At 39.9% G+C, this 208,090-nt stretch overlaps 19 protein-coding genes across 39 annotated transcripts; 9 read left to right on the top strand and 10 right to left on the bottom strand.

Moving 5' to 3' along the window:
* Positions 1 to 672: 672 nt before the first annotated feature.
* LOC102224589 (ATP-sensitive inward rectifier potassium channel 12-like) lies at positions 673 to 6,322 on the bottom strand. Its single transcript, XM_005807035.2, has 2 exons — positions 5,788 to 6,322; positions 673 to 2,327 (listed from the first exon to the last, which is right to left on the bottom strand). The coding sequence occupies exon 2, from the start codon at positions 2,206 to 2,208 to the stop codon at positions 943 to 945; it is 1,266 nt and encodes a 421-aa protein (XP_005807092.1). The 5' UTR covers positions 2,209 to 2,327; positions 5,788 to 6,322; the 3' UTR covers positions 673 to 942.
* Positions 6,323 to 12,842: 6,520 nt separating this feature from the next.
* LOC102224852 (trichohyalin) lies at positions 12,843 to 24,130 on the bottom strand. Of its 2 annotated transcripts, none has more exons than XM_023348713.1 (18): positions 24,023 to 24,130; positions 23,614 to 23,677; positions 22,542 to 22,827; positions 22,295 to 22,400; positions 22,109 to 22,181; positions 21,443 to 21,552; positions 21,035 to 21,261; positions 20,599 to 20,837; positions 20,346 to 20,456; positions 16,861 to 19,746; positions 15,565 to 15,712; positions 15,324 to 15,429; positions 14,915 to 15,071; positions 14,767 to 14,832; positions 13,926 to 14,012; positions 13,686 to 13,794; positions 13,486 to 13,568; positions 12,843 to 13,190 (listed from the first exon to the last, which is right to left on the bottom strand). In XM_023348713.1, the coding sequence occupies exons 1-18, from the start codon at positions 24,040 to 24,042 to the stop codon at positions 13,134 to 13,136; spliced, it is 4,935 nt and encodes a 1,644-aa protein (XP_023204481.1). In that variant the 5' UTR covers positions 24,043 to 24,130; the 3' UTR covers positions 12,843 to 13,133. The 2 variants fall into 2 exon arrangements, with proteins under 2 accessions (XP_023204481.1, XP_023204480.1); XM_023348712.1 differs by having other exon boundaries at positions 22,109 to 22,184.
* Positions 24,131 to 25,483: 1,353 nt separating this feature from the next.
* On the top strand, positions 25,484 to 28,610 carry LOC102234537 (protein NATD1). The gene is made up of 3 exons (XM_005806998.3): positions 25,484 to 25,688; positions 26,614 to 26,732; positions 27,280 to 28,610. The coding sequence occupies exons 1-3, from the start codon at positions 25,598 to 25,600 to the stop codon at positions 27,394 to 27,396; spliced, it is 327 nt and encodes a 108-aa protein (XP_005807055.1). The 5' UTR covers positions 25,484 to 25,597; the 3' UTR covers positions 27,397 to 28,610.
* A 1,289-nt stretch (positions 28,611 to 29,899) lies between these two features.
* Positions 29,900 to 33,819, top strand: tmem11 (transmembrane protein 11). Of its 2 annotated transcripts, none has more exons than XM_023348765.1 (2): positions 29,900 to 30,019; positions 32,851 to 33,819. In XM_023348765.1, the coding sequence occupies exon 2, from the start codon at positions 32,858 to 32,860 to the stop codon at positions 33,365 to 33,367; it is 510 nt and encodes a 169-aa protein (XP_023204533.1). In that variant the 5' UTR covers positions 29,900 to 30,019; positions 32,851 to 32,857; the 3' UTR covers positions 33,368 to 33,819. The 2 variants fall into 2 exon arrangements, with proteins under 2 accessions (XP_023204533.1, XP_005807056.1); XM_005806999.2 differs by lacking the exon at positions 29,900 to 30,019 and adding an exon at positions 30,394 to 30,476.
* A 3,138-nt stretch (positions 33,820 to 36,957) lies between these two features.
* dhrs7b (dehydrogenase/reductase 7B) lies at positions 36,958 to 41,026 on the top strand. Its single transcript, XM_005807000.2, has 7 exons — positions 36,958 to 37,040; positions 38,136 to 38,305; positions 38,386 to 38,504; positions 38,647 to 38,857; positions 39,250 to 39,342; positions 39,429 to 39,581; positions 39,716 to 41,026. The coding sequence occupies exons 2-7, from the start codon at positions 38,164 to 38,166 to the stop codon at positions 39,919 to 39,921; spliced, it is 924 nt and encodes a 307-aa protein (XP_005807057.1). The 5' UTR covers positions 36,958 to 37,040; positions 38,136 to 38,163; the 3' UTR covers positions 39,922 to 41,026.
* On the bottom strand, positions 40,775 to 57,370 carry cramp1 (cramped chromatin regulator homolog 1). 2 transcript variants are annotated; one of them, XM_023348741.1, is made up of 20 exons: positions 57,298 to 57,370; positions 55,121 to 55,497; positions 52,623 to 52,822; positions 52,386 to 52,539; positions 51,840 to 51,923; positions 50,257 to 50,305; positions 50,079 to 50,164; positions 49,733 to 49,856; positions 48,637 to 48,718; positions 47,603 to 48,478; positions 46,410 to 46,590; positions 46,123 to 46,289; positions 45,952 to 46,026; positions 45,768 to 45,849; positions 45,478 to 45,588; positions 45,155 to 45,321; positions 44,211 to 44,397; positions 43,868 to 44,035; positions 43,424 to 43,569; positions 40,775 to 42,593 (listed from the first exon to the last, which is right to left on the bottom strand). In XM_023348741.1, exons 2-20 carry the CDS (start codon positions 55,494 to 55,496, stop codon positions 42,480 to 42,482), a joined length of 3,429 nt encoding a protein of 1,142 aa, XP_023204509.1. In that variant the 5' UTR covers position 55,497; positions 57,298 to 57,370; the 3' UTR covers positions 40,775 to 42,479. The 2 variants fall into 2 exon arrangements, with proteins under 2 accessions (XP_023204509.1, XP_014327255.1); XM_014471769.2 differs by lacking the exon at positions 57,298 to 57,370 and adding an exon at positions 55,886 to 56,025.
* A 1,564-nt stretch (positions 57,371 to 58,934) lies between these two features.
* jpt2 (Jupiter microtubule associated homolog 2) lies at positions 58,935 to 65,367 on the top strand. Its single transcript, XM_005807038.3, has 5 exons — positions 58,935 to 59,095; positions 61,259 to 61,410; positions 61,985 to 62,136; positions 63,287 to 63,323; positions 63,938 to 65,367. The coding sequence occupies exons 1-5, from the start codon at positions 59,040 to 59,042 to the stop codon at positions 64,237 to 64,239; spliced, it is 699 nt and encodes a 232-aa protein (XP_005807095.1). The 5' UTR covers positions 58,935 to 59,039; the 3' UTR covers positions 64,240 to 65,367.
* Positions 65,368 to 67,765: 2,398 nt separating this feature from the next.
* Positions 67,766 to 98,402, top strand: mapk8ip3 (mitogen-activated protein kinase 8 interacting protein 3). 15 transcript variants are annotated; one of them, XM_023348716.1, is made up of 34 exons: positions 67,767 to 68,720; positions 74,602 to 74,722; positions 74,939 to 75,009; positions 76,051 to 76,142; positions 76,897 to 76,920; positions 78,921 to 79,068; positions 80,188 to 80,419; positions 80,512 to 80,614; positions 81,533 to 81,651; positions 82,265 to 82,276; positions 83,131 to 83,148; positions 83,968 to 84,025; positions 84,923 to 85,075; positions 86,555 to 86,603; positions 86,835 to 86,986; positions 87,201 to 87,257; positions 87,351 to 87,518; positions 87,896 to 88,055; positions 89,915 to 89,965; positions 90,798 to 90,884; positions 91,372 to 91,521; positions 91,630 to 91,795; positions 91,907 to 92,104; positions 92,996 to 93,173; positions 93,271 to 93,390; positions 93,714 to 93,794; positions 93,922 to 93,989; positions 94,087 to 94,235; positions 94,371 to 94,542; positions 94,655 to 94,768; positions 95,618 to 95,656; positions 96,046 to 96,210; positions 96,969 to 97,115; positions 97,735 to 98,402. In XM_023348716.1, the coding sequence occupies exons 1-34, from the start codon at positions 68,421 to 68,423 to the stop codon at positions 97,860 to 97,862; spliced, it is 4,050 nt and encodes a 1,349-aa protein (XP_023204484.1). In that variant the 5' UTR covers positions 67,767 to 68,420; the 3' UTR covers positions 97,863 to 98,402. The 15 variants fall into 15 exon arrangements, with proteins under 15 accessions (XP_023204489.1, XP_023204500.1, XP_023204494.1 ...); XM_023348720.1 differs by having other exon boundaries at positions 87,929 to 88,055; XM_023348728.1 differs by having other exon boundaries at positions 78,921 to 78,972; positions 87,929 to 88,055.
* Positions 98,403 to 98,829: 427 nt separating this feature from the next.
* nme3 (NME/NM23 nucleoside diphosphate kinase 3) lies at positions 98,830 to 103,133 on the bottom strand. 2 transcript variants are annotated; one of them, XM_005807003.2, is made up of 5 exons: positions 103,046 to 103,133; positions 101,361 to 101,491; positions 101,158 to 101,259; positions 100,967 to 101,079; positions 98,830 to 100,669 (listed from the first exon to the last, which is right to left on the bottom strand). In XM_005807003.2, the coding sequence occupies exons 1-5, from the start codon at positions 103,089 to 103,091 to the stop codon at positions 100,555 to 100,557; spliced, it is 507 nt and encodes a 168-aa protein (XP_005807060.1). In that variant the 5' UTR covers positions 103,092 to 103,133; the 3' UTR covers positions 98,830 to 100,554. The 2 variants fall into 2 exon arrangements, with proteins under 2 accessions (XP_005807060.1, XP_014327243.1); XM_014471757.2 differs by lacking the exon at positions 103,046 to 103,133 and adding an exon at positions 102,553 to 102,678.
* Positions 103,134 to 104,214: 1,081 nt separating this feature from the next.
* On the bottom strand, positions 104,215 to 106,603 carry mrps34 (mitochondrial ribosomal protein S34). Its single transcript, XM_005807004.3, has 4 exons — positions 106,471 to 106,603; positions 105,998 to 106,351; positions 105,238 to 105,280; positions 104,215 to 104,611 (listed from the first exon to the last, which is right to left on the bottom strand). Exons 2-4 carry the CDS (start codon positions 106,313 to 106,315, stop codon positions 104,313 to 104,315), a joined length of 660 nt encoding a protein of 219 aa, XP_005807061.1. The 5' UTR covers positions 106,316 to 106,351; positions 106,471 to 106,603; the 3' UTR covers positions 104,215 to 104,312.
* Positions 106,604 to 108,161: 1,558 nt separating this feature from the next.
* Positions 108,162 to 113,804, top strand: spsb3 (splA/ryanodine receptor domain and SOCS box containing 3). Its single transcript, XM_005807005.2, has 7 exons — positions 108,162 to 108,344; positions 110,144 to 110,354; positions 110,499 to 110,679; positions 110,915 to 111,102; positions 111,196 to 111,298; positions 111,378 to 111,503; positions 112,332 to 113,804. Exons 2-7 carry the CDS (start codon positions 110,229 to 110,231, stop codon positions 112,721 to 112,723), a joined length of 1,116 nt encoding a protein of 371 aa, XP_005807062.1. The 5' UTR covers positions 108,162 to 108,344; positions 110,144 to 110,228; the 3' UTR covers positions 112,724 to 113,804.
* Positions 113,805 to 115,032: 1,228 nt separating this feature from the next.
* On the bottom strand, positions 115,033 to 123,713 carry LOC102236513 (V-type proton ATPase 16 kDa proteolipid subunit). Its single transcript, XM_005807006.2, has 3 exons — positions 123,459 to 123,713; positions 119,790 to 119,973; positions 115,033 to 116,420 (listed from the first exon to the last, which is right to left on the bottom strand). Exons 1-3 carry the CDS (start codon positions 123,532 to 123,534, stop codon positions 116,216 to 116,218), a joined length of 465 nt encoding a protein of 154 aa, XP_005807063.1. The 5' UTR covers positions 123,535 to 123,713; the 3' UTR covers positions 115,033 to 116,215.
* A 3,366-nt stretch (positions 123,714 to 127,079) lies between these two features.
* Positions 127,080 to 132,271, bottom strand: LOC102236771 (protein yippee-like 3). Of its 2 annotated transcripts, none has more exons than XM_023348767.1 (5): positions 131,909 to 132,271; positions 130,419 to 130,537; positions 130,213 to 130,256; positions 129,568 to 129,676; positions 127,080 to 128,270 (listed from the first exon to the last, which is right to left on the bottom strand). In XM_023348767.1, exons 2-5 carry the CDS (start codon positions 130,533 to 130,535, stop codon positions 128,181 to 128,183), a joined length of 360 nt encoding a protein of 119 aa, XP_023204535.1. In that variant the 5' UTR covers positions 130,536 to 130,537; positions 131,909 to 132,271; the 3' UTR covers positions 127,080 to 128,180. The 2 variants fall into 2 exon arrangements, with proteins under 2 accessions (XP_023204535.1, XP_005807064.1); XM_005807007.3 differs by having other exon boundaries at positions 130,419 to 130,542; positions 131,909 to 132,268.
* Positions 132,272 to 134,279: 2,008 nt separating this feature from the next.
* On the bottom strand, positions 134,280 to 142,230 carry LOC102225641 (lysophospholipase D GDPD3-like). Its single transcript, XM_023348752.1, has 10 exons — positions 141,480 to 142,230; positions 141,212 to 141,254; positions 139,571 to 139,706; positions 138,010 to 138,055; positions 137,763 to 137,884; positions 136,912 to 137,001; positions 136,586 to 136,719; positions 136,261 to 136,323; positions 136,082 to 136,133; positions 134,280 to 135,790 (listed from the first exon to the last, which is right to left on the bottom strand). Exons 1-10 carry the CDS (start codon positions 141,616 to 141,618, stop codon positions 135,545 to 135,547), a joined length of 1,071 nt encoding a protein of 356 aa, XP_023204520.1. The 5' UTR covers positions 141,619 to 142,230; the 3' UTR covers positions 134,280 to 135,544.
* A 2,333-nt stretch (positions 142,231 to 144,563) lies between these two features.
* Positions 144,564 to 158,638, bottom strand: LOC102237032 (mitogen-activated protein kinase 1-like). Its single transcript, XM_005807008.2, has 9 exons — positions 157,858 to 158,638; positions 156,226 to 156,408; positions 153,075 to 153,264; positions 149,751 to 149,867; positions 149,545 to 149,659; positions 149,316 to 149,447; positions 148,580 to 148,689; positions 147,122 to 147,249; positions 144,564 to 146,832 (listed from the first exon to the last, which is right to left on the bottom strand). The coding sequence occupies exons 1-8, from the start codon at positions 158,433 to 158,435 to the stop codon at positions 147,139 to 147,141; spliced, it is 1,536 nt and encodes a 511-aa protein (XP_005807065.1). The 5' UTR covers positions 158,436 to 158,638; the 3' UTR covers positions 144,564 to 146,832; positions 147,122 to 147,138.
* Positions 158,639 to 159,509: 871 nt separating this feature from the next.
* nudt9 (nudix hydrolase 9) lies at positions 159,510 to 163,927 on the top strand. The gene is made up of 8 exons (XM_005807009.3): positions 159,510 to 159,644; positions 159,765 to 160,043; positions 160,801 to 160,890; positions 161,167 to 161,253; positions 162,354 to 162,465; positions 162,838 to 162,984; positions 163,301 to 163,385; positions 163,468 to 163,927. The coding sequence occupies exons 1-8, from the start codon at positions 159,547 to 159,549 to the stop codon at positions 163,611 to 163,613; spliced, it is 1,044 nt and encodes a 347-aa protein (XP_005807066.1). The 5' UTR covers positions 159,510 to 159,546; the 3' UTR covers positions 163,614 to 163,927.
* Positions 163,928 to 166,163: 2,236 nt separating this feature from the next.
* LOC102237547 lies at positions 166,164 to 172,157 on the top strand. The gene is made up of 12 exons (XM_005807010.3): positions 166,164 to 166,453; positions 166,873 to 166,984; positions 167,608 to 167,701; positions 167,854 to 167,908; positions 168,067 to 168,207; positions 169,331 to 169,491; positions 169,933 to 170,031; positions 170,126 to 170,271; positions 170,637 to 170,808; positions 170,895 to 171,007; positions 171,336 to 171,420; positions 171,498 to 172,157. The coding sequence occupies exons 1-12, from the start codon at positions 166,336 to 166,338 to the stop codon at positions 171,555 to 171,557; spliced, it is 1,356 nt and encodes a 451-aa protein (XP_005807067.1). The 5' UTR covers positions 166,164 to 166,335; the 3' UTR covers positions 171,558 to 172,157.
* Positions 172,158 to 173,393: 1,236 nt separating this feature from the next.
* LOC102237801 (rab GTPase-binding effector protein 2-like) lies at positions 173,394 to 182,797 on the top strand. The gene is made up of 12 exons (XM_005807011.3): positions 173,394 to 173,631; positions 176,642 to 176,797; positions 176,906 to 176,988; positions 177,060 to 177,437; positions 177,514 to 177,609; positions 177,927 to 178,025; positions 178,629 to 178,742; positions 180,435 to 180,513; positions 180,636 to 180,647; positions 180,803 to 180,957; positions 181,506 to 181,622; positions 181,731 to 182,797. Exons 1-12 carry the CDS (start codon positions 173,607 to 173,609, stop codon positions 181,833 to 181,835), a joined length of 1,419 nt encoding a protein of 472 aa, XP_005807068.1. The 5' UTR covers positions 173,394 to 173,606; the 3' UTR covers positions 181,836 to 182,797.
* Positions 182,551 to 201,091, bottom strand: LOC102238060 (sarcoplasmic/endoplasmic reticulum calcium ATPase 1-like). 2 transcript variants are annotated; one of them, XM_014471754.2, is made up of 26 exons: positions 200,982 to 201,091; positions 200,735 to 200,872; positions 200,126 to 200,143; positions 199,539 to 199,621; positions 194,385 to 194,489; positions 193,073 to 193,211; positions 191,856 to 191,936; positions 191,683 to 191,768; positions 190,678 to 190,833; positions 190,377 to 190,518; positions 189,347 to 189,513; positions 189,175 to 189,263; positions 188,992 to 189,094; positions 188,753 to 188,884; positions 188,180 to 188,305; positions 187,714 to 187,932; positions 187,512 to 187,623; positions 187,193 to 187,416; positions 186,875 to 187,095; positions 186,480 to 186,682; positions 186,229 to 186,314; positions 185,985 to 186,118; positions 184,877 to 184,994; positions 184,576 to 184,693; positions 184,322 to 184,366; positions 182,551 to 182,861 (listed from the first exon to the last, which is right to left on the bottom strand). In XM_014471754.2, the coding sequence occupies exons 2-25, from the start codon at positions 200,850 to 200,852 to the stop codon at positions 184,362 to 184,364; spliced, it is 2,985 nt and encodes a 994-aa protein (XP_014327240.1). In that variant the 5' UTR covers positions 200,853 to 200,872; positions 200,982 to 201,091; the 3' UTR covers positions 182,551 to 182,861; positions 184,322 to 184,361. The 2 variants fall into 2 exon arrangements, with proteins under 2 accessions (XP_014327240.1, XP_023204511.1); XM_023348743.1 differs by lacking the exon at positions 184,322 to 184,366.
* Positions 201,092 to 208,090: the final 6,999 nt, after the last annotated feature.

Here is a 208,090-nt window from a genome sequence, read left to right on the forward strand (position 1 = left end):
GCTACAACTGCATTACACTAGCTAAATAACATTTTTTTAAAGAAGACATTATCTTTCATTTTTAGCGATTTGGTATTTGTTGCATTTTGGCTCTGAGCAGTTACTCTTTTAGTAAGAACACATTTTATCATGATACACCACATGTGTACATTGTGGACAAATGTGCTTAACTGGGATTTTGTGATAAAACAACACAAAGTAGAGGATGATGGTGAAGTGGGAAGAAGTTTTGTGAGTTAGAAATAGGTCCGGACTGGTTTGAGATGAGGTGACACAATTTGGAAAGGCTCAAGGTAGTGTGTGTGTGTGTGTGTGTGGGTGTGTGTGTTTGTGTATTTGTGACTGCGGTTGATTTTAAGATGTGTATTAACTTATAGCAAGGAGTTTTTCTAGTTAATTTATCATTTACGCTTTTGTCCCTTTTATCAAGTTACTGGCATGACTTTGAGTCTTGCAGTTGTACGGTATGATGCTGAGATGAAAATCTGTTTAAATAGTCTACAAATTAAATAATCAGCTTCACTGCAAAGCTTTGTCATTTTGCAGCTGCATCTGGTCCAGTTTAAGCTGTGAAGTTTTTTCTCAAAATACATACATACAGTATATATATATATATATATATATATATATATATATATATATATATATATATATATATATATAAAACCATGTTGATTTCATGCACTTCAGATTTAAGATCCTCGTCAGTAGGACAGTTTTCAATTAGTTTGCATCTAATAAAGCTCATGAACCATCTCAAAAGGAAGAAAAAGTTGTGCATCCTGTGACATTTTGAATTTATTCCTTGTGTGGCAGGCATGGCGTACCACTGGTCTTCAAATTGTAACGAAGATGTCCTCATGGGTGTCCCAGTGTCTGCAGAATGACATTCACAAGCCGACCCACTTCAGCCATGACAGCCCTTCTGTCAGCAGACAAAGGTTAAAGTGCAGATTCTCTTCGAGAAGATGGTTGAATGCGGTCAGTCGGGGTTAGCTCCGACGGACAACTTTTGTCTTTTTCCGTCTCAGTGTCTCCATCCACATCCTCATCTCTGCTTATGAAGGCCAGCTCGTTCTCGTAGCAGAAGGAGTTGGCGCCAGACGTTGGGAATTTCCTCTCCTCCATGTCTTTGGCACTGCACCTGGGCGTGGACGGCACCTCAAAGGTTTTGTGAAAGTAGGCATAGTCGATCCTGTACTGGCTCCTCTCCTCGAAGATGACGGGCTCGAAGCGGTGGCCCCACAGGATCTCAGACGGCAGGTAAGAGCTTCGCGCTTGCGTCGTCATGGCCGTTGCCTCCACCAGTCCTTCCAGGATGATCACAATCTCAAAGTCGGACATTTCCAGGTCTTGCTTGCTGATGCCAAACAGGGGACTCTCTTCGTCGATCTCATGGATGACGGTGAGGGGAGCGACCAAAAACAGGCGGTCGGTGCCTTTATCATAGCCAACGTTCATGTCGATTTGATCCAGGGGGATGTACTCGCCCTCCTCTGTGTAGCGGGGCTTCACCATCTGAGCCCGAACATGAGCCTCTACAATGTGGCTCTTCCTCAGGTTGGCAACCCTGACCATGAAGCACAGCTTCCCATCCCTCATGGCGATCACCGCATTGTGGCTGAACAGCAGAGTCTCTGCACGCTTCTTTGGCCGCGCCATCTTGGCCATGATGGCGCCAATCATGAAGGCGTCGATGATGCAGCCCATGATGGACTGAAAGACCACCATGAAGACAGCCGCTGGGCATTCCTCCGTCACGTAGCGAGCTCCGTAACCGATCGTCGTCTGGGTCTCAATGGAGAACAAAAAGGCCGTCACAAAGTTGTTTACCTGCTTGACACAGGGAACAAAATCCTCTCTGTTGTTCTCCATGTCACCATGCAGGAGGCCGATGACCCAGAAGGCCAAGCCGAACGTCAGCCAGGACACCACAAACACCAGGCTGAACAGCAGGAACATGTACCGCCAGCGGATGTCCACGCAAGTAGTGAAAATGTCTGACATATATCTCTGGGATTTCTCGTCCATGTTTGAGAAGTGGATGTTGCACTGGCCGGTCTTGTTGACAAACCGGCTGTGGCCTTTGCGTCTTGTGTGGATCTTGCCATTGCCAAAGCTGCCCACGGCCGGCATGGTGCTGAGTCTGAGTCCTTCTTCTTCAGAGGACAGAAAGCTGTGGTGGTGGTGGGCCCTTCCTACGCTCATGCCGCAGTGAAACGCAGCCAGGGGGGCTTCACGCAACAAGCCTGGCTCATGCACAGCTGAGCCCTCTCACAGAGGTGCACAGCTCTGTTTGGTCACAACTTGGTATCAGTCGTCAACGTCTGGGAAGGAAAGGACAGGCAGAATGTTATCACCAAGTACAAAGATGGAACAGACAAACTACACCAAAACTAAGAGTGTGATGAAAATCATTGAACCAGTTGAAGGCGCTTATTTTGATTTGTCCTTTTAGTCCAAATGTTTCAAATGCAATGCTCAGTCTTCATTCTCTGAATATATGATAGACATATTTCAGTGTTTTTAGTTTCAAACTTTGACTTTTTCCTTTGCCCTCCAAAACATCCTTTCAACAACAATCAAGGCATTGATTTGTGTCTGACTTTCTCGTTTCTCCTCTTGCATGATCGGAAATACTCTGGTTCATACTATAAACATTTCAAAGCTCATCAAGGTACAGAAATAGCCAGCTAATTCAATGCCCTGCCACTTTATGTGACGTATCTTGTTTTTCCTCCAGCTGGCACAACTATTAGAGGCACTGGAGTACCGCGATGAGGCTGTGTGATTCCCTTGCGAGGTTGAAGTGGAACGTAATAGGGGCTAAAAAAAGATGAGGCAGAAAACTGGGTATTGAAACAGAGGTCGGCTCAGACACAAGTGGTTTGATGGCAACGTTCAAAGTGATTACCAAAGACATTTAGTAAGGAAAAAAAATGGTTTAAAACACCGCAGGACCATGTATGTGCTTTAAAAAATGATTAACTCGACTTACCCTTAAAGTTTCAGGCATCTAATTACTATTGAGTGAGTTAGTAGTAATTGAGGGTTTTTTTTAAAAAACTGTCAGATTATCCATTTTGAAGCTAAGATAATGCTATTCTTGCAGACATTCTTTCATATGTTCGAAACTAGGTTATTTCACCTTGTAAGAAGTAACCCGAAGGCTCTGGATCCATGTTAGCCTGTGGTATAGTGTGATTAAAGTCAGATGTGTTTAACTTTTTGACTTTGCAGTGGCTGATTATTACTTTCCAGTGGGAGTTTCTAATCTCTTCATCAGACTTTTATTTTATTCATACACTCTGTATTGAGCTAAAAGTATTCGTCTCCTTTCTCTATCCTGTTTTATCTTTCATATTACAACTCTTTTGTAGCCTCTAACAAGTTTTCCTAAAGTAATGCCCTTCCCCCTGCGTTTCTTCTACTCTCACCAGCTTCCCCCGTCTGTGCTCAAGAAGCTGTCAATGCGATGTGACCCTGATTTATTTTCCAGCAAGACAACAACCTGAATCTTCCATCTAGAGGTGCACATAAATTGCTTGAAGATTACAAGGTGGATGTTCTGGAGTGGCCTAGTCAAAGCCCAGACCTCAATTCAATAGAGAATTTGTGGTAGGACCTGATGAGTGAAATATCCCAACAACGAGTGAATACTTTTTAGAACCATCGCATAAACACAAATGTTCTGTTTTTTATTGCATAACTGGGATCAACTTTTGCAAATAGTTGTAAAGTCTGTGATGTCCTTGCACAAAGAAGCATTTAAAATTTTACATAACAGGCCAACAAAGTGGCATCCTTATAAAATTCAGAAAAAGTATAATCTGTTCAACTTTGAGAGACTGCAGATACTGCAATTCAGTAAGATGCTAACATAATTTTACAATCGTTTCTCTCATTTTGAAATAGTTTCCATATAATAAAATAATTAACACTAGACCTTTTACATTTAATTAGAAAAAAATAGCTAATCTGTGAACACTGAAACTTGTTCAGCCTTCACTACTCAATATTTATTTTTAAGTAATTTTATTTGACTGAATTTTCTGGGGTTATTCCCCATTAAATTCTTATTTTACTCTTAGTATTACGTGTAATTTAAATGCTGTTTTTAGGGTTGCACTAATGTCAAAATATGGGCCAATATTGATGTCCAATATCTGACATTGATAATGCTGTTTACCAATACTATACATATTTCCCTACACTTTCGACACAGTGTAAAAGCGACCACAAAACTGCTTCTCTGCTTCAATTAAACATCCCGTAATCCTGTACTGCATCACTACTAGTTACATGACTGAACAAATGCCACGTAGCCAAACCCTCCAGCTCCTGAAACACAAATGGCAGCAAGATGGAAATCAATATCGATTGTTAATATCGGCCCAGTTTCACGTATTGGGCAGACATTGATTTGTTAAAAAAAAAGGCTATCATCAGCCAATACCAGTGTTGATGCCAATATATCATGTATCACCAGTTTCTTTGTAAGAGTTAATGTCTTCACGTCTGCAACTTAACCTTTGGCTAGAGAACAAGTGTTCAAGAGAGGAGTTGACAAGAGTTTAATAAATTGGACAAAAATTAGGGGACTTCTTTTTAATTTGTAAAAAAATAAAAATAAAAAAAAATAAATAGAAATCTGGTTTCCTGTTTTATTCACTCGACAATCCACTACTACTTTGTGTTGACCTGCTTCCGCAAAGCGTTCTGTTTGTTAGATTGAAGTTTGTGGTTCTTGAATGTGGATCGAAGTGTGAGAATGGTTTATTGGGTAAAACAGACTGGTCTACATTTAGTCTAGATGACTAAATGTAGATACACATTTCATCCTAAAAGTTTCCTTCATATTAACATAGGAAGACGAGAAAATATCTGGACATCTGCTGCCCTCCAGACAGGAAGGGGGCAGAAGGTTTAAGGGGTCACATTGGTGGAGAAATGGCTAAGTATCCATTTGAATGATGGCATTTAGTAAGAAAATGCAAATGTTTACTAAAAGCCGCCCTTTAGGTTTAGACATACTGCATGTTTGAGTTGTAAATGGAGAGACTAATTTAGTCTCTAAAAGCTGTTAGAAAAAAAAAGAGAAACTGATTTGCATAACAAAACCAGTTCCTCTAACTTGAACTTGAATACTAATATCTGGGTCCTCCTAGCAAAATAGGAAAATATGATTCCATCTTTTTGCTTTCTCTCATATTTATCAGTTTGATGATGAAGGAATCATCAAATAAATGCATTGTGTTTGCAACATATGTGTTTTTTTTTTTTTCAAATTTGTTTTAACAAAGCTTCTTGGTGGAGTCCTGTAGTCTGTCCTGCCAGTGTCACCATCATGGAGCTTGGATAACTCCCCGTTTCTACCCTTCATTTAACAGGTGCATGTAATAAAAAAAAAGTAGGGCAGGGACAAATTCACTGTACTGGGACAAGTACAAATAAGTGTCAAACTACTCTTTGAATTATAACAACCTATTTTCATTTTTTATTTTTATTTTTTGCATGTTTTTAAACAATAGTTCCTGTTTCCTGATCATCTAGTTGCTAGGAAGCAGAATGTGAGTTTCGGAGGGATATTATTTTCAAATTTCTTCGTGCCAAAGCTCGTCTGCTTTCTCACAAATCACACTCTGCCTGCTGTGCTGTTACATTAATGCTAAGGAGACGGCAAGCTGTGAATTGTTCTTACTGGAAATATATTTGAGCTGTGAGATGAGCAATAATCCAACAATAAATCCATCCTCACTATGATGTGTTATCAAAAGAAAAACTTACCTTTTGTTCATGTGTTCTTGATAAAAGCAGATCTTTATTTTTCCTTCTGTTCCAAAGCTTCCAGGTTTTTGTTTTTCACTAGCCAAATTGCTGCATGACTTTCTTCAAGCTCCTTTCTCTTCTTCTCTTCTGTTAAGGGTAAAACCACTCTATCATCCCGAGAAAGCAAAGCAAGTAATCAGTTAATATCTTCATGTTTCTGCCTGATTTAAAACAATCTATTTCTCCACCAGAGCTGGAGAGGGTCCCAGTCTGTCCTTCTCTGCTTGATGTCCAGGGGTCCAGAAACAGACAAAAAATAAAAAATAAATAAATTACAGAAATACTTCAGCCAAGCTCTGAAATTATAATTTTTTTTATCTCAAAATAGAACAGCGGACTAATTAAATGAATTCATGGCCTGCTGGTCCGGTCCAATCAACAATTCGACTCGTCACAGTTTATCCTCTCAGCAGCGGTGGCCGACAGTCTCTCCTCTTCCACGTGTCTCTCACTTTCTTAGTATATCTGCCATCTGATCTTGTTCTGCTGCATATCCCACTCCGTATCCCACATCTAGTGAACTATTGCTCACGGCTCATCTCTGGTCCTCCCCCTCCCTCTCACGGTGTCACTGTAGATACTTGGCATTTGGAAATGACTACACGCTCTTCCTCGGTGAAGTGTTGATGGTCGGCTGATGAGAACTGCTGATGAAAGGACCAACTGGTTCCATCAGGTTTAACGCGTGCAAGTGTGACCTAAACATGATGACTGTTCTTATGAAACTGGTTTCACTATAAGCTACTTGAATACAGAGAAAAGACTTCCAGAGAGATTGGTTTGGTTTCCATTTAGACTCGTTTGGATATTGGAAATGTTCCTGTTGAACTTGCAAATAGCTGCTTTCTTAACTTTAAGTTTAATATTTTCCATAATATATTTGTTATTTTGTTCTAAAAGATGGACTCCCGTGTTAAAATGGAAGGGTTTTAAAATGTATTAGACAAGTCTGTTCAGGAAGAAGCTGCAAAAAATAAAAAATAAATCAACAACCTGGTTGCAAGTCTTTCTACAGCACCCAGACTCTTTTAATCTATGCCTACAGTTAATAATAATAAACTTGATAGGCAACAGCGACATTATAAAGCTTACTAAAACTGCACGTTTCTGCAAAATTTATAAAAAAAACACTTCAGGGATGCCTTTAAAGAGATTGTGAGCATCACTGAAGGAGCTGCTGAAATTTTTAGGTTGGTACTGATTCTGTTCTAAATAAGAAAACAATCTTCTGCATTCTCCATATGTCCAAATGCACACATGAGTTTGTTCGTCTTCTTGCAAAAACAACAAGAACAAAGTCATTTCTGCCAAGGAGACTAACTTCACAAGAACCTAAATGCAGAACTCTTTGGCGAGTCTCAAAGCTCCATTTTACTGCAGGATTTATGTATAAAGTTTGACTCTACCAGACAAAGAAGAAAACATTTCTGCCCGGACGACGTGTCCATCACGCAGAACTAAATTGTTTCATATTGTTCTTTTAAGGATTAAAAAACAAACCGGAAAACATATCACTTGAATTTGATTTATTTTGTCTTTGCGAGTTCAGCTTGTTTGAAGGAAACCAAGACGTTGCTCCTCTAAATATAACACTAAAAAACACTGGAGCTATCTCAAATTTAGTCTGAAGTGGCCATAAATGAGAGTAACTCTGAGAAAACCACAGAAACATTTTAAAGCAACTTGAAAACTATTGTTGCTTCCTGTGCAGACGTCCACTGTACGAAGTTACTGTCAGAACTGTAAATGGGTTACAGGTTCAGTTTGGAGACCAGATGGGGATGATGATGTAAAGGGTGCCATCGGGACGGAGTAAACCCAGAGCCTCGTCGTTGTGTACCAAGTTATTTAAAGGCCTCCTCTCTGCGGCAGCACAAACTGGGCCAGGTTCAGCCAGTTTCAATGGTTGGTCACACTTGATCACCTTTCAGATGACCGGCACACGTCTGGTTATTTTTATCCATTTCAGAGCTGGGAGGTTTTACGCCATCAAATGTAAGATGGGAGAAAAATATTTTCAAATGACGCCTTCCCTTGTTAGTTGGTAGATTTTAATGGTATTATTAAAACAAATTTATACTCAAATCACTCATTAAATCTCTATATTTGAATTTTTACCTTTTGTCATGAGTTTAATATATTTTGAGACACAAGACCCAAACTAATTCAAGAAAACAACACAAGCAACTCAAAATTAATATATAAAGAATGTTGTAGAAAGAAAATCTCAACATATAAAAAATCTTAAAGTTCTGTTTTTTTAAAAAAAAAAAATCAACAAAACATTGTAATCTCAATGATGAATAAAATGAGAAATGTTTTTAAGAATCTGTCTAGATTATTAAAGCATTAATTTAGTATCTTTTTTCTACTGTTATTGTGAAATAAACTTTCAAAGTGTGACTTGTTTCCCCCCATTGAAAATAGCTTAACTTGCTAAACCATGCAAAAATAATCACAGGTGTATTCCTACTGATTTCCTTACGTTTTTCAGAGAAATATATGGTACATCACCATCTTTGATGTTTATCAGCACCCAGAGTAAAGAAGTGTAAAAATCCTTAAAATAGAAAGATTTTTCACTTTAGCAGCACAATATCTTGATGAAAATGTAGAAAAATACACATTTGTATTAGAGAGATAAAGTCTTGAATAAAATAAATAATTGTTTGTAAATAAAAACACTGCTGGCCCGTTTACTGGTACCCAGATTTTGTAAAAGCCCTTTTGCCAGTTTCTACTGGCTTTGCCTAGTTGGATCAAACAGCGAGAGGAATCTGAAACACACATTCGCTCTCCGAAGCACAGATCAGCAGTAACTTGAGGTTAAGTAACTTCACGACGTGTGACACAAGAAAGCTGGAATCAAACTCCAACTTTCCAGTTGCTGCTCTTCCCCCTGAGCCACAGTCGTCCATGAAGGCAGCACACCTTGCCTATCGACGTCATCTCACATCTGTCATGCTTTCCCAATTTGAAGAGTCGCCAAGAGAAATTAGCCTCTTATGCACCAGGGAAACAGCTACGTTAGGGTTCCTATTTTAAAATTTCCAGTCCCTCTGATCAAGACTGTGGATTGAAAATGAAATACTGTCACATTTTGATGCTGTGAGACCACACAGCAAGGCTGAACCCAAGTCTTATGTTGCTGTGATTAATTCAGTGTAATTTTATTTTTAATAATCATAAATAGTTTGTAAAGAAATCTCTCAAGAGACGTAAGGTTCTGATCTTCAACCTTATAAACCCATGTGTTGAATCACATTTATCCTATAGTATCAAGGGTCAAAGAACGATTTAAACAAAGAAAATCTGTAAAAAAAAACAAATGTCTGTTCCTGACACAATTGACAAGAATAAGATAAGTATTACAGCGAGTTCTTCAAACATCAATCAGGAGCATCATCCTCCAGGCAGAGGCTGCTGTTTCCAGCCAGGTGCCAAATTTATATTTGTCCTAAGTGAACAACGTGGGATTTATCCATTGTCATGGAAACACTGATAAATCTAAGTTTGAGCAAACAAGTTGCATGTAGGTCACACTCCTCTGGACCTGATTTATTTAGATATTTCCTCCTTTTGTTGTTGTTTTTTTTAACAGTGTCATAATAAAATAAACAAACAAAAATAAACTTCATTTTGCTGAATGTTTTATCCACAGCGTCATACATGAAGCCAAAAACGACCATCCGGGAGGTCCTTTCAGCTGCAGAGTAAACACAGCAGTAGAGGTTTGGTTCTGGAAACAGGCTGTACTCACCGATCCGAGAACAGCCTCTACACTGGTCGCTATAATTGATCTCTGCTTGGCTAAATGGGCCACTTATTTTTACAGCCCGAGCAGATGCACCTGCGTACCGGTGTTTATACCTCAGCCGCTGATCAGTCATGAAGACCTGGTTTGGTGGGGCAGCTCGAGCTAGAAGAAACCCTGCAGGTGCTCATAAAACACACACACACACACACACACACACACACACACACACACCCACACACACACCAACACACATGCAATCCATCCCACATGTAGGAATGCAGAATCCAGCTGAAGCAAATTCATGTGTGATACGACGGGCTTGTTATTCCATTCAGCGTGTGTTAATTTATTTACTAAGATTATTGAATGTGAATCTATCTATACAACATGATTGCATGCAAATGACTTGATTACATGTTTTTTCCCTGGAGATTAAACTTGTCGTAAGTTTGTGCTGTTTATATTTAGTTGAAGTCATAACATAAGCATCAACATATTATTATTAGAAGGGCGACTTTTGGTGAAGAAATAATGTGACTGCAACATGAAACCATTTAGTCACAGTGTCCCTAAATATTCGCAAACCTTTTCCAACCAGGGTTTTATGTGTTTGACATAGAAAATACAGCACATAATTGTGGTGGGGATTTTATTTTATTTTGTCATATAAAGATTTTAATAGTGTGCTATTTGTTTGGTTACCTTTGTTCCAGTTTTAGCTACAAATTCTTGCTCATTCTTTTTTGCACATTAGCTCAACCAAACTCAGTCAGACTGAATGGAGAAAGTCTATGAACCCTGTCCCACCCGATGATGAGCATTCCCACACCATAACGCTGCCACCGCCGTGTTTCAGAGTGGAGACGGTGTGTTTAGGGTGATGCGCCGTGTTGGTTTCTTGCTCAGCTTTGGTTTCATCTGGCCAAAGCACCTTGTTCCACATGTTTGAAGTTTCCCCGACATGGCTGGATGGCAAAGACGGATCACTGCAGCTCCTCCAGAGTAACCATAAGCCTGTGGGCTGCTTCTCTGGTTAATGGAGGCTGAATAAATTTGCATGAGCCACTGAATTTTTATCTGCGAATAAACATGAAAACCTTGTTTTCATTCCCCTTCGCAGTCAAACACTGTTTTGTGTTGATGTATACAAAAGAAATATAAAATTATTTGCCCTCCACTGTATGTAAATCTTTAGATATATAGAATATAATAGAATAGAATTACTTTATTCATCCCAGCAGGGAAATTATTATATTTATATTATATATAAATTATTATTATTATATGTTGAATTCTTAAATTAGAGAATACAATGTTTTGCCATGTTTTCAAAATAAAAAATCCTGAATAAATTAATTTCTGTAGTCCTACATCTGCCTTCATCTTACACCTGTGGAGAACTTTCAATCCCTTAATAAAAACTAGTGACTATATTTTCTCCTCAATCCTGGTTTGTGTTTTTAAGCTGCCAAAGTGTAGAAATGTTTGATAGGAAAGTTCAGAGGTGGTGCTGTTTGTGGCGTTTTAAGCTTTTACACACCAAACCCCAACAGATCAAGATTCTGCTTGCAGGTGCAGAAGTGTGGAGCATCCATTAAAAAAAAAAAACAGCCTCCAGAGTGGATACGTTCTCAGAGTGTCAGCTAACATGACTTGAGTTTTTCCCTAGTGGGGGTCTCGAAGAAAGGAGGGCAAGTGTTGGGTTTTAATGAGGTGCGATGTTCTCTGAAGCAACATGACTCTAAGGAACAGAGACGTGCTGAACAGCCTCTGACACACGATTCACTGAAATCGTGTCTGAAAAAAAAATCATTTATATCCCATTGTTTTAAAAGAATTAAGAGGAGAAATCTGGCGTCCAAATTGAAAGCTCAACTAAACCCCCTGTGGTATTAAATTTGCGTTGTTTTTCATGAAGAAGAGCGCCAGCTGTCCCTAAATACAATTATCATTCATGGAGACACCATGAGGTGTGCAAAGCGTCATCCAGAAGAGTTCGAACCTGCGGAGCATGTCGGCTGTGAGACCACCCAGCAACTCATAGCGATTCAGAAAAAAAGATTTCAGTGGTGTCACTGTGAGTACCGATGGAGGCAAGACCTGTTCTTTCTATTTGTCTGGAGACAAATTATATACTTTACTTAATTTAATTTATCTATTTTCTTTGTATTCAGTTGCTCCAGCATCAATTTTCAGATCATTTTTGCAACTGTGGAAGGTCTCTACTCTGATTAAACATAAACACAGAATTACCTAATATTATCATATTGAAAAAATATATATTCTTCACAAGAACATTTTTATACAAGGTTTCTGTCTTGTACATATCCAGACACCTAGGTTTCTTCTTGGTTTTCCAAAAACTTTTAAATTTCTCCTGCATGTTTGTTTAATAAATAGTAGAATATGTACCTTGTGATTTTTGTACACGTTACATCCGAGAACAGACAAAGGAAGCATTTTCCTTTTACCATGACTGGACTTTCTTCGGTGTCAGAGGTACTGATTTAAGTGCTAAACTTTTATTTAATTTTATTTCTCACTTCGCACATCGCTAATGCAGCTAATCTGAAACTCTTCACTTTGTTATACTGCTCTCTTTGTATTTAATCATGCGTCTTTGTTTGTTTAACTGGAAAGTTTTAAATTTCACTGTCATGTGGATTTTCATGCACACATTTGACTTGCAACATGTTTTTTGTAAACAATAAAGTAATATACTGTGTATATATATACACATATAAATATACAGAAAACAAATTATTTTAAAATTATTTTAACAAAAGATTTGGAAAAATAATAATAATCTCATTTAATATTTTCCCCAATCAATTCAATTCATGTAAAATATATATTTTTTGATGTTAAAGGGAAATTAAAAGTACAAATATTTAACTAATCTGTGTTTTGTATAACAGGCTGACAAAGAATCCAAGAGTGGTTTCAGAATATATGGTGTTTAAGGAACTGTTTTGATTTTTAATGTAATGTTCTTTATGAAGGCAGCCAATTTAAAACTCTGTCATAACAAAATTAGAGTTTCTAGAAAATGAAAACAACTGAGCCAGTTTAAAATGAAAAATAATGAATCTTGATTGATCAGATTTAAATTTTTTTAAATTATGGCGGGAATTGGTTATTAAATGTCATCATTTATAGTTTATTTAGATGATTTTACTTGATTTAGCTGATGATTACTCTGCAGCAACTGGATTTCTAGTGACTCTGACTTTTGTCAATAACTCCAAACAACAGGAGCAATAAACCATTTTAATGAAAACATCAGTGTTAAGTCTACTATTTTGCAAAGTCCATGTGAAATATAAGAAGTTACAACCCAACATATGTACAGTACAATTTAAACCCGACAGAGCTTCTGTGTGCCAGAGGAATAAAGCCCGTTTCTTGCTCCCTCTAGTGGTCATACCTTCAAGTCATACTTCACACAACTACCTCACACGACATGATGTCCAATGAACAATAACACAAGCATCCCTTTAAACAGATTTATGACGATTTCCTGTGACGTCAGTTCGCTTCCTGTAAATCAGGATGACTCAAACAACTTCATCCTTTCTTGGGTAGAAAGGCCGTCTTTTAAACTCTGAAAAACATTAAAAGAAGAAACGAAAAGCTGGAAAATCATCATAAACAGAGGAAAACAGGAATAATAGTTTAGATCTGTTGAGCTGAGCGTTACAGCCCCTTCCTAAGGCTGGTGCAGCTAAACAAATCTTGAAATTGGTCCATTCCTAACCAGCTATAGATACAGAACTCAGTCATGTGAAGAAAGTATCATAATCCCATTTTTCATTTAGTAAATAGAATAAAAATGAATCAAATGTAAATTACATATATCAAAAACAACAAATGACAAAAAAGTTTGTGTTGATTTTTACCCTTGATCTGAATCCTCGTATTTGACGCAGGAAGGAGGTTTTCTCTTTCTTTTTGATCGCAGGGTTGTTTTTCACAGAGTCATCTATAAATAAAGACAAAGTGGCAGAAAAGGCCATGTGAAGCCAGCTTAAGAGTTATTTAATAAATAAAACAATACTTTGCATCTTTTAAAATGACGACAGAGTGAGAGTTTACTCACCAACACGATGTGCTGAAGCGTCTCTGCTCGGAGACCAAGTGGCAAACTTGGCTTCGTTGTAGTTGTTTGTATGAAGCGCCTTCAGTTTATTTTCCGCATAAACTTTGTCCTATAAAATATGGAATTGTACATAATAATACAGTATGTATTGTGCGTTTTATGTAGAATTCACAAAACAACTTCTGTTAGTAACAGAGATAATCCCTGTTGATAAAATTTGAAATTTATACGATTTTTTACCATTTGAGCAATCTCTAAGTCCTCTCTGAGTGAGATCGCTTCCTGTTTGAGATGCTGCATCTCTGCCTCCTTTGCCCTCAGGATCATCTATTACAACAGAAACGTCATACAGTGTCACACATATACCATAACTATTGAGTTTTTCCAACATTTCCTCATGTTTCATACAACATTTATTTGGGGATTTCATGTGAGATATCAACGCTGGGTTGATTTAATTAATATGTTTGGGTTTTTTTTTACTATTAAAATCTGGAAATTTCTATGTATCCCCCTTGAGTTGAAACATTGTAGATCCACATGTAGTAGTAATTTAAGCTACAAGTCTGTTGGAGTTTGTCTCTATCTGGTATTCACTTACAGACTGAAGTTTCTGCCAGTTTTGTTTTGTTTTGTTTTTGCTAAATATTGGATAATCAGATTGGATGGAAAGCATCTGTGAAAACACTTAATTTTACGTTTTGCTACAGATTACCAGCTGAAGTTTGACTAGGTAAGTTTATCAATAAAATAAAGTGCAATTGATTACATTGAGTCATTAGCTTTGAAATAGTTCCTTATCCCGAGCAAGCATGCGGCCACAGTAGAGAGGAACTACTGCCTTTTGTTCCAAGTTAAATGATTCCAGCTTTATCCTGATGAATCTGTTCCTAGTTCTCGTGTGCTACCTTGATTTGGACAATCGCATAAAATCTCAATAAAACACTAGTTTGTTTTTGCAAACTAGTGCATATTTTCAGAGTTCATCCTATATAACATTAATGGTAATATGACTTCTTTTTTCTTTTTTGTTTTAAATGTTGCTTTATTAGACCCCTCCCAAAACTTTATAGACACCTACTTCCATCTGGCAAACATCAGACTGTGCTTGGCTTCCTGGTAGCCGAGTCACTTCTTCTGGCTCTCTCTTGACAGGAAACAGAAATAAAACATTTTTGTAAGACTAATATTGAGTCTACGCACTCTAAGTGAAAAGAAAATGCTTCCACCTGCTTGTGTTTGAGTTCCTGGTTTTCCTGCTGGTACTGCATCACTGATTCCCTCTCGGTCTGCAGCTGCTGGCTCAGCTGAGAGTTTTCCAGGCATGTTTTCGTGTGCTGATCTGACAACACCTCCAGCTCCCTCTGCAATAATTGGATCTCCTTCCTGCAAATGAAAAAAAGCAGAGGCATGGAGGATGTTGGAGAGCTAAGTGAGTTTGGGAGGAAATTGCATTAGGTGGTGGCAGTTATTTGATTTATAAACCAAAAACGGAAAGTAAGAGAGCCGTAATGAGAAAATGACATTACTGGACAAATAAAGAGAAACAGAGAATCAATTATTTACAATTCTTCTTTTTTTAAAAAAATATATATTGGGAACATTTGAGGTCCAAAACGTGCATTTCTGGTAACTCACTCGTACTCCATGTGGAGTTCAGAGACGTCTGCACTCTCCCTGATCTGCTGATTCAGTCTGCTTCTCTCCAGCTCCTTTTTATGAGCTCGCCGCATCGCTACGATGGCTGTAAAAAATACAAGTCATTTTCATATCCCTGCTGCTGGAGGTTTACGGTTATTTCTTCTCTTTTATTAATAAGTGCTTAGCACAATTCCCAAGAAGAAGAACCAGACAGACAAAATGATAAAACTGTATCTACCGGACATAGTAGCAGCAGTTTCCTCCTGCAGGAGCTGGTCTTTCTCCCTCAGAAGTTCGGCTACCTGCTTCTGATGCTCCTGCTGAAGGTCCTTTATGATCTTCCTGTGCATCTCCTCCATGGCAGTGAACCCAAGATCACACGAAGCCTGTAGCGAAATGGGGAAACTAGTGTTGGCTGCAACAAAGGTGATTTAAGCGGACAGTTCTGTTATTGCTAAAGCAGAAAATAATATTAAAAATAGAAATGATTAATTTGGTCATTATTGCACCTCTAACCTCAGGAGAAGAACAACAAACACTCAATTCTTCCCTCCTCCACCTCCCCCTTGCTGGACAATGGGTGATACCTGTTTGTGCTGATGCCTCTGTTTTTGTGCCAGATGCGGCTAAAATCTCCAATTAGATTACTTCTGTATTTGATGAGAGGAAATTGTGAACAAACTTAGCTCAGAGATTATACCCTGTAGCATCAGGTTGCTACTATGTCAACAGTTCTTTGTACTTTCACAAAATAAATTAGCCAATTCCTGCTTACATTTCCATTTTGAACTATTTGAAATACTTTTATTGATCTACATGCTGAACCACTCAAATCAAACTTAATAGCATTCTCATTTTCAATAAGCAAATATTAACATTTTAGAGCTATAGTCTGTGTTAAAATTCACACATTTATGTGAGAGGCCCCTAAAGGTTTGAGGAACTCCAAACAGCAGCTCGTTTCGCGTATGCTTAGGGCCGGCTCTGCTTTGCTGCAAAGGACCAGGGAGTTGTCCAGATGCTACTCTGCAAGTCAAAGCTTTCCAGTTTTTCCTCTTACAATAAAAATGTAAATACTTTATTCTTTTTCATTTCAAAATCATCCAATATCAGGAACAACATTTCAAATTTCCCTACTTTCCCGCTTTTGAAGGTTAATGAGTCAGAAAGACAGTAAAACACAGAGGTGGCAGCATCATGCTTTGGGGAAGCCTTTCTTTCACAGGGACGAGAAACCCAGAGGAAAACCTGGTGGAGGCTGAAAAAGTTCTAATACTGGAGTGGAAGTTTGCTTTACAGTAAGACAATATAATGACCTAGTCAAAGTCCACATATAAAACAGGTACAAATGTTTATTTTTGCAAAGCTAGTTGAGACTTAGTTTAATAACAGCCATTTGTACTCTGCTCATCCATCAAAGACACAATGAATGCACAGTTCCTAAGAAATTGCTTGAAATGTCCTTAGAGATATTCTATATTCACCAGCAGAGAAAATATTTTTTCAAAATCTAATGAGAAAATATTTGTACTACCTGCAGCTTTTCCAGATCTTTCAGATAAGCTTCTCTCAGAGTGGCTCCATCAGCTTCTTTGGTTTCGTCCTCCTGTGCTTTGCGCTCAGCCACAGCCTGGTCAGACAGAGAGCAGATGGGAATCTCCTCTGTGCACAGTTTGTGCTGCCTTTCTTTAGAAACACACGATTTGGAGTAGTGGCCGTGCAACTGCTTCATCTCCTCCTCGTGGATCTGCTGCAGTTCCTTTATCTTCTCTTGAAACTCCGCCTCCAGCTTCTGTATCTGCTCCTTGTGACAACCCTCGATTTTCTGCATGTCTTCCAGGAGTTTCTGGTTCCCGGTCTCCACCGATGTTATCTTCTGCTCGGCCCGCTCCAGCTCCTCTCTCAGCACGCAGTTGTCGTCCTGAAGCTGGTTGAAGGCTTCGTTTAAAGCCTCCTGCTCTTCCATCACGCTGCCAAGCTCCTGCTCCTTGCAAAGATCTTGCAAACTGTTCTGTGACGCCTTGCTTTGCTGAAACTCTTGTCTTGTGTCTAAATAAAGCCTGTCAGACAAATACATCAACTTGACCTGCTCCTGGAAAAAAGTCAGATCGGCTACAGAAACATCGTCCCTGCTATGGTTCATACCTTCTTGGACTTGGGTGTGGTTGACAGGAAGCTCCTGGCAGACCTGACATAAGAACTTTGCCCGCTTTTGCAGCCGAGACAAGATTTGCTCCAACAAACCTCTTTCTCTCTCCTCCTCTACCTTTTTCTCCTCAAGTCGCTTCTTTATGCATTGTTTTGCAGCTTCATCTGAATCTTTAGCTTGCTCGTCGTAAGGAGACAACTCAGAGGGGCTGATGTCTGCCAGGCCTTCCCGCTGATCATGACTGTTTATTTGAATAACGCTCTGTTGCTGAAGTTTCAGAGCAGCGTAAATGAGCTCAGCTTCAGCGCAGAACCTTCCTATCAGGCTCTCTAGAAGCTGACCGCCGTCACATCCGGTTCCTCTGGACTCCATCCTTTCTTCACTTTTTAGGCTCAAGATTTTGGAGATCAAGTTCTTGTAACTGCGAACCAAATCGACCTTATCCTCCTTTTTTGCTGCAGATAGCTCGCAAATCCCGTTTTGACTCTGCAAGACAGAAACCATTTTCTCCACAACAAACAGCTCCTTGATCAAATACTTCCCCACGTCCGACATGCCATGTGAAGGCTGGGTGTTGGCAAATCTAGAAACGATCTCTTGTTCAGCTCCAACTAGTTTCTCGTCGCCAAGGATCCTGCCCTGTTCTTTGCTCAAGTTGCGTGCCTCCTGCTGGAGTCTCTCAGCATCCTTCTCCCCTTGCTGAAGGCAGCCAGCGACCCCGGCCAGCTGCCTCTCTATGTCAAGGGCGTTGACGGGAGTTGCCTGAAGCCTCTCCCCGCAGGCCTGGACGACATTGAGAGCCACCTGAAACCTGCCGACCAGCATCCTGCAGCGGGCCTCCGTCTCCTGGGCAAAACGCTGGCTCTGCTTGGCCTGGCTGTGGAGCAGCAGGCTGAGGTGCTGGGCCGTGGCTCGGCTCTGGGTCAGCTGGGAGCAGAGTTGGGGGTCCTGGCAGCTGACGTGACCCTGCTGCTCCTCCAGTCTCTGAGTGATGTCTCTCAGTTTCTCCTCGGTGACGAACAGCTTGATTTCAAGCAGCTGGATTACGGACATGAATTTTTCCGAGTCGTCTCCAGCAGCAGTGAGGTGCTGGCATGATGCATCCACTGAGAGGGAGCGGGATCTCGCGTGCTCCAGAGACTTGCTGTTGCTTTCTTGAGAGACCTTCGTCAACTGAGAGTTTGGAGCCTCGAGAGTTTGTCTGTCTTGACCCTTCTGTCTGCCTTGAGGAAAAGAGCAGGTGCAAATTCTCATCACTTCGCTCAGTTTCACTTCTGTCTCCTCTAAGCTGTTACCCAACACCTCCATCTTCAGCAAGACCTCGCTCAGCTCCTGCTCCTTGCTGTCCAGTAGCCTTTCATAGCCTTCCCGGATGTCATGTGTTTCAGACTCCCTTTGCTGCACCTTCCCCAAAGCAACCTGAAGATCCTCACAGGCTCTCTCGTATGAGTGCTCCAGGTTGTAGTAGTGTGTTTCCTCTGTGTTCAGGCGATCCTGCAGCCTGCCCACCTCTCTGTCTGCCTCTGACAGCTGGCTCTGCAGCTCCTCACAGCGACGGTCCAGCTGCTCCCGTTCCTCTTGCAGCCGCTGCACGGCTGACACTGTATGAGCCAACTCCTCCTGCAGTTGCTGCTGCGCCTCTTCGATTTGTCTGGTCCACGTCTGAGTCTTGCTGAGGCTCTCCAGCTGCTGCTCGGCCCTCTCCAGTTTGTCCCTCAGGTCCTGGGAGTGTCGCTCGGCCTGAGCCAGGCTGGCGCCCAGGCTCCTTCGTTCCCTCTCCTGACTCGCCTGGAGGAGCAAGAGGTGCTTCTGCAGGCGGGCCTCTTTCTCGGCCTGAGCATCCTCGTAAGCGCGAAGCTGGCCAGACATCTCCTGGAGGTGTTTCTGAAGCTGTTCGGCCTCCTGTTGGAGGCTCTGTTGGCTCTGCAGCTCCTGCTGCAGCTGGGCCACCTGGGACTCTATCTCCCTCCTCTTCTCTTCGCTGGCGTTCAGCTGGGCCTCCAGGGAGGTCACGCTGTGCTCCCACTCCCTCTGCTGCTCCTGAAACCGCTGGCGGTCCTGCTCAAGGTGCATTTGAGCGAGCGCGGTGGCGTCCCCGGTCACCAGCAGCTGGGCCTGCTGGGCCAAGAGGTCGACTCTTCGCCGCAGCTCGGCCTCCTTGGCCTCTTCCTGGCTCCTCTTCAGCTCTTCAAGCTCCATGCGGAGGTTGTGGTTTATCCTCTGCAGTCGCTGGAAGGTTAAGGCTTGCTCTGAAGAAGAATTGGCGTCATTCTGCAGAGCATATCAGGAGAACAAAGGTTTCAGTCTTACAACTTGCACAATAGAGACCTTTAACTTAATTATGACTCCCCTTTGTAAAAGATACAAGTCCACAGCATCACAGATCCTCCATCATGTCTAATCAGTAGGTGTGAGATGTTTTTCCTCATACCCATCCTTTGTTTCACCCTAACTCCACCTGGACTGTGGGTTTCGGAAAAGTTCAGTATTAATCTCAGCAGAGCAAAGCACACAGCTTCGATTAAAAGCCCAGCTGAGCTTAATAAACTCCACAGGTTTACGTTTGTGATGGTGGGACCGTAAAGGTTTTCTTAATGGCATTCCTAGCAATGTACGGGTCGCTATTGAGACACTGTGCTTCCAAAACACCATTAGATTACTAATTGCAAATTCCTAGAAATTCTGATCAACTTGAGGGAAAAGAAATTGTTGGATTTACCTTAAAAAAACACGTTATGGGTATCAGTGCAACTGTGTGGTATCTACTGAAAACACATTTTAGCCTCAAAGCAAATGTATTCAAATTGAAGGTATAGCAGGGATGCAGATAAATTTAACGCAAGGTTAATCATACAAATGTCTGATTTCACCTGTACACAAAGAAGTTTCTCTGAAATAATCTCTCGTTCTTGTTGCAGCTCGTCCTGCAAACTCTTGTTTAGCTGCTGGATTCGTGACAGCTCTCTTTGTGTTTGTTGCAGCTGTGGAGAAATAGAAGCAAAATGTTTTCTAAAAAACATGCTAGCCTTCTATAAAAACAAGATAATCCATATTTTGTTTGTCCCATTGAACTTTATGCAAGATTTTCAGTTTGCAGCAGTTTTGTTGTAGATAAAATCTCACCTCTTTGACAAGTTGCCCAGTTTGCTGCTGACTGAGCAGTGCTGCACGGTCCTTTGCACATGTGGGGTTTGTCAACACCTGCTGCTCTTCCCTCTGTGCCTCAGTTTCACAGCCCTGTGAACGCGGCTGCTCAGCTGCTGTCTCTGTACCTGCATGTTTCCGGAAATCCTCACCATCAGACAGCACCACTGTTGAAGAGGAGTCGTCGCTCTGGAATCCCTCAACAGATATAGATGCGTCTGTCGCAATACCACTTGTTAGTCTCATCAAATGTTTTATGTTTCATAAAAAAAATATTCACTGAGAAAAATGTTGATGCGTTTAACACTAAAGAATACATATTCCACACGTTATCAATCAATTTTAGCACAGATCTCACACTTTACTATTTTCTTAATGCAGCATCACAAACATCTGGGCTGGTGACATAACTCACCAGTCTCATTGGTTTCTGCAGGAGGGTGGCACTGGGCTTCTTCAGTCTCCTCCACCTGCTGTGGAGGATTTGCAGGTGGAGAAGAGGGTGAAACAGGGGGGCGAGGGGATGACGGGTCTAAATCAGCCAGGCTTTGCGTTCCTTCTAGCTCCTGTTGAGACGTGAGTTCTTGTTCACGTGATTCTTTGCAGTCTTCCAGCTCCTCTTCTTCATTCTCTGCAACGGAGCTGGGAGAAAGAATTGCACTTCCTCACACAAAGGGTTAAATGTCAACTCAAATTACAATTATCACATTTTATTCCAAAATTCATTCCTAAACCCAATGAAATCTGAAATGAAAAGAATGTAGTGCACCGGAAAATTGTGTCAACTTTAACGAGGTCCCTTAGGGAATAACATAAAGCCTACCTTTGGTCTTTTTGTGTACGATTGGGCTGCACATTTTTAAAAACTGCTTGCACCCAGTTGTGCTTCAGTCCAGCGGTCATTGCACACAGTGTGTACACCCCATCTTTGATCTGTGATAACAGAAAAAGATATTAATTTCCAGCATCTTGCCCTGACACATCTGAAGTGTATCTTAAAGGTGTGCACACCAGGTAAAATGAACATTTCTCATGTAACCAAAGGAGACCATGATTAATCATTTAATACCGTTCTTCAAATTGCAAAGTAACACATTTTTCCATCAGGAGTCATCCCTAAAACAAACAAAACTCTTTGAATATAAGACAATTTAAATAACTCAGTCCATATCCTTAAACTCATGCTTGGTTTAAGCTCACCTTTCTTTCACATTCAGCATAGGCGTCTATATTCTGCATCTTAATTTTCCTCCAAATCAATTCAATTGCAAGGACATTCCTTTTAAGGTCAATGCACAGATTTTCTTCCAGAGTACTGGATTCTGGCTAACCTTCGTCATATTTTCTTTAAATCTTTTTGTCTCGATTTATTTTGACTCACTGTGATGCTAAAAAAAATTAAAACCTTCTTTTTCTTTAACTTTCCGGTGAATACATGTGTGCAATTTTAAACGACAGATCAGCAGTAAAATGAAAGTGTATATTGCACCTGCTTCTTTTCTTTCGTGGTCTGGTGATGACATATGGCAGTCGAGACCACAGAGGAGGAGGATGGAGTGGAGCTGCTGCGTAATGTTAAAAATGGTAAGGACACAAAAAAGATGCATTTCAGAAAGAAAACACTAAAGAAAGACTCGCAAAATCTAAATATTCATTAAAAAAAATTAAACTTTACCTAATTCTCTCCACCGAAGAAGATTGTCTCCCAGAATCCAGTGTTTTCTTCCCAGTACTTTGTCCTTTTCTTACTTGTGAACTTGCACTGGTATAATATGTATCTGCTGTGGAATCAGAAAACCTCATAAATATCAAAGCATCTCAAATATTATTTTGCTGAAAATGATCATAACCCCTGCATAATGGATCGCACATATTTAAGAAAACTCACATAATTAGTAGAAACTAGTAAACAGGGCAATTACCAGTGGATCGCTCATCAAGTCTGCTGAGTGAGCGGCTGCTCCTCATGAACGGAGCGGCGGTCAGAGAAGAGGCTTGCAGGGAGGAAAAGCTGCGGCTGCTCCGCAGGCGGAGAGCTGGTTTTGCTGGTTCTGATGTTGGTCTGGTTGTCTGGTGGCTGCCGCTGCCTCTTCTACCAGCAGCTTTACTCCCAGTTGCTGCCGAGTCACTTCCTTTGCTGCTTTTCCCACCAGCAGTCCTAGGAGCGCTGCTGGAGTTCTGCTTGCCTCCAACACATCCTCTGAGCTCCTTTAAGAGAAAAACACAAGAGTTTTCTCAAAAAAAAAAAAGAAGAAGAAAAAACGTCAGATATAATTCTAGCTCCTTAGTTGAAATATCAAACACCACACCACATGCTCATCCCAGCCAAGCTGGGTGTTTTGACACATGCAATCCAATAAACCCAGTGGGAGAGGCTTTTAATCCTGACAAGAGCTCTTAATTTACTTAAGTACCATCTGACCCACACCGAGGCCACAGACAGAAACACACACACACACACACACTTTAAACTTAATCACACTTGATCAAATGAGAGCCACCACATATAGGCAGTGCACTCCAGTGTCTGTAGATGCAACCTCAACTACTGCAGAGGCAATTAATCTGTGGCTGGAGCACAAGGCAGAGAAATCAATAGCAGAAAGGCTGAGGAGGCCTGACTTAGGGATTTGTGCGGACTGTAAATACACCGAGCTGATCTTTAGCCATTTATGGCAGCATAAATCAGATAAAACACATGCAGATCTCACATTATAACTCTGAAGTAGTTGTGCTCATATTGCACAACAACTTTCACGTCCACAGGGAATATTGTTAATGGTAGAAGGCCAAATCTGAACGGTTTGTCCCTGGTATAAATATTATTGTTTTATTAAATTGAGATCCATATTGACAAATATAATGTATTCCCAATTGCTGGATGACCTATGTTTGTATAAATAGATTATTTTCTTATTTTATTTAATAAAACTATTTAGTATTTCTACTGGAATTACTTGAACACCAGCCGGGTTTTTACATTGTAATACTTACATTTTCTTTGTCCTTTTGCACAGGTTTGTTGATCTTTGTGGTTACCAGTGCCTCATTCGATCTGCTATAGACACAGACAGACGATAAATCATCACGGAAACCTTCACATATATACAAATGTCAGTGTAGACTTTTTTTATGTAAATTGTTTGGGATGTCCTTGATTTAATTTTGAGAAAAGTGAATCTCTCTGCGCAAACTATGAAGATACTTCCAAGATGTTCTCACTTAAAAACAAACAAACAAAAAAAGGCTCTTTCTATGTAACCAAAAATATTTTTGGAACTGGTAAAAGTTATGACCAGTTGTACAAATGTTTAATGAAACAGATCTAGAACAATGTCTGCCTTAAAATGTTTTATACAACATGCAACATTTACTCACGTTACATTAGATCACATTGACCTACCTTTGCTTTTTGGATGCCATCTTCAGCTACAAAGTGAAGGAAAAACTCATGGAAACAAAAATTGAAAAGTTTTCATGCTTATATGATCACCCGGTGCAAAAAAGGGGTCAGCCTGTCTGGCAGAAACTGGTGAATAAATCGCAGACAGGTGAACAGTCCCAATGACACCCACACAAAGACTCGCCCACACGTAATCCTATGCAAACTTGACACACTCCATTAGAGTTTTGTAGGATTAGCCCGACAGCCCAACAGGATTACCATGCTGTGATTTAAGAGAACTTGATGCAATAAACCTTTTGCTACCTTACAAAGTTCTCCAAATATATCAGATTATTAATAAATCTCTTGTCCACAGCCCTCTTTTGCATATTTCCGGCAGATTTAGGGTTTTAAAACTTTAACTTTCCTCACAAGAAGGAATTATTTTTTGGATCTGGTTTAAAGTAAACGCTTTCTTCATCATACAGCATTGAAACAGACCTGGAGATTTTGGTTGAGAACTGATTGCTGTTCATGATTTAATCATCTTTAAAAGTGAAGACCTCAGAGCATTATGCTGACACCGCCATGTTTTACCGTGTTGTTGCAGTGTGTATGTACTGTATGTATGCGTGTACGTTCAACAAATCATAACATATTCTTCATCAAGGGTTGGAGAGGTTTTAGAAAGGATTCATTGTTTTTGTTTGTTTGCTTTTTCTTTTATTAATTTTGCAACATTATTCATCATCTGGTCACATTAAGAATCTAAGAGATGTCTGTCTTCACTGTGCCACAGAATATGCACATACAGTATGTGTATGATTCTTATTATTTCTTTTTAGCTTTACTGTAACCTTTCTGCAAACTGTGGCTTCAGCTAGAAGAGTGTAAATGAACAAATATCAAGAACACATCACCAGAACAGCGTTTGTCTTTTTTTTATATAAGTAAAACTGAAGCGCATCAACTTTCAAAGTTTTTATGTTATTTTTCTTACTATACAGTCTTACGGATTTATAGTGGTAATTCGATTGAGACCTGTTGGGTTTGTGGTCTAATTGGTACAATATAATTTATTCAACGTTTACGTGAAAACGCATGATAAAAGTAACAATATGATACAGTAATGAACATAAAATATCTATTTTATATACAGGAATATCAAATACAGCTTTCATGTTTAAAAAACAAAACAAAAAAAACATGTGCATTGTCCCAACCATAAAGGTGCAGACTATTTTAGAATTGAATACTGAGGGGAAATCAATACATTAAGCACTAATGCATTTATGTAGTGACACACAAATGCAGTACTATTACAATAATACCTCGATGTTGTTTGCCAACCGAAATAATAAAGAGAAGAATACCTTAATGAGCAGAGCCAAAAGGTTCGGATCATTATCCTAAATCCCACCGCTGTGCTCTCCTCGGTGACATCGCCGCTCCTGATTGGCTGATCATCACGGGACCTCACAGCTGATTCGGTTGGATGGAGTGTTTTCCTCTGAGCAGTTCATCATCATCGCCGTCTCATGTAGCCATTTCTGTTTAGCAGAGAAAGCCTAACAGACCGACACCTCTGCCGAAATGGCACAGGCCAACTCGTTTGATGCAAACAGCTCTCAGATTCAGGTGGAGCACGATAAAAAGCGTCGGCAGTTTGTCATAAGACTGAACGGTAGGCTCTGAGTTTCGGGGCTGGCACAAGGTGTTAGCTTTGTAACGTTAGCTTCCTGCTCTGCTAACATTGTTGTCGTTGCCCCTCGTGAAGGACTCCAGCTGCCATTTCAGGCACAGCTGCTTTCTTCAGCTCATGACAATGAAGCTTCACAAAAGCTGGTCTTTTCGGGTGGATTCTTGAATAATAAACCCAATCAGACCTATTTCTTCTTAAAATCAAAGGGTCTGTAAGATTTTTAACTCTCTTGGGTATCAATGCACTGTCTGTAACATGTCTGTTTCTTTTTTTCTTTTTCAGAGTTTTTATTAATTGTCTTTGCATTCAGCTATATGTGGTGCTTAGTTTCATTTAGTAGTGGGCGATATAAGAGGTTGCTTAATCCATTGTTGTGAATGATGATCTTTATTTCCCTCATTTTGTTAAGCAGCAGCAGGACTATTCTCCAGAAGCCTAAAATCATATCTGCTTAGCACACCTGTGATTTTTACTTTTGTAAGGGCCATATGGGAGCTAAGATGTCCAGGGCAGCACTGGGAATGAGGATGCTTTAGCACCATATAAACATGTCAATTACTTCCTAAAACGTTATATTGCTTTTATTCATTTCAGTCAATAGGGACCTGAAACCCTTTGCTTGATGCTGATAATGGGGTGACTAGGTTGGATGCCATGTGTAAAGCTGAATATTATTTTATCCGAGCCCAGAATCTCTGTTAAGTTCCTGCTTTTTAACTGGCTGATTGGCGGCAGAAGCACAGGCTCACAAGAACCGGCACTAATTACTCACATTTTGTCTCACTATGTTTTAGCCTTAAAAATATATTTTTATAATTCTTTTACCTCATGCAGTTTGTCTAATCTGATTCATTGGCTGTAGTCCTCAAAAACAATCACCACACAAAAAAAATGTGTGTGTTCTCAGGATCCCACGATCGAGCAGTCCTCCTGTACGAATACGTTGGGAAGAAGACGGTGGATTTACAACACACAGAGGTTCCAGATGCTTACAGAGGGAGAGGAATTGCCAAACACCTGGCCAAGGTTAAAATTTGTGGATTCGTTATTTTTCACTTTCATTAAGGTTTTGTTGGGATTTGCAACCAACCGACCTCCACACAAACATATTGGATTTCCTGTAAGCAATAGAAAATTGTAGCAGCAAGTTGGGGATGGGCCGTGATGCATTATTATTAGTTTTTCTGAGTCTAGATGGAGCATTCAGCAAGAGGGATCTTTGAACATTCCTCTTTGCAATATCTCATCCAGGGTTATGAGTTTGCTGCCTGGCCTTGACATCTAATGCTCACTCCACAGGTTTTCAGTTGGTTTAGGTCTGGGGATTGAGATGACTATTGGAGAAGGTTGATTGTGTTTGGCCAACCACTTATCTGTTGATTCCTAACCACTTTCCCCTCATATTTCAAAGAATAAATGAAGTCATGCCTCTTCAGATAAGTTCCGGGATATAGGCTATCCTACATATTCGTCCTTTGTTTCATGCCTATAAACTCAAACTTATTCTTACCTGACATGGTTTCAGTTTAGGTCTTTGTAGCATTTAGAAACCTCTGTCATTGTTTAATTTCAGGCAGCCATGGATTTTGTGGTGGAGGAGGACCTGAAAGCTCACTTGACCTGCTGGTACATCCAGAAATATGTTAAAGAGAACCCTCAGCCTCAGTACTTTGAACACATCCATCAATGACCCAACAGGACAAGCAAAAAGACTTGAAAACAGAGACTGTGTGCAGTAAGTTTTAGGCAGGAGGTTTCCAGGATACAACAAGAGAAGCCTCCGAAGCATTGCTAAACGCAAAACCAAGTGAACGCAGGTGATCTCAAACCAGAGCTGTCGCGTCAGGTGGATGCGGACTGCTGGAGTAAACCGTGCGATCTAGACTTGCAGAGACAAAGCAGCCCAAAGGTGGTGGCTTGTCCTTCCAGGACGTCGCCCCACCACTGACTTGAAGCAAACGTTGGTTACAACAAAATGATGTCCTCCTTTTAACTACAAGGTCAGACCGACTTTGTGTCTTTTTCAAGTACTCAGATAAAGAGAAACTGTCATCGTTACACTTATAATATTGTAAAATAATGTTACTTTTAAGATTTTCCAATATTACTCATTTTTCTCTTAGTACATTAAAGTAGTGCTACTACTGAAGAGTCTTGGATGAAAAGACATTTTTAAAACCCGGCTATGATTTCTTTGACAGAAGAAGATGCGTTAGGGGTTGATATGCTAAGGATTTTTAATTACTTTATTCCCCTTTCTCTTTATTTATTTATCTTTTTTATTTTTTTGAAACTCAGTTTGAGTACAGGAGTGGAAACTGAGCATATCCATTCTGACTGTGATACAAGATGAACTTGAGGTTAGAGACACTGCTATTAGTTAACACTTCAGTGCGGATATCTATATTTACTTCAGCTCAAACTGGCATCAGTGGCGACACTCTTTAGATTCAGGGCATTTTTATTTCTTAAAGTGTGTTAGTCCTTACTCTCCAATTCAGGAAAATTAGCTTTCTCTTCTCACCACAGGGAAAAAAAACCTGAGAATTTGAGATTTTGCTGTAGACAATCGTCAGTGTTGAGGAGACAAATACCTCAGGCTAACTCAACACACTCTGAAACACTTTCTACTGATAGCTGCAATAAAAATCCCTTTTTGTATAACTTTCATATGGTGGCAAAAGGCCATAAACTGGCCAAGGCATTTCTTTTTTTTGTCTTTTTTATGTGGGTTTCTTTGGGTATTTTTGTAATATTTGTTTTGTATTGTTAAAACAATGCCTGATATGTGTACTGAGCAGGTGGCTCAGTCTAACAGATATGTCCAAATGTTCTTGTTACGCTGTTTTATACTTGATATCGTTTTCTCTCTACTTGTTCTGAATAAATGACTCATCTACTCATCACAGGTCAGTTTGTGGATTTGTTGAAAAGTGTGCATCTAAAGCACATGTGTCAAACTCCAGTCCTGGAGGGCCACTGTCCTGCAACTTTTAGATGTGCCTCTGCTGCACCACACCTGAATAGAATAATTAGGTCATTAGCAAGGCTCTGGAGGACAGATCTACACAAGAAGGAGGTAATTAAGCAATTTCATTCCAGCGTTTTTTGTACCTGTGGCACATCTAAAACATGCAGGACAGTGTCCCTTGAGGACTGGAGTTTGACACCCCTGATCTAAAGGTTATAGAAAGTTTAATTTGATGAAAATCTCGTTGCGCCAAACAAAAGTATTCATGCCATTTGAGTCTTTCCAGATTTTGTCACTTTACAACCACGAACGTCAATGGATTTCATTTGGATTTTTTGTGATCTACCAACATAAAGTAGTTGATAAATGTTAGATTTGACCAAATATTGAGGCCGCCCTTTGTCGCCAACAGGTGGTTGCAAGAAGAACAACATCAGTTGATCCAAACGCCTGATCTAATTCTTGTCAGTATCTGTAGGGGTGGATGGTTTGTGTGTTTGTTTGTACATCTTATTAAACTACCCATTGCATTATTGTAATCTAATCCACTCATGAACAAAGACATTGATTTTCAAGGTCTTTGTCATCTGGTGAAGCTAAAATTCAAGTGTTTAGTCACAAGGACCATTGTTACATCTGCAGAAGGAAAGAACATTATGTGGAAATATTTTTCAAGACTTCAGCAGAAGGGTTGAAACTTGGACATAGATGGGCCAATAAACATGCTACCAGATTAGTTAAGAAGTGGCTTAAGGACAACATTAATGTCATAGAGTGGTCATCACAAAGTCATAAAAAGATTTGTGGGGAAAAAGGCAGCCAATAAACATTGGTCAATATTCCAGCAGCAAACTATTTTGAGAAACTTGTGGTGGGAAACCCAAAATATTTCAGCAAAAAATATATATTTTTTTGGTCATCATAACTGCCGTGAAACTGGAAGTAATGTATATTCTATTATGTATGTCTGGAGTATTTCGAAAAGCAATAAGGTATTTTTAACTGCACCTTCAAAAGAGTTTGAGAATAAGAATGTTACGGTAACTCGGAAATAAAAACGAAAATAAATCCAACTGGCATAAAATTAGACACTCTAGCCTTGCAGCTATATATAGCATTATTAAATATCCCCAGTAGTTTTAACTTGTATTGATACGTGATGCGTGCGTCATGCTGGCTGGAACCTGAAGCTGTCACATTATTGTCCGCTGCCCAGCATGTGGTTCAAAGCGATCTCACATTCCTGAACGTAGCATTTATCTTTGTTACATCCACAGAGCGTCGGGTTTCGACAGGTGGACAGAAGCTTCACACACGCACACATCCACACAGCACAATATGGGTGAGTGTCCAGAAATATACTCATAAAGCCGCAAACCAATAGAAGACAGCGGTATGTAGGATATGTTACAGTCTGTTCCAAGAGACGATATATCCATGTTCTGTTTGCATGATTACAGATTTAAAATCTAAAATTATTACAATTTTAGCTTATGTAGTGCAGTACACTATATTTTTTTAATTAAGTAGATTTACCTTAATTATTTTCGACAGGTTTAATAAAGAATCTCGCCTGACCTCTCAAACTTGTTACAAAATACGTACAGCAAGTACACATAACCTCAGTGCATCATGGGAACTGCAGTTCGGCAAATAAGCGATACCCACACATTCCGCAATTGTATTCACTACAACACCCAAAATGCTGAGCGCGACTGTACGTCAACCGAAATCACAGTCGTATCTTCCAACATGGCGTCGCTGGGAAGGAGGCGCGGTGTCCCAGTAAGCAGGGAGAGGTCAGTTACTCCAAATTCTGGCTTTAATGTCAATTTATCGATACAGGATATAGAGTTTTGTTAATGCCATGCTCAGTTCTCGAACACGCACTTTATTTGGGGTTCAAGCGTTTTGCGCCAACGAGAGAAATTTTATTTTTTTTAGCCATGGTTAGCTGTCGTTAGCTACCGTGGTTAGCAGAAAAACAAACTAGCTGCTCATGTGATATTTGGAGTATTTCAGGCAAACTGTTGAAAATGTGGGGAGAAGTTGCATTTCAGCATGAGTCTGTTCGGAAACTAGTATGTTGTACCGGGGGGACGCTCGGTTCGAGGTCTGGCTGGGCTGCGAGAGTCCGCGGCTGGGAAAGTAATACGGTCCTGAACTTTAACTGGACAGTCCTCCAAAACTTTTAAGTATACAGGCGACTGAGGTGCTTATGTAGCCGCCGCTCAGTGACATTATGTTCCTGGTTAAAATCGTTGGGGAATATGTAGACTGTCACCTAGGATTAATAACCTTCTGCCATTACACTTAGATGAGTTTTAATCGTTTGAGGTTGAATGTTCCGACATTTCCTCGGCGGGATCTGGAGGACCTCGGTGTAAAATCAAAATGCAGCAGAGCAAATGTAGCTGTCACCACTTCACATGAGGTTGCAGTAGGTTTGTTGATAAAATGTTCAAATGAGTTATGGTCTTGACGGTCCGTTGTATTATATTTACTTCTTAAAATATATTTTAATAGCCTTGCTATGCCATATACATTTTACTAGAAACATAATTTTGGTTACTTCCATATATTCACGTTTATTATGAAACGCTGTAATGAATCAAAATAATGCATGAGCTTCAATTTTGAATTGAGGTATACAATTTTACCTGAAAAAAAAACATTTAAATGACAGAAGAGTTGCTCCATTTATCAAGTTAAAGTCTTCCTTGTAGTCTTACTATTTGCAGTATTGCTATAAGAAAGAACCATTTATTGCAATATTTAATGGGCTGTCCTTGTGCAGCTTACATAATGTCAACATTCTGATTGAAATTCAGCCAGCCACATAGTTCATGTTGGTCCTAAAAAGCTGGAATTCTCAAATTAATTTACATTGAATGCTGTGAAAAGTTGTAGTCCAAAATCACAAAAACATGGTTAACTTCCCAAATGTCAAACTCTAAGTAACTGATCTTTGATTGTTTTGTTTTTATTTATTAGAACAATTGTTAGTGAATTGGACAGCATGGGACATAAAGCAATTGTTTTCCGCAGTAATCTACAATCAATTGCTTGCTGCTGCCGTTGGAGATATTTACAGAAACAAAAATACCTTGTGGATGCAAAAATATTGTGTGATAAATTAACAAGTTCTAGGTTGCAAAGATTATACAGTAGATGCATGTAAACTACTGACTGTATTTGTGCTGTCTACTTTATTACTTAAAATGTTCTATTTTTAAAGTAAATAGAAACAGAAACAAGTGGGGCTAATAGATTCCCAAAAATATTGAGTTGTGCAAGCACATTGATGTTTGCTTCATCAGCCACTTCTGACTTTCCAGAACTCCCAGCATGAGCTAAACCGGATGACAGAAAACCAAGACCAAGTAATGTTTGTTTATGCTGTGCTTGTTTACCCTCTGAAGTCCAAACTTGGATCTGAGAATCACATCAAACCCGACTTAACTGTTCCAAGTTCGTCAAGCAGTAACACCCACTAATTATTTCCAGTGATTGGATTAACTCTTGATTGCAATAAGCTAATAATATATTTTCTCAACGTGTCGCAGTCTCATACACTGCTTTGACGTGTTTGGGTCTGCTTGTTCTGTAAGTAAATGATTAAATGAAATGCAAATCATCAGAAACAGATTAATTTTTTACCACAGCTGTGACTAACTTCTTTATATAAATTTTTAAAAAGTAGAAAAAGAAGTACTATTTTAAGATATCTTTCAAGGCGGTGGTGGTTGAAAAACCTTGCCCTGGCTATTTATTAAAAAGCAATCATAAACATTTAAAAAAAAAATCTAAACCTGAAAGGAAAGAGTGGATTTAACTGGGGAAACATAGTTGTGTTAATGTTGACGACCAGATAGACGTGACACAATAAGCTGAAGCTGTACATGATTTTGTTGTCACAATATCAGTGTGTGCAATATTCATATCAATAACTAACCTGTTGCTAAATATTAGCACCAGGTGGGATCTGGTCAGAGGTTTATATTTTATGCGTGGGAAATTTTCTAAAGGCAAAATTCTGATCCTAAAATCAAAAAAATAAAATTGATGAGGGAAAACTATCTGCAAGCTACCTTCAAGCAATTTCTATAATTTCTGCGTTATCCTGGCGACTCACATTTTCCCTCGCCAACACCCCAATCTGTTTCTGTGCAGGGCAGTGATGGCCGACTCGAACTGCTACATCGTGCACGAGATCTACAATGGAGAGAGTGCACAGGACCAGTTTGAGTACGAGCTGGAGCAGGCGCTGGAGGCCCAGTGCAAATACATCGTCATCGAGCCCACGCGGATGGGCGACGAGACGGCCCGTTGGATCACGGTGGGGAACTGCCTGCACAAGACGGCTGTACTGTCGGGCACGGTGTGCCTCCTGACGCCGCTCTCGCTGCCCATCGAGTACTCGCGCTACGTGGCGCTGCCCGCCGGCGCCCTCAGCGTGGCCTGTGCCGCGCTCTACGGCATCTCATGGCAGTTCGACCCCTGCTGCAAGTACCAGGTGGAATACGACAGCCAAAAACTCTCACGGCTGCCCCTGCATACGCTGACCTCGTCGACTCCCGTGGTTTTGGTACGCAGGGATGACGTCCACAGAAAGAGACTCCATAACACGATAGCGCTGGCTGCTCTGGCGTACTGCGTCAAGAAGATCTATGAACTCTATGCGGTATGAGCGTGCTCTGAAGAGAAGTAAGAAAAAAAAAAAACATGAAAACAGAGGGAAAAAAAATCAACCATAACAACAGAACCTGCAAGTGGGAGGCTCAGCCGTTAGCGCCACATGTGGCAGGCACTTCCATGTAAACTCTGATCAGAGGGATATAGTTAAAACTAGAGAAGTTCTTTTCCCACGTGTTTCCTTTACTTCTAAGTGACGACAACACATAGTCATTTTGTGCCACCTCCCTTCTCCTCTCCACCTTTGCCCCCGACACACAACGAACGGGTTCACGCAAAAAGGGAATGGCTGCAGTTCCTCTGGACTGAATCGCTTTGGATTTGAAATGGGACGATGTGTTTTATGTACCAGGCTCTTTTTTTCCTTTCCCTCGAAGTTTTGCTGTACTCCTTTGTCGCTGATCATTACACCACAGTTTCATTAAACATTAGGATATTTCAAACGTACTTTTCTGTATTTTTTCCCCCCCCCTTTTAAATCGATACCCTCCCATGTCTGGAAAAGAGCGAGAAGCTGATTCACTGACTGTCCTGCTACAGTGAACTGGTTTTAATGAATCAAATTAAAATTACACGAGAAGCTGATACAGCTGTACATAACATTAACATTAAGGGGAGACACAATGCAGACGCTGTTGAACGCTGTTGACGTTACACTGACCTGAAAAGCTGTAAACGGAAAACTAAAGGATGCATTCAGCTCAGAGGAACTAAACGGAATAAAACAGAATTCAGACATAAATGTGTTGACTTTTCTCTAGAAACTAGAGTCATATGTGAGGTATAGTTCCTTTAAACTCATTAAACACAGGAAATTGGTGCACTCGTTTACATTTGTTTTTGTGCTTCCTTAATCCAAATACAATCAAAACTATATGGACACCGCACACGCTTTTAATCATAGCACCGGTTTCCTTCTGTTATTATTCCAGAACCACTTTTAATGTTATGTTTATAATTGTCCTGTTGAAAAAGCTAGTTCTAAACCATCTGACCCCAAACCTTCAGAAATAGAAGTCGGATGTTCCTAAAAACGCAGTTTAACGTCATCATGGACAGAGGGCGGCCACCAAAAATAACCCCCTCCTTCAAAAGCTACACCTTAAAGCGCAACTACAGTTGCACCTGTGCTAAATGAGTTCTGGCATACAGTTTGCTGGTCACATGAGAATGATTGGATTTTTTGGCCACAAAGATGAGAAGTGTGTTAGGAGGATTCAAGGTGAGGCTTTCAAACCTAATGACCAGCTGTCAAGCATGGTGGTGGCAGCATCATGACTAGGCTCTCTTTTTGCACAAGTTAAATATAATAATGAAGGAAAGCAGCCTCTGAAAACATCAAACTTGTGCACACATTTCTAGTTTGGAAGTGGTTCCTGTATGAGCTATCCCACAGGCTTCTAAAGAACCAGAAACAGCATTAAATAGATTATATTCATGTCAATGTAAAGAGTGAACCTGTTGCACTAAAAACACAATTCATTTAAAATGTTTTTCTCTTGCCAGTGATGAGTTTAAACTTCTATTTGGGTTACATTCTATAGTTAGCGAATTAATTGGTTTCAATCCATTAATCAACTAGGCTTGTCTTTCCAGTTTGCTACACCCAGGGGCGCAACTACATACTTTCTGAGGTATATGCAAACATGTCATCCCCTCCTCCCCCCGACATAAACGTGTACAACTCATTTTAATTAAAGTATCAATAATGATAAATGTACATATATGTAAATAAATTGCTGCCTACAGGGCAATTAAAAAACAATGAAACAAAAAACGGCATTATTTAATCATTTAATATATTTGAGCCACTTGTGTTCGCCTGTGTCTAGAACCGCCTGTGGGCTGCAAGTCTCAGGCATTCTGTTCGCATGTTTTCTATCATTCTTACAGCTTCATAGGGAGCCTGATCCAAACTGGCAACCCACATGAATAAAATGGTGAAATAATATTGACCACAAAACATTGTATTTATAAAGGATATCAGCATTCTTCCTACACAATCCTAACAGACGTTTTTTAATGTTGGAAAAAATAAACGGTTTCTCTTCACAATATTTATTAATCTATTTGTATGATTTGTTCTTTAAATTGCCATTTATATTATTTTTCGGTCTCAGGGAATGACTGAGGGATGAAGAGACTGGTGTCTGGTTCTTTAGGTTCTGCGGTTCCTCTCCTGACCCATTCTGTCTGGTATCAACAAACCCACTGTGCGCCACTGAATATCGCCGACACATTTTTAATGCCCCTATTAAACCTCAGTGATTGTTTAGCCTGTGTCTTCCCACTACCGTCTGTATTTTTGCCAGAGGTTTTGCTTCTAAGGACGGTGTAGTAGCGGGTGGACATTTTAAAAAGACGCGGGTTGATAGCAGCTCACTGCGGCTGCGTAGTGTCGGTCTCTAGGTAACCATGACAACAGCGTCAGTTCGTGGGGGATGGGGGTCAATTTAGGTCCCACAACGACAATTTAGCTGACCTTAATAGTTCCCGTGTTTTGTTTTGGTCATTATTATTACACTTATTGTTGAGATGTGTGTGATAGGTGTGTCTATCAGACATTTATAGCAATACGGAATAAATCGAGACAACAACCGCCTGTCATTGTAGCCTAGCTTAAGCTAACCTGAATATTTACAACTCTCTTGTTGATACACGGACATTTCTTACCTTCTGTCTTTCAACCATTTTGAAAAGCTTTTCTTCGTCTCTCCAACATCTTTATCTTTCACCCTCTTCCGTTTTCTGTTTTGTGTCCCATAGTTTTTTTTGTGCCGCCCCATCTTTAGCTCCCTGTTGTCGAGGCATTACTACAATTCACATTTAAAAAATAAGAACCGCCTCAGCGCGTCATCAAATGCCCAGCTACCTGTATGGGAGGGGAGAGCCTAATCAGTGCTGTTCCTCTGTTATTGATCATTTCATACACAAACAGCTGTTAAGTACATAAAATGCTGACTATATAAAAAAAATTCCCCACATCGTTTTTGCGCCCCCTCTAGTGCAGCGCCCCTATGCGCCGCTTTTTGCGCCATTGGCTACACCTGACATATTCAGGTTTGGGGATTCAACACATTAGTCCTCACATCAACCTTTGCTGTTAAATACATCAGCTGATGGAAGATTGAGAGCAATTAAATTTCCTCCTAGGTTTAAAATGTAAAAACATTAGAATTTTGTTATGCGCACCCATCACCGCAGCAATGCCTCTATGCATTCTGGGAAACAACCTTTGAAAATTAGGGGAGGAATGGCGGGTTAATTATTTCTTAGACGTCTTGCAACCAAAACTATCTACAGGAAAATGTTGCAGTCCATCAACCATTTATGGAGAGACAGTTGATCTGATATTACAGGTGAGCACAGCCTGTTCCAACCATGCAAAACATTAATTAGTCTTTGTGGGCAGCTAATCCACCAACAGACGAATAAGATAAACAAACGATTTGTTTTAAACTACAACAACAACAAAAGCTCCCTTGTATCGAATACATTCTTCATAAATGTCAGTGACGTGAAACTACGCTTCCCACAATCCTGCGCGGCAGCTGTGCGCAGACCGATCAAGCCCGTGGAGAAACATGCGGATTGTTTTCAACCAAACAGGAAGTGATCTGTTTTACTCGCACACACCTCGCGCTCTGTAGCCCTCGAAATCAATCCAGGTGAGTTTCTGACTAAGTCTAACCTGACAAGCTATCAACTGTTGTCAAGCTTATTTGCAGCATTGATTATAGCTAAAGTTAGCGTTACTGTTTTACTCTGTAGAGATAAATTGACATGTGTGGGTTCATTACATAGCACACGCCACTGTCACCATGTAATGAAAAGCCTGCTATACATTTCAGCAGGTTAACATAATTAACAATAAAAACATGATCACCACTGCTGCCTTTGATAGACTAAAGGTCTTTTGCTCTTCCTTTTCCAGTGATGAGTCAGACACCTTTTAGAGGGAAGACATTTTCTGATTCATGTTTTGAAATTGCTTTCTTAGTCATGTCCATCTGTTTATATCTTGCAAAACTGTGTCTCAAATGTGAAGTACTATACATTAAGTTGTGTTTATCATTATTATTATTAGTCAAATCAACCTCCCGAGGCGCTAAGTCAGAAATCTTATTTTGCATAAACTTTACTGCTTCAGTTTTTCTTGAGGCAATTTGCCTCGAGTTGCAAAGTGACCCTCATCTTCACTTTGTTTTAGCTTTGTACTGAACAATACAGTACTTTGCATCATTTTTAATTGTCCTTTAAATGGCTCAGAGGGGGCGGGGGATGTTAATGAGGACAGAGCAGCATATATCTTCTTGTTTTTTGTTTTTTTACCCTGATTGAATTAGAAGCAGAAAATGGTTTCCTTAAAAAGCGGGTGGTGGTTGAAATCATTCTTCTCCCACAAACATGGTTACTTCCAAGGGTGTGAGTGTTGTAATTACTGCTTTGCATCACAGAAAAGAATGTTTCTGGATGCCTAAAAATGCCCAGCTGGAGGCAGAGCATCTCCTAAAGATGGATGGAGTAATGCTTCAGGGCAGAGTTTTTCCCCTGAATAGCAACTTTATGTTTATGCCCAATAAGGTACTCAGATTATATTGTAGAGGATTGGGTTGAAGTTCTTTTTAACCAGTGAAATTATGTATGCATGTCTTATTAGAAATTTATCGACTTCTGTACAGCACTTTAGGACTTTGAAGCATTTCTTTGCTGGTGACTGCACTTTCAGTTCAAATAGATTAAATGCATTAATTTACCAACAGGAAGGGTTATCGTCAGACAAAGTGCACCATGGGAGGAGCAGTGCTTCCTCTGGTTATAGCAAGTGTGGGAGTGTTGCTGCTGCTCCAGCTACTTCTCCGCCTCAGACGGGGAGCATCCGTCCAGGGTGCGGTCGTGGTCATCACAGGAGCCAGTTCTGGGCTTGGAAGAGGTCAGCCTTTCATTCATTTTTACTTTACGTGATCAGGACAAAGTCTCCTAACAATAGCTAACTTTTTTGTTATGGTGTAGAGTGTGCACGAGTCTTCCACACTGCAGGCGCTCGGCTTGTGCTGTGTGGAAGAGACGCAGCTCGCCTGCAAGAGGTGGTGCAGGAGCTTAGGGGAAACTCAGCAGACGGTCAGCGCCAGGTAGGCAGACGTCCACATAAAAAGGCAAACTGGTATAATTATTTTTAAAGTTTGTACTGTCGTTTTAGTGAGAGAGGGCAAAATTCTCTAAAATATAGGGGAACAGTTTGATTTACCATCTTCGTTTTGTTCATGTTGGCAGACTTTCGCTCCCAGCACTGTTGTCTTCGACCTGGCCAAAGCAGACTCTGTGGGAAAAGCTGCCGAGGAGATCCTAAAATGCTACGGACATGTAGACGTCCTCATTAATAATGCAGGAATCAGTTACCGTGGCAACATACTGGACACCCACATGTCTGTTCAAAGAGATGTTATGGAAACCAATTACTTTGGTCCCATTTCTCTCACTCAAGGTTGGTAACGAGTTTGAGTGGATCACCTAAAATCCATTTAATTTTTACAGCTTGCATTTTGATATCAGACTGAATACGGAAGCAATTAGATCAATTTTTTTCTGCAAAAGGATTCATACCACTAACTTTTAATACACTAATTATTTTGGGGATGTTTATTTGCTAGATGAACACAAAGTAAGATGTAATTGTGAAATGGAAGAGCAATTTGTGATTTTTAAAAAAAATATTCCTGTAGAACAAAAAATTGGAAATGTGTTACTTGTATTCATATTTATCCTTTGCTCAGTCAATACTTTGTAGAACCTAAACCCAGTTTGAAAGCAAACTCCTTAAGAGTAAGAAGCTGAAGAAAACTGTATCCACATGAAGCACTATTGTTGTCTTTGCAGCTCTCCTGCCCTCCATGGTTCAGAGGCGCAGCGGCCACATCGTTGTCATCAGCAGCGTCCAGGGAAAGATAGGCATTCCTTACAGATCTGCTTGTAAGCATTTTTAGTTTTCCTCCTTCTGGACACTGTTATGTAAATAAATCACCAATATCTGTCTTTTTCTTAAATTATATGACCAGATGCAGCATCTAAGCATGCCACTCAGGCCTACTTTGACTGCCTGCGGGCAGAGATGGGACACCTGGGTATCCCAGTAACGGTGATCAGCCCCGGGTACATCAGAACCAACCTGTCGGTCAACGCTGTAACTGGAGATGGATCCATGTATGGAGGTGAGGCATTCAAAGAGCAACCACCACCTTATTGACCGGAGGAATAGATTTAAAAATATAGAGCAGCTGTCAAATGACTTAATGAAAGTATCTGAACTGTTTTTCTGTATCAACATGCTTTACAACTCATCCAGTTGTGGATAAAACCACGGCGTCGGGTTGGGACCCCAGAGATGTGGCACACGCGGTTCTGAAGGCCGTCCGTCTGAAGAGCAAAGACGTGGTTTTGGCCGGACCCCTGCCCACCGTGGCCATCTATCTCCGTACACTGTGGCCCACGCTCTTCTTCAAACTCATGGGGTCGCGGGCTCGCAAAGAGCAGAAACGCAAAGACGAGTGATGCGGCAGCTAAAAGGGATTACGTACGAGTGAGTCGGGCCAAACTGGGACTCTGGACGCTCGAGGTCAAACGGATTTAAAGTGGACAGAGTGAGCTCTTTGGTAATTCTTCACACTGCTGGACCCGGTTCCGGGTCTCGCAGAAACCAGCGTGTTTTTTGCATATTGTGGGATTACGGCTAAAATGTTCTGGAACTAATCAGGTGAGGCCGGCTGCTTCCTGATAGAAATGACGTCCAAGTATGACCAGAAATCTGTTTCAATGTCATTTGTAAATGCCACATCATTATTTATCATAAACAGAAGTATTAGAGACCAAATGAAACAGGTGATGTGATATCAACTGCTTGCAGTTTTGTTAAATGACTAAATAATCTGATCACAATGGATAAAAATCCTCCATGTTTTGGTTCTGACCCCATCAGCTTAGCTTTCAGGGATTCGTTTTAAACAAAAGTCATACTGTGCTTTTCAGACATTTTCTCCTTAAGGGAAACACTGTTTATCTCCATTTCCTGTTTAACCACAATAATGCATTTTTCAGCCTCCTGCATTCAGTACATTTCTGTTGACTTACTGTTATCTTCCAATGTGCATACAATTTGGAGGTGTGGGCGCACAGATCTATGGGGAAAGCATGCTAGTCATACAACTATTCATTACTGCAAATTTGAATTGGTGTGGTGAGAAAGGCTTGTAGGTAAATGAACGTTTTTACAACTTAAAGTTCACCTAAATCAAAGGTGTTTTAGTATTTACGGCAGATCTATGGATCAGTGAAAAAGTCGAAAAACTTGAAACTGCCATCAACATCCCACGACTGGGACAATTAGCACAAGAAACGACAAGCAGATGTTGCATCTATCTTTATACACTGAATAAAAACAGCTCTTACAAAACTTAAAACAGGTTTATCCTTTTAAGATGACACCTTAATATTAAGTTAAACAGAGAAAAACACTTTAAGAAATGTTAATAAATAGTCCAAATATCATTTTTTTCATTATGTTACACAGGCGCAGAGAATATTGGAAATAACATTTGTACAAATCCTTCAACAGAAAAAGACAAAACGTTCCAGATTAAAATACAAAACCTGCCATTTATTCCTTATACATATATAGAGTGTCACAAAATGAAGCTAATTTTTGATGTCCTCCACATCGCAGAGCTTCCACAATGTGAAGTCAAAGCCACTGAGGCGCTAAAAGAAACGTCTTCAAATTACTTTTGTGGAGTGAAAAAAAAAGCTGTCCTGCAGTTTGTACTCTTAACGTATGATGCCACGCAGAAGATGTCCGCAAATATGAACCCTGAATGCACCAACTGTGGGCTCACAGCAAGATGCATGTTATAAAACACTGCATGGATAAAGAGGAACCTGTTATCTTAATTAGAGTGACATGATGTCAAAATACAAGCAAGTTCAGAAGTCAATCTTGTTGATTTTAGCTATAGTGTTTTAGTATAATTTAGTAACAGTCAAAGGGGAATTAACCTTCAGGGAAAAAAGGGGGGGAAACCTTAAATTAAGTTAAGAATCTACTATGGCTTTAGTGTTTGATCCAGTTACATTCTTCTGACTGTTTGCTTTTACGCTTTTTCAGCTAAGTGTAAACTAACCAGAAACATGGCTGATGGGGGGGGAAAAGCACCACAGAAGTAGATAATCTCAATAGTCCAGGTGCGTCCATATCGGAAAAAGCATACAAAACCTGCACAATTCGTATAAAATAAAGCGCCAGCTAATGAAATGTAAAAAAATAAAATAAAAAGCTGAAATTTGTCTTTTCAGCTTCATTCCAACAGCAAACCATCTGACAACTGACACTGCTATTTGAACATTTAGGGTTTTTTTGTTGTGATCTGCAAAATACTGACAAAGTAGCTCATCTCATCTGATTCCAAGCCGGCAAGCTACAAAAATATCACCTAATTAACAAGCTGCCATTCGGTGAGCGACTGTAAGAAATGAAGCCAGGTTCAAACAGAGCGAGAAAACTTGAACTGATATGAAGAACGTGCAAAATGCAGAGCACAACGATGGACGCCGTTGCTGGTTTGTGCTACACGTCTACAACTTAATTAGAGCGAGTACCTCATCGTGTTCAACCTATGACTCACTGCTAGATGTTAGAAAGAAAGAAATAAACCACACTTCAGGTTGGGCTCCTGCACATTTTGATGGATTTCCACATTTTCGGGGGTCGATGTAAGAGTAGAAAAACACACGAGACATACGGAGGCGGGTGAGAGAGACTGGTGGAAATAGTTTTGTTCGGATATGGCATAGTATTCTTCTAGAAGATGAGGCTGTGTTTTGTAAACACGGTGATTCATCTAAAGTGTATATGATTTTAAAGGGTGTGTTTTTCTTTCTTTCCTTTTTTCTTTCCTCTTACCTTAAAGAACAGTTCAGAGGAAACCAGAGTTCAGGTTTCTCTGTTATTATTGCACTTATACTCCAGGGCAGGGATGGCTTTGAGGGGGCTTTCAGGCTGTCTCCACGGCAATCCGAGGCGGAGGGACAGTCGTGCGTCCTCCAGATGGCTCTGTTCATCACGGAGGAGGGATGGAGGGCTCGGTGACGGCCAGCTCCTGAGCCAGGTCATTGAAGCGAGCGATGTAGTCCACGCTGCTCTCGCTCATCATGCAGGCAAGCTGAGTGTCCATCTGCAATCACAACCATAAAAAAAAAAAAAAAAAGAAAGAAAAAAAGTCCTGGAAAATCATTTTGAGTTCCACTTCCACAAATTACGATTACATTAGCAATCGATTATTCTGACAATTAGATTAAAAAATAGGCACATTCTGCAGATTTTTCATCTAGCCACAATCCTAGAAATACATAAAAAGTACAAATAAACAATTCAATTCCTTTTTAAATAAGAAAATAGACATTTATTGCCTAAAATGCAATGACATGGCATTACTTTACTTTTTCTTTTTTTTTTTTTTTCGAAGAGCGGCGCTAGTGGCTCGTATTTTTTGTACAGTAGGCAGACAGGAAGGAGGGTGAGGAGAGGGGGGAAGACATGCGGTAAAGGTCGTCGGGACCGGGAGTCGAACCTGCGACGTCCGCGTCGAGGACTAAGGCCTCCAAACGTGGGGCGTGCTAACCCCCTGCGCCACCACAGCACGCCCCGGGCATTACTTTACATTTGATCAACTGTAGCAAAGGTGCGTCTCCATCTAAAGACATACTTTTAACATCAAAATGTTTAAAGCTCACCCCGTTCTGCTTGCCTTAGCATCAATAGAGCGTAGGGGTAAATCCACTGATTTTTTTTTTTTTAGATTAATATTTAGATGGTAAAAAGTGCCTAAAGCACTGGTTAAATCATAAGTGATGAGTCACATTCACCAACAGTTTACAATACTCCTTCTGCTGGTTGTCACCACCTTTGTTCACACCGAGATGTGAGGAGACGGCTTGGGGACAATTCCTCATCCTCAGTTAAAATGAGATGAGGAAGATTTTTATTTAAATTTTTTTTTTTTACCTCTGCCACGTCTGGAAGGCCACGGGACTGAAAGGAGTCATGGGAGTTGCAGTCCAGGAGACTAGGACCGAGCAAAGCGGTGCCGCTTGAGGGGCCAGAGGGGGTGAGGGTGGTCCGCCTGCTCTTATCAGGGGAAACCATGCTGGCTGGAAGAGAAAAAAGAAAAGTAAAGCAGGGGGGCTAGTGAATATTCAGAGCAGCAAATATGAGGAACAAAAATGTTTTTCTTTTCATCTTTGGCCATCGCAGCTGAGATTCTGTCATATGTTGAAGCATAAATACCTGAAAGCAAAGAGCTTTTTTAAAATTAAATTAAAATTGTTGTTCTGATTTTACAGCATGTTAGATTTAACTGACACGTTTCTAACCTTGTGGAAACACAAAAGGCTTTTTAAAAAGGAATAATTTATATATGAACTATAAACTATGAGCAGACAGGCTTACATAGGAGGCAGCCCAGCGTGGAGTCTGAAGAGTCGCTGGGGTACCACTGGGGGTCGTGGCTGGGCGACGGGATCCAGCCCCTGGACGGGCTGACTGAGGGAGACGAGGCCAACAGCTTGGAGGGGTCACCGTTACCCAGCTTGGCTGGAGAGAGAGCAGCCTCTTCACCTGCAAGAATACACGATATGTTTTTATTACCACATCAATACCAAGCCAAATAAAAGGGGGGAAAACCAACAGCAGGAAAGATTCCTCAGATTTTATCACAGAACTCTGATGGTTCTCTCTTCTGCTGTAAATTATTTTTAAAGAGTCGGCATGTGGGAGTCTGAACGACACCCACCGTAGTTTGTTGAGTTAATGGCGAGCTCGATTATGGAGTCGCTGATGTGTGTTTGGGGCTCGCCGGGGGTGAGGGCCTCTTCAGGGGGGCCGGGCAGAGAGATGTCGAGGAGCGAGGCGACGCTGGGTGGGGAGAGGAGGGAGTCCCCGCTGCCTGCCCCGCCAGGAGACGGAGGCGGCAGACCATTCTGTGGAAACGATGAGCGTCATCCTTCAGTCATGTGATAAAAACACACCAGATGAAACATCGTGGAGCAGGAGTTTCTATGGCGGGTCTCAACAGCTGAACTGTATGAGTGAGTGTTTCAAACCCCCAGTCAAGACTGTGACACATTTTTCATGTAAAAAGACTCCAAAGTGAATTTATAATTTATTATTTTTAAAATACAAAAAGAAACTGCTACTGACGCAATTTCTAGTCTTCAGGTTGGACGGACTGAGGGATGGACGTATTATCCTAACCACATATATGTAGGATGAGCAAAAAATACTCAAATTCACAATTAATTAAAAGTTAAGACATTTCTACAGAGGGTCTCATTTAAATCCAGAACTTGTATGAAACAGTAAATAAACAATAAACAAAGGTCAGGACGTAGGGCACAAAGAGAAGGGAGAAATGAAAGAACGCCAGGATCTAGGAAAGAAGGAAGTGAGATAGGATATAAGGGAAGAGAGACAATCTTCTACATAAAAACAAACATAAAAAGTGCTCTAATCGCTGCAAAAGAAATATTATATTAGGATATTTATCAAGCAAACAACGAGCAGAGATTGAAAGTATTAAAGATTCTTCATTTGTGCAAAATTCTTCAGTTCCATAATTTTAACCCTGAAGAGTATTTATCATGACTTGACATTAACCTATAAACACCTTTGCACCTGTCTGCACATTTATTGCATCAGTTCTTTAATGAGATCAACTGGATGGTGCTCGCTACGTACCACTGGGACATTTTGCTGGAGGAGCTGAGTGTCTGGTGCAGCATCAACAATGGGCGTTGCTGCGAGGACGGCAGCGTTGACAGCCAGAGAATCCAAGTCCCGGCAGGGGCTGCCCGGGATGATGCCTGCGGACTTCGCTGCCAGGTCGATGGCACCCGAGAGAGCGTCTATCAGGAATACAGAGTGCACCACATTTCAGCATTAGCATGAGGATATGAGTGGGAACTGAAAGTAGTGTCAAGACTCAGCAATACAACCCCAAAATGGGGGGTGGGGATAAGGAAGTCATGCTGTGAAATAAATTGTTGAATGAAAATTCGTACTGGAGAGCTGGCTGGGTGCTGCTGAGGTGGATGCAGAAGGTGAAGTTTTGGTCACGGGAGGGCGGGAGGACGGAGCCAGGCGAGTGTTGATTGGCCGGAAGGATCCGGTTCCTGGGGGAGGAAACAGGAAGTGACCGAGCAGGCACTTAAAGTTGTTGTTGTAAAAGAGGAAATCGAGCCATTTATTTAACTGCGACGTAAAAAATATGCAGTTTTACCCATCAACGTCCAAGAACTGGAAATATAATTACAAACATAGATCACTATGAGGAAAAACGTGTCTGAAGTACCCGTGGCGGAGGAGTTGGAGAGAATGGAGAAGGAGCAGACGTGCTGAGGAGTGTCTCCTGTCGTCCTGGGCAGAAGGGTTCGCTGTGAACCACAAAAAATGCACAAAATTAAGATTTTAAGTGACCAATCAGGCTCATTTTTACTGATCTACGCAGAATGTTGAGCTGGTCTTTTCATCAATACCTGAACTACGAGAGGTTTCCGAAACTGTCTATTCCGAGGTTTTCTCTGTCTGGAAAGAAAAAGATCTGACTGCATCTGGAAGAAAAGAGCACCCGGGTCGGTATTGGGCGTAGAGAACGAATGAAGACATCATATAACGGGATGTCGAAGTGATGCGTTGCTCGCTCTTACGCTGATGGAGTCCAGCTGCTGCCTGAAGGCTAGCTGGGCCTCCTTGTTGGGGGAGAACATCCGGCTGTGCCGCGAGCTGTTGGGGGGCAGCGTGGTGGGAACGGCGAACACACTGCCCTCGCCGTCGCCAGGCGATCCCAGCAGAGACCGAGGCAGGTTCCGCCCACCTGGGGAGGTGAGGGAACAAAACATTGTGAGTAAGTGTGCTTCCTGTCTCCGACAACTGTTAAGTTCTTAGTCGGCTCCAGACATAGTTGGCATATCGGTGCCACAAAAGTCAGAAATACCAGAGGCAGCAGCTGCGTTTGGCGGGTGGGTCCTGGCGCCCCGGACGGACGCCTGCTGCCGGCCGAAGCTGGGGCTGCGGACGCCTGCGACCGGACTCTTCCCTGGAGGCGTTAGCGTCTGGTTCTGCTCATCCGGACCAGCCTTAAGAGGAGACGTGGCGGTGGAGCACACCTCTGGAGCCTGCGGATCAAAAATGCAAATCAATACTAAATGTTATTACCAATTTAGGTGTTCTACTCCACACGCGTAGCCAGATATCTGGGAAAACTAAGGCATTTTTATTCACGTTGGCCTTTCATCCACATGAAAACTCGGTTTAATATCACTAAAAACGATTATTTATAAAAACTTTGACTGAAGTGGAGATTTGAGAAAACTCTATATTTGTATTTGCGTGTACATGGGAAAGTTTAGGGTGCCTGCGACAAACAATGTGTCAATATATCCACATACTTACTTGTGTTTTATTAACTTTACATTCTAATACTCTATTCAAAAGTAGTTCAACATACAGTATATATCTTTCCATACAAACGTATGTTTAATTCCTAACAGGAAGTAGTGGTGCTTTGAAGCAATCTGATTGGCTGACATTCTTTAGCTTTGCGCTACACTGCCCCCTATAGGTTTGGCATGGTTAAAAAAACGGTCAGGGGCAGATTTGTGCAGATTCATGTGGATGAAAACTTCTGAAACCAATCCTGTGTGTACAATATATTTTTTAAACAATGCGGTGAAGATATTAGTGTTTTTAAAGACCTGGCTGCGTGTGGACAAGGTATAAGATCATTAACAACATAAACTTTTCTGGTTTGTGTTAAACCTTTAAAATTTTAAGAGTTTTAAGAGTTAGTGCTCCATAATAGCACTAACTCTTGTGTTGGTGGTCTTGAAATCCTGAAGCATGAATAAATACTTTGTGATGAAATGAAAGAAATCAAATTAATTAAGATTGAGATCGCCATAGTTGTGCTCAGTACTGTTACCCTAAACTTTGTTTTTAATATTGATCCAATTTCCTCCTTTAAGTCATTTTACATCCAGCCTTTTATCCCTGCATCTCCAGCACCTCAACTCTTTGCTGTTAGTAAGGCCACACACACTTCTATCTAGAAAACATCTGATTATCTTTAACCTTAAATACAAACAGGAACTATAATGTATAAAGGTTGTTGCATGTTTGGGTCCTTACCAGAGGTTTAGGGTTGATCTCGGTGGAAACCAGCTTCAGCAGGCAGCGTAGAACCCTGTGTGTCCTGTTGGGTTTGGGCGTCTCTGGAGCTTGCCCGTTCTCCTGGTTGCTGGCAGGAACTGCGGCCGGCTGCCACTCGTACTCCAGCTGCAGCTTCCCCGGCTTCCCGAACATCAGATAGAGCTCGGCCAGGGTGACGTTCTCGGCGTCGCGGGCGCTCCAGCCCTCCTCTCTGATCTGTTCCACGCTGCGTTCTTTAGCCGGCGGTGCGGCGCCCTGCGACGCGTTCTCCTCTAAGCTGGTCACCGCGGGTTTCGCTGACGGAGCCTGGGTTAAATCTGAAGAAGAGCCGCCCGACTGCTGCTCCTCTTTGCACTGCTCTGATTGGGTTTCTGCACCGCCGTTGACCTCCAGGCCAGTCTCTGTAGAACCCGTCCCATTGGCCTCTTCTGTCTGCTGACAGGAAACAGGCAGAGGTTTCTTCTCCTCTACCTTTCCGGAACCATCCGGAGATGGTTCAGGGTTGGGGGGCTCAGTCCGGCGGCCATCAGCTTGGATGGCCGCTGAAGAGTTGACAGCGACAGCAGTAGAACCTCCCCGTCCCGATTTGCTGCCACCCCGCAGAGGCGGAGCACTTTGGATGCCCAGGATCTGGACCGCTGGCAGCTCCTTGGCATTGGGTCGGCTCTTGCCGCTCTCTAACCAATGGACGGTGCAAGAGGCCTTGGAGTGGACCACCCGAGCCACGCCAGGCAGCATGGTCAGGGTGCTGCTCTCGGCGGGGAACAGAGTGAGCTCCTGCTGATGAGCTTTGCTGGGGGAGTCCAGGCTGCTGCTGCTGCCCTCCAGAGCCTCCCTCTCCATGAGACTCTTCAGCTGGAGAATCGGCGTTAAGGACAACAAACGGCACCACAGATTAAAAACCAACTCTGGGATCTTTAGCGCGTTGAGGCAAAGCCGCCATGGTGGAAGCAGGCTTTTCATGACCAGCCTCCAAAATGGAGTGCAAACAGTGACAGTATTTTCTAGGATACAATTCGCTGGTCTTGGTACGCCCACTTCTGTTTGAGATACTCGATGAGGCAGGAGACTTTCCTGTGGAGTTCCACCACCATCCTGTGTTGGAAAAGACAAAACAAAACATTTAGCTGCTGGTTTTCCAGTTGATGCAATAAAGAAAGCCTCTTTTACATAATAGATTTTTACACAGATGACACAGTCGACCCCAAAGTCATTCAGACCTCTGGCAGATTTACGTTTCAAATTATTTGCATTCAACCAACAAGTTTCTTTTTGCTCGGAAATAAAACAAGGGTGTCTATCAATTGTATTTACATTTAATAATAATAACTATTATTATTTTTAATAATAATAAGTTATTAATAATTTCACCAAACATGAGGAAGCGGCATTCAGTTTCTACGACCCACAAATCTGGATAAACTTGCAAAGATCCTGAAACACTGAGGTTCTTTAAATCAAGGCTAAAAACCCACCTGTTTAGAGTCGCCTTTGATTAGTAGTAAGTGGAATATTAATTGACATATTTAATGAAAACATGACATTTAAAATTGGAATATCACATCACAATTAACAGAAATAAAAGAAAATATCCATCTGTGTGCAACTAATCTATATAATGTGTCTTACGTGAACCACAAAGTTCCAAAAATAAATATGTTTTTCAATCATATTGAAATTTATTGAATGGGTTGGAATAATTGTAGAAAAATTGTTCTATTAAATCATTAAACAATGGGGCAAACATGCCTATGATCACTGTACACAAATATCTAAATGGAGACGAGTGTTACTGTAACCTCAGAAGCGTGCTACAGCTGCAGACAGGGAACATCTGAAAAACTAGGTGGAAATATTCAAACAGGAAATCAAACCGCTTCCTTTTCAAAAGAAAAAAGAAAAAAAAAAAAAAGGTGATGAATCACTGAACTTCGCAGCTGGAAAATTTAAACAGAAACGTGTAAGTAAACGACACCAGTCATGTTACCTTTCTCTCATATCAAATTACAGAAATGAGAATTAAATAGTAGCGGGGCAACGTGACTCTAGATGTAACATATTGATTTATATAAACTTTAGGATAATATGTATTTTTTTGACACCTCCTACCTGAGGCGGGGATTGTAGGCTAAGCTCTGAACACGGGCCCAGGAGTGGTTACTGCGAGGTTGAAGCTCCACTGCCACCTTCAGAGGGAGACGAACCGGCTTCTGATCTTCTTCATCGCTCACCCCTGCAGAAACAGGAACGAGTGGCAGAAATGAACACAACTTTTTATACACATGGAGAATGATTGCGGCCAGACAATTACTAGTATTTCATCCATCTGGTGTCATGTAGACAAAAATTGTAGTGGGAGTCCTGCTTTTATTTTTCATTTTGAAGTGATTGTTCTAACTATTCTTATAAACCACCTTTTGATGACGTTTGGCATGTTTGGCGTTTGCATGCTCACCGTCTGGATCGCAGAGTTTCTTCAGTGCTCGACACATGGGGGCTTTGATTCGGAGGTTTCTCCCCTTGGAGCGCACGGTGGTGGCTCTACATAAACAGAAATTGTTGCTTTGTTTTTTGGGGTTTTTTTTTGTAAAAGTTAATTTAACTACTTGTCAATTGTCTTGATGAATCCTTACCCCTGCTGGATGAGTTCATTCAGCTTTGCCACGTTCTTCTCATCCATCACTGTCAAATGCAAAACAACAAACCAGAGAGTTAGTTATGTCATCATCCCAGAGGCGTGGTAGTCCCCCGTGACAGATTTAATCCCGTCCCTCGTGTCCCAGCCTAATGAATCTAACAAACACATCCCCTGATTTTATTGGGATTTTATGTGATAGACCAACACAACGTAGAGCATAATTTTATGTAATAATCCATGGTTGTTCAGAAAACTTGAGCGTGTTTCCTGACTAAGTCCTAAACACATTGGTGACTGTTGCTTTTCCAGTAACACTGGCTCCCCGTCGTTTTCTAGAGCAGTGCATGGACAAGCAAGAGCTTCTGTCTAAGAACTTTTAGGCAACGTTTTACACAGCAGGAATGTGCGACCCAAAATTGACCCAATTTGTATCTTTTCGCCCCCCAAAAATCCTATTGGTAATACTTCCACATGTGGTTTTAAATCAGACAAGTACGCGATTGTTTTCAAAAGTTTGACCCAACTTTTGCCTCACTGACAGAAAAAGCCAGACACAATAAACCTGGATATAAAATAATGCCTAAAATTAAATAATGAAAGAAGTCAGTGTCACTTGTCAATCCCACCAGTTTGACTACGAATCCAACCAGACTTCTCTACAGAAGTTGCAGTCAATGCTCCACAAAAGGCGTTCACAACCAGTTGTGGTTCCTTTCTATTAGCTTCCTTCATCTTCTTATGATTTTGTGACCAAACAGTCAGCTCTGAATAAAATCGATCCATAGACAGCTTCTTCTGTACTTTTATTTGTGTAAACAGTGTGCTGCTGTGTAACCTTCGTTTTTTGTGCATGCGAGTTGTTTTGGAGTCACAATCTGTAAACACATAAGTCTGATTGTGGTCGCATTATTCAGTAGTAGTATGAACAAACATGCAAAAGAAAAAGTCTGATTTTTTGCAAAAAATTGGAATTGCGCATCAAGACCTGCTGTCTTGCCCTGCTGTGTGAACGTAGCGTTAGCTCTTTATGTCGCTAGCCTGTTGGCTGTCTAAACTACCGGGGTAAATTAGAAGGAGATTTTTACCACTGTTGCCCTCTCCACCCCCCCCCGAGTCTGGAACTTTCTACCCTTTAATATTGTTAGATCCTGATCTGTTTGAAAAATGAACCTAAAATTGTTTTTTTTTAAGTTGCTTAGTTATGCTTTTCATTTAGTCTGTTAAAGGAATCACTTCTTATTTCTCTGATTAGTACTGTCCTTGGTTTGCAGTACTTCCACACTCTTTCCATGCTGCTAGATTGAATATGAGACTAATTTAGGCAAAATCTATTTATTAATTAGGCGCCTGCTAAAAGCGATAGCTTGCAGCAGATTTTATTCAGGAGTATCATAGTACGGGGGCCGGCAGTAGATACAGATGTTATTGTTTCCTTTTCCTTCCACCTCACACTCAGGTGCTGCTTTGTGTTGGTCTATTACATAATCAATCAAAATTGACTGAAGTCAATGTGAAACAGCAGAAGAGTTGCAGACACTTTTGCAAGGCGCTGTAAGACAAAGAACGGTTTCCACTTACGTCCTCCGACTTTTTTGCGCAGCTCAGCGTAGCAGATGAGGCCGTACAGCTCTTGGGACGATTTTTTCAAAACACGGGAGTAAACTGAAAAGAAAACAGGGTACACATGTCACATGTGTGAAGCGACTGGGACTGCGTATGCTACGCAAAGATAACCCAGCCATAACACAGACAGGACATGAGTTCAGCCTTATCTGCTAAACCTCTTTATCTTGTGCTTAAAGGGAAGTCTTGCCAAAGAGAATAAATGCCATTCAGAAGATGTTAAATGGATTTATGTTTAATTTATGTGCTGTAAAAGGTCTCATTAAAATAAAATGCAGGTTCCCCACTCATAAACATTGAGGACCCCCCAAAGCAGAAATCAGGAAACTCGACCTCGCCCTTGTTCTCTTGCTGAATGTAACAACATTGCGTCCAAGTGACAAACAGCTCCAATTGAATGGCTCCAGCAGCCATAACAGGTCAGATATGATGACAAAACATCCTCCAGATTTGACCGGCTCCCTGTCAGATCCAGCGTTTGTGGATGAAAGGGAATCTCACCGTTGGCAAAGTCGATGTGTTTGGAGATCTTGTGCCAGGTGCGGTAGTAAAAATGGCGGACCTGCTCTTTGTTCTTCACCATGTTGGCCGGCTTTCCCCTCTTTTTGTACTTCATCGCAATGTTGTTCTGGATTGCCTCGAAATCCTTCCCGTGCTGCAGGACAGGAAGAGCGACGATGAGTATAAAGTGGAAATCACATGTGGGATTCGCAAAGTCCTCTTGGTGCAAGTTCTCACCTCATAGAGCCCCTCGAAGAAGCTGTTTTTGTCCTCCGCGCTCCATGACTCCCACTGCCGACGGGCTCTCTTCTGATTCCCACCTTGCTCCTCTTTCTCAGCAGACCCCTGGCCCCCCTTAGGCGTCTTGGAAACGCCTCCTGTGGAGCTGGCCACAGATTGTCCCACTGCCCCGTGGGAAGAGGAACCATTTTCTGCCCCTGTGATGCACAGAAACAGAGCGAAACTAAATTGGTATTAAGACAGAAAAGTGCAGATCAACTTAAAAACACCAGAATATTTAGGTTAAGCCGCCTGTCTGACTTTCAAAGCATAAAACCAACTATTTTCACGACAAAGGTGATTTGGAGGATGTTAAAATGAATGCCCACTAAGCCACAGACTGTCATTACAGCGTCCAACCTGCAGAGCTTCACATCTCTGTGGTTGAGCTCTGGCAAGCAGGCAGGAAAAGCAATCAATCCCCTCTGCCAGGCCTGTGGTGAACTGGTCCAAAAGCAACCGCGTCGCATGGTGGGCTCCACTGGCCAAATTTTTACCCGAGCACAACGCCAGGTGTCATTAAAGTACGCACTATCTCAGTTCAGGTTTCAGAACTGTGACGTTACGCAAACTAGATTTCAGCAGAAAAGGGGGTTCATTTCCTAAAGCGAATGCGTTTGAATGCAAGCAGGCAGCGGCTAAGAATAGATCTCTTCAAAAACAGATGTGCACGACTAGATCAATAAGAGTTATTGTGGCTGCAAAGTCAAACAAATACGTGTAAGAAAATAGCAGCTTTTTTCCTCAACCAGCAGTAAGTGGAGGAAAGCCATCAGTCAAACTTGTTAAAGCAAACCAATTCTTCTCACTCGAAACATTTAATTCAATTTAATCTGAAGGGCCAACACTTTTAGAGTTGCTTTTAAAAAGAAAAATATGACCAGAGCCAAAACAAACCTGCCTTTTTTCTGAACTATTTCCTATATGGCAGCAGCTCAGTGCCAAGATCTCAAATGCACAGAAGCTGGATTTTCCTGCACATATTTACTGGTGACAAAAATCGTCCTCATTGGCACAAATCAAATTGCTAAAATCTGAATTTAATTAGCATGAGGAAGGAAGCCTGATAAATAGCTATTAGTAATCCGATCCAAACAGAAACCCTTACGTTTGCTACAGAAAGTAGCCGAAACTTGGCTGTCCTTAAAAAAAAAAGACTCCATTTTGACTCTAATAATCAGCTAAAGTGTTCAATCAATAATTTATGTATAATGCATTCAATTTCAACATGCCAAACAATAAATTTGCCCAGATGGAATTGATTTTTATTGTCCTAAGTGAAGGAGATACTAAAACTCAGGGACAGTGACGATAAAAAAAAACAAAACACAAGTGCAGGAAATGTGGGTTAATTAATGATAAGAAATGCAATATTGTCCAAAATGATGTTCAGCCCCAGCATTACTACACCGAATTTCACCAGTGTTACTGGCAACGGTGATGGCCGGACTGATTAAATCATTCACAAAGCCATAAAAGTATCCACAATAAAAACACACCTGATTGCTGCTGCTTTTTGTTGACCTGTGTGAAACGTGAAATACAAACACAACTGGCAACATCAAATCTGAAATAATGGACTGCTGCGACAGACTGAATCAGTGGATCGAAAAGTAGATGGGATGTTTCCACGGACATGTAATCATCTTTTTTAAAATCGTTGGAAAAAAATAATGCTTTTTTACACTGCCATTTCTACCAACACACAAGGTAGAAACCATGTGCTTGAATAGTCAGCCACCTCATTTAAATCCAGGAGGAAGATGGGAGACAACAGAACCAGCAATGCAGATGAGCTGAAGGTCGCTGCTAAAGCGACCAGGGCTTCCTCAATTCTTTTGATGCAGTAATTCATGCAACAACAAAAAAAAGCAGTGGCGAGCAAGCACTGCCTACACGGACGCACTCTTCAGTTGGCTAAAATTTCTTCACAAGAAAGATTATGTAATGTTCTATTTTTAAGATAAATTGTATTTCTACTAAATAAACATGCATAATGTAATAAGAGTTTCTCCAAGATGAAACTTCAATTACCGACATAAAATAGTCTGATTTATTTAGCTGTACTTTTCTTTTCATGTTCTTGCAAAAAAAAACAAAAAACAATATGGTTTCTGCAGCTTTATGGAGGTGTGTTAACGGTGCCATTGTTGTCTGTTTCTGGGTAAGTGTGACTGTAAATAGTCGGGGAACAACCTGACAGAAATGTAAGTTCTGGTCTCTCCTCCTTTTTAATAGAATGATGTTGCAACTTAAGCTGGAGCTGCCAGAAGTGCAGCCAGAGTTAAACCCTGCAAGTGTCTCGGGGTTAAAAAAGCAACAAAAACACGCTCAGCTTTAGACATCAAAGATAAACAAACTACACACACTGCGACACGACTAAAAGTGGGAGCAGACCGCCTGCTAATCCAGCCTCTGCCCACTTTTTTTTTATTTGGACCGATCAGCCGCTGTACCTTTCGATTTTGCCCCGCCGTGTCCATTGATGGTGGATCCGATTGAATCCTTCCGTATCCGTTTGCTGGGAGGTCGGACGCTCGATCGCAGAAAATGATGCTGGTCGTGACACGGAGGGGTGGATTCCGCGGAGCTCTGGGGCTGCTGGTTCGAACCCGCTCCGGTCCGGTTCGGCGGGGATCCGGGGAGGACCGGGGCCGGACCGGAGCTGGGACCCGTGGCTGATGGATTAAGAATTTCCACTCGCTCCTCTCCCTTTGTACTGCGCTCGTCGCTCGCCTGCTCTCCGCTCTCCTCCTCGTCGCAGCCTTCGAGCTTTCTGGTCGGATTCGGCTTCCTATCGACACCGATCCCCTCCCTGGAGCCCAGTGTCATGCTGCCAGGGACACATTCAGAGGGAAATTTGTTCAATTAGGAGCGAAGCGTCGGGCAAAATTAACTTCTAAAGACGACGGTCACTGTCTCTCAACATGGCCGCCGCTGTTTGTTTCAAATCCCCTCTTCGGTCCCGTCAAAACAACGCAAATTTTCTAAATTAACCAAACTGAAACACATCGAAATCAGCAACGGAAGCTGTTTGGCGACTGGCGCGGGTGTTTCACCGAGAATCCTTCGCCTTAAACATGCAATGATATCGCAGAAAATCAAACTAAATTCAAAACGCGAGCGCTTTTCAGTTTAGCGCCCTGCAGAAACGACGACGAGAGGAGCCCCTCGCTGCATTCGACCTCTAAATAAAGTGCTCATCTCAACCCCGTTTTTACCCATTTTCGAGCTCTTCGGAGGTGGAACACGTCTTCCTTCTCTTCACCATGAGTCCGACCGCTTTGCTTGGCAATCGCCGATCAAATTGAGCATAATAAAGCCGAAAGCGATCCCTCTGCTGCCTGCCCTCTTCTTGCTCCTGCTTCGACTGAGCTGAACTCTGCGCAGTTCAACTGTTTTCTATCAGCAACAACATAACTCAACGAGCTTCCCCCCCCCCTGCAATAACAAATGCAAATAAAAGATAACTTCCAAATTTAATATATGCATCTTCAGATGTGGATGAGCAATTTCCTAAAGCTCCAGTCAGCCGCGCCCGTTTAAAATGAGAAGTATACATAGTTACACTAACATGACTGCATACAGACTTGACAATACGTTACAATCGCCTGCAGAAGTTATATCAGCAATACTAATTATTTATTGCACATATTTCAGCTTTAATGCATAAATTTACTGCTTAGTATTGCCCTACTTATATGTAATACATTGCTCAAATGGACGCCAATCAATCTTTGTGATCGCGAATTAAACATTAAGTCCAAACATTTGACCCTTGGATGACAGTGTAACGATAAGAAAAATCAGTTCTCTCATTCTGTGTAATCTTCTGTAATCCTGTACTATATTACCCAAGCTGTGCAGTACAAATTGCAGTAAAAATAAATAGAAACAAATGAATATATATCTAAAAAAAAAAAAAATGAAACATGCCTAATCTGAAAATGAAGAGGCAGCACATTCTTTGTAAGGTGCCACAAAATATTTCAAACCCTCCAATGTATCCCACCTTATAGCTCACTCTACGGTTGGTCAGGTATAAAACACAACTCTGGTCATTCACAGGGTCAAAAACTGTTTATATATATTTTTTTATATGAACTTATGATACAATATCTTCCTGTATTGTATAACAGTTGCAACAAAGGCCGAGGTGCGCGCCAATAATTGCGTGTTTCACCACTTTTAAACCTTCTTAAAAGGTAGTCGCATGTCAGCAAAACACTCACACAAAGAAAGCGAACGTTATCCCACAGAGTTAAAAACATTTTTCATCCCTGACATGCAACTATTCAGTGAGCTTTGAGCTTCTTATATTCTCTCAACAGATTTGCTTTTGTAATAAAATGCTAATAAACACACAGAAGAATTGTGGTTCTGTAATAATTAGCTGTTCGCATGAATTGTTCTTTAAATGGGCATCGAAAAACATTTAGAAAGAACTCTCAACATGCATAAGTTGCTACCTAGCATAGCTGCTAAATGCTGTTAGGTTAGCTAACGTTAACGCCAAGTCGTTGAAACACACTAAGATGTTGCTAAACCGCCTAACTAAAAAAAATACAGTTTTAAAAAATAGATCCCAACCGTGTTAGTTTTGTAATAACACGCAGCTGAGTCGAAGCATTACCTGAAGTTGAAGCTTCCCAATGGTATTCCTGACCGAGAGGGAGGCTAGCATTGCTAACCGTCTGCAACCTGGTGCCGATGACAGCTCCCGGGGAGGCGCGGAGTCCCGCCTACTACAACTCAAAACAAAAGCCGTGATTGGTTCACTGTTTGGGAGGGCGGCGGTTTGAAAGCCAACTGATAGCAAGATCCGCCAACCGCTGTTGAGAGAAGACTCATAAAAGAACCAATTGTGCTTTTCTTCCTGTCATGCCCCGTGAATTGTCCGATCAGAAACTTTGAAGATCAAAAGCGGTTTTTACTCTTTTGATTCCAATCGTGTTGTATCCCAACATTTTATAGAATAAATTGCAAATTGATTTTTTTTTTCTTCCAGAATTACTTCCTCCCAAATTGACTTTTGACCACCAAAAATTCAACGGGTGGAATCTGGGGGATATGTTTGAATTTTTTATCGGCGTATCCCAAAAAAACGCAGACGGAAGAGTAGTAGATTCTCCGCAAAGGTTCGGATCGTACGTAAACGTCGCCACCATATTGTGAGTGGCATATTCTAGCCTGTTTAAAAGAATTTTAAGTAAAACTGTTTTATTGTCTGGTCTGTTGTTACAGTGTGAGAATGAATTATAGAATATATCATTTAAAAATAAATACTAAGGCGGTTATTTTGTAGATAAGTTTTTATTTAATCATGTTTACATGCCTAAGATCTCTGTGGCTTAGAACAATTTGTTGAAGCCCAGATGATTATGTCATGACTTTATAAGTTTCTCAGAGGTCAGTCTGCTGCTTTTGAATGTCACAGAGGCACACTTGTGAATGTATTTTAAGGCAACCCAGTAAACATGCTGGTTTTTGGGCGATATTGTCTAAAGATAAGAAAACAAAATAACTAACATGTCAAGAATACCTCTATAAATCTGATTCATTCCAGAGTACAATTTCAAGATGCCTGAAGGTTTATAAGTTTAAAAGGGTAAGGTTGTGGAAAAATACCTAAACGTTTGACCCAAGTCACATAGTTTAAAAGACAATGCTACAAAACATTAAAGAAATTTAATTTTACAAAAGTATTTTATGATTATGTGTCAAACTCAAATTAATGTAAGATTCCATTTTTCTGTTTACACATCTGAGACAGTTTAAGTACAAGAGATTTGGAAATAATTGCTTTTCCAAGGGGAACTTGCCACTCACAATATGGCAGACACCTATATACTTACGTAAATATAAAAAAAGATATATAAGCAATTTAACGTAGGTTGTAGTGCAGGGGCCCTCGAGGGCCAGGACGGACTTTGGGCACCCCTGTTGTAGTGCATATGGAAAAGAGCTTTGTGACGTCATTTCCTTGAAAAACATTGGCTTCCGAAGCGAACTTGCCACTCACAATAACGGTAGACACGTATAAGTGTCGTTCCTGCAGGGTAAGGAAGCTACTGAAGCATCAACTTTTCATATATGTAAAACTTATAAAAATACAATAAGCATTTGTGTCTTAGGAAATTAGACTCCGCCAGTCGCCTACATTTTCTTCTCAGGGTGACTGAACCAAGCGAACCCTATTGCTGCTCAGTTGACCGCTGACCAATAATAACTCTCTGCGTCACAGCTGGGTGGAGTTAAATTCTTCGGGACTTTTGTTGGCTGCAGTGCAGACAGGGGGCGAAGTTATTAGTCGTCTAGGTGGCAAACTGAAGAAGTTTCCTTCTAAAATTTTGACGTAGTTCAAACAAAACCACTATGACTTCGACGAACATGTTCCAAGGGTTGGGTTCTGGTGAAAAACCAAGTTCCAGGTGACTATAATGCCGTCTAACGGCTAGTTTAGCCGAAAGATAGAGGCTTATTTTGACTGTTGATAAACGTTGTCGAGTAACGTTTTTCGCTTTCTTGCAACGTCACTTGCTAATTTCTTCTAACATGAGGCTGTACATATATTTTTTTACCAGGGTAATTTTTACATAATGTAATATGACCATTTACCCAGCTACATAAATATAAGCGTTATTGTTTAAGTTAAACTCAAGAGTCAAGATAGCCTCTAAGCTAGCCTACCAGGCGTTGTCTGTCCCTGCGGAAGTGCGAAATGCTCTTCAGACTGCTCGTCTTTGTATTCACCAATAACAGCGGGGTGGTCACATTGCTCTTGTTACTCAGGAGTGTGTTTTTCTTCTTCTTTCTTTTACTATCATTCGAAAATATCAGCTATGCGGTCAACCTCACTAAACAGTCGACTGCAAGGTAGTTGTATCCTGTTTTAAAGAGATATTGCCAAACTAAAAAAAAAAATGTTTTCAAGCTTTCAGCTTTATCTCCGAGCGCATATAATCAAATAACATGTAATTTGGCTGCCCTTACAGTATGTTTGGCTGCCACATTATACAGGCAGATTACATACTGTTTATGTCCATACTTATTTTTAAAAAAACAAACAAGCATTATATTGTGGCTGTTTAACCAGATCCATCCTGAAAATAACTACTCGCTACTTTTTAGGCTCAACCAGTGTAGTCTTGAAAATATAGTTTGCTTTTAGTCTTTTTTTTTTTTTTCTTCCCCAGAGATGTATAACTATGTGAAAGCTTTTGTGTTTCAAATCCTATTCTCCATTTCCTAAAAGACAAAAATTAATTTCTAAAGTAAATTGTTGTTTGTTTGTTTTTTAGAACTTGAGTACACATACTTTATTTTGACAACAAAAAAGGTTTAAAACAGCAGTTAGAGCGCGACATGGAGCCTGTGCTTACTTTGCACCAGTTGTTCTTGTTTTCACTGCCAACACTCTGGCACAAGAAATGGAAAATCTGGAGGTATGGCTGAGCGGTAGAACCACTTTTCAGAGATTCAACTATGAGATTTTGTGTCCTATTTCTGATCTCAAATCTTTTTTTTAAAGCTCCAACACATAAATATTACTTTTAGCTGGTCAGTTCATTTTAATATCTGTGAAGGAGAGCCTTCAAAATAGGTTTTTAGCTTTTGGGCAAACTGAAATGTTAATTCCTTTGGTAATTAAGTATTTATAGTATTATAAAAAAAACATTGATTTTTTTTTTTTAACCATCTCACTGGTCATCTACTAATACAATAATGCACTCCGGGTTATGGGACAGTGGTGTTTATACAAATAAAATTCAACTAAAAGCACTTACAGGACATGCAATTTACTCTTATCCTTCTTCAATTCTAATTAAGAATATTTAACAGTTCTAATTTTCTGTTTGACAAGAAAAAAGCCTTGAATTTGTAGTTTAAATAATTCATTATTAATTTATTGTAACTGTACAGGAGCCTTTTTTTTGTCAAGATGGATCATTAAATATTCATATTGGGAACAGAAGCGACGTCGTCCTGTGTGTGTGAGAGAGCTTTAGCTGTTCAGTTGTTAAACATGATTAAATTATTGTTAACAAAGGGAAGAAAAGACACAGAATTGACATTTAAACTGTTTTTAGCATTAGCATAGTTGTTGCAGTTTGGTGGTCGGCATTTCTGACTGTAAATGGGATTCCCCATGTGTATTTCCTGTTGATTTACTAGATATTAGAAGTCAGAACTCAGCATGTTTAGTGATAGATAAAATTAGACTCTTCCAACGAATAAAGATGGAAACAGAACAACTTTGCTGTTCTTTATTCTCCTACTTTTGATTATATCTGCTGGTAATTTCTTCAATATATTTGTATGTAAAGATTGAAATGATCCTTCTGCATAGCACTCTAGGTAACTATTCCACTAAGCACTAGAAATGGAAAATGTTTTTAAATTTCTAAACGCTGAAGTCTTCAATTCTAACCTTAGTTTTCTGAATACCTAAGCAGTCTGTTAGTTTAGAGATATAAACTTTTAACAAAAGAATAAAAAGGTTATCTGTCCTCGTTCCTTAGTGAAGGAATATTTGTATGTCTGAATGAGATAAGAGTGTAATGTAAGAGCTATTGTTTCGTTTTTCCATGCAGGGTGCTGCAGCCTCCTGGTGGCGGCTCCAGTAACCTTTTTGGTGGCTACGAAGAGGATAGCGCTCCATCAAGACGGTCTAATAAGATGGCCTCTAAAGTTTTTGCCTCACCAGAGGAGCCCCAAAATGTATCAAGACGCTCCAATCCGCCAGGTCAGCTTTGTCCAAGTCTAAAGTGTGAAAGTTGTGAGTCTGATGTGATAATGCTAGTATAAATATAGCTCCTATGTGTCTGCTCCTAACTCTCCTCTGGGTTCTGTCAAGTGTCTGATAAAACCAAATTTTGTTTTTCTGTCATTAGATTGTGCTCACAACCTGACATGAATTTGTTTCTACACCCAGATTACAGTTTAACGTTGTAACCTGAAGAAAAACTAATGGAAACATCCTTTAATGTCTGTCGGTGGATCATTTCAGATTTTTCAGCAGCTTGATGGCAGACACATTGAAGCATGTAGATTCACATTAGGTAAAATATGAAAACAAAAATAAGAAACTTTACAGTAAAGGTAAATTGACAAGATGGGGGTGGGAGAAATATCATACTCAGATTCACAGAATTGTGCAGCTGTATAAAACCATTTTCTGTCGAACATAAATAAAATCTTCTGCAAATGTAACAATCTAACTAATTTGGGTATCTAACTGTAGAGCTGTAGAGCTCAGCGTCATCCAGACTTTATTACTGCTGCAAAGTGTGACCACACCTTGCTGTTACTTTGTGCAGGTGGGAAGAGCAGTGGGATATTCGGGGAACCCGAAGCACCATCTCGGCCACAGAGGCCAGTACCTCCAGGTGGAGCCTCCAGCAACATATTTGGGTCTGCAGAAAGCACACCTTTTGTAAGCTCCAGCCGAAGCCACCCAAACAAGCCAAAGGTAAACCAGAAGCCCACTTTTTGGTCTCTCTGATTAAAAACCTCAGTTTCTATTAAAAACATAGCATCTTTTTGTGCTTTGATTTCTCCTATTTGGCTATCATTAACTATTGATAACTTTTACTCTGACAAGATTCAGATTTTTCTCGAGGACTCTTCATTTAACTCTCCTGCAGCCCCAGAATTTATTATAGTGTTTCAGTTTTTTTAAAAGGCTACTGAAATGCAATCCTTAAAATGTCAGATTTCTCTCTAATAATTTATTTCAGAATGAGTCTAGGCACCAAATAAAATGTAATTTACTATCCATGTTATTACAAAATAGTTTGTGGGTTTATGAGAGCTGATAAATAATAATAAAAAAAACAAGTTGTTGTGTGGAGATCTATAATAAATGTTGAACCTTTCATCTTTTGATCCAAAAGAAAACGTTTCAGTACTTGAAACACATGGCTGATTAATAATAATAATAATTTAAAAATAATTTTTGAAAAATCAGTTTCGCATATGACGCTATAGAACTAATGCAACTGTCTTAGGTTTGTGTCCTAAAGTTGCCTGAGCTCCTGAACCATTGATAATTTGTGGCCAGTCACAGGATTTGGTGTAAAACTGTTTTCGTTTTGCTCGGGGATCCAAGAAGAGAAACTCAGATTGAACTCGTACTATCTCTTCCCTTCATCACCACTTTGCTCCTGTCCTATGATTTACTTATTTTTAAAAAAAATCAGCTTTTAGTTTCATTGAAAGTTTTCACACTGCATGTAGTGGAAGTGATTGTTGTAAGGTCGCCAATAAACAGAAAGTCTCTTATATTCACTTATCCATTCACTTATCCAATAGCTACTTAGACTACAGTGTCACCGGAATCAGATTAATGAAAAATGAAATGTATTTTAATAAAAAGAAAGGCATAAATAACAAAGAAATCAGTTGCCCTCTCAAACATTGTTACATTTGCAGAAAATGTAATTTATGTCTGAAGTCTCCCATCATATTTAATTTGCTTCTGGACACTACAAACTGTATTTTACTATTGCGTTGCATGCCACCTAGTTTCACAGAGAACATTTTTTTTTCCCCATCAAAATGAAACTGAATTAATCTTTTTCCCTTTTGTTATAAAATAAATGTATCTGATTTTGTTGCAGGACAATCTAAGTGTGGGACCTGAGCCTAAATCACCAGGTGAGTTAATGTTGTCGGTTTTCAAAATGTTTTATATATATATATATATATATATATATATATATATATATATGCTGGAAATATTTTTGCTAAAAGACATGAATATGAAAATAAATTAGCTACAAGTCTGTCCTTGCATAAAAGGGTCATTTGTTCCCAATCCACACAGTACTCATAATTCAGTGAATGCTTTTTACTTAAATTATTAACCCAAATTTGTACATTTTTGTTACCCCATGTATATCGTTATTGGCTCTGTGTTGCATTTATTAAGAATAAATATGGTACAGCATTAGGTCACATGGAAAAGACTCTTTCTTCTTTTCAGGAATCTAAATCTTAGCAAAACTATTTATTCCACTAATCTGCTACTTATTGTAGAAACTCCCCTCTGTTTCTGAGGCAGACTTTAAACACAGTAGTGCTAAAGTCTTAGAAACAAAGATTTTTTTTCCCACTCTAGTAAGTGAAGGAAATGCCTCCCATAAGAACAGCAGGAGATGTCTGTGATCGCACCTTAGTTTCCTCTGTGTTGGACATGAAGCAGTTTTCATTTACTGTGACGCCTTGTCACTAACCATCATTTGAGAAACTTTTTTTTTTCCTCCTCTAAGCACCTGAAGCCAAAGTGAGCCAGCCAGCAGTGAAAGAGGAAGTCGCCAGCCCTGCACCTGTGCCTGCTCCTGCTCCAGCTCCTGCTCCTGCTCCAGCTCCAGCTCCAGCTCCAGCTCCAGCTCCAGCTCCAGCTAAGGAAGAGCCTCCAGCCGTCTCAGCCAGTCCGGATCCAAAACCTGCCGCAGCTGCTCCTGATGAGACAATGCCGAAGAACCACGAGCCTCATCTGGGGCCTAAGCCTCGCTCTCACAACAGGGTCCTCAATCCCCCCGGAGGAAAGTCCAGCGTGGTTTTCTACTGATGATCACACACACATCGCTTCTCCCAGTTTGTTCATCGTCTGCTTCCCTGTTGATTCTCTCATTCCTGTTCTGCACCTTCAGTGGTTAATTCATCTGTACAGCACACAAGCTGCCTGTAGATCTTTTGGTGGTGTTGTCCACATCAGATTTCTGATTTCTAGTTGTTTTTCAACTTGTTTTTGCACTTTTCTCTCTTTGTCTCAGTCCTGTCCTTTTGACTCTTCACCCCTCCTCTTCCTCCTCACTGAATCCTGCAATGATACAATCACACACAAGTCAATCAGCTAGCTAGGTATGTCCCAATCGATATGACTGTAACAGTGCTCAAATTCAGTTGTGCGGTTATTCTTGTTTGATTTTTGAGGATATGTAGATTGGATAAAAACAAATTTTCCAAATTAAATGGAGACAATTTTTATTTTTAACCTCAATGGACCTGAATTTATATTGTGGAGCTGATACTTATTAATAAACCTAATATGTAGCCTTTCAGTTAGAAGAGAGATATAGATTTTTTTTTTCACACCAAAGTTTTTGTGCAAAATGTTTCAAGAAATTTAGCGTGCTTTCAATATTTTTGACCTGTCAGATCCTTACGGTTTTTATCATTTAAATGTGTAATTAGATACCTTATTAGCTTAGTATTTGTCATCTTGTTTTAATTTACTATTGCCTAACATGTAGACAAAACTGACATTAAAAATACGATCTGTATGGGTGCCAAAAAAACCACAATCAAACAAATATGAATCCTAAGATTGACTTTTAAATGTTTCCTCAAAGTAAGTTTCATTTTGATTGTATGTGAATGTATTGTGCGGGTACTTCTCTGCTCTGTCCTCGTTGCTTGCATTATCTGAGAACATGCCTTTCTTTTGCTTGGGGGTCAGCCTCTGTTTATGTTTTAAATTAAAACGGCTGAAGACGTGTGAACTCTAAACAAGCTCGCAGCCCCCCTGAGTGCAGGTGGGCTCCTCTGGTCGCCTTTTTCATCCACATCATTAAGCACAGACGAGTTATTCCGATGCCAGCCTGTCCCCTCTCTGTTCGATGTGCCTGGCAGCAAATGAGTGCAGCAGAAGAAAGGAGTCCTGTGTATTGAAATAAAACTTTTGTTTTGCATTTGAGCTTTGTTTTGTTTGCACTCCCAAGAACAGGGAAGCATCTCTTGATGACCTTGATTTCACTGAAGAGTAATTAAAATCATCTCCATCTCAATTACACTTGGGTTTGACATAAATTTGATGAATTCTTATGTTAACTTTTGATGACAGCTGAAGAAAACAACTAGTTAGGATGCATTTTATAGACTTGGGACAATGAGGCGAAGACGCTGAAGCAACAGCTGGTGTAAACCTTAGACATTGCACCATGCTGTCACGGGTGTGATGCAGAGAAAAGCAACCGTTTACATTGCATCAGAGTACGTCTATAGCCAAGAAACGCATGTTGTGTTTTTTTTTTTTTTTATTGACTAAACATAAGATCTCCATACAGGTAGAAAAAGTTTATTTAAAGGGGCGGGGGGGAGATCTGGCATCACTAGTGAGGCAAGTTTGTTCTACCAACATTTAGAAGTTACCATCAAGACATGTTTTTCTCAGCAAAACAAAAAAAACTTGTGGCTAGCGAAAGTATTTATGTCCCTTTCCCACATTCAACAACCACAAACCTCAACGTTTTGTTTTGGGTTTTATTTTGACAGGTCAACACAAAGTAATAATTGCAAGCGAAACTGGATCGACTTGCGTCTTTGTAAGGTCGTGAAATGATCGCTGATTTCCTCCTCTGGGCTTCAGTCTGTCAGCTTCTGAAAATGAAGCTGAAGAGGAACAACGCTGCTGACTCACTGTCAGTCACAAGACTTTAACAGCGACACATTACACGAGATATTCCTGTTTTCTGTGTTTAAATAACTACTCTGACAAGCACTTAATTGGATTGTGTACATAGCAAATCTCTAAAAAGGAAGATTCATCAATTTTATAAAATGGGTAAGTAATGTTAACATGGTTTAAGTATAAATACTGCCTGTTAACTATAAAAAGTGATTTATTGAACATTTTGAAGAGTGTGTGCTCGTTATGACCAAGATTCTGGCATCAGTTATTGATGCGGATACAAGTCAAGTAAAACTCCGTCAAAAACATGTGGGCTTCCGGTTTAATACTTTCAACATAAAACTAACAGGGATAAGCAGAGGTAAAAAAGCTTTTCTTACTATTATTTCTGTAGAATCCATCTGTACATATGGTTATTTAAGTGGCCCATGTTAATAATAGATTTGTAAATCTGATACAAAAGTTTTAGTACTTCAACAGCCTTTTTCTATGTTTAAGGCGTTTTTAGATAAATATTTTTCTAATTATGTTTTTTATTAAGTCAGAAACAACAATTACAATACTTATTACTCAGTTCATAGCAACGAATGCTAATGAATAATTTCCTGTTATTTTTCTGAAATGAATTGCATGGCTTTGTTTTTTTTTCTTCAGGAAATAAGATTAGTGCTGTACATTTTTTTCTCAAATAAGAGTAGCATTATTTTAATGTGTTTTTACTTAAGTAGAAGTAAGAAATAGTTAGACACACAAAAAAACATCCCAAGTAAAAGTAAGAAGGGATTTTAAAAAAGGCTGTTGAAGAACTGGGTAACTGTTCATACCATCTCGTTTAATTTGTTAAAATGACTTAATTTGACAGAGGAAAACTATAAAGTTATGTGCATGCATATACAGTACAGTATAAAGTATTTGCTTGAGTATATATTCAGTACATAGTCAATACGTACTGACTATGTACGCTTCGCAATAAATCAGAATGGTACAGAAAAATGTTTTTATTTTCAAGAAAATTAGTCAATTTAAGTTAGACCTGTTAACTTGTTTTAGTCAGCATGGAAATAGAGAAAAAAACAGAACAGAATTAATAGGACAAAGAAATCATGTCAATCCTCAAACTGGGGGAATTTAATATAAAATAATAATTAAATGCAACCACATTTTTTTTCAAAAAGAAGTGATAAATGCCTATATTTTCTGTCCCGATTAAACTATGCGCACAATTGTTAAATACTCACTGAACTCATCATTCAAACTGTGATTTGTACAGCTGAAGTTGTCGAAACAAGAAAGCTAAAAATGTTCCACTCAAACTGAGCAACGCACATTCACTTCAAAAATGATGTGTTTTTGTGTTGATCTCCTGGGAAAACGCAGGTTTGGGGTTGCATTATAGGAAAAGGTCAAAAAGTATAAATAGTTTGGAAAAAATAAATATGCCCCACTACTTAATTCAATAATTAATGGCGCAAATAAGAACACGCCTGGAATATAATTAAGAACTTGAACGCAATAATGTCTTTAGAAGAAAGGTTTCTAAATCGTCCAGCAGAGGTCCACACAGACACGTTGAAGCAGCTTTTATTTTGAAATCGTACAGCTGTTTTCTCGTCCGTGTTGCTTGTCCGACTTGACTGATTTCAGACGGCGTGACGTGGGGCTGACTCGGTCAGCTGGCTCCTCCATCTGAACGGCAGGGAGAGCCTCTCCCAAAGGGAGACATCACCATCAACGCCCGACGCAGCTTCACCGGCGGCCCGCCGGAAGAGGAGAGAAACATGGGCGGAACGCGGCTATAGTGGCGGATCGGGCCCCAGCGGCAGTGGGGAGACGCGGATTATTTATTCACCTATTTATTTATTTATTTATTTCCCCCGCCAGTGTAATGGCAGGGGTCCATGGCTGCGGCTGCTGAGGAGCAGGTGCAACATCATCGTCGGAGGCTTTTCGTTCCTCGGCATGGGCTGGGAAAGGGCCGAACCCCAGGCTGGATCACTCCGTGGGAGGGGGCCAAAGGCTGGGCCGCGGCTGGGGGCCAGAGCCTGCTAAGACTACGACTGATAAAAGCTCTGTGAAGATCGGCGTATTTTATCCAATATGGCCCTTTTACAGCTCAAGGTTATCCGCACACAGCAGCACGCGTAACCGGCGCATCTGCAGACCATGGAATAAGCGCTTCCTGCAGCCTGTTGGAGGAAAGACTGTAATAAAATACCCTCTATTTCCCACCCTAAGTGCTGACTGGGGTCGTAACACTGTGACAGTCCAGCCTCACAGGCCTGAACATTTTTTTTTGGCTTCTATAGTCTTGTTTGGATAAACAGAGTGCTGCTGCCACGATGATGGAGATAGACGAGGTGGTGTACCAGGACGACTACGGCTCCGGCACCGTGATGTCGGAGCGGGTGTCGGGCCTGGCCAACAGCATCTACCGGGAGTTCGAGCGGCTCATCCACAGCTACGACGAGGAGGTGGTGAAGGAGCTGATGCCGCTGGTGGTCAACGTCCTGGAGAACCTGGACGCGGTGCTCACCGAGAACCAGGAGCACGAAGTGGAGCTGGAGCTGCTGAAGGAGGACAACGAGCAGCTCATCACCCAGTACGAGCGGGAGAAAGCGCTGCGTAAGCAGGCGGAGGAGGTGAGTAACAGACACTCCTTCATCCTCATCCTCGCCTCATCAGTCACGGCCCTTCTGGAAAGGATTGGTTATTTTAAGACAGTTGGCATCAGTCTATTATTTATCAATATACTTTATGCGCGTAGAGATTTTTTTACAGTCTTACATATGTAATAATAGATGCATTACAAGAAACAGCCTATACAGTATAGGCAGAATGTAGTTATTACTGTACAGTGTCAGAGCCGGTCCATGGCATAAGCGAACCTGGTTACTTCTGTTTGGGGCAAGCAGGGGGCCTCCACTTTGTTTACTTCACAAACAAATAACAACAACAACAAAAACCATTATATTCTTAGTCAATAATTAACTTTTTTTTCAATGTTGGTTTCTGATTGTCTAAAACAATTTCAAATTCTTCCTAATTTAAAGCCCATTATTTACTGTCAAAGGAACATTTAAGAAACGTTGATAGTTGTACTGCCTGTAATCAGTGGTTGTTTTTGTATAAATGGATGAACCAACCCCTCCTCCTGCCACCACACACAATCAAACAACTAACAAAAAACAGGTTTTATGCTGTAACTTTTCAGGAACACTAAAAACTAGATATTCATTTTATAGACACATCTGTCAACATTCAGGATCAGTGTAAAAATAAACCAGTTCTTGTCTGACCTGTTGATTTTTTTTAAATTAAACGTTTCTCAATCTGCTGCTGGTATCATTGAATAAACTATTTTATACCGTTTATCATGTAAAAATAAAGATTGCACCCACTTTCAGTAAAATGAATAAATCCAGTTGAGGTTTCAATCTAAATATTGTCATCTTAATAAAATAATGGTTTTTTTGTACCTAAAACACAACAAGATTTGGTAATTTAATTTATTTATTTTTGCCAAGATCATTTTAGTAAAAAAAAAAAAAATACTTTGGCCATTATTGTAAGATATGCAAGATTTTTGTAGTAGAGATTGTAGAAAGCAGATCAGACAAAAACGCAGAAAATGATCAACAATCGCCACAGGCAATAAAAAAAAACTGTTCATGAAACAGTTTAATGATACTTTGGTTCTCTTGATGCCACCCAATAGACCATGCCACCCTGGGCAGAAACCCAAACCCCTCACACTGCTGCTGACTGTAATTTTACAGGGATAGAAAGGCTTGACTAGAAGGCTGCTGTTATTCTCTGGGCTTTCCGCCATCAGAAAAGCGATATATTAGCAATATGCTTCACTTACAGAGTTCTGTCACCAGGCCTCTGGAAGTATATGCAAATATAAAATAACAGCTCTCAATATGCAAACGCAAAAGTAAAGAAACGATCGGTCTGTGGATTCTTGCAGCAGTAACTGGAGTGCAGCATCACTCAAACAAAACAGAGAAAAGCAGAAAGAGTACAGTAGCGCACATCAACATGTAAGCTATTAAATTAAAGCACATACTCCACCTCTAGGAATTTTTTAATACCCAACCATGAGACCATAAAGTGCCTTAACTGTAATTCAGCGTTTCACTGGCATCCATACAAGCATCAACTTTACTTCTAATGCGTTTCGCCGGCTCTTCTAAGAGGGTTCGTTTAACAAGTTCAGAGTGTTTTCAGTACAAAGTTGTTGAATTAAACCACTTCCGGCTGCACAACACAACATATTGTATTTGCAAATTACTAAGAAATGTCAGGGCTCTTCACTTCATTGTAAAAAAGCAACTGAAAGCAGTAAAAACGTGGAATTTTAAAAAGGTCCCAACAACTAGGAGAAGGTTTTTTTTTTGTTTGCTAACAGTGATGTAAATATGGTGACTCACAAAGAGATTTGAGGAAACATAATAAAAACCCAGAAAATACACAGCCGAGTTGGAGTTCATCCTTCACTTTTACACATCAGTTACGCAAACATATCATTTGGTATCATTTAGCAAAGACAACCGGAGGCGTACGCAAGCTAGGCTCCGGAGCTCCCAGTAATTTAAAAGCTTAGAAAACACACTACTCAGATTTTCTCTTCAAGACGCTGTTTGTTTACACCTAAAAAATGTCGGTCCAAAGAATGTAAGGCGAGTAGGCAATTAAGTTATTTACTAGTGTAAGAAAAGTACGACATACATTGGAAATGTTCATAAGTAACCATGCAAACTGCAAATTAAAGCTATCCATCCATCCATCCATTTTCTGTTCACCCTTTGTCCCTAATGGGGTCGGGAGGTGCTGGTGCCTATCTCCAGCTACGTTCCAGGCGAGAGGCGGGGTACACCCTGGACAGGTCGCCAGTCTGTCGCAGGGCAACACAGAGACAGACAGGACAAACAACCATCCACACCTAGGGAGAATTTAGAGAGACCAATTAACCTGACAGTCATGTTTTTGGACTGTGGGAGGAAGCAGGAGAACCCGGAGAGAACCCACGCATACACAGGGAGAACATGCAAACTCCATGCAGAAAGACCCCGGCCGGGAATCGAACCCAAGACCTTCTTGCTGCAAGGCAACAGCTCTACCAACTGCACCACTGTGCAGCCTAAAAATTAAAATTAAAGCTAGTACTTTTTATATATCTTTTATTTTATTTTATTTTTTCTGTAAACACTTGGAGCAATGGAGCGGCTTAGGTAAGATAATGGATAAAAGGTTAAATTAAGCTCTGCTTTAGCCTGTGCATCTCCTCAGGCTCTTTGAGTTTGTGTTTCATTACTGAACTGTGTTTACCCCCCAATTTTCTTATTGCAAATGACCCAACGGAAATTATGAAATGGTAAATGTTGCTGTTTACTTTTTTAGTTTGCAACTTCTCCTCATACCTTTGACCCTTTCCTTAGAGAAACTAAAGGGTCAAGCTGGTGGTCAAGTGAGGGTATCCCACATTAAATACTCATGCAACCTTGAATCGGTTCTGCCTGCTCACAAAGTCGGTGACATTAAAAAAACAAACATAGTACCATAAGTGAGTCATTGGCAAAGGGTTCAGTGGGTCAGTGGCATCCAAAGTCAGCCTTCGAGGGTCGCTGTTTAATCCCTTCTTACTTTAACTTAACTGAATCAAACCATGGTTCACCAGCAGGGCTCTGCACATCTGGATGACCAGCTGAAGCCAGACACATTTAAAACATGTAGAACTGGATGTGGACATCTCACGCGGATCACAAGTAAAACATTGCGGCTCTTTTAAAACGCACTGAAAGAGCGATTCTGGTCAGCACGTTATTTACCAGTGCAACAGAGCGACTATCACAAAGCAACATCAAATGGTTTTATTGTGGAAGTTAAAGTCAGCAATAAATATTGGAAAGCTTTGAGTAAGATAAGCCCACAGTTTATGAGTGACCAAATAAAGCATTTTTTTTTTCCCTTCATGGTTTTGATCGAAGAACACAATGCAATGGATAAACCGGTCGTTTTGTCTGACCGTGAGCGGCGCTCGGTGGGGGATGGGTCGACGTCCGCACGGTTGCAGTCAAGGAAATCAATAGCGCACAGAGCGCTGGCACTGTAACCCGATTTGAGCAGACAACGGGATAAAAGCAAAGAGAAAGAAACAGGCTGGAGCTTAAGGAAGCCACAGTTGGACTCGGGTCAAGAGACAAAAAGCTAATAAGAGAAAAAACATGTCTGGAATCTCAAAACACATTAAAACTCTCTCTTGAGTAAATGTTGGGAGGCTGGAGCAAAAAGCAGCTCAGATTACGAGGTTGTTGGGCCTCAGATGATGGAAAACAAAGACAGAACCTCGACTTGTCCATAAATCAAGACTTCCATTACCTGTTTTGAAACTAAGCTGCCATTTTTTTTTCCTCTAATGGACTGGTCAGCTTTCACCACTGAGCATCACATGCTTTATATAGTTTCTGTTTCAGTTTTGTTTTCTGATCTTATTCAAATTAAAAATGTTCCTCAGGTTGAATCCTAAACAAACAGGTTTGACCCGACAACAAGTCTACAGGGTTTCACAGCGACTATGCAGATTTCTCAGCATCCTCCCTGCTGTTGTCACTTCAGTCTCTTCACGGATTTCACACGTTATAAATAGCTGAAAATGTGACCGAACTGCATTTAAATGCACTTCGCTGTGGCTTGTCAGGGAAGTAAATTAGATCCACTCCATCATCACAAGGATTCCTGATGAATTATTCATCCAAGAGAATGTACACAGAACCAAAGAGTTTGACTAAATAATATTTGATTTAATTTTTATCCTACTCAAGGTGATTATTTTATTCCTTTGCATATAACTGCGTCCTTTGCCAGTCTAGGGTGATGGGATGATGTTTTTTGAAATGGATGTCTCATAAAATTAAGACAGATATCCAAAATGAATACAGTTTTGGGCACAAACACAAAATAAAAAATGTTTTCAGCCTTTATCTTATAAAAAAATTAATAATTTTAGGCCCAAGCTTTACAAATTAAAAACCCGTTTTTAGGGAAAATAAGTATATTTTGTTTTAATTTTGTGATACATTTCCTTGCAAAGTTATCCATGACCTATTGAACCTTTTTTTTTTTTTTTTACATGTAAAGCCACAAACAACAATGTCCTGATAGATTGATAGACAAACACAGACTAGCTTATAATTGTGAAGCAGACAGGAAGTGATGCATGGTTTTGAATTTTTTATTTTACTAATAAAATATGTGTTGTGCATTTACATTCCACCTCTGACAACACTTTATACTTGAAGCACAGCTTTGAATCTCATTGTAGTGTGCATGTAAGAAAAACAGATCTGTTGAAGTCACACTCTTCCACCTGAGCTGCAGATCTCTGCAGTTCTTCCAGAGTTACTATCTACCTCTTGCTACTTCTCCGATGAATCTCTCTCTGCCTGGCCAGCCAGGTCAGGTTTGCGGCTGTGCAATGCTGTTTCTATTCCTGGCGGATGTATTGAGCCTTTCTCTGTGAGATGTCCAAGTTTGGGGTAATTGTTTTCTAACCTGACTCCGCTTTAAACTTCTTTAAATTTATCTTTGTTTATCTGCCGTGGTCGTCATGGCGGCGTTTGTTTACGGATGTCTTCAGACAAACAAAACAGTTGGATTTGCAATAACATAAAATTACACATAGATGGACTTTATTTACCGATTAGAGCTACTTATAAGTGCTGGATGCTGCCCGCCACACTTTTTATGTTTTTGTTTATTAAAAAAAAAAAAGAAAGCCGTGTTTTTAATGTGATAAAATATGGGAAGGTTTATTGGTTATGAATACTTTTTGCAAGGCATGGTATTTAAGGAAGTATTTACCTTAAGATATATCAATAAAATCTATAAAATCAATAATTTTATATTAAATCTTTGTCAGAGCTATTTCATGTGAAGTCCTGTATCTCTGCTGCAGAAATAATTCTGGTCTCCCTGCAGTCAGAGGATTACAGCATTAAGCCTCTGTGTACTTACAGCACTGGGGGGGAAAAGGGCGGCATTGTAAACAGCTTTATGAAAAACAAAAACACAGACATGGAGGTGTGGAGCTGTGTGGCTCGCTCCGTACTGCTACAATCTGAAACAAACTGTGAAATGTCTCCAAGTGAGACAAATCAAAAGATGATAAAACCACAAAGGAATGCCTTAAAACTGACCTAAGAGTTAATCAGATCAGTCTGCTGTGTCTCGGTAGCAAATCTGATCACTATAATACTATAAAACCCTTCACTTTTTCTTGAGTTGTATGTTTATTTATTTATGTACAGCTAAGGATGGTAGATATCTTTCATTTATGTAGACAGCTGAGTCTATTAATAGGGTAGACAAGCATAAACTTATTCCTTTATGGTAAATTATTGGTTTGCAAAGTGGTGTTTCATTTTGTTTCCTTTTTGGTAATGTCAATTTACCAAAAATAAAGCAAATCTAACATTGAGTTAATGTTTTTTGTCTCATTGTGTTTCTTTACCTTTTTAGAAATTCATTGAATTTGAGGACAGTCTGGAGGCAGACAAAAAGGAGCTGCAGATGCAGGTGGAGCTTTTGGAGCTTCAGGGGAAGCAGCTGGAGCTGAAGACGAAGAACTACTCCGACCAGAGTGAGTGGACGTTCTGTCGTTTATGAAACAAACCAGGCTGCTGAAACCAGATGGGAGTTCTCAAGACGGAGCCTGGAAATAGCCTCTCCTGCTAATATAATGCATCCTGATTGGATCATTTTCGGCCTTAGATTTTTGTCGGGCACTATAGTAATAAAGAACCAGACGTTTTCAGTTCATCAAAACTAGAAATTCACCTTTCCTTTTTCCTCGCAGTCACTCGTCTTGAGGAGCGTGAGGCAGAGATGAAGAAGGAGTATAATGCTCTTCATCAGCGCCACACCGAGGTAAACAACATTTATCTTTTGTTTGTGTTTATCACGTTTCTAGGCCTACACACGCTTTGCAAAAACAGAAACATTCCTTCTTTCACTCGGCATTTCAAGAACAAATTTCTTTCAGCCCAGGAAGTTTTATGTCCCCAGTCATGCGAAATTTGTTCAACAAATAAGCAGTAAATGTCACACTTACATGCAACCTTAGCAGTTAATATAAAACAAATGCAACTCCTTTATTTGTTTTTATTTTTTTGACTTTAATTGTTAGGTTGATCAGAGTATCTATCACAGTTTTAAATACTGATTTATAACTCACTGTTTTCTGGTTTTTAGATACAGCATCATTTCTTTTAGCCTGTGCTCAGAAGGCTTGACAGTGACCTATTTCCATCTTGCCACCATTCGGTCTCCAAAACTCACGTAAACGTCGAATTTGCTTAAAATCTACTGGATTTAAACCGAAACATCTCCTTTCATATAATGAGACAAGGATTGAGCTTTTACGTAACAAACACTTTATGGAGATCGACATAATTATGAATGTGGGTAAAAAAAAAACGCAAGTTCTGCACATTGTACAGTGTAAGAGCTGTCATGCTGTGGGCCAGTCTCTGTTCCAAAAGCCTTGAAAACCTTTTTAGTAAGCATGTTTAAAAGATCATCAGCTAAATCGCAACACAAATATCCAGGTCAGGTAATATTTAATAAAAGTATACATAATAATTTAAATTTTGTGTAAATAAAATGATTTTTATTCATTATTTGTTTCTATTTTTAGTTTCCCGTTGCATAAAAATAACTTCCATTATAATATACAGTACAGACCAAAAGTTTGGGCACACAGTTGTGTCCAAACTTTTGGTCTGTACTGTAAATAATTGTATTTACCTATTTATTTTTACATTTTAACCTACAAACTGCAAATGCCAACCCTAATTGTCACTGTAGAATATATAGTAAAGCAGATTCCTTTCTACTGGTCTCTTTTCATAACGGATCTAAAGCTTAAGTTTCGTTGCTGTTCTGAAAGTAAAGTGTGTCGCTCCCCAGATGATCCAGACGTACGTAGAGCACATAGAGCGGTCCAAACTGCAGCAACCAGGGGGTAACAGCCAATCAGAAGGCCCCGGCTGTGGACGAACGTGAGTAGACGTCGTCTCGCACTTCGGCTCGTCTCTCTGTCGTTCACTGATGTGTTGATTCGACATGCAACTCTCACGCTGTCTTGTTGGAAGTGTTTTACGTTGTGTTCTGGACATATCAGGGGGGTTTTTGTTGCTGTTTTCATCTGTGTGTCGTCATCGTGTGTTGTGGAGAACAACTCATCTGTCGCACTGATACAGATCAGAGGCAGTGAGCCAAAAATGGATAGCGGCGTTTTGGGAAATCATTGGAAGATAGAAAAGTTTGGTACTCATTTATCAGCTTGCAGCGGTGAGCGCAACGCCGCCTCAGGGCGTGAGGGAAAACCAGGAGCAGGACATCTGGAGCAGCTTCACTTAAAATGCTGCATATTAGGTTTTTTTCAGCGTCATTTCTCAGACGCTGAGAAATGTTGCGTCTCAACATTTCTCAGCATCAGTGTCTGATCCTGTAATAAATCCTGATGCTGAAAATCTTCTAAAACACTTGATGGAGCCCGGCGTTGCGCTGTGAACCCCACTGAGGTTTTGCAGACAGCATTATTTAGGAACTAGAGGAAAAGCTGCTGCAGTGAAACCCCCACTAGTAAACTGCTTCTAAAGAGAGGAAACTGAAAAAATTCAACGGAACCGCGATCTAAGGATTTGCGTGTGTGTTTCTGTGCGTCATCATGGCACCGTCTCCTGTCTTTCACTAATCTGTCTGTCTTGTCTGTCCTGCTGGCTTTTGCTCTCTGTGCTGCTGTTTGCACAGTCATCGCCACACATGGAGGAAAAGGTAAATCCAACCTGGTGCCATAGCTGCCCTCTCCCCCGCTTCCCTCGGCTGCATCCTGTGAACTGACCTGCTTGGAGTCGAAACCAATATTCTCCCTTCTTTTTGCCTTTTTTCTGATGAAATCAAAAGGTGTCATGTGGAAGTTTGAGCACCTGAAGTCAAAATGTCTGTCTCTGTAAAATGAAAATGATTCAGTCAGATCACGTCTCGATTAAAAAGTTTTACAATTTTGGTATTTTTATTAACTGATAATCATTTGATGGAGGTTTTTCAAAAGGCCATTCTTTAGGCCACGACATAAACCTTCATCTTATGTCTCTCCTTTTTTTATATAAATTGTGATTTCTTTGTGCATTTTTTGATCCTGTTTTAGATTTAAATCCTTTTTGTTGATTGACAACCAGTCATGGGGCTTTGAGCTGTTTATTGCGATCAACAGCCAAAATCATGATTTTTTTCCTCTTTATTATTCCTCTTTAGTAGTAAAATTAGTGGTCCTTTTCATAAAATGCATTTTTATTATCCTCCTTTCATTACTATTCTCAGAACGTGAGCGTGAGAATAGTAACAAACTAGTTTTGTTAGTAACAGTGAGACAATATTGACATGGAGTGCTCAGACCTTTGCACGCCGCTTGTTAAATAAACAACTTCCCTTATGCATTTGCTGCCTTATTAATGCTTGTAAAAACGACTTAAAATCATGAATGTGCTGACTTTGTATTCTAAAACCAAATTTTAAAAATAAGGAATGCATTAAGCATCATGTTCAGAGTCTTTTCCTAATCTACCTTCTCCTCTTTATCCTTCATGTTTTTGTCCTATTTTGTCTTCTTGCCTGCCATCTTTGTCTGCTGTCGCTCGTGGTTTATCTTAAATGACACAATTTGAGTTTGATCAACAAAGTTGGCTGTTGAGCCTCGAGTTAATTCAGTAGGTTACATTTTTGCTTAACGTTATTAAGGTGGAGAACTGTTTAAGCTGAATTATTGATTGAATTAGACTCAGGGGAGATGCATTCATAACACTAGACATATTTAAGTTTAGTTTGGACCTTCTCAAAGCAAACTTTGAAAAGGAAAACAACTTCCGTTCTCAAAATGTTGAATTGCTCCTTTAAATGAGCCAGATTTGAACAGTGATGACTGCGAGAGGCTGTTTATTGTTTGCATTAGCTGATCATTGAGTCTCTTCCATCTGAGGGCATGCCAAATGACACCCAGTCCTTGAATATGATCAAGATCTAGTGCTTTGCAAAAGTATTAAAACTTTAATTTTTTTTTTTTTTTTTACATCTTGCCTCATTACAACCGCAAATTTATGCAACTGAAACAAAAAAGCTCCAAATAGCTGTGAGGTAAAACACAACTGATGACAAATGTTGTTAAAATAATAGAACTGAAAAGTCTGACAATCATTTACACTTAGTTTTCTGAACTAGTTTTCTGAAGTGAGAATCTGAGTCAAATCTTAAATTTTTTTTAGTTAAGAGTATATGTGTCAAACTTACAGCCTGCAGGCCGAAACTGGCCTGCTGTGGCAATGTTTGTTCCCCCTGGACCTCAGGATGCCACAGAAATACAACTTCAAGATAGCAGTCAGATCAAAACAGCCTTTATTTCTATAGAAATAAATCAATGTGAAAAGATGTTCAATATTATTTTGTCTTAAGAAGTACAAATTGAGTCTAGAGAAAGCTAGCTCTCTATTTCATTAACAGTTTGTTAACGAGATTTACCGATACATTCGGGCAACAATAACATTGTTGTGGCCCAAAATGAAAATGAAAATGAGTTTCATGTGGTAAATAGAAATGCAAGCCACACTTTTCAGACTTTATATTTATGCATTGTTTTGTGCCAACGACACACCTTGAAGTTTGTGGTTGTAACGTGGCGAACTTTGACGTAGGCAGACTGCTTTTGCTAGGCGTCGTGGCAACCAACACAGTCTCACATGACTCTCCACCCCTCTCTCTCTCTCTTCCCCTTCCACCTGCAGCAAAGCGGAGCGCCCGCCGTCGCTGAGCCTGTACCCTGGTGGCGAGGGCATGGTACGTGGGGGTCACGGGGGGGCTAGGATGATGCCCGGGACAGACATCTGGCAGGTCAGCGGGCTCGGCCATTCCACCTTCAGCTCCGCCTCTCAGGTGGGACAGACGGGGAGGGAGGGGGGACGCCCTGTCCTCGTCCACAGCTCCCTGTCAACAGCCGGGGAAGTGGAGGACGGAGGGGCTGGCATCACTGCTGCGCTCTCACCACTCCTCCCACGCCTGCTTGTGTCACTCATAGAGAAACAAAGGTTTTCAACCACATCAGCCACGAATCCAATCCGCTCCTTTAAAATCTAATTTGTATGTTTATGAACATTGACTCAAGCATGCAGGGATCACGATTATTTGGGTCATTTTTGTGCAGTTTTTTTTTTTTTTTGTAACTGTGTGATTATTTTACTGTGGGGCTTCCACCGTGTGTCGTCGTGCTACGCCTTTCGTACACATGTAGTCATTTTTTTAAAGCTTTTAATTTAAAAGTTTGTGATTGTTATGTTTGTTTGACTGCAAGAGAAACTAAAAGTCCTTAAAGATAGTCCTTAATGTTCTAAGTGGACTTCGGTCAATGCTGTGTTTTAATTAGCATCTAGCAATTTAACGCTTATCCAAGATATAACAAAGAACATTGTATTTATTCGTGAGCAGAGTTGCCAATGAAAGCATTTCTTAGCTGTAGCGCCGATATAAAGTAGAACACATAAAAATAGCATAACAAATTCCCAATATTATTATTCCTGTTTACAATCATTTTAGCCAATACAGCACAGATAGACGCTGCAGCAAATGAGAAAAGCAGCCATTCAAAACTCTCACGAGTCATTGCTTTAAAATGCTCTTGGATTATTTACAGCTTGTTAGCTGACTTTATTTTTTTTTCTCTGGAAGCACCAATTTCAATTTGATAGCAGTATTTATTTGCAGGTCATAGGTTGCTAAATGCAAAATCAAACCAATATTAATTCATCATTTGTTGATTTTCGCTAACTACTTCAGGCTTCATCTTTGAAATGACTTACGTATTTGTGAGCTTTTATAAAGATTTAAGATGAGAACTATATCTAAGAAAGTTTTAATTTAAGATACTGGTCTAACTCTAGAATAAATTAATATAAAAATCTGATTGTAGTTTGTATTCTTAGCTCTTAGTTGAAAATCAAAAATATTTGTAATGATCCTCACATAATATGTTCATCATCTCTACCGCCGCTCACCCAGGAGGACGAATCGGAGTCTGACTCGGTTGCAGCCACACCCAGCAGCACAGGAAGCAAGTCCAACACGCCCACCTCCTCCGTCCCCTCCGCCACCATCACCCCCATCAACGAGGGCTTCCCCCCGCACTGCGACTTCGACACGATGCGCGCCGGGAACCGCAGGAAAGGCGCCAAGCGTCTCAGTCGCAACATGGAGGTGCAGGTTTCCCAGGAAACCAGGAACGTCAGCATCGGTGGGAGGACGTCGCTTCTGCTTCCGTCTCATCTCCTGTCGCTTACAGTTCAGGAAAGATGTCATAACGGCTGCTGTGTGACTCCTCTCCAGGTATGGGAAGCAGTGACGAATGGTCCGAATTTCAGGAAATTATCGACTCCACCCCAGAGCTGGAGATGGGAATGGATTCCAGGGTTTATGGAGGTGGAAACAGGTAAAAATCCAAAGCAACTATTGAGAATCCATTTATTGTTCTAAGATTGTTTTTGCAAGTAAAAATCTGAAAGGTGTGCTGAGTATTTGAATTAAGCACCCTTTACTCTAATAAAGCATAATCAGCATCAAGACCTTTGAACACACCAGACAGATAAAACAGTGGAAAAGTTGAGAGCAGGGTCAGGTTATGAAACAACATAAATACGAATCACTGTTCAACCCAGCATCCAAGCATATAATGATCAGCAAACAGCCTGAACCAAAACGTATTCTTGTGTTAAAGTGGCCCAGTCAAAGTCCAGACGTAAATTAATTTGAGAAACCGTGCATGGAGGAACTGAAAATGTACATTCAGAGAGTTTTTCTTTCCAAGGTGACTGAGCTTGAGTTATTTTACAAAACAGAATTAGAAAAACTGTTAATACGTAGACGTGGAAAGTTGATAACAGACGTATCCCAAAAAAAAACTGTAACTGCTGCAAAGTGTGGACTTTCAAAGTATTATTCCACAAAGTTGGGTACAAACACACAGCACATTCTTCAGTTTAGATGTCATTTCCCTTCCAGATCATAATTATCTACCTCCTTCTGCTGGTTCATCACACAAAACACTTAAAAGGATTTTTATTGATTTCATTTGGGATTTTGTTTTTAGTGAATACATTTTAAAACATTCTACAGATATGAAAACGTTTGCATGTCACTACGTATATCTGGGTGTTTACATCAGGACAGTTTTTGCCTTCCAATAATAAATAAGCCTTAGTCCAGGATTTTCCTCTTACAAAATAAATGCTTGAATCGTTGGTGTAAGATTCGGAACTGAAACAGTCAGGTTGTTTGTGGTAGGAGGGATTTTCTTGTGTATACATGGCCGAGGAAAATTATAATTTTTCCACTGATTGTTTTCCCCCAGTCCTTCTCAAGGGATTGTTAACGAGGCATTCGGCATCAACACGGACTCACTGTACCACGAGATCAAAGACGCAAAGTCGGACATCATCGGGGACGTCGACGCCGGTGCCGAGCTGCTGGGTACTGCCAACGATTTCATGTTTCTGTCGCATTATCGCTGGTTTTATGTTTCATAACAGGCCAAAATGAGACGTTACTCTGGTGCTACTCGGATGCCTGGCCGTGTTGCACCAGTTGTCTAGGATTTAGCAGAGAAATATTCTTCTTGCGAGGCTGGGAATGTGGTTTTCTTTGCATGGAAAGCTGGAGCAGGGCATCACTGCAACGCCATTCACAAAAACGTGCAATCTCACACACTGTCAACCCCAGCAGTCCATTCATGCAGTGCTACTTTCATTATTTCTTTGTTATACCAAATTGCTTGTTTTTCACCCTATTTTATTATGAAGCAGTGGAGGGTTTATTAAATTATAAGACGTTTGGTTCATTCTCGATTTCATCACAATCATTATTTATCCTAAAGGCCCATTGTTTCTCTCAGCTTCGATATTTGTGCAGTTTAAATGTATATTTCTTTCAGTTTCTGTTTCTGGGATTTTCCTGGTCGTGCTTTGCGACTTATTCAAACTGTTTTAATTTTCCGCAGCAGGGAGAAATTTGACCCGTGTTAACCTTTCACCCATCTCTTTTTTTGTTTCTTCCTTTTATATGCGTCTGCTGGTGACTCCCATAGGCGAGTTCTCAGGTGTGTATCTTTTCAAGTGTACTCTTCAAATTCAAAACTAATCCTTGTCAGAGGAGACATTACTCTGTCCATAATTTAGTTTTAAAGATCAATTATTTTAATGAACTGCCTGATCAAGCTGCTGGAAAAATCCAAATCTGCCTCTTTTATAATTTTTTTAAAATAATTTTCAAAATCAGCAGACCTAACATTGTGAGTAATTTTTAAATTCTAACATTTAGAACCTTTTAATTCTTTATTGTCAAGATTTGACAATAAAGAAAATGATTTCCTTACCCAAGTCCTTTTGGGTTTTTGGTGCACCGTATGTACAGCTAATATCATCTTATTGTATTTGTGTTGCTTTATAAAGAGCAAAACGGCCAAAAGGTGCAATGATCTGCCTGATAAGTAGTTTAAAAAAATTACTGTTTTGTCAACAAACATCAAAAAACCTCGCATCGATTTACTTCGTCCTCTACTTTGTGGAAGTCTATCACATGAGATCCCATTAAAATACACATGAAAATCTAAAACAAATATAAAACAGTTGAGTTTATGATTTAAAGGTAATCCTGAAACATTGCCTCCATGAAAACGGTGAAGCTGGCATGGAGAACAGTGAATGAATGCTTATCAAACCGAAGCGCATCACAACAGCCTTTAGCAGTAGTGTGTTTTAATGGAATCAAAAAGAAATGTGATGATAGTATAATAAATCCTCTGCTTTCAAATGAATACATTTGAGCTGCAACACTTTTAGCAAACTCCTTCGGCTTCAAATCAATAAATGCTTCTCTTCAACTCCTCTCCTTTTCTTTCTTGTCTCTAATCGTTTCTCTTCCTCCTGCCGTTTCTTCTTCTTTTGCCTGCAGTCCGTGACGATTTCTTCGGTAAGGTGTCGACGCTCACGCTCACATTTTCTAGTTAAATCCTTCCTAACTTATTTACATATCATTCTGCTTTTCCCTTTTTAAAATCTAGCTTGTGTCTCTTTTTGTGTACGTTTTTTTTTTTTTTGTTGCCAATTTTGCATATTACACCTTTACAGTTTTTCATATCTGTCAACAAAGTAATCATAGCAGCATCTGCCTGCTAAAGACTGGTGTCTCTAAATACCATCTCAACGTTAAGGTTTTATTACCAGGGGCAAGGACATATAAATAGGTCATTTTGATTCTTTCTTTCATTAAAACGAGCTCTTTAAAACACAGAAACCTCTGGTTTGTTTTTGACATGCCCTCATTCATGATGTTCAGTTTCGGTTGAGATTTTTTGCTTTAAAAGCTTGTAGCTTGGCTTTTTCTCACATTGTGCTCGCTGCTTTCACTTCTGCTGTTTTTTTTTTTTTTCTTTTCTAAATGACAGAAGAAATTAATGTATGGCTGTTAGCTAGAGCATGGCATTACTAAGTTGTGTGGTTAAGAAAGCAAACCATTTTTACATTGTTGTTGAAGCTGCTCAGGAAAAATAACAACAAGACAGCAGTGCCAATATTTTTGGTGTGTAGACTGGAATATTTATTAATGTTTCATAAGATGGTATCTTATCCTACAAATATACTGTACTTCTAATTATTAGAATTACATTTAAAAAGAATAATAAAAAAGTTTGAAACTAAATTAAGGGGGTTTAGTTAAGAATCAGTTGTTGCCTCAGGCTTTGTTTAGTGTCTATGACGAGTTATAGAGAAATAAATGTGTCTGTTTCAGGGATGGGAAAGGAGGTGGAAAATCTTCTGACGGAGAACAAACAGCTTCTAGAGACCAAGTAAGGATGATCCTGCTAATGAATTCATATCAGTCTTCTGATTGGATGTATGTGTGGCATTGTGTAAGTGTAGGCATGACCTAAAAATGTGTCTGAAATGTTTTTATGCAGTATTTCATTTTTGAAACGTTTGAAGCTTTTAATTCTTAATCCCTGACTTCCTGTTCCCCTGAGGTACAAATAGACTACTTCTCTTTGCTGATTTTCAAAATGGGAAAGACATGAAAACATGTCCAAAAAGTGGGAAAGATTAGTGTTGGTCATTTTAATGACTACAAGTAAATAACTATTTGCCAAACGCAAGATGAAAAAGTTATTTTAATCATAAAATAATTCAGTAGTTATCAGTAATTCAGCTCAAACAGTGAAATTTGTGTATTATATTTATTTATTATTTATTAGGGTGATTTATTTCCTGAATTAAATTCAGTGAATTTAATTCTGTTCGTTTGATAAATATAACTTGTAACCCAAATTCACTTCTCATAAAATGTTAATATTATGTAGCACCAATAAAATCTAAGACTACTAAGTCGCAAAAGGACATCGTTACAGAAGCTGTCAATTCATAGGCAATATAAAATATATGTGGAAAGTTGAGTGGAAGGAGAAAGTATGGTAGAAAATAAAACACAAGCAACAGGGATACCATTAGATTAGTTTGTCTTGAGAGGATTTCATTCTATGATCATCAAAACTGAGAGAAATAAACACTTTCTGTATTTACTGTTGATATTTTTTTCATTTTGGAACTGGATTATTCAAATAAATGTTAAAGATTTTCAGTGATATGCTAGCCTGACCTAATTGAGATGCTGCTGCGCGTGGAAGGTACTATTACATTAGAAAATGACAGCTTGTTTCAATACCCGTTCTTGTCTCTCCGCTGTTTGACAGAAACGCTCTGAACATTGTAAAAAACGATCTTATCGCCAAAGTGGACGAGCTGTCGAGTGAGCAGGAGGTGCTGAAGGAGGAGCTGGAGGCGGTGCGGCAGTCCAAGAACAAGGTGGACGCCAGAATCAAGGAGCTGGAAGAAGAAATCAAGAGGTCAGAGAACCTTTTTTGTTTTTTTCAGATTTGTCTTGCAAGATTTTAGAGGCAATAAAGTTCAGGATGAGAGAGCTCCACAGTTGGTACACAACAAGAACCTGTTGACCTGTAACCTAAAACCCAGGGAGGGTAAAGTAGCAGGTTTATCTCAGCAGCAGTAACATGATAGTGTTTGAATACCTGTTTCTCTTGCTGGGTGCAAATATAACAGGGAAGAGGAAAAATATTCAAATGTGAAGCTCGTAGTTTCTGTTTGTTTTTCTCAAACCCCCCACCCCCCCAAAAAAAAAGAAAACTGTTTCGGTCTCCAAGTTCATGTTTTGGACAAAATTCACTAGACGCAGAAATTCAACGCTAATTGAAATGTCAAAGCGCCGCTGCACATTTAAATCATATGTCCTTGCATTTTCCAGAATAATTACATTTCTAGCACTAGTTTCATATGTCTGATTTTTGTGAGCTAGGATGATGATCTAGGAAGTTTCTTTGAAACATTGAAGATGGATTTAAACGTTTAGGTCAAATTGAGCTTATATACAGGCAGATTTCAAAGAAAGTGTTCACAACCTGAGAGAAGGTTAAAAGTGCTAATATTTTTAAAAGCAAATAAAAAAACATATATATATATATATATGTATATGTATATTAACCTGGCATTTACTTGAAATTCAGTAGTTTATTTTCCTTTACCACTTATTTTATTCATTTGCTATTTAATTGAGCTCTTGTAGAAATTCCAATGCTTCCTTTTTACCTTAATGCAATTAAAATTAATTATATTTTTATGTTCCTAAAACTCTTCTAGATTTTGGTATGAAGCGTTCTGAAGATTTTTAAGTGTTTCTGGAGTTTTGTTGTTTTATTTACAATGTTTATTTCAGTCTTTGCTTTTTCCTACTGACACGTTTTCTCAGTCCCACATTTCACATGACATTTTATTCTAGTCATGTTAAAAAAAATTTTTATATTAATTAATTGACGGTTGCTTACTTGCTTTTGAGTTCACGTTTTTGTAACTGCACACCTTGTGTTACATTTAATTGTATAATAGCAAATGCCATCTTGATTGATCGGTTGACACATTGATTGACCAAAACGCTGTGGAAAAACAGGTGTACGCTCATACATGTAAAAACAGCTACAATATATAATGATAAGCAGTGAATATATGAAATATTAGAATAAAAAAACAGCAAAGATAAAAAGCTGGGTTTGAAAAGTGCTTAGAGTTAGAAATGTTTGTCCACCTTCTGTCAGATATAAATTACATCATCAATTTGATGTTAAAAACAATTCGGCTGGGAATTGATCCTGATCTGCTAGTACGGTGGATCATCCAAAGGAACACGACTTCCTCTTTAAAAATGTGTTTTCCTTAAAGCATCTGCATCTACAGCATGGCTAGAGTCTAGAAACCAAATTAAGTAATTTTTATTCTATGTAACTGAGTTGTTGTGTGTTGCTTTCTGACTGCAGGTTAAGAGCAGAAGCATCTCGGGACTCCAAAGACGAAGTTGGTGATGACGTGAGTAAACTCAACCTCTGCACTCCTAAATCCCATCCTACAAACCACGTTCAGTACCTCTACTATCATTGGCAGACACAAGGGAAAGAAAACAAAACTTCAAGTACTTGTGCATTAATGACGTGCGTTTAGCTGCGTAGGGTTTGTACAATAAAAGACGGGAATCAGCCTGTATGAGTTCCTTTAGTTGAAATTGGTTTGTGAAAGTGTACCCTCCTTCTTTGTGCCCAGTTTTCGTCGCCCATGCAGGACGGGGACATGTCGATGACCCAGCGGCGCCGCTTCACTCGGGTGGAGATGGCCCGTGTGCTGATGGAGCGGAACCAGTACAAAGAGAGGCTGATGGAGCTGCAGGAGGCGGTGCGATGGACAGAGATGATCAGGTACTCATGAACAAATGCAACTTTTGATGGAAAATTAAGAGCATCTCAAATTTTTCTTCTTTTGTCTGAAAGAAAAACAAATCTGATTTGCTTCTTCCATTGCCTTTTTTTCTCTAATTTCATCATATTTTGTTACTTTATAAAATCTCCTAATGCCATTTTACAATTGAACTATTTATTTATATCATGAACTTGCTCTCCTCTCTTCTCCCAGGGCTTCTAGGGAGAGTCCGCCCATCCAGGAGAAGAAGAAGTCCACCATCTGGCAGTTGTAAGCTTCAGCTTTTATTCTGAAACATTTACTGAAATAAAAACAAAAAAAACAGCTAAAGTAGATAATTTTATGACTATCTCTGTCCCAAAGCTTTGCACGCCTCTTCAGCTCCTCGTCCAGCCCTCCTCCCGTCAAGCGACCTTACTCCAGCGTCAACATCCACTACAAGTCGCCCTCGCCGGCGTTCAACCAGCGGCGCAGTCACACCATGTGCCAGATCTCCACCTCCAACCGCACGCTGGAGTTCTTCCCTGAAGAGTGAGCGAAAGCAGCCAAAAACAAACTTAATCGCAGTCTGTCCTTACTCCGCAGCACGCCTGGATGCTCGCTCGCTTCTAGCAGCCTGCAGATCAGAGCGCTTCTGCTGTTGTTGGTTCCTTTTGACCAGAAGCAACTAATTACTGCAGCAGAAGAAGTATGCTCGACAATGTTGTTGGCATAAAGTTAAAAAAGACAGAGTTTCAGGACCAACAAGACCACTAACTAATGTTCCCTAACAGGAAATAGCAGCTTTGCTTCTGCTTCCTTTCTCCATCTTTTCTTCTTCTTCTCTGATTCTCGCTGCTGGTTGGCCAGGCTGCTAACGCTTCGCCTTCTCTCCCCTCTCTTTCTTCCCCCAACCCCGTTGCTTCCAGACTGGCCAGTAACGGTGTTGCATCTCTCCTCAGTGACTCGGCAATGATGGCGCGCCGAGAGCAGCGGCGTGAGCAGTACAGGCAGGTGCGAGAGCACATGCGCCGTGACGACGGCATCATGCAGGCCTGTGGCTGGAGCGTGCCATCTCGCCTCAAGCAGGTGAAATGCACACACAGGGGTCTCCCCACCTTCACGGCTACGAGACCTCCAAAAGTGTAAAAGTCCAATCATTTCCTTATGTCTTAATTCACAAAGAATTTCTTGTAATAATTTCGGATCCTGCATGATCGATAGTTCTTCATGTCTTCTGAAGTTTGGCTGTTTCTCCACTTATCTTCAGTCCTGTTTGGTTACATGACAGCATGTTGAGCAGCCTGTAATCCAAAAATGAGAAAAGGCGACAGGTTTTTCCTCAAAATGGGAAAATCTTGTCCCATCCCATTAAAGTAAGGCAGGCGGATGTTGATCTTCATAAATCAGTCAGATTTATTTGCGAGTTTCTGCACACGGGCATTGAGGAGAATGAACCAAATCACAGAGAAAAATCTCGAAACCGTTTTGATCGTCTCAGTCCTCAGATTTGGTTTTCATAGGAAACCTGTAGAGTGAGCAAAAGAGGACCTCGGCCTTTTGGCTGAGAGGAAAGATGTTTTGAAATTGTTCTCAGAGAAGACCAACGCTCTCCTCGGGCCAAATTAAGTTCCTCAACGAGAGAAGAAAAGACATTCCTCTGACAATGGCTCAAAACTAGACTGAAAGAAGTGAAAGAGCAGCTAATGACCTCAAGAAAGCATGACGACCACAATAAAATGTTACAGTAAAATCTTAATCACAACCTAAAAGAAAACACAAGGAAAACAGATAACATAAGACTCTTGCACATTACTGTACAGCGTCAACTGGCAGACATGAGAGACTGAAACTGGGACCTAAACCTTCTTTGTAAACTTTATGAAGTGTAGGAATTATTTTTAAATACATGAGGATTTTAAAGTAACCTAATTTTTAAGGTCTAGTCTTCTTAAACGGACACAAAATCCCAGTACAGTAACTTTATTATCAGCTTAGATTTTTAAAAATCAGCTTGGAAATTGTCCTGTCCTTGGAAATAAGAAGTTAGAACTTATAATAGAAGTAGAAAGCTTCTACTTTTTTTTTTTGTCTTTGAGCTATTTCAGCTTACCGTCTTGATTTAAACTGGATGAGACGTCTCCTCTTTCAGGTCAGAAAAAGCACTGTAGTGGGATGGGCTGAAAGGTCACTCAGTGTGGAAGAATTCATAAAAACAACATAAAACACTCAGAATATAACACATAAATACAGTCAGGGACAGATCTTAAATTGAAATGTTTGACCATATTGTAAATGTTACATTTGGGGCATTATGCTGTGGGAATGTTTTACTTCAGGAGGATCTGGTGCACTTCACAAAACATAACATTACGAAGAAAGAACATCATGTGGGAATATTAGCGCAAAATGTCACGGTATCTGTCAAGAAGTTAAAGCTTTGTGTGGAATAGGTTTTTCAGATGAACAATGAGCCAAATGCCTTCAAATCTGAATCAAAGTGGCTTAAATATAACAAAGTCAACATTTAGGAGCTGCCATCACGGAGCCCTGACCTAATTCTGACTGAGTTACATCAGTTCTGTCAGGAGGAATGGGCCAAAATTCCAGCAAAATGTTGTGAGAAACCTAAAAGGTTGAAACGAGTCCTACAGTTTAAAGGGTAAATCTGCCAAATCCGAAGCAAATATATACATTTTGAAGAAATCAGAATTAATCAACGAAAAAAGAAGGGAAAAGTCATCCTAACTTACCTAAAACTGAAAGATTTAGTCTGATTTAATGTCAGACAGGAAAAAAAAAAGTTTGTCTTAGAGTGTATAAATATGTCCGGCTTCAAGTGTATCTTGAAGCGTTGCTGGCAGAGAGAGGTCGATTCTCTTGGCTGGAAAAAGGCCGACGGCGCGGTGTGTTGGTAGGCAGGTGGCTCTAACTCTGGTCTCCCGCAGACTGGTGGTCAGACGGACGGCGCTAAGGACAGCCCGCTGAAGAGACAACAGGCAAGTGAGACCGACAGAGAGCCAGCATGCGCCATCATGGCTTCCCCCTCCTGTTTTTAACCTCCCACCTGAATCTCTGACCCTCTCAGAAGCTGATAGAAGAAGATATTTTTTAATTAAAAAAGAACAAAAATCCCAAACGTAGGATTTGTGATCTAGCGGACTTACAGAAATGCATGAAATTTGAGCGATAACGCTTTATTTGTAGGCATGATGTGGTTAGATATTTGATACAAGACTTTCTTACCCCTGGCAGCCTTTTTACCTTTGACCTCTGTCTGTCTCAACCTGCCCTACCTTACACACTTCTTAACAACTCTGCTTTACCTCGGTGTTTTACCTAACAAAAGAGCAACTAATGCACTTTATAGTGATGAGACTGTGGTGTTTTGTTTTATTTCTCAATTTTTAGCTGTTTTGGCTTCTAGAACAAACATTTAATTGCTGCTCAAATCCCTCCCTGGCTTAATCTAATTTCAAAATATTGATGCACAGTGGTCTCGCCCGGAACGTCAGCTGGAGATAGACACCAGCACCCCTCCCAACCCCTCTATGGGACAAGGGTGTAGAGAAAATGGATGGATGGATGACGCACAGTGGATTAATATTGTCACATACATGGCTTAGACTTTAATATTTTGTAGCAATGAACACCATAACAGATAGAGGTGGAGACAAAAAAGATGGATAGCGTGGGTATATCATGACGTCAAACGGTGCTTTTTGGGGTTTTTATATATATATACTTTTTTTTTTTCCGAGATGCTACGAGCGAACCAAAACATATAATCTCCTCACCTGTCTCCTGACCACTCATCACTTTTCCCTGCAGACCAATGAGAAAGAGGATAACCGCATGAAGAATGTGCCTGTTCCGGTGTACTGTCGCCCTCTGGTGGAGAAAGACCCCAACAGGAAGGTGAGAGGATTTCACTGAAATGAGCTAAGTGGGTACATAAGCTCAAAGAATGCTTCATTTACTTTTTTCATCTGTTTTTATTCTTAGATGAAAGATGGAAAAGTTGTATTAGAAGTGTGTGATTATGTGGAAGCCTCACTATTTACTCGGAGTGTGTTATTTTGTGTCACTACTTAAAATATTTAAAAAGCTGACTTCCTCTCAACGCTATTGTTGGAGGTGGTCACAAAACTAAAAAAGTCAATCTGATCCAGGTTTAGTTTAGCTTAGTTTAGTTTAGTTATTTATTTCAAACATATTCACATGCACAATTCAAATATCATAATATCGGTTTAGCTGACTACTTGTTCGAAAAGGGGGTAGAAATATAAACTTATTCGATCCTGGCCCATTTCTTTTATTCTTACTTTTTCTGATTGCCTCTTTAGACTGCGGCAGATTCAACGACGTTTTGTGCTTCGTTCTTCATTTGCATTTGTGCTTGCAGTTGTGGTGCGCAGCGGGAGTCGACCTGACAGGATGGAGAGTCAGCAGCCAGGAGGCGGCGCCACCCAAAGCACCATCAGGCAGCGGTGACCCCCTGCAGACTGAGGAGGACCGAGCGGACAAGAAGAACACGTCACCTGAGAAGAGGAAGGTAGCCCTTCGTGTTTTAATGACTTATTTCCTCCATAATTAACCATGAGTGACCCTTTCCTTTTCTTACTTTATCACCATTGTTTTTATCTTTCCACCTCTGTCTCAGTCTAAGGAGCTCCAGGAGACAGACAGCATGAACAGTCGAGTGTGGATCCTCACCAGCACCCACTCTGCCAGCAAGGTGGTCATCATCGACGCCAACCAGCCTGGTTCTCTGGTCGACCAGTTCAACGTCTGCAACGCACACGTGCTCTGCATCTCCAGTGTGCCAGGTCAAATAGGAAACACCATTTTATGCCTGATTGTTTTATATTTCAACGTAAAAGTAACTCGGTTTTTTGGGGGGGGGTTTTGCTGCTCGTGTGTATTTCTGGTTTCTCCAGCTGCCAGCGAGAGTGATTATCCAGCAGGAGAAATCGTGTTGGATCCAGGTGATGGAGGAGCAGGAGGAGGAGAGGACATGGGAGGCGTGGAGGGCATGTTGGCTGGCATCACGCTGGTTGGCTGTGCCACGAACTGCAGTGTTGCCCGTAGCAACTGCTCCTCGCGTACAGACACACCCATAGTGGATAAAGGACAAGGTGGGCTCATCACCAATACAGCATCTTGCAAAAGTTTCCAAACTGCTTTAACTTTTTCTCATCTTGTCACATTTCTACCTCAGGCTTCATTGTACTTTATTGGGGTTTTGTTCAATGGATCAACATAAAGTGGAACATCTTTGCAAAGGAGGAAAAATATTCCAGGGTTTTAAAATGTGACAGATAAATAAATAAATAAATAAAAGTGTGACAGACATCTAATTCAGTGCCTGGAAAGCCATCTTCTTGCACTGGAAAAACACAAATTCTTACCAAGTATTTTTGGTACAGCTTCTAGAGTAAAGTACTCTAGAAATAAGACAAAACTAACTTACATCATGATATAGAAGCTGGTTGTAAGACAACGAAGTAGTTATATGTGAAGTAATCTATCAGTGGGACTAGTGCTTTTCATCAATAGTAAGCTCATATCACGATGAAAAGGTACTTGTGAGACAGTTTTATCTTATTTCAAGTGGACTGAACTATTTGTACTAGAAACTAGACAAAAAATACTTTGTGAAATTTTGTGTTTTCGCTGTGGTTTGTACCGACCCGTTTTGCACACGTCGGCACTAAAAGTTTGTTTTGAAGTTTTGTCATAGATTCTCAGTTAGATTAGTCTGGACTTTGACTGGGATGTTCTAAGACATGAATATATACTTCATTTTAGCTCAGGCTTCATGTTTAGAGTCAACGACCACGCTGGTCTAAGTCTCTTCACCGGGTTTTTTATTCTGTATTTAACTCCATCCATCTTTGCATCAACTCTCTTCAGCTTTTCTGACCCTGCTGCGTTTGTAATGTGACAAGCGGTGTGAATATTTTAGCGTTGTACCTGACAGAGGAAATGACTTTGTGCGTCTACATTTCTCTGGTGTTTTTCTGCAGCCCCCGCCGCTCCCCCCATGAACGGGAAGATTCACCCCGCCCAGTCAGCCGAGGAAGCCACGGAGGCCACGGAGGTTTCTGAATCCACAGCCAGCCAGCCGGAGATGGGGTCCGGACGCCCGGGGCCCTTCACCGAGCACGTCTTCACTGATCCTCAGCCTCGTCCGGCAGATGATAGGTAGGAAGTCAAAAGTTGCACGTGCACAGACAGATCCGCGGAAAACGTGTCAATAAGCGCACTGGTTGAGGCTTCCAATGGCGTCTTGTCCACTCAGGAACGCGGGCCAGTCCAAAGACGAATCGTCTCAGCCGGCAGAGTCTGAGGAAGGAGGGGAAGAAACCAAAAACTACACCAGCGTGGCCCCCACCATGTGGCTCGGGGCGCAGAACAGCTGGTGAGCAGATCTACTTCTTATGAGGTTTTATTTTTCAACAATTCAAATAAAGCTTCATGGTTTTTTATATGAAATAAAATAAGAAAATAAGTCTAGAAGTTAGATTGTAAGCACAACACTTCCTGATGTGCTTTGATGAAAGGAAAAAATAACAACAGTCATAAAATGATGTGTATGTGTGTAGTGTATGAAGACAAAAAAGTCTACACTGACTTAAATAGGTTAGGTTTGAAAATGCAGTTTTTTAAAAAGTTAAACAGAAATAGCAGAAACAAGAAAGAAAAGCTGTTTTCTCGTTGCTGACCTTCTTCTTTCCCTCCAAGGCTTTATGTCCACTCTGCCGTCGGAAACTGGAAGAAGTGTCTCCACTCCATCAAACTCAAAGACTCGGTTCTCAGTCTGGTGTAAGTCAAACATTCCTCCACGTCCTTTTTGTCGCGGCTACATGTCATTTTGTTGTAGCTCTCTGCTCTGGATTCAGGGTCTCTCTCTCCAGTCTTTCAGCAGTTTCTGTCTCCTGTCTCTTTTCAGGCACGTGAAAGGTCGTGTGCTGGTCGCCCTCGCTGACGGGACGCTCGCCATATTCCACCGATCAGAAGGTGTTTGCATCTTGACTGTCGCTTCATGTTGGTGCGACTGCCTCCAGGTGCTTTTGTCTGTTGCGGTGGCATCGCTTCACTGTGTTTTTGTCCCCAGACGGCCTGTGGGACCTGTCCAACTATCACCTCATGGACCTCGGCCGGCCTCATCACTCCATCCGCTGCATGGCGGTCGTCCACGATAAGGTCTGGTGCGGCTACAAGAACAAGATTCATGTCATTCAGCCCAAAAGCATGCAGATCGAGGTGAGTTACAGGGCATCCCTCTGTTAAACAGCCGAATCCAACATTCAGCTTCAGTTTTTCCTTACGGTACATCAGCTGCTGCTGCTGCTTTTTTCTAATGATTCTCTCTGTTTCTGGTTCTCTGCTGCTTCGTAGAAGTCGTTCGACGCCCACCCCCGGAGGGAGAGCCAGGTGCGGCAGCTGGCCTGGATCGGTGACGGCGTGTGGGTCTCGATCCGGTTAGACTCCACCCTGCGTCTGTACCACGCGCACACGCACCAGCACCTCCAGGATGTGGACATTGAGCCATACGTCAGCAAAATGTTGGGTGAGTTCGAACTCGGTTAATCCCGGCTCATGGAGATTTTACGCAGTTAGTTATCATTGCCGGGGTGTTTGATGTTGAGCTTTAGCACGCTGTCCACGGTTCTGCGTTTAAGGTACCGGCAAGCTGGGCTTCTCGTTTGTGCGGATCACGGCCCTGCTGATTGGTGGAAACCGTCTCTGGGTGGGGACAGGAAACGGCGTGATCATCTCCATCCCGCTGACAGAGAGTAAGTGTGACAGAAAGTGGGGGGAAAACATTCATACCCCTTTTGAATGTCAATTTTATGTGATAGACAAACACAAAGCAGGACATCATTTTGAACTTCTTGAAACAGAAGTACACGTGTTTATCAAACTTCATTATTCGTTTGCAGCAGACTAACATTGCTCATTGCCCTATATACAAGATCTCTATAAACATGGACCATGGTGCTGTGGGGATGATTTTGTTTCTTTCAGCAGAGACAGGGAATCTGGTCGCAGTGGATGGGAAGATGAATGGACCAAAAATTGGGAGAATCATGGAAGAAGACGTGTTAAATCTGTGAAAGACTTAAGAATTAAAGGTTCTTGAGTCTTGAGTCTTTTACTCTATTAAAGATTAGAAGTGTATCACAACATACCATAAATAAAAAGCTGTATAGTCCCTTGTGAGAAGGATATTTTCTGATAGTGTTTACATTGTGGAAACATTTAGGTAGCGTTTTTTTTTTTTTTTCATTATAAAGAAATTAGGTTTTTGACATTGATTTGGAGTTGATGGCTTTACCTTGAAATTACTACAAATTCTTTAGTAATTGCTTAGAAAGTTAGTTTGGATTTAATTGCACTACAAAACAGAAAATATGAACAATTTTTAAAAAAATCATTGCCTAAACTGGTTCTTTGGATTTTTATTTTTTAAAAATCTAAAAACTCCCACCGACCTTCTCCGCTCTTCTCCAAGCATCTTCTCCCTCCTCCGTCTTTCCTCTCTCCCTCAGTGGTTGGACCTCCTTCTCCCAGTCCAGGTCGTAACATTTTTCTGTTGCTTTCCTCTTTCTCGTCCCTCTCTCCTCTTCTCGCGCCCCCCAAAGCGGTGGTTCTTCACCGGGGACAGCTGCTGGGTTTGAGGGGTAAGTGGGAGCGCTCCCTCCCTTCCTCCTGCTGTTGTGATCTTACTGTTCTCACCCAGTCAACCCTTCGTATTTCCCTGCAGACCTCCAGTATACTACATGCTTTTTGTTGGTGGTATACTTTCAGCAGTCTTGTGTTTTATTACTTTACTGAGAAACACTAAAAGTTCTTTAATGATTTTTATTGTCATCTTTTACCGATTAGATGCTTTGCATGACAGTTTTTTTTTCATATATATCTTCTCTGTGTAACACATTTGCTGCATGCAAGATCTTTGATTTGTCATTTTATTTTGGGGTTTAAAGTGTTTAAATTTGCATGTGTGATTTTTACTGCGAGCCTTCCTGTTTGCCTTCTCACCAATATGCTCTCTCTCTTTCTCCATCAGCCAATAAAGTGTCTCCTACGTCCTCTGGCGGGGTGATCCATGTGTATGGCGATGACAGCTCTGAGAAGAGCACCGGCAGCTTCATCCCCTACTGCTCCATGGCCCAAGCGCAGCTGTGTTTCCATGGACACCGTGATGCTGTCAAGTTCTTCGTATCCGTACCAGGTAACTATAGATCATGGCTTTACCTTTAGGTTAATGAAACGCTTTTTGTACCGCCTTCAAGTGACTTTTTTGTTCATGAGATATGACAGCGATGACAACACAGTATAAAATGAAGCTTGATATCAATTTAAAGGCCCCAAAACACGGTTAGGAAATTTAGGTCACCTAAATTTGATGACTTTAGCATTATTCTTTTTTCACCCAAGCATGAATGCCACTTTAAAGTCCAATAACTTCTCACATATTGAAAACAAAACAGAGCCCAGAGTGGAGCCTTGAGGTACGCCTCATGAACGTGGTGCTGACGGAACAGTGTCGCAAATCTGAACATTATAAAGCATCCCTCTACAACAGAAAGCTTAATTTTAAATTATTAGGTTTTTAGATTGTTAAGACAGATTGAGAGAGTTTAAAAGTCTGGTCTAGATGCTTCGTTTACCTGTCTTAATGTCATTTGCACAGAATTGATAGCTTTCATATTAATAAAACATAAAAGTATTTTAAACCTCAAAAGTAACATATTGAAAACAAGGCAGGGCCCAGATGACAGTCTTGAGGAACTCCACAAGAATCTTCAATACTAAAATATTTTAAGCCCTCCGTCAAAGGAGAACTCAATTTTGATAGTTTTAATTAGATTTAAAATACAGATTGTGACTTTTTTTCTAGGCTGTCCTATAAGTGCAATTTAAATTTCCAAATTGCTCTTTTATATTTAACGACTTGTTCCTTTTTTTTTTTTTTTTTTTTTTGCACAGGTAATGTTTTGGCCACCTTAAACGGCAGCGTTCTGGACAGTCCATCCGAAGGTCAGAGCACCGCAGCACCCACAGAGACGGAGGCGCAGAGCGTCCAGAACGTGCTGGTGCTGAGCGGAGGAGAGGGCTACATCGACTTCCGCATAGGTGGGCAGTGACTCTCACAAACCTTCACTCTAACAAAAAACACATACATGGTGTTAGCTACTACGTCACTTTTCTAATAACATTTTATTAAAAGCTACCTTTTTGGGTAACACTTTATTTGAAGGAGTGTGAATAAGACTGACATAATACTGCCATAAACATGATGTAACACCTGTCATGAACATGAAGGAGTTTTCATGAATGCTTATGATTGTTGTCATGAAGTGTCATTTGGTAAATCATGACACTTTTAATGCAAAGTTGACACTTTTAGTGGACTTTTAGTGCACTTTTTAGTACAACTTTGCACTGAAAGTGTCAATGTTTACCAAAAAATACCAAGTTGGCAATTTTAATGCCCTTTCAATGCAACTTTTAGTGATACTTTGCATTAAAAGTGTCATAATTTACCAAATGATAATTCATGACAACAGTCATAAACATTTATGAAGGCTCCTTCATGTTCATAACAGGTGTTATGTCAGGTGTCATAACAGTTGTTGTACACCCCTTCAAATAAAGTGTTACCCATTTCTGTGTACTAATGTCAGAGGTGTTTTATTTTCATGAATTATAGGAATAATTGTGTCCTGATCCATGTTTTTATTTTTTCCTGCAGGTGATGGGGAGGATGATGAGACGGAGGAAGGTGACAGCGGCGGTGGTGCTTCGCAGATGAAACCTGCTTTGAGCAAAGCTGAGCGAAGCCACATCATCGTCTGGCAGGTGTCCTACGTGCCGGAGTGACGCCTAAATCTGCTGTAGCAGTACACCTGAACATCTTATTGAAGAAACCTCCCTCTCTCTCCTCTCCCGCCCCCAGAAGCTTCAAGCCACTAAAACTTTGTAATTATTCCCTGGTCATGTAAAAGTTCCCTTCTTGCTCTGAAAATGAATAAACCCTTCAAGCTGCGCATCTTTCCTTGTAACTATTAAACCCCCCGCTACCCCACCACCTTTTAACTTTAATGCCTTGTAAGTACCTCCTTTGGCCTAGTTATCTGCTTGCCATCCTGTGTCTGTCCCACACAGGGCATTGTAACCATCATCATAAGCCTTGTAACTACCTCCCTCCTCTGTAACCATCAAATACTCACCCTGTAAGCACACCTTATCTCTGACATTCAGTCTCGGGTGCATCGGGCCCAGAGCTCCTAATAATTTTTGCCATTAAGTCCGCTATCTATGGAAACTTAAATCTAAAAACAAAAACAAGAAAGGAGAGCAACAGATACAGCAATGTGATGGTAGATGAAGTTGCATTTTCCAAAAAAAAAAAAAAAAAAAGTACATTTTGCCGTTCTTATGCAATGATATAAGTTAAAGTAAAAATACATTTGGTCCCAGTGAAAGTAAATGTTGAATAAGTTGAGAAATGATATTTATTTTCCCCCTTGAAATGCTTGACAGCCTGTTTAGGTCCCGGTTGAAAATATACAGCGCCTTGAAAAACTATTCTTACTCCTTGAGATTCTCTACATCTTGTCATGTTACAACCATAAATGTAATTTATTGGAATTTTACATGATAAAGCAACAAATTCATTTAAAGGTTTCAGAGTAAAAGGAGAGTTCATGCAAATCCACAGTGAGGATTTTATAATTAGTAACTCATCATTTATCCTCTCGTCCTTCTTGTGTCTAACTCTAGGTGATTCTTCCCCGTCTGTGCTAAACAAAAGCGTCCTCGCAGCATGACGCTGCCACCACCACGGTGGGTATGGTGCTTTCAGGGTGACATGCAACATTAGTTTACCACAAAACAGCTGTAATTTTGTAAAGAAAATTAAAAACACACAAGTGAATTCTGTTTACCAATTAAGTGGTGTTTTTTTAGGATTTTTATCACGGATTATCAGAGTAAAAGGTGCTAAATACAAATATATGCCTCTCATTTCAATTACATTAAAGTTTATGGATGTAACGTGACAAAATGTGGAAGTTAGTAATTTTTCAAGGCACAGACCTGTTGAGTGAGAAAAATCCTGGAAATATGTGATGCGGCCGCAGCAGTCTGAGACAGGTGAAAGGTCACACCATTTCCACATGCACTCAGACTGGTAGTTGAATATTTTAATCCTTCGAAAAAGATTTCCCTCTTTGATTGGCTGTGGATCAGATGCTTTGGTGTGAAGCAGGTAAACAGTGGCATGCTGTTATTTTATGTACAGGGATAACTGTAAATGTCCAGACGCACTGAAGCCCATCCTCTTTGTTAAGTATGGAAACTCGTGCATTGATCTCTATCTGTGGATTAAATATTAAAACATATTTGTGTGCCGAAAGCAATCATCTCGAGTGTGTGCTGGGTTTGTTTTGGTTTGCATCAAAGGAGAATGCAACAAGTACAGAGCAGAAGACGTCTCAGAAAGATTCAACTTGTTTTGTTTTTTTATTCCAGTTTAATAAATGAACTTACTCCATTTTTATTGCAGTGTTATGACAGGCTACAAACTGAGCCTGGTATAAAAATACAAAAGCAGTAACAATACAGAGTTCAATGCTGTTCAAAAGTTTTAAACTTTACATTCAAGTACTTCCACATGATCATATTTACACCCAGAGGACCTGGAAAATGTGATACAAATGAAAAGAGGCTACTTTTATGTTTTAATAAATATCAATTTCCTTTTTTAAATCGTGTAATGAGTGAGTTTCAAATCCATTATCTTCATAATTCCAGTTTCTTATTGCAACAAGTTATCCTTATAGCTTAAAAACTAAAAACATTGCTGGTCCTAACTATTTTAGTCTATAGTGCACCTTTGTTTTGTTAAAGGGCCAGTGTTGTGTATTTTTTCCAGGCACATGGTGCCATTTTTTAGCACAATCAAGTAAAAATTCTATATATCAATGTGACTTAAGATAAATTTGACATTACAATTTAATGCTTTGAAATTGGGCCTCTGGCTTTACAAGATACTCCGCATTTCAAGAAGTCACAACCATGCTCCTTCTTAACAACGTCTTTGCCAGCGTTGCACGGAGAAGTAGCTGGTATATTGAGCTCAGCAAATGTGCAATTCTACCAGGTGTTTGCTAATTGCTGCTGGCTAGTTTGAAGGAGCTAAGCGAGAAGCTCTGTAATGCTCTGAAGGTTGGAAATTGCAGCTCCGAGGAGGAGCTTCGTCATCATCGCTGGCGCTCAGTCCCATCACAGCTGAATGGTTGCCATGGGAGATTAAAGGATTTCTTCAAGTATGTATGAGAGGATCACAGCAACACTCCAGGTATGTTTTCATAACATCATAACATGATGCAAAGCTCAAAAAGTCAATTTTACATAATACTACCCCTTTAAGTTTGCCCCATCTAAAATGTAAACCAAGGAAATGATGCAGGAAAGCAGAGACGACCTTTCTTTGCTACAAACTACTGAAGCTAAAAAGACGAAGTTAACTGAGGTTTGATCTTTTAATGCCGCAGAAGGCCTGTAAACATCAGTAGATCCAGTTGTTGGTGCTGTTCTCCCAGGGGTGGAGCTCGCTCTGACGGAACCAGAGACAGATTTCCTTCTGGGCGCTCTCCACCGAGTCGCTGCCGTGGATCACATTCCTGAAAACAGAGTGAAAGTTGCTCCTCTCATTATCATCCCGACGCAAAATGAACAAGTACTTTCTGAAAACACGTCTATGTAAATAAAGTAATACAATCGTCCTTTTTTTTTATTTTTTTACCAACAATATATCCTCACAATGACTTTAAAGGATTTCTGAGATTGTTAATTCAATGGTTACTATCCTGCAGTTTATTCTTACCCAGTATAACTAGAAAACATGTTTGCATGTTTCCACGGATAAAAGACTGAGATCAGACCTGTAACTTGCGGAGAAAGGTGATGAAATGGCTCACCTGCCCACTTCCACACAGAAATCTCCCCGGATGGTTCCCGGCAGCGAGTCTGCGGGATTGGTCTCGCCCAGCATCTTGCGAGCGGTCTTCACAACATCTAAACCCTGCCACACCTACACAAAAAGCAGGATGCCTTTGAACACAACCCAACACATCAAAACGTTGCTGAGAAACCCGTTGAGGAAACCCACCATTGCAACAACTGGTCCAGAACTCATGTAGCTTATTAGGGTGCTGTAGAAAGGCTTGTTCCTGAGCTCCCAGTAGTGTTCGCTTAGCAGCTCCTCAGACGCCTGGTGTGCACGTGCAACCAAGATAAACACATTAATTTACCAGATTGTATGTCTGATCCACTGCGCTAACCCTCCGCAGCATTTGAACCACAAGTGAATACCTTTATAAGCTTAAGAGCAACGAGTTTGAAGCCTCTCCTCTCAAAACGACGCACTATTTCTCCCACCAGTTTCCGCTGCACACCGTCCGGCTTCACGGCGATGAAGGTGCGTTCGTTCGCCCCCGTCCAGCCTGAAATGGCACACGGGGAACTGTTTAACTTGACCATAGCATGCGCTTGAGGCCAACAACAAATGAGACCAAACGTATCAAACTCAATCTAGCATCCCAAACTTTACACTGAATTTCTAGCAAACATATTAAAAGATTATGTCACTAGAATAGAATACGTTATTGTTTCTCGAGTTGGAAATACAGTTGCAGGGTTTCACCCAGAAAACTTGCTAAGCCGGATGCTTCGAGCACTAGGGCAGTCATCCAGCCACCTGCCATGTTTTTAAGTAAAAAAATGTTTTTAAATTGACAGAAAATTTGAAAATATGACTTGATAACTATGCATTATTGGAAGACTGGAAGTTAATACCAAAACACCAACTATAAAGTCCTAAAAAAAAAACAATCATTAAAAAAAGAACTAAAATAAATTAACATCGCAAAGCCTGGTGGGGGCAAAAGTAAAGTCTGGTGGCCCGCCAGGCTTACAATACATTTGACATAAACCCTGAATTGGATTATCAAGTAAATCTGTATCATTAAACAGTCATTGTCTGTGTTACTTGATTTTAATTATGCTCTTTGTTTACTAATTCTCTATATAAAAACCCTCTTCGCTAGAATATGGTGTTAATGACCTATTATACAAAGGTAAAACTATAAAATATGACTAAATAAAGTAATTCTAGAATTTCTGAAGGAAACTGGTTGCATGCACATCAATAATTTTTATTCATAAAAATAAATAAACAATGCATCTAACAAATAAAATAATCCGATTTGGGGTCGGCGCCGACAGATCCTGCCTTGGTATTCTCATCCACTGATTAGCATCGCCCCCTAGTGGACACCTATAAAAATGCTGACATTCACAATTTGAAATTCAACTTGCATCTCAGTAAGCTTTATGGAAGGCGTTTGTTCTCCAGTATTTTCATGCGCAACAGCAGCTCTGTAGTATATTCTGCATGGCAGCTGGATTTAAAACAAAGTACCTGCAGCAGGCGCTCAGAGATCTGCACCTCGACATCATTTCAAGCCACAACCCCGCTGTCCAAACCAGAAGTTTGGAACCTCACCGGTTTCATCGCTCCGCGCCTGTTTGGGTACCAGATCCTCCAGCTCCTGCAGATCTCGCTGTGACCTTTTTGTCGGCCTCATTGTGGGGACTCTTGTCCGCAGCAGCCTATCAGATCCCGCAGTCTGCGCACGAGCACAAACCTTCCCAGTAAGCAGCGCGCGAACCCCTGAGCTAATAATAGGACGATGAATCAACTTTTCTGACAATGAGGAGCGGGACGCGTGAGCCACGCTGCGTGCTGTTAGACCCGCGGCTGACGTTAGTTAGTAATAACTCATTAGTTCGGGTTATTTTAGTCACATGTGGCAGTCTGAACTAATGCAACGCTCCAGTTAAAGTTAGAAAGCTTCTTAACTCCACTGTACCCGGGTATAAGTGCTGCCTTTCGGCTAACCGAGGAGGAGGCGACTCTGACCCACCAGCATCTCTTGGAAACTGAAAACATCACCTGGTAAAACTCAGAGCGAGGCTCGGCAAACTGCAACACCAACCTGACTGGAAGACGTGGGCAAAAACAGACAGAAACAGGCAGATCATTGTCGAAGCGGGACGGAGCAACACTGTGGTCTGTCTGGGATAGTGAAGGAGGGTGGAGAGGAGAGCTACGTCACGTTGCCAAGGAACGCGCCAAAGCGCGAGCCTGTATGGCAAACCCATAAATATTTAATTGGTACACTAGGCTCTGCAATGCAAAAATCCGTCATTTTGAGATTTCTTCTACAAATTAGAACCATTTCTAGTTTTCTTTAGATCCCTAGCTTGTCAAACTACAATAATAGAGGCTCCTAATTTATTAGTTGATTAAAAAATTCAATCGCGCCTCTCAATCAAAACATACAAGTCATGATAATCATTCATAAATATGAAGCATCTTCAATATAAAACTAATTACTTGAACTTAAAACTTCCCTTTGCTGCCTCCACTATTGGCTGAATGTAGAAGCTTCTGAGTTAAAAGATGTGAAGGTGCATGTACAGAACAGATCTTGCATTAGATTAGAATAAATAAAGTGTAACTCCATCTTTATGTTGTTTTTTTGTTTTTTTTAAACCAGCGTTTGTGTGTATTTTTATAGTTCATAGACTGTACATAAATCCCTATGGAAAAGCACTTCAGATGCCACTGCAGTTCTACTTTTTTTGCATTTTTACAGAGCCCAGGGAGCATTGGCACTATATATCCACAGCACTTAACAGAAAATGTCTTTTGTTGTAATAATCCCTCAAATGTTTCTCAAAACATAAGTCAAAAAGACATGTAAAAATAGATTTTTAATATTTATCAGCATAATTTTGAATTCATCCTGTATATTGTCTATTTTTATTGATCAAGTAAGATGGCTGTAGTTTTTATTTATATTTACAGTTTAAAACTTATTGGATCTTGTACATTTGCTTTATTAAAAGCAGAAATGAATGGTGTAGTGATTAAATTTAAATAATGTCCTGGTCAAACTGTACTTTATCAGAACTGCTTTTATCTGAGCTGCACACAGCTGGACAATGTTTTTAAAAGGTATTTTTGTGCAATGTACTGCAGCTGACAGCGACAGTCTTCATACGTTTTGCACAGGATTCAAACCTGGAACCTTCTTGCTGCAGGGGAACAGTACAAACAGCAGCAAATGAATTTAATGAAGAAAATAAAATCACTGAAGGAGCCGGTTTGATCCCGCTTTTAATATTTAGCACATACAAACATACACGCTTCTCTATGAGATTATAAAGAAGCCAAATCCTTGAAAAGACTGTTCTGGTTCACACCGCTGTCCCCTCTTTCCTATGATTCTCTTCTTCCTGTCTGCGGAAATAGTCTTTGTTGAACACCACATTCCTCTGTAAGGGCAAGGCCGGCTCCTCTGTCACCACCCTGCCTGCAGCTCTCCCACGCTGTGCCAGCATCATGGCACGGAGCAGGGGAGGGTAGGGGACGTAGCGCACCGGAGGCTCCGGGAGGGGCTGGAAGTCCTTGAACTGCTGCTCCATGTCTTTAGGAATCAGGCGCCAGTCGTGGTACATCACCTTCTCCACTTCCTTCACCTCTTTTTCCTGTTTGCCTAACAAGTAAATGTTTTTGTAGAATAGTTATGATTTTTAATATGTACTTGGTGCATCTTTATCGCAACAAAAAGGCATTTGAATAATTTCTACTAATTTTAATTATTTTTTATTAATTTTGTCACTTTACAGCCACAAACTATTTGTTTTCCCTCATGTTGCAACAACACTACATCCTAGGTTTTTAAGATGTTTTACAAAGACATCTTAACATATATTTTCTAAAAGAAAATATGTTGATACCCCTAAATACAACCCAGTGCAATGACTTTTCTGCAAACATGACAGTGTCTGACTGGCATGTGTTTTATTTTAGTGTAAAGAACGTGAAGGTCTCAGATGTTTGTTAAAGAACAGAAGGAAACAAAATCTCGATGCAAAAAAAGGAAACAAAATCTTAATATAAAAAGATTTTGTATCAAACGCAGTTTGTGGTTCTAATGTAACAAGAGGTATAAAAACCTTTGCAGGACACAGTAACTGATGCAGTCATTTTTAAAGCCAAATGTAAACATTTTTCAGTGTTAAATAGTACAAGGCCACCTTTTTATGTGTAGCTGTAAATATTCATACGGCATCCAGGCTCCTTATAAACAAGAAAAAACTCAACAGAGCCTAAGATTACCTTTATATGTGAAGATTCCCCATGCTTTGCCATGATCCATGTTCTATAAAAGTAAAGAGAAAAGAGATGCTTTATAAGTTTGTGTTTTCTCCCAAAACAAACATGTTTATGTTTCATTTGTTGATATATTGACCTGCAAACTCAATACTCAACAGCACTGATGCAAAGGATTGGAATATTCAGCAGAGGCTGGTCTTAGCTGAGACACATTTTATCACTTTTATGGAAGTGTTTTTAGCATTGTTCCACAATGGTGAGCCATTAATTAATCTGCTATACACCCAGGACTAGAACATACTATTTTTATTAATGAAGAAGAATCTCAGGTGGCTTTTGAAATCAATTGGGACGAGGTTTTCGGACAATAAAAAGTGCTCTGCAATGCCTCACAACATATGTACTGTTTGTTCTGAATCAAAGATGAAAAGGGCTGGCTAAAAGCTGCACAAGTATTTTATTCATATGCATATTTCCTGCTTTGAGTCTTCACATGTAAATAGAATGCCTATTGCATATTAACCATTTATTTTAAAGTAGACATACGTTGTATGCGTTTGTTACAGAAAAGCTCAATTTTAGCTTCAACTAATAAAAAGCATGAGGTTTCTGTTAAATTCCCAAAACAGATTAGAATACTCAGCATTTACGTTTGTGGTGGTAGGAGATTAAAGCCTGATCAACTGAAATTAATCATGTATAAACAAATAAAAGCAAGACAGCTTCGCTGGTGGAGTGTGTACAGTGCTCTCCTCCAGCTCACCTCAGCTGTGTAGTCCACCTTGACCTTGGTAATCTGCCAGTAGCTGGGCTCTGGGTGATCCTCCAACCAGGACTTACGGGTGAACATGCGGCCGACACCGAACAACCTCATCCCGGCCAGCAGGGAGAAGAGGCGGCTCTCCCTGCGGACGTCCTGCCAGGCCAACACGGGCAGCATCTTCCCAGTGAGAGGCCGCCTCATACTCTCATAGTCCAGGGCGTACTTCTGCGACTCCTTCGGCCGAGACTTCAGCTCCCGGTACGCCCGGATCTTCCGAGCCATTTCTGCGATGAGACGGAGCCGCTTCTTTTTCGCCATGATTGCAAGTGGACAAACACCCGGTCACAGTATACCCTGAGGACGAAAATGACCGTTACATCGACCTGGTTGGGGCGGAAATTGTGTAAGCGTAGCAGATCTTGGTGCTACAAAAACTTTACAATTACTGATAAGAGTAAGTAAACGGTAACCACCTGGTGTGAAAATTCAGATTATCTCCTAATTGTAAAATATATTAGTTTCAATGCCTGAAAATGACCAAAGAAATTAACTCCAAGTTGACCTCAGTGAGCAAAGCACACATTTTCCGCATAACATGGTCCGTTCATAAATAGTCCCTGAAAGAACTGCGATTGCAATTTGGTTCCGCAGCAGAGAAATTCTGGTTCCAGATACTACTAATACCCATACAAATACTAAGTCTTATTACCCTTTATGTGCAAATTTGGTTGCATAGATTATACTTTTAAATAAAGTAGACAACGGATAACATCAGTACTCTAATTTACTCAAAAAGAAAGCTTTTTATTTGAGAAGTCTTACGGATTTATCACAATGAATGTTTTTTTTCTTCTTTTAGCCAAAAGAGTAAGCTAAGTTAAGTGGACTTTATTATCTTAAATTATAATTAGAAAAATATGTTTTATGCATTTCCAGGATAGATCATGGAAAAAAGAAACAGAGCATTTGCTGAATCCCTTCAATCAAAAATAACAGTGTTGGCTAAAACCCATTTCAATTTAAGAAACGTTCTCATTGTTAGAACAACCTGGTATAATGCCACATGCCGACATTCATTTCTGCATGAATGCATTCATTTTCAGTTCCTTTGACAAATTTTAAACGCCACAAATAAAATAGAAAAGGGGTTGATAATCGTCTACCCTATAAACACTACAATTTTAGTTTTTCAATGGAACTGCAGGCGAATGACAAAGAGGTGATATGATGCCCAATCAGACAAAAGACAAGAGAAATGAAATTCGGGGGAAAAAAGAAAAATAAAAGTCGAAAAAGCGCTGGTGGCGTAAAATAGCATATGCGAGGTCTGACCCCTCAGGACTGAAAATATATTTGTTTGCTGCTGCTTTTGATCAAACAGTCTGGTCAATAAAAATGTTTAAAACATGTTTGTCCTTTTTGCCTTTAATACGTGTATTTTAGCTTCTTTTTTTTCTTTTATGCCATGCTTTTTGCTTAAGCTGGAAATTTTATTTCTTCTTTCTTTCGACGTTTTAGACTTTACTGCCTTGTGTATGAATGGTGCTAAATAAAGCCACCTTGCCTTAAGGTCGGAAAACTTTTTTTTTCCCGGTTAATTCCTGAAGCAGACCCACACTGCTACATTTGAATGCTGATATTTTTGCAATTTATTTGAAACTCTCTGATTAATGGTATTAGATTTTTGCTTTGTGACCTCCTGGATGAGTCACTATGGCAGAAATGTTGACAGTTTGTTTACTCCTGATAAGGTTTGGTTTCCTATTTTCCATATTTAGAAAATGGCTTTTAATTTGGTTCACTGCAGGCGCAAAGCCTTAAGACTGTTTTTGCGGTCTGTTTTTCCTTAAGACTGAGGTCAATTTTTTTCCCTCGTGTGTTCTGAATTCATTTTCTTTTTTAATCTTTAAGTTGCATTCTTGTTGCCAGATAGATTCCATTTATATTTTACCAAGCGGCCAAATTAGTTAGCAAATGTTTTTTAGCAGTACATATGCTTCATAAAATGCAAACATGGGAGCAATTTAATTAATAAGCAATGCTGTTTTGTTCGATTTTTGCTATTAATTCAATTTACTTTGAATTCGGATGTTCTATCAGACAAAGCTACAAGTGACTGTAATTACACACGTTAGCTGGTGTGCAGGTTCAAACCTCCCTGTGAATTAGCTCCTCCTGGATTTGTTTACACGGTCACACTGGCAGAAAGTAGGTCATGGAAAAACGAAACGAGGCGAGTCACCTCTTCGCTTCTTGTGTATTAACTGTCTAGTAATACCCGGAATCAAAGGAACACCACCCCCGTGGATTAGTCGGGTTTATGTGTCACTAGAGGCCAGTTTAACAGGTAACCACTCTACTTTTTATCCATCCTGGGTGGATGTGTGCTAACAGCTGCTAGCCGCGCAATGCTAGCTCCTTTTACGCATCAGCAGCAATGTTCTTTGTTCTGGCTGCGCAATAAGTCGCGACAAAACAACAATATAGTGACTTATACACGCATAAATGGTAGCGAACAAATAATTCGAAGTCACGACTTTATTTATTACATTTTTAAGTCGAAGCTCAATCCGAGGAGTTGGCTTGCATTAGCTGCTCTGTTAGCTAAAGGCTAAAGCTGGCAAAGAAAACAGTAAATGTTATAGTGGGTTTTCTTTTTTTATCTGTGTTAAATAATGTATGCTTTTGCTGTGTGAATGCCATGAGGCTTATTTCTGTTGCTTTACACAGGATTCGATATTTTGGTAATATCCAGGCTATTTTGTATGCCGAAACACCCGATTGCAATGTAAGAATGAGAAACAACAATAAATTAGGTATTTGGCTGGAAATGCAACGAATAAAGGAAAAGATCTTCATGAAAACAAATGTGATGCACAACGCAATGCGACATAAAATACATTTAATTGAAAACAAGAATAGAAACATAAATATTTCTTCTTAATTACTCCGGGTTTGTTTTGTTATTTTGTGGTCGTGCTGTCTAAGAATAGGATGTGTGTTCATATTAGTTTCATTGTGAAGAGGTTTAATAAAATAGAGGTTTTTGTGTTAGTAGAAATTAGTTGGATTTTTTTTTTTTTAATTAAGTGCGTTTTTTGATCTCGGGGCCTTTTATTTACGTCTTATAGTTGCCTGCTTGAATATGAAGGTCCAAAAGTGCCTCGATTGAATTTTAAAAAAAAATCTTACTATAAATAAACTATTACCTTAATATATCCTTAATTAGTTTAAATACATATCTTATTTAATAAATATACGAAATATAAAGTTAGTAAAAGAACCAAAACAACATCAACGTAATTAGTCTGAAACTGACGCACTTTGCAGGTTAACCAAACAAATGTTAGGGTCTGTTGACAAGTAGTAGTAGGAACTAAATCATATTTCACTGCACTACAACACATTAACCTACTAATTAAACACTACAGTAATTATATATTGCTTTCAAATATAATGGCTGCAAATTTTTACTGGAAGAATTTTCATTTAAATAGTAGTTAATGTATAATCATTAGCACATTTAAAGGCTTTTGATCATTTTTATTCCCATTAAATCCATTTATATACAATTTTGCGTTCATTATGTTTGTAAACATATTTTATTACACGTTTATTACAGTGTTGCATGTTTGACACTTAATTATGGAAAAATGCTTTAAAATAAGTTTATATAATTAGAAAACAATAGGATAGTGAAGGGTTTGCTGCACGGTTGTGCAACTTATCAACTTTGAATTTCAGCTTCTATTTCTGAAATATAAGCTATCACTTGATTAGTGGTAATTGCAAAAAATAAATATTTTGTCACATTTTTGGAATTTGCTTAGATGTTGATCTAAGAAATCTGGGTTTGTGATCTAAGGACTCTTGTTGTTCCCTAAGAGTTTTTTTCACCCTCTACCTTTACATGTACAGTGAATGAAAAGCAAAAACGGAGACTGTACTGGTCGCTGACAGTGTCATGTGACTCTCTCGGCCTAGGCTAGTCCTTAAAAACGACGCTGTAAAGTAATCAGTTAATTTGTGTGTCTTTAGTGTAAGCTGCACTCAATGCCAATACATCCCTCAAATAGTCGGACATGTTGGTGTAAACATTTGGGAGGAAGAAGTTTATATGACGCATGTTGGTTTGTTTTCCTTCAGCCGCTGGACTAATGCTGCTCCTTAAACATCTGGACTAAACCGTGATCGAGTGGCAAAGCTCTTCTACTTGTTCGACTCCGCTACCATGTCAAGACGAAGCAGGAACAGCCGGGCTTGGCGTTACGTTTGGGGTGGGATACGAAGGGACGCCGACGCCCGGGCCCTCGTGTTGGCCTCTGAAGCTGAACAGTGGCGCTACGACCGGCTGGAGGTAAACCATTCAAAACCGGAAATCGTTCTGGTTCATGTGATGCAGACAAGGGAAATGTCTGTTCATTAAAAACTGCAGATTTGTGTTTTGATTCCCCTGATGTATTGAACATTAAGAGTTGTTCTTTACAATCTCGCTGTAAAGTACAGTGATTCTGACTCGGAGGCGGACTACTCAGCTGTGATGGTTCCTCCGGTCCCCAGTGCTGTCCCTGTTACAGGAGAGTCTTACTGTGCCTGCGACTCCCAGGCAGAAACCAGCTACAATCCTCGCCTACGAGGATTTCACCAAGTCAAAGACTGCCGCTGTGGAGAGGATGACCAAGGTGCAAAGCAGCTGCACAGTTTTAACAACAATCTCAGTCAAGCTGTGTTATTAACAGGGGAGCAACAGTAGTTTTAAGTCTTGAAATGGCTTTGCTAAATGTATAGAACATTCTAGAAGCTGCAGAAACCTAGAAATTTGAGTCGGAAGGACATGTATGTTTGCAAATTTGATATTTAGCAAAAGTCCAGTCAAAAATATTTGATTTGCTGTCAACATGACCTCTGATGTCGCAGATTTCGACTGGGTTTGGGATGCAAGCAGCCGTTCGACTGCAACATTGCTGACCTGCGACAATCGCAAAGTGAGCTTCCACTCAGACTACAGCTGCGGCACGGCGGCCGTCCGCGGCTCCAGGGAGCTGGCGGACGGGCAGCACTTCTGGGAAATCAAGATGACATCTCCGGTGTACGGAACAGACATGGTAAGCCTCCAGGATTTGTCGATAACCACGAGAGAAAATAAAAAAAGAATGCTGAATAAAAGCTGATTTGTGCTTTTTGTTATTTCTGGACAGATGGTTGGCATTGGAACATCTGATGTCAATCTGGACAAGTACAGGCACACGTTCTGCAGTTTGTTGGGGAAAGATGCAGACAGCTGGGGGCTCTCCTACACCGGTAAGCTCAATAGTGTTATCAGGGAACATATGTCTGCTTGAAACATTTAAAGGAAAGTGTGATGGATCGTGTTTTCCAGGATTGCTGCACCATAAAGGAGACAAATTGAAGTTCTCCTCCCGTTTTGGACAAGGATCCATCATTGGAGTTCATCTGGACACGTGGCATGGCACTCTCACTTTCTTCAAGAATCGGAAGTGCATAGGTCAGTAAAGTTCATGTTAATAGAACTATTCCACGTTTTACCACATTACAACAAACCTAAATGTATTTTATTAGAATGTTATATAATAGACCAACACAAAGTAATGCTTAATTCCGACACTGAAGAAGATCTGTTTCAGGGTTTTTAAAAAAAAAATAAAAACCTTTTCCTCAACCTCTCCTATAGTGACCAACAGGTGGAAACGCACAACAAAAAACGCGGCAAATAAAAATTGTTGCAACCACAGGAAATAGAGTAAGGGGGAACATGCTGCAATTAGTAGAAACAGCAAGTATGAAATGTTGCAAACTCGCTCAACAAAATGGAAGTTCTCCACAACACTAGGGGGTGTCAGCCAACAAGTCATACGGGACCAGACTCTCAATAAACCATAGAAATATTTAGATCTATATGGTAAAAACCTGATGTCTAGAAGACAGACGGAGAAAGGAAGGAAGAAAATTTTGAGTTATACTTCATGTCTTTTTGAAACACGCCAACTTTTACAACATCAGAAACATCAGGAAAATCATTTAGGTAATATTACCTACTCCAGACTCCCCCTAGTGGCCTGGAGCACTTCTGTTTGTTTTGGCTATTTGTGGCATTTTCTCTTTTTATTCTATTTCCTATGATTGCCACATTTTGCTTGTTGTTGCTGCAGATTTTTTTCTGTTGCATTTGTGTTTGTGTGTTTTGGAGTTGGCATCATCCATGAATTTGGAGCACATTTCACTGTTTGCAATGCATTTGCACCTGTCGCCCACCTTACTCTTTACTTCCATACCCCAAAATAAAATCCAGTCATTTACTGTTTTTTCACTTCAGGTGTTGCTGCCACCGAGCTGCACAATAAGAGGTTTTATCCGATGGCGTGCTCCACAGCGGCCAAGAGCAGCATGAAAGTCATCAGGTCTTGCTCCACGCCGACCTCTCTTCTGTACCTCTGCTGCGCCCGCCTCCGCCGCCTGCTCCCGGACTGCATGGACACGCTGGATGTGTTGCCTCTGCCGCCGGGCCTGCGCCAGGTCCTCCACAACAAGCTGGGCTGGGTGCTCAGTCTGAACAGCGGGGCCACGGAGGAGACCACAGAAGGGCCCGAGCGGTCCCCGCAACTACCCGCAACCGTGCCGGCCGAACCGTCGTTCTCCGAGAGTGACTCGGAGGGCTGCGCGTCCGACCCCGAGGCCTGCCAGAGGAAGAGATGCCGCTGGACGTGACTGGAAAGCTCAGATCCTAGCTCTGCTTCAAAAGCGCTCGCAGCGGCAAACCATGGCAGGGAGGAAAACCTCCGGGACTGACAGAGCAGAGCGGAGGGAGCCGTGCATCTTTACTGTGACTTTTTCCTCATGCTATTTGTGTCATCATCCCAACATTTTCAGTCATCTGTAGAAATATATGACCATACTGTATAATCTAGCACCGTTGTTGCCATTCTTATATTCGTGGGAATTAGTGAATTGCTGGGATGTGTAATGTACAGTGCAACACTGACATCAAGTAAGGCCAAATTTTGGTGGTCATCTTGGTTATTTGAAAAAAAAAAAACGCCCAAAAAACAATGTTGGTTTTTTTTTTTTAGTGGGGTGTTCTTAATCTAAATGTTCCCGGTGCATTACAGAAGCAATCTACCCACTTCATTGCTTCTGATCATTTTATTCTGTTGTCAAAGTGAAAAGCAGTGAATATTATTCGGTAAAACTAGATCATTTTTAATTCTAGAAGTGGAAATATCATGAGTGCACTCTGCCTCTTTTTATCCTCTACTAACAAAACTATGTTTTTGTCTTTCTTGAAACAAACACGTAATTAGCACCGCTAAAGGCTTAACCTCCTTGTGTTGTGGCAGCATTTATACATCCATCTGTAGTTTTTAGCTCCTTTAGCCTCTACGTTGAAAACATTTACGCACATTATTTATGTTTCAGAACTTTTTAAAAATGTGACTTTCTATGCCAATGTATTTAACATTAAGCCTTTTGTATAGCTCCGTTTATGCAAAGATGTTTTTTTTTATATATATATATAATTGTTTCCTTGTTTTCTCCTCTTTGGTCAGGTTTAGATCTCAAACCATAGCGGCGTGGAATGTAAACCCTAACACTTTCCTGAGTTGTTTATTTTTAACTGTTTTTACTCCACTATTTACTTTTGTCAACTTTTTGCTGTAGTTAAAAAAAAAACGTCTGAACCTGTTGGTAATTTCAGGTTTGTAAATAAACTAAGAAAGTGTGGCCTCACCATCATCTAAGTAAAGTTTTCTCTGCTCTTCTCACTAATAAATCAAGTAATCTCAGCAAATATATGTTCCGTTTTATTTTCTGTGGGTGTGTAAACTTCGTTAAAGTCTAAAATTGTACCCAATAGCTTTGGCTACTACATCTGTAATGCGCCAGTTCGACCCTATGAAGCTTACCGGAAGTTGCCTTCACTGTAAACAACAACCATCCTCCGCTGCGAAGAGAAAAGCGCCGAGCTGAACGAGTTGGCTGTTTATGTTCATTTAAAGTTTGGAAGCATTTCAAACACGGACTGGACGTCTTCGTTCAACTCTTCCGCTGCCATTGCTAAAACATCCTTACAATGCTAAAACGGCGCAGAAAATCGACGTCATCGTTCATGACTTCTCCTTCTGTTCACTGATTGGTTCCGGTAGAAATTCCACGAGTTATGAAGTTGTGGCCACGTCGTTCCCACGATATTTTGCCACGATTTATTTTTTTATTTCATTGTTATTAATAGCTACTTGTCTTCTCCTCTCACCATCCTCTTGGCCGTGTGGAAGCAAGATAACTTTGAATTATCCTCCTGCCTCATTTCTCATAGTTCTACATCGTTTTGTTTTTTTTAGCTTTTTAAATCATTGTTCTGGTAAGTGAACTGCAGCTAACTTTTTCCATGTATTTCAAATCGATTTTATTTATTTATTGACAATCATGGGGTGACTGCAGGTCCTAAAAAATAACATTTCAGCAGTGAATTGTTCAATGTCTCGTGTCTATGCATTTATTTTGAAGGTTTGTGCTGTTTCTTTTCTTCTTGACATTCGTCAGCTGATCTATTTCATTGATGATGCGAGTAGTGATATTAGTCATGTGACTGATAAGTGAATATTATCAGTACTGACAGCGTTGTTTAGCTGCTAGTATATTTCTATAGTTTTATTAATGTCTTTTTTACTCTTAATGTGGTTGATTTTGTATTAAAACTAGCATTTAACCATTAACCTTGAGCTTTGACCAGTTAGTTTGAGTCTAAGTGCTACATTGTTTAAATGTAAACAGCACTTATGACAGAGGGAATAAATGCTCATATTTAGGTCTTTTTACTTACTTGTGTTAATAGTTTTATTTTCATTTTTACAATAGTAATTTGGAACTTTTATCATTTCTGTATTTTCAGAAACTGCTTCACTATATATGCACATCGTTGTGCAGTTCTTCAGTAAAGCCCTTTAAAACATCTGATGACCAGCGTGCTTTCTGACCGAAGCCCTGTAGCGGTCAAGTAAGCAAATCCTCAACAGCTATGATTTTGTACAGTTTTGCATTTTAATCAAACACTACGACATTTTTACACTGCACAGCTGTAAAACAAGAGATGTATATTAGAGATCAATACTAGTTATTCAGCTACAGCCATGAGATAAATAAATATACACTTTTTGTTCAGATTTCAAAGATGTTGTCCACATATTGACAAGGTTCATATTAAAAGTTTTCATGAACACAACAAAAGCCGTTTTGACAATGAATGGAGGAGGTTGAGTTTTATTTGGAAATCTGACAGGCATGGCTGAACAGTGAGCTCTCACTTTGAACAAAAAAAACCCCCAAAAAAACAAAATCAAGACAGCAGCACTACAGGTAAACAATACTAGTGTCTGAAAATGTCATATCAAACATAAAACCACACATTATGCACTCAGATCTCTCACACAGACACACACACAGTCATCTTCATGTGAACATGTGGACGTCCTCCAATAATAATCACACTATATCCAGAGGAATTCCAAGCACTTAGAACAATTACCCACAGTGCAATAAATCTAACTATACACAGATAATTTATATATTTTATGTATATAGGGTATTTCAATAAACAGTATTCCATTTAGACGGCTTCAAAATCTTCATAGCTTTCCATAAATAGTGACAAAAAAAAAGTCATCTGAGATTCAAAGATGGTCCCCGAAAAAGAACATGAAAAAATAAAATACTAGTGTGTACAACTTTTCAGCAGTCTCAAAAAAACAAAAAAAAAAACAGATAATGATGATTAAAACCCAACAAAAGACAAAAATTAAAAGAAGAATGGGGGGGGGGGGGGGGTAAACGTTGATACTCACACTCACAGCACAGACTGGTTACTACATTTACTGAGGATGGGATGACTCTGGATCACTGTACAGTTTAAGATTAGACGATATAATCAGGCAGACTGTCCACACATCATCTCACAACAAACAGTACATGTTCATGCCCGTTCTGTACGCACAAGACCTGACACAACCGGATGGCTTAAAACAAAATGGAGTAGATCACATCTAAAGAGGACGAGGCTGTCGAAACCGACAGCCAGCATGTTTCTGCCACCATCCCATCCTGTCAGATCTGCGGGGTGTCATGGAAGAAGGTGAAACTCTCCTATTTGTTCGCGCTGCTTCGATGTGTAATGAATGAGATGGTGGTTTTGATGGAGAGAGACACTTATTTTGTGGATAGGATGAGGGCCACGATCAGGCCGTAGAGCCCCAGCACCTCGGCGAAAATCAGGATCAGGATCATCCCCACGAAAAGCCGGGGCTGCTGAGCGGTGCCCCTCACGCCGGCGTCGCCCACGATGCCGATGGCGAAGCCGGCCGCCAGGCCGCTCAGGCCCACGCTCAGTCCGGCGCCGAGATGCAGGAAACTCCTAAACAGAGGATGCAGGAAAAGACAAAAGTCTTAGTTTACACACCTGTGGCCAGAGCTTATATCTGGCCAGAGATATAAACTCGAGGAAACTATTTTTGCCTTCATCAAAGCTAATCAGTCATTAGCTGTTTGAGTACTAGAAATTCTGATTTGCTTCATTTTCAGTCTCTAAGTGCGACAACCAATAACATGCACTTTGATGTACTTTCTCTAATAATAATAATTAAAAAAAAAAACAAGATAAGGGTTGGGGATGTGCATTAATGTGAATAATCCTGTAATTTCTTCATTTTGATTAAAAAATGCAACTTTCATTGATTATTTGTGCTACAATCATTATAAAGAAATGAAATCTGCCCAAATCTGAACTAGCAGCTCAGACCCCAAAGTAAAGCAGGCAGAAAAAAACATGATTGGTGCATCTCCATTAATTAGACAAATAATTACAAATACTAAAACAAATGTACATGGTAAAGCTTTAGACTCAGTCTATGGGTAGATACAATCTCAAAGTGATTTAATTTCACACCTGTTAACCAAGATAAACACATAAGATGCTGATGACAGCTTAAAACAGTCAACTCCATAAATATTTAGAAAACTCTGTTCTATATCTACTGCTCTCACAGCAAGGTCAGAAAGAAATATTTTGAATGCTGTTAGTAATAGTATTTAGAGATCAAAACTAGCAAGTCCAAGTTTTAGAAAAACTACAGGATGTAAATCAGCAACAAATCCCAGCGCATTTCCTTTTTACCAACACCGCTCCTCCAAAACAGATATTTTGAAGTAAACAGAAACTCTTGCAGATTTAAGTTTATTTAGCGCAGCTTAGTTAAACCCTTAGGTCTGAACCAGTGACGTGCAGACAGGGGAGGCAGAGCCTCACCTGTCATCATGGAAAAATAATATATATTGATAAAATCATTTAGATTGCCATTTTCATCCTGTGATTTGTACTATAAAGTACCTATTTTTCATTTAGCTTAACCATTTCAGAAGATTTTTTCTTTAAAAATCGCTGGATTTTTGCATTTTCCCATTCAAATGCTGGGCAATGAAGCTGGTGAGGCAGCAGCGAGCTGAGCCTCACCTTCGATTGCGCAACCTCTCACTAACTGCCATACTATGAGAGCATGCTCCTCCTGTCTGTACGTCGCCAATAAAATGGCTAAAAAACATTTAATGTATGAACTGATTTTCCATAATTTAGCTTATGTATATAATATATAGCGTTTTTTGTCACCAGCTGTGTGTGTAACGTGTTTCGTGTGCGGAGGAGCGATCAGAAACGGCAGAGAACAGATTCGAGGTGAGGCAGGCAGTTCTCTTGCCTCATGGCAGGGGGCGCTCATGATCCCAGATATTGTGACTCCACAACTGCAGAGTAAGAGACAGTATCAGCGAGCTAGCCATACAGTGCAGCGATATATTTATAGTTGTATCCTCTTACCACAGCAATCACTTATTAATAATCACAAAATAAACATTAAGCCTAAAACCATACTACTGCAACAGACTGAATGTTCTGCTCTTTGTGTGGGAAATATTTGAGTGTTGGGTTTTTGTGGCGTTGTTGTCAGTTGCTACGACAACGAGCCTGCGCGTAGCTGCACTGATACAGAGAGCAAGAAAGAAGTGGTTTTGAGTTGTACTTTAGCGGTTTCTCCCTTTGCTGTGGAGAACAGCACAAAATTAATAATATCTACATGTCCAGGTTTGACTGAGTTAATGGAATTATTCTGCTATTATTCTAGTTATTGTAGAAAAATTGTCTTTTTGCCCTCCAGGGTTCCTTGTATAAACAATAACATGCAGCAGGTCTATTTTGTAAATCTGATTATGATTAAGTCAGTTCCTCACCAGCTATGAACCTCACCGCACGTCACTGAGCTGAACAGAAAAAAATGTATGTTTCATTTGTAAAAAGAAGTTTTAATTGATTTTGTATGCATTAGACCAGTGGTTCTCAAATGGGGGTACGCGTACCCCTGGGGGTACGTGGAGGTACTGCAGGGGGTACGTGAAGCTTTTCAAAATATCTTTAAAAAATCAGTAGGCTCCTCATAATAAGTCTTGGGAAAAATTATTTTGTAAAAAGTTCAATAAAATATAAATGTGTGTTCATGCACTGAATTTTATATTCAGTATTTACAGGGTATTTACAGCACTGTACCTCTTTTTTATTCCAAAAATGTTTTGCCCGTGTCAGGGGGTACTTGACTAAAAATATATTTTTAAGGGGGTGCATCACTGAAAAAAGTTTGAGAACCACTGTATTAGACTACTGTCATTAAATCAGATAATCTTTGTACACTTCAGTGTAGTATGACTCAAGTGAATCACTCCCTGCTTGGGTGTTTTTTTTCTACCTTGCTTAGAAGGAATGTGTAGGTTTGATTTTTTTTTATCTAAACTGATGTAAATTAATATTAGGTTCTGATAAAGAATACAGTCTGGGAAACAAAATACCTAGTCTATTTTATTCTGTAACATTCACCAGTTCTCAGTTCTCCAAGCTGAGAACACACCAATCCCACGACTCCCAGTAGGACTGATTATTCCTAACAGCCTCTCTAACACATTGAATCTTTGCTGTTTCAGCCATTCTGGTGATGGGAGACAGAGATCTTTGTTCTGCCACAGAGCCATACCTTCTGGCAACTTGCACAAAAACAATTTTAAACATCCTCAAGTGTTCCTCTTTTTCAATCTATGCTTTCCTATACTCGATTTGTTTGGGTTCAGCTCTTCACATTTATTTGACACGGCATTAACTGATGAACAGCATCTTTTTCCAGCTTTAATTATTAAAGCTGGAATAATTAAACCCTTAGACAGGTCTAAGGGGAGACGACGGGACACAAGGAACGGAAAAGAAGACAGGAGGGGAAGGATGGAATGGGGTTAGGGAGGACACAACAGGAGAAAAACACAGAGGGAAGGGAGAAAAGAAGGGTGAATGGATAGAAGGACAAATGGAAGTGAAGGAAAAAGAAGAAAGGACTGAAGATATGAGGGAAACAATGGAGGAGAAGAATGAAAAACAGGAGGATGGAAAAAGGTAGGAGATAGAAAAGAAGGATAGAAATGGAGGTAGGACAAGGATGGAAGGGTAAAAAGAGATATAGAAGAAAAGCCAAAAGAAACAGACATGGAAGGACAGAACATAGAGAAGGACGATCTGTCCCAGAAGTTTCAGAAAGCAAAGAGATAAGGTGGTAACGTTGCTAGCAGAAGCTGGATAGATTGCTGATTATCTGGGGACTAAGTTTGCTACAATCCTGAAGCAGGAAGGCATTAATGCTGCTAAATGAGCTGATCATTTATAAGCCAGAACCATGAGGACAGCAGGTGTCTTCCTTACTTGTAGAGACTGACTCTCTCTGAGATGTTGTTGGCTATCAGCACGGCGACCACCAGCCCGTAGATGGCGATGATACCCGCCATGACAACGGGGATGATGGACTTCATGATGAGCTCTGGCCGCATCACAGACATGGCAGCGATTCCTGTGCCGCTCTTCGCGGTCCCATATGCTGCTCCTAACGCTGTAACGAGACACACCAAGCAGTCCCCATTAACTCACCTTTTGACTCCAAACTCCCTTCATGCAGATGAGACGATGCTTCATTTTCAAAAGCGATCTGGGTAAACTTCAGTCAACGGTTGCGGCTAAATCCCACAGTGCAGCGATGCAAGCCGGTTAAATGTCAATTCTCCAAGGAATTATTAAATATTTAAAGGGATCCTCTCTAAGCTCAAACTGATGTCATGCATGTGAGCTCTTCCAGCAGTTTTCCTCTGAGCCGCTGTCACTCTGTGTTTTAATAAAGTCTCATCACGCTGCTCCAATATGCTGACGTTTAACGGAGTACATATGAAAGCTAAAACAATTAATCCGTATAAGGTGTGTCCTCTGAGGCCTGGCCCTTTAATCAGAACAGAAACATGTATTTTCAGCCATGAAGCATCGCAGATCAAAGCGCTACTCCTCACATCTGCACATCTGTCGCTGTGCCGCTCACATCACAGATTCATCTAATCCCGCCGCTCAGGGCTGCAGAGCACAGATCAGGTCAAGAAACTACTCATCACTGCATGCAACTTTGTTATTACAGAATAATTCAGGAAGTTCAGTTTGCAATGATTATGATTTGCTAACCAAATAAATACCCAAGAAAAGTTTGGATCTCAAACGGAACTGCATTTGGCTGGATCGGTTCTTATAAAGTGAACCGAAACAATTTTTTAAAATAAAAGCAGGATGTGTGACAACACCTGGATTTTTTTATGTTTAGTTTCAGCCAGTGAACAAACTTTACTTGTGAAGTGATGCGCAATATTCACTGCACCTGGTTTTATTTTTGATTTATAGAAAAATAAATCCAGCTGGTTCTCACAGAAAAAAAATAAAATAAAAACTCAGCACAGCCCCTATGAGGGGTGCAACATCAAGTAGAACGTCTTATTAATTTATTGTAAGTGCAGCAAGAAAAGTATCAAGGTAATGCATCTACAAACTGTTCATGTGAAAACTTTAGTTTGGACTTCAGTCATCTCAGAAATGACGATGCTAACTGGTCCAACCCTTTAGGCAGTCTTCATATTAAGGTAGAGGATGACAGTTTTTATAACTTTCTAAGGACCTTATCGTGACAATGCTTATAATCCACATGTGTCACAAATCTTGCAGCAACACAATAAAGGCTGAATAAAAGCTGTGCTGTTGCTTGTTTTGGCATTTGGACAAATTTGGAGCAGAATATTATATTTATAACTGGTAGCATCATAGACAGGTTAATTTCCCAAACACATAAATTGTATTCAACATAGTTTAATGTTTAAATAAGTTATTTAACGCTCAAAGTGGGAGGACTTTAGCCTGCATGCATGACTATAGATGTTTTCCTGCTGTTTGTGCGTCAGTCATGTAAAGGGTGAACCACACTGGCTGTGTGGTTCCTACAAAAGCAGTTTCAGCTGCTAGTTTGGGTTTCATTTCAAGTATTTCCAAAAAAAAGTAAAAAATATCCATTACATGGTTGGTGATCCATGTCATTCATTCATTGGCAACATAATCAACAGTTAATGCTGTTTTTGGTTTAGCAAAACTGTGTTTGATTTGATTGAAGATGAGACAATTTTTTTAAACAAACCAATTAGTCTGTTAGATAATGTTTTACGCCACATATATACACCAAAAGAAAAAGAAGCAGAACTGATTCGACATGTAAACTCAGCCTACACAACACAGTTCCTCATTTAAATGTCTGAGTTATATCCAAATGGAATAAATATTCAGTAAATCTCCCTGATCTGGTAATTTGACTGCAAGTTTTTGAAGCTTTAGCTAATGATTAAAAGCTCAAATGGGAGATTTTGGATGGATCCCACTGAAATGTGTTTTTGCAACTTAAGAAAAACACTTTTTGTTTTTCGTCTATTAAACATACTAAATTCATGAACACTCAAAGTTTTCCCCTAATATAGTGTTTTTTGATCCTCCTCCAAAAGCATTGTCTCAGACATAAAAAGGACTATTTAAACCAACAAAGAGCACCAGGGGTTGAATGTAGCCCTGTTTTGAAATTTACAAATGCACAAGAAAGGCCTTTTGAAGACATTTTGTCCTCACTAGTGCAGAGAAAAAAATACACCCTCTCCCTCCAGCTGCCTGCCTGCTAATGGTGAGCAGGAAAACGGACGTTTTCGTTCTCTGTGATCCGCTTTGTCTGATGAGGAAACCAACCAGTCTGACTTATTAGACTGGCAGCGCTGTAATCGAGTGTGTGCCAAAACAATAACTTGATGGTTTGTTCCTCTGTAGCGTCGATACTGCAAACCTTTACAAGAACAACATTAAGCAGGCAGGAAGCGCTCTGAAGTTCAAACAACATAAAGCTAATTAAAACAGCCTACAGTATCCTCTCTGCTCCTAAACCAGTCTGATGGGTAAAAATAGTGTAATTCAGTCAATTGCAGCTGGGCTCAAATGTACAGGACATTTATTGAATTTTATGTGTTGAGAACAATAATAAGATTTGGGCAAGTAGAAAATAAAAAATAAAAAAAAATCTGATTTTTGTGGTTGGAAAAGAAAATCTGTAGTATTAGTAAAAAAAATTAATAAAATTTTTTAAAAAGTTGGAAAAGACATTAGCAGGCTACTACATTCTTTGTGTGTAAAATGAACTTATGGGACCTGATAATGATCTTCGGATTAGTACTGACAGTTTTAGCTTTTAAATAATTTCCCAATGTCGACTGTTGGTACATTAAAGAGGTTTATGCCTAGTTGAAAGTCTGTCGTGTGTTTATAGATTTGTATTAAATATAACTGTTAATTCCTCACGTTTTCATTAATTGGTGATGAAAGAAATAAGTGGTTACATTAGCTGGAGTCAAACCCACTGAATTAGATTATATTCCTTCACATTTTCTCAACTCAATCAGCTTGGTGTTCAAGTGGAAATAGTTCACTGCGCATGCACAGAAGGCTGTGCAAGATGAATGAATGAATGAATGGATGGATGGATTATCCCTTTAAATTGTCGCTGTGATGTTTAGGCCTCCATGTTCCTTTCCTGACTCACCTTCAACAACAAAACCCAAGAAAAGGATCGACAAGATTAACCATTAACCTTACATCCGTTTTTGTTTTAATTCATTCAATCATGGCTCGTTACATGGCATGTGCTGAGAAAGAGAAGCTGCCACCTCACTGACTGTGTGCGTCACCAGTCAGCAGCAGACACGATTACAGCCTGAATTTAATGTCAGTGGCTCCACCAGAGCAGAAGCAGGCAGCTTGCTCCGGCTGTCCGATGCAGCAGCAGCAGCAGCCTTACCCCGCCTCTACCTCGCATCATCCCCGACAGGTGTGCGAGCCCCGACCGCCACCAAAAAACCAGCAGCCAGCGACACGGTTTGTGTGAAGGCAGCGGTCGTTTCTAATTTCAGCCTTTCTGCTAGCTCGAAACAAAAAGGTGTCAATTTGAGGAGGAGGAGAAGAAGAAGAGGCTGGTTTAGTTACCGCTGAAGACCATGGCCGCAGAGGCTCCCATCACGGCGAAGAAAGGTGAGTACTCGGGGCTCTCCTCAGAAGACATTGTCACTCTTCCCTTCGGACGACAAAGCTAGACGGCACAATATCCTCTCTTTCTTTGGCGGGGGGTTCCCCTGTCCCACCGTCACCTCTGGGCAGCTTAAAACTCCGCGAAACAGCGAGGACGACCAGCGACGGCTCAAGTGGAGAAGAGGAAAATGGCGAAACGGAAAAAGTCACATGACCAGCCATGGCGGAGGGATCCAACTGAGCTGAGGCGGGTGTGTCCGACTAACAAATGTGAAATACTCACTCGTTGATTTATATTTAATGGTCAAACGTGTGTAAAATATTCTAATTTTGAATTATTTTTGAAGTAAATCTCACATAATCACTGTTGTTGATGTTATTAAATGAATTAATTTGTGTTCTTTTTGTTCAGTGGTATGTTCTGCTGCAAGTGCACTGACTGCAGCTGAAACCAGTCGTCGCTACACGCTGGCGTATTAATTATTAGTACCAACTGTTCACTAAAAACCAACAACAAACGGCGACCGCTGTCTATAATTTAACATGGAAAACCAACTACTACATCCTATAATAAGAGGTTTTCTCAGTCTCGGGGACTAGAAACCGAGCCCAGACGTGTTTGCGTCAAGGTGACACTCACTCCAATGAAGATGGGTATTTCTGATGTCAGCGGGCGTATCACTTCGTCATCTAATGCTCCCATTTGACAAAACTTTGAATATTTTAATTTTTTACAGTATTCTTGTGTCTTTTAATGTTCCTTTCCAAGAAATATTTTCTTCGAGTAAGGTCATGTCTTAAAGTTAGCAGGTTTAATGTACGATGTTTTGTGAAATTTGCATTAGATACTGAGATGGTGACAAAAGTCATATGGAAATAAATAAAGGTTAAAACTTATCAAAAGTCATACATCTCTAGCTTGTTAGTTTATTTTAAAACAGTTCTTCACATCTATTGGCACATTAAACATGTGTAATTGTTTTTCTTTTAACTCAATCCCCAGTTCCTCTCCACACCTATTGGTACCTTGATTAATTCCTACAAAATGAAGCCTTTTCAAAAATGTATATTTGTTTTATAATTTTATCAGTCTCCATGTAATTTGAATGACTATCCAAGCACCGTTTACCTGGAGAATAAATATGTTTAGAATTGGAACGCCACAACAACGTGCCTACAAGACTTGATTTGTGTAAAACTTCATAAGTCAGTAAATGACTACCCTTCTAAATTCTGGCATATCTTCTGTCAGAGCAATAAGATTACAGTTTTAAATGACTAGAAAGGTGACACACCACCATTAAAACCATACGTGGTATTTAAAGCTCAGTCAAACAGGAATACTTTTGCACAGAAGAGCACCAAATGTTAAATGCAGACATTTTTCATTCTTGGTCACAAGTTTAGCTTCACCTTTGAACAGAAAAGAACAGCTTCAGGCATTTATCTCACAATCTCATTTTAAAGGCTTTGATTATTTATTGGGTTATTCTGCAACTCATTTAGCTTACAAAGAATGTGTGCTACAAGAATGCTTTTGTAAGACTTTGTTTTTTCTTCTACCGTATTTGTAAGTGTAGACTGGATATAATGTCTTATTTTATTTTCTGAATAATTCTGTAGAACCTGTTAACTGAATTGAGGCCTTTGTTTCTTCATGATGAATTGCCAGACCTTTAGGATTAACAAGAAAATGTCAAGCAGAACTTTGTAGTATTTTGAAATTCCACAAGCTATCATGTGATTGTACTTTCACAACAGTTTTTAAAGAATGAAAAGTGAAAGAGGGGCTGCAGAAAATGCAGAGCACATACATGACAGTCAGTAGCCCCTCTATGAGATGGGAAAGAAATGTGCAATCAGTTTCAGAGCTTTAATGTGACCAGTTCCTGCTCAAAGCATCAGAATGTGGTCTTTTCCATTTGCCAACTTTGCTTTTTGATATTCTAAAGTAAAATGTTTAACACGAAGGAAGGAAAAACCTTCTTTTATTCATTAGAAGAATGTATTAGCTTCAAAGATAAGTTCTTAAATAATTTGCCAATTTAATACTCGAAAAAATAGATGAGATACTTAAGCATCAAATAACCAATCAGAAAAATAAAGCTGAATGACTGAATATCCACACATGTAAGCATTTAATGTGTTTAAAGAATCTTTTGTTTAAAATTGTGCCAATATTCATTACATGCTCATCTAACGGGCTGTGGAGGACAGGAAGGCTGAGACGAACATCGCCATCTTCTGGACAGCCATGTTTTAAAATCTCAAAAAAAAAAAAAAAAAAAAAAAAGTTAAATAAAAAATTACTTTTTGTAAATCACTGATTAAAAAAAGGCATTGCCATAAAAGTAATTCATCTATTATGTCATGACAGGCCTTATTCCATTTCTAGAACAGTTCAAACATTTTAACACATGAGCCATAAAAGTCAATTCTTAAGGACTTGAGTGCCAAATAAGTTAATTTCTTTTTATTGATACAAAATTCAATATTTTGAATATTAAATATTGAATTGTAGTCACATTTTTTTAGTCTAAAAGATGTCACTAAATACACAAAACATTCAGTTTTGTGTATTTAGTTCTCTACTGTGCCAGCAGGCCAAATTTGTACTGTTCTTGAACTGGAATCTGTGGCGGCACAGAACCGCTCTGCAAATGGATCTGAAATAGTCCTTTACACACCCCTGCTTTAGAAACTAAGTGTAGTTTTAACGTGTCTGACAGCCCACACCTCCCTGATATTTTCACTTTCATTTTGAGTTCAGCATTTATCTTACACAAACATCTGGTTAATATTGTAGCCAAGAACTTCTCAGCATGCAAAGGTAAACAAACCCCTGCATACACACAAATATTGATATAGACTGATGTTAATCATCTTTTTCTGTAGCAAAGTTATGTGGTCAACCCTATTGGTTATTAAGTTATTCTTTTTAATATAAGCCAGTATCCCAGCAGACCTATGAAAATGGTCACCATGGTTCAAGACTGTCCTGCTAAATTGATAGCTGATTAAAGTGAGGCTTTAATCAAAGTGAGCTGCAGATCAAAGCAAGCAGCTGAAATGCTACCAGCTGTTCAGGAGCATGTGTGAGGCAGAGGCGCAGCAGAAAGAAGCTGCTGGCTCAGGCTGCTCCTTTCAGCCCATTAGTACATAAAGTACCTTTAAAAAGTATTTAAACCCCTGGAATTTTTCCATATTTTGCCACATTACAGCTGCAGCAACCGACTTTTTCCACCCTTAGACTTCAGTTTAGGATAACTTTGTGCTAGTTCACCACATAAAACACATTCATGTTTGTGTTTGTAATGTATCATGTTTAAATGTTCATGAATTCTTTAGCAAAGTGCTGTGCATTTTATCAATCAAGTATGAAAATATACATCTAGAATATTAATAGTATATATCTAAATCATGTCCAAAAAATAATAAAGTGCCAAGTTATTTTCAGGACATGAGGAGACTGTCTCAGTAATTGACAAGAGTATTAAATATTAAACTACATAAAGAAGCGTAACCAGAAGTTATATGACAAACGTATTTGCAGCAACAAAAGACGACTCAATCCCAAAATCTACAGCCAATCTGTATTTTAATGAAAGACCAGGTTAAAATAAAAACCACTTTAATGAAAGCAGACACTTTTAAAAATCACCATAAATATGCTACATCTATCCTAACCACAACTTGCATTAACACAGTGAAGCTAATGTGTCGATAGGAACTGCTCAGTGTTAGGTAATGCGCAAACGTATAAAGAATATAGGTCTCATTAGCATTGAATGGAAGTAAAGCTATCCCAAGTGTGCAGTGAAAAGAGATCTAGAAGTATAAATCAGTTCCAGACTAATGCTTCACAACACCATCCAGCTCAAGATGCCTCACTGCAAACAAGACACGCATCCAAAAAGTTACACCTGTGAACAGAAGACTCACTACAGATTGAAGAATTCTTGCAGAAGATTTCTGTTGGCCTTATAACTAACTCAATATACCGATTGCCATATTGACTCTAAAATAATTAAAAAACACGAATTAATAACAATAATAAAAAAACAAAACAAAAAAACAAAGACAAAGAGCTTGCCTGCTGCTCTATGTATTCCCATATCCTCCTTGTATATTTAACTCAAAGAAGCGCTACCATTGAAACAAACATTGAAACTTAATTCTATTTAGGCAAGATACATCAAAACCTGCACCTTCAGCTCAAAAGAAGAAAAAAAAAATCCAATTATCAATGGTCGAGCTCTTTAGCTTTGATTGGCCTTGCGGTTTCACAGCGACACGGTTTAGTGATCACTGTAAACGTTTGATCTTTCTTGCATTAAAAGGCTTTAAAATCCATCACACACCCGGTTTCCCATGTAACCAAATCACCCACTCTCTCTCCACACACAGAAGCCAAACACTTATTCAGTCCCAGAACAACCAATCAATCGTGATGACGATCTCAGTTAAGTGTGTTGATGGTGGGGCGGGAGACATAAAGAGTAGACGAAGATAAGGCATCACATGCTATTCTTAGCAAAAGCTGCATGAAGTAAAAGTGTGGCACAGCAGTAGCTCGAAGGCGAGATGAGGACAATACACTTGAACCCTTTCACGTCGAGGGGATGCAACTTTTTTTTTTCTTTTTTAAAAAGTCATAAAGAAGCATAGCGGTTTTCCATTTCAATCCCAGCCGTTGTCCTTTATCATATGGGACAGCTCTATGATGTACTTCCCCTCCTTGTACTTCTGGCTGAGTTCGAAGGCTTGCTCCTACAGAGGAAAGACACAAAGTTTTAATGAAGAGAACATCTTCAGGGATTTTTTTTTTTATTTTTAAACCAACCAAGGTAGACTTAACTTAATCTGTTAAAACTCTTTTTCAGCTAGTGTTGAAATGGTTAAACAAAACCTGGCTGATTACAAAAACCAAGCAAAAGACCTCAAAAAGCAACACATGCTCCACCCGGTATTTGCTAACTGCTGCCGCTAGTCTGGTGGGGCTGCATGGGGAAGGCGCGGGGGAGGGGTGCTCTCTGACTCCTCCTCAGACTGCAGGTCTGAGGAGGAGCTTTGGATAAACGAGTGGAGCTTTGTGAGAGAAAGTGTTTAGTCAAACGGTTGCCACAGGAGATTCAAGGATTCTTCAAAAATACCTGACAGAATCAAAGCGAAGTAGCTAAGACAGTTATTTTTCGAAGATTCTTACAAACTAAAATGCCACAACTTTTGATTTATTTTTTTTCTGCAACAAGAGATCTTTATAAATGTTGTTTCAGTCAACTTTTTCCTACTTTGTATATTTCCAAAAATAGAAAAACCTGTTTGTGTCTTCCAGGATTTTATTGTGTCTGAAATGACCTGCAGCGTTTTAAAGTCCAAGGTTTACAGCAAACAGAGGAACTCTGTCACAAGAAACAAATACCGGCTCTCCCATTTTCCAGTTCTACTGAACAGCGTTACCATTGCAATAACGCATGGGAAGAAATTAGTGTATAAGCCTCAGAGTAATTATGAAATGACCAGTTAGAGCTGACGAAAAAGGAGGGTATAAAAGTCTAACAATGTGCAGCATGAGGGGAAACCGCATGCATGGAACAAACTAGTCTAGCAGGCTTTTTATTTGTGAAAGCAACAACTTGTCTGCTGGTGACCACAGGAAGTCAACATTACAGGTGAAAAGTTTCAACTGTCATACAGGCCTGATAGAATGGCCTAGTAAAAGTCCAGACATAAATACATCGGAGAAACCATTGGAAGGCTTGAAATTGGAGTTTACAGATGCTCTCAATTAAAAATGACTTCTGTCTCCATGCCACATTTTTTCTAACTTTTATGTGTAAGTAACATTTAAAATCATGCATCCTTTACCCTTGCGTTGATCACATAAAATCAAACTATCGCACATAAATTTGTTTTTGTAAAGTGAGAGAATGTGCAAGGAGTATAAACATTTATCTAAATTGTCCTTTCTTTTCAGTTGGATAGTTTTCTGCACGAACCTGGAACACAGTGAGAAATGTCTTTGTAACCGTAAAGAACTACTGGATGTACTATAAGAGTTACTTACATATTTCCACCCCAGAGTGGTGTGACAGTTTTCACAGTAAATGTCGGCCACTGCGTGGAGTCCTGTAAGCAGCAGCCTCTCCTCAGCGGGACCGCAGCCAACATTAACCCTGAAATCAACAGGAATGTCCCAGATCAGATGATTTTACTACTTCTTTCCTCAACAGCACAGTCAGCTTCCTCCCACAGCTACTGTTATGTCTTTTCATAGGAGACGTTTACAGAACATGAAAGGAAAGTACATACCAGGACATTTCTTTAAAATTTTTTTAAAAAATCTAAGAAGGTTTAAGCACATCTAATGTCGTTTAATGGACTTGCTTCTGTTTCACTTTATTGCTGACCCACTAGCCTAAAAAACTTCAAGCATGACCAAAGTGAACTGACCCAACTTTGAGGTCCAATCAGGAGGAATAAAAACCAACCTAATTATCTGTTGACAGGATGGTTAGTGTTAGCACATTTGCTCTCAGCAGTGTGTTCAGATGGAAAGAACATTTCAGAAGCTGCATGCTTTGGAAAAAAGGTCAAAGATTGCCAAGTGTTTCAAAGAAGACGTTTGAGGAAGTGATTTAAAAAAAAAAGAAACTCATGATTAAATAAACAAATCTCTTATGAAACTTGTGGTTGCATCCAAAATACTCACACTGAGTTAAAGAGGTATGCTCGGCCTTGGCTGCCTTGAAATGACTGAAAGTAATAAGGGAAAAAAATACCCACATGAAATGAACAAAAAGAACACCAGTTTCTTGCTGATTTTTCTATTTTTAATACATGAGAGGAAAACTAGGCCGCATATAAAGTAAAGCACTCAAAATAAGCATTACAACAGAGGCATGGCAGCATGTTTACCTTTGAGATAAGATCGTCATGGTTTGCCAGATGGGCGCGGCAGTGCACACAGCTGTAACGGCGGTGGCAAGAGTCCAGGTAGGCCTGGAAGGTCTTGGCTTTTGTCAGCTTCACCATGTCTGTACTGGAAAAAGACAGAGAGTACATGTTGCATTAATGTATAAGATAATCCAAGAAAAACTGCTTTGGGTTTCACTTGGTTGAACAGAATTCAAGTCAGATCACTAAGGAGAGTCACATTTTGAACACAAACAGATTTGGTCGCTACTGCACGCAGCTTATTAAAGATGTACAATTATATCTGGTTCAAAGTTCTGGACCTGCAGAAAACGTCTGACCTAGAGATACACCGAATAGGTTTTTCCTGGCCAGTACCCCATCCTGGTATACATGCAGGTGTCATTTAGAGATCAATAATGTATGAAGTTTTTCACTTTGTTGAATTTAATAAAGAGCAACAAAAACAAAACAAACCTCCGCACCCTAGATTTTTCAGTATTTGACTAGTTAGTCATCATTTAGAACTGAGAAGTAAAAGACTAGGCGATTAAATGGATAGAATTTCACTTTGATTTGATCAGCAGAACAAAACCTAATAATTCCAATTCCATTTTCAGACTGTGAACACATCACCCAATGACAACATGGACTGGTTGGTTCAATAATAATATTGCAATTCCTTCATTTTCTGGTACACTCAAAAATTAATATTTTTTTAAAAAACAAAACCAGCAGTGTAGTTCTAGTCCAATGTGTTGTATTCCTAACCAGAATCTGCATCTGATTAGGAATACATAGACAAGCCTGATCAGTGAATATTTGGTTATTATCTGAGCTACAAATGCATCGATCAAGCTATTCTTGGCCTACAATGATTTTCAATTTTCTCTGCCGATTTTGATAAATTCCGTTTTTAAGTTCTAAAAATCATAACATAGAAAAGATAAAACAATATATTGCAGGTCCTTTGACAGGGGTAGACGTTTTAGAACAAACGGGGGAGAAATGGTGAAGTCCTATCAGTTCATATAAATAACGACTCTAGATTTAGATGTTTAGATATCCAAGCTCCCTGATCATTTTAACTTGAGGAAATGTTGCAGGCGGTTTTTCCATTTTAATATGTTCTTGTTTTCTTACAAGTTTATTTTCTTTTACCGAAAAAATAAGCGATCAACAACATTTGCATACAACGAGCAGCGAGTTGTATAATCTTACAACACAAAGACAAAGTAGGCGAAGACATAGTTCAGCCTGACTACTTCCTGTTTCAAAACAATTTGCACAATCAAGCCTTGGCTCAAATAGGCCACCAGTTACGCCGCATTTCAATGTGCAGAGCTTTTCCCACATTGATAATCGTCAACATGAGCTGCTAAAAGGGCCAAAAAAACACATTACTGTTACAAAGGACAGCACTAGCATGCTAGCTGCGCAAAGTCGGCACTGCAGCGTAAATGAACGAAATGTTTTCTTCTGTTTCCACTCACCTGCTACAGCTGAAGCTGTTCAAAGTATACAAAGCGCTCTTTAGTGACTGACAGTTTAATAATTGAAGGAAAGGGCAAATGTTAAGACTGTGAAATCCAGCGTTTAGCTCGCCTCGGTGCTACAGTCCTCCACGCGCCGACGGTTGAGGGGGAAAAAACCAGCTCAGATTGTTTTTGTTGTAGCAGAGCCCGCGTTTTTGTTCCGACTCAACAACAAAGTTCTTCCACGGCTTTTTCAAAAAAACAGGAGCCGGAGATCTGACAATACTGGCAAGCTGACAAACCAGAGGGCAATGCGTTCTCCAGCGGAACAAAAATGCTGTTTGTTTATGAAAGCACGCAGACGGAGGAAGGGTGAAGGGTGCAAAACAAACCTCCGTCAACCAATCACAGCTCCCAGATGACGTTGAGAATGTGGGTCAACCAATCAGCTTCGGCTTCACGGGAGCCTTTTATGGCTATCAATAGGCTTGCTTTTTGATCCAGTTTCATAAATGTTGGGTTGGCTTTAGCGGTGGGAAGTCCGACTTTTTTTCCAGGATTCAGATGTTGTGGCTCTTTTGATAGTAAAGAGTCCCATCTTTCCACTCCTCAACAGTTCTTCACTTATTTTCTTGACCTTTACAAGGAAGGCAAGTTTTAATGGACCAATATAGCTTGAAGTAATCATGGTTGTCTTTATACATATTTTTTACTATTGTATTTCATGTTTAATACTTTTCAGTTAAAAATATTCCCACCACTGGCAGATTTAAATGATGTAAAATTATTTTCAATCAACCAAGAGGTTTGGATTGAATAGGAAATTTGAATAACAAAACAATATAAATAGAGAATCATATTTCTATTAATTAGATGAGTTCTAACATAAAAAAATTATTGCATAAATATAGGTTGTAGAGTAATATGTGTGTTACCAGGTTGACATTATATCAATCATCAGAATGTTAAGATGTTTTTTAATGGCAACCTTACCTACATTCTATATGATCGACTGCTATGCTGAATACAATACCTGCTTCATAAGCTCCAATTTCTTTGTGCTCGTAACACAAACTTTCCAAGTTACCCTTTGGAAATAGAACAAGAATATCCCCTGAAGTCAGATACCTGACAGGGAAAGTCAGAGTTCACCAAAACGCCCTGAGTTCAGTATCCAATATGGCGGCCACACATACAAAAACGTAGTGAAAGGTGGAGGAATAAACTATTTATCAGCATTTCTGACACTAAACCACAGATAAATATAGAACAATGACGTGTTCAAGCTATCTGGAAACAATGGTAGCCATTTTAGATTTTGGTTGCTTGTGTTGTCCAGGGAATTTTATTCTTTCTGTGATTTTTCTAAATTGGCTCTGAATTAAACAGAACAAAGACAAAACTAAAAGGCTGCTCTAGAATTGAAGCTAGATCTCAATATCCATTTTGAACAGTCTGGCATATCAGGCCAGATAAACAGGACATAGCTATCTGTCTTTCACTGCTTGTCAATTTTCGTCATTTAAAAACAAGATGCAAAATTGACTAAAACGAATTTTAAAAATGTCAAGATTCAGTAAAATAGATTGTTTTAGTTTTAATTTTTATTTTATTTTATTTTATTTTATTTATGTGACCCCTTTCAGACCCATTTGAAAAGCCCTTCCCAAAATCTACCAAGGAGTTTACTTTTTATAGATAATCTGTTACAATGCTTTACAAGCGTAATCATTGTTTCATTCTCTCAAACAAATTATTATATTTCATTGATGAACTCCTTATTGAGTCAAACATTTCTACCACCAGGTTTTGGCGCTTCATACAGTTCCTGTTGTTCAGCTGACCACCAGTTAAAGGCCTGGACATGTGACATGACAAATGATTTAGAAGAGCATTACCACAACACTTGATTCCAAAAGATATTACAAATGACATTATTTCATAGACATATTCTCTGATTCAAACTTGCTCCCATTTGAACCAGTGTGACAAAAAGCTAGATTGACAGCTTTATATCATTTTAACTCTGCTGTCACACTAATCAGCACAGGGAACTGGCTCAGAAAAGTCCAGCCTTTGTTTCATCAACAGACTGATTGTCATCATTGCAGTGTGGCCGGACTTTGGTCACAGCTGCCTAGGAAAACAGAGACGTGAGTGAGATCCATTGCACATGGTAAGCATTAGGTAACATAAATTAACAAAACACAGATGTTTAGCCTCGTGATAACAGTACCCTGATATCATGTGTGTGCATCCAGGTCTGGTTCCTTGAAAAGTATTCAACCCTCTTGAACAATTTCAAATTTTTTAACTATAAATTTTTTTCAAGTAATTTACAGAACAACACAAAAATAGTTGTGAAGAATAAAGGAAACAAATCATCATCTTCATCATCATCAATCACTTTATTTTATTTTGGTAAAATATATAGTGTTCTCATCATTTTTGGCAAACAATAATCTGAAAAGCATGATGTGCATCGTTATTTATCCCTCTTTAATCTGATATATAATTAGTGAATATAGTTCACCTGTGTGTAACACAATCTCAGTATAAATCTTGTGGCCCTGTGAAAGCATCATAGGTTTGGTAGAGAACATTAGTGAGCAAATATCCTCATGAAAACCAAGCAGCATACCTGACAGGTCAGGAAGAAAGCTGTGCAGACGCTCAGACCAGGGTTAGGCAATCATCTCTCTGATTGAATCATTTTGTACAAATAAAATCAGATCTCGTGAGCAGCTACTCATGAGATTGTGTAGGTACGCTTCACACAGTTTCTGTTGTTCAGCTGACCACCAGTTAAAGGCCTGGACATGTGACATGACAAACAAATGATTTAGAAGAGCATTACCACAACACTTGATTCCAAAAGATATTACAAATGACATTATTTCATAGACATATTCTCTGATTCAAACTTGCTCCTATTTGAACCAGTGTGACAAAAAGCTAGATTGACAGCTTTATATCATTTTAACTCTGCTGTCACACTAATCAGCACAGGGAACTGGCTCAGAAAAGTCCAGCCTTTGTTTCATCAGCAGACTGATTGATGGTCATTGTTGCAGTGTGGCCGGACTTTGGTCACAGCTGCTTAGGAAAACAGAGACGTGAGTGAGATCCACTGCACATGCTAAGCATTAGGTAACATAAATTGACAAAACACCTACTCAAGTACCTACTCAGTACTTGAGGTTTTTTACAAACACTTTTCCAGATGACTACTTTTCATTCAAGAATGGTCAAAGTCGAGACTTAAATCCAATTGAGAACCTGTGGCCAAATAAAATCCTTGCAAACACATAGAAGCTTGTGGTTCCGGGAGTATGAACACTTTTATGAGGCAGTCTAAAGCACAATTTCTTTATCCTTTTTTTTTCTAAAAACACAAAATATTCCCCTAAACCAATCAATAATGTCAGAAAGTAGCCAGTCAAAACAAAGTCATGTTTGTTTAGTGTCTTATCATGGGTTGTCAGGTCTGCGGCTAGTTAAACATTCACTGCTGACAAAACTCATCAACTGTTTCTTTACATACCGACCTGACTGTATACATACACAGCAGACCTGATCACACCGTAGGCAATGATTGGTGATTAGAGAAGTGAATGAAACCCTTGTCCTATCAGCTTGGTGTTGGGCAGCAAACTAATCTTGTTCAGTTTGGACGCATGGATTCCCCCCTTGGTCTGGCAATGTCTGTTCTAGTCTTTGGTGTTTCTGCTGTCCTAAGAGCAGTTGTTCTGGAGTGTTGCTGCTGTTGGGATCATCCACTCCCATGTGTGTTTTGACGTAGGTAGAGAGCAGAGTTGGATAATCAGTCATGACTCCTGTGGCTCCCAGGTCAAACGCAGCCTTGATGTCTTCATTTTTATTGCAAACAAATAAATGAACCTGCAGTTGCAAACATGGAGACCATTATTATCCACTCAGTCAAGTATGTTTCATACAGTGGAAACTGTAAAAGTGCCTTAATACATTTCAATTCAGTTTTGATCATTATTGGTCCAATGAAGGAGACCTGGAGGAAGCAGGCTCCTGCCTCTGGTCTATAAATAGTTGGGCAAGCGCAAACAGAGAGTAATCTCCCAGGAAGCGCCGAGCCACATCACAGTGGTTAATGTTTTGTCATGTAAAACTTGTCAATACTAAGCAACGGTACTAGAATAAACCTTAAGGTGGTACCTGTATCCCACGGTCTGAAAGGTGCTTGAAAAGGTTTTTTCTCATTGTTGTTCTGAAAACATTAAAAGGAAAAAAGGATTAAATGGAATAAAAGCAAGAAATATGATTCCATGTTTCCAGTCGGGCCTTGAACAGTTTCTTCCTGGTAAATAACACAAATAGTCAAAAGTCGGACTTACTTGTCTATTAAAGAAACAACCCAGCTTTTCTTCAGGATTTCGGGATTTTCGGGTTTGTAGGTCCTATCAGTGCACAAGAAAGACATTAAACACCACTCTGAAATGTTCATTTATTTGTTTATTTCACTCATTTACAGTTTATAATGAATGACTGAAATAAACAAATAGATTAATTATTTGTATTTTTTTTTTTGTTGATTTTTCATATAAAAAGAGGAATTGTGCTGAAATCAAAATCACATGTAAGCATCTACTGCACTGAGCTCGGTCTTTTTTTTAACCAGAACTAGATCTCTTACAGGATAAACAGGCTCTGCAAACAGACCTGTTAATGATGCGTGGCAGGTAGAACTGCAGTACGCTCTCTCCCACAGGTACAAAGGGCAGCAGGCCCGTGTAATAGAGAAGCAGAAGCAGGATGCCGCGTTGTTCGGAGAAACTGTAGGGCATAGAGCCATTCTACAAAGAAACACAGACAGAGGTTTTGAAACATGGAGAAGGAGAGACAACAGAGGAATGAAAAACACAACTTGGAAAGGCATTTAACGCGTACATTTCCACCAACACAGAAGCAAATTTTGCGTTTCAGTGGGTGAATGTGCGGTAAAGGTTTTTGTTTGGTATTCTATCTCCCCCTGCCGGTCAACTTACGATACTGCGACACTTGTTCATGATCTTGGCATCCTCGGAAGCCCACAAAGTGATTCCCTCCCTGTCGTAGCGTTTAACCAGGGTTGACACCTGCAGACAGACATGATCGTGATGAAAACCACGAGCATACACCTCCTTGCAGGACAGTCTACCTCCAAACTGTATTTTGGACCAAAAACAAAACTAGCTAATTACCACCACAAACATCAGCGTAGGAGCCAAAATTCAACCATTCTCTCTCTAACTGTACATTTGGGTGGTATGCCATACTCCTTGAACTTTTTACACATTTAAACTGTTGCAACCACACATTTTATGCGACGGTGGTGGCATCGTCACGTGGGAATATTATTCTTTAAGAGTCACAGAGGCAGGTCAGAAATAACGGGAGGATGAATGGAGCTAAATACTTTGAGAATAAACTGTTAGAGGTAAAGAAAAAGTGAAAAAATTGTGATGCAGAGGGAGAATTATTTATATTATTCATTTTTAAAGTAAATATCTGTTTAAAGACCTTTACCCCTTTATTTGAATACTCCTAAATAAATTCTCGGGCAACCAGTTAACTTTAGAGGTCACTTAACCTCTTTCTGCATAATGACTCAGAGAGGGCGTGGCTGAATGCAAAGACATGGCACACTCTTCAGACTTATGTGTCTAAAAATACGAGGTAGTGAGGAAAAAGTTCAAGGTATATGAATATTGTTGGGGAACAGTTACTGGAACGAATAAATCTTGAATTAAAACATAACTATCAACATTGCTGCAGCTTGTTGTTAACTTTGGGCGGTAATTTGGGCAAGATATGCTTGCATTTTTAAAAATCTGCATTGTATGGAGTGTTTCTGCACCTCTCGCATCAGCTGTGGGTTGTCCTCCTTGATCTCGATGCTGACAGGGATCTTTGGGAACTTCCTGAACACGTCTTCCAGCAGAGCAATCTTTCTGTCTGTACCACTTTGGTTCTCGTGGCCTGAAGGGTAGTACGATGTGAAAAGTTAGTGGGTATTAAACAAACACACACTCCCCTGAGCAATACCTTCACTAAACACGTTTTCATTAATGATTAATCATTTAAACAAGAGAGAAGGAACTGGCCTGCATCGAATATCACCTCCAGCTTTTCCTTATACAGAGGCAAATCCTGAAACAATAAAAAAAACAAAAAAAACAACAACCTTAGTTCCGAAAACAGTCATCTCAATGTTAATTAAGCTAAAATATTTTCATTTATTTACAGATATTTCTGGTTATACAAGTTACCTTCCAGATCTGTCAGTGCCTGCAACTTACCTGGATGTGAACATTTCCTTGGAAGCGTTCCAGCACTTAAGCAAACAGATTATTTTCTTAAGATAAATAAAAGGCTGAATATAAACATCAGTTCACCAGGATGTTTGAGCTCAAAGACTCTTTAGCTCAGAGGTGTGTTTATAAAATCCACCAATCAACTAACCTGATATGAAGCCTGATGGCATCTTTCTTATTTCACTCCCAAATCATCCCTTATTTCTTTACATCTTGTTGCTAACAGTCAGATTTTCATGCCATATTTAATGTGCTCTTGGTTTGTATTTTTTATATTTCCAAGGCTTTTTGAAGGTTGTTTGAAGTTTTTTTTTCTTGTATTTTGGCTAATTGTTTTTACTGATTTTCAGTCCTGACACGTCTCAAAGGATTGTTGTTTTATTGTCATGCTGTTTATACTGATAATTTGATAACTTAGCTTAGCTTCCCACATAGAACAGTAATTAGTACTAATGAGGTGAATCACAAGGAGCAACTAACTGAGAACCAAACAAACGTTTGATGTTCAGCTTAAGGATTATGATTCGCTCAGGAACTGTAATTGTGAAAAGTTTTTGATGACATTTGTCTGCTGCAGATATTTTTTTTAGACTTTTGACTCTGCAGTCTGGTTTCCTGCTTTTTTAAAGTGACACTTTCAAACCTAAGACAACTTCAAAACCCGATAAACAGGATGGTGGCAGCATTATGATGTGGGATGTTTTCGCTGCCAGTGGTACTATGCATAAGGGTAATGGGCAGATACCATATTGTTTATTATTATTATTATTATAAGCAATTATTTGGTCATAAAACTATTCTAGTTCTTCAACTAGAATAGTTTCTAGTTGAAAAACTTTAGAGATTCCTGAAACTGAAACTAGGATTGGCGTTGCGACTTTTGCAATTTAAACAACTTTTTTCCACTTTTTGTTTCATTAGAGCATCAATGAGTGATTCATTTATGATTCACATTCAGATTGAATACCATTTTTGTGTATTGTCTGGCAGCACATTAGTAAGACATAAAGCAGTTGATGTACTTAAGTAGCCTGCTTATTAATGGGTAAGTTTTAATTGTGGAGTTGTGTTTGTTTTCATAAGGCTCTGACTGTCTGCATTGGTAGATTTATATCCAAACATTCTTTTTACTGTCATTGCAAACATACAGTTGTCAGCTCGAACAGCAATAAGACATGAAATCAGTAGAAACAGGAGTCAAAGTCCAAAGATCAATGCTGAAAGCCCTTCATGAAGCCTGAAAAAAACACTAACCGTGAAATGAAAATTCTTTGTATATTCTGTTTTAAATAAACATAAACCACTTCTTTAGTGTAAGCAGTCAATAAAGACAAGTGGTGGCTTGTCTTACCTCCAGATTGAGTGAGGAGATGTCTTTGTCTACGCCGGTCTGCCTCTCCAGGTTCTCGTCGTGAGAAACCACCACGTGTCCGTCCTTTGTCAGGTGGCAGTCCATCTCCAGCATCTGTGAGCCTTGTTCTACCGCACTAACAGAGAGAAAAGCTCCTGTAAGGAGGAACATGTCTGATGTTTTGATGTGAAGCATTAATCCACGCTGAAAGGACTGACCGAGAAATGAACACTGTCCATTCTCATGACCTTACATACACTTTAATTTATTTTACTAGCAAGCATTTTTTAAAATCTGATGTCTGACTTTAAAAACTCAAAGTACAATTAGCACAACATCAGGCTACTGTGGATGTAGCTTTTATACATTTTATGCCATTTAAATTTTTTTTATGTCAGCAAATCGATTTCTAAAATTGATTAACTGATAAGTTTTACTCAAAAGCAAAATTATGGACCGTTCTTGTCTTATTGACAGACCAAATCCATTGCTCTGAGCATTAGATGCTGTTTAAAAAGAGTTAAAAAATCTAAGTCAAATCAGCTTATTTTTAATTCACAACAAATGTTCCTTCAAGATACATTTCTAGGCAAATTCAATCTTTCCATAGAAAAGAGAGGAGAAACTGCAGATACAAAACCAATCACTCAATAACCGACAGATAACCGATCAACACCCCTAATTCCAGGCTGAACGTTACAGTAACCTGCAGGAATTAATGTCCCATGCTTTGGATGCCGACTGTAAAATCAGCATCCATGACAGCAGAAAGACTGAGAGAGATGGAGCCTCAAGCAGTTTTAGCTGCAGTGAAATACCTGAGGTGATTTTTGATGCAATTTTGATGAAAACACACAACCTAGTCCTGATGATCTACATTTCTGTTTGGTTTTTGAGGTTGTACTCATACATTTTGTTTTGCGCATTTTTGTCATCCTGTCATTTGTTTCTCGTCCTGTATTTCTTACTGTACACAGCAAAGAAATAGCTGATTTCCAAAATGATAAATGTGACGTATTCTGTATGTGCAGACAGCAATGAAAAAATAAAAAAATAAAAAAAATAACCACCTAGCTTTCAGCAGTCGGAGCATATCAGGCTTTACAGCTGATAGAGTGCTGTTAGGCTTGAACGCATCACCTAGAATCTCTCAAACATACCTTTTGAGTCTTGGCTAAAACAGTCTAATCTTTGTTTTGGTTTATCGTAAAACATTTCTTCTCATTGCCTGGGTAGATAACATGTTTCAAACCAGCGACCGTGGATTGTTTTTCCTTTGATCTGTGGTTGACAGTTTGGGTTTTCCAACCGCACAGTGACCCCAAACACACCGAAAGCGGCTTTGAACTGGGTAAAGCAGACTATATGAAGCTTCTGGAACTGAGCAAGTGAAAATAGCTGGACTATGTTTAAAAGCCTTATTTATGACAGAAAGTTGACTAATTTAAGTTAACTCTCCCAGCTCTGCCAGGAGGTGTGATTAAAGTAAATTATGCCAGGAGCTTTCTGATGGATACAAACGATCAATACTTCAGTACTACAAGATATTTAAGCTAATACTAGTGAGGTCGTGTGCACATATTTGAGCCTCAGTGTTTTAGCAGAGCTCATTTTTCTCTTACAATTTGAGGTAGTACTCACTTTGTGAACGCCTCCATCGTATTTTCTATCTTCTCTCCAGATCCTGAAAACAGTCAAAACCAAATCTGAGCAGCAGCACAGTTGACAAAAAAAGGCAAAACAAACTTACCATCAGCCTATGAAACAGACTTTAAAATACTTCAGGATTTTAACCATTTATTTTCTTGATCCCACTCAGAAATGTCTTCAGAAAAGCATTGAGCTCCTCATCGCACAGCGTGGATCACAGATCCCTCCCTCCGGTAGCCCTCCGGAGCCCCCCTCTTACCTCCTCGGTGTGAAATTTGAGTGCAGTAGAAAGCTGTTTTCTTCTTCCGGTGGAGATAGTGTGGGTTCTTCAGCAGATACCGTGAGATCAGAGTGTATAGTCCCAACGGAGGGAGGACAGAGTACAGAAACACGCTCATCCTTTCCCTCACGCAGCTCCAATGAGTCTCTGTTCTCACACAGGTTTCCTCCTAAAATGTCTAGAAAGGTGCTTTCTTTTGTACCGACTGACAATTACGCCATCGTTAGATTATCTGCTGTTTTGCAGCTGCTTCAGGAGAAATGGTAGTAAAAAACTGGATTGACGAGTCAGAAAAACTGTGCTCCACCTTCACTCCAACAAATATGTCAGAGTGTGCCCTGATTTCTGATGAAGACAGCTTAAACCAGAGCTGTAAACACGAGTTAATAAAGCACCAGCTCGCAATCCATTGGCGTCTCCTCTGCCAATGGCAACACTTGTCCCTCTGTCAAGTTGCTCTGTTCAGCTGGGGAGGGAAGGGTGTCGTGTGTCATACCTTTCTGAGGCACATTTTCCAGCACCTTTCCAGGTTTTCTTTTGTTCTGCTTCACACTGTAGCTGTAATCCTATAAAATCTACCTCAAAATGATCTCATCCTGCATTACTGCTTGGAATGATCAGTGTAGGATCTCATAAATTTAGCACACAGCTGGAATATTCCTCTCCGGAAGAGCAGGACGTGCATTCGTCTAAAGGGCAGGTGGCAGGAGGAGGTACGAGCTCCAAAACGTGCATGTTGGCATCACTGAAAACTCTCTATATCAACTACAGAGTCAGCAGGACGCGGTATATTGTTCGGTTTCAATGCAACAAACAATGCAGAGGTGCAACAGCTACAGAGTGCTGCACAAAGCTGCAGCCAGAACACATGAAGCTATTCACAGCAAGACGACCTGAATGTCCAGCATTGCCTCGCATTCGCAGAGTCATGCTTTTTGACATTTGGCTGTTCGTTTCTTTTTCAATAGGACAGGTACAGGCTGTAGCTTTTACACTTAAGGAATGTCTGAGTGGGAGCAGCCTTGCCGAAACATGCCGCAGAAAATGAGAAAAGCAGGTAAGGTAAGTTCCAGGGAAATGAGCATTCTCACGACTCAAAGTCCACCAACGAAGGAGGGTTTACGGAGAAACCTGAGACGGATCTGATATGTTCGGGCGTGTCTAAATGTACATTAAAAACATTTAATAATAATTTAGGATCTGTTCTGTCTCACTTTGCGGAGTACAAAAATACCTCATCTGTTTGTTAACCCAAATTAACACAATCTAGTTGGGCAAAGAAAGCCATTCGGTCATGTTTAATCAGAAAATCGACAAAAAAAAAAATAAAGATTTAGACACATTTGGTGAGCTCTGGTGCTCTTGAGGTACTTTTTTAAATTTTCAACTTGGAGAGATTTGGCTGCTGCACAATAACTCAGTACACAGAAGAAAGAAAGAAAGAAAGAAAGAAAGAAAGTGTTCAGTCACTCAGAGCGTATGGTTCATTATCTCTTTGTGAGGTGAAACTGTTTGTACTCTCAGCTGAAACTGTCTGTACACAGCTTCATCTGAAATCATTTTTATCCTTTTTGATAACTTCACCAGGAGTCATTTTATCTCGCCAACATGCACACTCCCACCGCTCGGATATCTGTAACCAGTTAGGCCACACAAATAAGTTTATACAAGGATAAGGGCCCTTACAGCGAGCGTAGTTTAGAAAGTAGATAAATACAGAGCTGTCTATTTTTTCCCCCACTTCTCTCTGTATCAACACTGAGATATGCTGACTGACGCCCCAGCACTGGATGGTGACTCTCTGTATTTCTGTTCCAGTTTATGATTGTACTTTGCATTATGTGGCATTAAATATCCTTTTATATAGCTAATAATCTCATTATTTTTTATGGGTGGGTGAATGAATGTACTCTGATCTCACCTGGAATCAAAGGTCCTGGGGTTGTGCAGTAAGGAAGACGAGCGCAACACTTTTGTGACCCAGGACACTACACTATCTCCTGTTGATTGGACCATAATGTACTGCGTTTTAAAGTCTTGTACCCTACTTCATGTTGTCAGACAGGCTCCATTTAAGTGATCTTTGATTCACATGCCTGACAGTAATTCTGGATGAGGCTGCTGAAATAGAAATTTTGAAAAGGGGGATATTTATATCATGTTATTTGATCATATGACTATGTTTCTCAGTCCAAGCACTGTTGTGAGGACGTGCTGAGGGTGGAGTGTCGGAAAGAGCAGGATCATTTTGTCCAATTAGGAAGTCAAATTTCGTTCAAGATATGCTTAATGAATGCATTATTTTTATAACTGAAGGGAACATAGTAACTCGATTGTACTATGTGCCTAGAAAATATTTACCACACCTTTAAAAGTTAATTACAGTTAATTCAAATTGTGCATTTGACAAAGACGGCTCATCTTTGTCTAATTACAAACTCTGTTTTGAGTGTGACTGAAAAGCTAAATCAGAATAAATCTGTTAAAGGGCAAATAGTTTGTCACATTTTGTATTTGAAGCATGTGGGGAACATCTACAAATTTTATCCAATAACAAATTCATTAATCCAGCCTAAATGATTAACAAAGAGAGGATGTAAACTTCATGTTCTGTATGCTTACTGCCCCCTCCTGGTTCCTTTGCTGAACAACAATCTCCAGCAGCGTTGAAAAGACAAAACAATAAAAATAAAAAAAAAAACAAGGGTCATGAAACAGGGTTAACAGCATGTTGAAATTTTATTTAATTCCATGTATATAATTCTGTTTTTGTTAATCATTTAATTAATAATACCACAGAATACAGACTATAACTCTCAGTGACTCATATCCTCGACAATCTCTGTAAAACAAAATTAATCCTTTTACGATCTGGTTGGAGAACATAAAAGACAAAAAGTATACGCTTCAGAAAGACTGAAAACACTCCTAGTTATAGTAATATTAATAATAGCCATAAGAGAAAACACACACAAAAAAAATCTGAACTCCCTTTTATGAAAAAAATAAGCATTCTACCAATAAAACTTAATAATAATAGCCATTTAAAAACATCCTTAAACAGGCTTTAAGACAGGCAGGCCCTTGCCGATACAGTGAATGTCGACACACGGGGTCACACCCCTCACGTCAGTCAGAGAGGGTGTGTGTAGGAGTGTGTCAGGATTCCTCCTCTTTCATTATTCCCAAAAAAGATATTGGGTCAGGTGGCGTGTTAAGAGGGAGGAAATGATATTAATAAAAGAGAGGCCTTTCCGTGCAACACCAAGAACACATCTGGTGGATTAAAAATCCACAGGGAGTAAGTGATAATCCAAAAAACGAAAAAAAAGAGAGGAGTCTTGGTTTAACAGTGCAAATACACAAACAGTCTTTACACAGACATACATTTCTGCAACCCGAACTTAAAAGCTGCACAAATACGACACAAAAGATGGAGGCTAGCTTAAATAGCCTCCAAAAAATGGAGGGGAGACGAAGGGCGCATGGCTTGAAAGACAAAGTGCAGGCGTGCTGATTGGGTCGGGATCGGACCAGGTGTTCTGCTTCCGGAAGAACTGATGGGGGACAGCGAGCAGAGAGGCGAGGAGGAGGATGAGGAGGCAGCCCTTTGAGTAAAGCATGGAGAGGATTTGGAGGAAAACGAAGGAGAAAAAGAAAAAGAGCTGGTTATGGCTTCTGAGGGAACAGCGACACGAATCAGAGATGTAGGAATATAAGATGAGGGCAGGAAGATTAGCATCACAAGCCAGCCGCGAGTGATCCAGAGCAGATCATTTTCTCTGCGAGCATCTTCTCTTACTAGTCCCAGCACAAACAAAAAACAACAACGAAATACAATCGAATAGCGCTCCACAGAGCAGCAGGAGGTCCAAACCAACACGGAACATGAGCAGAGCTGAACGGAGGAAGTTACAGAATCAAGAGCAAGAAATAAACCCTCCCTGTTAGGCAGAACGACGCAGATGCAGCAACAGAGGCCAACTCATATGTAGCATAAGCCTACAAAGCAATGTACATAGATTTTTTTTATTAAAAGAAAAAAGATGCAATAACTTTCTTGGCCACTAGCAATCAGTTTGGCATGTAACAGCATGAAAAGACACAACCGTCACTTGTAAGACCAACAGCCAAGTGAATTTCACCGCGCACTGTTGTGCAAGAATGCACGGCGGCACCAATCGTGGGAAAAGACGTTGCCTCTCTCAATTTTTGAGGTACAAGGACCAAGACTCAAAGAGGCAGCAACAACAACAACAAAAACTCATTCAATAAACAAATAAATAATCTGTTGCAAACACAGGCAGGATTTTTTTCTTTTTACATGATGGAGTGTCATTGGTGACAATTTTGTTATGGGAATGTGATGATTTTTGTATAGCTTAGAGAGCAGAGCAACAACAAAACAAGAAATACTCAACAGAGTGAATCCCACAAGTTCTGGGGGGAAAATAGAAAATAAAAGGACTTTGGTATCACAGCTGCAATATTTTAATGAGCTTGTGGGCATTTTTTCCCTCATCTTTATTTCCTCCAGTATGTGTCATGTTGCTAAACCATGTGGGAGTCTTCAGTGTGCTTGGCCTTGGGGTGAGTTGTGCATCAATTTTGTCCCCCTAGGATCTTTTTGCACCTTTACTCAATTTCAGGAATGCATGCATTCAGCTGGGTTTTCGTACAGAAAAAGGAGAAACTGTAAGGAAATCCTGACAACATGCCACTAAAAATATCAATTGTTTAAAAAGCACTAACAAAAAAAAATCAAAAGCACACAAAACAACAACAACTAAAAAAAGACTCAAAAATACACCCTTACAAACAAAAACTGAGAACCACATTTAAAAAAAAAAACTAGAAAATCCATTATATTCTGTACGTACATGCACACACCCGGTTAGCATCCCCGTCCCGGTTCTTTAAGCCCTCAAATATTCAAAGCTGTAACTCGTTCTCAGAGATCAGGAGCGTTACGGAGCTGGTTAATACAGTAGGATGGTTCATACGCGTTGGTGAGGAGAAGAGTTACTGCAGAAGGTGCTAGACAAGCCGGAGCAGTAAAAATAGGCTTAAAAACAAGGAGAAAAAAATTTATATCCGAGGTGTGTGAGGAGTCCAACATGGACAAAACGGAAACGGCATGAATTTGACAGAGCATACCCTGCTCAGTAACAGCAACCCATTTTTATACTTAGCTCCGTCTTGCAGTGGAAATGCAAAGATAAGCAGGTTAATGTTTATATTTGTTGGTTTCTTCAGGATGCACGTTTCTTTTGTTTTAGCATATCGTTCAGGGTCTTCTGGCTCCAAGCGTCGCTGGAATAACTCAGTAAAACTGCAAAGAAAGAACAAAGGAAACAGAATCATCCAAAACATCAAGACTTTTATTCAAACTATAAATTAAGAAGTGCCTTCATCCAACTTAAGATGTTAGTTTTAAATTTGTTTTTTTTTCCCCTCCCCACTTCAAGTTCACAAACTTTTCAGCAGAATACCAACGAAGAAGCTTGGAAGAAAAATTCTCAATCCAGCCGATGTTGCATTCAATGAGACAATTACAGACTGGTTTTCCTTTAAATCCAGGTAAAATGGCCACTGAGAACATGCGACTGACTGTCACGTACCTGCGACTGACTGTTCCTCAGCTCATCGTCTGGAAACGAGCCGTTTCGTCATAGATCATTTCCTTCAGTGTCTCCTTGGGAAGATCGTCCAGTTCTGTTGTGAAGTCAAATGGCGTCTCCGCTTCGGGCTAACACCAGAGCACACACAACACGGATCAAAACAAGAGCTAAAGAGTCTGATTGGCTTGGAATCGGCAAATTGGCAACTAGTAACTTTAACAGCTTGCAGTTAAATCCAAGTCCTTCGTCTTAAAATAAAGTCCAAAATCCACTTTTCTGGCACAAAAGGAGTCTTTGAACTACACCTCTGTAAAATTAAAAAGTGCACTAACAAATGTGGTTGAGGGCACCTGGAGGGCAACCGTGCAGAAAGCAGATTAGTTTCTCTCTTTCTAACAGGAGTGTGTGGTCACTTGTGGGAGACATAGAGAAAGGAATGAAGTGAGGACTCCTGTCTCCCCGAAGATCTTCCATGTGCAAGTCAGCTTCGTGTCAGCAAAAAGGTAGAAAAGGGTCCATTTCTCCTCACCCATCAGAAACAGCCTCCATCGGAAACGCTTTTAGCCCCAGGTTTGAACGATTATTGGAATACTGGCTTTAAGGAAGTTAGAGGAGCAAGGACATGGTTCTGTTGCCATGGTGACAGCAGATGGCTCTAGCAAGGTCAACAGCCAGGCCATTAAGGCAGCCGCAGGTCTTGCTATCGCAAGTTTTCTCATGTTAGAAAACACTTATTGTGTTCCGTTTAGTGAAATGTGGATTGAGTTCAACTAAATTAGCAGCCACACTCTCCAAATGTTCCCCTTCATGTTCACCCCACAATAATTTGCTTCACCCGCAACATTTTTCCACCTTGTTGTTTAAGTGAAATAACAATAAGAAAAACAGTCTATTTATATTTGTAATTTCCTTTACTTTAAAAAAAAGGGTTATCAGAAACAAATGCACAGAATTTGAGTGACACGACTGAAAGTCTCCTATGAATGCATTACTGTAGTGCAGTAAAACGGACTAAAAAATGACTTAATGTTTTAAAAAAAAAAAAGACTTTCAGCTGCTTCCATCCACTGCCACCATTTTGCACAATGGAGGTTTGTGATCTGGAGCAACAATGCTGGTTAGAAATGGCTCAAAAACTAAAAAGTGTTCCTAGAAAATTTGATTTAATCCAATTTATTTATTTATTTACTTTCATTAAAATTTTGTTACATGTAGCCGTTCACATCTGTGGTGAACTACAGGTTTTTTTTCTACAAATAAAACCAAACTGAAAACAAAAATAACAAAGCAAATCAATGGTATTACACGCCCTTTCACAAATATGATCAACTTTCTTCCCGTTTGCAATTCCAGAGCGCAACTCCTTCCGTAGGCTTCGCAACTGTTTAAACTCCAGTACAAAGTCGCCTCTCTAACCTTCGCTCTGCGATAAACTTTAGATACAGGACGTATTTGTACCTCATCGGTGGGGTCGTAGTACTGCTCCAGGTAGGGATGAGCCAGGGCATCTTCAACAGTGATGCGCTTGTTGGGGTTAAATGTCAACATGCAACCCAACAGGTCCAAGGCTTCAAAGAAGAACAAGGAGTCGTCATTAACCATCCTCTACCATTAGCAAATGTTTTGAGTTTCTACACCCTCGTGCAAAAAATTAATTCAGTAAGAACATTTTTTTGTTTGTCAGATACTCATATTTAGCAGTAGTGCAATTCATTTAATCCACTTTTTAAACGTGTTTGGGGTCGATCCATCTTTTGCTGCACGATCCCAGAGAACGCATCTCATTTGCAGTGAGCTTTGTGTTTTCCAATAAAACAATCCAACTTTATTGACTGACAAATATTCCCACAAGCAGCACTATTTCTCTAGCAACACGTTTCTTAGAGTTTGTTTTTTTTATATAGGTGTTTTGTTTTTGTTTGTCAGATTTTCACCTACAGTTTGCTTGTTTAAACTTAATGTAACAAGTGAATCTTTGTGCATGTTAAGTTTCTCTCTCTACAGATTCATATTACGTTTTCCTGCTTTTAATCAGGCTGTGGTTTCATTACTCTGACCCACTTTTCAAATGTTTAAATGATAGTAATTTTTAAATAATGGAGGCTGCAAAACAAACTTATCAACTTTCCTTTGGAATATCCTCATTTTCCAGGTCTTTTCAAACATTCGCAAAAGTCATAATAAGCTGAATTACCTTTTGGATCTGCCTTTGGAAAGAGTCTGTCCCAGGGAATCCTGGTCTTAGGGGGCAGGGATTGAAGGTAGTTCCGCGCCTTCAGGTTAATTATGCAGTTCAGATCTTCTTGAGACGGTGACCCAAGTACGCCTGCACACACAGATGTTCAGCACAGCAGCTTTTTTTTTTTTTTTGCTTTTTGTCCCCATCATGACTGCACAGTTAATAAAAATAAAAAAAGTCTCACCCAGTATGTGGTTCAGTTGGTCCAAGTAGTGTTTCCCAGGAAAGATGGGTTTGTTGGACAACATCTCAGCCAGGATGCAGCCCACAGACCACATGTCGATAGACTTTGAGTAGCCCTGGAAAAACACACCCGTGCAGCTGAATTTTTACTAATTCGCCAGTCAAATACCAAAATTGCGAGAGCGAGTGAGTGAGTTCGACTCGTACCTTTGAGTTGAGCATGATTTCTGGGGCTCTGTACCAACGTGTGGCTACGTACTCGGTGAGGAAACCAGTGTGGTCGTGAACTGGATCAGCTATCCGAGCCAGGCCGAAGTCACAAATCTGAGAAAGAAACAAAATTGAAAATAATGTAAGGAAGAACTGATTTGTTGATTTTGTTTTCCAATCAATTCCCAAGCTCCAGCGAGAGGACACACACCGCTTCTTAATAAGTTCCTGTTTTGTTAATAAAGCCACTTTTGAAGTCCTATAAATTGTGCAACTTGCACGTAATCCGGCTCCATTTAAGCAGGATAATGTGCTGAGAAAGAATGGACTTCACTAGGGGACAGCAGCTGGTTTAATAAGAGGAACAACGCAAGTACATCAAACCTTTTTTTAATGAAAGGTGCAAATATGACGGTTCATTCTTTCTAACTTACCCCTGTTTGCTGTGCAAATCTATTTTTAATTTAATGTTTTCTGCACATTACAGCCAGAAAGCAAAGTCACAACTGTCCAGCTGCTCTAGGATTAGGTCAGACTTTGGCAACACACTGCTTTGAAACGCTTCCTTTGTGCTCCATTCCTCACATATGATCAGCTAATCCAGGGATTGATGGCTGAATGCCAAATGTTCACAAGACCACTGTGGATTGTACGCTACACACACACTGAGAGGTTAGTTCAAGCAAACAAAAAACAAGACTGAGAGGAAGCTGCAAAATGATATTTTAATTGAACAATTTTCCCCAATTTCTCAGCTATGAGCACAAACTTAGATAGATTTTATGCAAAAGAGCAGAACCTGCAGCTCCAAAGCTGCAAGTACCAGTAGTTGTTTTGGGTTGTCCACAACAGCTCTTAATGAGATAGCAAAAGTTAAATAAATTTTGTTTTCAACTTGAGTGATTGTCGTAATCTAAAAGAAAAATAATCACAGATTTTGAGGCACCTTTTTCACAGGCTTGTGGTCAAAGTTGCAATTGTACTTCTTTTTGGTTTATTCATGTCGTAACATGGTCCTACAAAAAAGCATCCTTAATGCGAATGAAATCATGCCTGAATAGAAAGAAAAAGCAAAAGAAGAAAGAAAAAAGGGCAAATATTTTGCGTCAGACATGCTCTCGTCTCGTAGGTTTGACTGTCAAGAGATGTCATGAAACGGGAAGTCATATTAGAAAGGGGTTGAGAAGACTGGACAAAATTCAGCTGAGCGTGGTGATTGAGCAGAAGAGAAGGAACTACAGAAAACCTGAAGGTGATTGGTTAGGCTTGCGAAAAACTTGCGGCGATGGGTGAAAATTGCATCGTTCAAAATTCGAGAACGATGAATGAATTTGCACGAATAGTTGCGATTGCAACTTCCTGGAGGGGCTTGCTTTGCGTTGCCTCATAACACAAAGTCCCACTAGAATAGGCTGACGTTTGTGTTTGTTACAAAGTGTGAAAAACCTTAGCGAATAAAAAAAACCCTTCACATCTACTGTAATTTCAAAGACATTATTATTTGTAAACAAAACTATGGATGCAAACTTTCTAAACAAGTTTGCATTTTACTCTGCTAAAAAAAAAAAAAAAAAAAGACAGAAATTGAAATGTGAAGTTTTTATAACTCTTGAAACTAACGAGGTATTTAAAAGCAGCACCTGGCCAAGAGCTAAAATCACCAAGCCAGGTGCAGCTGTACTGGGAACATGTAGATTTAAAGCAAAGGTAAAATGAAACGGGGGAAAGCCAGATCGGTCCGATACAAAACACAACGTTGTACAGAGGAGGAACTAGAGTTTCCATTGTCATGAAAATGCAAAACAAAACATACCAAGTGCCACGATATTTGCATCCTCCACACACTGCGGTGTATTTTATTGTGACGGGCGGACAAAATTATGCAGAAAGTCTTACCGCAGATCAGGACTTTAAGCACTAATTTGTGTTGCTCTATTAGATAATGACAAAATGTGAAAAACGTCAAGTGGTACGTAGGCCTGTCGCGATAAACGATAAATCGATTAATCGTACGATAAATTAAAACTATCGACGTCATTTCAATTATCGGCATTATCGTCTCTTCCGGCCTTTTTCTCTTTCTGTTGATGACACCGAATGAAAAAAGGCTCAACTCCGGTGCTCTCCACTGATCCTCCCTTCCTCATTTCCTTAGTGTAAAGCCCAGTGCACACTACACGTCAGCCGATTGTCGGCCCATTTTCAAAACCTGACAGACTACACATTAGTCGACAGAAATCCTAGGTATAACTGTTTGATCGGGTTCGTTCCTGCCGTGTGGTGTCCAACAATGGGCACAAAATAATGGCTACAAGTTCAGTTAACTAATTTTAAAACCAGGTATTAATCAATGCATTACTACAATCTACCTGCAATGCATGTGGCTAGTGTCAGCGTAAAGTCCTGACTGAATGAAAATCATTAGAACCTATTTATGTCACGTTAACGAAGAACAGCTGAAAAGTTACCGGGTTTATCAACTGCGGTAGCAATTTCGCTCCAACACCTCCTCTTGTCATTTCTATATTCTTTGCATGTTGAATAAACATTAATGTTGTTTCCACGTCGGCTGGACTTCGGGTTGCGCCATGTCAGCTGTTTGGGATTCCCCGACATAATTTCCCCTCAGAAAACGCTGAGGAGAATCCGTGCTTTCTGATTGGCTACCTGTCACATTCAACAGGCTGCGTTAAGATCCCAGTCGGGGAAAACCCCTGATTTGGATCGGAGCGGCAACGAGGATCTACCGTAACACACCACACAATCTTAGGAAGACCAAAGGTCTAAGATTGTTGTATGGTGAAAAATAGGAGCAAAAAATCATGTAGTGTGAATTATTGCATCAGGTAGTCGATGTGCCCGTCTTCTCTATTTAAATCTAGTTATTACTGAAGGGCAACATAATATACACACTTCATAATCTGCACTCTTTTGGTTGAATGCAGTATTTATTTCCACTTTGGCTTTATGTTGTTTAGTTTTTATCAAGTACATTTTTTGTTAATGGAGACTGAGAATCCATTTTGTTTTTGGTTGTTTTGTTTATTTAGTTTATCAGTTCCAGTGTTAAATATTCTTTTGAAAATAAAATGTATCTATCTTTGGCAGGAAATCACATGCATTATTACATCATTTCCATTAAATCAGTGTAAAAAGGTCTTCAGACAATATTATCGTTTATCGCAATAATTTTTTGAGACAATTAATCGCTCAGCAAAATTTGCTATCGTGACAGGCCTAGTGGTACGAGTACCTTCGAAGGTACGACATACTTCTACTTAGTCTCTGATGAAAACTTTAACGCCAGATGTCCGGACTCACCTTCAGGTCGCAGGTGGTGTTGATGAGCAGGTTGGAGGGCTTGAGGTCCCGGTGCAGCACATTGGCAGAGTGAATGTACTTAAGACCCCTCAGGATCTGGTAAAGGAAGTAGCACACATGCTCGTTGCTCAGCTTCTGGGTCTTCAAGAGCTTGTACAAGTCTGTCTCCATCAGCGTTTGCACGATGTAGCTGGACACACGCACGGGTCAAGGCAAACAAACCCAAAACTGACAGAAAGTCACATCCTTTTTACATTGACCTGACAAAATTTGGGTGCTTTGTATTTTCTTTTTAATTTATTTCTCTTCAGACCCACTTTCACCTCTTTTATTCAACCTGAAACTGCAAAACTTTGGGCTGCAGACAATGTGAAACGTGTGTTGCAATGACTATGTTCCTCTAATTATTCTCAGTAAACCAGAAAAAAAAAAAAAAAGAATCAACCGCAAAATCTAAACAGAAAGAACAGATACACGGTTATCAGAAGAACAATCGATGAGGCTGCTCATGTTCTGACCTTTAGCCACAAGGAAATGATGTAAAGTAATATAACAAAAGTTACGCACAGTACTAGAAAATCCCTGTTAAACATAATGCGGCTGTTGTTTAACAAGACAGTTCCATGCATAGTTGCATTGACCAACCAAAGCTTGCAGATGTGCATGCAATGTCTTTTAAAGTAAGTGGTACCAATTAGAGCTGCACAACATATTGCAGAATTATTGTTGTTGCAATGCTACTTTTAAAATAGCAAAAAACTGCAGCAGATCTTGGCTAACTGTACAGCTACTTTACGTTGTAGACAGATGCAACTTTCTGCAATGTACCCAAAAGAGAAGGTAGGTCAAAATATTAAATGAGATTATTGCCTATCGTCATCCTTTCCTAGCAAAACTCTGATGGACTTCAGTTGAGCTACGGACTCGGCAAACACTCCTTTCAACAAAGATGAACATGTGTGACAACACTTCACACCCACTGGCTAAATGCGATGGTGGATCTGTGAGGCTGTGGGCTTGATTCTCTGCTGAAAGGGCGTGGGAATCCTTTCAGAGCGCATGAAGATTTTTAACAAAAATCTGACGGATTCTACCAGAGAACCGATAACGGGGTTGTCACTGGGTTTTCGTATAACATACTGATCCCAAACCTGGGAGCAAATCGAAGCAGAAGTAGCAAAATCAGCTTTCTTTCATGGTAATCTTCGCCCTAAATCTACTAGAAACCTTGCAGGGTGAGATAAAAAAAGAAGAAAAAAAAAGATCAGAAAAGAGGACCCAATACTGTTCTGTGCTCTGCATGACCACGACAGGATACTGCTGTGTGTTTTTTCACTGGGCATAACCAAAAATCAAACGACAGACAGGAAATGAGCAGCTTTTCTTTGGCAAAGAAAGAAGAAAAATGATCGGCTCCAACTGTTGGCATTAACACAAAGCTGTGTTCACAGCATCATCTGTTGATCTCAGCTGATCATCAGTTGCTACTTTTGCTCGGTAACAAACGCCTTTGCAAGGTGGCAACACTGAGTAACTAAACCGACTGGGAGCATCAAACAAGACAAGATTGAAAGACTCAGACATTCCTGCCATTTTTTTTCTTCTGGAAACAATGAAGCTTTTGAGCAAAGCAGCAGCCAGAGCAGCTCTCAGCGACAGCAGCTCGCTGGCGGGCCGTGTCCACACATCACTGCTCAACGGGAACCAAAGAAAAACAACCGAAGCAGCTTAACCACCACAGGTGATGTGTTAGATTAACCCTGCCCGGTCCATGGACAGTTTTGTATTTTATTTTACTTTTTTACCTATGGCGGTGTTGAATGGACCACTTAGGCACAACAGAGAGGTACAGTATAAGGGATTGACGGAGTAATCCAATTACAAATTTATCCATTGCTGCCAAATCTTGAGGCTCCATGCTCAGATAATATCCCCAAAGCTAACTTTTACAAATATATGATGGAAAAAAATAGACTTCACTTAGCATTCAAAAAACTTTTTAAAAAACATGGCTGGTAGTAGCATTCTTACAAAAAAATGGGTAAGTATTTATTGTATTGTTTATCAATTATCATGATTTTTTTAAATCAAAATTTTCATTTATTGTTGTCTTGATAAATTCCAACTAATAATAAAAATCCCCCCAAAACCAACAGTATTGTCAGACACGTTATTTTTCAGAATTTTCTCCACTAGAACATCAATAAATATCAGTAAATAATCTGTGTGCAGTGTGTGATAGAAATCACCAAGTCACCATGAAGAAGCCCGTTTTAAAAATTTATGTTTTTCAGAGCAGTTTTTGTGTTTATGATGTTATGAATGCTGTGACATGCAGTCCCAGCCAAACTGTTGCCTAACAAAAAAAAAGGAATAGTTTATTATTTTTACCATTATCACAACAGTACCACAAAATTTTGTCCATATTGCCCATCGCTAGTTTATACTAAACCTGCACAATATGTCGAATCAAAATAGTCATTACAAAACCCTAAATGAAACAAACTACTTGGATGCAATATTTGGAAGGATATACAGTAGTACGGTATTTTTGCTCCGTAGAAAATTAAATTAGGTAATCCCTGTAAGGCCGGCCTCGTTACAGTAACCTCAAATAATAAAAACACTTGAAACTGCAATAACCTTCCAGCAGTTCAACTCTGCTTACTTTATATTCAATATAAATCTCAACAGCGTTTCATACTGAAGTTTCTTAAGCTGGAAAAAAAGGGCCTGTTGAAGCTCAGTGGGGTTGTAGAATCCCGTCTAAGTCATTACTAACGGGTCCGTCTCATCTAACCTCATCAGACGCCTCGCAGGCGGCGCACAGATGCGCAGGCTTGACTGGAAGCCCAATTCTCAAAGACAAACACTTAAAAAATGAAAACCTGCCGCAATAAAAGTGCGAGCACAGGAGTCTCTGCACAATTAAACATGACAAGAGCAAATGACAAAGCCAAACAACAACAGCAAAACAACTCTTCCAAGGCTTTTGGCTCAAGTACTGAGCACCTGCTTTGGTAACCATAGAAACCTTGATGCTATCTGAGCTTCACTGCTCTTAGCAGAAAGTTTCCTCTCAGCTCATGTTAAAATTACGACAAAATCTCCACAACACTCAGCTCCCAGCGAATTACGTGTGGCAGGATACACGTCTCTCATGTTCTCCAACTGCGGCGCCCTGATGATGTCATTGATCCCGATGATGTTCTCGTGGCGGAAGCGCAGCAGGATCTTGATCTCCCGCAGCGTGCGCTGGCAGTAGGTCTGGTGCTCAAACGGGCTGATTTTCTTGATGGCCACCCGCTGTTGGGTCCAGTTGTCCTGAGCTGAACTGCATATGGGTAAAGGAAGGACAAAACACAAGTAGTAGCACACACACAAGCAAAAACGACTGCAGACGACGCACGGCAGCTCTGAAAGGTGTGGAGTGTGAGGACGACGACATGATGTTGGCGTCACGGCTTTATCTAGGCGCTACTTCCTTTGTTGGGGTTATCGAAGTTGGGTTTTGCATGACACTTTGCAAGAGAATAGGCGTTATTACACCACCGCTCTGCTGTTAGTGGAGGTGTGAAACTGAACATTTAAGTCAAATATAGAGATGCACTGATCAAGCTGCTTGATTGAAATCAGACAATTTTCCCTTGATTGATAATGATCAGAGATAAAAAAAAAAAATCTACTTTTTTTCTAGTCATTGAATGCGTCAAAGCTAAGAACTCCCTCAGTTTTCTGTCTATAAATGCGTCAGCAAACAGCACAGTTTGTACTTCAAAGTTAGAACTAAAAAAAATAAAAATTTGGCGCATTTCTATCCTTAAAATGTTATTTTTCTTTCAACTAACCTTAAAGTGCCTCAAAATAGACAATGATTAAAAAGAAACATTTCTTTTGAATCCAGGGGAAACTGGCTGATTTAAACATCTGGTTGACTAATTCTAGTCAAAACATCTCTATATTTGGAGAAAGAATGTATGATCATTTAAACATCAAAATGTGTTCCTTCTCCCTTAATCTTCTGTATAAAATAAGATAAATAAATCCTCCCCACCACTCATCAAGTCATTAAAGCTCAGCTCTGAAATAAAACCACAAATTGGCCAAACCAGCCAGCAGTCAGTCAGATGACTCCTCCTTAAGTCTGCAAAATGAGTTTTTCTGTCATTTTGCAGACTAACTCTTCTTCCTCCACTAAACCAACCGGTTGCGATGTTCACACTGACTGCATGTATAGTGGCATCACACGTCTGACATCAGGCAAACAAATGTGAAATATGTAAACTACCCCGTGTCTCATCCCGACATGAATGGGTGTATTTATCTTGATTTTTTTTTTACATATTGCACTCCCTATCTGATCTTCTTCTGGTCCAGAGATGACTTCACAAAGTGGCCACGCAGGGCTGCAGATCACATAACAGGAGGAAAGGCCTCGCCACAACTAACAAATCCACCCTGGACATTATGCTGCGGCTTATTCCTGCAGAGAGGAGAACTGTGGTCCAATTAGTCTTATGGCACATTTGAGGTTGAGTACAGCTTGCGAACATCTTTGGGAAAATAAACCGCGTCCTGCGCAATCACTCCCAATCTCGCTTCCTGTATAGCTTTACTAGAACCCCGCCTGTAGCAGCAGCTCAGCTAACCTGTTAACCAGGACTGCTGCAAAGTTGCATGTGTTTTTGCACTCCCTGCTTTAATTGCGTCTATTCTGAAAAGATGTGCTGTTAAAAAGAGCTTGAAGGGAAGTGCGCGATGGGAGCTAGGGAATAGTACTCACCACACCATCCCGTACGCTCCCTCCCCGATGTAAGCCAGGTTGGTGTAGCGGGGTCCAACGTCAAATGCCTGTCCCTTCACCAGCTCCACGTCTGTTTTGGGCAACCGAGGTGGGGGCGCAGCCTCCTCCGGTCCAGAGATCGCCATGGGGACAGAGTCGGCGCAGGGGGCACGACCAGAACCAGGGACATGGCCGGGGTTGCGAGCATGACCAGGTTCAGTCCTGGGAGCAGCGGCCGCTGCCTCCTCAAACTCGGACACAGTCATGGGTTCTGCTGAGCCAGAATCGGCGCCAAGAGAAGAGTCAGAACCAGAACCAGGGGCCGCTGCTTCCTTCGGTTTGGATACAGACATGGGGATGGGTTTAGGTGCAGCTTCAGGGTCGGGGTCGAGTCCAGGACGGGGGTCAGAGCCGATGTCTGAGCCAGGGGCAGGGTCAGAGCTGGGGCAAGGACCAGAGCCAGAGCCGAGACCAGTACCAGTACTAATCGCTTTCGACGGCTCAGTTGTATCAACAACTATTTCAGCGCACTCCGAGTTCTCGGCCTTGACAGGCATATCGCCGCATGAATCCGCCATTCTTCTCTACAAACCGCTCCCGCTCTTTGAGGGTGTTTCCTTCCGAAAAAAAAATGCCGCTCCCTTCAGCAGGGCTTTCCAGCTTTCCGTTACTTAGCTCCGGCGGACGATTCTGCTGAGCGGAGGGGACGGAGCAGAGAGGGCGACGTAGTCCCTCTTTACAACCAACAACGTAAATGGATTTGGTGCGCGAGCGCGGTTAGTCCTCAGCGCTAAGCGTAAATGCGCGTGCAAAACTACGGCATCGTACAGGTGCGCTGGATATGTTTACAGGGCTGCATTGTTTGGGCGGGGCAAGATCGGTCTTACAGCTAAACAAAGCAGCAAACGAAGAAGAAGCGCATTAGAGCGACAGCCACCAGCCAGCAGTAGTAGGTGTTGTAGGCGAGTAGGCGCCGCTTTAGCTGTAGAAGCGATACGTCAGTGCCTCCACCATATTGGAAAGGGAACGTTTGACTTAAACATCTATACGGGGTTTTCATTATGTAACAATCCCTTACAAATTACTTTAATCCTTTAGTAGATTATTGTTCCGTTTACAGTGTTGCATCATAAGGGGGAGAAACGGTTGAAAAGCACCAAACAACTACGATTAATTCATTTCAGTTATACATTTTTTTTAAGTAAGTAATTTCGTTACGTCAGAAACAAAACAAAAGTGGACTCTGTTTTAATTTTGTTTTTCCAGATATCAGTTATTTGAATAGAAATAACTCTATGTTAGGTACTGTAAGGTAGGCAACCAAAGTTAACATTCTTAAAGGACGCTTTGGAACATGTATAACTTTACCACATAAAGCATGTTGGTAGCAAAGTGATGGTCTGTGTCTCCTTTGCTGGTTCAGGACCATAACTGATGGAACCATTTTATTCCGTGTCAGATAACATTTAATTTGTCTCATGTAAGCTAGTAAAGTAAAATATGTCATGATGCTAGACACTTTCAATCATATATATAATATTTTTATTGTAGAGTTGTAGTTTTCCCGACAAACACTGTGAAAACGCTGTGCTTTTAGTAAAAAATGCGTCTACGCCCTTGCCTACGTCACCACGCAAAGATATGCACTTCCTGCTCATGGCATGAACGTTTACCAATATTGTGAAAGGAATGGTTTTCTCATCTTCGAGACGACACTGGATAAGTGCTGTTCGTTTGGCGATCAGTCTGTTTGGACTCCCGTTGACTGCCTCCAGCCCTGGAGCAAGGTATGAGCAGCTTTATGTTTTCGGTTTCATAATAGAAACTAAGTAGTTACCGACATGCAGCCAATAAACCAGAACGTAAAGTAGGTGTGTGATTTGTGGCTTTTTTGTTGCCCTCTTCAGACCTGCGGTTCTTTGCTCATCCCATCATCTTAACAGAACCAGTACACATATTAAACCTATTTGTGGGGGCTATTACACCAGCGGTATCGGTACCATGTCCTCCCCAGCTTGTCCTCATGTAAAATCCAGATGTCCACAGTATCCAGAGTCCACCATCAAGCGCTTCACTGTACCTGAGGACAAGGTGGACTGGGATGAGAAATGGCCCCAGTATAGCCCAGTCAGCCACACTGCTCCAGTTGTTTTAAATAAGCCAATCTGGGCTGATCCCGATATTGGGTGAGTAACGCTTGCTTTTTAAATAAATCTAACATCTGGATAATTTGATTTGATCACACAGTGTACAATTCATTTCTTTGCTTCCTCATACTTGCAAAAGTACTCCCTATTTGTCACATCAGAGCCACAAGGTTCACGGCATGTTAGCTGTGATATATTGTGTAATGGATCAGAACAAAGTAGTGCATAATTTTGAAGTGGAAGCAAATCTATACATGGTTTTCAACTTTTATTTTTTGAAAATATGAAACTAAAAAGTAGGTCATTCATTTGTATTCAGTTCCCCCAATGAAATGTCTGGTAGAGCCAAATACTTTTGCAATTAAAGCTGCAAATGTTTCAAATGTGTGTTTCTGTCAGGGTTGCGTCTGCAGGGATGGATGTTTTACCTTTTCTTCTTTCTAAAATAGCTCCTGTTCAGTCAGATTAGATCGCTTGTGTCTGTGAACGCTGATTTTTCAAGTCTTAGCGCAGATTCTCAACTGCATTACCATTTGGACCTTGGCATTTCTTACACATGACTATACAGTAGCTTGAACTGAATAAAAATGTGAGTTTTATTTTATATTTTAAAAAATTATGTGTATATTTTGCTTCCCAGTCACAAGCTGCTTTGTCTTTAGTTTATCACATAAACACCAAATAAATGTATTTTAGTTTGTGGTTGTTATGTGAGAAAAGGTGGAAAAAATTGGGGTCTGAATACTTTTTCCAAGATTTTTGTATAATTTCTGTGTACCGTTTGCTTGTCCTGCAGTTCCTTCTCTCCAAATTTCAATGCTGTTGACGGTCTTGTGGACAGGTCAAGTTTTGAGGGACAATACAAAGTGGAAAATGGGAAGCCATTGTAAGTTAAACAGTAATTTGCAACATTTTCCTGAAATCGGATTAATAAGAGTGTGTATGCAGCTGGTTCTTTCAGGACAGAACTGGAAAAAAACAACAACAAAAAAGTAAAAGCCAGACTCTTTAATGTTAATGTAAAGTGACATTTGGGTGAGAACTTTCTGTAGGTCCTTTTTCCTAAGTGGATGCCAGCTAATCAACGTTGTGATCTGTACTGAAGAAATTTTGTGTTTAAACCAGAAATCCCAGTTTCCAATACTGAATGTTTCTGATCTAGAAACCCTCGTGGACGCACTGGTTTGACTGGACGAGGCTTGCTTGGACGATGGGGACCCAATCACGCTGCCGACCCTATTGTCACAAGGTAACGTCTGTTCAGGTATAAATTAGCATTTTGATTATCATTCTGTTTTTAAAAGAGGGAACTCTCACTATCAACTAATTAAACTCGTTTTCTTTTATCTGTAAAAGGAAACGAGTCTTGGTCGTTTCAGTCTTGGTCAGAAGTTTCCATCCAGCCATCTTTTGAATGAAAGCCTTATTAATTTAGATCTAAAAGATTATTATTTTTTATCAAGTTGCACAGAACCCCACATGTCTTATTTCTTTTACCTTCAGCTATCTTCTGCCTTAATGCCGGTTGTATCTTTTAACTGCCATTAATTTTGGAAATGGTGGAAATAATTTAAATTGGTTGGCTTTTAAGCATGCATTTGTGATGGTTGAGGTCAGGCCCATTAAGAGTGCTTCATGTGAGTCTGCTTTATCTTTCCCAAAACCCTTTTTGATGTGTGTTTGGCGTCAGTCGGAAGACCAGATTGAATCCAGTTCCAACCGTTCGATCAAAAACTGTCCGAAAGCGATTTAGTTATAATGTTAAAGAGCAACCCAGGCGCTACAAGGATTAATCCTTTGCGGCTGTTGACGCATATAAGAAGAATGTTTCTGAGTCAAAGTGAGGCTTTTAAACCTAAGTACAAAGTATCTACCTTCCAGGCATGGTGGTGGCAGCATTTTGCTGAGGTTTCGTTTTGCTCTCACTGGCACTGGTGCATTGTATACAAAGTTTCTAGGATAATGAAGACTGGGGATTACCTCCAAATGTTTTTGAGATTTACATCAGATCAACAACTAGGTGGTAAAAACTTGGATATATCTGGCATTTATGTGGGAAAATGATCCCAAACACACATTAAAACTGAATTTGACATGGATAAAGCATTAAACATCTGGAGCTGCCTTGACTAAAACCATTTAGAAAATCTCTGGAACCAGTTTTTATTTTTCAGTCATGTATTGTATTATTAGACCAAACTGAAAAAAGGATTCAAGTGCCAAATTAAAAGCTCAAAATGATTACTAAACGTATGCTCCTGCCGAGTGCATGTAAACTTCTGACCATCTCTATGGATGATTTTATTCTTTTAACTCTCTGATGACCTGAAGCGTTACTCTGTGTGGCAGATGGAAGGTAGATGCCAGCGGAGCAAAGATTCATCACTCAGCCTCCAAAAAGCCCATCCTGCAGTTTGTGTCCATCAAGAGGAGAGACTGCGGGGAGTGGGCCATTCCAGGGGTAAGCTAGTTTCTTAGTCCATTTTTCATGACATTTTCATAGACGCTGTGGAGAAAGACAGAATAAATCTATTTGTCTTTGCATAAAGGAATTTAGAGTGATCCGTGATCACTCTAAATGTGATCCGTTTCCTTCCAGATGTTTGAAAAGCGGGTTCATTAGAAAAACCGTGGCATCACTAAATCACTCATTCACCTCCAGCAGTCACAATTTAAATATTCGGCAATGTTCACAATTATATGGCACACCTGACTCGTGCTCGTTTATACTCTGGCTAAAGTTAGGAAACTTAAGTTTTGAAGCCACTGTTTTTTTTCTTGTGCTTTTTCATTCTGAGAATATATTTTTGTCTGCACATTCTGGCTTTGACAGGGGATGGTGGACCCAGGGGAACAGGTTTCCCTCACGTTGCAGCGGGAGTTCTCCGAGGAAGCCCTAAACTCGCTTTCGTTAAAGCAGTCAGAGAAGGAAGACATCCACAAACGCATCCAGAGACTCTTCGGGTCTGCAGGGTTTCAGGTGAGTAACTTTGGAGTAAAATGTGACGGTTTGTCGTCACATTTTAGCTAAGAAAACAGATGAGAACCTGGAATAGAATGGTTTAGATCACAGCATAGCAAGAGCTAGTCCAGAACTAAGTCAGTTTGTAAAAGAAAAAAACAAATCCAAAACACTCTGCTTTGTTAATGTCTGTGACATGCAATCCATTGGAAATTGTGGGTTTAACATACAATCTGAAAAAATTCAAGGGCTCTGAATGCATGTGAGCGATCCAATAACCAAAATTGCATATGAGAGCACTCAAACAATATTGGAGAAACCTGTCTCCTTTCAGGTTTATAAAGGATATGTTGATGATCCAAGAAACACCGACAATGCCTGGATGGAGACGGTCGCCGTCAACTTTCACGATGAAGCGGGTAACTTTCTTTTGCATTTTTCCCGGAATCCTCCTATCACCACAGGTGCACACTCGTCCTCTAAATATTCCTGTGATTGCAGGCAACAGTGTGAGCGAGCTGCCTCTGCAGGCTGGCGATGACGCAGGACAGGTCCAGTGGGTGGACGTGGACTCGTCGTTCAGCCTCTATGCGAGCCACTCCCACTTCTTGGAGCTGGTTGCCAGAGAGCGGAAGGCCCACTGGTAATCAGGAGACAAAAGGCTGCTCTGACGTTACGATGAGGCAAAGCAGAGCCTGAAGAGCTCTCGTCCATTCAGCACGCATGACCCCTCATGGGAGTGATCCCACTAATTCATTAATGATATTCTGACCTAATAATGGAAAACATAAAGTGAATTTAACCAGTTAGCATGATAAAGCAAAAAAGGAAAGAAAAACAAAAAAACAACAACAAATAAAAGAAAAAAGAAGTAATGTAACTTTAGCATAAGTAAAATCTATAAATATTATGTACCGGTACATATATAATAAAGCTATGGTCAGAGATTTTAATGCTTTTTCGATTCATTTGAACAAACTTCTCCACGAAAGATTTAAAATGTGACCTTGTATGTTGCCATATTTATTGAATCCCTCCAAAAATTCTGCTTTGCGTCTTACGTAGGTATATTCACCATTTGAGCCTTTCCATGTCACTGTAGGGCAAGGGAAAGGAAACATGGTTTAGTATTTAAATAAAAATCTGACAAGTGTGGTGTGCATTTCTGCAGGGTCTTAAACTGTCTCACATAACTATCAAATGTTTAGACCCTAAAAACTCTTCGATATACCAAGATCTTCAATACTACCTCTAAAATGACCTATAATTACATCTAAAAATGATTGTTTTTTTTTTTGTTTGTACAAAGAACGCATTCCTGCTACTAAAACTAGCTTATTTCATCTTTAGACAATTAAAATAGTCTTGATATGATATACTGAGAAAGCTTAGGAAAAGGTACTTGCCCTGAACTATGAAGGTATTATGAGGTTTGGTTTAAATGCAGGGGTTTTATCAGTTGGTTAATATCTGCTGTCAGTACTGAAGGTTTATTATTTGTTCTAAGAACAAATTGAAGTAAAGCAACCAATCTGCAGCAGCACCGGATTTACACATCATTTTCATCAAATTAAGTTCACTAGGTTATATTTACCTTGCTCAGGTTATTACGTAAACATAATTAATTTAATGAGCTCAGATTATTACACTTAAATAATACTCATCTTAAAAATGGGAGAGAGCATCTATAAACGGCAGATTCTCAACTGAATTTAGGGCTGGTCTTTGATTGGACTACTTCCTGACTGAAGCTAGAGGACTGAAGAATGTCTCTGTACTTCCAAGACCAGTTGACAGCCTGCGTTTTCAAACTCTGTTGTTTAAAAGAAATTCAGTGTGTGGACCATGGTGAATATAGCTGATCAGGAGGCATTACAGGAAGAGCCGAAGAATCCAGCTGCAGAAGCTGGAACCTCTTACAAGAAATCACTAATTAAATAAGAACCAGTCCTAGTCGGCGCCACAAATCTAATACGCCTTTTTTTTTTTTTACCCTCATTGCTTCCCACACTCCAAACATTTGCCTGTTGTTCAATATTCAAGTGATATTCAGGTCAGAGATCTGCTTAAATAAGTGAACAAAGTCTGCTGTTTGACCAGAGAAGGAAGCTTTTTTTTCACACTTGTTTAGGGGTTTTTTCACTACTGGCAGACAGAGAGAGAGAGAGAGAGAGAGAAGATTTTTTATCTATAAACCACTCAAGCACTAATAGCATTTGTTGTTGAAAGAACAGAGACTATGACCAATCTTTCATCTGATTCTGGTCAGGGCTGCATTAGACACTTTACTGTTTAATGTCCATTTATAATTGGAGGTTTCCTCTATTGGCAGTGCTGGCCCCAAGAATAAACAATATGAGCAGCTGCTTAAAGCTCAGAACCAATAGAGGGGACCCAAGAGCGCTGGGACAGTCACAAGTTGTGCTTCTAATACTTTGTTTGCATGGGTGTGTACTCAATCGCGTGAGTAGCAATTGTGCAAAATAAGACCTCTGATCTTTGATATTAATATGTTAAATGTGATGGTTGTAGTCAGACTCTAAAATATTTTAATGTTTTACTCTGCATTTTTGCAACTCTTGCCAGCTTCCATGGGTCTGCTGAACAGTAGCCCCACAACATGATGCTGTCACCACCACCGTGTTTCATTGTAGGGAAGCTCATGTTCAGCATGTTGTGCAGCATATGTCCTCTGTCACACATAGAGTTTTATTTGCAGGCCAAAAGGTTCAGTCTCATCTGGCCGAAATGTGCTTCATGTGCTTTATATGTGGGTAGACTGTAAATAAGACCTCTTCTGACATTCTTGTGACATTGACTTGCTTCTTACCGCTCATCCATAATAGCTCAAATTAGGGCTATATGTGCATATTGTGTTGTTTGTCCGACCCTTGAATACCAAAGATATATCTCAAAGTTTGTGTTTGTGGCACGGAAAATATGAAAAAGTTCAAACTGTGTAACATTTGTCAGGATCTGTATTTATTTCATTTTATAAAGTATTTAGACAGAATTAAAAGGAAAATCAACAAAACGACGTCTGTCATCTTTGATTAGAACATTTATTTAAATCATAATTTGATTTAATTTTATTTTTTTTGGAAAAACTTCACATTTAACATACTGTACTAGAGTTAGCAGTTAGATTAGGCGTTGCGAGTCAGCTAAGAGGGAAACTACATTTCCCATAGGTCTTTGAGACAAACGACGCCCAAAGCTGACGACGTGGCTGAGAAACGTCGCATCACCGGTTTCCACCGGACCGGGGTGATTCAAATCAGAGAGCAGGCTGTTCTCTCATTGCTAATTCTGGACTTGTAGAAGTTCTAGCGGTCCTTCGCAACTCTTTGACCTCATCACTGTGCAGTTATGTCGGGAAAAGTCAAAGGCCGAAGTGCGGCTAACGCGGACTCCATGGCTGGCTTAGTGTCCTGTGATGAGCGCATCTTGCGGGATATTCATCAGCTGTACACGGAGGCGGACAGCGGTGGGTTACATCACTTCATTAATACCTGGTCGTAATGCAGCTGCCCTTTTTTAAATGCAGTGTTTGAGATAAAGTTTGTTGTTACCCCGGTAACGCGCTGGAGTATTTCGGTTGGAGCTAGGTGTTAGCTACTTGCTAATAAGGATTTTGTGATTTTGGCTGACGTTGCACTTGGAAAGGTTGATGCTAATCGAGTTAGCCACCTCTGTTGCTGAGAACCTGCATAAAATAAATTGTTGGACAACTGCGTTGTTTAATGCAAGTGTATCACAGCATTTGTTTTATCCCTTAGGGTTCAAGCTTAGCCCGGTGGACGAGAAGACTTTCACACTTCTTTAATTCTATTTTTTTTAATGCTATAAACAGATGTAAAACAAACCCTAATAGTTGTTTTGCCCGTGTTTTTGTATTTTCTACAGGGTTAATTCCAGTGGCTGAATCTGTTGGTGTGAAGCTCCTTCCACCCAGGAAAAAAATCACAGTGATGCTGATGGGCAACCACTCAGCCGGGAAAAGCTCTTTCATCAACTGGTAAATATGCGTGTCCACTTTGACCTCTGCAAACTTCAGTGTATTTTACTGGAATTGTGTATGTTTAACACAAAGTATAACATCATTCTGAAGGTTTGTATTTAGCCTGCTTTTACTCTGATGCCACTAAATGAAATCCAGCTCAATCAAAGGCCTCCTGAAATCACCTGAGTGAAGTGAATAGACACCACCTGTATGTAATTTAAAAGGTTCGCACGATAAAACTGGTGAACAAACAGCATTAAGTCAAAAGAACAAAGTAGACAAGTCAAGGATTACTTTGTAAAACAAGCTTTTATTTATGACTCGTACACCATCTGTTCTACATTTAAAAACAAACAAACCGCTAGGAGTCATAGAGATGTGTAGTCATGTGCTGTGTACATGAAGAAACATACAAAATCAAAGCTTTTTCATGCATTAGCATGACCCAATCAAAGTCCATTAGGAATCTGTGTGAGGTCTGGAAATTGGATTAGGGTTTTCATGTTAGATCTTAATTACATACCCTGAAGTTTGTTGTTGTAATGTGACAAAGTGTAGAATAGATCAACAGGCCTCGTCTCCTGTGATCCATTTTAAGTTGCCCCATATTTTCACTCGCATGTATTTGCTGTTCCCAGGTATGTAGAGGAGCACATCCAGCGCACTGGGGTGGCTATTGAGACGCAGGGCTTCAGCTTTGTTACAAGCGGTCGCAAAAGAGAGTCCCTCACGGTGAGCGCAACAGCAGCAGATTATCTTTGTGGAACAGGAATGTTGTTGGTCGAGACGTTAACATGCACATTCATTTTTCTCTACCCTCTTGTCGTTATTAGTAGATTATTGCAGGAACAGTGACAAAAATGTGGTTTTGTTTCCATCTTTAGGGAAATGCAACCCTTCATCTATATCCACATTTCAAGCCTCTGCAAGAGTTTAAAGGTGAGCATTTTGATGCATCGTCACCTAAAAATTTACTGGCTGCTTGCCTCAAGAGAAGTTGCTTAAATTTATATATATATATATATATATATATAACCTCTTTTTTCATTACTATGCTATTTTTCAAATGGTTTCCAACCTTTTAAATTCCCCTCAAGGTGTTTCAGAGTACCTGAGCACGGAGATCTGCACATCTCGACAAAAGCGGTTCAGCCTGGTGACGTTTGTGGATTCTCCAGGCTTGGTGGATGGAGATATGAAATATCCCTTTGATGTGGACGAGGTGATCCTCTGGCTGGGTAGGTTCACACAAAAATGCTTCCAATCATTTGGACTTAGATCTCCATGGTCAAGTGCCCTTCTTCCAGCCTGATGGATTGTTCCACTTCCTGATTGTTCCACATCATAAGCAGTTCTCTCCTCTAGCCAGTTGCTTAAATGTCAGCAAAAATGGACAATTTATTCTCTAAACATATGTAAGAACTGTTTCCCAAATGTGCACATCCTTTGTAGCAAACGCCTTCAAGCAATATTACAGGAATTATAAATAAATGTGTTAAAGAAAACATTTTAATTAATAGTAGCAATGAGAAATGGCTGGAGGAACCTCTACACTTTTCCATTTTTAAAGGCTTTCATTCATTCCCGTTATCCTTCTTTCTAATCCTTCTATTTTTCATTAGTTTTGTGTAACATAAATTTTTTTCTTATATTGTACTCCTTACTTATGAGGATTTTAAACAAGTTTAGCCTACTTGAACCTGCCGTTTTCTTGTCTTTCCCATTTTTAGTAATAGCCTTAAGAGTCAGTTGTGTTTGTGAGGTGCATTTATATTTTTGGGAAGCAGAAAGTTGTGGATTACAAATGTAAGCTTCCTTCATGGTGTTAAATTTTAATAAGTCAAACTTACTTACAGTATTATGTTATGGTATTTTTATAGGAATTGTTATGGATAGCATTAATTATTTCTATATTAAAAAGAAGATTTTTCAAACATTTGAGCTAATGCTTTAGAAATAAAAGGTACAAATATTTTACGGGTTTTACGTTTCGTTTTCAGGTATGCTGACATTTTATTTACTATGAAATACTGAATTATCAACATTTTTACTTCACATGTTCAGCTCAATATGAGTAGAAACAGGTTCTTCTAAAGCTTTGTTTTCTCTGCTTTTTTTGTAAACAAAACCATTTATTGCCTCAAAGAAAAAGATGAACACCTCCAGTTTTCTACTCCAGCTCTTGCAAAGTAGCGACTTCTGTTTCTGAGTGACTAAGCAATATAATTATGTACTCCAATATGTAATTGTTTCATTTACTTTATTTACTCTTGATCATGTATTCATGTGACCTTCTTTTTTTTTTGCTAGATGATTCTGTCTTCTATGGAAAATGATGTATTTTATTATTGTTTCTTTCAGGGGAACTTTGTGACCTTATCCTGGTTTTCTTTGACCCCATGGGCCAGGCTCTGTGCAAGCGGACCCTCAACATTGTGGAGTCCCTGAATGAAAAACATGGCGACCGGATACACTTTTATCTGAGCAAGGCGGATGAAGCTGGTGGAGAGTCAGACAGACAGGTAAACTCAGCTACAGATCTGTCCAGGTGCTCTTCTGCATTGGTGTGTTTTTGCAAAAAATAATCATATGTGCCACACTTTTTCACATCGTTTCTCTTTCAGCTTTGAAAATGTAGAAACAAATGTGTAGTCCACCATTTTTTAACAAACAGTTCAGGCTTACTCAGATTGCATGGAGTGCTTGTGAACATCACTTGTCAAGTGTTTCTGCATGACGAATTCAAAAGCTAAAGATATTAAGTTAATTAAAAAGAAAACAGTATATGAACAGTTTTTGGATTGGGTTTCTGAGCTCGCTTTTCAGACTCTAACAGTAATTTTTTGGAGAAAATATTTGCGTTTAACCCTGGGAATCAATGATCGGTTGAAAGCGTAGATGACTGTGTTGACAATATTTGATGGAAACCACTTCCACTAATACTTGTTTTGTAATTATGTTAGAGAGTAATGATGCAGATTGTTCAGGAGCTCTGCAAAAGACCAGGACTCAACAAATGTGGTTTCGACATGCCCACCATTTACATTCCCAATCCCAACAAGGTGGGTCAGATTGGAAAATTATGTTCTGACGTTAAACATGTGCATATAAAATGATTACTTGTTTTATTGATCATTTTTGTGCCTCTGTTTTCAGCCCAGTCGCTGTGTGAACCAGATTGAGGAGGTCTGTCGTGCCGTCGAGAAAACCATCAACCAGACGGTCCAGAACACCCTCAACTCCCTGGAGAAGGACTGTGAGCTCATCAGCGAGGCCATCACGAATAAACTCATCAATGACAGGTAAAAAAAAAAATACACTTCACAATTTATTTCTATGATCCTATTTTTTTTCTGACAACAGCTTGATGGTCCACTTATCTCATAAAATTTTATTTATTTTTGAGTCTAATAACATACAGATTTTTAGCAGGTTTCTAACATATTTTTGAGAGTTGAACAAAAGCATGGAATTTGTCTGTTTGAAATCATTAATAAACTTAATAGTCATGCAACAAATGTGTGTACTAAAGATTTTCTTAAGTTAGATGTCTGTAAAAATCTTGGAAATTTGAGTTTGGAAAACGGTGGACATTTGTGGAAATGTTTGAAGTGCTCCCTGGATCAGTGATGCTTTCAGAGTGCAACTCTGATCATTTGATCCACAGGCAGAACAGTTTGCAGAACAGACGCGCCCGCTGCCAGAGCTGCTTCCTGTCCCTGCTGGGTTTCTGCATCCCACTGGCTCTGCTGGCCTTACTGGCGCTGGGGACGTTGTCCAAAGAGCTACTGGACATGGCTCTGGGCCAACAGGGCAGAGAGGCTCTCTCACTGTATCTGGTGAGCATCCATCAGGTGCAAAATCAACCACTTTGTTGCTGTTTTTAAAGTGTGGCTAAAATTTGTGGCTTCTTTGTGTTGCACAGACACCAGTAGTGAAAATATTTGACTCCTTGTCTGGGGAACAGCGGCTTTATTGCTGCGGTGGACTGGTCCTTCTCTCCTTCCTCCTGCTCATCATTGCTCGCTTTGCCTTCAGGTAGGAGGCATCAGAACCATCTGTGCCTTCAGTTTGATCAAATATAACTCGGTCACTGTCGAGTGTTTGTTCTGTCTTTCTTCTTTTCCCAAGAAATATGCAAGTACATTTTTTTTTCTTTTCTTGCTTATATAACCTTTTGTGCTAAATTTGGTTATTGTAAAACAAAAAAATTCAGATAGGAGCCAAATTGGAAAAACATCAAGTCCAAACAACTGACTTTTTTTAATTTTATGTGATAAAACAATACAAAGAGGTATTTAATTTTAAAGTGGAAGGAACTGAACTATTGGGGACTTTTTTTTATTTTTTTTTTGACCTACTGCAGAACTCGGCCAACTCTGTCAGGCAAACAGAAACGGCAGCTTCAGGAGAAGCTCGAATACATTCAGGAGGTGGTTAAGACCAAAAAGGTATCTTGATCCACTCTGACCTGATCATGGCGGGGAATGATGGGTTTGGGTTTTAACATTTTGTTTTCTCCCTCTAGAAAAACCTCTACGAGGAATATCTGCGCCAGAGTGTTAGTGATCATGACATGGACGTGTAAAGGGGGAAAAAAAAAAAGAAAAGTTCCTCGCAATGACTTGGGACCAACTTGCCAAGATTCCACACCAGCTCAAATACGTGTCTTTCTTTTTATTCCAAATATATGTGGCATTCAACAGAAAACCCCTCCATGATCTGGTGCTTTGACTTGGGTACAGCCTGTTACATGAACTTGTACACTACTCTACCTGTACATGACATGAGCTTGTTACTGATCTTCTTTCTTCTGAGCACTTCCTTTCTGAGTCCTGTGCCTCTGTCCCTTTCCAAGTAATTCAGGTGTGAACCACTCTGTAACACAAAGATGTTGAAGCTATTTATAGCAACATGTAGCACTGATTTGAGTGTCTTTGTAAACATTTTCAACTTTGATGGTGTTACCCAGAATTTTATACAATATTTTTTCATCAAGATGTCACATATTTGTATTATCCCTGAAGATATCTAGTTTTTTTTAGTAAGTAGAATAATCAATTAAAAATTCTGCGGTTCTGATTGTTTGCCAGCAGTCATGAAATTGCATAGGATTGCATTTCAATTTTTTCATTTTCTCCCCACCTTGTCGTGATTTAAGTAACTAAATAAACGGTTCAATCAAGAAGGTTCTGGGAGAGAATCTGTATTCATACACACCACCTTAAGGACTTTTATCATCATTTTTCTTTACTTAAGTCGGGTTACAATGTTTAAAGATTTAGTAAAGGAGACCAGACAGATTAAATGCCACATACTGTAAAGGATAAAGCTAAAAACCTTCAGAGAATTTTATTTGAAAAATCACACGAACAGGCTCGCGTCATTTCTGGAGCGAAACATCCTTGAGGTATTTTTGCGGTTTTCCGACACCCACCTGAGGTCCCAGTGTGTCATGCTCCAGTTTTTTCTTGATTCATGCAGTTCTGTAATAAGGTGGTGAAAAAGCTTGTGCTCCTGGAGTTAATTCCTAAGATCATGAGATAAAAAATGTAAAACATTCTAGACAATTGAGGACTGGAAAGTCTGGAATTGACTAATTCAGGTGTGAAACAAGCAGGTAATCTTGTTCCCTCCATACTTTTTAAAAGGGTTTTCAGCACCTGAAAACACCTGATGGTGTGACTGTTTTCAGAGGCTGTAGTTATGTGGTCACCTTATAAAATGTAGAAAAAAAAACATGACAGACTCAAATGTAACGCCTTTCAACGGTAATGAAAGTTTCTGGAGGTAAGATTAGTTTATAAAAGTATATTTGGAACTAGATTAAATTAGACTTTTTAGGGGGTAATTTAAGTTAAATCAGTCATAATTTCCATCAAAATTAGCCTAAATTTCTACAAATCCAGCATATATCTTTGCAACTTTCTGTTGGCATGGGGTATGAGTGTTTTGCTGCAGGAGGGACTGGTGCGCTTCACAAAATGAATCAGAAAACTACTCATACTGTGTGGGAATATTAAAAATTGTGCAAAAGCATGATGGTGTTGTCAGGCAGATTCTGTTCATGACTTCTTGAATCTAAGTCTGGCACTAATCAGGCCCTGGGTGTGGCTGGCAAAAAATAAATCAAGGGAAAGTGGTTAATCAGTTAATCATGATTTCAAAAAGGGGGATTGGGTGTGTCTTAAAATGTATGCTTTTAATTTGAAAAATGTTTAGCAACTCTGTAGTGTATATTTTGTCTGCTTACTCTAAAGAAACTGCTAAAAACATACATTTACAAAATTTTCTCCAAGTAAAATTTATAGTATTTTAAAGTAACTCCCGCAATAAAACTCTTGCATATTTAAGATCTCAGAGTGAAATAAACACTTTTCCTGGCTTGTTTCTGAGTGTTTGCTTTAATGGCATCCAGGGTCAGGACTTTGTGAACAGGAAGGATGTTGACGTGTTTTCCGCAGGCTCACACCGGGGAAAGTTGTTTCCTGAACCAATGCTTTCAACACCAAACCCTCGCCCTCCTACAAAATGACTGAAGCGGACTTTATGAACTGTTAATACTCGTGTTTTTCTTTGTTTTTTCTTCATTTTTCTCGCCCATGTCCCGCCTGTTATTGAGCTGTCTGATGGGAAGATGAGCTCGGAGAAGAAAGACACAGGTACTAAAAGCAACAGGTTTAACTCTAATCTGCTCTACAAACAGCTGCGAGACGGTGCAATTGGATTTGAAGCTTGAGTTTAATTTTTTTTTAATGTTATCTTGTTATTAGTGTCGGGTTAAAGCTTTAGCTTGCTTACGTTAACAGATAAACGGCCTGTTAGCATGATTGACCATTGAAATTAACTGCGGCGGCTAGGCAGCAGCTAACACATCCAGCTAACAAAATTGATACTTTGGAAGACAATTTTATAAAATACTTGCTTTGTTACTAACTGTAATGGTTAGTAATGATGCAAAGTAACATTAAATATTAGTTTTTAAACCAGTTACCCACACTTGACAAAAAAAGAGAAGCGATTCCGAAAGTAAATGATGAGAAGTGGAAGCGAAACTGCCTATAATTGCATGTTTTTGAATGGTCACTAATGCATTAAATGAAGTTTTAGAAATGTAAAACCTTTCTGTGTAAAGTTTGGTTATTTTCACATCTTCTTTTACAAGCTGTGCTATTTTGAAAGTCAAGTCAAGATTACCTGTTGCATGTCATGAAGTAAAAATTCCTCAAATGCTGTTTAGGTGTCTTAATAATTCTTAATACAAAAGTCTTTTGCAGTTTGTATTTTAGTAGTTTTGTTAAAAGATAAACAGTGATTATATATTTTCTCCTTTTTGCGAAGCTGTCCACCTGAGATCTGTTGTCACAAATATATAAAAGTACTTGTTTCTAAGTGTAAATGAAAAATAGAATTAAAATGTGTTGTCATGTTTGATGTGACATGTACAGGTGCATCTCAGGAATGAGAATATTATCCAATATAATTTCTGTTCAGTTCAAAAAGATATTGCCTATACAAGAACATCTCATGTATTTCAAGTGTTATTCTAAGTTTTATCATTTTGGGTTATAACTAATTAAAAGTTGACATTTGGTTGTTTTTTTTAGAAAATAGTTATGGTATGGCCTATACTCATAGAGAGAGTTTCCTTGACAGCTGTCCGCCAAGCAGTCTTTCACATGGAGTGGAAGGCACAAAAGGCCATTGCTAAAGAAACGGGTTGTTGGCAGAATACTGTAATCAAGCATTGTGATAGAAAATTTTGTGGAAGGAAAAAGTGTGATAAAAGTAACACAAGTAAGAGGGATAAGCGCAGCTTTGAGAGGATTTGAGGCCCATTCAACAGTATAACAAGGAGTGAACTGTGGCTGCAGTCAGTATTTGGTCTACTGTCTTCATGTCCTGAGTGAGTTGTAATGTTTATAGAAAATAGCTGGGTAAATATTGAAGTTAAACCTGCTTGCACTTTTTGTCTTCTATTGTTTAGATTTCTAATCCTGTTTTAGGCTTTCCGAAAGACACAAAGCTTCATCTGCAGGTCAAATTATGGAGACATTTCACCAAGTGCAGTTTAGAATAGAATTAGAATAGAATTCAACTTTATTGTCATTGCACTGTCACAAGTACAAGCAACGAGATGTAGATTGCATCTATCTAGAAGTGCTCTACGAGATACAAATATTTATTTACAGATGTACAAGACTATGTATGTATGGACTATAAGGGGTTATAGCAAGAGATATAGATATTGTGTATAAATACATATATATGGGAGCTATATGCACAGATTATACAGAATATACAAGAATGTTAGGGAATGAATTATAGATAAATAATGGCAGATAAAATTTACAGGTTGTATGTGTGTGTGAAGAAAACAGTCCGTGATGTGTGTGTGTGTGTGAGGATGGTCCATGTGTTATTGTTGTATGAGAGGATAGGGGAGTACAGTCCTTATAGTTTATGTAGTTTCTCTTAAACAGTGATCTTACGCTCACTAAAAAGTAAAATTTTACTCTAAAAGAAATTTTATCTGTGATGTTTATTTAATAAATCTTACATAATCGAGCTTTGACATAAACTACCTTAATTTAGAAAGAAATATGCATGCTGCAATGATAGTGGTGCACTTGTCATCAAATTAGCTTCAATATTTTGATTTGTAAGAGCTCAAAATAAGTTTGACTTCTTAATTTCTTATTGAAATACCAGTTTGTGTATAATAAAATCAAAAGATTTTGAATTTATTAAGCAGGTGTAAATTAAAGAGAAAATCAAAACACATTGAAAAAGTTTGCCAGCATGAGGAGATTTGTCTCAGTTCTGCTGAGACTTTATTTCCACTAAAGAAAATATTGGTTTTAATGAGCTAGGTGTAAAGTTTTCTCTTCAATCATGTGTGATAGCTGAAATTTGGGGTTTGTAGCACATTATCATTTAATAGCATCCTGGTTCGTATTAACTTTATATTTAGATCTTAGTATAAATTAAACTATTCAGCATTTAAAACATAACGTTAGCATTTGAAAATGTTTTTTTTTGTCTGCTTTCAGACTAATAAGAGTGTGTCTTTTTTTTTTTCAAAATTGCCAAATTGGATCCGAGTATAAATAAAAAAAATAAATAAATAAAAACACAGGAAATATTTTACTGTGAAATGTTGTTTTTATTTGCTCAAAAATAAAGCAAGGATTATTATTAGGATCATCAAGCAGATAAATCTGCTCTCTGCTGTCTGACTGGAATTATAATCGTCACTTCAAAGTTTTGAAATTGGGGAACATTTGACCTATTGAGGTGATTAGAAGTCAATTCTCTGAACAGGGGTTTCCTGGTCCCACAAGCACCAGTGGTTCATCTGCACACTGTCAGCTGTCAGTATTTTCTTTTAAACAGATTTAGTTACCTCCGCCATTTACTCTGTGCGTAAAGTTGAAAATGTCTGCCCATCTCCTCCAAGTGGTCAGGAGTGCGAACTATAAGCTGTCGAAATGACAGAGAACAAACACATTAAAATAATAGAGTAACATTTTCTATGTGAAATGATGCGACCAAAGTAACAGAGTCATACGTTTCCTGATTTCTTCCAGGAGTGTCAACATATTTATATTGCTGCTTATCAGATTTCCTGTGGGAAGTGTAATAAATGATAACGCTGTGTGTGGTTTTCAGTGGCGAGCCTGCAGGCCCAGCTAGCCGAGTACCGGGCCCAGGCCGAGCACTGGCAGGGCGTGGCAACCATCTGTGAGCTGAGCAAACAGGAGGAACTGGCCGAGCTGCAGAAACAATGTGATGAAGAGATACAGTCTCTGCAGGAGGCGCTCAGAGGTCAGGAACTGTGTGTTAGCACTATGTTGTTATACTGCTCTATAAGTGCACAGCAGCAGAAACTAAATGTTCATTAGGGCTAATTAATCCTGAACACCTTGTTTTCAGAGACTGCAGCTCAGTATGAAGCCAGGATAGCAGTGCTGCAGTCCCAGCCTGTGGACTGGAGGAGAACCAGTGGACACAACGCAGTCAGTTTGCTTCTCTTTTAATATTTTAAGTGTTTTAGTCCGGATCTCATCGATTGTTTTCTGTCTATTAGACCAGCAGCAGGAAGGGCCGGGGCGACGCCGACTTCTCCACTAATGACTCTCCAACATCGGGTGTCAATAGCTCGAAAGAGGATGAAGCAGCTTCGCCTGCGGACCAAACGAGAAGTCAACCAGCAGAGTCGGAGGCAGCGGCAGAAGGAGAAAGCTCGGCACTCTCGGCCGAGGGTTATTTCTCATTGCAGAACTGCGACTCGGCATCGCTGTCCTCGTTCTCCTTGGACACGCCGTCTCTGCCCAGAAAGCTCCTCGCTCAGGACGACACAGATTCGCTGGTTTCCACAGGAACGCTGGTTCCCGAAGCCATCTACCTGCCGCCAGCCGGACACCGCCTCGTAACGCACAGCGACTGGGACGCCATGAACGCGCAGGTCCGAAGACGGCAGCATTCGGCTTTCAGGCGGTGGCAGGTCAGAGGGTTTAGTAAACCTGTGCTGTGCTTGGCAGCTGTCAGAGCTGCGAGGGGAAGTGAGCCGGCTGCAGGCGGAGAAGGAGGAGCTGGAGAGAGAGCTGGATACACACACCCACCAAACCCACAAACAGGTGGGACACACTGCCCTGATTGGTTGATGTGTGATCATATTTTTTGTTAAAGGGTATTATTTTTGCATTCTGATTTATTTGTAATCAAGAGATGATATGTAATAAAGTAAAAATTGCTTAATTTTTTGTGTGATTTTAAAGTGTGGCTCCAATTAAGAACAGCACAGCACATTTGTGCTTTTCTTTAACATGTTGTTGAATTTAGCAAAGAAAACAGTGACAATTGGATGTGTCCTGATTAGTGCGTCTCCAGAGTTAATCAGCTTCATCTACCAGAAATGTGCAGATTTGAATAAAAGTTGTTTGTTGGTGTTCAGGTCTCACTGCTCCAGTCTCAGGTCCAGGCCTCAGAGACGCTTCTACAAGATTTACAGAAATCTTTCAGCCAATCACAGAATGCTGTGCAGAGCCGGCTGGTGAGTATAAAAACACTGATCTGAAAAATTTGTCTAATTAAAGTGTTGCAAAATTACTATTGATTATTATATATTTATGTATTTATTATCATCATATAATAATATCTGTCTGCATCCTCCTCCACTTACTGGACCAGACAGAGCCTAAACACACCTGTTCGTCTTACAAATCAGATTCTGCATGTGTGTAACTTTCATATTATGTGACATATCGGAAGCATGCATCAGGAACTATATAAATAATATGTTTAGCATGACATATATTTTAAAATAAACTATTAAAAAAAGCATTTTTTGAAAATAAAATAAGGGTTTCATAAACCTCAAATTGTTTTTTTTTTAACTTGGGTCTTGACATTTTGGGTTTTAAGCAATTTAAATTGTCATAGAGGTGATCAAATGCAACTAGGTCAATGAAAAATCTGTGAAATAGCCCTTTAGTTAGAATTGGAAGCCTCACTCATGAGAATTATTTTCTCCTTGGAGATAAAGGCATCTTTTCTTTCTTAATTTTTTAAAAAAAAATTTTTTAGGGAATGCAGAATTAAAATAAAATGAGCTTCTCAATGTCTGAAACCAACCTCACTCTTTTTTCCCGTGCAGGCAGAGCTGTCCCTGTCTCAGCGGAAAATGTGCTGTGAATTGTCCAGGCTCAGGGGAGAAGAGGTTGACGAGAGCTTACTAGATCCCCTGTCGTCCCTCTCGAGCGCACAGCATGTAAATCCACCATTTTTAAGCACATTTACAGAACACCTCGCTCAGAAGAGCTGTCCAATTGTCTTTATTTAAAAAATCAATTCAAACATATTTTATAACAACACTTGTGGATGTTTCAGTATATAAAATTAAAGCTGTGAAACGCTAAAGCTTTACCTTAGAGAATCTTAGTAACAGAAAAATGTTTTTTCTGCTTTAAAAGAAGATTGCAGTTAATTAAAAACCTAACATGGTGATGTCACACGTCCAAAGATTTGTTTTAATCAAATTGAATCTATAAATCAGATTTCTACATTTAGATTACATTTTGATGACATTTTTCATTTTACAGTTTGGGTGACATTATTTAAACTTTGACTTCCAAGAAGAGCTTCAACAGCTCTATAGCAGCTGACTGCTGTACTGTAAAACTGTTAATACCCTTTAAACTTTTTCATATTTTATTACTGTAAGTGCAGCAAGCTCTCACTAGTCTAGCCCCTTAAAGCTCTTTCATACGCGACACGTTTCTTCTAGAAAAAAGAGGTCTTGAATCCGACGGTCATCTTTCAGTCTTTACTGAACTTAAAAGAACATAAAAATAACAAACAGATTCAAAACAAATAGAAAGTGACGGTCAAAAGACTGTGTTACTCTCCAGGTGCCAGACTTCTACAAAGAGCTAGTACTTTCGTCTTGGATACACTAATTAGTCACTAACCAATCAAAAGGCACCATGTCATAAACTCAAACACAATACAATTAAGACGCTTATCTTTTTCAAATAACAGAGGAAATACACATAAACACAAATAACATTTTGTATTAAGCTCCAAAAATGTATATATGGCTCCTACAATTACATTATTTGTACATATTAAATCGGTATATTAAATTGGTGTTCTTACTTACCGTATTTTCCGGACTATAGAGGACACCATACTATAAGCTGCACCTACAAATTCTTTGAAAAAAACTGGAACCGTACATATATAAGCCGCACCGGGCTACAAGCCGCTGGTATCTCTGCCGCTCTCGGTTTTCCATAAGGACGCAGAAGAGGGCTGCAATAAATCTCCTGGATTTATTAAGGACGCAGCCCTCCGTCTCCAACGCCGAACCATGGTTTCGTTCACGCCGAGTTTACGTACAGCGGCTCTATTTCCCTCCTGTACTGCCAGATCGATAGCCCTCAACTTAAAAGCTGCATCATATGAGTTTGAAAACATTTCTACGTCGTGCCTGCTGCTACCATGTGCTTGTTCGAAATGAAAATTAACGCTTTCTTCTTTGATTTCTAATTTTGATTTCCAATGATTCACTTCCTGCTAAAGAGCCCCCTGGCGGTTGAAGAAAAATCCACAGAAAAGCCGCACCGGGCTATAAGCTGCATGGCTCAAAGCATGGGAAAAAAGTAGCTACTTATAGTTCGAAAAATACGGTAATTGGTTAACATATCAGTGGAAGTATCAGTGGAAAGTAGAAGGAAAAAAATACGTGGCTTTCAAAAATCTGTAAAATGGATTTTCCGTTTTTATTCACCCTCCTTTGAAACTTTTAGGTAAAATGCAGTGCAACAAAATGCATTCACAGCATTAGGGAAGCTTATTAAGAACTGGAAGATTAGACAGACACCCCCGTTAAGGCTAGCACTTTATTTGTATTTCTATGCAACACCTTGTGTGAATTCATTGTTTACCGTATACCGTGTAGGGGGCGCACTGTGAGGAGCGGCTTCGCATTGAGATTGTCAATCTGAGGGAGCAGCTGGACAGTCGGACTGAGGAGAACGGTCTGTGGACAGTTTTTTTTTCTTAATCTGTGATTATCCTGCTAACTTTCACAATGCTGAAATAATTTCTTCCACTCCCTTCGTGCCTCGTGGCCGCTGCTGTTTACAACGACTGTCATCAGATGTTTTAGAGGGTGAGTGAACATCATGCTTTATTATCACCCTGGTCACAAATGAACATTCCCTGTAGGATAATGTTTCATTTTAAACGCTTTTGGTTAACTATCTGTGCAGTAATAAGTCTCATAGCTGTAAAGTTACGGAGCTGCGCTTGTGATTGCCTCCGCAGTGCAGCTGTCCACTCTGAGGACGGAGACGGAGAAGATCCAGGCTCAGAAGGACCAGCAGCAGGCTGAGCTGCTTTCCTGCCGCAGTGAACTGGACGCCCTGCGGGTGGCGCTCACTCATTTGCAGAGCTCGAACAAAACCCTCACTCATGATAAAGTAAATAAAACTTGATCACAAACTCTTATTTTGATGCAGTTTCAGCTATTTGAGATAGTACTGTGTGCTGGATGTTGTGGTGTACTATATTTGTAATTTTTTTCAATGTATTTATCTGCAATTGCTCCTAAGTGACAATAAAGTTTATTTAATCTAATCTATTTAGTCAGAAGAGTGAAATCTACAGGGCTGTCTGTAGAGGAGCTGACGATGTTAGGCTGTAGGGACTTTAAATAGGCCATTCTGATGGATGCATGTGCTTTGATTTGTGGGGTCTCAAACTTTGTCCCTGAGGGCAGAGGTCCTGCAACTTTTAGGTGACTCACTTAATCTAAGTGTCTGAATTACCTTCTCAGCAGGAAATCAAGTTCTAGAGAGCCCAGCTAATGACCTAGTTATTGGAATCGGGATCCCAGCTCTGGAGTTTGAGACACCTGATCTAAAATCTTCCATTAGTACAGCTCAGGCTGTATGTTTAAGGTCGTTGTCCGCCTGGAAAGTTGAGTTTTTTGTAAAGTTCTGTTTCTCTATTTTTTTTTGGCTCTCAGGCCGTTCTTCACCAACAGTGTCTGGAGCTCCGAAGCCAAGTGATCAGTCTTCGCTCTCAGGTGGACACCAGCCAGACCGTGCAGAGAGACTTCGTCGAGCTCTCCCAGTCGCTTCAGGTGCGTTACGAAACGACGCCCAGCGATGAGGCGTAAGCTATCGGAACCGCCCTGGCACGTCCCTGGCTGATACCTCATCCTCCATCTCTGTCTCTCTCCGCTCTCCAGGTGAAGCTGGAGTTGATCCGGCAGGCGGAGAGTCTGGAACAGGTCAAGGAGATTCTGGGGGAGAGCGTCCGTGAAGCGGAGTCTCAGCCGGCTGACGCCTCGTGAGCGTTAGCGGAGAATAAGATTAGGAAACCAAAGTAAACATATCTCCCGGACCGAGAGTCCACATGCCGAACTGACAGGCCAGATAATGCAACACTGATTTCCTTTTTCGCATTAAGACACTGGAACCTCTCACAGACGGTATTGTCTGCTTCCACTAAGCTTAAAGAAACGGTTGATCGAGAACCATTTTTATATTTACTTCTGGTAACACATTCCTTCATTCCTGTACAGCACTAATGCTAACCTGAACGTAATTTGTTCATGAAACTGACACTCATCTGCGCAACACTTGACTCTGCAGTGATTCTGCATATTTAAGCAATATTTCCCAGTGAAGAAGGTCCTCTATGCAGCTCAGTGCAATAAGGATGGATAAAGCAATGCAAAATAGAGGATTTTTAATGTATTTTGTTTTTATATGTAATTAATCATCTATTTGTTGTCATTTATTGGGCGAGTAGACGTAGAACCCATACCTTTTAAATTTCAATATACAACTGAGATTAGAAAATGAAAGCGTTGTATTAGTAGAGGCATATAAATGTGTAGCATGTTTTTTGTTTGTTTTATTACACACTGAAGATGAAAAACAAGTTGTCACATTATGTCTCTCAAGCATTAAGGTCACAATCAAACAGGTATGATAAAGTTCTGCGGCTCAGAGCTTTTTGCAGTTTGACTGTACATGCAGACAGATTAAGAGTTACAAATCCCATTATCCTCAGTACACATCTTTATTCTTTAAGAATAAAATAAACAGAATAGCTTTAAAATACCGTAACTATATATTATTTTTGGAACATACACAGAAAGAAAAAAACACAATACTTTTGCAGCTTTTTGATGTATTGTCAGATGCCTTTTGTGTCTCCTGTTGATTTCACACCACTTGATGTTTAGATCAAGTGACTCGGCGAGTTTTCATTCATTTGCAGCATTGTGCTGTTTTTATCTCTCCGTCCTCTGTGTTGCCGCACTCCCTCTGCTTCAGATTCTCACTCTTCCACGCTTTCTTTTAAACTTTTCCTGTACGACCAAAGCAAAGAAAATCTATTTATTAAAAGTGCAAAGGCTTTCCTTATGGGGTTTGACTGAATACTGCTCTAACTTTAGAAAAATGGGACACAATATGAGACTAGTATTTAGCGTTGCTCCATAAACGAGATGCACTGCACCAAATAGACAACGTGTTGCTGATGTGAGGAGGTGTGTGTCTTTGTACGGACACACACAGTTTGTTGCTAAGTGTTTCCTTAGAGCCAAGAAATGGTCCAACAAACACCCAGGGGTTCCTGTGCAGTTTGGGGACGTTTGGAAGTCAATTTTATTTTCCAGGTCTGGATAAATGTGGAGAAGAAAATAAAGAATGGGTATATATTTGTATTTACATGATCTAAAAGCTAGATAAACATTTGTCCATAATCCATGCATCTCTTTATATTCAGCATGGAGGCCTATCTTCTTCCGAGAGAATACTATCAAAAATTTAACCTGCGGTCATTTGGTTACTGAGTTTGCTTCTGTCTCTATTGTGGTTTTGTTTGGTAGATGTGTTTGTGCTAAATAAAAATTTAAAGTTTGGTTAAAATACTACCTAAAAAATTCAAATGTCTGCTTTCCGAACAGAACAAATACATAAAATTAGGCAACTATAAAGCCTCTCATAAAAACAATGAATGTGGAAGGATTTATTAGCACTCAAAACGTTTATATTTGCAAAGTCAACCTGAAATATGAGGCCACAGATGATAATAAACTAAGAGCCGAACATGTGATCACTTCTGTCCAACTGTCCATTTCTCTATCCATTTGTTCATCCATCCATTCACCCATCCCTTCCTCCCTGGAGATTTTCCACATATTTAAAGCACAATCCCTGAAAATCTCTTACTGTTGATCAAATCTTGATAATCATCTTCCTGCCTCCCTGAATCTCATTCAAGTAGCTCTTTTATACGTTACCAAAATGCCTCTTAAAGAAAGAAGTTCGTGTTCCCAGATTTTGGCACATTATCACGCTCTTCAAGTGAGTCTGCCTTTTGAAAAAGAAACCTCTTGCCTTAATATCAGGAGCCTAAACTCTGATTTACAAAAGTGCAAAGTCCATATAAAAGTAAAGATTCAGCGTTAGTGCTTGCAAAAATTAAAACACAGCAAACAAAGCTTTGGGAAATGAAAGAACCAGCATACTCCAGAAATGTTCTGACAAAACTCACCTTGAAGCAGCAACAACCAGCAGGATTAGTGTTAGTTACTGTAAAATAGCTCAAAAATGCATGACCTGCTTCATGTGCATGTCAGTGGTATTTTTATTAAGAAGAAAGTGTTTGGCGTTTGTTACTAGTGTTGTTCTCTACACACCAGATATCTAGAAAGATTAGTAGACTTTTAAAACCTTTACAAGAGATCCAATCGACACTCAGGATACAGACAGATCGTTGCACGGTGCAAAGAAAACGCTCAGCTTTGAGTCAGGAGGAGAATACCTTTTTTTGTTACAGGGGGATGGAGGAGGGGAGACGGGGTTTAGACTGCATTGTCAGAAAAAGAAATGAGGAAGTGGAGCGTCCAGGAAGGGAAGAGGAAAATTAGATTCATCAGAGAGAACAGATTAGAGGAAAGAAGGTGGCTGGACATTAAAACTGGAATAAATAAAGGGGAGATGTTAACAGGTAACGCTGCACCCTGATAAGACATTGAATAAAATAAAACTATAACAACAGTGGCTGAACAAGCTCACCTTCCAGATACGTTCGAGCCACAAACTTCAAGAGCTCGTCAAGAAGGATGACCGGGAAGGAAAGCTTCAGCACCATCAGCCACTGCTCCACATTCAGATGAGTGAGCTTGAAGATCATCTGTGGATCAGCAGCATGAACAAAAACTTCAGCGGTCGACCCACAAATTCTACACCGAAACGATGACGGATGGTGACGTTTCTCTATTTCTCAGTTTGCTGCGGCAGAGCACAAAAAAGAATAGCCTTCCTACTATTAGGAAGGCTATTACTGAGGGCTCATATAGCTGAGGACTCGACTTACAGGCAGGGGGTCGACATAGATGATCATGAAGTGGAGGGACATGGAGAGGCTCATGGCGCCCATCAGCCAGAGGTTGCTCCAGGGAGGCATCCGCACCAGAGACTGGTTCTCTGACAAGCTGGATGGTTTTAGGAAGAGGCAAATGAACAAACCTCAATGCATTAGACCAACACAAATGAACAATGTTGTCAAAAAATAAATGTACATGATTTTAAGAATTCTTCAAAAATGCCGAAATTACTATCAAAATTGAATTGTGAGCTCTTCCTTTAAAACTCCAGAGAGAAATCAAAAAAACTTTAAGGTTAAATCTTTAATCAGCTTAGACATTCAATCCCAAGTGATAAAATCCTTTTTTGTCTACATCGAAAACGAATTTGAAGTAGACAGAAAACGACAGCTTTATCTGAATACTCTAAATTATTGATAAAGTCACAATTCAATTGTGCGACCACTGCTGCAAATTGAGTTTATTGTCAAAAAGAAAAAGAATGACTAAACCATTTACACAAAAACAGCTGAAATGGAAAAAAGCTAAAATCCGATGACAACAGCAAACTCAAAATAATTTCCCTCCCTTTCTGTAATTCTTTGTGAGAGTATATATTTACAAGTTGACAGTAGCCCAGCTGTTGCAACTATTTAGGTGCTTGATTTGCATCAGGTGTGCTTGAGATGAAACACTTATAAAACAGACTGCTGATGGAAATCTTCCATTGACTGGTGAAGTCATGTCTGGTAGGCGGTGAAAACTCTTGACTGACTGCAGAAGACCAGCAGCAAGAGTTGATGGCAGCAGAAACTTAGATTTTAAAGTCCACAGTACGGCACTAGACTAAATACTGAAGAGATTAAGGGCTAAGGCTAATTAGAAATAGTGCCTGGCTTTAAATCACATTTGCAGTTGATCAGATGATGTTTTGTCATGAAGGGCTTGAATAACTCTGAAAACAGCAGTAATCACTGAAAGAGACATTTTGTGTTAATTTCTAAAGAACATGTTCCTGTTTGATTTGTTGATAGCAAGCTGTTGCTAGTTTGTGCAACCTGATTTGCATGTTTTTTTTTGCTGAGCTTGTAGAAGTCATTGTGCGCCAAAGGGACCCACCTGTTCAGAGCGTTGCACATCTCGATGGTGACCAGCACAGACAAAGCCATCGTCATTGGCGGCGCAGCCTCGAACACTTCACAGTGGATGCCTTCGAAGTCCTCGTTTTCCTCACTGCACTGCATGAAGTGCGACTGTAGGGAAGATTAAGATAAGTATTAGTCTTTCAAAGTTCGAATGTTCTCACAATGAAGTTCTCTGCTTGCACTTTAAGAACTCGTTTAGTATAATGATTTTTTATTACCAGTTGGTAGAAGGTGACCATTGGACCTTCATCACAGTATAGGAACCACCAAGCTGCTGCGGCCACTGTTGCTGCACCAACATAACCTGGGAGAACAGGCATCAAAACTGAGATTAGTAAATAAAGCCATTATAATATAATATAAACCATTTTTAAATGAAAGAGAGTCTGGATAGGATCTATTTACTAGTTTAACTGAGCATATTAATTGATTTTAGTGGGTGTAAGCCAATCTTTGTTCAATAATCTACCTCCAATGGCCAGATATCTGAAGAAGAGCCAGCCTGAGATAAGAGGCTCTTTGGGAGAGCGGGGAGCTTTGCCCATGATGTCCAAGTCAGGGGGATTGAAGCCCAGAGCAGTGGCTGGTAGACCATCAGTCACTAGGTTGACCCAAAGAAGCTGGACAGGGATCAACGCCTCTGGCAGACCCAAGGCAGCAGTCAGGAAGATACTGAGAAAAGGAGAATTAAACGGCTGTCTTAGTTATTTTCTCAATATTATAAAACAGACTTTCACAAGTCATCTGTTTTACGTAAGTTGAGAACATTGCATTTTTGCATATTGAGCTCCAAATGAGTGTCACATTCGATTCCTCATCAGTTAATGTTATTCAAAATAAAATTTAAAAAAACTACATGCTCACCAGACGACCTCGCCAACATTGGAGGAGATGAGGTAGCGGATAAACTGCTTCATGTTGTTGTAAATGGCTCTGCCCTCCTCAACAGCAGACACAATAGAAGAGAAGTTGTCGTCAGCCAGGACCATCTCAGAGGCAGACTTGGCAACGGCAGTGCCAGAGCCCATGGCGATGCCAATCTCCGCCTTCTTCAAGGCGGGAGCATCGTTCACTCCGTCACCGGTCTTGGTGAAGAGAAGGAAGGGGGAAGAGTTAGTTTCGCCAGATTTATTTAATGAAATCACATCTGCTTCATCAGAAGGGAAGCATATTTCTCCTCACCATGGCTGTAATCTCATCAAAGCCCTGCAGGAACTCAACAATCTTGGACTTGTGGGATGGTTCCACTCTGGCAAAGCAACAAGCCTTTCGGACTGCTTTCTTCTGATCGTACGGACTGAGGTCATCAAACTCACGGCCTGTGAAGGCCTTACCAGTGACATCCTCTTCCTCAGAGAAGATGCCAATGCGTCTGCAGATTGCCACGGCCGTACCCTTATTGTCACCTGAAAGAGAAGAGCAGTAATGAGAGTGTCATCATCTCTTACCAATCTTTGCTCAAGTCTTTTCTCAAATAGATCGGTCTGTTGCTCAGACTGACCAGTGATCATGATGACACGGATGCCAGCAGCCCTGCACAGCTCAATGGAGCTCATGACCTCTTTGCGAGGAGGGTCAAGCATGCCAACACAGCCAACAAAGGTCAAGTCAGTCTAGAGAAAGGAAGGGGGGAAAAACATGATCCACTGCATTCTGCCATGACGGATATATTTTTGTAGTTCCTTTTTGTTAAGACGATCCACCTCGTAGTCTGCAAACTGCGTGGAGTCCTCCAAGTTCATCTCTTCCTTTCTCAGAGGTGTGTCGCGGGTAGCGAGTGCCAAACAGCGAAGCGTATCGCGTCCAGTTCCCCACTCCTTGATGACTGACATGATATGGTCTTTGACTGGACCAGTCAGTGGTATGCGGTTGGTGCCCACGCGAACATAAGCACAACGATCGATCACACCTTCTGGCGCACCCTGATGATGACAAAGAGACACAGTCTTTAGGTTTAAGTTACGCCAATAAGCTTAAAAATCTTGTGCAAGCAATCTCCATATATTTCCATGTCTTTAAAATGCATGGTTCTCAATCCAAGTGTCTTTCAATACAGGTGTAGCATAAAACAAATCTTCTCCCGCCAAACTTAAACTGAGATATTTTGATTTTGATGGATCCAAATTCTTGTTTTAGGTGTCACAGTTTCAAAGCGGTCCTATCACTCACTTTGACAAACATCTTGTTCCCCACAGGAGCTTTGGCGGATTTTGCGGGTGAGCAGTACACTGACATGGACTTTCTGTCTCTGGAGAACTCCAGGGTGAATTCCTTCCTCATCAGCTGCTTGATGACCTGATTAGAAGTGGACAGACAAATGGAAATACAAATGAAGGTTACCTCTAAAAGATTAAAGATCAGGACAGTTTTAATTAGCTAAGCTGCTATCTGTCCATGAAAAAGATCCCTCTGTAGCTCAGCAGCTGCTTTTGTGTGTTGGCATCTTGGTGCTGAGAAGGATTTAATTGTAAATTAATTAACTTTTAGCAGGATTTTTGCTGACTGATCCCTGCTGTATTGAGAGTTTGAAACTGATGACCAAAGCAGGTTCTCACTGCAAACAACGCAAAACATTATTTAAAATATCAACAAAAAAGAAAAAATCCAGGGCTTTAATATGCATAAAATGCAGCTATGAAGAACCTCTTTGTTAGGCATTCTCTAAATGTAATTTTACTTAATGGAAAATATTGATAATGTTACAACTTAGTGCAGGCTGAATGAAATCTGTTACGGACTCACCGAACAGCAAGCGTTTGCCCTCTCGACCTTTGACAGACCACGCACTTCGGTGTTGAACACGTTCATCTTCTCCACCAAACAGCACAAGGCGGTTTCTGTGGCCTCGCCTACTTTCTCATAAATGCCCTTGGACTGCACCGTGGAGCGAGGGAAGGAACCAGAATCAAAGCATTTTCACTTTTTCTTGCAGCATGTAAACATCGATGTAATGAATTCGTAGTTGTGAATGCTCCGCTGACCTCGTTGTAGTCCAGAGATGAGTCATTGCACAGGGCACAGATGGTTGCCAGCTCGACCAATCCGTCATACTGTCCGCATTTCACAAGTGCATTGTTCTTTGTCCTAGAGGGAAAAGTGGAACAAATTATTTTCCAACGCAGCCGTGGTTCTAGATTGTGAATCTCATTTAGTCTTTCACTTACACTTCTCCTTCGGGGGTGTACTTTGAGCCTGAAATGTCAAACTGTCCAAGGGTAACGCTATCACCTTCAACTTTATCAATGATGAACATCTGCAATAAGGAAGGTTTAAAATACGGTCTGCACATTTAAAAATTACGAAAATAAAACTCCCTGTTGGTGGACACGAACCGACCTTGGTGACACACATCTGGTTGGTTGTGAGCGTGCCTGTCTTGTCGGAGCAGATAACCGAGGTGCAGCCCAGGGTCTCCACAGAGGGAAGGCTTCTGACGATGGCGTTCTTCTTGGCCATACGACGCGTTCCCAACGCCAGACAAGTGGTGATGACAGCCGGCAGTCCTGTGATGGGAATAAGGGCACAGAATATATCAGGAACTAAAAGCTGGCCTATTGGCAGAGGGGACATTAAGACAAAGAACTGACGTTAAGAAGTCTCTGTTCAGTTTAAAACCACATGAATGACTGTGGTGGCATTTTAACATCTGAAAGAATTGTGAAGGTGTAGGAAAGTAGAACATGGTTTTTGAATATACATTTCATTCACCTCCTCTATGTCAATACATTGTAGGACCACCTTCGTAGCTAAACCTTTAGGTTTGTGAATGATTTTGTAGTCTTGTCTCTAATTCTTCTTGACTTTGACTAGGCCATCCAATGTATTAACAACAATATCGAGCACTGGATGTATGTTTGTGGTCGTTTTATATTGAAAAGTGATCTATCTGCTGCCCGAGTTTCACGTTTTCCCAGTCTTTAACAAGTTTTCTCCCAGGAAGGACTTGGATTTAACTCCATTCACCTTCCCATCAAATGACATATCCATGCTGAACACAAACATCACCACAGCATACTGGAGCTACCACCATGTTTTCCTACTGGGATGGTGTATTCTGGGTAATTTGCAGTTTTAGAAGACCTCTCCTTACTAAGTGGGTGACTTCTGAAGGCACTGATTTTTAATTTTCTTTGTAGGATGGTTTTTGAACATACGTTTCAAGGGGGTGAACAAATTGCACATTAAAACTATGAACTACTTTGAGGTGGCATTAAAAAAAAGCAGATCAGGTAAATCCTGTAGCTCACCAAAAAACTCAGCTTTCTTTCATAGAAGTCAAAATGGTGGCACCATTTAACCAGCAGTTTGACACTCTGTTAAATAATCGTCTGGCTTAGTGAAACTGAAGCTAATCTCTGTGGTTTACCTTCAGGAATGGCAGCTACAGCCAAAGCCACAGCAATCTTGAAATAGTAGATGGCACCACGGATCCAAGATCCCCCATGGACTGGGTCATTGAAATGACCAATGTTGATTATCCACACGGCCACACAAATGAGGGAGATGACCTGAAGGAAGAGGCAAGCAAAGGATACGGCATGAGATTTAAGTCAAAGCTTTATATTTTGAAACAATATTGAAAATTTATATTCACCACTGAGTATCAGGTATGCCAGACCAGCAACAAGTGCAGGATACATCAGATCATGTTCGCCAGTCTTACCCACCTTGGAGAGCTGCTCTCCAAACTCATCCAGTTTCTGTTGCAGAGGCGTCTTCTCCTGCTCGGTGGCCGCCATCTGGTCACGAATCTTTCCGATCTCAGTGGAGACACCAGTGGCAACTGCAATGCCAGTGGCTTTCCCGGCAGCGATGTTGGTGCCCTGCAGGAGTTGCAGAAAAGTTTAGAAGCTGCATTATCTTAGCAATTGTCAGATTATTTCAAGTCATATAGATTTTCATGAAGTTTGTAGGTGTTTTTTTTTTACTTGGGAACATATCTTCAATAAATAGCAATTAGGGAATAGTAGTGAAAATTGACAATAAGTGAACATGGAGTGATCAAGAGTCAGTATTAGTCTATATACTATTGGAAATGTATTAATTTTGACTACTATGGTTTCAAACAATTGCCACTGTATTCAATTGTTATTAGGTAGAGTAAGAGTGTAACATGGGGGTGTAATTAAAAAGAAAATATGAAGCTACATTATCAGATCTTAAAAAAATACAAAATTCACTACATTTGTTGAAACATGAGGTGAAGATGATTAAAAAGCCTTAAAAGTTTCTGTTTTATTGCAGTAACAAAATACCACAATAAAAAACGTGTGTACATTTAAGTAACAGGGTAAAACATATTATATTAAGAAATAATTTTTAAAAATATTTTTATTTTTATAAAGTAGTTGACACCATAATCATTGGCACTCAACTAACTATAAAATAAATTAAACAAAGCCATTTTTTAAAATTATGCTTTACTTTAAAAAGTTGATCACAATGTGAACTTTGAACTTGTCAACGTGACTTCCTGTTTCCTTGAGGGACACACATGACTTGGGCCCATTCTTCAAAATGGGAAGAATCAGAGACCATACTGTCATACTGGCAAAAGATGGCTGGGTTTTCTAAAATGTGGTATTGATTTGAATGATTTTTAAAACTAGCTGAGGTTGTAAAATGTGGCGGATACTGTGTACATCTCTAGGGAGGGTAAAGAAGAGACTTGCAGAGAACAGCATGTTCTTCTTGTCCTGGTTCACAGCTCGGGGGTCTGGAACAGCCTCGGTGTGCTTTATCACGCTCACAGACTCTCCTGAAGCACAGTGATGAGTTAGAGTGATCAGTGAAGACATCAGAAGTATTTTTTTTTGTTGTTGTCTATTTTTGATGACAGGCATACCAGTGAGAATGGACTGGTCCACACGCAGAGTGGTGGACTTGATGGAGATGATCCTGATGTCTGCTGGTACTTTGTCACCGACTATTGTCCGCACAATCGACAAAGACAGGAAGGCAAACACTTGGTTTACATTAAAACGTGTAGACCGGTTAGATAACGGTGGGCTCCTTTTAATTTGCCCGATTTGCTGTGGAGATTTACAGTGCAAAGCTCGGCAACAATCTGACAGCAGCATGCAGGTTGAAGGGGGCAGGGGTGATTGACTGGTCTTAGCACTTTGGATGAATAGTGTTGTTGTTGAAAACCGATACCACTGTGAGAGTCAGAGGGAGAGCGAGACCTTGGGGAGATCATAACAGGAAAAGAACAGGTGGACGGGGAGAGACAGGGGACTGGGTCAATATCAAGTGCTTTCACAGTCGAACTTCTCCGCCCCTTTTTCTTTGTGCTTACCTTAAAAGGAGGGTGTCATTTCTTTATAGATGGAACCACCAGCTAAGCAGCAATGTTTAAGAGGTTTGCAGCTTAAGAGCCTTGATCTGACTGGTCAAATCAAATGGCCTGATTTGTACTGGAACTGAAAAACTCATATCATGCAAGTCCAAGAAGGGTCACGGTGATTTATTATGTTTTTTGTACAAATGTCCAACAACAATGTCCAATTTTTTCATGCATATGAATATTTTTGCCCCAAGAACAACCAAAATTTTCACAACAAGCTACACAAGAATGACATCCTTTTTCTCTCATTGGCCTTTTTTCTATCCCTCCAGGGGGTCTTTTGTGGGCTCTAGTGTGATATAGTCCCTTATATGACAGTAGGCTGACAGGAAACAGGGAGGGAGAGGGGGGAAGACATGCGGCAAATGTCGTCGGGTCCGGGAGTCGAACCCGCGACGAGGACTCAAGGCCTCCAAATATGGGTCGCGCTAACCACTACGCCACCACGGCACGCCCGGCCTTTTTTCTTTTGATAAGATTGACCATTTCTTATAAACTTTTCTGAAGAAAAACTAGCATCTACTGGCAACAGAGTGAGTCTCAGATACCCTTGTTTGAACTTCAAAATAATAAAAAAATACCCCTCAGCTTTCGGAAAAAACAAAGAAAATGCAGCTCATTTGGACAACAGTCGCTACTGCACTAGAAATTGTTGTTGACATCTGTTAGCAGAGTCACAACAATATAGCATCATTTTTAATAAACGTAGGGCTTACCAGAAACCTCCACCACATCCCCAGGAACAATCTCCCTGGCCTTGATCCTCTGCACACTCTTCCTGTCAGCCCTGTAAACTTTTCCCATCTCAGGCTCGTACTCCTTCAGGGCCTCGATGGCGCTCTCCGCATTCCGCTCCTAAAGCAGAAATTCACATTAATTACAACAGTGACTTCCTCTGTCAGCCACTTGTCCAGTCATATAGGAAAATGGAGGAATGTCCTCCATGAAGTTTATTGGGATGTGCATTTCATTGAGAGTTTAACACATAAGTGTATTATCGTGTGGAAGCGGAAAGACTGTGATGGTGAGTTTTCTCATTTTAAATAAAACCTAAAAAAGTTGTGCAACCTGGTCAAATTTGTTCCTCTATATCTCACTGTGCAGATGGTGTACTCAGGTTGATGCACAGACATTGAATAATATATTTACATTGAGATTAAATTACATGAACTGATCAGGCGTCTTTTGGAGTTGTGGGCTGCACTGGAATATTATTTCGCATTTCACACTTCTTTTCAGATATGTATTTTTGAAAAAATAATTAAGAAGCATGCAAAATTTATATTTCACTTCCAAATAACGAGCTAACTTGTGTTGTCGTGTCACATGAAATCCTTGTAGCCATACATTTAAGTTTAACACTGAACTGAAGTGAAATCTGAAGTTATATTTGTTTGACGTCCAGCGTACTGCAGAGAAGAGCAGTGAAAACTGCATCAGCCTGATTTAACAGCGACCAGACTGGGCTGATGTTCAGCTCAGTCTGTGGTTTTCTTCCAAGGCTACCCCCAATCACCTCAAAGTGTAAAGCTCAACTTATGCCAGCTGTCTTCCCTCTCCATATCCTCCATGTGTGAACCCTTGTGCATAGTTTCCAAATGACAAGGGCTGTAATGCACTCCCATTAAACCAGATGCCCACTTCAAGCCTATATTGTTACTTTGAACTGAGAAGACTATCAACAAAAAAGCAACAACATCTGTTTAGGCCTTCCAAGCAGCTGGGGCTGCAGGTCATCACCTTGTTGTTCTGACCTTCAACCTCTTGACCTCTTGCTGACGTCACACCTCTCATTCTGGCTTCCCTTGAATCCTCTGGTAGAGGAGTGCAATGTCCGTAAAGGACACAAGGCCGGAACGGGTCGACAATGTGTGTGATTTATTGTGCGTGACTGTTGCTAAGTTTGAGAGTCTATTTAGGTGTGTGTGAAACACAGTGTGCAGGGGAAGCCACGTGCCCTTCATCCTCCAGACTGTGATTATCTCACTGTGTGGGTGTGTGTGTGTGTGTGTGTGCTCTCCGACTGACCTGCCACACCCCTACGATGGCATTGGCAATGAGGATGAGGAGGATGACAAAGGGCTCGACAAAGGCGGTGACTGTTTCTTCACCTTCCTCAAACCAAGCCAGCACCTGTGTCAGGCAGATGCAGAGAGTTAGTGCATGTTAGATTATTAAGTTTAAAAAAATGACTCCATATCATTTTAAATTCCGATAGCAGCAGTCTGCTATTCTGAAAGCAACAAATCTCAGGGACAGCTTAGATATTAACAATTAAAATACAGTATTTGACATTTTAGATGAAAAATAATCAACCTGAATGATTAATCTTAAATTTTAAGAAATCTTAAGAAAAAATACAATGATGCATTGCCAAATTTACCTCACTCTGGGGAAAAAGGTTCAAATTAAATTAAAATCTCATGTCCATTCATTGCCACCATTAACAAAGCTGTGTCAAAATCTCAAACAGGAGCATAATCTCACACTTTTACTTCAAACACAAAAGTAAAGCCTTGAGTTTTGACTTTCTGTGCTTTGAAATTTCTATAAATATGGAGAAAAAATACAGAAGTCAAACAATAACTACTATGAAAGTTCAACCCTTTTTGTTTTCACAAGTTCTACTTTAGATTTTAAACTACAGATTACTAAATAAAAACAGGAAGTAGCACTTTGGCTTCAAACTGATAGTCAGTCCCGCTGTCAAAGTTAAACTTGCTAATGTTAGCGGCTAATAATTAGCCATTCACACTATTGTTTTAAAGTTTAAAGTTTCACAAAATTGTCATATTTTATCTGATACTCTGTAGTCTTTTATTTTAAGCTGATCTATATCCAGTGTTGAATGTTCAAGTTATGTTTTGAGCAGGCCCTTTGTTTTTATGCTTTTCTAATCCTAAGGTGGTTCTGATGTTAATAATAGTGTTATCTACTCCATTTGTGTTTTTACAAATAATATTTTAGACTTTCAAACACAAATAAGCAGATGGTGTGTAGACATATTTAAAACTATGAAGACAACATATATATTTAAAACTATGAAGTAGGACTTTAGCTTAGCACAGCTGACAAGTGCAGAAGCAGATGCTAACTTTATTGTTGCTAGCGGCAACAGTTAGCTGGCTGGAGTTTTCTCATAGATCTTTTAAATAGTTTGTTTCTTGTTTTCCATTTTTTTCACCATTTCTTGCAGACACAAAAAATGATTGAAAGTGAAGGCAAGTCCTTTTATAAGCAAGTACTGCTGGGTTACCCAATGACACAATATAGCCTATGAATAATAGCTAATATATTATGTATACTTATATTCATACATAAGAGGCCTGCGGAGTCAAACCTTACTTGAATAAGAAATACAATTTTAATATTGCAGAGTCTCAAAACACAAGATCTCATTACACCATTATTACACACTGTTGATATTTAGCCTAAATCCTGCAATTTGGAGTTCTGTTGTTTATTTCTTTTTTTGATGTTGAAACAAACTATCGGTGTTAAAGAGTGTCTAATGTCACCGAATCTTTTAAAGCGTAGTAATCCTTTCACACAATAATTTGGATACACATCAGTTTGCATATCTGGAAGATATGCAAGAATTTCCAGAGAAAGTCTTGGTAAATCTAAACTGATGATTATAAAAATTACAGGTCAAAAGTTACTACACTTTTGATCTCTAATAGAAAGCCTACTATTTGACAAGAAACCACTGTGACATGTATTGCTGTTAACTAATGGACTATACCTGTTTAAAATGGCTTGTAAACTGTTTGAGGCTGCATTACTGACAGATTTTTAAAGCGTTTATAGAGCAACCTTGTCGTAAAGTGGTACTTGTAGTTTTGTTAACTGAGGCAGTAATTTGTCTCAGTAATGATCCTTTGGTTGTCTCTTATGTCATCCAATGTGTGAACTGTCTCGCCATAAGTACCACGTGACTCATTTTGTAATCTATAGCTTAACACGTGCCGTCCCTCTGTGAGCGGGACACCCACCTTACAAAGGCAGGCCTGTTTCGGAAAGGCTCCGTGTTGACATTGACACAGATTAGTTGCAGGCCAGCGGAGCACGGGCCGAACCTTGATGATAAAAAGAAAATGGAGTCTTCCCATCCAACCTTTGGATCGCTCAGTTTTTTTTACTCTGCATCCCAATTTGCCTCGTTTCCACTTGCTGTCCCTCCTTCTTCTCCCATCTTTTCTCACCTCTCTTATTTGAAAATAGCCCCTTATTGCTCCCTCCCTGCAGTCTGTCTTCACAGTGCTTCTCTTCAAACACACAATGGATCTCCAGAGTGAGCGTCAGAGCCTGTCAGCACGTTGCAGTGACATAACATTCCTGTGTGTATGAATAGGATGAGCATGTATCTGCAGTATTTAGTGTTCTCTTTTTTAGAAACTGTATATGACTCTCAATCAATTGCTATCATTTGTCATCGTAGAAAACAATGCCATTGTGCAACCCAATCCCCAGCCACCCCTCCTTCTGCACCCTCCTCTCTGTCTGTTCATCTCTCCTGCTGCTGCAAGCCATCCCTCGTTCCGACCATCCTTGACCTTTGTCCAAGGATACTGTTTCTCGTCCTGGCTTGAGACTTTCTTAAAATAAAGCCTGTGCCATGCAAATGTACTAGAACACACTGTCACTCACTTTCTGTCTTCCTCTTTATCTTGCTCTCTCGCTCGCTCGCTTTTTTTTTTTTTTGTTCCACACACAGCCGTCAGGCCTTCTAGGGCCACAGCGACAGCTGTAAGGGAGGCCGGAGGGCAGAGCCTGAGGATTAAGACAATGTGTGCAACGCGCTGTCCTTAATAAAACCATAGCAGAGAGAGCAGCAGCAGAAAGGGAGAGAGGGATTCCTTGTGGAAATGAGAGTGTATCCAAAAGTAATTTAATATCTCGGTGATGTACATGCTGTATTTGGCAGCCTGAGTGTGTGTTTGTCTTTACCACAGAGATAACAGGTGAGAGCTGAATGCTCAGAACTGCACCGCTATTTTATAATTAGTTTTCATCACCATGTTTTATAAGTTACGGTCCATCTCAGACGCAAAGATTTGTTTGAGTAATCTATTAAGATTAATAATGCGTCTTTTCAGTGGAAATAAGATATTTACTGTGTAGAAAACATTCCTTTTATTCACTGTTTTGTGTAATCGCACGGCTCTTGCTTTAGGATTTACTGAATGCCAGAACAATGATACTTAACTTTCAATTATTTCTTCATCATATAAAGTTTTCATATATCAAGACTGCAGTTCTTTTGAACAATTAGAGGGCTTTGTAAGCTGCTCAAAGTCTAAATAAAACATTTGTAAATAGACAGAGATCTGTTTAAAGATTAAACCTCAGATTCACTGCTTCCTTGAGTGACGTCATGGGAAAATCAAAGAACTCAAGATGAAAATTGTGGACCTGGCTGAAGCTGGTATGTTTCACTATCCGTAGTAAAATTAGTAGTGTAGCTGCTTGGACTGTAAAGTTACTCAGAGATGGAGACGCTTATCCTAAAAAATAATAAAAAAAAGATGAAAAGCCAGATTATAGTTTTCAAATGCACGTGGGCCTTAGTTTATGGAAACATGCCCTGTTTTCTGATGAAAGTAAAATTTTGTGTCTGGCTGCAAAGATTATTGGTGGTCATATTTAGAGGAAACAACATAAGACTGAGAACTTATTCCCAACTGTGAAGTGCAGGATTACATTGTTAGGATATTCTACTGCAGGAGAGATTGGCGCAAATAGATAACATCATAACTGAAGAACATAATGCAGATGTACGCAACATCTTACGAAGTTAAAGCTGGGGAAAAACAGATCTTCAATAGGATACAGTCCAAATATTTAAAATGTTGTTTAAGGACAATAAGGCTAATGTTTTAGTCCTTAAAAGAAATTTGTGGGCACAGCTGAAAAGGAAGGTGATTTACAAACCTCCCCCAGTCACCACAGCTCCATCAGGAGGTTTGAGCCAAAGTTGCAGCAAACAATTGAGATAAGGCTGAAGAAGGACGATCAAAACCCATCACCCATGTCATGAAATTCCACCAAATACTGCAACAATGTTTTCAAACCTTCAAAGTCAACATCTCTCTTAGCAAACAGAGGTAATTTTGGAAAGCCTAAAATTAGTAAGGCTCCTTCAGGACATGTTGTTTGTTTGGTCCAAAGGCTGCCAAATAGAGACGTCCTGATCGGACCCTATATAGTCTTGAAAGTGTGGTTAAGAAATTGGTAAGTTTCTCACTGAACTCAACACCTGATTTCAGTGAGCTGCTCCCCAATCCAGTTACTGTATATTTCCATTTTTAATAAGGTCATGCACATTATAAACAAATCCTACAAATTGTGCTATGTTTATTTAAAAAAACCCTTATTAAATGAACGAGCCTAAAAAACCCCTAGAGTCAGTGCATGCCCAACAATCAGACTATCATGATTCCACCTACATCTTGCACGGCACTGCTTGCCTATTTGGTTTATCCAACAAATTAAGGTTTTTCACCCATTACAACAACTTTCACAGTGAAAAAACAACTGTACTGACTGCTGCAGCTGTGTAACTCACACATACGTCTGTCATAAGTTCATAATTATAATTTTCAGACATTGTTTACATCCTGATTTACATCTGGATTCTGCTGGTGCAGAATTATGACACACGTCTCACATCAATGACATAAAAGTCAGATTAAATGCAACATGACCGTTCTGACTGCAAATGCTTTGGAAACAATTGGATGCACATCCAATTTAGCTCCACATAACGAAGTGGCACAAATCAGATTTTTTTGGGTGGGTGAAAAGATCAGAATTGGGACATTTAGACTGTCATGCATTTTCCTGTTGTGTAAACGTATCCAAAGCTAACGTTAGCTTGGCACAGAGTAAGGCTGTTCTGTGGGATACAGCAACATGCTACTGGCAAAAAATGGAGCTAAACTAAATAAGGCAAACAAATGGATGAAACTCAATGATTTTTCATGAAACATTTGGAGATCTTAGGTCTGTTTTAAACTTCATCATAAATCTCCTCCTCTGTTGTAAAAACTTGAGGTTTAACCGATATTAAGAGTGACACTACTGCCTAAATGAAAACAAACTGTGTCCAATTTATCAAACTGATACAGATGCATCGTGGAATGTCAGCAAAAAAAAAAAAGAAAACATGTAAGAACTCACAAAGGAGATGCATGCAGCCAGAAGGAGGATTCTGACCAACAGGTCCTCAAACTGCTCCACCACCAACTCCCAGATACTCTTTCCTGATAAACAGAAAACACACTGATTTTAATATGCACTGTACAGACTAATATGTAATATTAGTACATATTAATATGTACAGACTGTGTTCATGTGCTTAAACTATATAAATGAGGGTGTTTGTACATGCAAAACCGATGAGGGAATACATTTTAAGAAGGCCATGTAAAGCTACATAGCCTTGTTTAAAAGCCATAACCGTCTATCAGCGCTTGTTTATGTTAAGTGCAGCAAATGTGCGATCCAGGCACCCAGCAGGGGACATCTCCTGCAACAATGTGTGGTAATGGCGTATTATTAGCTGTGTGGGGACGCTCCACGTCTGCGACACACTGAAGTGCAGCGAGAAGCCAAGAGATAGGTGTTAAGCAAATGACCACATTAGCTGTCATCACAGGAAGTGAGCGGGACAGGTGTGTTCGGGTCGCTTCACGGTGAGGGATGCACTTTGATGGACAGAACATGTGATCCAGATGAGAGAGTAACAGGTGTGTAGGTGGACTCACCCTCCTCTGCTGGCAGCTCTGTAGGTAAGAACAGAACAGAAAACATGAATGAAAGCCATACATTTACTGTCTCTATAGATTCAGAGGGATTAAATGGCAACGAGAGGATATTTTACTTGGCTTACACAGATGCTCAGCTCAACAATTAACTTGCTTTATTCATGCAGCTAAAATGTTCTTTGGTGGCAAATTTTGGTTTTGAATTCAGAATGAGTTTCTTGGAATCAGATCTCACTGCCTGACTGCAGAAATGGATCAGAAAATGGCGTAAGCTTGACTGACACCCTTTCATAGCATTCCCAACAGTTTACAGCCAGTAATCGAGCTGAGAAACATAACACCAAAATGTGCCTGCTCCATAAACGTAACCACCCAGCGTTTGTCACACACACACCCCCACACACGCCCGCACACACACACACAGCTGGTGTCTTTGTCAGTCTTTAAACGCTTCTCCGTCTTCCTCCTCTGTTTTTTCATCCCTCCACCTCTGCTTGTGTGATGCTCATCCACCACGACAAATCCAGTGAAAGAATAAAAGATTAAATAAAAACATCTCATCTTTCACTGGCTCTTTGTCCCAACCTCCTGTTTCTTTCTCTCCCTCACCGTTGAAGCCATACTTTTCCAGGTTCTTCTTCACCTGCTCAGGCGGCAGGCCCGTCTCTTCTGTGACTCCAAAGTAGGCCAGAACTTCGGCCGACTCTTTGATGTGCGCGTTCTCCATCCTTGGCAGAAACGGAGAGGCTTCGGGAGAAAAACAGAAACACTCACATTAACCCGACTCAACTGGGAGAAAACTGAGGTAAAAAAAATAATAATAAAAAATAAATAAATAAAAAGTTGATTCACCCACCACTTTCTTGAGTGTGGGATTGGGATTATGAACTGGAGACCCCCCCCCTGTGCTGCTCTCTCTCTCTGGGCTGTTCCTCGCCTCCTGGAGCCCTGGACTGACAGAAAGTGCAACCTGGCAAACTTTCTTGAAAAGTTTTATACAGATGAAAAACTGGCCCCATTGGTGCTCACTCCCCACGCTCTCTCTGCTCATTGGATGGGAACGTCCTAAATAGGTGGGAAGGGATTGCCCAGTGGCGAAGAATAGGCAGAGGGGAGGTGGACAGGGTGGGCGAGGGCAACAACTGCAGAGGGGTCCACGACCCGGCGGGCTGGAAATAAGATGTGATGAAGAGAGGTTGCACGGTTAGAACAAAGACGAGAGGAAGGGACACTGATGGGCACATGTGGGCTCACGTGTCAGCAGAGAAACGGACACTCATCTAACAAATGAACGGACGCTCAGTGAGAAGGTTTACAGTCATTCATACTCCATGAACGTTTTCTGTTTTGTTTTTTTCAATTTGTTGTTTTGCAAATACAAACTTCAATGTATTTTATTAGGAATTTGTGAGTAGCCCTGGACATTCATATGACATATCACACTTGTGAAGTAGAAGTGAAAAGAATAAGAAAAATCTGAGGTTTGACAAGGATTTGTTTTCAGCCTCTGTGTGTAATTTAAATCCATTAAAAAAAATGCAGCTCTTCTGCTAAGGTTTTGGAGGTTTGCTAGAGAACATTAGTAAAAATTTGCATCAGAGAAACACCGAGGGGGAGATGCAGAAATCAACAGCTCAGCTGGGAAACAAAAAGCTTGACAGGATAGCTATAGGTCGTCCCAAATATCCATCTGCTGCTAAAAGAAAGCCATGATAAGTCTTGTTGGCTATTTGCCACAAGCCCAGTAGGAAGCGTGTGGAAGTAGGTACACTGGTTAGATAAGACAAAATGTAACTTTTTGACCTAACACCCCAAACACCTGTTCAAGAGAAAAGATTCTCCCCCCAGCAGGACAACAACAACTAGAGTTGTTGAGTGAAATGGTTTAGATCAAAGTTTAGTTATTTGTTAGAGTGGCCCAGTCAAAGTCTAGTCCTAATTAGTCTTCAGGAACTGATGTTCACAGACAGCCTTCATATTCAGTCAGAATGGACTGAATATGAACTTTCCTGTAAAAAAAAAAAAAAAAATGCGGCAAAACTTCAGTCTCTAGGTGTCCAAGCCTGGAGGAGACAGCACAACTTGTTTCCCTTTTCCTCAACTTCAAAATGATGCACTACTTTGAGACACTGTGTCACATAGAATCCCAATAAAATGAATTGAAGTTTATGATCAAAACTCCAAATCAAGCTCTTGAAGGAAAGGGAGTCTGTGGATACGCTAACACACCAGAGGGGAGACAAGAAAAGAAATGTTAGCTCACTTTCTGGCTGAGAATCAAGAAAACGTTCTGCTACATTCGATCACCGACTAAACCATAAAAAGTGAAACCTCTGCCCTAACTGCATGTTTTGTGATCACATTGGACCTGCTTCACTTTCTGAGCCATTGTTCTGTGACGGTCCACAGTCGCTGGATGTCATAAATGAAGGTGGCTCACTGACATTTCGCTCAATCCACTGCAGAGATCGGATTGCTGCAGCTCATTCTGAGGGCTGAGCTCTAATACTAATAAAGCAAAGCAGTGATAATGCCATGCCCCGTTACACACTCCTGCCCCTCCCCCCAACCTCTCCCAAACACACACACACACACACCCCTACACACACATTCACCCACTGGAACCACCAAAGTTCAGGAACTGAACTTTGTTTCAGTTCCTGAAACAAAGTTCGGAATCATTACTAAGAAAGAATGAAAAAGGGTTGGATCCTTTACGCAGAATAAAAGAGCCAATAAGTCCCTTTATTAAATAGTAATTGAGTTAACATGACTCACTTTGTTTGACTTTCATTAAGAAATATTCTCAAGAAACCTTTGTCCTCTGCAACTAAGATTTGACCCCATAATGACTCATAATATTTAATTCAAAGGTCAAACGTGAATATCACTTGTGTTTGTTAATCTGTATGCCTTTCTTACCCACATATACAAATATTTAGGACTGGTTATTTGCTTATTCATGATGTCTTTACTAAATTAGCTAATTATTTTATTTAACAAAATGCCCCAAAATAGAGAAAATATCTTAATTACTGAATATCTTAAGTACTGAATACACTTTACTTTTAATGTGAAAGAATGATAACATCAAAGTCTCAAAATAACAGATGATTAATTTCATTTAAAAAAATACAGATATGGGCACATTAAGTTGAATAGCTGCATTTCCTAGCTTATGAAAATCCACACACGTTTCATAGGATTACATGGTATGTTCTCTTGTCTTTCCCATTTTGAAGAGACCATTTGGCTAAAAGACACCGGGCTCTGTGTTGCATCGTATTTATACCCTACAGAAACAGGAAGTCATGGATTGTAAAAAGTTCCTTGGTAAAATGATCAACCTAATCAGTAAGTTTTAGCGATATGTTATTTTCTTTTAGCCCTTTACTGATGTTTACTTGAATGAATGTTGTCATGGCGATTTCAATTTTAAAGAGGAGCTAAGGAACATAGGGGTCTCTGTTATGTTGTACCACAGCATAACAGTTATGGATTAACAATTAGAGGCTGCTAAACACTGATCAATGTAAAAACTAAAATATGAGTTAGAATAGATGTTTTATTCAGTTTTTAGGAATTTGTAGGGAAGGGGGGATTTACTTATTTTGAGAATTATCCACCCACCCATTTTCTAATACCCTTGTCCTTAGTGTGGTTGGGAGGGGTGCTGGTGTCTATCTCCAGCAGACGTGTCGGGCGAGAGGCGGGGTTCACCCTGGACAGATCGCCAGTCTGTCGCAGGGCAACACAGAGACAGACAGGACACACAACCATTCACACACACACCTAGGGAGAATTTGGAGAGACCAATTAACCTGACAGTCATGTTTTTGGACTGTAGGAGGAAGCCGGAGTATCCGGAGAGAAACCATGCATACACAGGGAGAACATTCAAACTCCGTGCAGAAAGATTCCCGTGCCGGGAATCAAACCCAGGACCTTCTTGCTGCAAGGCAACAGTGCTACCAACTGCGCCACGGTGCAGCCCATTTTGAGAATTAATGTTGTCAAAAATAAATTTAGTCTTTTACTAAGATTATCAGTGTGACATACTACAAGATAAATTATTTAAATTTAAATTAAACAATTTTAAATACCACAATAGTATTACAGAGAGCCATAAATGATTGCTGCTTATAGAAAATTTTATGGGTTTTTTTACCGCTGTGCTTTCATCATTTTTACTATAAACGTTAAATTATCGTCTAAAAAAACACAAATAAATATAGTACATTTCCTCACTGACAGCCAATAGATATTTAATTTACCTTTAAAGGGCAAACATAATATCAAAATGTTCTAAAAAGAGAAAACAACAAAGTCCCCGACAAATTATAAAAATCATTCACTCGCCGTTTTAAGGTCATATTTAATTTATTTGCTCTCACCTGTACCATGAGTAGGCAAAACAAAAACACATTAAAATTGTTATGGTATAAAGAAATAAAGAAATTATTGCTGCCGAAAATATTTAGCAAACATGCTTAAATTGAAGGTGAAGCAAAAATATCATTAGATAACAGTTTAATTTAATTTTATTGTATTTTATTTTATTTTATTTTATTTTACTTAAGACAGAGACATGGTTATTAGTTTAATGTCCAAACTTCTGAGCAAAACTAGACCAAAATCACCTGAAACAAAGATTATTAAAATAAACGGCTAATGTTTCTGTTCCATATTAGCCTCGTTCTTTGTCTTATTTACCTTTTTATTCTCCCTGTCACCACTCTTTCCGTTCCTTTGTACCATGAAATTTGTATTTACACACTGATTTCTGACGGGAATTAGTCTGTCTCATTCTTGATGTAGCCAATGAGAGGACAGGCTCGTTGACAGTCCGGTCGGTGTGGGAGGGAACCGTCTGGGTGATCGATACAGGATGAGAGCCAACAGCAGTATCATTGTGAGTATCAGTGAAAGTGTGTGTTATGCCTACAGTGTGTGCATTGTACTGTATAATTAGCTGAGGCCAGGCAGCTGCAGCATGAAGTGCCTCACTGTAACTGTACCTATAGCAGCAGTTGTGCTCCTCTGGTATAAATAGTGTGGCGGGCATGTGGGCAGGCAGCTATGACACAACGGCAGAACTTCAGTGTTCTTTTGGGAAGCTTTCAGAATGTGACACCATGCAGGAGAGGAACACTGCAGACGTTGCTCTGACGCTCGAAGGTTACATCAAGGTGCAGATATGCTCGTGCTGTCGTAGTCGCACTAATCCCCAGCTATCATCTCTAATCTTTTCAAGAATAAGAAAAGCATTTATTGACTTTCTTCCTGGGTATTTTGGTTTCCTTTCTAAGAATCGGAAAAGGTCACTCGGGTCACTAAACGACGGATGTTGCTCAGTTTATTAGTGTGGGTCAGCTGAGCTTCTCTCTTAAAGATGAATCTGTAACTTCTCTCTTAAACTTGTGTTTTTGACTTTATTTTCTCTTCTTTTCTCGTCATCTCTGATCAGATGCAGATGCTGCAACGCAGGCCCAAAGTATGAGAGTACCACCATGTCGGACAGACTATCTGATGATCAAAATTTATACTTTATACTTCCACAGTCACATATATGAACACTCATTCATGCAGAACTTTTACAGTCTTTGTGGGAATGACTCCATGATACACTAATGAAGGCTATTTTTTAATTTAATGTTTACTTTTCTGACTGCTCCTATAATGTTCCACTGCGCTTCTGGATTTTGGCCCAATCTGTAGTAAACATCAGACAGCTGGTGGTGTTCTTGTTGGAGAGCACTGGGTTTTTCTCCTTCCAGCCATGTCATAAACACCAGTGTATTTCAGTAGTCTCTCCCCCGTGCACTTACTTGACCATAAACACCTTTGTCTGCTCCACACTTCCATCAGATGTGGTGCAAACACAAACCTTTTGGCAGCTCTTAGTTCTCATCTATAGACCACAAAACTGACACTGCAGCGTCCGTTTTCCCCGCGTTGGCGTTTCTTCGTGTCATCCTAAAAATGTAGGCTGACATGAAGAATCTACCTGTTTCATCAACCTTCAGGAGCCGCCGAGTTGTGCAGCCGGTTCATCGCTTTTCCCACAATGTGCCCTGAAAATCTTCCCTTGGAGCCGAACCAGGAGGAGACGGCGTCTGAAGGGAGTGTGCCTCTGTCAACATAAACTGAGGATACGCTCCAGGCTCTCGTGTTGCCTTGTTATGTCACCAGATCTCGTGGAGAGCTCCGGCTCATCCTTCCTCTCCGTTCCAAGGAGATATCGTAAATTATCGAAGAGACTTTTCCTCTTTCGATGACATGCTTGGACTTTGCTTAAACCAAACCCAGTAGGACCTGAGACAAACATGCATGTTATCACGACACCATAGCATCTTTAATACAGTAGGGTTTGATGGAATGTTTATAGGAGCACTCAGTCACAACATCTTCCAACGACTTCTGTTTTCCATTGTGCATGAATTTGGCTCTTTTTAAATTAGATAAATATTTCTGGAATTAAAAAAGTCTGGAAATTGACCTATATGTACAGTATATACAATACAGACCAAAAGTTTGGACACACCTTCTAATTCAATGGGTTTTCTTTATTTTCATGACTATTTATAAGGCAAGAAATCCCACTTATTAACCTGACAGGGCACCTATGAAGTGAAAACCATTTCACCTCTTGAAGCTCATCAAGAAAATGCAGAGTGTGAGCAAAGCAGTAATCACAGCAAAAGGTTGCTAATTTGAAGAAACTAGAATATAAGGGGTATTTTCAGTTGTTTTACACTTTTTTGTTTAGTGCATATTTCCACATGTGTTATTCATAGTTTTGATGCCTTCAGTGTGAATCTACAATGTCAATAGTCATGAAAATAAAGGAAACTCATTGAATTAAAAGGTGTGTCCAAACTTTTGGTCTGTACTGTATATATATATATATATATATATAAAAAAAAAAAAAAAATATATATATATATATATATATATATATATAAAAAAAAAAATATATATATATATATATATATATATATATATATATATATATATATATATATATATATATATATATATATATATATATATATATATATATATATATATATATATATATATATAATCACCACACAGGCGGAGCATGATTTTAATGGGAGTTAAAAAAAAATATCTCAATGTTCAGTGCAGCAAAGAGTGATATATTGGGGTAAAAGAGTTTCCACCAGAGTCATTTGGTAAAGGCCAACCAGTTGTTCAGGAAAACGCTGAGGGTCACCAACCTTTGAGGACTCGAGCTTCCTATCTCCGGCCTATAGGGACTTTAACTAGACCTGTGTGCTTTTATCAAACAAAACAAAGTTTGAGTTAAGAAACACTCCTTTTTTGGTTTTTGGCATGAAACACAAAATGTGAAAAGCATCTGATGCTCACTGTTATGTAGAGAATCGGTGATGCTGTGGGCCTGTTTCTTTTCCATTCAACCTGGGAATCCACCATGACATCACAAGCTGTTTTAATTACCGTTAATTGCCCTTCTTTGCTAGAGGTGGGGTACTTCCTGGATGGGTCGCCAATTCAACACAGAAATCATGAGGCTTTAATTTAAGTTGTTTTTCCCTTTTCCCCCCATTTTAAATATCTGCTCACACACATGCTTTGAAAATTTGCCAATAAAACTTGTCTTTTCAGTTCACGCCACAGCAATCTGAATAAAATGCTCATCTTAATGAGATGGTGAACAAACGCACACGATGCGTGGCCCTCTGGGCCTCGGTGCAACACCCTTCGGTGGTTTAGCTGGAGTAGTCTGGCATTCTCAGAGTATATTTAACCCTGTGGCTCCCCTGCTGGATGGCCCCTCCATATACGGAGCTGAGCGTGAGCGAGAGTGCGCGGCAGAGGTTGGAGAAACAGCGGCAATGAAGGGGTGATGGATGACTTTGTGAGCAAGATGGAGGGAAAGCAGCCGAAGGAAGGCAAGAAACCGCTGTCGCTGTTTTT

This window comes from Xiphophorus maculatus, chromosome 16 (assembly GCF_002775205.1).
Source record: "Xiphophorus maculatus strain JP 163 A chromosome 16, X_maculatus-5.0-male, whole genome shotgun sequence".
NCBI lineage: Eukaryota > Metazoa > Chordata > Actinopteri > Cyprinodontiformes > Poeciliidae > Xiphophorus > Xiphophorus maculatus.

Bases quoted from the DNA above. Each gene is read 5' to 3' on its own strand.
- nme3 (XM_014471757.2), bottom strand. From the start codon at position 102,634: ATGAGGCCGACAAAAAGGTCACAGCGAGATCTGCAGGAGCTGGAGGAT. The intron at 101,260-101,360 runs GTATTCACTTGT...CGTGCACACCAG, and splicing joins TTGCTCTTAAGCTTATAAAG to GCGTCTGAGGAGCTGCTAAG. The intron at 101,080-101,157 runs GTGGGTTTCCTC...CTTTTTGTGTAG, and splicing joins CTGGACCAGTTGTTGCAATG to GTGTGGCAGGGTTTAGATGT.
- LOC102236771 (XM_023348767.1), bottom strand. From the start codon at position 130,535: ATGGTGAAGCTGACAAAAGCCAAGACCTTCCAGGCCTACCTGGACTCT. The intron at 130,257-130,418 runs GTAAACATGCTG...TATTACTTTCAG, and splicing joins ATGACGATCTTATCTCAAAG to TCATTTCAAGGCAGCCAAGG. The intron at 129,677-130,212 runs GTGAGTATTTTG...TGTTGATTTCAG, and splicing joins GCATACCTCTTTAACTCAGT to GGTTAATGTTGGCTGCGGTC.
- mapk8ip3 (XM_023348716.1), top strand. From the start codon at position 68,421: ATGATGGAGATAGACGAGGTGGTGTACCAGGACGACTACGGCTCCGGC. The intron at 76,143-76,896 runs GTGAGTAGACGT...CTGTTTGCACAG, and splicing joins GGCCCCGGCTGTGGACGAAC to TCATCGCCACACATGGAGGA. The intron at 93,174-93,270 runs GTAGGAAGTCAA...TTGTCCACTCAG, and splicing joins CCTCGTCCGGCAGATGATAG to GAACGCGGGCCAGTCCAAAG.
- tmem11 (XM_005806999.2), top strand. From the start codon at position 30,430: ATGGCGTCGCTGGGAAGGAGGCGCGGTGTCCCAGTAAGCAGGGAGAG. The intron at 30,477-32,850 runs GTCAGTTACTCC...GTTTCTGTGCAG, and splicing joins GTCCCAGTAAGCAGGGAGAG to GGCAGTGATGGCCGACTCGA.
- LOC102224589 (XM_005807035.2), bottom strand. From the start codon at position 2,208: ATGAGCGTAGGAAGGGCCCACCACCACCACAGCTTTCTGTCCTCTGAA.
- LOC102238060 (XM_023348743.1), bottom strand. From the start codon at position 200,852: ATGGAGAACGCGCACATCAAAGAGTCGGCCGAAGTTCTGGCCTACTTT. The intron at 194,490-199,538 runs GTGAGTTCTTAC...TGCCTGACACAG, and splicing joins TGGCTGCATGCATCTCCTTT to GTGCTGGCTTGGTTTGAGGA. The intron at 186,119-186,228 runs GTAATAAAAAAT...TCTTCCCTACAG, and splicing joins TGGTCACCTTCTACCAACTG to TCGCACTTCATGCAGTGCAG.
- mrps34 (XM_005807004.3), bottom strand. From the start codon at position 106,315: ATGGCGAAAAAGAAGCGGCTCCGTCTCATCGCAGAAATGGCTCGGAAG. The intron at 105,281-105,997 runs GTGAGCTGGAGG...TTACTTTTATAG, and splicing joins AGGTGGACTACACAGCTGAG to AACATGGATCATGGCAAAGC. The intron at 104,612-105,237 runs GTAATCTTAGGC...TTTACTTGTTAG, and splicing joins GGGAATCTTCACATATAAAG to GCAAACAGGAAAAAGAGGTG.
- jpt2 (XM_005807038.3), top strand. From the start codon at position 59,040: ATGACTTCGACGAACATGTTCCAAGGGTTGGGTTCTGGTGAAAAACCA. The intron at 59,096-61,258 runs GTGACTATAATG...TTTTCCATGCAG, and splicing joins GGTGAAAAACCAAGTTCCAG to GGTGCTGCAGCCTCCTGGTG. The intron at 62,137-63,286 runs GTAAACCAGAAG...ATTTTGTTGCAG, and splicing joins GCCACCCAAACAAGCCAAAG to GACAATCTAAGTGTGGGACC.
- LOC102224852 (XM_023348712.1), bottom strand. From the start codon at position 24,042: ATGGCATCCAAAAAGCAAAG. The intron at 22,185-22,294 runs GTAAAGTTTAAT...AACATTACGCAG, and splicing joins TCTTCGGTGGAGAGAATTAG to CAGCTCCACTCCATCCTCCT. The intron at 13,191-13,485 runs GTAAAAATCAAC...AATGTTTTTCAG, and splicing joins TACGAGGATTCAGATCAAGG to AGTTTAAAAGACGGCCTTTC.
- dhrs7b (XM_005807000.2), top strand. From the start codon at position 38,164: ATGGGAGGAGCAGTGCTTCCTCTGGTTATAGCAAGTGTGGGAGTGTTG. The intron at 38,858-39,249 runs GTTGGTAACGAG...TTGTCTTTGCAG, and splicing joins TCCCATTTCTCTCACTCAAG to CTCTCCTGCCCTCCATGGTT. The intron at 39,343-39,428 runs GTAAGCATTTTT...TTATATGACCAG, and splicing joins CATTCCTTACAGATCTGCTT to ATGCAGCATCTAAGCATGCC.
- LOC102237801 (XM_005807011.3), top strand. From the start codon at position 173,607: ATGAGCTCGGAGAAGAAAGACACAG. The intron at 176,798-176,905 runs GTCAGGAACTGT...CCTTGTTTTCAG, and splicing joins TCTGCAGGAGGCGCTCAGAG to AGACTGCAGCTCAGTATGAA. The intron at 181,623-181,730 runs GTGCGTTACGAA...TCCGCTCTCCAG, and splicing joins AGCTCTCCCAGTCGCTTCAG to GTGAAGCTGGAGTTGATCCG.
- LOC102225641 (XM_023348752.1), bottom strand. From the start codon at position 141,618: ATGAGCGTGTTTCTGTACTCTGTCCTCCCTCCGTTGGGACTATACACT. The intron at 139,707-141,211 runs GTGAGTACTACC...TCTCTCTGTTAG, and splicing joins ACGATGGAGGCGTTCACAAA to TGCGGTAGAACAAGGCTCAC. The intron at 136,324-136,585 runs GTCTGTTTGCAG...GTGCACTGATAG, and splicing joins CTGCCACGCATCATTAACAG to GACCTACAAACCCGAAAATC.
- LOC102237032 (XM_005807008.2), bottom strand. From the start codon at position 158,435: ATGGCGGATTCATGCGGCGATATGCCTGTCAAGGCCGAGAACTCGGAG. The intron at 156,409-157,857 runs GTGAGTACTATT...ACCCATATGCAG, and splicing joins GGAGCGTACGGGATGGTGTG to TTCAGCTCAGGACAACTGGA. The intron at 149,660-149,750 runs GTACGAGTCGAA...GTGTTTTTCCAG, and splicing joins AAATCATGCTCAACTCAAAG to GGCTACTCAAAGTCTATCGA.
- nudt9 (XM_005807009.3), top strand. From the start codon at position 159,547: ATGGTTTTCTCATCTTCGAGACGACACTGGATAAGTGCTGTTCGTTTG. The intron at 160,891-161,166 runs GTAAGTTAAACA...TTTCTGATCTAG, and splicing joins GTGGAAAATGGGAAGCCATT to AAACCCTCGTGGACGCACTG. The intron at 162,466-162,837 runs GTAAGCTAGTTT...TGGCTTTGACAG, and splicing joins GGGAGTGGGCCATTCCAGGG to GGGATGGTGGACCCAGGGGA.
- spsb3 (XM_005807005.2), top strand. From the start codon at position 110,229: ATGTCAAGACGAAGCAGGAACAGCCGGGCTTGGCGTTACGTTTGGGGT. The intron at 110,680-110,914 runs GTGCAAAGCAGC...CTGATGTCGCAG, and splicing joins CTGTGGAGAGGATGACCAAG to ATTTCGACTGGGTTTGGGAT. The intron at 111,299-111,377 runs GTAAGCTCAATA...CGTGTTTTCCAG, and splicing joins CTGGGGGCTCTCCTACACCG to GATTGCTGCACCATAAAGGA.
- LOC102236513 (XM_005807006.2), bottom strand. From the start codon at position 123,534: ATGTCTTCTGAGGAGAGCCCCGAGTACTCACCTTTCTTCGCCGTGATG. The intron at 119,974-123,458 runs GTAACTAAACCA...GTCTCGTTACAG, and splicing joins TGCGGCCATGGTCTTCAGCG to CGTTAGGAGCAGCATATGGG. The intron at 116,421-119,789 runs GTAAGGAAGACA...TCCTCTGTTTAG, and splicing joins GAGAGAGTCAGTCTCTACAA to GAGTTTCCTGCATCTCGGCG.
- LOC102234537 (XM_005806998.3), top strand. From the start codon at position 25,598: ATGGCACAGGCCAACTCGTTTGATGCAAACAGCTCTCAGATTCAGGTG. The intron at 25,689-26,613 runs GTAGGCTCTGAG...GTGTGTTCTCAG, and splicing joins GTTTGTCATAAGACTGAACG to GATCCCACGATCGAGCAGTC. The intron at 26,733-27,279 runs GTTAAAATTTGT...GTTTAATTTCAG, and splicing joins TTGCCAAACACCTGGCCAAG to GCAGCCATGGATTTTGTGGT.
- LOC102237547 (XM_005807010.3), top strand. From the start codon at position 166,336: ATGTCGGGAAAAGTCAAAGGCCGAAGTGCGGCTAACGCGGACTCCATG. The intron at 168,208-169,330 runs GTAGGTTCACAC...TGTTTCTTTCAG, and splicing joins CGAGGTGATCCTCTGGCTGG to GGGAACTTTGTGACCTTATC. The intron at 171,421-171,497 runs GTATCTTGATCC...TTCTCCCTCTAG, and splicing joins AGGTGGTTAAGACCAAAAAG to AAAAACCTCTACGAGGAATA.
- cramp1 (XM_014471769.2), bottom strand. From the start codon at position 55,935: ATGGTGAAGAGAAGGAAGACGTGTTCCACCTCCGAAGAGCTCGAAAAT. The intron at 52,540-52,622 runs GTGAGAACTTGC...CCTGTCCTGCAG, and splicing joins TCTTCGAGGGGCTCTATGAG to CACGGGAAGGATTTCGAGGC. The intron at 42,594-43,423 runs GTAAAAAAAAAA...TTGTGATTGCAG, and splicing joins GCCTTCCAGACGTGGCAGAG to ATGGACACTCAGCTTGCCTG.